The sequence below is a fragment of the Podarcis vaucheri genome (genome assembly GCF_965113315.1).
Source record: "Podarcis vaucheri genome assembly, chromosome: 16".
In the NCBI taxonomy this organism is placed as follows: Eukaryota; Metazoa; Chordata; class Lepidosauria; order Squamata; family Lacertidae; genus Podarcis; species Podarcis vaucheri.
Window position 1 is genome coordinate 22,186,040 of NC_138754.1, and position 287,300 is coordinate 22,473,339.

Consider the following 287,300-nt stretch of genomic DNA (forward strand, 5'->3'; position numbering starts at 1 on the left):
TAACAAAGAGGAGACAGTGGGCTGCATCTGACGTGCATTTTCACATGTACAATTTCAACCATGCACCGGGCTGGAACGGCACAAATTGGATCTGTGCAAAGTGGAGAGCTTAAAAGCTCTGTTCGCACTGGGGCCCCTTTGGAACTACCTGGAGCAGAAAGAGCTTTAAAGCTCTCCGCCTCGCTCGGGGGCAGGGGGGAAGGCCTGCTCAGTGCACCAGCTCTTGGATGAATATGTGACACCCGGCATGAGCATCCATAGCCTCCCGGGTTTTGCACACCTTGCCCCCACGAGCAAGCCTAAACAGACCAGCACAAAGAGAGCTTTGAAGCTCTCAGCCTCGCTTGCTTTGGGCAAGGCCTGCTAAGCAGGCTGGCTCTGGGGGTTCTTTCTTTCTGCCCCTCGCCCACAATCCACTGGGGCAGCTCCGGGGGTTTGGGTATACGTGATTTTCACCTATGTGCAGAACCCTTAGGAGCAAACTGCTGTGGAAGATGTGCTCATCCTGTATATGTTTAGTTCAAATCGGAATGCACCTGTTGTGGAACGCAGGTGGCGCTGTGGTCTAAACCATTGAGCCTCTTGGGCTTGCCAATCAGAAGGTCAGTAGTTCGAATCCCTGCAACGGGGTGAGCTCCTGTCTCTCTGTCCCAGCTCCTGCCAACCTAGCAGTTCGAAAGCACACCAGTGCAAGTAGATAAATAGGTACTGCTGCGGCAGGAAGGTAAACGGCGTTTATGTGCGCTCTGGCTTTCGTCACAGTGTCCCATTGCGCTAGAAGCGGTTTTGTCATGCTGGCCACATGACCCAGAAAGCTGTCTGTGGACAAATGCCGGCTACCTTGGCCTGAAAAGCGAGATGAGCGCCACAACCCCATAGTTACCTTTGACTGGACTTAACCATCCAGGGATCCTTTACCATTTTACCTTAGTCTCACTCAGAATGCACCTGTTGGAATTGACGGAGCTTGCCATCTGGCATCTGTTAACTTCAGTGTGTTGTCTCCAATGTAGCGCCACAGCAAAGTCGCCTAGCTTTATACTTTCTCTCCTGGTGAAATTGTTTTGTGCCAACAGAACGGAGCCTGCCTGAGCAAGAGGACCAGTGATTTTGCTTGAGCAACGGGTTATGCAATCCATTGTACAGCGAGCTCCCACCAGCACAGCTGCTCTGCGTGGTTTGTCAGTTGCACAACATTAACACTCGCCCACCTGCTGGTCCAATAGCTCTTCGTGCCAGTGGACAGAGAACGTTGGGGACAGACTAGGGGGTTTACTCTGATTAGAACTATACGGGTGCATTTAGACATGGGGAAGAGTGCATCGGTTTTCCTGGTTATAATGCTGGTGCTTCTGTCCTGGTGTTTGGAGCGGGGGCCTCAAGGCAACAGACATTAAAATAAAGCAAATGGGACTTGTTTCAAACTGTCCCTTGCTCAAGATTTTGATCACTCAGTTCCACTCCCCCTTCTTTTAAGGTTCTCACTGCTCCCAAAAAACATCTGGATTCAGTGGCCACTGAGCACATTCTCTGTGGTAGCCCCTAAGTTGTGGAACTCCCTCACAAAGGTGTGCCTAGCACTTGTTGTTGTTTAGTCATTTAGTCGTGTCCGACTCTTCGTGACCCCATGGACCAGAGCACGCCAGGCACTCCTGTCTTCCACTGCCTCCCGCAGTTTGGTCAAACTCATGTTCATAGCTTCGAGAACACCGTCCAACCATCTCATCCTCTGTCGTCCCCTTCTCCTTGTGCCCTCCATCTTTCCCAACATCAGGGTCTTTTGCAGGGAGTCTTCTCTTCTCATGAGGTGGCCAAAGTATTGGAATCTCAGCTTCACGATCTGTGCTTCCAGTGAGCACTCAGGGCTGATTTCCTTAAGAATTGAGAGGTTTGATCTTCTTGCAGTCCATGGGACTCTCAAGAGTCTCCTCCAACACCATAATTCAAAAGCATCAATTCTTTGGCGGTCCAGCTCTCACTTCCATACATTTCTACTGGGAAAAACCATAGCTTTAACTATATGGACCTTTGTTGGCAAGGTGATTTCTCTGCTTTTTAAGATGCTGTCTAGGTTTGTCATTGCCTTCCTCCCAAGAAGCAGGCATCTTTTAATTTTGTAACCTGTTTTAACTTTTCTTAATTCTGAATTTTAAAGGGTTGTAACCTGCCCTGGGGCCTGCTGGTTGAAGTACTGGTAATAAATTTGATGGTGATGATAATAAACTCACCCCAGGAGGTTGAGGTGGTTAGTTGGGGTCTGTCTCGGAGCGAGATGCTGCTGCTGTTTCTGGCTGAGGGACTGGCGTGGGTTCCCCTTTGCGGAAATTGGCCAGGATGTCGTTCAAGTCCACGACACAAAGCTCAACCTGGTGGCATCAGAGCAACAGAGATTCATAAAAAGATTCAGTCTGGGGCAAACATTTATTTCATGGTTGTAAAATGGAAAACAAACTCAAAGTGCTTTACTTAAAGAGTTAAAAGAATAAAATTATCAATAAGAACAAATAAGAATAACGGAAAGACCTTTGGAAAGTTAAATAACAATAGACTAAATTTTGCCAATTTGCTGCCAGGCCAACTTCAAGGCGTTTGCTATTCTTAAAAGCAACCCTTAACAGCTTGGAACCAGTTTACTTGCTCCTTATGCGCCCACCTGACAGCTCCAATCTGCAGAACTCACACAATTGTGCAGATTGCACATCATAATAAATCAATATCTTAATGCTGCAGCACCCCAACTTGGGAACTCCCTGCAGGTGCTTCGCTATACTCTGCTATAAATATTTTTGGTTAGGCAAGCGTACCCAGACAAGTGGAATGCCAGCAAGCATTTAAAACTAGATTTTTTTTTTGTTTAGCTCATTGTCAATTACATTTAAGTGTTTTCCATAGTTGTTGTTTAAATGTGTATATACTGACCATTTCATTATTTTACTCTTTTTGCAAACCACTCTGAGGGTGAGTTTCTGGGGCTCTTTTAAAAAATCAACTGAGATAGCAATTTTTGTGAAATGAGTAAGTGAAATTCGAATTTGAATAAATCCCACCCCCTGCTGACAAACCCTATTGCCATGCTGAGGGAACAGGCATTTTTGTGAGGGGTGGGAAATGCAACCCCCTACCCCACCCCATTCTGAAGGAGATTCATACAAACAAGACCCCTTTTCGTCTAATTCTTGGGGAAGGCTTTGGGTTTTTTGGGTAAGGAGCAGAGGGTGGGGTAAAGAAGGAAATTAAAGAGGAAAGGAGCGAATGTAAGAGCTCTGATGAATCAAACCAAAGGCTCAGGCAGCTGGAAAGCTGCCATTTTGAACTGCCAACAGAGCAGGCACAGTGCCGGGCATTCGAGGACAGTGTGGGAATTTAAAACGGCAGCAGTCCAGGCCCATCAACTTCAGAGAGGCCCAAGATTGGTGTCTGAACCGATAGACCTTTCTGGGGCCCTGTTAAGTTGCCCACTGCTTGCAAAGCTCCCAATAAGCCGCTTAAAAGGAGGGGCCTTCCCACTGACCGCATCGAGTTGGGCTGCCGTGTCTTCCATAGGCACGTCGGCTGGCAGCTTCCTGTGCTTGGCAACCATCTGGAAGAGGTTCAGAGCTGCCAGCTTGATCCGCCCAAGTTCCAATGTCTTGTCAGCAGCGGTGTTCTGGATGCAAACCCAGTTAGACTCCTGCAGTAGACCAGTGTGATAGGAATTTTATGGTCTTAGATACCGTATTTTTCGCCCTATAGGACACACTTTTTCCCCTCCAAAAATGAAGGGGAAATCTGGGTGCGTCCTATGGGGCGAATGCAGGCTTTCGCTGAAGCCTGGAGAGCGAGCGGGGTCGGTGCGCACCGACCCCTCTCGCTCTCCAGGCTTCAGGAAGCTCTGCGCAACCCTCGGAGCCGGTCTCCCGAGGGTTGCGCAGAGCTGCCTGCCGTCCCCGGCTCAGCACAGCTCTGCGCGGCCATCGGGAGCCGGGGGCGAAGCCCGCCCCGCTCCAGATGGCCGCGCAAAGCTGCCTGCAGTCCCGGGACTGCTAAGTCCCGCCCCGCTCCGGATGGCGGTGCAGAGCTGCCTGCAGTCGCGGGATCAGCGCACTTCTCCCCATCGCCAGCCCCACAAGCTCGGGGGACAGCGGGGAGGCAGAGCGTGCCTTCCCACTGTTCCCCGACCTGGTTCTTCCAGCCCCACACCTGGGGGGGAAATAATTTTTTTTCTTTATTTCCCCCCAAAAAAACTAGGTGCGTCCTATGGGCCAGAGCGTCCTATGGGGTGCAAAATACGGTATATGGTAATGTTCATAAGTGTACCAACCAAGCACGTACATAGATCAGCACAGGAAGACCGACCTAGAACCATTTTGATTTCTAAACTGAGCAAATGTTTTCTCTGCAAGGTCAAAGTGTGAAACCTCCCATTGTCTCTTTCCTCACAAATCCTGTCTTAAGGGCACATTTAAGATATGAATAGGGTGTGAGCCTGTGACCTGGTCCAGGAACTAAGTATTTATCATTACAAAAGACTAGCCAGGCTCCCCAGGAAATCTAATCAAGTAACCTGCCAGACAGGAGAAAAACAACATTCAAATTTCTGTTTAGACCGCCTTTTCTGTGATGTAGGTATGATGTATCTGGGGGTGGTCTTGATCTACAGGGTGGCAATTTCAAAAGTCTTTATAAGGCCTTGCGTGCCATTTTTCTGGGTTCCTCCTCTCTCCTGTGGGTGAGGGGAGCACCCTGTTGCAACAGATCAATAAAGATCAAGCTTACTAGCAAGAACAGACGGTTAGGGCTGCCTCTCACCTCTTTCATGCATGTGTGAGGAAATTTTGGCCCTGCGGGTGTTGCTGAACTACAACTCCCATCAGCCCCAGCAAGCGTGGCCCATGAGCAGGGATTGTGGGAGCTGTAGTTCAGCAAAACATCTGGAGGGCCAAAGGCACCCCACATCTGCCCTGCACGTGCCTAGGCTTTGTGTATTTTGTTTATTTCCCACCTTTTTCTCTATAAGGAGCTCGAGGAAGCATGCTTGGTTCTCCCCTTCCTCATTTTAATCCCTACAACAACTCTGTGAGGTAGTCAAAATAAAAAAAATCCTTCCAGTAGCACCTTAAAGACCAACTAAGTTAGTTCTTGGTATGAGCTTTCGTGTGCATGCACACTTCTTCAGATCCACACCTACCTCTGTGAGGTAGGTTAGGCTGAGGGGCCTTGTTTGGCCCACGATCACTCCCAGTGAGTTTCATGACTGAGTGGGGATTTGAACCCTGATCTCTCACCGGTCCTAGTCTGACCCTCTAACCGCTCTACCCAAATGGCCACATTACTTTCATGCACAGAGTTTCTGAGTACAGGGCGGGGGCAAACTAGCCCAGAAGGAGCATGACGTGTCCCCCACCAGAGTACTACCCGTCCCCCACGTTCCCCATATGCACAAAATTCTAGAAATCAGCTATTATGGGAAGATGTATTCTACATTGCCTAGGGATGCCGTGTCCTCAAAGTGAAAAGATCAGGGACAGAGTTGTTCAGCTTTTTGGGGGGGGGGTACATCTCCCCCCCCAAAAAAATGATTTGGGGCTTTTCTTTGATTTTTAAAGAATTAAAAAAAAAAACAAAAATAGCCCAACTTGACATAGGATTTCCCCGGACATTTTGCTGATTCGGCAAAAACCCACCCGTACGCCATTTTTCTGAGTGATTCCCAGGCGTATCCGGGGGAACCCAGATGTATGGCAGCCCTAGGATTGCTAGAAAGGTTTTTGACGGTTTATCATGGATCCCATCGTCTTACCAGTTCCAGGACCCTGGTCTGGGCTTGCTCCAGCTGCGCCTGCAGTTCGGCCACCCGGTTGTTTTGCTGCAAGATCTGGTTGCTGCTTTCCTCCGTGTAGCGTTGCAGGCGGGCACGCTCCTCCTCCACGGCTTCCTGGCCAAAGAGCTCCCTCTGGGCCAAGGTGGCCTGGGTGGCCATCAGAGCCTGGAACTGGGCAATCAGCTCTGGGATGCCCTGAAACTGGGATGGATAAGAGCATGGAGAGTAAAGGCACCCTTGAACAGTCTGTACAGGACTACAACTCCCATTATCCCTGACCATTAGCCATTGCTGATGGAGCTTCCAGCAGCCAATGAGAAGCCGCGCTTTGGTTTCCGAACATTTGGGAAGTCGAACGGATTTCCAGAACAGATTCCATTCGACTTCCGAGGTACGACTGTACTAGCCATGGGAAAGTGAAATATACTCGGAGTCGAGAGTGGATTTCATGCTCTTTATTCAGCTCATAGTGGTGAGGAGGAATGGAAGTTCCCCCAGAATGTCTGCCTTATATACATTATTTACACAATGGGCCCCACGTGATTGGCTAATTCCGGGATTCTCCTGTAGGCCAATCAGGTTGAGGATTCCCTTCCACCTGGAGCTGGATTGGGTGGCTCCTGTGGACCAATCAGACTGCTGCATTCTGGATCCTATTGTTCTAGGACCAACCAGACTGCTGCATTCTGAATCCTATTGTTCTAGGACCAATCAGACTGCTGCATTTTGGATCCTATTCAACTCAGTACATAACAGAAAGCATCCAGGGACACATAGCTCAGTGCCGGAACATCTGCTTTGTGTGCAGAAGGCCCCAGATCCAATCCCCAGCAGGTAGAGCCGGGTATGTCTGAAACCATGGAGAACAGCTGCCATTCAGCACAGACAATACACTGCAGGCAGTGTTCTGACTTGGTAAAAGACAGCCACCTATGTCATGATGGCCACAGCTCAGTCATAGAGCTTCTTGCATGCAGAAGGTCACAGGTTCAATCCCTGGCAACTCCAGGCAGGACTTGGGCAGCTGCTGCCAGTCAGTGCAAGCAATACTGAGCTAGATAGACCAATGGATCCAATACAGTATAGCACAGCTTCCTATGTTCTGGCTGAAGGCCTTGACTTGTGCCAGAAACTTCACACAGGGAGGGTTTTTTGGGGGGGGTCCTCCTAGTCATGCTCTCTCATCTCCCCACCCTCTCACCTGCTCCGTCTTTTCCAGAACCTTCTGCAAATACTCTGGGAAGGCCTTGTGTCTCTCCAGCTGCCACTGCAGTTTGTCCTTCACGGCCAGCAGGTGTGCAATCTCCTCCTTGAGGCGCTCAGCTTCCGCCACTCTCTGGGCCGCTTGTTGCTTCTCCTCGCCAGCCTTCCGCAGAGCCCGGCTCCGCTTGGCATCATTGTCCTACGGGAGATGGGCCTACGGATCACGAGAGCCGCACAGAGAGGCCTAGCTGCGTCCCTCCTGACCACACCACCACATCACTCATCCCCTGAGCGCTTACAGACCTTCAGGAACTTGTCAAACTTTAAAATGGACTTTTTGAGCTGGCCCTCTTTGCGCTCCAGTTCCTTCCGCCATTGCTGCAGCTCTTCCATTTTCAACTGGAATTCCTTGGAAGGGGGGCAAAGGAATGTCAGTCGGGGAGGAGTCAGGCAGGAGAGTTTTCTCTTTCTCTTTTTGTTTTTGGCTTACTACCTCAGTAGACGGTGGGAATGCTTTGGATGTAATTTATCTTGGTAAATACAGCACAACATTTCTCAAAGTTCCCTGCGTTGTTGTCGTAGCAAACTGGACGCATTCAAGCTAAATAATTAGCACCATCACGTGGAGCTGGAGCTGGTTGGAAAACCACCCTCATCGAGGGCTGCCGATCAGTGTAGACCACACTGAGGTACATGGACCAGTGGCATGACTTGGTATAAGGCAGGTTCCTGTGCCTGTTCCAAAGTCTAAGACAGGCATAGGCAAACTCAGCCCTCCAGGTGTTTTGGGACTACAACTCCCATCATCCCTATCTAACAGGACCAGTGGTCAGGGATGATGGGAGTTGTAGTCCCAAATCGTCTGGCGGGCCAAGTTTGCCTATGCCTTATGTAGGTCTTTCTTACATGAAGCCAAACAGTGAGGGCTGGTCCATGAGGTGAAGGAGGAACTGCCTCACTAATCTCATCAGCCCTCTCCCCTGACTACCTTCTTTCTTACAACCAGTCCAAAAGTTAGCCCTGGCTGCCATCTTCTTCCTCCTCCTCCATCTCTGTGTTGCCCTTCTAGAACTCAGCAGAGAGGAGGAGGAGGACAAAATAGGATCAGTCAGACCTGCCTGTCAGTGGCTGTGGCGCCATCTACTGTTGGACTCCCTGCCTTCTCTCCAACCACTCCCAACTGGCACACCAGCCACCACTTGGTCCAACAGATGGTTTGGAGTGGTTCTCCAAAGAGTTTGCATTACCTCTTTCTGGGCCAACAGAGCTTGTTCCACCTCTGCCTGTTCCCTTTGTTTCTCCAGCAGACAGCAAGCAGGAGACAAAAAGTCCTCTTCTCTTTCAGAAATTTTCCTGAAACACGTACACAGAAGGGTGTCAAAAGCCCTGTCCAAACTTCGTCCAAGAAATGCATCGAGGGAGACAGGCTAGTTTAGCATCACACCACTGCATCTGCTGCTACAAATCCTGCAGGCTGCAATGTCTAAGGTCACATCCACTATACACAGGAAACGCATGGCTTCCCCCAGAGAATCTCGGGAATTGTGGTTTGTTAAGGACGCTGGGAACTGTAGCTCTGTACATTTCCGAGCACAATTCAGAGTGTTGGTGCTGACCTTTAAAGCCTTAAACAGTCTCAGCCCAGTATACCTGAAGGAGCGTCTCCACCCCCATCATTCAGCCCGGATGCTGAGGTCCTGCTCCGAGGGCCTTCTGGCAGTTCCCTCCCTGCAGGAAGTGAAGTTACAGGGAACCAGGCAGAGGGCCTTCTTGGTGGTGGCACCCACCCTCTGGAATGCCCTCCCATCAGATGTCAAGGAAATAAACAACTATCTGACTTTTAGAAGACATCTGAAGGCAGTCCTGCTTAGGGAGGTTTTTAATGTTTGATGTTTTATCGTGGTTTTAATATTCTGTTGGGAGCTGCCTAGAGTGGCTGGGGAAACCCAATCAGATGGGTGGGGTAATAATAATAATAATAATAATAATAATAATAATAATAATAATAATAATAATTTTATTATCATCTGTCAAAGTTGTAGGCCACATTCACTTTATAAACTTCATGCACTATGACACTTAAACAGTCATGGCTTCCCCCAGAGAATTCCTGAGAACTGTGGTTTGTTAAGGATGCTGTGACACACACACACACACACACACACACACACACACCATTCCCCTCACAAAGCTACAGTTCCAAAGCTTCCTGAGAAGGCAGATTGACTGCAAAAACTTTCTGGAAATTGTAGCTCTGTGAGGGGAATAGTGAGGATCTCCAAATAACTCTCTGCACCCTTAACGAACTTCAGTTCCCATCATTCTTTGAGCGAAGCCCTGCTTGCTACAGTGGTACAGATCCACTATACCCAAATCACTCCTAGTCTGCAAGTGTTTTTAGAGGGGATTCTTTCCATGGGCGTAGCCAGGATTTTTGCTGGGGGTGCAAGCTTTTGTTGTGTGGGGGGGGGGGACAGAACCTCAGATTTGTAATGATTTGTATTACCGTATTTTTCCCTGATTTACGGGGGGGGGCAGCTTCCCCCTGCCCCTGCCCCTCCCCCTTGGCTACGCCCATGATTATTTCCATGCCGCCCTTGAAGGTGCTGAGAATCGATGCTGCGTCCTCGGACTTTTTGCACTAGCAAAGCGCGTTGCTCTACCGCTGAGCTAAGGCCCTTCCTTTTAACCCTTGCGGAACCTTCGCCCGCTACTGTACAGTCAGTACAGTCTCCAAGCCAGTGTCCTCTTCTCTCTTTGACCCTTCCCCTCCAAAAAAACCCCCCATCCCCCACTTACATCTTTTGCAGTTTGTCTAGCAAAGCCGCGCGCACTTTCTCCTCCAAATCCGAAGCCATCGCCGCTTGTCCAAAGCCTCCCTTTCCTCTCCTGCGGCCGAACTTGCAGCCCGCGAACGAAGAGGAACAAAACAATAATAGGCGAAGCAGGCTTTTTTTTTTTATTGCCGGAGCAGCGCGAGCCCCCGCTGCCCGTTGCTAAGGAGACAGTCAGCACAACGTTCTGTTGCCATGGCGGCGCGTCCGCCAGAGCTGAGCTGCGCGTGGAAGTCTCCCCCCCCCCGCCCCCTTGTGCAACATAGTAAAATAGCTGAATGGCGAAAGAAGGCGCGCCTTTCTCGCAGTGTCTCTCTCTCCCTATTCTGCATTACACTTTTTAAACATCTATTCATCTATTCATTGATTTTTCTATTATAAATGCGGGGTGTTTTTTTTCTGCACCGCTGCCCAAACTGGCTTCATTCTAACACAGCGTGTCTCAACCTGTGGGTCCCCAGATGTTGTTGAACTACAACTCCCGTCACCCCTAGCTAGCAAGGCCAGAGCTCATTGATGATGGGAGTTGTAGTCGAACAACATCTGGGGACCCACAGGTTGAGAACCGCTGTTTCGCTCTAGAACAGGGGTGGGTGGCCTTTTGGCCTGCAGAACTACAGCTCCCATCAGCCCCAGCAAGTGTGGCCAACAGCTAGGGGGGATGGGAGTTGTAGTTTGGTAGCATTTGTAAACGGCTTTGAGGTCCGTCCCCACCCCCAATGCAGCGGTGTATAAATCTGGTGAAATAAAACAAACACCTGGAGGGAATTCTGGATGCTAAGTACACACTGTTCACCTAAAGCGCGCACACACCCTCCAAAGAATCATGGGAACTGTAGTTTATCCCTCACAGAGCTATCCTTCCCAGCACAGTTATCAGGATTCGGGGCGGGGCGGGTGCTTTAAATTGACACACACCAAACTGAAGCTCCTCAGATTCCTTTGGGACTCGTCAGGGAAATGTAAAGCATGCAAAATGTTTATAGCACAGAATGTAGGGGGACGGCTGTGGCTCAGTGGTCAGTGCATCTGCTTTTCATGCAGAAGTTGAGGTTCAAGTTGCAAGTTCAATCCCCACTATTTCCAGTTAGGCTGGGGAAGTGTCTGAAAACCTTTGGAGAGCTACTGCCAGTCTGTGTAGACAATACTGAGCTAGATGAACCATGGGTCTGACTCAGTATAAGGCTTAGATTAGAATGATTTGCTTACCGTAACGGTAAACATGTGTCCTTTTTTTGATCAGTCTAGTGGTGTGATCAATACATTCATTAAGTAACTTAAAATAATTTGGAAATGGCAGGTTGCTATTATCTGGCCTACTCCCACTTCAGGTAGGGTGGTTTTTTTTTAATAAAATCAAATCAAATCCAAAATAATAATCAAAATATTTTTCGCACCAGACTTTTGAAAGCAGAGATAATTGGGAGAGAAACCCAGCTGAGAGATCCAGGCTGGCTGGATCCTGTCAGAAATTAATAAGTCTCCTGTTAGACACAAGTCTCAAGCCTGAGTGCGTCTTCTAAAGTTTCTCACCCACGCACTGCAATTAAGAATGCCACTAATGATGAGTGAGAAATGGATTCCGGGGCCCAGGAAGAAAACAGGATGTTTGTCCTTTCAATTCCTCCTCCTGCAAAAGATCACAGGGCCAAACGCAGAGTTGGAAGGGAAGCAAGGGCAATTTAACTCTTCGCGTCTTCTTTTTGTAGCAAAATGGTTTTGTGGAAGTCAGCACATGGGCCACATTTCCCCCCATGGGCAACCTTTGGGGGGCCGCATGGCAGGTCTGGCGGGAACCGAGCCACAGGCATAGAATCATAGAATTGCAGAGTTGGAAGGGGACCCTGAGAGTCATTTAGTCCAACCCCCTGCAATGCAGGAATCTTTCACCCAAACTGGAGCTTGCACCCTCAACCTTGAGATTAAGAGACTCATGCTCTACCAATGGAGCTGTCCTTCAGACATGACACCTTTCTGGAGCCAGCTGTATTCCAGCCACACAAAAGCCAGAGGTACACACACACACACACACACACACCACCTCTCCACCCTTCATCTAGGCAAGCAAAAGCCATTATCACAGTACCAGGAGACACTCCAGAATCCAGCCAGACAATAGCACTCCAGAGAGCAGAGGAGGACTGGGGAGGGTGTATGGCTTGTGGGGAGACATGGCTCTTAGAGTCCCTGGAGGGCTGCATTTGGCCCCTACAACTGGGATTCGCCAGCTCTGATATAAGTCAAGAGAACAACAGCTATAGGAGAAAATATCACAATTAGCAGTCCATTAGACCTCATGCATAAAAGGTAAAGGGACCCCTGACCATTAGGTGCAGTCGTGACCAACTCTGGGGTTGCGGCGCTCATCTCGCTTTATTGGCCTAGGGAGCTGGCGTACAGCTTCTGGATCATGTGGCCAGCATGACTAAGCCGCTTCTGGCAAACCAGAGCAGTGCACAGAAACGCCATTTACCTTCCTGCTGGAGCGGTACCTATTTATCTACTTGCACTTTGACATGCTTTCAAACTGCTAGGTTGGCAGGAGCAGGGACCGAGCAACGGGAGCTCACCCCATCGCGGGGGTTCAAACCGCCGACCTTCTGATCGGCAAGTCCTAGGCTCTGTGGTTTAACCCACAGCGCCACCCACGTCCCTGACCTCATGCATAGACCTTATCTATTCATAATAATACTAATAATCAAAGGAATGCAACATACCACTAAGTTTAAGTCTGTTAATGGTGTACTAGTTGCACCAGACTAGGATAATTGCTTGTGCAAGAGAAGGCAGAAGAAGAATAAGGCTCTTGTGGGTGGTTACACATTTGATTGCTGTCTCCTAGATATACCCTGTTGCATAACTGGTTGTGCAACACACTTCCACTGGTTAGGTTTTCCCCTAACATTTTGCATGGCTGTTGCACTAGCGCAAAGGCAAGAGGAATATTGTTGCAATATGAAATCTAGTGCTATTGCAACACCATTCCCCTTGCCCTTGCGCTAGTGCAATAGCCATACAAAACATTAGTGGGAAACCAAACCCGGGGGCACTGCCACCAAAGCAGCCTAGTGAGCATTGAGAATTCTTAGCAAACCCAGAACACTGAATATCTGTTGGCATAAGTCATTGGAAAACTGATTTTTAAGATTGGCTGGATGCACGAGAGTGGTGGGGGTCACCAGCTGAGGAACCCCCAGGGGAAGGAGGCTCAGAGCCTGGGGAGTGCTGGTGGAACGACTATTAGTGGTCAGAGGGAGAAGAAGGAGCATACGGGGAGGAGGAGATGTTGGAAGTTGAAGAGGCGAGAGGGTTTAGTGAGCAGGAAGATGCTGGGAAAGAGAGCAGTCTAGGATCAGAGACAGGAGAGGACGGGGGCCAAGAGACAGAGATGAAGCAGGCTGTTGAAAAAGCCAGGGAGCAAAGAGAGACAAGAAAAAGGAGCCTTAGACTGCTGGGAGGGGAACCACAACTGCCTCATTGGGGCAAGACCTACAGGGAAGAGTTGCTGTCATCACTGGGCCTGCACTGTTTTGGTTTCTTTGAATTAAAGAGTTAACTTAACTGACACCGGTGTTTGTTTTTTATTGCTGACATACTTCTGACACCTATGTCCAGGTCTAGGATGCTTAGCTGAACAGGGATGGGGAACCTGCCACCCTTCAGATGTTATTGGACTCCAGCTCCCATCAGCCTCAGCCACCATGATCAATGGTCAGGGGATGATGGGAGTTGTAGTCCAACAACATTTGGAGAAGCACAGGTTTTCCCTAAACCCCAGTTTGGGGCTTTAAAGGCCACAACCAGACCTTGAATCAAGCTTGGAAACGAACTGGTAACCAGTGCAGTTTCTAGTACCTTGACTGGTCTGCGGCACATAGTTCCTCATAACTGTTCAGATCTAGCTTTTCAAGGGCAACACATTACAGCAACAGCCTCTAACTTGGATCCTGTGATCATTGCCTGAAGGCCTTCTCTGTGAACATCCTCTATGATGGGAGCAGGGAGTTTTTTCAGCCGGAACTCAGTTCCGGCATCTCTCAGGTGTGCGCCATTTCCATTATAAGAGAACAAGGGAGGCATTCACCATGAGTTCCAGCACCTCTTTTTCTAGAAAAATAGCACTGTATGGAAGGATCCACAGGATGGCAACACAAGGGCCTTTTCAGTGGTGGCCCCCTTCTTGAGGAATGCTCTTTTCAGGGAGGCATGTCTGGTGCCATCATTACTTATCTTTAAGCACCAAGCAAAACTGTTTCTTTTCTGTCGTTTGGCTTCTAATCTGCCCTCTTTCGGTCAGGGGTTGGCGGGGTGCCTGAGCCCTGCCTTTTAAAAAAACAAACATGAAGGTGTTTTCGATTTTTCTGTGTTTTGCTTTCACGCCAGCCCTAATCCATGGCTGGGGGGCATCCGGCTACCCCTTGCTGGAAGCAGAACACTGGGGCTGGGAGATGAGATCCAGCAGGGCAGTTTCTTAACACTCTGGAGAACGTTGCTTATTATTATTATTATTTGTTGTTGTTGTTTAGTCGTTTAGTCATGTCTGACTCTTCGTGACCCCATGGACCAGAGCACGCCAGGCAATCCTGTCTTCCACTGCCTCCCGCAGTTTGGTCAAACTCATGCTGGTAGCTTCAAGAACACTGTCCAACCATCTCGTCCTCTGTCATCCCCTTCTCCTTGTGCCCTCCATCTTTCCCAACATCAGGGTCTTTCCCAGGGAGTCTTCTCTTCTCATGAGGTGGCCAAAATATTGGAGTCTCAGCTTCAGGATCTGTCCTTCCAGTGAGCACTCAGGGCTGATTTCCTTCAGAATGGAGAGGTTTGATCTTCTTGCAGTCCATGGGACTCTCAAGAGTCTCCTCCAGCACCAGAATTCAAAAGCATCAATTCTTCGGCGATCAGCCTTCTTTATGGTCCAGCTCTCACTTCCATACATCACTACTGGGAAAACCATAGCTTTAACTATACAGACCTTTGTCTCTGCTTTTTAAGATGCTGTCTAGGTTTGTCATTGTTTTTCTCCCAAGAAGCTGGCGTATTATTATTATTATTATTATTATTATTATTATTATTATTATTAGCAAAGGAACAAACGCCCCCCACCCCAAACAACTAACGGAACGGAGCTCCGCCGCTTCCCTTTTCGGCCTCTAGGAGGCGGGCCAGCTTCACACTCTTCCGCCCGGCCACCTGTAGCCGCAACCGAGGCAGCCGAGGAGCGCCTGGCATTTAACAAGGCGAGCGAAGGCAGCCAGCTCGACAGGCGGGCGCTCTCGCTTGCTGAACTCAGCGGAGAAGGAGATCGCCACCTGGCCGGACCGGTTCCCCAGCCTGCCTGCCTCTCTCTCCCGTCTTGCCTGGCTGGCTGGCTTCTGGAGGAGGCGGAGGAGGCGGAGGCGGCTTTCCTGCTGATTGGAAAAAAGCCCCTTCGCCTTGCAATCCAGGAGGGATCAAAGACAGGCGCGGCTGCTGCGGCTGGACGGCCGTCGAGGATCGGCGCTCCATGCAGCCCGCGGACCGTCGGTGAGCGCTGCTGCAGCGGCCGCCGCCAGCGCGCCTCCGCCGGCCTCGGCATGGCCAAGAACACGTCGCTGCACTTCCGCGTGGTGGAGGGAAGGGACCTGCCGGCCAAGGACGTGTGAGTGCCGTCCCGCGCCGTCGAGACCCCCTCCTTTCCCCGCCAAACCCCTCCGAACGGCCACCCCCCGCCGTCCGAAGCCGAGCTCCTCTCCACTACGCGGACCCGACTAGACGGCGCTTCCTTTTGTTTCCCCCCACAGTGGGTTTGTTTTTTTGGCCGTCGTCTGGCTCTTCTCCCTCCCCGCCCAACCTCGACGGTCCTAGAGGGCGGCAGGGCGAGCAAGCGCCTCTACTGCAGGGGGGTGGACTAGAGGATCCTCGGGGATCCCTTTTATGATTCCATGACCGGTTGTTGGAGGGCACTGGTTGTCTTGGAGGGCCAGGCTGTCTTGCCCCCCGACGGCAGCACTGCCGGGGCAAACTCCCGTTCATTTTTCGGGCGGGGTGGAGGTGTTGGCAAGCTCACTTCAGTGGGCCGCTTCCTCCTGGCCATCGCCCACTCCCCCCCGTCGCCCCCCCCGTCTGTGGTCTCCGATCCCCACGACTCCAGAAGGCTGAGTAGGTGGTGGCTGGGAGTGGGGAGTTCCTTCTGTTCTTGCTCACTGCGTGGGCGCGGGGAGGCAGGTGGCGACCGCTCGGGAGCGTAAGACGAGCCCCGCTGCTGGGTCACAGCGAAGGTCTCTCTCCTGTATCTCCTCGAGGGGAGGGAGCGGAGGGACTCCGGGGGATCCAGCAGGCGAGATGCGAGCCACGGACCCTCTCCAGCCTCCTGTCCCTCAGAAAACCGAGGAACGTCATAGATTCGTAAAGTTGGAAGGGACCCTCGGTCCTTGAAATGCAATAATATAATGCAGGTGCCCCCGACGGGGATCGAACCTGCAACTTTGGCATCATCAGCACCATGCAGCTGAGCTGTCCTGTCGGTGGCTTTCGCCCATCCTGCTGATACTGACAGAGCGCCTGCTGCTCTGCGTGCAGAAGGCTCCAAGTTCAATTCGAGGTCTCTCCAGGCTAGGGCTGGGAGGGAGTCCCTGCCTGAAACTGTGGAGAGTCGCTGCCAGTCCGTGTAGGCAGTGCTGAGCTAGATGGATCAAGGGTCTCATTCAGGAAAAGGCAGCTTTCTGCGTTCCTGTGTCGTAAGGGAAGTGCCTTAGCTCAGGGGTGGAACATCTGCTTGGCTTTCAGAAGGTTCCAATGGCGTCTCCACAAAGTGCCCCCTGCCTGAAACGGCTGCCAGTCAGGGTTTGATTCTGTATATAAGGTATATATTAAGGAGGTTGCTTTGAGTTTGGGTGTGATTTTAATTTATTTATTTTTAAAAAAGAATGCTTAAAATAGTTGTTCTAAACTATTTTTTAATGCCGATAATCTTTTTCATATTCTTTATTGAGAAAAAAAAAGGAGAAACTTACAAGGGCACAGAGTAAGACACAAAAAAGAAGAAACAAGAAATAGTACCCAAACAAAACAGAAAAAAGATATTGTGTACATTACAAAAAAAGGGAGTTGTAGTTAATCAGACCTTAATCTAATACGGTATTTATAAAAATGAATTCCAAATATTGTTAAATTTGTCCGTGGCAAGTCTACGTTTGTACACAACTTGTTTATGTGTAGAGAGTTTGTACTTACCTTCAATCCATTGAAGATGGATTTTTATTTTTCCAGTTCATCAATATCAGTCTTTTTGCCATAGTAAGAGTCCATTCAAATTGTCCCTTTGTTAGATTCCACGTCTTGGGTATATAATTCAATAGGATGTTTTCCTCTGCAAATTTGCCATTGTTCCGTACAATCATACTGTACGGTTATACTGATAATCTTACTGTTTTTTTTCTTCCCCTAGACTGCTTCCTTACTCTCAAACAGTATATAAATCTTGCAAAATAAGTTAATACATTTCCAAAAGTGCAGAAACAATAATAACAATAACGCGTAACTGGAGGGATTTAGTTTATTATTAAAGTAGATAGTTTCCACCCCCACCCCCAAAACAAACCATATTCAAACGCAACATTCCTCCATGTCAACTCTACCAGTAGAAGTTAGATGGGTGACTACGGAAAGCTTAATTTTTTTGCTTACGATGTTTATAAGCTTTAACAAAAATTACTGGGGCAAGAATAGTAAAAGCAACACTAGTTAAGGACTGCAATATGGCAAGAGGAAGATGTTGGCATTCAGTGGTATCTGCCTTGCATGCTGAACGTCCCGAATTCAATTCCTGGCACCTCTGGGTAGCACTGGGAGAAAACCCTGTTCAGAAATCAGAAGAGACGCTTCCAGTCAGTGCAGACAGCATTGAACTAGATGGACCAGAGATTTGGATCAGTACAAGGAAGCCTCCTGTGACAAGGAAGGTGGCATACCTGAGTGGTTAAAGCAGGGGTCTGCAACCTTTAAGACAAAAAGAGCCACTTGGACCCGTTTACGAAGGAAAAAAACTGGGAGCTGCAAAACCATTGCGACATTTAAAACAAATATAACACTGCATATATTGTTTCTTACCTTAATGTCCAATCTGACAGCGGGCGGGAACCTTTTCGTTTAGGCAAAGCCTATCCAGACTTACAGATTTTGACATGTCAACAACTGTTCATTTTAATTCTCTTTAAATGTTTTCAACTGGGGTTTTTTTATTGATAATTTTACTATTTCTCACAAAACCCTTAGAGGTTTTACCATAGTCAAGTGGTGTATATAAAAATCTTTTTTAAAATAAATAAGATTTGCAAATACAATAAATGAAGCATCAAACTAAAATACATCACATGGACTGCTTTTAATGATGTGTTAAAAAATTAAAATAATACAAATAAACTACAGTTCCCAGGATTTTGGCGGGAAAGCCACATGCTTTAAATGTGTGTTCCGAATGTGACTACAGTGGTACCTCAGGTTAAGTACTTAATTCGTTCCGGAGGTCCGTTCTTAACCTGAAACTGTTCTTAACCTGAAGCACCACTTTAGCTAATGGGGACTCCCACTGCTGCCGCGCCGCCGGAGCATGATTTCTGTTCTCATCCTGAAGCAAAGTTCTTAACCTGAAGCACTATTTCTGGGTTAGCGGAGTCTGTAACCTGAAGTGTATGTAACCTGAAGTGTATGTAACCCGAGGTACCACTGTATATCAGTCTCAGAATGTGAGTTGTTTTTAAAGTAGTTCTGTTTTTAAGGACAGGATCTGAACCCAGATCTTGGGGGCGGGGGTGGCACAAAACAGGGCTTGTGTGCAGACACACACACACACACACAATCACACTTGCGGTCTCCCAAGCCAGCTAGCTAAGTAGAAAACTGCTGTGAGTCGGGCTCCTGGCATTTTGCTGTTTCCATGGATGTACTGACATCTCCTTGAGCTGCTTGCTTCAGAGGCTAGCTAACAAGATTTCAGTGGAGGAGGGAACAACAGGTTCCTCTTCAAAGCAGGGATCGGCAACATGCGGCCCTCCGGTGAATTTCAAAAGGCCCCTGCCTGTGCCACTGGCTGGCTCAGGGCTCTGGTAACCTGCAGGAAGCCTCTGTAGAGCAGTTGCTGAGAGCTGCCAGCGGTGATGGTGGCTGTTGCTTGTGGGCTTCCCCTGGGCGGGGTGGGGTCTAGTTGGCCACTGCGAGAATAGGATACTGAATTAGATGGAGCCCCTGTTTTGGCCTGATTCAGCAGAGCGCTTACTGGGCAGTAGGCGAGGTGGAGAAAGAAAGGTGTGTTGGAGAGAGGGGGGAGAAGGGGGGGAGAGAGAAAAGGGGTGTCAGAAGGAGTGGGGGGAGAGGCAGGGGTGCCACCTGGAATAAAATATTGGGGGGGGTGTCCCAGGTAAGCCCTGCCCTGCATAACTGATCATACGAGACAACATGTACACACCATTTGAATGGTGCCTATCTACTTTGGGGTGGGGGCAGCCCCTTCAAATATTTTACTGGGGGTGGGCAAAGGGACCCAGGGCCGGATTTAGGTTTGATGAGACCCTAAGCTACTGAAGGTAATGAGGCCCTTTATATGTCCAGTCCATGCAGAATATAGGCACCCTATATAAAGAAACGAGCAAACCAGTGATATTTTAGGGAGCAGGCGAGCAGGCAGGGCCCATTACTTACATCATAGGAGCCTACACAACACAAAACACGATTGCTGTATGTAGGTTTTATTTTATTTGTTTTTTATCTTATATTTTGGAAATGTACATCCAGGTTTTTTTCCTTGTAATTTTTTGGGGGGCCTTCAAGAGAGTGGGGCCCTAAGCTATAGTTTGTTTAGCTTATATGTAAATCCCGCACTGAAGGGACCTTGGCCCCTAAGATTTGGCTCCTCTTGGGACAGGGAGAGAGAGAAAGAGAAGAACAGAATGAAAGGGGTGTCAGAGAGAGGGAGAGAGGGAGAAGGGGGTGTCAAAGAGACAGAATGTGTCACACACACACACACACAGAGAGAGAGAGAGAGAGAGAGAGAGAGAGAGAGAGAGAGAGAGAAAGAAAGAAAGAAAGAAAGAAAGAAAGAAAGAAAGAAAGAAGTAGCAGTCCTGTCCACTTTTGGTTCTAGCCACCTCTGGCCACTGTCCCATTCACTGTGGGTCTGCATTCCCCTAACACAGGGGTCAGCAAACTTTTTCAGCAGGGGGCCGGTCCACTGTCCCCCAGACCTTGTGGGGGGGGGCAGACTATATTTTCTGGGGAGAAAGGAACGAATTCCTATGCCCCACAAATAACCCAGAGATGCATTTTAAATAAAAGCACACATTCTACTCATGTAAAAACACGCTGATTCCCGGACCGTCCGCGGGCCAGATTCAGAAGGCGATTGGGCCGCATCCAGCCCCCGGGCCTTAGTTTGCCTACCCATGCAACAGAATACCACTGAGGGAATGCAACTCTCAACAAGAGGGGGGGCAAATTGGGTTTCCCACTGCTGCTTTAAAGGACCAACCATTTAAATGGCAGCAGCTCCCTAGAACAGCCAAATACTTGAGCTGTTCTATTGTAGTGGCTAAGAGACAGCACTGCCAAGGCAGGGAGTCCCTGGTTCAAATCTTGCAACTACCACAAGCCTGCTGGGATCCTGGGGCAAGATGCCCCTCTCAGCCTCAGCCCCTCCTTTCAATATGGGGAAATAATAACACCAGCTAACATTACAGGGTTGTTGCGAGGTCTGCAACCAGAAAATGCAAATATATATTCGTAGTATTATTGGGTTGCATATCCAACATTCATCTTATTCAGAGAAGACGCATTGAGGATAATGAACTCAGCTCACTTCAGTCCATTGTTTCCAGTGGGTCTACTCTGAGTAGGCCTTAGTTGGATATTATTATTAATTTCTAACCTACAATCCTCTTTTTGAGCAGCGATCTTGCCTAACCCCTTAGAGTTCAGGAGACTGAATTAAGTTACTATTATTAGTTATCAAGTTACAATCCAGGCTGATATTAATCTATAAATAATAGAGGGGGCGGAGAGGTTGGCCATAATGATATGTTGCGCTGCGATGGCAGCCGATGAGAACTCAGCCATGCATGTGGCAGCGAGGCTGGGAAGAGAGGGGCATTTTGCATTTTCCCGATTTGTCGCTCTCTGGCTTCTGGGTGACTTGTGCTGAGTTTAAAAACAAATGAAGAAAAACTGTGGGAATGGAAACCTCCAGAAATGAGAAAACACCAGAGGTGCTGGCAGAATTAAGCATTTAAGGATGCAGCTTAAGAACATCAGAAGAGGCTGCTGGATCAGGCCAATGGCCCATCTAGTCAGTCCAGCATCCTGTTCTCACAGTGGCCAACCAATTGCCTGTGGAAAGCCCATAAGCAGGATTCGAACACAGGAGCCTTCTCCCCTCCTGCGGTTTCCAGCAACTGGTATTTAGAAGCATAGTGACTGTATCCAACTGTGGATGAGTAGTAGCCATTGATAGGCCTCTCCCCCAGGCATTTGTCTAATCCTTTTTTAATGCTGTCCTGGCAAATAGAAGGGGAAGAAATGGAGGCAGTGAGAGATTTTACTTTCTTGGGCTCCATGATCACTGCAGATGGTGACAGCAGCCACGAAATTAAAAGACGCCTGCTTCTTGGGAGAAATGACAAACCTAGACAGCATCTTAAAAAGCAGAGACGTCACCTTGCCAACAAAGGTCCTTATAGTTAAAGCTATGGTTTTCCCAGTAGTGATGTATGGAAGTGAGAGCTGGACCATAAAGAAGGCTGATCGCCGAAGAATTGATGCTTTTGAATTCTGGTGCTGGAATTCTGGTGTTATCCATTCATTCTTAAGGAAATCAGCCCTGAGTGCTCACTGGAAGGACAGATCCTGAAGCTGAGGCTCCAATACTTTGGCCACCTCATGAGAAGAGAAGACTCCCTGGAAACGACCCTGATGTTGGGAAAGATGGAGGGCCCAAGGAGAAGGGGACGACAGAGGACGAGATGGTTGGACAGTGTTCTTGAAGCTACCAGCATGAGTTTGACCAAACTGCGGGAGGCAGTGGAAGACAGGAGTGCCTGGCATGCTCTGGTCCATGGAGTCATGAAGAGTCGGATACGACTAAACGACTAAACAGCAACAACAACAAAGTTGGTGGGCATCATTGCCATTTGTGGGAGCCAGTTCCATAGTTTAACTATGAAGAAAGGTTTTATTTTATCTGTCCCGAATCTTCCAACATTCAGCTTCGTTGGACGTCCACGAGTTCTAGTGTTATGAGAGAGGGAGAAATGCTTTTCTCTGTCTATTCCCCGCCCCCCCCAAAGAGCGCTTAATTTTATAAGCCTCTGCCATGTCACTTCTTGCTTGCCTTATCTCTAGATTAAAAAGTCCCCCAAATGCTGCACCTTTCCTCATTGATCTTAACCTGAGGTACTGTTTCTGGGTTAGCAGAATCTGTAACCTGAAGCGTCTGTAGCCTCAGGTACCACTGTACTGTATTGGCCTGAATATAAGCCTCACTTTCCCCCCAAATTCTGACCGTGCGGCTTATATTTGCGACCTTATAGTATGCAGCCAGGAGCACGGGGCAAACAGTGCCAGGATAGCGGCAAAGCGTCGCCCACCCCATGCACAGTCCCCTGTCCTCTCCCCCAAGGCCAGGAAGGGAGAGAGCGAGGAAGGGGGAAAGCTGTCGGCAACGCAGCATGGTCCCCCCCCCCCAGTATGCAGCCAGCCAGGAGCAGCGAGGAAGGGAGCGGCTTATATTCGGGTATTTTTTCTTTTTTTCTTTTTGCCCCTCCAATTTTAAAGGTGCCGCTTATATTCAGGTGCGGTTTATATTTGGGCCAATATGGTATAATACTAATACTAATAAAAAATATTATTATTATTATTATTAGTAGTAGTAGTATTTCACTTATCATTGTATTATTATTAATATTACTTAAACTCTGCCCATCTGGCCAGGTCTCCCCAGCCACTCTGGATGGCTCCCAACAGAATATTAAAAACACAATAAATCATCAAACATTAAAAACTTCCCTAAGCAGGACTGCCTTCAGATGTCTTCTAAAAGTCACATACTGGTAGTTGTTTATTTCCTTGACATCTGATGGGAGGGTGTTCCACAGGGCGGGCGCCACTACCGAGAAGGCCCTCTGCCTGGTTCCTTGTAACTTCACTTCTCACAGGGAGGGAACCACCAGAAGGCCCTCAGAGCTGGACCTCAGTGTCTGGGCAGAACAATGGGGGTGGAGACGCTCCTTCAGGTATACAGGGCTGAGGCCGTTTAGGGCTTTAAAGGTCAGCACCAACACTTTGAACTGTGCTTGGAAACGTACTGGGAGCCAATGTAGGTCTTTCTGGACTGGTGTTATATGGTCTTGGCAGCCGCCCCCCATCAATAGTCTAGCTGCCGCATGCTGGGTTAGTTGTAGTTTCTGGGTCACCTTCAAAGCCCCATGTAGAGCGCATTGCAGTAGTCCAAGCAGGAGATAACTAGAGCTGTACACACAGTACTCCAAATGTGGTCGCACCGTAGATCTGTATAATGGCATTATGATACTGGCAGTTTTATTTTCAACATCCCAGATCCAAAATGAGTGGTCCTCCTGGCTGCTCCATCCTGTGGAACAACCTTCCCCCTGGCTTGTGTCAAGTAGCAACCAGCAGTTGCGTCAGACGCCTCGTAAAGACTTATCACTTTGGCCTGGGCTTTTCATGACCTGTAAGATTAGACTCTGATTTATATGCGCAAATCCTCGGAATTCATTCTTTTTATTTGCTTTTATGCTCTTTTATTGACTTTACGGCTGTATTTGCGTGTTAACGGATATTGGTTCTTTGCATTGTACATAGCACATGCTGATTAGAGGGGTTTTCAAACTGTGAAGTGGTTTAGAAAGACTTTTTAAATAAATAAATGGCCACTAGCCATGGTGGCAGGGACGTGGGTGGCGCTATGGTCTATACCACAGAGCCTAGGGCTTGCCGATCAGAAGTTCAGTGGTTCGAATCCCTGTGACGGGGTGAGCTCCCGTTGCTCAGTCCCAGCTCCTGCCAAGCTAGCAGTTCAAAAGCATGTCAAAGTGCAAGTAGATAAATAGGTACCGTTCTGGTGGGAAGGTAAACAATGTTTCCGTGCGCTGCTCTGGTTTCCCAGAAGCGGCTTAGTCATGCTGGCCACATGACCCGGAAGCTGTACGCCAGCTCCCTCGGCCAATAAAGCGAGATGAGTGCTGCAACCCCAGAGTGGACCTAATGGTCAGGGGTCCCTTTACCTTTAGCCATGGTGGTTGGCCTGCTGGAAGCAGTGATGCTTCTGAATACCAGTTGCAGGAGAGGACTGGGATCTTGTGCTCAGCTGCTGCTTGAGCATCTGGTTTGCCACTGTGAGAACAGGATGCTGGACTGGATGGGCCATTGGCCTGATCCAGCAGAGCTCTGCTTATGCTCTTGAATCAATCTGTCCCTTGGATCTCTCTCCCCACCAGGCTATATGCTGTCCCCAGCTTAGGGGCGTAGTGTGGAGGGGCAGGGGGACTATGGCCAACGGGTACACAATTTTGAGGTGCCACAAACCAGGAACCCTCATACAGCTGCTGGCTTCCACAGAGACTGGTACTGCTTTTTAAACATTTTATTTATGCTTTTCAGTTTCATACATTTCAATCATTTTTCAATCATTTTAACATTTCAAAACTTGACTTCCTTCCCCCTCTTTCTGCAGTTCCTGAAATTTATTTTGTAATATTTTCTGCGTTTCCATATTAACTTAATTTGCTCCTTTGTTCATCTCCTGTAAATATATACTCATATAAAATGGCAGGCGATTATAATAGTCCTGCCAATGTTCTCACCTGTTTACAGTTTGTCTGTAAATATTCAACAAACCGTTTCCATTCTTTTATAAAACGTTTGTTACCTTGATTTCGTATTTTTTCGGTAAGTTTCGCCATTTCTGCATATTCCACAAGTTTTTGTATCCATTCTTCTTTTGCTGGGACTTCTTCTCATAGGGACTGGTGCTGCTGGATTGTTTTCTCATCCAAAGGTTGCCCAGAATGGAGTGTGACTCTTAGGCAAAAAAGACCTCCTCCCTTAAATTCCTGTTCTTCTCTGTAGGTAAACCCCATCAAAATTTTCAGTGGGCACCAGTACTACTGCCACCCATGGCTTTTGTGGCATTTTTGAAACCAGTGATGCCCCCAACCAATTATTATTATTATTATTATTATTATTATTATTATTATTATTATTATTAGCATTGGTGTGGGGAGTGTTTAATTCTCATCCATGTTTCTGCTTTGCTCTCTCCCAAAGGTCTGGCACCAGCGACCCTTATTGCATCATCAAGGTTGACAACGAGGTCGTGGCAAGGTAAGTAGAGGCAGAGAGGACTGGAATGCCCACATCTCTCCAGTTTTAAAGATTTCCCAGATTTAGAGATTTCCCCAAAACGTCCCTAAACACTGCCAGAGTTGTTCCCTTTATCCTTGATAATTGTGGTTGCCCTTTTCTGAATCATTGAACTCAGTATCTCACGCCTCAGGATCAGAAATATTCGTGGAAGAGGATCAGGCTTATTCACGGCGACGAAATAGTACCTCCATGTTTGAAGGCAGTATAGCTCTTACATGCCACACGCTGGGCACAAATAGCGGGCTTCCCAAATCCGGCTGGTCATTGTTGGTTTTGGTAGAGGGCTGGACTGCAGGAAATTTTGGTCCAGATGTTCTTATGACTCTTCTTGTTCTAAGATTTTTCTGACTATCGTTATAAGTGTACTCGAGTCTGGACTGTCCTTTGCCAACCTGATGTCCTTCAGATGTTTGGACTAAAACTCCACCAGCCCCAGCCAGCTGTGATGGGAGTTGTAGTCCAGAAAGGCCATGCTTGGTGGGGCTGATGGGAGTTGTAGTTCGAAAGCATCCAGAGGGCACAAGGTTGGTGCCAGCTCTGGAAGGCTTGCCAGCTATGACCTCTTTTGGATGGAGGTGACTTGGCCACTGTGCTCTGTGAACTTCCAGACTGGATTATCGCAGCCAGATTACTAGCTGGGGTTCTGTTAGGTTTCATATAACCCTGTTTTAGAACAGATGCACTGGTTGGCTTTTTTGTTCCAGGCCCAGTTTAAGGACTCAGCTACATTAGTCAAAAAACAGTGTTTTGTATGCATTATAAACATGCAACACCAGATGGCGCTGGCGAGCAAAACAAAAATCTAAGCAATTTTCTCTAGCGTTTTTTTCTTTTGTTAGAATGATTTAATTTCTGACTTATTTATAGCGCCCCCCCCCCCGTGTGTAGATCAACCCCAAGCAGCTCATACTGGTGTTCAGAGCCCAAAATGACTCAGGCCCCAAATATTTGAAAGACTGCATCTATCCTGACAGACCCTCCCAGGTGCTGAGATGGGCAGAGGGGGTCCTCTTGGTAGTTCCTCCACCTTCAGAGGCGCAGGGTGATGGCGGCCCAGAAGAGGGCCTTCTCTGTGGTGGCCCCTAAGCTGTGGAACTCCCTCCCCACAGAGGTGCACCTGGCAACCTTGATTATACAGCTTCCAGAGGATGCTGAAAACACACCTCTTCACTTTTGACATGTGAGGTGTATATTTTTGTGATTGTAAGTTATTTTAAACTGTTTTTGATGTCGTGTTTCAATTTCACAACTGGCCCTGGGGCCTTGGGTTGAAGGGTAGGTAAACAGCAGCAGCAGCAGCAACAACAACAACAACAACAACAACAACAACTGGGTTTGGACTCTGCTTCCCTTGGGAAAAGCATTGCTCTGTGAAAGCTTCTCATTGTCAGGCTTCCAAATCCAGGCTTTGTCCATGACGTGTCCCACTTAAAGCCTGAGCCGAAAATTAAACTCCCTTCCATGGGGATTAATGAAAACAAGGGGTTGTCCTAGGCAATTAAGGCAGATCTGTGGCAGTTGGTGCCTGGTTGGCAGCCGTGGGGCAGCCTCCCTGCTTGCCAAAGGAGAGATTCAGATGTGCCGTTAAAAGGTGAGCACTAATATCCACAAGGAATGTTAATCTGCCACGAGGTTTTCCGCAGCTTAATGTTTGAGAGCAGGAGGCCAGACATCTCAGTTGGGATTTTTGCTTATGTTATTTTAAGGCCCCATGGACCTGCACATAGCCAGGGGAGCAGGGAGCACTTCCAGGGAGACTACCGGTAGATAACGTTGTCTGCAAGGAGACTAGATAACGTTGCATTAAAGCAAGGTGCTATTTTTTCTAGAATAAGAGATGCTGGCAATCGCCATGAACGCCTCCCTTGTTCTCTTTTAATGTCAATGGCACCTAGCTGAGAGGTGTTGGAACTGAGTTCTGATGAGTTCTGGCTGGGGAAAAAAGCCCTGGTTATCCCACCTAAGATGAGCCTGCTGTATCAGGCTAATGGCCCATCTAGATTTTGTTAGCTCTGTTTGCGGGGAGTTTAGATGACGTTGGCCAATTAGCAAGTCTTCCTCTTGGTTTGTGGGCAGGGAGGTTAGCATACCCTCCAAGTGTTCCTATTTTCCAGGGACATCCCAGATTTAAAGAAGCCGCCCCAGTTTCTGGCTTGATCCCAGAATGTGTCGCTTTTCCTTAGGACATCCCTATTTTCATTGGAGAAATGTTGGAGGGTATGGAGTTAGCCAACTCATCGAGCCGTCTGAAGGCAGCCCTGGATAGGGAAGGTTTTTTAAAAAATGTTTAATGTTTCATTCTGTTTTTATATGTTGTAAGCGGCCCAGAGTTGCTGGGGCAACCCAGTAAGATGTGTGGGGTATAAATAGTAAAATTATCATTATGGATTGAGACGTCTTTATTTTCATCGGAGAAATGTTGGAGGATATGGTTTAGATGAAGTTGCATCAAAGTAAGGATGCATTTGTTTAAAGCAGCATGGTATATATTCCCCCAAAGAATTCTGGGAGCTACAATCCCCAGAGTTGATTTAACAATCAATCCCTCTTCCCAGGGAACTCTGAGAGTCAGAGCACTGGTCCATCAAGCTTTAAAAGGTAAAGGTAAAGGACCCCTGACAGTTAAGTTCAGTAGTGGACGACTCTGGGGTTGCGGCACTGATCTTGCTTTACTGGCCAAGGGAGCCGGCATTTGTCTGCAGACAGTTTTTCTGGGTCATGTGGCCAGCATAACTAAGCAGCTTCTGGCGAACCAGAGCAGCGCATGGAAACGCCCTTTACCTTCCTGCCGGGGTGGTACCTATTTATCTGCTTGCACTTTTTAGCATGCTTTCGAACTGCTAGGTTGGCAGGAGCTGGGACTGAGCAATAGGAGCTCACTCTGTCGCGGAGATTCAAACCGCCGACCTTCCAATTGGCAAGCCCTAGGCTCAGTGGTTTAGACCACAATGCTCTAAACTCTCTAGCACCTGCTCTCCAGGGTTACAGACAGGGGGTCTCTCCTTGCCCTTCCTGGAGATGTCAGTGGCCGAACCTGGAACCTTTTGCAGGCCAAGCAAGTGTCCTAACCACTGAGCTACAGCCTGTCCCAAAGGCACTACGTACTTTGGGATTTAAAAGGTTTTTTTTTTACAGGTCCTGATAGCTTCTATTAGCACCATTTACAGTATTCTTTCATCCTCCACTTTCTCTTCTGTGGAATATGTGGTAGGGTCACCATACTGGCAGCTTGTAAGCATGATTGACACAGCTTGTCAGCCATTTGACATTGCCCGGTGCCCAGAGGTGTTAAGGAACCCTGTGCTTGTCTTCCTGGGCTGGAGAATTGGCAAGAGCCTCAGAGAGCCTCAGGCTGTCTGATCTGTCCAGCCTTGACACACCCTTCTCATCTTATCCCTCCTCAAATATTTGATCAAGAGCAAACTGACAACATTATAAGTGGCTTGAAGACAGAGCAACATGGCTCTGTAAAGATTTACTCCTTAGGATGGTGAACGATTAACCAGGCTGGGAAGAGGCGGTTGAATCAGTCCCTGGCTGTGCTGAGGGCGGGGGGGGGGGGGAGAGATGAAAGGACATATGAACAGAAGAATAAGAGAAAGCCAAGGTGGTGCAGTGGTTAGAGAATTGCCTTCTGCTCTGCAAATTTGTCTAGTCCTCTTTCAAAGTCATCCAAGTTGGTGGTCATCACTGCCTCCTGTGGGAGGGAGTTCCATAGGTTAACAATGTGTTGCATAGAAGGCATTAAGCACCAACGGTCCTTCTGGGCAGACTCCTGACTTGACCGCCCTCTCCAACAAAGTGTTCCCTAGTGAGCTCTAAAAATGGTGAATAAGAACGAGAGGAAACACGAGAGATTAGAAACTGATGATCTGGCAATGCTTCCTGTATAAAAATAGGTGTATAAAATGACACATGACGTGGAAAAAATGGATATAGGGAGAAGGTTTTTCTCCCACTGTTAGAATACTAGAACTTAGGGACATCCTAAATGTTGAAAGATACAGGACAGACCCGCTTCACACAGCGGAACTCGTACCCACACAAGGTGTAGCGATTGGCCTCCAACTTGGAGGCCTTTAGAAGAGGATTGGACCATTTTGTGGAGGATGAGGCTCTCTGTGGTGACTAGCTGCTGCAACTATATTCTCCACCCACTGTTGGAGGCTGTATGCATCTCAATAAGAGTTGGTAGGAATTATAGGCGAGGAGAGAATTACTATTTTACCTACTATATGTAGGGTTTGGTGTCAGCGTTGCTTGTGCAGGTTCTTTGCTGTTCACTTGTGTTCCTTTGGTGGTGAGAGAGGTTGGGGTTGGCCTAGGGTGTGGTTATTCATTAGTGGTTGGCTGTGGTGGTCTTTGTTTTCATGTGTGAGTGGGGTGGGTGGGTGTTTTGGATCAGGTTTGCCATATTGATTTGTATGCTGTTGGTGGATTTTTGTCGTTGTCTTGTTGGGCTGTGTATGTGATAAAGGGGAGCCATACTGGGGTGAAGGAGTCTTCTTCTATTTGTCCCCATGTCAGTTTCAGTTTATTGGTTAATTTTTCTAGTAGGGCTGTTTCCCATACTATTTGGTACCATTGGTCCATGCTTACTCCTGACAGGTCTCTCCAGTGGCTATGATGCTTCTGGCTGATGAAAGTAGGTGGGTTATGAGTTCTAATTTGCAGGTTTCCTATTAAGGCCACTGTGAGAACAGTGTGCTGGACTCGATGGGCCCCTTTTGGTGTGATGCAGCAGGGCTCTTCTTCGTGTGCATATGGTTTTAGCACTGTTTTGCTGAATTTTTGCTGTATAAGCCATCCCAAACTCTGTGTTCATCATTTGATGCCTTTTTTGTGTGTCTCCTCTACGTGAGGTCCAGAGGGCAGCAACATGAGAACGGGGCCTTCTCTGTAGTGGCTCCCCATTTGCAGAATGCTCTCCCCAGGGAGGTTCACCTGGTACCTTCATTATATATTTTTAAGCACCAGGTGAAAAAGTTCCTCTTCAACCAAACCTTTGGCTGATTCATATTCTACCACTTTTTAAATGTGTCTGTGGGAAGTGTGTGTGTGTAGGGGGGGGTATTGTTTTGCTGTTTTCTTTTTATTATTTACTCTATTTTATTCTGTGAACTGCCCTGTGATGCTATGATGAACAGCAGTTGTCTTCTTCTTCTTTGACAATCACTCGTAGCCAAGTAAGATTGTCTCCCATAAACACGGTTTTAACAGTGAGTCCGTAAGTGACCTTGGAGGCCAATTCTGGATCCACACGTCCTTCTACAATGAAAGGGCAGAATATAAATCTAATAATTTTTAAAAAATAAAAAATACATTTTGCCCATAGGTTTTATGTATATCATTCTGGGCTCTTTTGAGGAAGGTTGATTAATTAATAATAATAACAAGTGAAATTATTATTATTATTATTATTATTATTATTATTATTATTATTATCTCACCCACCCTTCACCCCAAGGTCCCAGGGTGTGTTATATCAGGCATGGGGAACCTTTGTCCCTCCTGATGTTGCTGAACTACAACTCCCATCAGGCCTAGCAAACATGGCCAGTGGTCTGGGATGATGGGAGTTATGAGTTCTGCAACCTCTGGAGGGACAAAGGTTCCCCATGCTATATATATACTTGAGAATCTGGGTTTTTGACACCTCAAAAGACAGCCACACATCCAGTGTTGACCTCTTCTCTGCTTCCCCTCTGCAGAACTGCCACGGTGTGGAAGAATCTCAACCCTTTCTGGGGGGAGGAATATACTCTGCACCTTCCGATGGGGTTCCACAACCTCTCCTTCTATGTTCTGGATGAAGACACCATTGGGTAAGTAGGGGAATGGACACCAGAGAAGGTGGGTTGTAATGGGCCATGCATGCAGAAGACCATTGTATTTTGAGGAGTTAGGAACAATACCCAGTAGTGATGAGTGGAAGTGAGAGCTGGACCATAAAGAAGGCTGATCACCGAAGAATTGATGCTTTTGAATTACGGTGCTGGAGGAGACTACTGAGAGTCCCATGGACTGCAAGAAGATCAAACCTATCCATTCTGAAGGAAATCAGCCCTGAGTGCTCACTGGAAGGACAGATCCTGAAGCTGAGGCTCCAATACTTTGGCCACCTCATGAGAAGAGAAGAGTCCCTGGAAAAGACCCTGATGTTGGGAAAGATGGAGGGCACAAGGAGAAGGTGACGACAGAGGTCAAGATGGCTGGACAGTGTTCTCGAAGTTACGAACATGAATTTGACCAAGCTGGGGGAGGCAGTGGAAGACAGGAGTGCCTGGCGTGCTCTGGTCCATGGGGTCATGAAGAGTCGGACACGACTAAACAACTAAACAACAACAGGAATAATACCCAGCAATGCTTTGCTATTACCCTGTTTGGAGGGGCTACGATGGAAAAGACCTCTCTAGGCAACTGTGTGATGCTGATAGACCACAAGGACATGTTTAAGAGGTTGCTGATCCAATACAATACAGTGTACCTCGGGTTAAGTACTTAATTCGTTTTGGAGGTCTGTACTTAACCTGAAACTGTTCTTAACCTGAAGCACCACTTTAGCTAATGGGGCCTCCTGCTGCCACTGCACCACTGGAGCACGATTTCTGTTCTCATCCTGAAGCAAAGTTCTTAACCTGAGGTACTATTTCTGGGTTGGTGGAGTCTGTAACCTGAAGCGTATGTAACCTGAAGGTTCCACTGTATATGAAGGTTTCAATATTCTCCCAGGGAAGTTCTGCTCTAAAGTCTGTCGTTTATCTGTCTACACGAGCTGAGATGGCTCTGGACTCGATGCAGATCGAACTTCTTACAACTGACAAAGGTGAATGGGTCCTATCAGGCTCAGTGTGATTAGTGTAGGTAGTCCATCTGGTTGCCTTAAGACAGATGACAGAATAACACTCTCCTGTTCTTGGATTTGAGGACTGGATTTCCTGCGCCCCTTATGGTAGGAGTCTCTAATCACTTCCCTTGTAGCATTACTTTATATTTATTTACTCATTGCATTTATATTCCACCTCTCCTCCAATTTGCTCACGGTGGCATGCGTCGTTCCCCTGCAAGGCTGGCTGGGTTGAGAGCACAGCGATGAAATCCTTTCGGCAGACTCCAATAAAACCGCCTTCACAAATCTCTTAAGAACAATAAAACAATGCACCAGAGCTACAATTGCTCTGTAAGTGACAAGCAGGGTGGATAAAAATCAGCAATTTTTTTTTATTAAAAAAAACAGATTTTTAAAAATTTAAATCAGATTTTAAAAATTTTAAATCAGGGTTTTTAAAATTTAAATTGTTTTTTTTAAAATAAAATGCTTTTGGAGGAAAAATCTTTCTAAAGATAGTTTTCTATTTACGTTACATTATAGTCCAAAGGCTATTCATCAGGAAATAAGGATTTGTTTTAAGTTTTTCATGTGTGCTAAAACTCAGTCTACGTTTGTTTGTATTTTAACTTGTTTAACCACATCAGTTAACAAACATGGATACATTTGCTATAATGTTATTGCTTTAGTTAAATAAATTGTTTAAATTGTTATTAAGGAAATTATTATTTTATGTTCCTTCCAATAAAGTAGAGCAGAAAAGTTGTCCAAATATAAACAGGCAACTTATTAAACCTCACAATAATTTCATAATTATCGGTCTATGTATTTTAATAGTATAACCAAATCAGTAATTTTTGATATAACTGTAAAAACTACTCTGAAAATTTATTATTCCAAAAATGAAACCTTCAACTGGTTGTAAATATTAAGATTATACCAGCAATGGGTCTTTCTGTAAAAAAAAAGAAAAAGATTTAAATCAAGTCTTACTGACTAGTGATTTAAATCAAGTCTTATTGACTAGTTATTTAAATCAATTTGATTTATATTAAATCCACCCTGGTGGATCTTCAGTACTGGCCCCAACTTGGTGGAACGCTCTGTCACAAGAAACTAGGGCCCTGCGAGACTTGACATCTTTCCTCAGGGCCTGCAAGACAGAGCTGTTCCGCCTGGACTTTGGTTTGGACTCAGTCTGACCCTTATGTTTCCCTCCCCTTATGATTTTGATCTATGGGCTACTTTTAAAGTGAAACTCAATAAAAAGAAGAAAAAATAAAATAAAATAAAATAAAATGAGGCTGCATTTTAAATTGTATTTTAACCTGTATTTTGAATTGGTTCCCCCCTCATTATATTTTTATTGTAATTTTACTGGTGTTAGCCGCCATGAGCCTGGCTCTGACTGGGAAGGGCGGGTATAAATAAAACATTATTATTATTATTATTATTAATTATTATTATTATTATTATTACTTAGGCCATGAACTCACTGGGTGACCTTGGGCTGGGTGCTGTCTCTCCGCCTCACCCCCTGGAATGGTTTAACTCTGATTAACTTAGTGCAAGGGCCACATTCCACTTGGGGAAACCTTCTCGGGGCCACATGCTGGTGGTGGGCCGGGCCAGCGGCAAAAGTGGGCAGGGCCACAAAACTTACCTTTGTATAGTAGGCTACTTTCTTCCCGCACTCACCTGCCCCTCTCTATCCTCCACCCAGGCAGGCAAGAATCATTGTCAAGAGATTGAGGACACATTTCTGGCTAGGCAACAACGCACAAGGACAGGGCAATGCTGGTCCAATGGAGTGTGTGTGGCTAGGGATGTGGTGTAGCCTACGTAGGGTCCTTGGAGGCTATGTCTAGCCATCATGGCTACTAGCCACTGGTAGCTTTCCTGATCCACCAAGGTTCTCGTCGCCCCAGCAAGGCAATGGCTCAGGTGAGACTGCACAAGGTAAGGATGTTAGCTGGTGTTGATCAGGAACAGGGAAGGTTCAGGACCCTGGACAGTACTGCAGGTTCTGGCCTAAGGATTTATTGTTCCTTCAGTCTGTGTGTATAGAACAGGGGTCTGCAACCTTTAAGACAAAAAGAGCCACTTGGACCCGTTTCCGAAGAAAAAAAACCTGGGAGCCGCAAAACTCGTCATTATAAAAATAACTTTTTTGCCACTTTTTAATTATTTCTTTGTTTGACCCCTCAGAATTACTCCTCCTCATAGAAATAAATGTTAAATTAACAAGTTACCTTTTTGTGTGTGTGTGTTCTTCACTCCCCTTCAAAACAGTGACCAGCGAACATGCCCCCTTTCAATGCAGTGACCAGCGTACATGCCCCTTACAATGTAGCGGGCGGGCGGAAAGGTGACGTCGGGAAGGTGCGTGACTAACGCACGCACGGCCCCCATGCGACGTCACAGCCAGTACAGCGCCCGCCACAGTGGGGAGTGTCGGGGCGCACAATGCGCCTCCTCCCCTCGCTAGTATCCGCCCCGGAGCTGCGGCAAAGGTGTAAAAGAGCCACATGCGGCTCTGGAGCCGCGGGTTGCAGACCCCTGGTATAGAAGGACATTTGCTGGAGTGAAGTGTAACATATGAAAATGCATTATATTAGGGGGGGGGGTTTGACCATATTCTGTTTGCTTTGAAACAAATACAAAACCCCCGAAACAATATTAAGGGAAGTTTGGTTGCAAAAATGCATTATATTAAGAGAAACAGCACATATAAATGAGAACATCGGGGGGGGGGGGGAATTTGCATGAAAATGCTGGTTAGTTTTCATCGAAATCTTAAAAAAATTAAATTGCACACCGATGCAGAAATGCCAAGAACTGGATTTAAGGCTGGCGAAATGAAAAATGGGCAGAAACCAAAAACTGACTGATTAACCCATTCCTGCTGTGGTGAAGTTGGGGGCGACACGGGGAGCTGCCTACCTTGACATCCTTCAAACGCTCTTGGATGGGCTGAATGGGATGCAAAGCTTTCTCTGCGAGTGGAGACCCTTTGCCTCCATCTGCTTCTACAGGGCTTTGCGTTGCTCTGGAGAGAATAGGCTTTTTTGGTGGGCCGCCTCCTGGAGAAGAAGATGTATTGCATGAGAAGGACTTGGAACAGGTGGATCCATCTGTTTCCTCCCAACGCCTGTTTTGAGTTCGTCTGTTCAAAAGCCTTGTTTCTGCGACAACAATCTGCATTTCCCCTACCCATTGGGCAGTATCCAGATAACTTGTTTGGTCGGCGCTAGGATTTAACCTTGTGTAATGGAACTTTAAGGATGCGGGTGGCGCTGTGGGTTAAACCACAGAGCCTAGGACATGTTGATCAGAAGGTTGGCGGTTCGAATCCCTGCGATGGGGTGAGCTCCCGTTGCTCCTGCCCACCTAGCAGTTTGAAAGCACGTCAAAGTGCAAGTAGATAAATAGGTACCACGCTGGCAGAAAGGTAAACGGTGTTTCCATGTGCTGCTCTGGTTCACCAGAAGTGGCTTAGTCATGCTGGCCACATGACCCGGAAGCTGTACGCCGGCTCCCTTGGCCAATAAAGCGAGATGAGTGCCGCAACCCCAGAGTCAGCCATGACTGGACCTAATGGTCAGGGTTCCCTTTACCTTTACTAATGGAACTTTCCCCATTTCCCCCCGTAGGCCCCTTACACCTCTCCTAGGGGTCCCCTCTGTGGGGCAAATCTGGGGCATACAGGCATACAAAGGGAAGTTCCATTCTGCACACATGATTTTTTTCACTGGTGGGATGAGGTACGCAGGACTGCAGTGGCTACAGTGGATACAACATAGCCCTGTTTAGGGAAGCTTTTAATGTTTAATAGGTTATTGTATTTTAGTGTTCTGTTGGAAGCCACCCAGAATGGCTGGGGAAACCCAGCCAGATGGGTGGGGTTTAAATAATAAATTATTATTATTATTATTATTATTATTATTATTATTATTAGTAGTAGTAGTAGTAGTAGTATTCCCCACCACCACCAAAAAATAGGCATTTTTGTATGTTAAACCTATTCCCCCCCCCCATTTTTAGATACGTGTTTCTGTGTAGGTTATCTAGCTGCCAGATATTGCATTGCAGAATTCAAAGGAGTGCAAAGACGGAAGGATAACTGTTCCACTCTGCAAATTAGTCTGGGAAGGGCAAATGATTTGCTTAAAAATCAGGGTTGCACAAAATCCACAACAACCCTGCCAGATAAGGCAGCTTCTGGTGCTCCTCTTTCAGTCCCATCTTGTACCATTTCTGTTCTTTGTCTCCTTGCAGGCATGATGATGCCATCGGCAAAATCTCCCTCAGCAAAGACTTCATCTCATCTCACTCTCGGGGTAGGTGCCAGTGGGCACCTTAGTGGGAAGGGTGACCAATGGCTGCGGGGGGTGGGGTGTGAGGGGTGTGATGTTGTATTGTGTTTCCTACTATTTTTTGTTGGGAGCCGCCCAGAGGGGCTGGGGCATCCCAGTCAGATGGGCGGCATGCAAGCAAGACAGCAAGCAAGCAAACAAACGTCAACAAAAAAACAAACAAATGTTGATGCCAACAAACAAACAAACAAGCAAACAAACAAACAATTGTTGTTGTTAACAGATAGAAAAATCCCTAAACTATCTGCCAAGACCGTCAACAATTTTCATATGGAAAGGGATACACACACACACACACACACACACACACAGTCCTTCTGCAAACTTCTGCTGTGTTTCCCATTCTCTCTCTCTTCCTCCAATGCAGGAATTGACAGCTGGATCAACCTCAGTCCTGTGGATCCCAACGAAGAGGTGCAGGGGGAGATTTCGGTGGAGCTGCAGGTGGTGGGGGAATCCCACAAGAGGGTGCTGTGCTGCCATGTCATTGAAGCCAGGTAGAAGAAGGGTTTTCTCTCTGTGTGTCCTCCTCCCCCTCTCCCCTTTCTAGCTCAAGAGTGCATCTCTTTTTTTAAAAAGATATTTATTGAATTTTCACAAATTATAAAATCGAACACAATACAAACAAACACACACAAAAACAAACAAGTATAATTTCAAGTCCTTATTCTCTTAAAACTTACTTCACCGACCTCCTCATACCTCCCCTTTCTGCATTCCAATTTCAAATATTTCGTTCAGCAAATCCTCACCCTTAATTTAATCTTATTGTAATCCTTTCTTTTCCTTTAACCTAATCTTTACAGCTGTTGTACGCTTACTTCTATAGCCGCAACATTTTAACACTCATTAATTTTACAATGTCTCTTAAGATAGATCTTAAATTTCTTCCAATCTTCTTCCGCCGTCTCTTTTCCCTGGTCTCGGATTCTGCCAGTCATTTCTGCCAATCCCATATAGTCTATCACCTGCTCAAGAGTGCATCTCAAGCAGATTGAGGGAACGTTCTTTCATGTGTGGTGGACTTGTAAAAGGGTAAAAAAGTTTTGGGAAACGATCCATAATGAATTGAAAAAAAATGTTTAAAAGTACTTTCCAAAAACAAACACACCCAGATTCCTTTCTGTTTGGGGACAATTCAGACTGAAATTCCTGGGTGTCAAAAAAGGTTATTTATGTATGCTACTTCTGCAGTCCATGTTTCATTAGCCCAAAAATGGAAAGCGAGGGAAGTACCAACCAAAGAAGAATGGTAACTTAAATTGACAGAATATGCACAGCTTGCAGACTTAACATACAGAATAAGAGAACAAGAAGAGCATATGTTTAGAGAAGATTGGAAAACGTTTATTGAATATATGGGAAATAACTGTGTACAGCTGAAAACGCTTAAAATAAATTCAACAGTGTAAATAAGTTTTGATGGATGCAATACTGGAATACTGAATGGTGTAGTTTCTTTAAAATATGCAGGGACTTATGATATGTAAAATGAACCATGGAAAGAGGAGAAGGGAAGTCACTGATATCTTAAGGATGTAAAAATAAGTACTTTAAATTGTAAAATAGAAAAAACTGTATGTATATATATATGTGTGTGTACACACACACACACACACACACACACACACACTGTCTGTCTGTCTGTCTGTCTGTCTGTCTGTCTATATGAGAGAGAGAGTGCATCTGAAGCCTGGGGATTATTTTCTGGATATATACCCTTCACAGGCCCTGTGTCAGGCCCTCCTTGAGAGCATCTGCTTGCATGGAAGGCTTCTGTTGTCACATCCACACCTTACATTTAAACTAAGCGCTATTATACTTCAAAGAGCGCCTTCCTCAATATCAATCATCTTGTACCCTATGACTGGCAGATGAGGCCTTCTTGGTGCTGCCTGCTTGCTGCTGACCCACGGCAGGGCCTTCTCAGTGGGGGCTCCTCACTTGTGGAATGTCTTCTTTAGCAAGGTGCACCCTGTCTCCATCCTTACTAACTTTCAGGGTGGATTTGAAAACATCCCTGTCGACCCAGGTATTTGATGGCTGAAGAATATTGTTCCTGGCCACCCCAAGATCACTGGTTGGAAGGGAACTAAAACTGCTTTTTAGAATGCTTTTGCTTTTATTTAAACTGTGCATCTGTTTTCCTCCCTGAGCTCAAGGTGGCATGAATGGTTCCCTCCCTCTTCATTTAATCTCCACAACAACTCTGTGAGGTAGGTTAGGCTGAGAGACAGTGATCACCCAGTGAGCTTCATGGCCAAGTAGGGATTTAAACCCTGGCGCTGTGGGTTAAACCACTGAGCCTAGGACTTGCCGATCAGAAGGTCGGCGGTTCGAATCCCCACAATGGGTGAGCTCCCGTTGCTTGGTCCCTGCTCCTGCCAACCTAGCAGTTCAAAAGCACGTCAAAGTAAGTAGATAAATAGGTACTGCTCTGGCGGGAAGGTAAACGGCGTTTCCATGCGCTGCTCTGGTTTGCCAGAAGCGGCTTAGTCCTGCTGGCCACATGACCCGGAAGCTGTACGCTGGCTCCCTCGGCCAATAAAGCGAGATGAGAACCGCAACCCCAGAGTTGATCACGACTGGACCTAATGGTCAGGGGTCCCTTTACCTTTACTCCCAGGTCCTAGACTGACACACTATCCACTATAATACACTGGCAGTCTTATCAGTCGTGACATCTCCCCAAAGAAACCTGAGGGAACTGTAGCTTGCCCTTCACAGAGCTACGGTTCCCAGGATATATTTTTCTTTGGGGGGGAGGGGAAAGGAACATGCAAAAAAGTTACCAGTAACTTGCCTGTGCATTTTGAAATGAATATATAACTTTAACTTAGTGCGACATTGGATGCAACCCAAAAGCACAGGTTTGGAAAATGTCGGGGGGTGGGGTGGCTGTTGTGGAACATCTTTTTTGATGATATATGCTAGATTTTTAAAAATTAAAAAGTTGAAAAGCTAGAAGAGTGCTTGGAGGTGTTCAGTTTCCTCACTTCCCCCTCTCCCAGTGAGAAAAAGAAAGGTGGCTGTAATAAAAAGGTGTTGTGGCTGCTGAAACCAGGTGCGAATCTTCCTGCACTCTTGGCTGCCTCCCAGTCCCTTAGAAAGTGAGATAATTAACACCTTATGAATAATCATAATAAAAATGAACACTGGGGCTGTGAAAAGATTTGGCAGGAATGGAGGGTTGGGTGGGTGGTGGATTTAGGGACAGCTCACATTTATCTTGATTTTTTTTTAATGTTGTCTTTTTGGGTCAGGCTTTTGATTTTCTGTGATAAAATACTTCTTTCAGATATTTAGCTGGGATGGATATTTATCTGGGATGGATAACAAAACGGTAGCCCTTGTGGTGGTTTGTGCCATCTCGCTAGTCCTCAGGAAGATGCAGGGAGGTTCAAGTTTTGATGTTCGCAAATGGCAAGCCTCAGGCCTGGGGGCCAAATGCCGCTCTCCCCACTTTTCTATGCCTGGCCCTCAGGACTCTCTGCAGGGCCACTTCCACCCCATACATTTAAACCACTGACCCATGGCTGGTGTTTTTATGTTTAAAATGCTTCTTGCATGGGATGGAAAGAAGGAGCTTTTGATGATCAAAAGTTGTGCCTTCAGAGAAGAAAGTGACTTATCTCCAGCATTAATTTATATTTATATTTATATGTGTGTGTGTGTGTCTGTGTGTGTGTGTGTATCCATCCCACCTTTTCCTCTAAGGAGCTCAGGGTTGAATACATGGTTTCCCCCCAATCCTGCTTCTCATTTAATCCCCACAACAACCCTGTGAGGTTAGGCTGAGAGGCAGCGACTGGACCAAGGTCGCACCTCATGTGATGGATTTGAACCCTGGTCTCCCAGATCTTGGTCCAGCACTCTAACTGCTACTGTTGTTGTTGTTTAGTCATTTAGTCGTGTCCGACTCTTCGTGACCCCATGGACCAGAGCACGACAGGCACTCCTGTCTTCCACCGCCTCCCGCAGTTTGGTCAAACTCATGTTCGCAGCTTCGAGAACACTGTCCGACCATCTCGTCCTCTGTTGTCCCCTTCTCCTTGTGCCCTCCATCTTTCCCAACATCAGGGTCTTTTCCAGGCAGTCTTCTCTTCTCATGAGGTGGCCAAAGTATTGGAGCCTCAGCTTCAGGATCTGTCCTTCCAGTGAGCACTCAGGGCTGATTTCCTTCAGAATGGAGAGGTTTGATCTTCTTGCAGTCCACGGGACTCTCAAGAGTCTCCTCCAGCACCAGAATTCAAAAGCATCAATTCTTTGGCAATCAGCCTTCTTTATGGTCCAGCTCTCACTTCCATACATCACTACTGTATGGATGTGAGAGCTGGACCATAAAGAAGGCTAACCGCTACACCGCATACTATGTAACTCAGTGCAAGAGATACCATTCTGGATGAGACCACTACCTTTCTCTCAATGCTCCGCTTTGCAGGTGCAGTGCTGCTGAAGGGTTCAGTGCGTGGGAATTGAGAGGGTTAGGGAAAAGGAACGAGTGGTCAGAGACCATGAAAAAGCATCCTTTTCTCCTGGATGCTCAACTGGGAACCTAGGCAACCGGTTAGCCAATAGGAAATGGGTGGATCATAGGGGTGAGTGGGAAAAAGAATGGAATGAGTGGCTGCAGTCAAGGCATAAGGGCTTGGCAGTGGTGTGGGTGTAATAGCATAAGTCCTGTTGCCTAAAGACATCTCTGCTTCATTTTGAACTGACACGGTCCTCAGAATGCGGGTACAGGGAATCCTTATTTGCAAAGTGAATCTTGCCTGAGTTCTAGGTGTTTTTGGCACAGGTTGGTGTTGGTCAGTGGTGAAGGGGAATGGCACTCTGTACATGCTCAGGGGGACCTCTGTTAGTCTGGAAACAGATTTTTTAAATTGTTGACGGAGGCACACTTTCTTGTTCTCTACTCCTCTTTAGTCAGTTGCTGTTAAGCCCTTTTGAATATGACAACAGGGGAGCAGATTAAATTATTACTATTGCTAGGAAGAGCTTGCGGACAAGTTTACCTGTGAGGTCACCTTACCCCATAAATGTCCACTCGTCTGCTTCAGTATACGAAACAATATACCTGTTACAAGTGCCACATAATACTTATTCCACATTTGTAAGGAATCAATCTTATAGCATGGCAGGGCCTGAACTTTGGAACTCACTGCCACTTGACATCAAACAGGCCCCTTTACTGTACTCTCTTCTACACCTGCTAAAAACTCCTTTTTTCAGGTAAAAGTATCCAGATACGTATGTAGAATGTTGACAGGTATTTTAATCTGGTTTTTAGCTTATTGGTGACTTTAATTGTTTTTTGAATGCTTTAAATAGTTTTTAACTGTTTTGCCTGATCATTTCCTTGTTTTATACCTTATGTATACTGCTTTGAGGGTTTGGTTTGGTTTTTAATAACCAAGCAGTATATAAATTTTATGAAATAAAATTAGTAGTGTTAGTAGTACAGTCGTATCTCGGAAGTCAAACGGAATCCATTCCGCAAGTCTGTTCGACTTCCAAAAAGTTCGGAAACCAAGCCGCATCAGACATTTGGCTTCCAAAGAACATTTGCAAACCGGAACACTCACTTCCGGGTTTGCGGCGTTCAGAAGCCAAAACGTTCCAACTTGCAAGGTGTTTGGGATCCAGGGTACAACTGTAGTGCTGTTTACATTTTTATCCCAACCTTCCCTACAAATTCAAGCTAGCAGACATGATTTCTCTCTCCCTTGATTCTCATGGCAATCCTACAAGGTAGGGTAGACTGAGATACAGGGATTGGCCCAAGATTGCTCAGGAAGCTTTGTGTCAAAGAACTCCCCTGTGCAAATTCAACAGGCTCCCTGCACTACATGGGCAGGGGTGTCAATTTGAATAAAATATGGTGGGGGCCCAGGTAAGCCCCACCCCGCATAATCCTTCACATGATGCAGTGCACACACACCATTTGAGTGGGAATGTCCATCAGCTGGGGGAGGCAGGGCGGATCCTTAAAATATTCTATTGTGGAGGCCGCAGCACCCATGGTCCCTAGGAGTTGGCTCCTATGTTTGGTGGTAGTGATAGCAATAGCCGTGTTATGCTGTCAGAGAGTTTATGGCAGCTTGAAAAAGAGTTTTCAACTTGTGGTGTATATAATGCTGAATAAATACAAGCAACAGGACCTGCAGGCACTCAGAATTTTGTGGCAATTTTTGCGTTCTCAGACAACCACTGGGGTGGTTTTGCACCCTTACCTTGCCAAGATCTTCTGCACTTCTGCAAATCTTAAGGTTTTCCCCAAACCTGTTGATACCTTACTCTGGTTTCTCAGTAGCCCTGTTTTGGCTACATAGCCATCATCACTCAGCACCTGAGTTCGAGTTCACTGTTAGAAGACAGCCACACACCTAAGGCTGAAATGAATCCTCTGCTGCCAGAAAAGGCCTTCCTTTGTCAACCTTGGCAGCGAGCCCCCTTTAAGAAGTTTTGTTGATGAAGCTGCATATCATTTTTGTTAAATTAAAAATAAAGAAATAAAACCCTGTTGGAATATACTTCCTGATATCCATCTGCCATCTTCCTCCACATAGAGACCTTGCTCCGCGGGACACGTCTGGAACCTCAGACCCCTTTGCCCGCATCCTGTGGAATGGGCAGGTCCTTGAAACAGCTGTAAGTATAGCCCCCGATGCGTTTCAAGTGTCAGAACCATATGGTAGGATTTGAATCCAAGACCTGGGAAATAAGAACTGGAGTCAAAGGCCAGAAAGGCTATTGTGTCCCAGGGAAAGTCTGAGTCTGAACAGGAAGTGAGGACTGGGGAATCTTACCCATTTTCAGTTTCTCTCTTTCTCAATTTTCCTGTCTTAGTTCCTCATGTTTTTGCATTAGCTTGTGTGTAGGTGTTTTTTGGTGCAATTTTGCCCAACGCACACACAATTTCCCATAATATAAATGTATTTTTATTTTACTTTCATGGAGATGGATGCAGCTAGATCCACTATTTTCTGTGCACGCACCTAGGCAAATGATTTGCAGTGCTCCAAAAATATTTCAGGGTGTCTTCAGCTGCGTTTTCCATCATGTTCCACTGTACATAACATAACTTGCACACCGTTCTCTTGAAACTGAAGCTTCTTGTGTTTCAAGTGTCCCTAAATGCTTAGCTTTGGAGCAGGAAGAACAACTCCTCCTTGGTCTTCTTCCAGCGTACCTTATCCAGAACAACCCTAGGAGCCAATCCTCAGTGACTGACTGTCTTCCTTTCATTCTGATTGGCTCCCATCAGCACAAAAGGTGAGAAGAAGGCTTCTTCTCAGTGGCTAAAACAACGTCCCCTTTTGTGCTGATTGGGTACCTCTAAGATGCTGGAAACAGGCTCCCTGCTGGAATCCTGGTGCAGAAATACTAACAGGTCTTTGACATGCACACCCTCTAGGAAGAAGGTCCCCCCATCTCTGTTCTCCTCTTAACAACAACCCTGTGTAGTGGATTAGCCTGAAAGGCAGCAGCTGGCCCAGGATCACCCAATGAGCTTTATTGGTTGAGTGGGGGATTTGAACTCGGGTCTCCAAGATCCTAGTCTGGCAATCTAACCGCTACACCACAAGCTGACTCACTTCACTGTGGCTGCGCACAAACGGGCAGGTGTCTCACCATGGGCAAGGCGGCAGGGGTGATTGTGGTGGTGTTTTAACACAGTTTGCTCTTAAATGGGGCATTTGTCTGCTTCCATTTACACATTCTTCTCCCTCCGCAGATCATCAAGAAAACTCGCTTCCCGCGCTGGGATGAGATGCTCGAGTTTGTCCTGGAGGAGGGGACCACTGGGGAAACCCCGCTGATCGTAGAAGTGTGGGATTGGGACATGGTGGGCAAGAATGACTTCCTGGGACGGGTGAGTGGTGGGCACAGAAGGCTGGCCTTTCCTGAGTCCCTCTTATGCAAGCTCTGAGGTGTGGGAATGTTGTGGATAGTAGGAGAAGATATATTGATTAAATACTATCCTTCCTCAGGCACGCTGGGGAGCTAGTAGCACAGCACATTCCCTTGCACATTGCTGGAAGCTAGTTGATGGATTCATAAGAATCATTTGAGTTGAGCAATCTGGCTTGCCCAGATTGGATTGTTCCTGGTAAATTTCCCCTTTATTTCCCTCTTAAAAACAACAATGACACAACAGTCTTCTTTTAAAATTAATGGTAAAGTTTACTTACATTCAGTTCACAGTATGGTCCTGAAGGCAGCCTTTAATTTGTACAGTGGTACCTCTGGTTACAAACTTAATTCGTTCCGGAGGTCCGTTCTTAACCTGAAACTGTTCTTAACCTGAGGTACCACTTTAGCTAATGGGGTCTCTCGCTGCCGCCACACTGCCGCTGCACAATTTCTGTTCTCATCCTGAGGTAAAGTTCTTAACCTGAGGTACTACTTCCAGGTTAGCGGCGTCTGTAACCCGAAGTGTTTGTAATCCGAGGTACCACTGTGGTTACAGATACATGCGTAGAAAAAAGAAGTATGAGCTAGGCCACAGACTTTCTGCCTTGTGGCTTCCATTGTCTGTAAGGATGCACCATGTGCTAAGAGCCAGCCAAAGAGTCCAAAAGGAAAAATGGAACAAGGCGAAAAGAAGAAGATGGCTGCGTGGCTAGCCTTTTTTTTAGGGCCTGCCAGGGTCACGCCCATCTACCTGGTCACACGCAGGGGGAGCATGCTCCAGACCAGGTGTGACAGGAAGTCCTCCTAGCTGGAGCAACATTCCCCTGTGATTTGCCTCGCAAGACGAATTTCACCTATGGGCTTGCTTCGCAAGACGAAAACGTCTCGCGACTTTGTTTCCTTTGTCTAAAAACAAAGACATGTTTTGTTTATAAAGTTAATTTATTTTCCCTTTAATTTTTGAACTGCTCTTTACAGTATGTGTGACTTTAAAGAGCAGTTAATAAACCGTTGTTGTACCAAATTTGGCTTTGTTTGGACTTTTTTTGACCATAGGAACGCATTAATTGATTTTCAATGCATTCCTATGGGATTTCGTGATTCGCAAGACGAAAAATTCGTTAGACGACAAAACTTGCGGAACGAATTAATTTCGTCTTGCGGGGCACCACTGTATTTGACTGCTTCAGTGACGTTACATCTCACATGAGGGGTTGTGGCTGCTGCTTTGACAGGGGTGAAAGAATTGTAGAGTTGGAAGGGACCCTGAGGATCATCTGGTCCAACCCCCTGCAATGCAAGAATATGCAGCTGTCCCTTACAGGGATCAAACCTGCAACCTTGGCATTATCAGCACCATGCTCTGTCCAACTGAGCTATCCAGGATCGAACTATAACTTGAGGAACTGAATAGGGGAACTGGGAAGATGTTAGGTCTGAGGTACGCATTCCTTTCTGTGCAACCTCCTGGGGGCCACCTGCAAGCGGTGGGCGGGGCCAGAGGCAAAGGTGGGCGGGGCAAGACATGTGAATTTTATCTCTGCACAGGAGGGTAGTTTCTACACAGGCTCATACACACCTTGCTGCCCTCCATCCCTGCAAGCCAGTTGTATAATCAGAGGCACAATCCAGCCTTTAGCCCTACCTGAATTAACCCTTGAGTCGCAAACAGAATGATCCCTGCTGTTGCACTTCCAGCACTCCTCTACCTCCGCACTGACCTGTCGCTTTCTCTGATCCACGCAGGTTGAATTCTCGTTGGATGCCTTGCAGAAGGCCCCTGTCAAAGGCTGGTACCGCCTGTTGCCATTCACCAGCACAGAGGGAGATGCAGGGTAAATGAGGGACCTCTTCTGGCCTTTTTGGGGCATAGTATTGTCGTGGAATTCTATTCAGTATTGATCCAGAGTAGATTCCAGTTGTATAGTAAGCAGAGTGAAAACTTAAACCGTCCCCGGCCACGCACCCCAAGTGACTTGATTGACCACCTGGCAACCTGACATGGCCGGGGTCTCCCCCACCCTGACGCTGAGGGGAGTGGCTAGGAGGCCGGACCACAATCCAGCCCCACCCGGAAGTGGACCCAATATTCCCCAAAAATAGACCAGAGGCAGTTGTATTTCATCTAGCAGAGCTTTATTGCTACTAAAGGCAAATGAGCATAATGGTCACAAATCCAATACATTCAGGATTGGCACAGTCTATGAGAAATCCAGTTGCAGCAGACTTAACTTAAACTTACAATAACTTATAATAAGTCTAAACCTTAACACTAAGCAGAACACCACACCAGAAGGAAAGAGAGATAGAGAGATACTTTTATAGTCCGCATGACCTTAACAGAAAGAGATAACAGGACCAGTTTAAGGCAGCTGTACTCAGCTTCTCTGAAGGAATAACCCAAACATCATGAACCTTCTGCTTGCTTCTTTCACACAGAGCAGCTTCCAGAAGCCTCTTGAATTAAGTAGAATAGGAAAGACCTCTACACATCAGATCAATACTTTCTGTGCTAAGAAATGCGAACTGACAAGTATCCGGCCAGGTGCCCAGGGGGTCAGGTATGGAGTCTACTGACAGGTTGTCAGGCTGAGGGGCCAGAGGTGAACAGTCGGATCTCGGGTGGCAGAGGTTGAGCTGGGGTACTGAGGGCCCAGGGGGAGCATCGTAGTCCAAGGTGGACGGGAGCTCACCTGGTCGGCCACTGTGAGAACAGGATGGTGAAATAGATGGACCCACCTTAGAGCTGTGGTTGTAATTTGTTTTAAGCTGCTTTTAAGATTGTGTTTTTAAAATTAAATTTATTTTCAACTGCTTTCAATGTTGCATTTTTAATCTAAATTTATTTTCAACTGCCTTCAATGCTGTGTTTTAAAATTTAAATGCATATATTTTGTTTATAAAGTTATTTAAATACCGCTATATCATTAAAAAAAATTTTTTAAATGTCAAAGCCGTTTACTCTGTATGTCTGTATATTATATTATATATTATATTATATCTCTGTATATTAAAAACGTATACAAATTTGAAACCACAGGCAATCAGCTAACTGTTATGGAAAGATGGCTTCCTAATTGCCTGCATAGGCCTGGCGGCACAGGGAAAAAGAATTCTGCAGGCGTACAAAGTTTGGCACAGAAGGAACCTGCTAGATCTCTATTGGCAGGATATTCCACACGGCTGGGTCGATGCCACTAAAAGCTCGGCTTCTTGTTGCTGCCAAATGAGCCTTGTCAATAATAACTCACCCACAGATGAATTAGACTTCCCCTCAGGTACCCTGAACCTAAGTTGCTCAGGGCTCTGTAAATTGTTCAGGGCAGATTTTCTTTGCAGATGAGCAGCCAGAGTAGATAATTTAACAAGCATGGGGTGGGGGAGCTGAAAATAATGCCAATATATTTCAATAATGACAATACGCCCCTTTGTTTTCAGACAGTACATGGGTAGACGAGTTTAAAAAGCAAGGGACACAAATTTTCACAGCCCTCTAGTGGCTATGGCGACTCATTTACCAGAAGTCATCTATTTTGTGTGAACTCCGGAAGTGTATAATTGATTCTGATCAAACTAAGCCTCCTGGTGTAGATTGTGCTCTCTGCTTGCAGGGGGAAGCTGGGGGCGCTAAGACTGCGGGTGCGACTTGCTGAGGATCGGATCCTGCCCTCCCGGTACTACCAGCCACTCATAGACCTGCTGGTGGAGTCCGTCATGTGCCCATCAGAGGTGGGCACTTAGTGGTTTACCCTCCTTTTTTGTGCATGAGAGAGACACGGGGTTAAAAAGAGGCAGGCACAGTCAAGGCGGGTGTTTTGTGGAAAAAATGGGTGCAAAAATGGGGGGGTTGGGTTGTTCCACTGGAGGAATTTTTTTTGGGGGGGGGAATGTCACCTGATGTCTCCACCATCTGGAGGTGCAAGCCTGGGGATCCTGGTATCTTGACTGTTTTCACACGCAAGCAACATACCCTGTAGAATTCTGTAGAATTAGGAGCCAGTGTGGTGTAGTGGTTAAGAGCGGTGGACTTGTAATCTGGGGAACCGGGTTCGCATCTCCGCTCCTCCACATGCAGCTGCTGGGTGACCTTGGGCTAGTCACACTTCTCTGAAGTCTCTCAGCCCCACTCACCTCACAGAGTGTTTGTTGTGGGGGAGGAAGGGAAAGGAGAATGTTAGCCGCTTTGAGACTCCTTAAAGGGAGTGAAAGGCGGGATATCAAATCCAAACTCTTCTACTCTTCTACCCGTGATATTTTATCTGCGCAATCAGAATGAATTTCAGGAACCGAAAAGTCTTGTTGAAAAACATGACTTTTGAGCTGTGTGACTCCTCAGACAGCAACTCGTCATTCATACCTTCCAACATTTCTCCGCTGAAAATAGGGACATCCTATTCAACAACAACAACAACAAGGAGCGTCTCCACCCCCATCAGTCTGCCCGGACGCTGAGGTCCAGCGCCGAGGGCCTTCTGGCGGTGCCCTCATTGCGAGAAGCAAAGCTACAGGGAACCAGGCAGAGGGCCTTCTCGGTAGTGGCGCCCGCCCTGTGGAACGCCCTTCCAGCAGATGTCAAAGCGATAAACAACTACCTGACATTCAGGAGACATCTTAAGGCAGCCCTGTTCAGGGAAGTTTTTAACGTGTGATATTTTACTGTATTTTTGGTTTTTATGGAAGCCGCCCAGAGTGGCTGGGGAGGCCCAGCCAGATGGGCGGGGTATAAATAATAAATTATTATTATTATTATTATTATTATTATTATTATTATTATTATTATTATTATACTAATAATCTGACTGGGTTGCCCCAGCTACTCTGAGCAGCTTCCAACGTATATAAAAACATAATAAAACATCAAACATTAAAAACGTCCCTAAACAGGGCTGCCTTCAGATGTCTTCTAAAAGTCAGTGGTACTTCGGGTTCAGAACTTAATTCATTCTAGAGGTCTGTTCTTAATCTGAAACTGTTCTTAACCTGAGGTACCACTTTAGCTAATGGGGCCTCCCGCTGCCGCCGCCACACAATTTCTGTTCTTATCCTGAAGTAAAGCTCTTAACCCGAGGTGCTATTTCTGGGTTAGCGGAGTCTGTAACCTGAAGTGTCTGTAACCTGAAGCGTCTGTAACCCAAGGTACCACTTTAGTTGTTTTTTTCCTTGACATCTTGGAGGGCGTTCCACTACTGAGAAGACCCTCTGCCTGGTTCCCTGTAACCTCACTTCTCGCAGGAAGGGAACCGCCAGAAGGCCCTCAGCGCTGGACCTCAGTGTCTGGGCTGAACAATGGGGATGGAGACGCTCCTTCAGATATACTGGGCCATTTAGGGCTTTAAAGGTCAGCACCAACACTGTGCTCGGAAATGTGCTCGGAAATGTACTGGGAGCCTATGTAGGTATTTCAAGACAGGTGTTATATGGTCTCAGCAGCCACTCCTCGACTGTATCCCTGGTTTAAAAAGCTGTTTGGGCCTAGCTTATATACAGTGGTACCTCGGGTTACATACGCTTCAGGTTACACACTCTGCTAACCTAGAAATAGTGCTTCAGGTTAAGAACTTTGCTTCAGGATAAGAACAGAAATCGTGCTTCGGCGGCACAGCAGCAGCAGGAGGTCCCATTAGCTAAAGTGGTGCTTCAGGTTAAGAACAGTTTCAGGTTAAGAAGGGACCTCCGGAACGAATTAAGTACTTAACCCGAGGTACCACTGTATCTGAGTTTCTAACACTGCAGGCATGTGGCCCTTGGAAGGTTGCAAATAAGCAAATGTGGCCCTCGGGCTGAGAAAGGTTCACCACACCTGTATTAAATACATACATACACATATATATGTATGCCATTTGCAGATGTTCTGCTTCACTACAGGAGGAGGACGTCACACCCCTAGCCCTGCTGGAAGAGGTCTGCTCGTTGGAGAGTCGCCAGGATGTAGCCACCAAATTAGTCAAGATCTTCCTTGGCCAAGGCTTGGTGCTGCCTTTCTTGGACTATGTGAACCTCTGTGAGGTTTCGAGAACCAGTAAGTAGTTCCTTCATATGTCACCTTGTGTATCTGTGTGCCGTTTGAGGTTGGTTGCCCAGGATTGTGGGCAGCAGGACCAGTTAGGCGCCTAGGGCTGGGTGTGAGCCCTGCAATTCCATAGCACGAAAGAGAGAACCTGGGTTTCTGAAAACCTTGGTTTTCATTCTTCCATACGAGCAAGTTTCTGGCCCCTAAGGTTGCAGAGAGTGAAGCTTGGAAGCAGCAGTTCTGGGGGAGCATCTTCGCCGAACCTAAAGACTTCGGTTTGGGACCCAGACACGGAGCAGACTGCTTCTGCAGAGTTGGCCAGTGGGCAGGAGAGCAGATGGTGTGAGAAAAAATCCAACGCATTAATGTAGGGGAGCCAGCGTCATTCGCAGGTAGATTTTCTCACTCGTGGTGCTAAATGCAAACCCCCTCTGTGTTCTTTCAGCTGATCCAAACACCCTCTTCCGTTCCAACTCCTTGGCTTCTAAATCCATGGAGCAGTTCATGAAGGTGAGTAAATAGCAGAGGAAGAACTGGCAGGTGGCTATTGCTGAGTTCCATCTCCCCCCCTCTCCCTTTCTCTCCCTTTCTCTCTCTCTCTTTCTCTCTCTACACTCTGTGTGTGAGTTTCTGTGAAACAGAAGGGGCTGTCCCTGAGCTGCTAGGGTGGTGGTAAATAAACAAATCTGCAACATGTGCCACATTTTCATGGGGTTTGGTTTCGGGTGCGAATGATACCATTTTTTTGGGGGGGGGGGAGAGGCAGGGTGGCAAAACACCTGCCATGAAATGAGATGAACCACCCTTTGCAGAGGAAAGAAAAAGAATATTTTCACAGCAACAGGACAAAAAACCCTTTTCTCTCTCTCTCTCTCTTTTTTGCAAGCACTTGGTGAAAGGAAAAGGGAGAAGTGTTGGCGGTGTGTTGCGTTGCACAAATCAGCTGGTATTCACACACACACACATCGAGCCTTTCCCCCAGTCGGGGATTCAAGGCATCTTTCCTATTAAAAAAAGAGAACAAGCAAATCTCTCTCTCTCATTACAGTGTAATTATAATAATAGAATACCATATTTTTCTGTGTATAAGATGTCCCCATGAATAAGACGACCCCTATTTTTTTGAACCCAGAATGAAGAAAACAATATTTTAGGGTTGCCTAAACCCTAAAACGGGATGCGGATGGCACTGTGGGTTAAACCACTGAGCCTAGGACTTGCCGATCAGAAGGTCGGTGGTTCAAATCCCCACAACGGGGTGAGCTCCCGTTGCTCGGTCCCTGCTCCTGCCAACCTAGCAGTTCGAAAGCACATCAAAGTGCAAGTAGATAAATAGGTACCGCTCCGGCAGGAAGGTAAACAGCGTTTCCGTGCGCTGCTCTGGTTCGCCAGAAGCAGCTTAGTCTTGCTGACCACATGACCCGGAAGCTCCCTCGGTCAATAAAGCGAGATGAACGCCACAACCCCAGAGTCAGTCACGACTGGACTTAATGGTCAGGGGTCCCTTTACCTTTACTTAAACCCTAAAACAGAAGTGAAAATCTGGACGATCAGTGGTGGCAGTTGTTGAGCTTTCTTGGGGCGATTGCAGCAACCCCTTATCGGCTTATACACAGAAAAATTCGGTAATCATAGAATTGTAGAGTTCCCATGGCAAGTGAAGGGGAACCTCTGATTATTCCTCCAATTATGCCTTGGGAGCTGCAGTTCCTATGACAAAAGATGTGGGACCTCTGACTATTAATAACACAATAAATCTCTGGATTCTTTGGGGTAAACAATGTATATCCAGTATATCCATGTATATCCAGTATATCCATGTATATCCAGTAAGTTTGCAGTAAGGATATATATACCCTTTGAACATTTCAGCACCGATGAGATGTTTTTAGTCATTTTTTTACTTTCCACCCGGATGTGTGTTTTGGAAAACGTATTCCCCCCCTTCTTCTTTTCCACCTAATCCTAACTCTCTGTGATGCGTCAGGTGGTGGGGATGCCTTACCTCCACGAGGTGCTGAAGGCCATCATCAACCGAATCTTCGAGGAGAAGAAGTACGTGGAGTTGGATCCCTGCAAGATTGAGCCGAGCCGGACCAGGTAAGAGGAAGAACACTCAAGAGGGATCTGAGGTGTGTTTTGCAAAGGACAGAAAAGGAAAAGCGGTTGGGAGGGAGGAGGAAAGGAACTCAGGTAGTAGATCTCAGCTCCAGGATTCCTTGAGAGGGACAGCTGGAATGGAAGGAGTTCGAGGAGAGGAGGAGTGGGAAGAAGAGCACATCACTGTGACATTCAGAGCAAGACTGTAGGAGAGACGAGGCCGCCTGCTGAGAAATGGGGGGGGGGGGTAGGGTGCCAAACGCGACAAGAAAAATGATTAAAAAACAGTGGTGCGTTGGGACAGGTGTCATTCGCAGGTAGCGGTTTTCCCCCCTCATCCAACAGTGCTAATTAAAACAGAAGCAAGAGAGCCTGCCTGGCAGATGATTTATGACTCCAAAAATAGTGTTGCGAGTTGGAGGGTGGGGCTGTTAGGGCTGTGTGCCTGAGACCCTTCTAATTCCTGCATGCAGCAAGGGTTCAATGGTTGAATTAGCTGTAATGGTCCCTTAAGTGTGGGCCGTTAAGGTAACAAAGGGAGTGTCTCTTTGCTAGAAATCAAATCGATGCCCCCCTCCCAGCTGTTAGTTAGAAGCATAGCTGTCAACCGTCCCTTATTTGGCGGGAAACTCCCTTATCCCAGCACCGTGTCCCGCTGCTGTCCCTTACTGATGATGTCCCTTAAATTTCCTGGGTTTCATGCTCGCCCGGCTATGGTTAGAAAGTCAAATGCCAGAAATGAGTTGTGGGTGAGAGAGAGCTAGAAGCTAGAGGCAGGCTGAGCAGCTGAGAGACAAAGCCAAGCCTGTATTCTGCTGGAATGCAAGGCTGTGGCTACAGGAGAAGCAAGGTCGCCTTGGGGTGCTCATGCTGTGAGCCCTTCCATCATAGGTTCAGGTTGCATATAGAATCTTAGTGTTGGAAGGGACCCAAGGGTCCAACCCGCTGCAAAGCAAGGATTTCAGGTAAAACATCCATAACAGATGACCATCCAACCTCTGCTGAAAAACCTCCAAGGAAGAAGAGTCCATAATCTCCCAAGGGAGACTGTTCCACTGACAAACAGCTCTTATTGTCATAAAGTTTTTCCATATGTTTAGTTGGAATCTTCCTTTTTTGGAACTTGAAGCCATTGGTTCGAGTCCTACCGCCCAGAGCAGGAGAAAACAAGCTTGTTCCCTCTTCCATGTGACAACCCTTGAGATATTTGAAGATGGCTATCATTTCTCCTCTGAGTCTCTTCTTTTTTAGGCTAAACATACCCAGCTCCTTCAACCGCTCATTGTCAGGCTTGGTTTCCAGCCCTTGATCATCTTGGTTGCCCTCCTCTGTACACGTTACAGCTTGTCAACATCCTTCTTAAATTGTGGTGCCCCAAATTGGACACAGTATTCCAGGTGTGGTCTGACTAAGGCAAAACAGAGTGGGACTATGGCTTCCCTTGATCTGGACACTATACTTCTGTTGATGTAGCCTAGAATAGTGTTAGCTATTTTGCGACTGCATCACATTGTTGATATCCCACAAAACCCACAATCTCTACCGTCCAGCATTCCGAGCAAACCAAACCCTGGGTAAGCGTCAGGAACCCGTGTAATCTCGCCCGCCTCAGAGATTGGGGTGGCATGCAACAATAATTTGTTGTCCACCGAAATAACAAACAACTTAGCAAGGTCTAATTTGTTATGTATTCAGAGGTCTGAGCTTGAGTCTGGACTAAGCATTCTGAGCTCCTGTGTTCTGATTCATTACATGATATCTAATCACAGAACATTTCAGGATTTGGGCCTCTGCCATTGGCTCTTAAACTCTGAGTTATGATTCGCAGCTTGGAAGTTTAGACAGCCAATCACGTTGGGAGTGGGAGTGGCCCAGGCCTTCAGAACTGTATACTGTATAAGCAGTTGCTTTGCCCCTGTTGTCCAGTTCTGTTAGTTCAATAAAGGTTCTTGCTGTTATATCTGTGTCTTGTCTCGTGAGCAGCTGTCTGCACTTCACTCTTCTTATGTTCTTCTCTCTGAATTTAGCTGCATTAAACATTGCAGACCTTTCTGAACTGGACGACACATACATATTTAATCTTAGCCATATCACTGAGGGGAGATACCACCGCTAACATCTCTAAATATTGATACATGGGTGTTTCATACAGTTTAAGGCTTTTTGAGAAAAGTACTAAGCTAACCCCAAGCTATCCGAAAGACTATTCCCTCATACGGACCTACCCAGGCTCTGAGATCTTTGGGGAAGGCTCTTCTCTCAGTCCTGTCACCCTCAGAAGCACACTTGGTGGGGATGCAGGACAGGGCCTGCTCTGTGGCTGCTCCCAGACTTTGGAACTCCCTCCCTAGAGAACTCAGACTGGCTCCCTCCTTGCTGTCCTTCTGCCAACAGGTGAAGACTGTTTTATTCCAACAGACGTTTATGAAATCACTGGCTTGTGTGTGTGTGTGTGTGTGTGTGTGTGTGTGTGTATATATATATATATATATATATATATGAGAACTAGCTTTTAAATGGCGGCGTGCTGCGTTTTAATCAATCTGCTTTTAACTTGTTTTAATTCTATAGTTTAATTACTTCCCCCCCCAATTATCTTTTGTACATGTTTTAGCCTTCTGTATTTTATCTGTGTTGTCTTCATTTGGGTAAGCTGCCTTGAGTCTCCGTCTGGGGAAAAGGTGGGATGTAGATAAGAACAACAACAGATAATCATGTGATAAGGCCGCTGTGGTGTGGCAAGTGTTAACAGCTGACATATTTGTACACTATGCTTGTGTTATGTGACGGACGACAGCCTCAGCCGTGCCTGCAGAAGAGCGTCATACAGACGGAGGGTATTTCTGCTGAAATGGCTAATAGGACATTAGCACTGAGGATGTGGGGCTGGCTCACGGAAAGGATTCCGGCTGCTCTAGAGATAGAAGCCTTCCTGGGAGAGATGCTCTTTGTGCAGGTTGCTAGGCAACACCATCTCCGGGATGCTGCCAGAGTGTGACATTGGCAGGGATGCTCAATGTGGATTTGCTGAGGGTCTGACTGCTGAAAAGCAGGGAAGTTTGGGTGGAACCCAGCTTGCTGAGAGGGGTTTGCAGTGGGTTAAAACAAGCAGAGTAAGGGACCATATACAGTGCATTACAATAACTCAGCCTTGAGGTTAACAATGCATGAACTTACAGTGGCGAGTCCTAGGACAGCCATAGCTGGTGGACTAGATGGAGCTGGTATTTTCTTACTCTGCAAACATCTCTGTAGGCAATTGCAGCAGGTAGTCTAATCTCTAGCCAAATTCACAAGCCACACATACACCAAAGAGCTGCTCCAGTGAGTAACTGAGCTCAGTTTCAATATCTTCTCTGTGTCAGGAGCTTATAACAATCGGCAGGGGAGCAGCACTGTGTGGTGGTTGAGTTATGTGTTGGTGGGTCAAGGGTCTCTTGTGCATGTCGCCCACCCCGCATTTTCCATTTCTCTCAGGCGGATCTCTTTCAAAAGCTCCCTGTCCGAGGCCCAGATCCAAGAAAGCAGCCTGGAGGTGCTGACAGGATACCTGGGTGACATTGTGGAATCCATCGTAAGCTCTACGGAAAAGTGTCCCCCCATCATGCGAGTGGCTTTCAAACAGCTGCACAAGCGAGTGGATGACCACTTCCCAGAGGCAGAGAATCAGGTGTGACATTTTCTGTCCCATAACCACTCCCTCCGCCAAACAGCAAGTCTTGGGGAGGTCATTCATTATCCATGTTTCCAAGGGATTTGGCGTTCTGCGATCCAAGCTGCTTCTGCTGGGGTTGGTTAAGCAACAGTTAGGGAGGTCAACAGTAGGTGGCGCTGGACCCAATGATAGGCAGACACAGCTCAGGGCCCCTTCAGAAAAGTGATTACCCCTCCCTTTGTGCTTTCTGTAAGCACATCATTGGCCACATTCACACCATACATTTAAAGCACAGTCGTACCTTGGTTTTTGAACAGCCTAGTTCTCAAACATTTGGGTTCCTGAACGATCAAAATGTTCCGGTTCATGAACATTCTTTTGAAAGCCAAACATCCGAGGGGGCTTCCACGGCTTCCTGCAGCCAGCCAGAAGCTGTGATTTGGAAGTCTATCGCTTTGGAAGTTGAACGGACTTCCAGAACGGATTCCGTTGGACTTCCAAGATAAAAATGTACTATGATACCATTTTAAACAGTTATGGCTTCCCCCAAAGAATTTTGGGAGCTGTAGTTTGTTAAGGGTGCTGAGATTTGTTAAGAGACCCCATTCACAGAGCTACAATTCTCAGAGTAAAGGTAAAGGGATCATTAGGTCCAGTCGTGACTGACTCTGGGGTTGTGGCGCTCATCTCGCTTTATTGGCCAAGGGAGCTGGCGTACAGCTTCCAGGTCATGTGGCCAGCATGACTAAGCCGCTTCTGGCGAACCAGGGCAGTGCATGGAAACGCCGTTTGCCTTCCCGCCGGAGCGGTACCTATTTATCTACTTGCACTTTGACGTGCTTTCGAACTGCTTGGTTGGCAGGAGCAGGGACTGAGCAACGGGAGCTCACCCCGTCGCGGGGATTCGAACCGCTGACCTTCTGATCGGCATGTCCTAGGCTCTGTGGTTTAACCCACAGCGCCACCTGCGTCCCAATTCTCAGAGTAGTTCAACAATAAATCCTTCTTTGCAGGGAACCCTTGGATGCAACCCAAAGTTTCGTTTGGGTGTGTGGTGTGCTTTAGCAATGGCTGTTTGGCAATGGAAAACTTTTTTTATAATTGTGATCAGTCCTAACTTCTGGATGTGAGCCACACTTGGCGTCTTTGCTTTCCTTTCAGGATGCCAAATACATTGCCATCAGTGGGTTCCTCTTCCTTCGCTTCTTTGCTCCGGCCATCCTGACCCCCAAGTTGTTCAACCTCCGAGACCAGCATGCAGACACCCAGACCAGCCGGACCCTCCTGCTCTTGGCCAAGGTAACAGTCAGCATCCTGCTCTCACTGGGGCCAACCAGATGTCCCAATGGGAAGCCTGCAAGCAGGATCCGAGCACAAGGGCCTTCTCCCATCCTGGGGGTTCCAGTAGCTGGTGCTCAGAAGCATTGCTGCCTCTGACCATCATGGTTGTTAGCCATCACCAAACCCTCCAAGTCTCCCTATTTTCCAGGGACAGTCCTGGATTTACAGAAGCTGTCCCGGTTTCTGATTCGATCCTGAAATGTCCCACTTTTCCTTAGGATGTCCCTTTTTTCATCAGAGAAATGTTGGAGGGTATGGAATAGGACGTCTCTATTTTCATTGGAGAAATGTTGGAGGGGACGCCTATTTTCATCAGATGGAGGGTATGGAATAGGACACCTCTATTTTCTTTGGAGAAATGTTGGAGGGGATGTCTCTATTTCCATCAAAGAAATGTTGGAGGGTATGGAATACGATGTCTCTATTTTCATTGGAGAACTGTTGGGCAGAACTTTCTATTTTCATTGGTTAAATGTTGGAGGGTATGCCTCATGTGGGAACAAGTTCCTCTCTTTAACTATGTACAGTGGTACCTCGGGTTACAGATGCTTCAGGTTACATACGCTTCAGGTTACAGACTCCGCTAGCCCAGAAATAGTACCTTGGGTTTGCTTCAGGATGAGAACAGAAATCACGTGGCGGTGGCGCGGCGGCAGCAGGAGGCCCCATTAGCTAAAGTGGTGTCTCAGGTTAAGAACAGTTTCAGGTTTAAGAACGGACCTCCAGAACGAATTAAGTTCTTAACCCGAGGTACCACTGTACTGCGTGAAGAAAAGACTTTCTTTTCTCTCTTCTGAATCTTCCAACATTCAGCTCCATTTGATGCCCACAAGTTAGGAGAGAGGAGGGAAAACCACCACTTGTATCTCCATGCTGTGCATAATTTTATAAACCTCTATCATGCCACTTCATACTCGATTTTTCTCTAAACTAAAAATTCCTAAAAGCTGTGCCCTTTCTTCGCATGGGAGTCACTTCATCCCTTTGATCATTTCGGTTCCTGTGAGGGCACAGCAGGCCAAGCTTTAGAGACTAGACTTTTATGAACTGGTCCTTCCCTTCCCCTGGAGTCACCTCTTTGCCTATTTCTCTCCCCCCCCCCCCCCGGAAGGCAGTGCAGAGCATTGGCAACCTGGGACTTCAACTGGGTCACGGCAAGGAGCAGTGGATGGAACCTTTGCACCCCTTCATCCTGTCTAGCATTGGGCAAGTCAAGGAGTTCCTGGACTGGCTCATCAACGTGGACTGCGAGAACGGTGAGCTCTATTTTTTTTTTATAAGATTGAGATTTTCAAAAAAATTACAAAATAATAAGAAAAAAGAAAAATACAAAATAAAAATAGTTAAAAACAATTCAGTCTTTCCGTCACATATTTTTCATTTGCTTATTTCCCGGACCTCCTCACGCCTCCCTTTTCTGTATTCCAGTTCAAATTGTTAATTCAGCAAATCCCTCCCCTCTTCAATCATCTTAATCTTCAGTTTTAAAATATTATAACATTAAATTTTTACCTATTAATATCCATTTTCTCATATTCTCTTATAGCATTACAGCTAAAGACCACTTAGTTTCTATCCAACATTGTTCTAACATTCATTAATTTTGCAGTATTTCTGTAAATAATCTTTAAACTTTTTCCAATCTTCTTCCACCGACGTGAGAACGGTGAGCTCTAATGGGCCACGTGTCCAGGAAGCTGGGGCTGAGGGTATGGGTGGGAATTTGATTGTGCTTGCAAATAATAATAATAATAAGATAGATAGATAGATAGATAGATAGATAGATAGATAGATAGATAGATAGATGATAGATTATTATTTATACCCCACCCATCTGGCTGGGTTTCCCCAGCCACTCTGGGCAGCTCCCAGCAAAATTAAAAGCACAATGAACCATCAAACATTAAAAACTTCCCTAAACAGGATTGCCTTCAGATGTCTTCTAAAAATCAGATAGTTGTTTATTTCCTTGACATCTGATGGGAGGGCATTCCACGGGGCGGGCGCCACTCCCGAGAAGGCCCTCTGCCTGGTTCCCTCTAACCTCATGGTGAGGGAACCGCCAGAAGGCCCTTGGAGCTGGACCTCAGTGTCTGGGCTGAACAATGGGGGGTGGGGTGGAGATGCTCCTTCAGGTACACAGGGCCGAGGCCGTTCAGGGCTTTAAAGGTCAGCACCCTTTGAATTGTGCTCGGAAACGTACTAAATGCAAACTTACCTAGTTCACACTTTGCAAAACAATACATGCACCTGAATAAAATATATACCAATATACACACTGTTGCAGTGTCCACAAGACCAAGGTCCAATCCACACCGTACGTGGAAAGCACTATGGTACCGCTTTAAACACTTGTGGTTTTCCCCAGAGAATTCTGGGAGCCGTATTTTGTTGATGGTGCCAAGAGTTGTTAGGATGCCCCTATTCCCCTCCCAGAGCTACAATTCCCAGAGTTCCTTGGGAAGAGAGATTGATTGTTCAACCACTCTGGGAATTGTAGCTCTGTGAGGAGAGGAGGGGTCTTCTCACAACCCTCAGCAAGCACCCTTAATAAACTATCACTCCTGGGCTACTTTGGGGACCCCTATTCCCTTCTTACTGGTAAAGTTGGAACAGAAAATGATGTCTTCTTCAATCTCTAGACCGGGAGCTCAGGAGTTACAGCCAGGGGACTCCTCTCCAGCACTTGCCACCTGAGGCCACTGCCTCATTGTGCCTAATGTTAGGGCCGGCCCTGTACAATTTGCATGCATGTATACAGGAGCCTTGGGGTGGTTTTTAGCCCTGGCCAAAGCAATAACGGGGGTGGGGGGTGTTCACAGGGTTCCAAGGCTTTTAGCATATGAGAAATCATGGGCCTCCCTTTCTTTTCTCCAGGAGCAAGTGAGAAGAAGCCCTGGACGCTCTTCCACCCCTCGGCCACCATCAAGGAGGGCTACCTCAACAAGCGCAAGGCTGAGGGCCTCCACTTGGTCTCGCGGTTCACCTTCAAAAAACGCTACTTCTGGCTGAGCAACGAGAGCCTTTCGTATTCCAAATCTCCCGAGTGGCAGGTGGGCACCTTTCCCCAGAGGGGGGCAGAGGGCGGAGGACGCAAGGGGAACGCAAAAACTCAGGGTTGCAGGCCGTTCAAAGGTGTGTCTTATCCACAACAAAGCAAACAGTCAAAGGGCAGTGAAGTGCAGATTCACGAGGCAAGACGCAGTGATAACAGCAAGAACCTTTATTGAACTACATAACTGGACAACAGGGGCAAAGCAACTGCTTATATACATTTCTGAAAGCCTGGGCCACTCCCTCTCCCAACATGATTGGCTGTCTAAACTTCCAAGCTGCGAATCATGACTCAGAGTTTAAGGGCCAATGGCAGAGGCCCAAATCCTGAAATGTTCTGTGATTGGATATCATGTGTCGAATCAGAACACAGGGGCTCAGAATCCTTAGTCCTGGCTCAGGCAAAAACAGACCACAGACTACATAATAGACAGCTTTTGCCCGATGAGGCGTTGCTTCTCAGGACCACTCAGGAGCTGTGCCTGGGCCAGGAGTGACGAACATTTTCCAGCCAGGGGCCACATTGCCTTCCAGGCAACATCCCAAGGGCCACATCCCAAAGTGTGGGGGACCAAAGGTAAAAGTAGGTGGAGCAATGAGGTCATGTTTGCTTTTGTGCAGTGGTCTAGTTCGTCTACACAGACACTGTTCTCTGTCCAGGCAAGCAAGAGGCATGAACAGAGTTCAAGGACACATCTTGCCCAGGCAAAAGCACTCGGAGGGGGTGTAAATAAGGGCCAGTGAGGGGTGTGGCTTGTGGATGTGAGGGGTGTTGCCTGAGAGAAAGGCCTAGAGAGCTGAAATTGGGCTTCAGACCTGAAGAGCCCCATCACTACCTGGAACACATTCCTTAAAATCTGCACTGCAGACCCTCTAAGTGTCCCTATTTTCCAGGAACAGTCCCAGTTTTGCAGAAGCTGTCTCGGTTTCTGATTGGATCCTGGAATGTCCCACTTTTCCTTAGGATGTCTCTATTTTCATTGGAGAAATGTTGGAAGGTACAATGAGTTGTGAGCTGGTCTCGAGCCTCTTTTTACTGCCACGGGAGTTAAACTCACAGTCCGTTGAGAGGAACCTCAGCTGTTCTGAAAGGCCTGGTTCCTTCAAAGGACTTCCAGGAGCAATTTCAGGTAGCAGAAAGTGCTCCTGGCTCCCTGCCAAAGATCATAGATAGCATTGTAAGGAAAGAGCCGTTTTAAAATCCTGTATTTGGAGCGAAATGTGGTCAGTATTAAGAGTTGGCTCAATCATAACACTAGACACGGTAACTTTTGTCAAGAGTTTGCAAGTCCACTTCAAACTCTGCTTTGCACCTAAGCGTTTTAGGCAAGGTTGGTTAAATTTTGCATTTTTGTTAAGGTGACCTGGTAGAGGCTGGGAAAATGATGCATTGGGTGGAGAAAGTGGAGAAAGAGAAAAGATTTTCTCCCTCTCTCATAACAACTGGAAATCGCAGACATTCAGTGTCCTAGGAGATCCAGGACAGGGCAAAGAAAGGACTTCTTCAGCCACAGTTGAAGTGTGGAACTCACTGCCACAGGAGGAAGGGATGGCCACCAACCCTAGCTGGCTTTAAAAGAGGATGCGACAAATTCGTGGAGGAGAAGGCTATCAGTGGCCATGATGGTTATGCTCTGGCCCAGTGGTCAGAGGAAATAATGCTTCCAAATAACAGCTACTGGAAACCACAGGAGGGAAGAGGGCTCTTGTGTTCGAATCCTGCTTGCTGGTTTCCCACAGGCTGGCCATTGTGAGGGCAGGATGATGAATCAGATGGGCCATTAGCCTGATCCTGCAGGCTCTTCTTCAGTTCTCAGTTCACCATGTTGGCTGGGGTGGTGCCCGTAAATTGACAAAACGCTTCCTGAGGAAGGGCTGGAGAATCGAGAGCCGTGTTTCCCCCTTGATGAACAGGGCGGTGTGTTGGGTTTCTTCTCCCATGGCCAGGTTCGGACATCCATCCCCGTCCAGCAGATCTGCGCCGTGGAGCGTGTGGATGAGAATGCCTTCCAGCAGTCACACATGATGCAGATTACAACGCGGGAAAATGGAGGGCAGCTGTCCACCATGTACATCCAGTGCAAGGTAGGGTATGGATGCGACCATCGTTAATCTGGCTTGAGAATGTGATGGCTGCTCTTTTTCTTTAGGAATTCCCTTTGCATCGCTCCTCTTGGCCTGCTATGAACTTATGATTCTTGCAATAGGGTATTGTTGCTATATATGTACATCCAGTGCAAGGTAGGATGTGGATGCGACCATCGTTAATCTGGCTTTGAGAATGTGATCGCTGCTCCTTTTCTTTAGCAATTCCCTTTTCATTGCTCATCTTTTTTTTCTAAAATCATTTTTATTAATTTTGGCATATGTTTTCCAAACAAAACTTCACATCACATCACATCATCCTCATTTTGGCTATTATAGCCTGAGACTTCCATCAATCCTGTCTAGTGATTTTCAAATTTGCTAACCCAGAAATAGTACCTCGGGTTAAGAACTTTGCTTCAGGATGAGAACAGAAATCGTGCAGCGGCAGCGGGAGGCCCCACTAGCTAAAGTGGTGCTTCAGGTTAAGAACGGTTTCAGGTTAAGAACAGACCTCTGGAATGAATTACGTACTTAACCCGAGGTATCACTGTACCAGTGGCAAATAAATGAGTGAGGGGAAATGGCGCCACCTACTGACCGGTGCTCTCTTTTCTCCGGCAGAACGTCAACGAGCTCAACCAGTGGCTCTCAGCTATCCGGAAAGTGATGGTCTCCAATGAGTGCCTGCTGCTCTTTTGCCACCCGGGTGCCTTCCGCGGCAGCCGCTGGACCTGCTGTTTACAGACCAACCGTGCAGGTAACTTAACTTGCGCCCATGCTCACATATGCTGGCCTGGGGGCACCAAAGGCACCTTAGCGAGGATAATGCAGAGCTGCCCTCTTTATGCAATTAGAAGAGTTTGGATTTGATATCCTGCTTTATCACTACCCTAAGGAGTCTCAAAGCAGCTAACAATCTCCTTTCCCTTCCTCCCCCACAACAAACACTCTGTGAGGTGAGTGGGGCTGAGAGAATTCAGAGAAGTATGACTAGCCCAAGGTCACCCAGCAGCTGCATGTGGAGGAGCGGGGAAGCGAACCCGGTTCACCAGATTACGAGTCCACCACTCTTAACCACTTCACCACCCTGACTCTCAGGGTGTTGTGGTTTTTAAAATCTGAATTTCAGCCAAGCTTTGTTTGCTGTGCAATTGGGATGGAGCCTCCCTCCATAGGAATTGTCCCCTCTCCCTCACCACCTCCCACCCCACTTCTCAAGGTTGTCACCTGACCTACTTTCTTTGAAGGTGTGGACAGTTAGGGCAAAGGCCCTGCCCCACCAACCTAGGCTGCCATCGGCCAGCTCCCACTTGCCTGCCCCTCTTCTGTACAACTAGCCCAGGGAGGGGTGCTGACTGTCAGCTAATAATAATAATAATAATAATAATAATAATAATAATAATAATTTATACCCCACCCATCTTGCTGAGTTTCCCCAGCCACTCTGGGCGGCTCCCAATCAAGTGTTAAAAACAATACAGCATTAAATATTAAAAACTTCCCTAAACAGGGCTGCCTTCAGATGTCTTTTAAAAAGAAGATAGCTGCTTATTTCCTTCACATCTGAAGGGAGGGCGTTTCATAGGGCGGGCACCACCACCGAGAAGGCCCTCTATCTGGTTCTCAGTGTTGCCCCTTGTAATACTCAGCAGGAGGAGGTTGGAGATAAAACTAGAATCAGTTGGCTTCTCCAACCTCTCACTTGCTCTGGCGCCCCCTACTGTTGGGCTCCCTGGCGTCTGCCCAATGAGCACCATCCACTTCCAGGCCTGGGGTCAGGTATTCTGCACCCTTGAGCAGAGGCCAGGTCCCCAGTATTTTGGCAGAACCCGCCTTATTTTAAAGGATTCCCCCCCCCCCCCCGACAAGATCCTTTTGGGACAAGTGCGTCGGCCAAATCCAGATCAGGCCCTGCACTGTGCAGCCACTCATGGCTTCCCTCATGGGTTGTGGTTTGGTTACAGTTCGGGGCTGCAGCCGCACGCACTCGGCCGTGACCCTCGGCGACTGGAGCGACCCACTGGACCCAGACACAGAGGCGCAGATGGTGTACCGGCAGCTTCTCTTGGGCAGAGACAAGCTCAGGTGTGTGTAAGGCGATGCACCGTCATGCTGGTGGCAGTGGTAGTGGTGGTCATGGGGGAGGCACAGGACTAGCTCTACTCAGAGTAGACGCATTGGAGTTAACGGGTGTGGCGAAGAGAAAAGGAGACACAGCCAAAAGCCTACTTTTTGTGGTGTCAGCTCTTTATCATGAGAGCATACAGTTAGGGGGTCCCTCAAAGGACATCTAGTCCAACCCTTTGCCATTGCAGGAAATCCTGCGTACGAAGAAAGCCTTAGAATAATAGAATTGTAGAGCTGGAAGGGACCACAAGAGCCGTCTAGTCCAGCCCCCTGCAACGCAGCGAGCTTTTGCCCAACGTGGGATTCAAACCCACAACCCTGAGATTAAAGAGTCTCAATTCTCTACTGACTGAACTATACTAGAAGTCAAAACAGGAAGCCTGCTTAAATTGCCATACTCTAACCATTAATTTGGGACGCGGATGGCGCTGTGGGTTAAACCACAGAGCCTGGGACTTGCCGATCAGAAGGTTGGCGGTTCGAATCCCCGTGACGGGGTGAGCTCCCGTTGCTCGGTCCCTGCTCCTGCCAACCTAGCAGTTTGAAAGCATGTCAAAGTGCAAGTAGATAAATAGGTACCACTCCGGCGGGAAGGTAAACGGTGTTTCCATGCGCTGCTCTGGTTTGCCAAAAGTGGCTTAGTCATGCTGGCCACATGACCCGGAAGCTGTATGGCGGCTCCCTCGGCCAGTAAAGCGAGATGAGAGCCGCAAGTAAAGCCAGTAGTGGGGTTGCGGCCAGTAAAGCGAGATGAGAGCCGCAACCCCAGAGTCATCAGTGACTGGACCTGACTGTCAGGGGTCCCTTTACCTTTACCCTTTAACCATTAATTTGAATGGGTCTACAACTCAAAGAGCCTGCAAACCAAGTAGGGGTGACGTTAGAGGATAGCTTAGTTGGTTAGACCGTGGTGCAAATAACGCCAAGGTTGCAGGTTCGATCCCTGTATGGGGCAGCTGCATATCCCTGCATTGCAGGGGGTTGGACTAGATGATCCTCAGGGTCCCTTCTAACTCTACAAGTCTATGATTCTATGAAGGTGCCTTCCTGGTGCCAATAAACATGTCAGATATACCCTAGGGAGCCAAAGTCAGACATGCAATACCAGATGTCCCCACCAGAGGGCACCTCTTCATTAAGGAATTTCCACTGCTATCAACATCAGCCCTTCTTTCTAAGAGGAAGATGGGGCAATTTGGCTTTTAAAAATCAAAAGGTCAAGATCTCATCACAGACCACATAGGGGGCCTCAAGCCTGAGGAAAACATCACTGCTCAATAGCAGAGCACATTCTTTGTACTAAGAAGGTTCCAAATTCAACCCAAAGCAGCTCCAGTTAAAAATGGCTCAGTATTTGACCACCAAAAGGTTCAAAATTTATTCACTTATTGTTGGCTTTAGTGCACAAGATCGCACAAGATCTGATCCTGGACTAATCTTGGCTAGGACTGTGTCAGCCTGCCAGTTTCAATAGTTCTGGATTTCTTGGGGAGAAATCCAGAAAAGTGTCAAATTGTTATCGTTAATTTATTAAGTGTTCTGTGCGCTGCTCTGGTTCGCCAGAAGCGGCTTAGTCATGCTGGCCACATGACCTGGAAGCTGTATGCCGGCTCCCTCAGCCAATTAAGCGAGATGAGCACCGCAACCCCAGAGTCGGCCGCGACTGGACCTAATGGTCAGGGGTCCCTTTACCTTTACCTTTAGGAGTCTTTAAGACGCAGGTGGTGCTGTGGGTTAAACCACAGAGCCTAGGGCTTGCCGATCAGAAGGTCAGTGGTTCGAATCCCCACGACGGGGTGAGCTCCCGTTGCACAGTCCCTGCTCCTGCCAACCTAGCGGTTCGAAAGCACGTCAAAGTGCAAGTAGATAAATAGGTACCACTCTGGCGGGAAGGTAAATGGCGTTTCCGTGCGCTGCTTTGGTTCGCCAGAAGCGGCTTAGTCATGCTGGCCACATGACCCGGAAGCTGTACGCCGGCTCCCTCAGCCAATAAAGCGAGATGGGCACCACAACCCCAGAGTCAGCCACGACTGGACCTAATGGTCAGGGGTCCCTTTACCTTTACCTTTTAGGAGTCTTTAAGTGACTATAAATTCTAAGAGCATGGCATAAAATTGGGGTGGGGGTGGTGGGAATACATTACAGTAAATGCCGTACATACTATAACCTAGAATCATAGAATCATAGAATCATAGAGTTGGAAGATACCACAAGGGCCATCGAGTCCAACCCCCTGCCAAGCAGGAAACACCATCAGAGCACTCCTGACATATGGTTGTCAAGCCTCTGCTTAAAGACCTCCAAAGTAGGAGACTCCACCACACTCCTTGGCAGCAAATTCCACTGTCGAACAGCTCTTACTGTCAGGAAGTTCTTCCTAATGTTTAGGTGGAATCTTCTTTCTTGTAGTTTGGATCCATTGCTCCGTGTCCGCTTCTCTGGAGCAGCAGAAAACAACCTTTCTCCCTCCTCTATGTGACATCCTTTTATATATTTGAACATGAACCTATTGAACCTATTGAAAAAGAAACAGAAAATTCGTCATAATCCATGCCAAACGCCTGGGACATCCAGCTAAGGGTGGCAGCCGCACAATACCCTGGAAGCCCCAGGAGAGGAGAGGGCTCTTGTGCTCAGGCCTTGCTTGTGGGCTTTTCACTGGGGCATCTGGTTGGCTATGCTAAGAGGTAGAGGTAAAGGACCCCTGGATGGTGAAGTCCAGTCAAATGCGACTATGGAGTATGGCGCTCAGGCTGAGGGAGCTGGCATCTGTCCACAGACAGCTTTGCCAGTGGCCAGCAATGCTGGTGCTTTTGTTCTTTAAAAAATGTTTAGGGGTACTCTCATTTTGTCTCAAGAAAATCACCATTTTATAGTTCAAATGGGGGAAAATAAATACAGTGGTACCTTGGTTCTCAAACGCCTTGGTACTCAAACAACTTGGAACCCAAACACTGCAAACCCGGAAGTAAGTGTTCCGGTTTGCAAACATTTTTTGGAAGCCGAACGTGCTACGTTTTGAGGGCCACACTTCCATTTTGAGTGTTACGCTGAGGTCTGTCTGTTTTTGCTATTTATTTTGTTTTCTCGTTTTTGCAGCTTTTGTTTTGTTTTTGTGACAGTGTGGAACCCAGTTCAGCTACAGATTGATTGTGCGACTGCAGTACATTGTTTATTGCTTTCGTTTTATGGATCTGTGGTCTTGTTAGATAGTAAAATTCATGTTAAATTGCTGCTTTAGGGGTTGTTTTTTTAAAGTCCGGAGTGGATTAATCCATTTCGCATTACTTCCTATGGGAAAACATGCATTGGTTTTGGAACGCTTTGGTTTTGGAACGGGCTTTCAGAACGGATTAAGTTTGAGAACCAAGGTACCACTGTACAATAAATGGACAAAAGTACAAAGATTCACAAAATGTTTAGGGGTATGCATGCCCCCCCCCAGAAGAAAAGCGCTGAGCATGGCTAAACCGCTATTGGTGCATACTGGACCAGGTGGCCCACTGGCCTGATCCAGAAGGTCTCTCCTTATGTCCCTATCTCTGTTTTAGCAAGAGATGGCAGGGATCCAGCCTTCAGCATTGCAAAGCACAATGCAAAGCTTGTGGTCATCTCTCCCCATGAAGTAACATCCCGCACCCTGTTAAGGGAGGAACATGAGCAGGCTGTAGAATGAACGGCAATTTCCTCTGGTTCTCGAGTTTAATTACTTGTCTTGTCAATTCAAGTAAAAACTGTAATGGATAATCGGAGGGCCCGGGCCTTCTGGGCTATGAGTGATGGAGCTTTTGATTGCTGCTTCACTCTCCCGTTGTTGCGCCTGTTGTGACGTCGCTCCCATCTGAATGAGCCGCGTGATTGATAGCATCAATCTGCTAGAGAAGCGAGCGTAGCGGATGGCTTCCTGCCGCCAGATCTGATGGTTGGGCCTTCAGCACATTTCCCAATGCAAAATTGTAATAAAGAAATAGAGTACAGTGGTACCTCGGGTTACATACGCTTCAGGTTACATACGCTTCAGGTTACAGACTCTGATAACCCAGAAATAGTACCCCGGGTTAAGAACTTTGCTTCAGGATGAGAACAGAAATCACATGGTGGTGGCGCAGCAGCAACAGGAGGCCCCATTAACTAAAGTGGTGCTTCAGGTTAAGAACAGTTTCACGTTAAGAATGGACCTCCAGAACGAATTAAGTTCTTAACCCGAGGTACTACTGTATATATTTTTTATTTTTAAATAAAAAGGGTTTCCTTTGTGTGAATGCCTTGTCCCTTTGCCTTAAAGTGAAGGTGGTTCTTAAGAGTTGGTAACAATTATTTCCCATGGAAACGGAACTAGCATGCTCCCCCCAATTTTTAATATATTTTTTCACTTATTTATACCAAAAAAAATCAACAAATAAATCAGCTTAAATAAATAGACACTTGGGGCTTCTTTGGGGGCAGAATTGTTGCCTGTTGGCTTGCTTTTCAAAGCCTGCAATTTAACGATTGAAAATGGAGTCCTATGCATGTTTACTCAGAAGTAAGCCCCATTGCCTTCCATAATACTGGCTCCTTGGGAAGTGTAAATAGCAAGGAAGGGAACCTTGAGCTCAAGAGTCAATTCATCTTCTCTTTATCTGATGCTTGGCCACACCCCTTCACCAGGCCACGCCCGTCACCAGGCCACACCCCTCACCAGGCCACACCCCTCACCAGCCCTGCCTCGTACCCTTCTTGAGTGTTCTTTGCCTGGCTGGAATGTGCCCTTGAACTCTGATGAAGCCTCTTGCTTGCCTGCATGGAGGGATAGATAAGGGTACGTGAATGTGTATAGAAACTAGCCTACTCTACAGAGGTAAAATTTTTATCGATTGCTCCACTCGCTTTCCCCTCTGTCTCCACCCACCCCTGGCATGTGGCCCTCAGAAGGTTGCCCAGAATGAAATGCAGCCCTCTGGCTGAAGAAGCCTCCCTGCCTGTAGTGTATTGGGTTGCAGCCCTTGGGAGTTTGATTGCGCAGTTCATTTAGCTTGCAGCCTTGTATCAAATTATTCCTACCTTTCCCTAGGGAGAAATACCTGGAATTTTCAAGCACGGGGGCCACACAGGAGGAAAGCAGCGGGGCCCAGAAAGGTAGGTCTCTATTCCTCTTCTGTTGTCAGAGATGTAAGTTGAGTCGGAAAACTGTAATTCTGCCTCCGAATCCAGGGTTTGACTTCCTGGCATTGTGATTATGCTTGCGTGATGTGGCTTAGCCTGTGAGGCTTTCTCATTGCTCATTCTGGAACTACCTTCCATCAATCGCCATAGTGCCTGGATTTTGCTCGTTTCATCTTCTATGGTCATTACAAGAACTTTAAGCCTGAGTTTGCCTTTTTCCTCCTCCCTCCTCCTCCCTTTTTCCTTTTGGGTCACAGCACTGTAAGCCTGAGGACAGAGGCTGACTTGCGACTCAACGTCCTGAGAGCCTTTCTGCTTAAACAGCATTGCTTAAAATCCTTTAAAATAAAACAATAAACAGTTCCCATGACATTTTGGGGAGGGGTGTTGTCACTAAACGTTGCCAGCTTTTGTGTGAGCAGAAGTGGGGAAGTGGAATTTGATACCTTTATCAGATTTCATGTCTCTGGTTTTGCTGTTGCGCTCAGCATAGTGATTTAAAAAACTTGCTTTGAGAAGGTTCCTCCAGAGCAGGGGTCTGCAACCCGCGGCTCCGGAGCCACATGTGGCTCTTTTACACCTTTGCTGCGGCTCCGGGGCGGATACTAGCAAGGGGAGGAGGCGCATTGTGCGCCCTGACACTCCCCACAGTGGCGGGCGCTGTACTGGCTGTGATGTCGCATGGGGGCGGTGCGTGCGTTAGTCACCCACCGTCCCGACGTCACCTTCCCGCCCGCTACATTGTAAGGGGCATGTACGCTGGTCACTGCATTGAAAGGGGGCATGTACGCTGGTCACTGTTTTGAAGGGGAGTGAAGAACACACACACACAAAAAGGTAACTTGTTAATTTAACGTTTATTTCTATGAGGAGGAGTAATTCTGAGGGATCAAACGAAGAAATAATAAAAAGTGACAAAAAAGTTATTTTTATAATGACGAGTTTTGCGGCTCCCAGTTTTTTTTTCCCTTCGGAAACGGGTCCAAGTGGCTCTTTTTGTCTTAAAGGTTGCCGACCCCTGCTCCAGAGAAAGAGTGAGCGAGCACTTGTTTCCAGCATGGTGCCCTTGGGCACAGTGGCACTCTTCTGGTCTTCTCCTTATGCCTATGAGCCCCACCCCACACCCTGCCCCCTTGGTCACAAGCTGGTTAGCATAGTTACCTCCTTCCCCCCCTTGACAAAGCCCATAGAGCTGAAGGAGGAAGTTGGAAGAGAGACACTCTATCTCACTTCCTCCTTCAGCTCTACGGGCTTTTCAAGGCTCAGAATAGTTCCACAAAACTCCCTCAAAATTCCAGATGTTCCCACAGGCCTATAAAGGTGGGCAGCCCCTTTGGGATGGAGGGCCGAGCTAATTGGTGTCCACCTGGCTGCCTCAGAGGGAAGAGATGAGGCAGTGAAACCTCCTCTGTCAGCAACCCTGGGACCCACTGCCATTTGGATGCTCCCCTCCCAGAGCAGCCTATGTCAGCAGCTCCAGGACCCGAATTCTGCTTATTTCCCTTTTCCTATTCCCTGTTGTATCCTGCCTGTTATGTAAAACTGTGAGCTGCTTTGAGTAGCAGCAGGAAATGAGTAATAAGGATGCGAGTTGCTGGCAGGTCTCACTACCGCAGCCAGCATTCTCTCTGCCTCTCTCTCCAACTGTCCTGGTTTGCCTCGGTGGTCCTCAGCAGAGAATATCTGACTGAATTGACTGCCAGCACCACTATGCTTTAAACAGAGGCCTCCTAAATTTACTGCCTTCTCAGCCCACAGTCAGCAGAATCCTAAACTGAGAACAGCGGAGATCATACCAAGTTCACCTTAAGGGTTAACTCTGTGTTAGTCAACTAGCCAAGCCGGTGAGTGAAGGTGTTGCTTAGCAACGAGGCACTGACATGATCCTTGCTGAGGTAGCACATGCTCTGATTGACTGTGTAGTTCTGGGAGAGTTTTTCCAAGAGCTTCCATTTGGCTTCTTCCCAAGAAGAAGAGTGTTAGGAGACCCCCTTACTTCTCTCACAGAACTACAATCCCCAGAGTGGTTTAACAAGGAATCGTTCTACTCAAGGAACTCTGGGAAATGTAGTTCTGGGGGGGGGGTTTGTCTCCTAACAACTCTCACCACTCTCAACAAACTGCACTTTGCAGTTTGCTTCAGGATCTGCTTTCTCCGTAGATCTTTATGCTCCCTCTGCCAGAGATCTTGCAGCACCTCCCTCATGGGAAGGAATTGCCTCATGGTTTCAAGGACCATTGTGCTACCAGCGAAAAGAGGCACGTTGATGCACTCCCAGCAAATTCACCTTCCACTCCCCTCACAAAAGCTGCTGTTTGCCATCCTTTTGTTGCCGGATCTTCTCTCCCCTTCCCCTTTGGAAAAGCTGAGTGACATCACAGCAACTCGGCCAATCCGTGCTGTAGCGTGGGGCTAGCTTTACGTTCTGTTGTGTGTCCAACGGACAAATTCTAAACTTAGCATTCCCTCGGTCTCCTGAAAGCTGGAAATTAAGGACCTTGGCCCTCCGCAGTGGGTCTCCCGGATCCATGGGAATGGTGAGGTCTCTTCCGCTCTGCCATCGCATGACAATGAGGGCTCTGTGCGTCCTTAATCAAGCGTGAACGATTCCATCTCCTGGATGGTTGACCAATGTTCACAAGGCTGGAAAGCAAAGCGTCCTTGAGGTAGTAAGGAGGGAGGAGGTGGGAGCTCCCAGATGAAAGTCTTGACTATGGGCCAATGGGATGGGGGCTTCTCTGAAGTGCAACACAACTTGACAGTTCCTAGGGGAGCCCAGCAGGATGTAGCTCCTGTGCTGAGAACCGAAGGCCACATAGGCCACTTCCCATCCCCAGTGGGCTCTTAAATGCATCTTCTGCATCTGAATCTACAGTGTCTTCAGTTGAATCTTGCATTTCACCATTCCCCGTCCAGGTTCTGTCCATTTGGCCAGTCTCAGATTGACATATTGAAATATACTCGGAGTCGAGAGTGGATTTCATGCTCTTTATTCAGCTCATAGTGGTGAGGAGGAGTGGAAGTTCCCCCAGAATGTCTGCTTTATATACATTATTTACACAATCGGCCCCACATGATTGGCTAATTCCGGGATTCTCCTGTAGGCCAATCAGGTTGCGGATTCACTTCCACCTGGAGCTGGATTGGGTGGCTCCTGTGGACCAATCAGACTACTTCATTCTGAGTCCTATTGTTGTAGGACCAATCAGACTGATGCATTCTGAATCCTATTGTTCTAGGACCAATCAGACTGCTGCATTTCGGATCCTATTCAACTCAGTATATAACACATATTGTGCCAGAGGATTGACCATTGCCAATGGAGACTGGTCCACAAAGGTGAATGGGGCTCTGCCCCACCATAAGGACATAAGCAGGGCCTGCTGGATCAGCCCAGGAGCTCATCTAGTCCAGCTTCCTGTTCTCACACTGGCCACCGAAACCCCAAGCACAGGAGCCCTCTCATCCCTTGCGGTTCCCAGCACAGGCCATGTGTGGGATTTGTGGGACATCATTGCAGTGAAACCAACAATTCATGTTTTGCCAGATAGGCACATGAAGGGGCTGAGGCTCCTTTCTGTAAAATATGCTAGAGAGAACTCTGTGAGATCACTTCCTTTATCTGCCTTGGCAGGAAGCTGTGACACTACATACTTCCTTCCTGCCCAGGCAGCCTTCTCTTTCTTCATTGTGCTTCCATCCATGCTGACCTCATAGGCATATCTGAGGTCTGCAGCTCAGACACCATTTTTGAGCTTAACTTTTGTGACTTAGATAGTAGTTATAAACCTGCCTCCATTTTTGCTACTGAAATGGCTGCTTCAAGAACTAGATTATGTAAGTAAATGCTACTTTTACATCTTCACAAAACACGGCCCCGGGTTGGCTACTGTGGCATTGACCTGTTAGTGGCCAGATCCATCAGGACTCTGGAGGATTATTCATTCATTTGTTTAGAGCATGAGTACCCTGTTCCTCAGAGTGGCTTATATGCAGCCAGAACAAGACAAACCCTGCCCATGCAGACTCACAACCACAACACGGCACACAAGGAAAAAGGGACAGGGAAGGAAGAGGAAAGTATATTAAAAAAACCTCAGACACTCATTTCTAAATAGCTGTTCCTACAATGATGTGGGGGCACTGTGGGTTAAACCACAGAGCCTAGGACTTGCTGATCAGAAGGTCGGCAATTCGAATCCCCGTGACGGGGTGAGCTCCCGATGCTTGGTTCCAGCTCCTGCCCACCTAGCAGTTCAAAAGCACGTCAAAGTGCAAGTAGATCAATAAGTACCACTCCAGCGGGAAGGTAAACGGCGTTTCCGTGCGCTGCTCTGGTTCGCCAGAAGTGGCTTAGTCCTGCTGGCCACATGACCCGGAAGCTGTACATCGGCTCCCTTGGCCAATAAAGCGAGATGAGTGCCGCAACCCCAGAGTTGGTCATGACCGGACCTAATGGTCAGGGGTCCCTTTACCTTTACCTTTACCTTTACCTTTACAATGACCAGCTGGTGCAATTCAGGGGCAGGAGGTGCCTGGTGGAGCTGATGAAACAAGACCTGTTTCCCATCTCTCCTGCCAAGGCAGCCTGGTGGAATGGCTTCCCTCTGTTGACAGTTGATGGGAGAGGACACCCAATGGAGCATATGTACCTCCAAGGCCGCAAATAATCTTCTGCATCTTCTCTCGCTTTCTCCTCCACCTCTCTGGCCCCACCCCCAGATGCAAGCGCTCGGAGGATGGAAGCCACTGCCCAACTCTTAGAAGTCATTCAGGATCTGCAGAAGGCCCACGATGACTTTGAGCGCCACGAAGAGGAAGCAAAGGCAGCAAGCGACCAGGTGCCCCACCATCCTTAGGTGGGACGCACACACCCCATGTTTGTTCCATATTGTAATGGTGTGTTTACATAAGGAAGGGGATCCATTGCCTGCCTTGCAAGTTGGATGGCTTTGGATGCAGAGTTGGGGCTTGGGAGGCAAGTTAGGTTGGTTGTGGGGAGAGAGGGAGTGAGACAGACAGACAGAGAAAGGATGGACGAATGTCTTTGATCTCCTCCTGGCTGCACCCAGTCTACGCTCTATATCCAACATGGTGCCCTTCATATGTTAGACTCCAACTCCCATCAGCTCCAGCCAGCATTGCCAATGGTCTGTGACAGTAGAAGTTGTAGTTCAACAGCATCTTGAGGGCACTTGCGTGAATCTGTGCCAGATGTACAAGTAATTCCTGAAGTGTCCTCTCTTGGATCACTTTCTCCTTACAAAGGGGGCACACTTAGGCCAGTGGTTTTGTGGGGGGGGGTGTGTGTGTGCATGTTACAAATCTGTAGAAGCACAGATTGCGGGCACAGCATCCTGGAAAAATTCAGCCGTTGGGTGTTTATAAAAGGGATGAGGAACCTGTGGCCCTCATAGGTTTTTCGACTCCCAGTTCTAGTTGGCATGACCCATAGTGAGGGGCGATGGGAGTTAGAACTCCAGTAACATTCTCTAATCCTTATTTTAAAAGAACAAGTTTCTATCCCTTACAGTTAGGCTTGAAAGCGCACAGGCAATGGCCACCAAAAGCGTAGAAGTCAAGGAGGTGTCTGGCTGCAGCTCACTTTTGGTGGGCATGGATGACTTCACGTAGCCAATTTGCAATAAATTGTGGAAAATTAATTTTAGAAAAGCACATTGGAGAATATGTTCTATGGGAATAGGAGATATCGTGGGCATTTTGTATAACTGAGATCGCAGAATCTATTCCCGCGCAGAATTGGCAGTTTCTTTTGTAGCACAGGAGGCAGGTTCCTTGCCCCCAGTGTGTGCCCCCCTTGTTGGTGTGCAACTGTGCTCCACTGTGGATTGGGGCCATGCCCTAGCAATTTGCCACGGTGCTAGGAGCAGTGTGTGTGCAATCCAACAACGGTGGGGTCCTCCTGATCACGTCTCCTGCTTTCTTTGCCAAACTCTTGCAGTGCAAGAAAGTTTCTCCTGCTGCAGGTGTGCTTCTTCCTCGCCCTGTTAAAGCTTTTGTGGAAGCTGCGAACATTCAGCCTGTGATTCCCCAGCGCCTGTATAACATATGTTAGTTTAGCATTGAGTGCCCCTTTGCATTTGATCACACGGTTGCAGCAAACAAACAGCCCAGGACTGTCAGTTTGAAAACAGCAAGAACTCCTTTGATCTGGTGGATTCAGAACAAGCTAGTTGGTGTACAGCCAAACACAGTCTTTCAAACGCCGTGATGTCTTGTTAGATAAGGCTTCAGCCTTAAATAACTTAAGCATTCTGCTGGAGAATCTCAGATTCAGAAGGGATGGGTGATCCTTTGGAGTGAATGGGGCACAGCCCTGCCAAACTCAGTCTGCCCTCGGCAAGCCTCCTACCTCCCTGGCTTCTTACTTACACCCAGTCCAGGGAAAGGTGTTGGCTGCCACTGGTTATCCCTTGCAAGACTCAACAGGGAGGAGGATGTGGACAAAGTTATAATTAAACTGGCTTTGCCTGTCATTGGCTCTGGCGCCACCTACTGTCAGACCTCCAATGCCAAGGGGCACTGGCTGCCACTTCTTGGAATATATGGGAAATGAAAACAGCACTACCTGTCCCCCCACAAAGAGAGAGGTGCGCAGATTACAAAATGCAGTTAACTAACCCTATTTTCTGTGGTGGCAGGTGGTTCTGGGAGGCCAGGGAACACCTTGAGATGCTTTGCAGGTGAGACACAGTGATTTCTTTGCATCGTTTTGGAAGAGATCTTCTTTTCCTCTCTGGGCTCTGTCCAGTGTTTCTGCCCACGAGCCCAAGTTTTAAAGTTGCACAGTATTCAGCACAGCAGTTGCACCAGCAGAAGCTCTCTGGGCAACAGACCGTGCAATCTTTTGTGCAGCAAACACCTTCATCTGTCTCTTGCACAGCAACGGGCCCACGGAGCAAAATGTTTCACTACCAGAACAAGCTAAGTGACGAACTCAGGGCAGATTCCACACCATGCATTTAAAGTCCATCTACAGCAGATGGAAAGCACGTGACTTCCCTTGCAGAATCCTGGGAACTGAAGTTTGTGAAGGGCGCTGGGAAATATAGCACTTTCAATCCATTAAACATTACAGTATGAATCTGCCCTTAGTGGTATCTTGGATACCACCCTCTCATTTTTTGTTACTCCCCTCCATTTCTTTTTTTCCTTTTCTGCTAGTTTAGCAACGTCGGAAGTTGTCCCATATGGAATCATGCCATTGGTCCATCTGGCTCAGTATTGTTTACACGGGCTGGCAGCAGCTCTCCAGGGTTTCATGCAGGGGATTTCTCCCACCCCTACCTAGAGATGCTAGGGATTGAATCTTGGACCTTCTGCACTCAAAGCAGACGCTCTTCCAATGAGCTCCAGCCCTCCGATAGCTTGATTCAACCCAAATCTCACTGAAAACCTGCCTGTTCAACTGTTTTTTGTCCCCCACCTTCTCCAAGGCTGGAGAGAAACGTCTCTGTGTTTTGAGGGCGGCGATGGCAGCCCTCCCACCTCTCTGAAAACATTACGCCTGTTTTTTACTGTAAATGCAGGCAGATGTGACTCACACAGGGGCAGTCTAGTGAAAGGACCAGAAATAGGTTTCCTCCCAGGGAGCTGAGGGCAGGATTAGGACAGGCCACCGGAAGCAGGTGTTTGCTTGCACTAGGGGAGCCATCAGGCGGGGTATTATATTTGCAATGTAGCACACGGCTCACAAAGCCCCTCCTTGCCGCTGGAGTGATATTTGGGGCAGTGAGGAGTGGGGAAGGCTGTCGGACCAGGCTCCTGGCTTGCTGGGAGTGCAGAGAGATAATAGCTTCACGAACCACGTTTCTGAGTGCAGCAAAAGCCGCAAAGCCCAGTTCCCCAGGGACGCCTTGCCAAAAGCTGATGGCGCAGCAGCACTAAATGGCCCCATAAATCATGGCTTGCACCAAAGCATCTGTGGCAGTCTCCCTTGGGTGGGTGGGGAATCTTTAAGCCCTGGGAGATGATTTCCCCTTTTTCCTGCTTCCCGAACAGATGAAGATCTCCAAGGAACCTCTGGGCATTTCTTATCCAGTCCAGAACCTAAGAAGAACCTGCCGGATCAGGCCACCTGGTCCAGCTTCCTGTTCTCATAGTGGCCAACCAAATGCCCAAATTGGGGGACTGGTGAACATGATCTGAGCACAAGAGACATCTCTTCTCCTGTGGTTTCCAGCAACTTTCAGCTAGCCAGCTGTGGTTGTGTTGCTTAGAGAACAAGCCAGCAAGCGAAGTCTTCAACTCTGGGTCCTGCACCCTCCCCCTCTAGCAGGAGAGGCCACCAGGGACCCAAATGCATGCTGCCATGGCAAAAAGCACAAAGCTTGCTTGCCACATGGTTCCCCCAACCGTTGAGCCCAGAGAGGGAAACCTGGGTTCCACACCCTATCACTCTCAGACCCTCCAAGTGTCCCTTTTCCCCAGGGCTTTACAGAAGTCGTCCCAGTTTCTGATTTGACCCCAGAATGTCCCACTTTCCCCTAGGATGCCCCTATTTCCACTGGAGAAATGTTGGAGGTTATGGAGTTATGTGACCCCCCCCCCACAAAAGAGATAAATATCTATACAACCTTTAGAAGACATCTGAAGGCAGCCTGGTATAAGGGAGTTTTAAAATGTTTAATGTTTTATTATGTTTTTATATATGTTGGAAGCCGCCCAGAGTGGCTGGGGCAACTCAGTCAGATGGGTGGGGTATGAACAATAAAGTTGTTGTTGTAGTAGTTTGTTGTTGTTATGGGATAGGACATCCCTATTTTTATCAGAGAAATATTGGTGGTTGTGCACTCTGTGCTGTGAAGATGATGGGCCTTGGACTGGTCAGTCAGCCTGGCCTAACTCACAGGGCTGTTGTGAGGATTAAAAAGAGGGGAGAGGCCCATGTACATTACCCTGAGCTCCTTAGAAGAAGAGAAGTCTGTAAATGTGAATAAATGACAATGTAGTATTTGCCCCTTTTCCTTTCCAGCATTGGTGGTCTAGCACCCTCAAGCAGCTGCTGGTGTCCAGGTAACTCATGAGGGCTTGCCGAGGCTATTATTTCTCTCTCTCATCTGCCGATTCCCTTGGCTGCAGACTAATGGCAGCAGTGGTTAGGGAGCTCGCCGCCATTTTGTATTTTCCAACAATGCCCTGGGCTCCCAATGTAGCATCCCTCCAGAGCATTGCATCATGGGGGAATTTAAATGGCAGGTAGCTTCTCAGCTGTTGTCGTGACACAAGCCCATAGGGACAGTGGGGAGGTGATATCATGAGGGAGGGACTTCACGCCCTTTTGCTGGGGGCTCCATCGAACCTGGAGCTGGCTCTGGTCCTTTCACACGTGAGCAAATTTGAACATCAGATTTTACCAATGGAAAGCTGGTTGAACTGCTGGGATCTTAATACCCAAGGCAGCCAAAATTTAATTAAATGTTGTTTTGAATGTATGGAGTCCGTGCCTCCTTTTTAAACAAACAAACAAACATATATCTAAATAACTGAACTATATTGAAGTTTTTTATTATCTGTTTCTAAAGGTTGTTGCTCTCAGCCTCTGGGGAGGGTTTAAAACTGTCCATTTCAAATTAAAAATGGGGAAAGGAAGTTGCTGTGTGTGTGTGATTCAAATCCACATCTGCACCAGCCCTCTCAACCACAGGGACAAGGCAGTGCGCTTGCTTCCCAGTTTACCCCTTCCCCCAGTGTCCCACCACCATGATCCAGGGTCTAAGTCATCTTCTGTCTCTCCCCTGAGGGGCTCCAGGGCAAGCAGCGCCCACATCTCTTCCTCACCCAGCCAGTCCCTGACAGTTAGGTGCGACGAACATAGCCGAGGTGCTTTCGGTTGGAGAGGAAAGAATGCAACACAGAGATAGCATTTGGATTCCACATTTACTGCATAAATTTGTAAAGACATCAACACATGCTGAGCATGAACAGAGAAAGACACCAAGGAAATTACAAAGCCCTTTGGGATCTCCAGACAGGAACCTTAACTGACCATGCCATTGACATGGCAACTTTCCTCCTCAACGCCCAACAACCCCACCCAGAGTTAGACATGCTCGGAAATGCAACCTCTCTCACCTGTCCCATGTGAGGCTGTTGGGACTTGACTCTCTTCCACCCAATCACCCAGCGGTGGGGAACCAGTGGCCCTCCAGATGCTGTCAGTACTACAACTCCCATCATCCTTGAGCATCAACCATGCTGGCTGGGACTGGTGGGTGTTGGGAGTCGTGGACAGGGCCACAGATCCCCCATGCCCCCGCTATTACTGTGCTTCAGGTCATATGTTCATTCAAGCCATAGGACACAGTGGCGAATTTCAGACGTAGGGAACAGATGAGAACCTCCAGACAGACCTTTCTGTCGGGCCCTTGGGACTGTCCACAGGCCACACCCCCTTCTCCATAAGCCACACCCCTTTCCCAGCCACACACCCCACAGACCACACCCCTTCTCCACAGGCCACACCCCTCACCAGCCCTGCTCCCCCCACCCCTGGGCAAGTGGTTTTGCCAGGCTGCAAAGCATCCTTGAACTCATAGAATCATAGAAGGGACCCCCAAAAATCATCTAGTCCCCTGCAGCGCCAGAATATGCAGCTGTCCTGGACGGGGATCGAACCTGTGACGTTGGCATCATCAGCACCATGCTGTAACTGAGCTACATGATCTATGGGAAGAATTGGGATTCTGGTGATGCTCGTTTGGATCAAGAGAGGATCGAGAATAAGCCTGCACAAACTGGGCTTGTAATGAGGAGTTCTGTGTCACCAAGTGAGCTTGCTTACTCCTCCGTTGACAGGTTTAGTAGTGAGGCTGGCACACATTTTTGGGCTGCTTGATAAGTAGCGGAAGAAGTCTTTCAGGCTGGCATAGGAGCAAGCGTCCTTTGCATGGGTGCCTTCTGGTCTCTGCTGGTTTAGAAGACAACACCGTCACTGCTTCCGGCAACAAACTGGATCCTAACCATTAAGGAAGCAGGGAGAAGAGAGGAACAGGACAGAGGAGTTTCTTACCCTTTTCACCTGGCTTAAGGAGCATCACACAGATGCCAGTTCCAAGGAGATGTACTCCTGATAGGGACGTGGCCTGGATGCCCTTCCAATCTAGCTGTGGGCATGTGTGGTTTTGTCTAGGGAAGTTGTGGTGGCACAGTGGGAGGAGAAAGGCACTTGGCACATCCTCAGAAACACTCTTGCAAGCCAGGCTCAAGCTCTTGCTATTAGCCAAGAAAAGGAGGGTTGAGGAGAAAGAACATAATGCTAAATAAACTCTGGTTCATATATGCTCAAGATCCCAATACCTCATGCAACAACTCTTCCCGTAGGAACCAACTTGGCACCATCATCTGAGGTCTCCCTAGCCACGCCTCCTTCCAAGGCCACACCCCTTGCCTCCAGGCCACACCTCCCATGAGCCCTGCTCTGATCCCTACTTGAGTGCTTTTGCCTGCAATGTGTCTCCAGGAATTCTGATGATGCCTCTTGCTTGCCTGGAGGGTGTGGGTGAGTGGGATTGATTTATGGGATGTTCTCCCCAGGGAGACTCACCTGGTGCTGGCTCTAAAGTACTCCTGGCACCAGGCAAAGACTTTCCCTGTTCTCCTGGACATCTGATGGTTACTTTTTATCCTTGCTGCCCTGGGATTATTTTAGCCAGATGTTTTCGTATGATCGTTTCAATGTTGTGCGGGGTCGATGCTTGGGAATTGACGGAGGACCACTTTTTAGTGCTCATCTTGTTTTAACATACATTGTACCTTTTCTCCATTTGCGAGTCACCTTGAGACTTCAATAATAACAGTAATAACAATAATATAATCATCAAACCGTACTGATTCTCATACATCAAATGAGACCAGCTGGGTCAAGGTGGGGGGTTGTCAGAACGCCGGAGGCGGCAATTTTGACGTGGAGTGGAATAATCACTCCAGGTGCACAGCCCAGCAGGAGCAGCAAAAGAACAGCAGAGAAAACTGCACTGAGTGTGTGTGTGTGTGTGTGTGTGTGTGTGTGTGTGTGTGTGTGTTTTAAAGATGCAGCCCAAATGTCTGAGTTGCAACTAGGGATGTTGGAAAATTCCGACGGAAATGAAGAAGGAATTTGATTATGTTTGCTTTTTGGTCCTGTATCCAGAACGGAAATCAGTCAACTGGCTGTTGCTGCCTTCAGTTTGTAAATGATACATAATTGATTATACCCCCACCCCACAAAAAAATGCATTAAGTTCCCCTTGCATTCAAATGAATGTGGTAGAACAATGTAATAACAATGTAATTAATGCAACTGATTACTTAAATTGTCTCAAGTTACATGATTTTTGCTGCAGACGACAGTGAGGTGAATGATGTATATTTGAGAAGAAAATGAACTGCAGCAGAACGGAAACAGCCCTGCCTCCAATGAACAGAGGATGAAATGGTTTCTTGCCCCAAACCTGCCCCTATGCTTTCTTACCCCAGACTGGCAAATGGGGTGTAAATTCTGGAGATTGCCAAATCTGTCCATTTTGGTTTTTTTCTTGGTTTCTCGTTTTTCTAGTTGTTAAGTCTAGCCTCCACAATCTGCATTATATAATCATAGGGTTGAAAGGGATGCCAATGGCAATTTACACCAACCCCCCTGCATTGCAGGAATCACTTCTAAGGAATCCTTGACAGATGGCCATTCAGCCTCTGTTTAAAGCGCCCGCCCCCCCAATGAAGGAGAGTCCACCATCTTCAGAGGGAGTACAATCTATGGTCAGATGGTTCTTATCATCAGAAAGTCCTTACTAACATTCAGTCAGAATCTGGTAACTTGGGTCGACTGGTTCAGGTCCTACAGTCTGGAGCAGGGGGGGAAACGCTTCCTCCATCTTCTATGTCACAGCCCTTCAGATATTTGAAAATGGCTCTCATTTCACCTCTCAGTCTTCTCTTCTCCTGCCTAAACATACCCAGCTCCCTCATCAGTTTGAAAAAAAATCCCTCATGGAATTCCATCTGAATTTTAGTGCATGTTTCTCCCAATGGACACATTCTTTGCAAGCCACCTTCCCCAGTTTAAAGCATTCTTGTATCCCATTTTCACAAATATATGCCTTTTACCAAGGGTGGAGGAACACGGGGGGGAAAAGCTATAAAAAGTAATAAATTAAATTGTTACATCAGAAGAAAAGAAAAATGCTATGGAAAATGGCTTAGAAATATTTTTTTTTTGCTTTCTGGCACCCTCTGGTGCTGCATGTTTATAACACATTCAAAATGCTGTTTCTTGACTAATGTAGCTGAGTCCCAACACTGATAGCTGGACAATCAAACTTACTACATCAGCCTTGGCCAACCTGGAATCATTCAAATGTTTGGACTCCAATTCCCATCAGCCCCACTTAGCAAAGCCCTCATGAAGTACAACCCCCATCAGCCCCCGGCATCTTGCGGTCATGTTGGGTTGGGGGTTGATGAGAACTGTAGCACACAACTTCTGGAGGGCGCAGGTTGGGGAAGGAAGTGCTGCCTAATGAAACCAAGCCCCCCCCCTCCTTCTCTCCCAGAGGTGAGAGATAACTTTGGCAGGATTTCAATGCAAAAAGGTGGATCCGTTCCCTGCTGATTTTATCACTGCAGTAGAAACCTGCCTTTGCAAAAAGGGAAAATAATATTTTTTTATTTTTTTAAAACCAAAACGCCAGCCGCTGCTCCCTCTTCCTTGTCTTTCAACAAAGGCCAGGCATGAGTTATGAGCACCAGGAATGTGAAATGAGTTTAGAGGGAGATGGGCACGCACTGTGCCCGGGCAAACTCCAGACAGCAGGGACATTACTCTGCAGACGATGGAGCATATGGGTGAATCCAGCCCTGAAGGGCATGTCGTCCGCCTCCCATTCCTGCTGGATCTGCAGAAAGAGCAGTTAAGTGGGGGGACTTGGGTATGGGGTGGTGGAGGAGCCTAAGTGGTATTTGGAGGGTGGGGTGAGGAGAAGGGGCACCGGCCACAATTCTCCCTTCTGTGCATCAGATACCTTAAGATCCTGTATGCGAGAGGATCGCTGTGCTGTTAAGCACTGTCCTAAGGGACTCGGGTGACGCTGTGGGTTAAACCACAGAGCCTAGGACTTGCCAATTGAAAGGTCGGCGGTTCGAATCCCCGTGATGGGGTGAGCTCCCGTTGCTCAGTCCGTGCTCCTGCCAACCTAGCAGTTCGAAAGCACAAAGTGCAAGTAGATAAATAGGTACCACTCCGGCGGGAAGGTAAACGGCGTTTCCGTGTGCTGCTCTGGTTCGCCAGAAAGCAGCTTAGCCATGCTGGCCACATGACCCGGAAGCTGTATGCCGGCTCCCTCAGCCAGTAAAGCGAGATGAGCGCCGCAACCCCAGAGTTGGCCACGACTGGACCTAATGGTCAGGGGTCCCTTTACCTTTTAAGGCTGGTGTGGGGAACGTCAGGCCAAATCTGGCCCACCATGCATCTTTTATCATAGAACCAGATAATTTCAGAGTTGGAAGGGACCCTGAAGATCATCAACCACCTGCAATGCAGGAATAGGCAGGTGTCCCATATGAGGATCGAACCTGCAACCTTGGAGTTATCAGCACCACGCTCTAACCAACAAGCTATCCAGGCTGTCTGGCCCTCTGGACTCTTCCTAGGCCACACCACTCACTGGCCCTGATTCACATACCACCCTGGATGCCTTTCCCTGGCTGGGAACATGCCCCTGAACTGATCGTGCCTCTTGCCTCCTCCATGGAGGATAGAGAAGGGGGTATGCAGAAACTAGCCTCTTGCCTCTGGCCCTACCTGACACGTGGCCCCTGGAAGGTTTCCCTGAAAGGAATGCGGCCCTCAGTCTGAAATAGATTCCCGTACCCATGTCTTAATGGTGGCAGGGAGTGGGGATGAGAAGGCAGCTTCTCTCCCCAATGATTTGGGGAGGCTGGAGAAGCCAGAGCTGCCCACAGTTCTCCTTTCTGCTGGTCATATTAAGGCAACAGGAGGCTAGCAGCTCGAGGGCATGGTAGGAACTGTGGGGACTGTCCAGGCAAGGCTCAACACTTGAGGGCTGCTGGTCAAGCCAGGCTCACCCAAGACTGTGCAGAGGTGGATCCTGGAAGAGGAACAGTAAATTTGGGAGAAGGCAGTCATCCAAGTGTGTGGCCATCACTGCCTCCTGTGGGAACAAGTTCCCCAGTCTGTAAAGAAGTCACTTCATCTGTCCTAAATATTCCAACATTCAACTTCACCCTTCCACACCATGCCGTGCACACCTATCAAATTCCTGCACAAACCTCACATTTTTTAATAAACTCAAAAAAAACCCCAAATTTGCAATCTTAGGACGGTTTGTGTGTGTGTGTCAGTAACTCTTGCTTCTGATTAAAGCAACATTTTAAAAAGTTGCTGGACTAATGCGGGGCCATCACTGACGAGTCACTGTTGATAGCCATTACCCTCTGTTATTTTGTCTAATCCCCTTCTAATGCTGTCCAAGATGGCGGACTGCATGATCTCCTGCGGCAGCTAATTCCAGAGTTTTTACTTCATCTTGCATCTCCCGACATTCTGCCTCATTGGCTGGCCCTGGGTTCTAGTATTATGAGAGAGTGGGGAAAGCCATCTCTCAGTCCATTTCCCCCCACAGAATCCATTGTTTCATACACCTCTGCCACATTCCCTTTTCCCCCTCTCTGAGGGTAAGGCCAATGTGTCCAAATCAGAATCTAATCTGAATTGCAGGACTCCCTCTTTGCCCTTGCAAAGACCTTCCTAAGACCATAAGAAATGCCTGCTAGATCAGGACAGAGGGGTCCCCTCTAGTCTAGCATCCTCTTTTCACCAGATGCCTGTAGGAAACCAGAGAGGATCCAAGCACCAGAGGACTCTCCTTTCCCCTGTGGTTTCCAGTATCCCATAGCATGGATTGAGAGCAACAGGGCCAGCCCTAACCTTAGGCAGAGGGAGCCACCTGCCTTAGTCAGCAAATGCTGTGGTGGGCGGGGTGGAGGGCAGCAGCAGCAAGCTCTTAGACGTACGGAGCGCTACATGGCCTCATCTCCAAACCAGCTTCATTATCCCGTTGCCAGTGCTGAAATCAGATCCAGTTGAAAGGAAGAGCCTGCTGGATTCAGCCAATGGTCTATCTAGTCCAGCATCCTGTTCTCACAGGGGCCAACCAGATGTCTGTGGGAAACCAGCAAGCAGGATTCGAACGCAATCCCGTGGTTTCCAGCAACTGGGATTCAGAAACATTGCTGGGCAGCAAAGGCAACCGAAGGAACATGAGATGTGAAGACCCAGCTGGAGAGGTGAAGGCCAGCAGAGCGAGATCGAGAGGGTTTTGCCCTGAATGCTAGCGGACAGTTGATGGAATGGGAGGCAGCAGCATCTCAACCTTTGCTTTAGGCAGTAAAGTCTTCAGGCGCTGGCCATAAAGACCAGCGTGCTTGTGTGTGTAAGGCAATTTGCAAAGCTGAGGTGAGGAACACTGCCGTGCCCGTCATTAAGATGTCACACCTCTCTTTGGCCATCCTGGGCTTGTAGCCCATCCTAGGTCCTACATGGCGCAGACCCACAGAAATGAACGAACCGGGCTAACTTAGGTCCATTGATTTCGATGGGTTTACTCTGAGTAGGGCTTAGGTGGATACAACAACCCATGGCTTCCCAAGCCAGAATTCCTTCCTACTGCCTCCTGTGGCAAAGTGGCAAAGGCATCACAAAGGCAAAATGAGTCACCAACGCAGAAAGAACCAAGAGTTTTCCCGGGAAGGGGCGGGCAGGAGGGCCAACGCTTCCACACTTGGCTTCATACATCTCCTCTATTACATATGATATCCTGTTACAGAGCGGCAGATATGTAATATAGGATGGTGTAATGTGCAAACACAGTCAGGACAAGAGGAATATTGCAGACTGCCAAGAATATATAGGGGTTTGTGTTATGTATGTATATATCATATATAAAAGGAAAAAGAAGAGCTGATTGCTTCAGTTGCTCACTTGCGCAGTTTTGGGTGGTCTTCCTCCAGTGGGGAAACTCAGGAACGATCTAGACAGTCCTTGGTCCTGGAGGGAGAGGACCGCCCCGTGGTTTCCTTTGGCCATGTCTGGCATCGCTGTGTGGAGATCGCCCATAGTCAAGGCAGCAGAAGCAACATGAGATGTGAAGGCCAGGCTGAAGATCTGGCTGGAGAGGTGAAGACCAACAACATGAGAAGAAGTGAAGACCCGGCTGAAGACCCAAGCTGAAGACCCAGGCTGGAGAGGTGAAGACTGGCAACATGAGAGGTCTTGAAGACCAGGCTTATCCCGATATGCTGGTTGAGAGCTGATCAACAGAGACACGCACACACGCAGACGGACGGACGGACTCAGGCAGTGTTCGTGCTTCCACGCAACGCCCATGGCAAAAGTGTGGTTGGGAAAGAGCAGCCGCGATGCCTCTTCAGTCCTTCAGGTTGGCTTCCAAGACCCCCTGGGCCATCAGTTCCGCCAGGACGTTGTCCAGGTAGTTTGGGTCAGGGTAGCCATGGCCGGTGAGGTTGGACCCAAATTCGGTCTTGTGGTGGATCTCGTTCCACACCACCGTGTCGGATTCGCCTGTCGTGTTGGATGTCCCAATGGTGAAGATCAGCCGGCGTTCCCAGGCCACAATCAGGAGTTTCAAGACCTGCAACGTAAGAAGCTGGCTTACTTAAAACTGAGTCAAACCATGGCAGACCAAGCTGATAGAATATGCAGAAATAGCAAGACTGAAGGGAAAGATCGGAAACCAGGAAGTTAAAAGACTGGAAGACAGTGGTACCTCTGGATGCGGACGGGATCCGTTCCGTTCGCATCCTGAGTAGAACATAACATGCGACTGCACATCTCCGCGTCTCGCCGCTTCCGCGCATGCGTGTGACGTCATTTTGAGCATCTGCGCATGCACGAATGACGAAACCCGGAAGTAACGCACTCCGTTACTTCCGGCTCACTGCGGAGCGTAACCTGAAAACACTCAACCTGAAGCATATTTAACCCAAGGTATTACTGTAACTTTCTAGCATACCATACTTTTCTGTCTATAAGACAGAGGACCCCTATTTTGGGGGACTCAGTTTTAAGAAAATGGGGGGAGATTGCCCAGAGATTTGAGCTTTTTTTGGTGGAGAATTGCCAGAGGTATTGAGCTTTTTTAGGGGGAGGGGATTACCCAGGGTTGTTGAGCTTTTTTTAGGGGGAATTGCCAAAAATCTCTCACCAATGCACGTCGCAAAATCTGCCTCCTGTCTGGCCCATCACCAGCAGAGTGTGCCAACCACCCATCGACACAGCAACCAATAACATGCACAATAGCAGCTGACAGCCACGCCAGCAGCTAATCAAACGTCCACCCTATGCACTACCCATGTAAAAGACGACCCCCAGTTTTTAGCATGATTTTTAAAGGGGGAAAAAACATAGTCTTATATACGGAAAAGTACGGTATTTGAGAAACCACTGTAAACAGTTGAAATCATTGGCAAGAATACGATGACACTTGTAAAGTAACATGAATTTAGGATACAGTGGTACCTCAGGTTAAGTACTTAATTCATTCTGGAGGTCCGTTCTTAACCTGAAACTGTTCTTAACCTGAAGCACCACTTTAGCTAATGGGGCTTCCTGCTGCTGCCGTGCCGCTGGAGCACGATTTCTGCTCTCATCCTGAAGCACAGTTCTCAACCCAAGGTAATATTTCTGGGTTAGCGGAGTCTGTAACCTGAAGCATCTGTAACCTGAAGTGTATGTAACCTGAGGTACCACTGTACTATGGTTATACAATAGACAGATTACAGTAAAAGATGCAGGAATAATAAATAAAGAATAAATAAATCAACTGAGTCAAACCAGGGCTTTGAGTGAAGTTCTGATACCGTTTTCCGGAGCCCGCAAACAAGAACTCCTGGCACTGAGCCAGCCTGGTATGAACCAGCTCCCGAACCAATGACCCTTCTCTTTCTCCCTTGCATACACCCTAACCCTGACATGGCAGAAGCTGGGGGGAAAGTGCTGAGTCAGGCCATCGGTAGATCTAGCTCAGCACTGTCTACTCTGAGCAACAGTGGCTCTCCAGGGTTTCAGACAGGAGTTTCTCCCAGCCCTACCTGGAGATACCAGGGATTGAAGCTGGGACATTCTGCATGCAAAGCCGGTGCCCAACCGCTATTTCACAGGCAGGGAATAAAAACCCCGTTAGAAAACAAGAGGCGGCCCACCCAGAAAATGATCAGTGTAGCTAGCTCAAGGCCAAACTATTGCCTGACACAGGAAAATAAGTTAACGAAAGATGAGAAACTAAGAAAGAGGGATTTTTGTGTTTTTTTTCTTTTTGTATATGTGTTTTTCCCCCCTTTCTATTTTTGTGCTTAATGTCTGTATTTTTGTATTTTGTGATTTGTATCTTTTTTTTGTTCTATGTATTTTTCTAAACTTTTCTATGGATAAAACTTAATAAAATATTATTTAAAAAAAACAAAAACGAACTATTGCCTGACACTAAAAGCATCACTCAAAGTTGCAGGCATCCTTTCTGCCATCTTTCTGCCCCTGCACACCAGTGCCTTTTCAACCATTTCCTGCTGTCCTAAGAGCACAGCTTTGGAACAAAGATCTGACTTGGCTGGTTTCGAAACGAGGTACCCTGAGGATCCTGACCTTTTAAAACAAAATGGGCAAGCACCTAGTCCTCATGGCTTCAGAAATAGGCTTTGAAAAGCAGAGACAGGTTTTCGGGCTTTGGCCCCAAAGGGGTCTTTGAAGAAGCAAAATGCCAGAAACTTGGCACTCAGATAAGTTGGATTTTGAGGGAAAGCTTGGAAATGGTACTGAAGCCCCAGCCAGAGCCCAGCGGAAATTCAGCTGCCTACCTTTCTGCCTTTCTCGTTGTCAGGAAGGTAGCAGTGGCGAGGGAAGCCTCTCGCAGTAAACTTCTTCCCAGGATTTGGATGCTCGGGACCCTGGTGAAGCAAGAGGTCTCAGTTACATGTTGCACCAGCAAAAGTCACGGGGCATGGGCAACATGGTTTTCCTGCCCCTGGGTCTATTGTGAAAAGTTCATTAAATACACCATATTGGCCCAAATATAAGCCGCACTCCCCGCCCCTCAAATTCCGACCGTGAAAAGTTAAAGTGCGGCTTAAATTTGCGACCTTACAAAAATGGGCTTTTACGATATTGCTGCTGAAACAGACATACGGTAAAACGGAACAGGTGTGAATGCCTGCGGAATTTTAAGGAAGCGGCTTATATTTGGGTATTGTCTCCCCCCCCTTGAATTTTAAAGGTGCGGCTTATATTCGGGCCAATACGGTGTGTGTGTTGCCTAGCAAGATTTGGTATTTTGCAAATCATAAATCAAACACTGGATTACTGCAATGCACTCTATGTGGAGCTTCCCTTGCATTTGATCTGGAACAGACATAGGCAAACTCGGCCCTCCAGATGTCTTGGGACTACAACTCCCATCATCCCTGACCACTGGTCCTGTTAGTTAGGGATGATGGGAATTGTAGTCTCAAAACATCCGGAGGGCCGAAGTTGCAATTTGTGCAGAATCCTGCAGCACAATTGCTATCAACACAGCGATCTGCCAATTTGCTACTGGGTCAAGCTCAAAGTGTATATAAAGCACTTAACAACTTGGGACCAGTTTACCTGCAAAATTGCCTCACTCCATAGATGCCTACTCGACTGCTTCAATCAGCGGAAGTACCACCGTTACATAGTACCTTTGGCATTTGTAAGAACTTGGTATTTTAGTGTGGCAGCACCTATGTACACTTCGAAACTCCCTGCCTCTTGATATCAGGCAGGTGCCTCCACTGTACTTTTATCAGCAACTGCTAAAAACATTTTTTTATTTTTAATCATTTTTATTGAATGATTTTATGTTACAAAAAACAATAAAACATTTTTTTGTGTAGACAAGCCTGCCCTGATGTTTAGAAAGTTCATGTGAGGATTGGACTTCCGGAGGCGGCGCGAAACGGGTAATGGCGGTCCTCTTTGCGCTGCAGAGAGGGGCTCCGCAGAAAAGGGTTGTTTGCTACGGCGAAGCGACGACCCATTAAGTTAAACCACGAGCAGAGCGAGCTCGTGGCCGTGGGATCCGGCGGGCACCGAGAGCGACCCCCAAAACGAAGAAGGGACCCCGTAAGGGGCTCCGGAAGCGCGGAGGGGAAGCGGTGCTGTGGATTCATCGCTCTTTCTGCGGGAGTGAAGCCGCGCGGCTGTTACCGATGAGCGCCGACCTTTCTTCCTTTACATTGGATTACAAATCAACTACTCGTGAGTAGGATTTATATGAGATTGGATTACAAATTGTGAATTCGGCTGAAAGCGGGAGACGAGAAAAAGGAAGTCCGTCTCCCGGAGGTGCTTAATGATTAAAGGCAAAGAAACTGACAAGCTGGAAGCAATAGAAAAAGGTTTTAAAAAGAGAGATACCATACGTCTGGAGAAGCTTGGAAATTGAAGGGAAAGGCAAGTTATTTCTAATTTTCTGTGACTGTGTCTATTTTAATTGGGGTTTCTCCTCTGCTAAAATTTTCAAAACTTTAAAGACTTGAGAATCCCTAGCCCTGGACTTGCAGCGGGTAAAAGCTATGTTGCGGATATATTTACAAAGTTGAAACAGATGTCTACCGGTGGATACAATTAAGCAACTGTATTTTGCACCTTTTAAGAAACTACTGTGGCAAAACTGAGAGGGCTCTGCAAGAAGGAAAAGTTCTTCTCTAAAGATATTTATTAACTTGTCTAATTGTAGGAACTTTAATGGCGACTGAAACTTTGTTTCTTCTTTCATGAACTGAGCTATACTCCCTCTAGTGGAGTTTGGGATTTACAATTTCCTGAGAACTGACTTTGTTTTGTCTCTCTGTGGCTTGGTGACTTATTCTGAGGCCTGTCTTTCCCATGGAACTTTTGACAGCTTGACCTTGAATCCAAAGACAGGTGTGGAATGAGGGTGGAATGAGTGGCAAACCAAAAACAAGAGCTGCGTCGAAAGCAGGGAAAGGCAAATTGGTACAAACAACTTTGGTTTCCCAGGGCCGTAGATCTTCAGTCCCTGCGGTACTACAGGCTGTATCATTACCAACAACCCCAGCTGAAGAATTAGAACAATTAACAAGTGAAGAAGATATGGCAGCTGGGGGATCCAACATTCTTCTAGAGGAAATGCTACAACAATTTGCAATTTTGAACAAAAAAGTGGATGATCAGACTGCAAAAATTGACTTAGCTACATCTTCAATTAACAAACTTTCTGAACAGGTGGCTAAGCATTCACAAGATATTGGAAACCTAAAGGACGTAGTATCTGAAAATCGAAAACTGGCCGAGGCTGCGAATGAGAAAGTAGAAGCAGTAACTAAAGAAGTAGAGGAACTGAAAGGAGAGGTAAGGCCACTCCATAAACATATTACTGACCAGCAGGCCTATCTGTCTTTGGTGGAATTGCGAAACAAGGAAAATAATTTGAGATTACGCTTTATTCCAGAGATTGAGAAAGAGGATTTGACTGGCTTTTTGACAGCAGAATTTTCTAAATTCTGGGGCATAAACGAAGATACAGATTTTAAAATAACAACTGCATTTAGATTGGGAAGGGCGGCTGGGAAGGACAGACCTAGGGACTGTTTGATTATCTTAAGGACCAAGCAGGAGAGAGACAAGCTACTTGACCTACACTTTAATAAAGCACTTGAGATCCAGGACAGAAGAGCACAAATTTACAAGGACATACCTAAACAATTACTGGATCTAAGATCTAACTACACCGACCTAACTGGACTTTTGAGAGGCAACGGAATACCTTACAGGTGGGAGTTTCCACAGGGTCTTTCGTTTAAATACAAAGGAAAGAAGATAAAGATCAAAACGAAAGAGGATAGCCAGAAGTTCCTACACGACCACGGAGAAGACTTGCAGAAAGGAGTGGCAGCCATTTGGCCACTACCAGTGCTAGGAAAAGAACCACCACCTTCGGATTTGGACAAAAAAGAAGACACCCAATAAGAGTAACAACAGATTGATACAGGATGTCTCTGCAGCTTTACAGTTGGAACATTAATGGCGCGAATTCCCCAGAAAAACGCAAAAGGATTTTTCATATATTAAAGAAAGAGAACTTGGATATAATTTGCTTGCAAGAAACCCATGTGACCAGGTTACATAGGAAGGTGTTAATAAATAAAAGATTAGGCCAAGAATTTATCTCATCAGACCGAGTTAAGAAGAGAGGTGTGGTGATTTATGCTAAAGAGAATTTATCACCAAAATTTCTGTTTAAAGATGAACAAGGAAGAATCCTGGCTATTGAAATTTCGACCCAAGGAGAAAAAGTTTTGATATTAGGAATCTATGCACCAAATGAGGGGAAATCAGAATTTTATAAGAAGCTGCATGAGACACTACTGGACTATCTGGACTACTCCAACATCATTATGATGGGAGATATGAATGGGGTTGTCTCCACTTTGATGGATAAGTCACAGAATCAGAATCTGACTAAAGATGGAAGACTACCAAAAACCTTTTTTGAATTAACTGACAATATGGACCTAATTGATTTATGGAGGACGAGAAACCCCCTAGGTAAAGAAGGAACTTTCTTTTCTGAGGCCCACCTGTCATGGACAAGAATCGACCAAATCTGGGCAACTAGAGGGCTGGCACCTAAGACTACAAAAATAGAAATCTGCCCAAAGACTTGCTCCGACCATAACGCTTTGAAAATGGAAATGAGATTTACTACTGCCGATTCCTTCAGATGGAAAATGAATGACAACTTGTTAAGAGATCAAGAGATCGTAAAGAAGGCCCAAAAAACTTTAAAGGATTATTTCGAAATCAACTTGAATACCTCAGTGGAAAAAAGAATTATCTGGGACGCAAGCAAAGCTGTAATGAGAGGGTTCCTGATACAACAGAATACAATCAAGAAAAAACTCTGGAATAGTAAAAAAGACAAGATTTTGGAGAAGATAAGTGATGGGGAGAAAAAATTAAGAGTGAATCCAAAATCAAAAGAGACTTTAAGAGAAATAAAATTCCACCAGTCACAATATGCGAAATTGATTAACCAAGAAGTGGAATGGAAAATCAAACAAATGAAACAAAGATCCTTTGAATCTGCAAACAAATGTGGGAAACTACTTGCTTGGCAGTTGAAAAAGAGACAAAAATTAAATTATGTCACCAACCTAGAAGTTGAAGGGAAAAACTTTCAGAAACCAGGAGAAATTAGAAAGTGTTTCCAGAAATATTTTAAAAAATTGTACACACAAGAACCTGAGGAAGCAATTGAGATAGAACAATTCTTGAAAGATAATGGCCTTCCAAAATTATCTCAAGAGAAGAGATCAATCTTGAATTGTAAAATAACACTACAGGAAATCGAGGATGCCATTCAGAATATGCAACTAGGCAAATCTCCGGGCCCCGATGGACTTACCTCCAAATATTACAGGACTTTAAAAGACTATCTGATACAACCATTAATGGAGGTTTGCAACTATATTATGGGGGGAGGGAGGGCACCAGATACGTGGAAAGAAGCATTCATCACATTGATACCTAAAGTGGAAACTGAAAAGACTCAACTTAAGAACTATCGCCCCATCTCACTCCTAAATGTGGATTACAAAATATTTGCGGACGTTTTGGCTAACAGATTTAAAAAAGTATTAAATGAAGTAATTCATAAGGACCAAGCAGGCTTTCTCCCAGGTAGACATTTGTATGATAATACCAGGAACATTATCGATATTTTGGAACTTTTACAAACAAATATTAACACCAAAGCGGTGTTAATCTTTATCGACGCGGAGAAGGCCTTTGATAATATTTCTTGGAAATTTATGAAGAAAAACTTGGAAGGGATGGGAGTGGGAAGGGGGTTTGAGAACGGAATAGAGGCAATCTATTCTGAACAAAAAGCTAAGTTGATAGTGAACAATGTGGTGACAGAAGAACTTCATATTGAAAAAGGAACACGCCAAGGGTGCCCCCTATCCCCTCTGTTGTTTATCTCAGTCCTGGAGGTTTTGCTGAACATGATAAGGGAGGATCGGCAGGTACAAGGAATACGGGTCGGAGCGAAACAATATAAACTGAAAGCATTTGCAGATGACTTGGTTTTAACATTACAGGAGCCAGAACCTAGTACAAAAAGAGTTCTGGAATTGATTCAGAAATTTGGTCGGGTGGCGGGTTTTAAGCTGAACAAACAAAAAACTAAGGTGTTAGGGAAAAACCTGACGGTTATTGAAACAGAGGAGTTTCAGAAAGAAACAGAGCTAAACATTGTTAAAAAAGTGAAATACCTGGGGGTCAATCTGTCTTCTAAGAATTTGAATCTATTTAAAGATAACTATGAAAAATGTTGGTCAGAAGTTAAAAAAGACTTAGAAATTTGGTCAAGATTGAAATTATCCTTGTTAGGCCGAATCGCAGCTATAAAAATGAACGTTTTGCCAAAAATGTTGTTTTTGTTCCAGGCCTTGCAGATTGTGGACAGAGTGGATTGTTTTGGAAAGTGGCAGAAGGACATTTCTAAATTTGTCTGGCAGGGCAAAAAGCCCCGAATAAAGTTTAAAATATTAACTGATGCAAAGGAGAGAGGGGGGTTTGCCCTGCCGGACTTAAGGTTATACTATGAAGCTGCGGCCTTCTGCTGGATGAAAGATTGGATTTTATTGGAAAACACTGATGTCCTAGATCTGGAAGGCTTCAACAATTCGCTAGGTTGGCATGCGTATTTGTGGTATGACAAGGGGAAAACACATGGAATGTTCAAAAACCATATTGTCAGGAAAGCAATATACATGGTCTGGAAAAAATACAAAGACTTATTGGAAAGTAAAACTCCGAGGTGGATCTCACCAATAGAGGCCAAAGCTCGGAAAACATCCAATATGGAGGCATATTGGCCGAAATATTGGGAAATAATAGAGAATATTGGAGGTAATTGGAGATTGCAGAGCTTTGAAAAACTAAAAGATAAGGTGCAAAATTGGCTACACTATGCCCAAATTAATGAGGTTTTCAAGCTAGATAAAAAAATAGGATTCCAGGTGGAAAAATCGAAACTTGAGACAGAGCTGTTAGAACCAAAGACCAAGGTAATATCGAGAATGTACAACTTGCTGCTTAAATGGAACACTCAGGATGAGACAGTTAAATCAGCCATGATAAAATGGGCTCAAGACATTGGTTATAACATCATGTCAGAAGACTGGGAAAAGTTATGGACCACCGGTATGAAGTTCACGGCATGTAATGCCTTGAAAGAAAATATTATGAAAATGGTGTACAGGTGGTACATGACCCCAGTCAAACTTGCTAAGATATACCATTTGTCTGACAATAAATGTTGGAAATGCAAGGAGGCTGAAGGGACATTTTTCCACCTCTGGTGGACGTGCCCAAGATTGAAGGCCTTTTGGGAAATGATCTATAATGAGTTAAAGAAGGTGTTTAAGTACACCTTTCCCAAGAAACCAGAGGCCTTTCTTCTGGGCATTGTCGGCCAGAAGGTGTTAAAAAAGGACAGAACTTTCTTTATGTACGCTACAACTGCAGCAAGAATCCTTATCGCCAAATACTGGAAGACCCAAGATTTGCCCACACTGGAGGAGTGGCAGACGCAACTGATGAACTATATGGAATTGGCTGAGATGACTGCAAGAATCCGGGACCTGGGAGAAGAGGCAATGGAGGAGGACTGGAAAAAATTTAAAGACTATTTGCAAAAGTATTATAAGTTGTATGAAACATAAGATGACGTATGATTCAGGACGCTAGCCCCAGCAACGAAATTTAATTATTTATGAAATTGTTAATATTTGTGAAAGAACCAAAGTTTAAATGGGTTAAAATGATATCAGGTTATATTTTTAGAGTAAATGGAGAACAAGAGATTTAAACTTAAATTGCAATTGAAAATATAAAGAAATATATGAAATAAGGGTATAATTTGCTGATGACTTTATTATCAAGAATGCATTATCCGGGGGATGTGGGGAAGTCCAATGGAAATTTGAAAAAAAAGTTATTGAAATGGAATCCTTTGTTTTCTTTTCTTATCTTTTCTTTTGTTCTGTTTTTTTCTTCTGTTTTACTTGTAATTTGGAAAAATGTAATAAAATTATTATAAAAAAAAAAAGAAAGTTCATGTGAGGTTCTGTCTGCTTTTAGTCTATTATTTTAACTTTTCAAACGTCTTAAATTATTGTTGTTGATAGTTTTTATTGTTTTATCTTTTCTGTAAACTGCTTTGAGGTTGTTGGGTTTTTAAAATAAAAATAAACATCAAGTAGTGTATAAATTTAATGAAATAAGTAGATAAATAGGAACCAACCACCACAACCCTTCCTCTCCCTTTCTCTTTCTCTCTTCCCCATCCCTCTCACCTGGATCCCTGCAGGAATGTCATACACGATGCGGAGGGTTTTGCAGTCTAAGTAGCCAGGGAGCGAGTGTGGAATAATGTGGAACTCCATCTTCCCAGGGGGCTGAGTCCCGGTCTTCTCCCCATAGATGGCCTTGCAAGTGGGGCATTGCAGACTGCCATCCTGCCAGGCAAAAAGGAAGACAGGGTGGGAGGAGAAAGAGGAACAGGCAGATGTAGAAGAAGCTCATTCTTCAGGTTGCTTTTTAGCCATGGACCTCAAGGCGCTTAAAACTCTCTACTTTTACCTTTCTTCTGACAGGCAGAAATTCAGCAGTTGGGGAGGATGTGAGTCATTGAAATGAATGTGCATTGCTAACTTAAGTAAAGGTAAAGGGATCCCTGACCATTAGGTCCAGTTGTGACCGACTCTGGAGTTGCAGCACTCATCTCGCTTTATTGGCTGAGGGAGCCGGCGTACAGCTTCTGGGTCATGTGGCCAGCATGACTAAGCCGCTTCTGGCGAACCAGAGCAGCGCACGAAAATGCCGTTTACCTTCCCGCCAGAGCGGTACCTATTTATCTACTTGCACTTTCATGTGCTTTCGAACTGCTAGGTTGGCAGGAGCAGAGACCAAACAATGGGAGCTCACCCCGTCACGGGGATTCGAACTGCTGACCTTCTGATCGGCAAGTCCTAGGATCAGTGGTTTAATCCACAGCGCCACCCACGTCCCGCATTGCTAACTTAAATTCATACATTTCATTGGGTCTACTCTGAGTATGACCAGCATTGGAAACAACCCACTGTCATTTTTGCACCAAGTAAAGTAATTGTTAGCCCCCCAGTTTCCCCACAAACTTGTCCCATTTTTTGCCTGAGCAAAAGTGGCAACTCTACCCTTATTTATTTACAGTCCTACCTTGGATCCCGAATGCCTTGGTACTCGGACATTTTGGCTCCCGAACACCACAAACCCGGAAGTGAGTATTCCGGTTTGTGAACATTCTTTGGAATCCAAAAGTCCGACAGGGCTATCATGGCTTCTGATTGGCTGGAGGCGCTTCCTACAGCCAATCGGAAGCCATGCTTTGGTTTCCGAACGTTTTGGAAGTCAAATGGGCTTCTGGAACGGTTTCCGTTCAACTTCCAAGGTGTGACTGTATTATTATTTGTTGCAGAAAACAGGCCTTGAAAATTGTGTGGCTTAAAACGAGAGAAAGGTGTGTTGGGCAGGAGAAGTCCATTCCCATGCCCTTCTCCCAACCAACCATTGCCCTCTGATCTCTCACCTTATTGCCATTGTTGTACATGGCAACCAGGCAGAGGAGGTGGTAGAGGTGCCCGCATTTGCCCAGCTTTCCCACCAGCTCTGGTTTGGCCCCCTTGTGCCTGAGGATCCCCTCGTAGCCCGATGAGGACACCAGCCGCTCCATGCAGATGGTACAGTCCTGTTGGAGAGAGACAAATTGGGGACATGAGTGGCTGTGTTAGAAACTGAGATATGAAAGCTAGGAGCTAAATGGCACATTAAACCTAGGTTATGGGAGCAACAACGGAGCGTCTAGGCGTGCTTTTTTAATAACAAGAATACAACGCTGAAAATGAATGTATTGCAGCTAAAATATTATGTTCATTCTTCACATGGTCTAGTCTTTCCCTTTCCTACCCCCCTAATATTCTTAAGAGGGTCTCTTCTCCAGACTTCAGAGAGTAGCTGGAAGTGGGGAGGCAGAAAAAGGTCCTCCTTTCCTTCCACTCGGCAGTTTTAATCTGAAATCTTAGGCACAGTATTGCGCCCAGAGCTTAGAAACTGCTCGCCCTAATGTAATTCCCTGTCGCAAAATGCACCTAGAACAGTGGGAGTTTCAAACACTGGTGTGTGGTAAACACAGGGGATAAAACAGGTTCTAGGGCTGTCTTCAATTTTGAAAGAGGCCAGGGGACACCCCTCTCTTTCTGCTCCTTATTTTTGCAGGCACAGTTTCAGCATGAATACTTCCAGGAAAGGGGCATCCGACACCTCTGTTCCACAGCCAGTAATGTTTCGCTGAAATCTGCTTTCCTTGCCATTTCCTCCCATTTGTTCCAATCCTGCCGCTCTGGAGCTCGTCTGCTCCATCTTCTGCATGACAAACCCTTCAGCTCAGTGGTGTAGCATTTGGGCAAGGGGCGGTTGCCCCAGGTGCAAAAAATTGTGAGGGGTGCAAAATTTCAACACCCGGTGCTGCCTCAACAAGGCTGTGCTCTTCCGTCGTTGAGCTCCTTTGAAAATGACTTCTCCGTGCGAACCAGGAAGCCACCTCTCCATACAACAGAATAACTCTTCTTTTCTTATCTCTGCGGCTGTGATTTCCTGGGTGATGCATATGCCCAGGGTGTCAGGGAGTTGAATGCGTACTTCATCCATTTCCCTCTCACTCACCCATCCCTCCATGTGGCCCCGAGTGCTGGCAACCCACGCTACACCACTGCTTCAGCTATTTCAAGACAGTTTCCATGTCATCCCTTAGTCACCTCTTTTCCCAGGTCAAAAACACCCAGATCTTCCAGTCATTTCTTAATATAGTTTGGCTTCCCTCTCCACTTGGATCAGGGGAAAGAATTCTTACACAGGCTTCTCTCTGGGATCTTAGCTTGCCCTTTGCTCAGGGTCTTTAGTCTTACATTTTGTATTCTTCTAAGGAATTTAGTGTGACATAACTGGACCCCCATGAAGTAGATTAGACTGAGAGATAGCAGGCAGCTCACCTCATCTGGGGGGTTCTTCACCTTCTGGATGTAACGTCTCACTACATCTTCAGGGTTCTTGCCTGTACAGAATAGAAAAGCACTGGAACTAGATCATTCTCTATTATATAGTCTTCCTTTCTTATAAGAAAAAATAGTATTACATTTCTACCCCCTTCAAAGAGCTCAAGTTGGCATGCATGGTCCCCCCTCCCCTGTTTTATCCTCACCACACCCCTGCGATGTAGGTTCACCTATGTCGGCTTGGCATTTAGCAATACGTGCGAAATTTGGTCAGCACCTTAACTATGATTTATTTCCTGCCCTAATAAACCATGACGTGAAGTCTTGGGGGGCTTACAAACCCTGGTTTGCTTTAACCATGGCTTAGCATTCTGTGTAGTAACAACAACAACAACAATGATAATAATGATGATAATAATGATGATGTTAATAAATAATAATAATAATAATTTATTACTTATACCCCACCCATCTCGCTGGGCCTCCTCAGCCACTCTGAGTGGCTTCCAACAGGATATTAAAAACACAATAAAACATGAAACATTTAAAAACTACCCTAAACAGGGCTGCCTTCAGATGTCTTCTAAAAGTCAGATAGTTGTTTATTTCCTTGACATCTGATGGGAAGGTGTTCCACAGGGTGGCGCCACTACTGAGAATGCCCTCTGCCTGATTCCCTATAGCTTCACTTCTCGCCAGAAGGCCCTTGGAGCTGGACCTCAGTGTCCTGGCTGAACAATGGCGGTGGAGACTCTCCTTCAGGTATACAGGGCCATTTAGGGCTTTAAAGGTCAGCACCAACATTTTGAATTGTGCTCGGAAACATACTGGGAGCTAATGAAGGTCTTTCAGGACTGGTGTTAGATGGTCTCAGGGGCCACTCCTGGTCACCAGTCTAGCTGCCGCATTCTGTATTAGTTGCAGTTTCTGGGTCACCTTCCAAGGTAGCCCCACGTAGAGTGCATTGCAATAGTCCAAGCGGGAGATAACTAGAGCATGCACTACTCTGCCAAGAGAGTCCACGGGCAGGTAGGATCTCAGCCTGCGTACCAGATGGAGCTGGTATACAGCTGCCCTCTACACAGAACTGACCTGTGCCTCCATGGACAGCTGTGAGTGTAAATCTGGCACCCTTACTTAACCATGGTTTGTTTGGTCATCTCACTCCAGGAACTCACCAGACTACAAAGTCATGAGGCAAGAGCAGCTGGAAAACAAACCAAACTTGGGAGAAACAAGCCATGGTTTGTCTGGTCACCTGTGAGATGTGTGCTTCAACAAACCACGGTTTAGCATTATGTGCAAACCAGACCTTTACAATGGCAAGCATTGCCCAGACCCACAGGCTTGGGGCCTGGCCACAAATATTGGATACTGACCCTGGTCCCGGGCCTGAATTTAGGTATCTGTGGTATCAGTCAGATATGGGGCAAGGGCCTCATTGAGAAGTGCAGAGAAACTCACTCACTTTTTTTCAGGTGTTTCTTCTTGGTCTTCCGGCAGATCCCGGTGATTCCGGGCACCGGCTTCATGTCACTCTTATTGACAGGTGGTGGGTGCAGGATGGGCTTTGGCGCTCGAGTGAGGCAGACAGGCAGGCCCGCTGCACACATCAAGATGCCTGTCATCCCTGGGCCAAATAAAGACAAGGAAAGAGAGAAAGAGAAGTCTTATCATTCGCTCTTTCCAGGCACAGCCCGCAATTTAAAACTCCGTATTTTTTGCTTTGGAGTTTTTCCCATGAAAAAGCTGAATTGGAGCAAATGTCAATTCATGGGAAAGCCGAATTGGCGTTTGCTCTGATTCAGCTGTAAAGAGCAGGTTTTTGAGGGGAAAGCTCAGGGCAAACCACAAGAACAATAGTGCTTAGACACCAAGCATAGACCTCTTCCTTTAAGTGTGGATAAGCCAAGAGATAAGGTAGATAGGTAGGTAGGTAGATGATAGAGAGAGAGAGAGAGAGAGAGAGAGAGAGAGAGAGAGAGAGAGACCGTATTGGCTCGAATATAAGCCGCAGCTTTAAAATTAGAGGGTGAAAAGGAAAAAAATACCCGAATATAAGCCGCTCCCTTCCTCGCTGCTCCTGGCTGTGTACTGGGGGGGGGAGCCAAACTGCGTTGCTGGTGGCCTTTCGCCTTCCTCGCTCTCGCCCTTGCTGTCCTTGGGGGAGATGATGGGGGACTACGCATGGGGCGGGCGCCGCTTCGCCGCGCTCCTGGTGCTGTTTGCCCCAAGCTCCTGGTTGCATACCGTAAGGTCGCAAATATAAGCCACACTTTAACTTTTCACGGTCGGAATTTGGGGGAAAAGTGCGGCTTATATTCAGGCCAATAAAGTAGACAGATAGACAGATAGACAGATTAGATAGATAGATAGATAGATAGATAGATAGATGATAGATAGATAGATGATAGATAGATAGATAGATAGATAGATAGATAGATGATAGATAGATAGATAGATAGATGATAGATGATCTAGAGCACACAAGGTGAAACAAGGCTGAATGGGGAAGGAACTCATGGGTGAGGCTGCGGATTTCCCAGCCTCCTGCCATCTTGTGCTCTCCAGATAGTTTGGGCTACATCTCCCCTTAACACCGGCCAGCATGGATGCCAGCAAAGTTGATTTAAGTCCTCAGAGGCCACATTCACACCCTATAGATAAAGCACATGAAAAAGAACATGGCCTCCCCCAGAGAACCTTGGGAACAGTAGTTCAGTTAAGGGTGCTGAAAGTTGTTAGGAGACTTCCTCTTCCCCTCAAAGCTGTTTGCGCAAGAAGTGAAACCATAAAATCATAAATAAAAACAGTAAAAGACCACCATTTAAAACAGTGGTTCTCAAACGTTTTCAGACCACCGGCCCCAGTGCCCCTTACCCTAGAAAAAGCATTCTTCAGGATAGCGGTTTGCATGACTCGTTAAGGAAAATAACAACACAATAAAATTAGAGATGGGAAGATCTTGAATAAACCCAGAAAAATTGGGGGGGGGGGTTTCAGGGTTTTTGTTTTTCACAGCCATTTTTTCTGGAAAAAAGAGAGAGAAAGTGTGTGGAATATTCTTTTTTTTTTTTCAATTTTTCTGGGGAAAAACAGCTTTGGAGAGAAACGGGGGGGGGGGATCTGTTTTTTCCCAGGCCTTCCCATTTCTAAATAAAATTCAGAACAGTAACAATGAATGGAACATTCATTCAAATTCCAATGAAAATATTTAGTGGAATTAATTCAACAAAACTGAGGAACTTGATCCAGGGATACCAGCGTTTCAAGGTCAGATAGTCATTGACGCCTCCAGCACACACACCCTGCCACCCCCTAAGCCTCTTAGCACCTCCCAGGTAATCCCACTGTCCCCCCAGGGGAGTGTGGTACCATCCACTTTGGGAGCCACTGATTTAAAACCTTCAAAAGATTAAAACCAACGATAAACTGAAAACATTCATCAACACTCCACATATCAAGGTAGGCTGAGCTTGCTGCTCTTACCTGCCAGGGCAGGGTGCACTGGGCCAGTGCCATTCAGGTTCTTGACTGGAAGGGCAGGAACCCTGCCAATTAAGCAATCAGTTAAAAATGCATATATTTGCAAATGAATAAAACAAAAATTCTGAAGGGGGAGGCATACTTTTCTTGCTTTCGTTTATTTAAACACATTTCCAAACCACTTGAAATTTTCACAAATATCTGCTTGAAATTTTCACAAATATCTGTTTGAAAATTGCACAAATACCCACTTGAAATTTTCAAAAACATCCACTTGGAATGTTCAAAAAATCAACATAAAATAGCAACATAAAAGTAATAAATAATATCATTCAAACAAACTAATTAATAAAAACTAAGATAAGGCAGTAAAACACTAGTGCAAAAGAATGGAAAATAAACAATAATAGGGTCCAATCTTATGGGCCAAGGGGGAAAATATGTATTTCTTTTTTTAACAAGAGATCTCAATCAACTGATGGTTTGAACTTGAAGTATAGATGATACTGTCTTGAGCCCTGAATGGAGTAAAAAAGAAGAAGTTTGGGAACCATTTGTTTCCACACTGACAGGCAGAAGCGTCCCAGGATTTCAGGCAGGAAACTCTCCCAGCCCTACCTAGAGAAGACATTGGGGATTGAACCTGGAACCTTCTGCACACAAAAGCACATGCTCTCCGCCTGTGAGCTACAACCCTTCCTGGTGACATTTCATTACAGGACTCATTTCTGATCGCCGACAGTATTTCCTGCGCAGACAACTACATTTTGCGGTCCAAGGATTGAAGAAATCAAAGCGCTCCATATAACAGTTCATCAGTAACACATAGAGACCGATCTTATCAGAGAATTGTATTATTAAAGGTGGGTGGCAGATGAGTCAGAGGGGGCAAAGGGTTACCTATGGGCACTTGGTGAGCGCAGGGCTCAGCTGATATTTCAATATTTTTTTTGGGGGGTAACTCCTCAGGGGACCAATTTTAGTGCTCTAGAATTACCACATGAAGGGATGTCCCTGCTGTGATAAACTTGCGAGGGAAGTGAGAGGAGGCAAATAAACATTTGGATGAAGACCGTTCAGTGACAGACCTTGTCAACATGACAGAAGGCTGCCTTAATTAGAGGTTTCTCTAGCGCAGCATTGTCTACAGTGCCAGGGGCCAGCAAACATTTTTAGCAGGGGGCCGGTCCACTGTCCCTCAGACCTTGTGGGGGGCCAGACTATATTGGGGGGGGGTGAATGAATTCCTATGCCCCCCAAATAACCCAGAGATGCATTTTCAATAAAAGGGCACATTATGTAAAAACACACTGATTCCCAGATCATCCATGGACCGGATTTAGAAGGCGATTGGGCAGGACCCGGACCCCGGGCCTTAATTTGCCTACCCATGGTCTACAATGACTGATAGCATCCCTCCAGCATTTTAGGCAGGAATTCCTCCCAGTCCTACCCAGAGATGCCAGGGATTGAATTTGGCATCTCCTACCTACAAATCAGAGGCTTTGCTACTGAGCTACAACACTTCCCCTAAACAAACATTAGGATTCTAGTCCTTACGCTTCTTCTTCTTTGAAAAAAAGACTTAATTAAAGAGGGACATAGGAGGAGACCATTGGCTCAATTGGCCCAGTCCTGTTCACACAGACTGCAGTTTCAGACAGATGCTTCTTCCAGCTTCTACCTGCCTTCCACCTGTCTTCTGAAGCTACTGCGCCATGCCATTGACCCATCTAGCACACGGAATGAATGGCAGCGCCTCACCAGGATTTCAGGCAAGGAGCCACTCCCATACCCGGAGATGCCATTGGAGACTGAACCCAGAACCTGTGCAAAGCAGATGCTCTACCACTGTTCTGGGGCCCTGAGCCTCTTGGGCTTACCGATCAGAAGGTCGGCGGTTCGAATCCCCGCAACGGGTTGAGCTCCTGTTGCTCTGTCCCAGCTGCCAACCTAGCAGTTCGAAAGCATGCCAGTGCAAGTAGATAAATAGGTACCACTGCGGTGGGAAGGTAAACAGTGTTTCCTTGCTCTCTGGTTTCCGTCACAGTGTTCTGTTGCGCCAGAAGCAGTTTAGTCATGCTGGGCACATGACCCGGAAAGCTGTCTGTGAGCAAACACCGGCTCCCTCGGCCTGAAAGCGAGATGAGTGCCGCAACCCCACAGTCGCCTTTGACTGGACTTAACTGTCCAGGGGTACCTTTCTTCTTCTTTTTTAACCTTTTCCAAGCCCTATCTGAGGATTTTATTTATCTCACAAATTTGTAAACCGCTTCACAGTGGCCACTGAAGTGACGCACAAAAATAAAACACACAAAGAGAAAGGAAACAAATTCTAAAAACAACTAAAACCATTCCTAGAAGCACAAATAGAACCATTCCTAAGGGTTGTCTCACTTCAGGGAAAGCCTTCTTAAACAAAAAGCATCTTCTGTAGGCACCTAAATATCATTATTGTATACTGGATTTCTGTCTAATTTTACCCAGTAACTGATTCTAGAGGGCAGGAGCTGTAACCCCAAAAGCCTGGTTTTTAGTATAGACTATGTGCATGTCTGGGGCATGCTGGACTCTCAGCAGTGCCCAGGTAAGGAGAGTCATTACCGAGGAGGGATGTGGGGGGGGGGAGTTATCCAGAGATTGAACCTGGGACTTCCTGCATGCAAAGAAGATGTTCTGCCACTCCTTACAAAAGCAGCAATTGGCCATGGCGGGATTTGAACCCACATCTACACGATGCATCCAAACTCACCTGATTGCTAGCTTGGTCTTCATGGCTCCTTCCTACGGCTGTCTCCCCACCCCTTTGAGAAAGAAAACAGGCTGGGTGGCCCCTCTAGGTTGGGATTAGGAGTCCAGCAGGTCAGTCGGTTTAAGAAAGGAGCAAGCATAATCTCCTTCTGAAAGTGACAGAACAGCGTAGCTCCTCTGTCAGTGGCTTCAAGGCTTTGTAACGCATCAGTGGGTGGATGAAAGGGGCGGAGGCCAACCGCTGATAATGGATGGAGATTACGAGGATGGGGTGGTTTTTCACAGGTGGGTGGAGCTAGGAGAGCAGACGGCCAGAAAGGTGGAGCCTTTTCTGGCTATAGGCAACAATTCTGCCACATGCCAATCCCGCTGATCTGAACGGGGTGGCAGTGGTTTAGGCACTTGCATAAGTCTCACCTGCTCCAAATAAATTGGCCTTGGAAGTGCTTAACTGGGAAAGGATCGTGCCCTACATATCTGCTTTAAAAGTTGCAGTCTGTTTTACCACACATATACAAATCTGAGAAAAATACAGGCTGATAGATAGATAGATAGATAGAGAGAGAGAGAGAGAGAGAGATTAGATAGATAGATAGATAGATAGATAGATAGATAGAGATAGATGATAGAGATAGGTGATGATGATGATAGATAGATCCGCATTGCTAATGACTATTAGTATTTAGAAACCAGACTACTGGCTCAGTGGCTGAGGGGCTCAAGGAACGTTCATAAACATTCCAACTTCTCAGAAGAAATTTGCAGCCACGAGTCCTACGTGACTTTCCACTTCTTGCTACGTATCTGCACAGACTTAGATGAAACGTAGTACCGTGATGTGTGCCAGCTTATAGCCCAGTCCCAGAATGTTGCCTTGTCTGGGGTAATCCTATAAGGAGAGCTATTTATGTCACCCGCCTGTAGTCTTCAAGGCTCACATCGGAATATACCACCAGGAGAGTGCTCTACTGGAGCACAGGCTCCTTCAACATCTATGGATGCACTTGGTTTTCTGGGGCATGTCTCTAATAAATCACTAGTTCCATTTTGCCTCAGGCAAGGGTTATCTGCATGCAATAGGCCGGCCTGCTCTGACTGCCAGCCACTCTCCAGCTACTGTACTCTTAAGACCTGGTCTCTAATGCTTTAGCTGGAGCTGTCAGGGATTGAACCTGAGGCCTTCTGCATGCAAAGCAGCCATCCAGCCAACAGCCCCTCCCACTAGGGCAGGGGTGGGGTGCCTTCTGAGGCCCACATGCCAGTGGTGGGCAGGGCCAGGGCTAAAAGAGATGCAACTTTTGCCTTTGTGCAATAGGCTAGTTTCTACACAGGCTCAACCCCCCAGCTCTGCATCCTTCATCCAGAGATGCAGGAGGCATTGTTAAGAGTTTGTGGACTCCTTCTGCAGCTCTAGGCAAAAACACTCAGAGTGCAAAGCAGGGACAGTGAGAGGTGTGGCCAGGGAAGAGGAGGCGTGGCCAGGGGAGAGTTACAAGGGCCAAACAGAGAGGCCTGGAGGGCCAGACTTTCTGGTCGAAGCCACGTGGGTACTTAGCAACTTGTCTTGTGCTCCAGGGTACCATTTAAGAAGGGTGGCCCTTCCCTTCGTTCAGAATCTGAGATACTGTGGTACCTCGGGTTAAGTACTTAATTCGTTCCAGAGGTCCGTTCTTAACCTGAAACTGTTCTTAACCTGAAGCACCACTTTAGCTAATGGGGCCTCCTGCTACTGCCGTGCCGCCGGAGCACGATTTCTGTTCTTATCCTGAAGCAAAGTTCTTAACCTGAAGCACTATTTCTGGGTTAGCGGAGTGTGTAACCTGAAGCGTATGTAACCTGAAGCATATGTAACCCGAGGTACCACTGTACTCTGCATACAGAGCATGCGCACAGCTGCTGAGCTACGGCCCCTCCCTGAACTCACAAGCGAAAGCGCTCGGAAACCAAAGCCATGCATCAAAAAGCCCAGAATAAAATTTAAAATTCTTACTGATGTTAAAGACAGAGGAGGGTTTGCCCTGCCAGATTTAAAACTTTATTATGAGGCAGCAGCTTTTTGCTGGCTGAAAGAATGGCTACTTCTTGAGAATACAGATGTTTTGGATCTTGAAGGGAATGACAATGTATTTGGGTGGCATGCATATCTATGGTATGGCAAGATAAAAGCCCATAAGGCATTTAAAAACCATATTGTCAGAAAAGCTCTGTTTAATGTCTGGATAAGGTATAAAGACCTTTTGGAGAGCAAAACTCCAAGGTGGCTATCACCTATGGAGGCGAAAGCCTTGAAAAAACTTAACATGGAAGCTAAATGGCCAAAATACTGGGAAATTCTAGAACAGGAAGGTGACAAACTGAAACTGCAGAGTTATGACAAGCTTAAGGAGAAGGTGCGAGACTGGCTACATTATTTTCACATAAGAGAGGTTTATAACTTGGACAAAAAAATTGGTTTCCAGGTGGAAAAATCAAAGTTAGAAACAGAATTGTTAGAACCCAATGTAAAGACACTTTCGAGAATGTATAATCTGCTGTTGAAATGGAATACTGAGGAAGAAACAGTAAAATCGGCAATGATAAAATAGGCACAAGACATAGGCGATAACATTATGTTCGCTGACTGGGAGAAGTTGTGGACCACCGGGATTAAATTTACGGCATGTAATGCCTTAAGAGAGAATATTATGAAAATCATAGAATCATAGAATCATAGAGTTGGAAGAGACCACAAGGGCCATCGAGTCCAACCCCCTGCCAAGCAGGAAACACCATCAGAGCACTCCTGACATATGGTTGTCAAGCCTCTGCTTAAAGACCTCCAAAGAAGGAGACTCCACCACACTCCTTGGCAGCAAATTCCACTGTCGAACAGCTCTTACTGTCAGGAAGATGTATAGGTGGTACATGACCCCAGTCAAGCTTGCAAAAATATATCATTTGCCCGATAACAAATGTTGGAAATGCAAAGAGATTGAAGGTACATTCTTTCACCTTTGGTGGACGTGCCCAAGGATCAAGGCCTTCTGGGAAATGATATATAATGAACTGAAAAAGGTATTTAAATATACTTTCCCGAAGAAACCAGAGGGCTTCCTCCTGGGCATAGTGGACCAATCGGTGTTAAAGAAGGATAGAACCTTTTTTATGTATGCTACAGCAGCAGCAAGAATTCTCATCGCAAAGCATTGGAAGACACAAGATCTACCCACCTTGGAAGATTGGCAGATGCAACTAATAGATTATATGGAGATGGCAGAAATGACTGGCAGAATCCGAGACCAGGGAGAGGAGTCGGTGGAGGAAGATTGGAAGAAATTTAAAATTTATTTGCAGAAATATTGTAAAATTTTTGAATGTTGAGGACATTGAAATGAATCGCAGGGGCTTTAGCAACAAAGTAAAATGTAAGATTGGATTAATAACAGATAAATTAATTGGATATGAATTTGCTGAATTGATTTCTAAAAAGGGATACAAGAACGGGAGACGTGAGGAAGTCGGGAAAATAAGTTAATTGAAGATGAGAAATTAAGAAAGAGGGAATTTTTGTTTTTTGTTATTATATGTGTTTTTATCTCTTTTTTCTTTTTCTTTTGATGTGTTCCATGTTTGTATTTTTGTATTGTATTGTTTTTTGTGATTTTGTATTTTCTTTGTTTTTGCATATTTTCTTGAATGCTTTTTTATTGTGAAAACTTAATAAAATATTTATATACAGTATAAAAAAACCAAAGCCGTGCACATGCTGCACTTCCAATGCCCTGGAGCCGACGTTCCATTTTGAAGCGTTGTTGACAAATGCATTGACATGTTTATAATAACAGGACAATTATGGGCTGTTTCTGTTTCCCCACTCCCTGCTGTATCTCTAGTATAGCATTTCTGTGTCTTGGAGATAGACACTCCGCTCTTCTGCTCCCAAATCAGCAGGATAGATGCTCATGCAGAGTAAACAAAGTCAGGGCATAACAGAGAAAGAGGAAATGATGTGTACTCCTCTCTCTTTCTTTCTCTCTAGGCGGGGAAATTCAGTGACCCTGGCAGCCATCATGCTCAATGGTCAAGGATGTTGGGAACTGGCTGGAGTCCCACAGCATCTGAAGGGCGCAATCACAGTGGGAGCCTCCCCTCCCCCATGAGGTTGTGTGGTCACCTCACAGAATTACAATTCCCAGAGTTCTCTGGGAAGAGGGACTGGCTGTTAAACCACTCTGAAAATAGTAGCTTCTCTGGGAGAGAAATACAGTGGTACCTCGGGTTACATACGCTTCAGGTTACAGACTCCACTAACCCAAAAATAGTGCTTCAGGTTAAGAACTTTGCTTCAGGATGAGAACAGAAATCGTGCTCCGACGGCACAGCAGCAGCAGGAGGCCCCATTAGCTAAAGTGGTGCTTCAGGTTAAGAACAGTTTCAGGTTAAGAACGGACCCCCGGAACCAAATGAAGTACTTAACCTGAGGTACCACTGTAGTGATCTGCTAACAGCACCTGTAGCAAACTACAGCTCCCAGAATTCTTTGGGGGGGGAGCCACAACTATTTAAAGTGGCATTGTAGTGTTTTAAATGAATGGTGGGAGTGTCTCAAATCCCTTAGTGGCACCACTGAATCTGACACCAGCAACCAACCTTGATTCTGCTATCACTAAGATGGACAAGCAGCGGAAATTCAAACCACACCTCTTGCAGATTTGGCAGCCGTTTACTGGCACTGATTTGCCTATGAAGCACCCTGATAAAGAATAGAATGTTTTAAGAGCAGGTGCAGAGTCCATTTTGCAACTGCTCCTGAGAAAGCTCAGCCACATATCTAGGATTAGGGTACAGTCAGTGGGTGAAGGGGCAAGCTTGAATCCTTGACATATCTCTCTCCTCCCCCTTTTTTAAAGTAAATCTTTATTGGTTTAAAATGCAAACATACAACGAAGGTAAGTATAGAAAAGTTAAATACAAAAAAAAAAGAAAACATCAAGACATAAAAGTAGGAAAAAAATTTAAAAGACAAAAAAGAAAACAAGAAAAAGAAAAAGAACCAAAAAATTATACAAAATCATGTGTATCAAATAAAAGTTTCTGCATAAAACTTCCAATCATTTTCATTATACTGTTTCTGTTGTCATGGTTTTATCGCACAGCTTTACTTTATACCCTTTTTCATACATTTCACTAGAGTATTTGTTTCATTTATTTTTGTTTACAAGTATCATTCAAGTTCTGCTAGGATGGTATCATTTTTACAATATAATCTTATATACTCCTTAAATACAAGTTCTGCTAAGATGGTATCATTTTTACAATATAATCTTATATACTCCTTAAATATTTTCTATTCTCCATGTGTTTTCTGATTTTTGACGAATCCAGATTAATCCAGCATTAAGCTCAGCATTAAGCAGAAGGTCCCAGGTTCAACCCCTGGCCATCTGCAGCTTGGGAATGTCCTCTGCAGGAAACCCGCTCCAGTCAGTTAAGACAAGATGGACCAATGGTCTGACTCAGTTTAAGGCAGCTTCCTTATGTTCCCCAACCCAAACATTCTCTTTTCGCCAAAAGGAACCAGAGGTCCCTGGCCCTAACGTCTGACAGCCTGGGAGTTGGCCCATATAAAGTTTAACCTGCCTGGCCCCTCACTAGAATAGCCATTTACGGGGCCACCCTACCTGTCCGTGGGCATCTCAAACTCCGCAGGTGAGGAGGCTCTCTTCCCTGATGTGCGAGAAACTACTGTACCCCAGCAGTAAAAGCAAAAATAATAATAAAATAAAACGCAAACTCACGAGGAGGAAGGAAGCTCATGCAAACTGCAGCCGCAGCTCAGCACACAGATGGTTTTGTTGGCTGTTCGTGGTGTGATTGAGATCCGCTGCAAAGGTGTTTGTAACCCACGTGCCCATTTTAATTCTGCTACTGACTCGTGGGCCAGCAGGGGGGGCCGCAATATGCAGCCCTTTGATGCCCCCTCCCTGAAAAGCTTAAGCTGGGAGGGCTGGTAAGAAATGTGGCCTGGGAAGGCGGTGTGTGGCCAGGGAGGTGCACAGCCACGTGGGGAGTGTCCAGAGGACCAGCTAAAAATGTCTGATGTTCTCTAGCCAAGGACTAAATAAGTCTTTCAAAGCAGGTTTACCCCCAAATTTCTGTGTCCATTGACCCTTCAATGAGCTTGTCAAGCTGTCACCAGCCCAGATTCTTAGGAATGTAAGTGGAATAAGAAATATAAATGCATAATCAGGTTTATTTGTCATTGATCAACATGACTAAGAATCATAAAATGTCAAAAAAGTCATTGGCAAAGGAAGTACGCTCTGTACATGCCCATGCCTTTCATTTCATAAGTTCATTGTTCCTAATTATTTTTTTTCACACTATGCCTCTTCAAGCCCAGACCCCTATCGACCCTGAGGTTTTTATTAACCCCTGGCAGAATCACATCAAATCAGTATCGACCGCAATAGGGTACCCTATTTTAGAGCATTTTGAGGTGAAAGAAATGGACTCATTTCCCTGGAGACTTCAAATGGTGAGATTAACCAGCCTTAGAGTGCAGCGTTGACATATTTTTTTTTATAAAAAAATCAAGTTTTTTTAAAAAAGAAATGGCAGGAAAACAACCATTCTTAACACACAGGTAACCCCCATGAAGGGTCAATGAGCTCAGGTATATTTTGTCCCCAAGATATCTGTACCCAAATACCAAGTGTTACATGAGAATTCAGGGTTCAGACCGAGGCCACATTCACACCATACCTTTTAAACACTAGGATGCCGCCATAAAACATGACTTTAAACAGTCACAGTTTCCTTCGCAGAATTCTGGGAGCTGTAGTTTGCTAAGGGTGCTGAGAATTTTTAGGAATGAAAAACGTGTATATTCTGCTAAGAATAACAGTTTGAAGCTAGAAGTAAATTTAAATATAACATGTAAGTACGATGGTTGAAATTTGAAATTTGAAACTTTCAAATTGAAAGTTGTGGCCAGAGTTCTTGGTATATCTTTTTCAGTGTATTTCCAACAAGAACTCCAATTTCTTTAGAGAATTTTTAGGAGACACCTCCATTCCCCTCCCAGAGCTACGATTCCCAGAGTTCCTTGGAAAGAGGGACTGATTCTTAAACCGTTCTGGGAATTGTAGCTCCGTGAGGGAAATAAGGGGATGTCTCTCCACAACTCTCCGCACCCTTAGCAAAGCATGACTCCCAGACTCCTTTGGCGGAAGCCGTGACTGTTTAAAGCGATGCTTCTAGTGCTGGGTGTGAATGTGGCCTCTCTTGAGTCTTCCTAGGCAGAAAGAGAAGCGAAGAATAAAGGCCAGAGACACCAAATGTGAGAAAGGAGAGAGGAGGGAGCAGCAGAGAGGAAAGAGCCTGTCCCCCCCCCCCCCGCCCCTTTCCCAGCGCTGCCCCAGAGGCTCCAATTATTCTCAGAGAATCTGCAGCGCTGCCACCTGGTTGCCGTGGCAACACAAGGCCGCTCTCCTCTGGCCAAAGCTGACATATCGCTCCTGGGTGCGCCTGCCGCTCAGGCAAGGTGTCTGGGCAACCGTGGGCGACGTCGGCTTCCGCCACCCTGAGCACCAGAGCAGGGGAGGCAGAGAGCACCCAGCTCCACCGCGCAGGAATCATGTGCGGTGGTCTCCTTCGCAACTTGGGTGGGCTGCGATTCAGAGGCCTCTTCTTCCCTGTTTTGTTGTTTATGTCAACACTGGCCGGCTGGACAAAGATGGGGAGGAGAGCAGAGGGTGATTGTGTGGGGCTCTGAAAGACAGACAGGCAGGCTGACTCTTTTACCTGAAAACCCCAGTGCTCGTCCTACTCAGAGTAAACCCACCGAAATGAATGGACCAAAGTTAGACATGCCTGCTAATTCCAGTGGGTTCTGAGTAGGGATAGCATTGGATTAAAATGGCAATCCAAAATGCTCTCTCTGTGTTTGTCTTTGTGTGTGTGTGTATTTATGTGTTTGTGTGTGTGCAAACACACACACACACACACACACACACACACACACTGTCAGTGCTTTCTTTTCTTTAAAAATGTTTAGGGGTACTCTCATTTTGACTCAAGAAAATCACCATTTTATAGTTCAAATCGGGGGAAATAAATACAGCAACTGGCCCAAAGGTCACCCAGTGAGCTAGATGTTTATAAATGAGTTGCAAGTCACTATGAGACCTTTGGGTAACAAAATAATAATAATAATAATAATAATAATAATAATAATAATAATAATAATAATAATAATAATAATGCCATCATCAGCATCAACAACAACAAAGATGATGACTGGATGGTGATGATTTTTGGTGACAATGACAATCAGGTTAGTTACTAACCTTAGTCTCAAATGTTACTGTTGCTAACAGTGCTTTTTTTCTTTTAAAATGTTTACGGGTACCCTCATTTTCCTACTCATATTGAAATACTGCGCCTCAATGAGGCCAAACTTAGATTCACAAAATGTTTAGGGCTATGCACTGGTTGTTAATAACAGCGATTGGTAGGAACATAGGGAGCTGTATGGCTAAAATTGGGAGGAATGGTTGAGATGGAGACAGGGTTTAAATCACCTGTAATCTGTATTAGCTGGCTTGTTGCAAGATTTCTGTTTGTATGCAGGAGCCTGGAGAGCTGTCCTACAGTGCATCAGACTGCCTAGTCTATCTAGCTCAGTATTGTTAACATGGACTAGCAGCAACTTTCCACAATTTCAGGCAAGGATCTCTCTCCCAGTCCTACCCGGAGATACCAGGGATTGAATCTGCCATCTTCTGCATGCAAAGCAGATGCTCTAACCATTAGGTACCACCCGGTGGCTGCATATCAACTGGAGTACTGAACTACTCGTTTGAAAAGTCACCACACGTTTGTTATTCTGTTGCAGCAATTGTTCACAGCGCTTTTACATTTCATTTGTATGAGGTGGAGGACACCGTCACTGACCAATCCACCCTTCTCCATATTTAATCATTGTTATTGCATTAGGTCGATGAACCTAGTCCTAAATATTTATTATAAAGGTAAAGGGACCCCTGACCATTAGGTACAGTCGTGGCCAACTCTGGGGTTGCGGCGCTCATCTTGCTTTATTGTCCGAGGGAGCCGGCGTACAGCTTCCGGGTCATGTGGCCAGCATAACTAAGTTGCTTCTGGCAAACCAGAGCAGCGCACGGAAACGCCGTACACCTTCCTGCTGGAACAGTACCTATTTATCTACTTGCACTTTGATGTGCTTTCGAACTGCTAGGTTGGCAGGAGCAGGGACCGAGCAATGGGAGCTCACCCCGTCACGGGGATTCGAACCACCAACCTTCTGATCGGCAAGTCCTAGGCTCTGTGGTTTAACCCACAGTGCCACCGCATCCCTAATATCCATTATAGGTAAAATAAAATAAAAAGGGGGAAGTGGCAAATACTTTTCAGCTACTTACCCTGGTGGGATGGAAGCCCGAGTACTCAAGATGGCCACTCGCTGCGTACCGGGCCGGTTCAGGTTGTTTTGGCCGGGGAGCTGGGTGTGGCTGGGTGCGCTCTGGCTCCGCGAAAAAGTGGCCACTTGCATCCCGTTGCCGGAACGGACCTGCTCGATCTTGCCCGTTCCACTGGCTTGCACCGTGCCCAGCGACCACATCGCCGTTCCATTGAACGTATTGCTCTGCCGGACGGCCAGCGATCCGTTCCCATTCCCGGAATACACCTTCCTGCGCTGGGAGGCCAGGATGGCGTTGGAGGCTGCCCGGGTGCTGTTGACCAACAGGCACTGCTGGCACGAACAAGGGTGCCCAGAATTGGTCCCCACGGGCCAAGATTGGGACTTGGGGATGGAGCCGATGGTGAGAGGATAAGCCAAGTCCATGCGCCTCCTTAGACGGCGTTTCCTCTGTGTCTGGCGGTTCACCTGAGACATGCTGTTGAAGTAGATCAGGTAGCAAAACCCCAGCGAGGACAGGTCCAGCCACGGATGCTGCTTCTCGTACGCATTCTGGATAGTGATGCAGATGTCCATGTCGTACGGAGTCCAGGAGTTGTTGTCGTTTTCCCATTCCCACACAACCCCCTTGCCGGGGGCAGAGGAAGGGTCATAAAAGTTCCTTCGCACCGGGCGCATTGTCCCTGGGAGAGAACAAAGGAGAAAGAAGCGATGGATCAGAGGTGGGGAATCGCAGTTTCATGTGTTACGTATACAGTGGTACCTCGGGTTAAGAACTTAATTTGTTCTGGAGGTCCGTTCTTAACCTGAAACTGTTCTTATCCTGAGGTACCACTTTAGCTAATGGGGCCTCCCACTGCCTCCATGCCCCCACCGCGCGATTTCTGTTATCAACCTGAAGCAAAGTTCTTAACCCGAGGTACTATTTCTGGGTTAGCGGAGTCTGTAACCTGAAGCATCTGTAACCTGAAGCGTCTGTAACCCCAGATACCACTGTACAGTCAAACCTCAGTTGTCGAACATAATCCATTCTAGAAGCCCATTCGGCTTCCAAAATGTTCGACAACCGAGGCGCAGCTTCCGATTGCTTGCAGGAGCTTCCTGCACTCAAGCAGAAGCCGTGTTGGACATTTGACTTCCGAAAAACGTTCAAAAACTGGAGCATTTACTTCCAGGTTTTCAGCATTTGGGAGCCAAGGTTTGACAGTATATAAAATAAATCTTGATGATATGCAAAGTAGCAGAGTAGCTTACAGCTAGGAACCTAAATAACTCCTAGGTGACTGATAGCTTCTTTGTAAAGACTACAGTGTCCAGATTCTTCATATTCCAAGGAACTTTATTTTCATAAACATATAACTAAGAAGAATATTACTCTATTTTTCCAGGGGGAGTCTCGGATTTACAGAAGGCGTCCTGGTTTCTGATTTGATCCTGGAATGTCCCAGTTTTTCTTAGGATGTCCCTGTTTTTCCTGGAGAAATTTTGGAGGATATGGAGTTATGTGGCCCCCAAGCCAAGGAGATAAGTAACTACACAACCTTTAGAAGACATGTGAAGGCAGCCCTGTATAGGAAAGGGTTTTTTAATGTTTAATGTTGTATTAAGGTTTTATATATGTTGGAAGTCGCCCAGAGTGGCTGGGGCAACCCAGTCTGATGGGTGGAGTGTTATTATTATTATTATTATTATTATTATTATTATTATTATTATTATTATTATTTAGGATGTCCCTATTTTCATCAGAGAAATGTTGGAGAAGTATGCACCTGCCTTTTGCACGTCACTCTGATTGGTAGATTTTTTGGGGTTCTAGTTTTTTAAGCCATCTTGGAAACAGCGTTGTCTTATCAGAGCAGCTGGTAAAGGTGCAAGCTGAACCATATTACTATGGGGATTTAAGATTCCTGTTAAACCTGGGACCTACATTCTGCATGAAAATCAAATGCTCCTCTACCAGCCTATGGCTCTTCCCAGGCCATGATGATGGGGCTTGAAAACTATTGACCTGGGAGAAATGTTGGAGGGTATGCAACTGTAGTTTCATCTTATTTCCTTGCATCGATTGTAGATCCACGCCCCCCCCCTTTTTTTTGCTTCTTGCTAGCAAGGGAGGTCTTGCTAGGGCTTCTTTTAACACCTTCCCGTTTTCTGGCAATGCATTCTGGGCATATCTTTGCTACCTGCATCCCTCCCAGAGTTGCTGGCACTGTGGTGCTAAGGCAAGCACTAATTGTGTTGTGTCAGGTTCCACCCATCCCAAATGTCCTCCCTTCTCAACACAAGCTGCTCAGCCAATTTGGACCGGGCCGCATTTACTCACACGATTATGCTCCGCAGCCCAGCCTGCTATCCAGCCCAGCCATTGTTCTTGCTCAGTATTCCCCTAGATGATCAGGAAGCCCTCCTGACAGCCCGGGACAAGTCTGAGCCTTCCTGTTCACCTTTTCCATGGACCCAACAGACTCGGGAGCAGCCTCTGCTTTCTCTCTGGATGTTCCCAGCTGATGTCACACACACACACACACACCCTTTGGTCCCTTTTCCGTTTTATAACCGACACCACCAAGCAGATTCCATCTGAGGCCACAGCTGGAGTTTTTTCTTTTTCTGTTAGGGAAAGAATTTTTCCTTCTCCCCTTTTCACCCTGTGAACAGAGCTAACACGCTTGGGAAAAGGGATATTCCAGTTCAGATAAAGGTCAGATATGGCAGGATTAATTGATTTCAGAAAAGGTGCTGGGCAGTCCCACTTCATGAGCCATATAAAGGTAAAGGTAAAGGGACCCCTGACTGTTAGGTCCAGTCATAGCCGGCTCTGGGGTTGCGCCGCTCATCTCGCTTTATTGGCTGAGGGAGCCAGCGTACAGCTTCCGGGTCATGTGGCTAGCATGACTAAGCTGCTTCTGGCAAACCAGAGCAGCGCACGGAAACGCCATTTACCTTCCCGCCAGAGCAGTACCTATTTATCTACTTGCACTTTGACGTGCTTTCGAACTGCTAGGTTGGCAGGAGCTGGGACCGAGCAACGGGAGCTCACCCCGTTGCAGGGATTCGAACCGCCAACATTCTGATCGGCAAGTCTACCTGCACACGTATACTGGCCACAAGCCTATCTGGCCTGTCATGGGCAACTGGGAGGTGGATTCTTTCAGGAATATGATCCCGATTGACATGAGGACCATCTTCTCCCAGGCGCTTGGACCTGAATGCAACAGAAGCTCTTCCCAGGTGTGATTGAGAGCCAGTGTGGCCTAGTGGTTAGAGCGTTGAGGACCCAAGTTCAAATCTTCACTCAGCCCACTAGGAGACTTGGGCCAGAGACCATCTATCAACCTAACCTACCTCACTGGGTAGTTGTGAGGGCAAAATGGTAGAGTGGCAAGAACCACATGACCACCTTCAGCTTCTTGGAGGGAAGGTGGGATAGAAATGTAATAAAAGGTAAAGGACCCCTGACAGTTCAGTCCAGTCACAAACAACTCTGGGGTTGCGGCGCTCATCTCGCTTTACTGGTCGAGGGAGCTGACGTTTGTCTGCAGACAGTTTTTCCCGGTCATGTGGCCAGCATGACTAAGCCGCTTCTGGCAAAACCAGAGCAGTGCACGGAAACGCCATTTACCTTCCCGCTGGAGCGGTACCTATTTATCTACTTGCACTTTGACATGCTTTCGAACTGCTAGGTGGGCAGGAGCTGGGACCGAGCAACAGGAGCTCACCCTGTCGTGGGGATTCAAACCACTGACCTTCTGATCGGCAAGCCCAAAGCTCAGTGGTTTAGACCACAGCGCCACCCACGTCCCTCCTAGTAATAATAATAGCAGTACAGTCATACCTCGGGTTAAAGTCGCTTTAGGTTAAATCTTTTCAGGTTGCGTCCTGTGGCGACCTGGAAGTAACGGAACGGGTTACTTCCGGGTTTCGCCACTTGTGCATGTGCAGACGCTCAGAATGACATCACACGCATGCGCAGACGCGACAAATTGTGACCCACGCACGCGCAGATGTGGGTTGCATTCTGCTCATGATGTGAACGGGGCTGGATCCCATTCACATCCAGAGGTACCACTGTAATAATAATAATAATAAATGCCAGCAGCTGGTCTTCAGAGGCATACTGCCATCTACAGTGGAAGCAGAACATAGCATAAGCACATCTCTCTGTAGCCACCCAGTTGCCTGTGGGAATCTGCAAGCAGGAGCTGAGTGCAAAAGCAACTCTCCCCTCTTGGGAATGCTAGCAACTGGTATGCAAATGCATGCTGCCTCTGACAGTGGACAAAGCCAGTCACTCTCATCATTAGGAAGCATCTCTTATTGCTTCACCAAGATCTGCGTCCCTAAATAGGAACGTAAGACAAGCCGTGCTGGATCAGGCCAAAGGCCCATCTAGCCCAGCGACAATTAGGACCTGAGCGCAGCAGTGCTGTCCTCGTAGCAAAGGGTTCAAGGCACAAGGCGCTAGTAGGAATACTTAGGGAGAGAGCCCTGCCTGAAGCCATGGAATGCTGTTGCCAGTCTGTGTAGTCAGCACTGAGCTAGATGGGCCAAATAGGCATGGAAGAGACTCCTGCATGCCTGAAACCCACCAGGGCACCATGTAATAGGGCACCAACACACACCAACACACACATACAGAGCCAGCTCTCCTTGCCCAGCTTATCTCGTCTCTCCCTTCTGCTTGCTGATGCTGCAGCCAGAACAGCAGGCTGTGTGCGCAATCAATAATTATGTTTGAAGTGTTACGTTAACTATGCATCCCTCCCTGGAGACTCATAAAGCTAAACGGCCGTACGCCAGCGGTTTCCGTGGTGTTTGCTTTCAGCGAGGGCCGGCTTGGCAGGGCTCCTGGCGCTCTTGCCTTGCAGCACTGCTGAAGAGGAAGCCGCCCGCCAGCACGGAGGGCAAGTGGGTGTCTTCCTGGTACAGGCCACAAGGGGCGCCAGCAAGCCCTCCTCACTGCCTCCCCTTTTGGCCTGGCTTGTGAGTGCAGGAAGGTGCCTTCTACATACACTCCAAGTATCCTTATTTTCCAGGGATGGTCCTGGAATAGCCCTATCTCCTCCTTGAATTTGTCTAATCTTCTTTTAAAGCCATCCACGTTGGGGGACATCACTTCCTCCTGTGGAAGTGAGTTCCATAGTTTAACTACATATTGCATGAAGAAGGGCTTTGCTTTATCAGTCCTGACTCTTCCAACATTCAGCTTCATTGGACATCCAGAAGTTCTAGGGCTATGAGAGAAGGAGAAAAACAGAGTGTCCCTATTTTCCAGGGATGTCCCTGATTTAGAGAAGCCGTCCCGGTTTCTGATTTGATCCCGGAATGTCCCGCTTTTCCTTAGGATGTCCCTATAGTTAAATCTATGGTTTTCCCAGTAGTGATGTATGGAAGTGAGAGCTGGGCCATAAAGAAGGCTGATTGCTGAAGAATTGATGCTTTTGAATTCTGGTGCTGGAGGAGACTCTTGAGAGTCCCATGGACTGCAAGAAGATCAAACCTCTCCATTCTGAAGGAAATCAGCCCTGAGTGCTCACTGGAAGGACAGATCCTGAAGCTGAGGCTCCAATACTTTGGCCACCTCATGAGAAGAGAAGACTCCCTGGAAAAGACCCTGGTGTTGGGAAAGATGGAGGGCACAAGGAGAAGGGGATGACAGAGGATGAGATGGTTGGACAGTGTTCTCAAAGCTACTAACATGAGTTTGACCAAACTGCGGGAGGCAGTGGAAGACAGGAGTGCCTGGCGTGCTCTGGTCCATGGAGTCACGAAGAGTCGGACACGACTAAACGACTAAACAACAACAATTTTCATTGGAGAAATGTTGGAGGGTATGGAGTTATCCAATGCCTGAGCCATCTGAAGGCAATCCTGCATAGGGAAGTTTTTTTTAAATGTTAAATGTTTTATTATGTTTTTATATGTGTTGGAAGCTGCCCAGAGTGGCTGGGCCAACCCAATAAGATGTGTGGGGTATAAATAGTAAAAAATATCATTATGGAATGGGAATATCCCTCTAAAAGAATGTTAAGGTCTCAAATGTAGATAAATACTCATAAATGCACACATATCTAAATATATGAACCATGTGACTGAAATAGCATGGGAGAACAATCCTGAAGCCATTTTGACTTTCCCAATGACCTCAAATGTTCCTCTATAGTAAGGGAGGCAAATGGGGAAAGCCTTCCCATTGTCTTTTTGCTTGCAAATCCTGTCTTAAGGGCGTATTTGTGTAGGAATAGGGTGAGCCTATGACCTGGGACTCAGGAACTAAAGTATTAACCATCACAACAGAATGGCCAGGCTGCTCAGGTAATGCAATCAGTGACCATCATCAGGTATCCTGGCAGACAGGATTTCTGCTGTGGACCGCCTCCTTCTGTGATGTATGTATGATGTTTTGGGAGTTCCTTGAATAAAGATCAGGCTTACTAGCCGCTTTGCTTCTCAATATACTCTGGTTGGCCTCTGTTATTTTCTCCTACTGACAGGGAATCCACTTAAGGCCTCATATACGGGCTCCGGAATACCCCATAAGGAAAAGGGAGCAGTTTTTCTTATAACATCCTATTTTCATTGGAGAAATGTTGGAGGGCATGGTAGATTGATTTGACTGCAGTGGCTTTTGTAAATGCGGGGGCTGTCCCTGGAAAATCGAGACATCTGGAGGGTCTAGGACGGTTTTCTCACATGCTCTCAAGCAATCCTCCTCCACAGGGTCCTTGTGAGGGAAACAAAATCACTGGTGTTGCTGACACATGGAACTGAGTTTGCCTCGTTTTTGCTAGCTGGCCTCATTTTGTTGTTGACATAACCTGGGTCTGAGTCATCACTGGTCTTGCTAACAGAAAGTCTGCCATGAGCCCTTCCTGTTCACGACTGCCAAGCCTATCGTTCCGTGAGAATAAGTTTGCTTAAAAACCAGTAAATCTTTGGCGAGGAACGTAATGCTTTGTGCAAATGCCACTGTTCTGCGGTCAAGTGTAATAAATCACTATGAACGCTAATAGCATTGATATAGCACTTTGAGATGCACATTGGCATGTGTTGCATCTTAAAAACATTTTCAACAACCCTGCAAGGTAGACCAGTGTGATTATTAATCAATCAATCAATCAATCAATCAATCTTTATTACGGTCCAGAGACCCAACAAATCGTTACAAAGCCAGCTCCCTCGGCCAAAAAAGCGGGAAGAGCGCCGCAACCCCAGAGTCGGTGACGACTGGACCTAAAGGTCAGGGGTCCCTTTACCTTTACCTATGCTCCTATTTAATTCACCCTTTATTCAGAACACTGAGGACTAGAATCTTGCTCTCACCATAGCTCAGTGGGCAGAGCATCAGCTTGAATCCAATAAGTCCCTGGCTTCTCCAGATAGAGGCTGGATCTACACTGATGAGAAACGCTATAAAAACATAGCTCTCAATGCAATTTACCATTGGTAATGTATCGCTGCTCTACAGCGCCCTCTGGTGCCACATTTTTATAACACATTTTTAAATTTATAACTGAGACCAGGGTCACTGGAAAACACCCTCTGTCTGAAACCCTGGAGAGACACTGCCAGTCAGTGTAGACAATACTGAGCTAGATGGGCCAGGGTTTGACTGCCTAGAAGGTGGCTTCTTATGTACCTAGGTCTTAAGGGAAGGCCATTGCTCAGAGATAGAGCATCTGCCTTGCATGCAGAAAGTCCTGGGTTCAATCCCATATGCAGGTAGAGCTGTGAATGTCCCCTAACTGAAACCCTGGAGAGCTGCTGCCAGTCAGTGCAGGAAATACTGGGCTGGAAGGACCACTAAGCCAGTTTTCTATGTTCCTAACAGATGTGCTGTACAGTGGTACCTCAGGTTAAGTACTTAATTCATTCCGGAGGTCTGTTCTTAACCTGAAACTGTTCTTAACCTGAAGCACCACTTTAGCTAATGGGGCCTCCTGCTGTTGCTGCTGTGCCACCAGAGCACGATTTCTGTTCCTACCCTGAAGCAAAGTTCTTAACCTGAAGCACTATTTCTGGGTTAGCAGAGTCTGTAACCTGAAGCGTATGTAACCTGAAGCGTATGTAACCCGAGGTACCACTGTACCTCAGTGGCAGAGCGCCTACTTTGCTTGCGGAATTATTTGCAAATTATAAATAATTTCATAAGCTGTGTGTCTTTGTTTCTCAATCTGACCCTTTAACACGGTTTTGCATGTATCATGGCATCTTATGCATTGTGACTTGCTGTTATTTTTACTGATTACAGTTTAGTAGCTATTTATTGTACTTGTTAAGAGTGAATTCCTGATTAATTTTTATTTGCTGATATTTCGAGAGCGAATTCCATTGTGTGCCATTATCTTCATTACTTTATTTGATATAAGTTGTTTGTTTTAAAGCTACGTTTCATTATGATTATTATTCATTTTGTACTGGGTCGGATTATTATGAGCTGTGTGAGCTTTGACGTACATTTTGCTGTTGCAAACCGCCTTGCCTACAGTAATATAGAAAGGGGGCATACAAATTAAAAGAGAAGTGGGGGGGATTGGAGAGAAAAAGTCTGGAAGCCTGGTGGTAGTTTTGTTTCCTCAATGTCTCCTTCCACTTCTCTGTTTTGCCCTAAACAATGAAAGCAGCAAGCTGGCATCTGAAAAAGGTACTTTTCCTCACTGTTGGCAACCGAAAAAGCGCCAGTCTTATTGCTTGGGTGGTGTTATCACAAAGCTCAGCTCACATATACAACCTCCTCCTGGCCTGAACGTTGCTCTGGTCCACCTCCGCACAACTCAGCGTCCACATCCCCGCAAAAAAGCTCTCCCTGCCCGTTTGTCCAGCCCGATTAATTACCATAATTACGGCAATTAATCAGCTGCCTTCTGAGCCTGCCTAGCACAAGGGGAGGAATTGAATCAGGCAGCAGTGCGTTTTGCTGAGACAGCGCTCCTCAGGAGGAAGAGGAGGAGGAGGAGGAGGAGGAGGAGGAGGAGGAGGAGGAGGAGGAGGAAGACCAGGGAAGCCAGATGGCCTACGAGGCAAACGCTGCTACATCGAGGCCACCAGGAGGGATGCTTCGGCCTGGAGGTGACCCTTGTAACCAGATTATTCATCATCACAAGGTTTTTCGTGGACGATTCTTTCAGGCCACATTCTGGAGCAAGTAGGTGCTTGTGGTCAAGATTACAGTGGGTGGAAGTGTGCAGGTCTAGTTACGGAATTCAGGGACCTCTGCTTTCTTTCATTTTTTAAAAAAAGCAAGTTTCTAGTCCTTATGGAATGCAAAAGTCTGCCTGAGAGACTGTGACCGGCCCAAGGGCACCCAGGGAGCATTTCATGGCTGTGTGCCTGGGGCCACCCAGTCAGATAGGTGGGGTACTACTACTATTACTACTAATAAATTGAACCCTGGCCTCCCAGATCCAGCACTCTAAACCACTACATAACGCTGGCTCTTGTTGTTTTTCAGTCCACAAACAATGCACAATTAATGCCATTCCTTTTACATTGCTTGGACAGTTACTTTACACTGAAATGAGCTCAGGTGACGATAGATATGTAAGGTATTACTTAGGTCATGTTAAATAGCAACCAATACAGTCATACCTCTTGTTACGTTCAGTTCAGGTTACGTTCTTTCAGGATACGGAAACTTTCAAGTAACGGAACGGGTTACTTCCGGGTTTTGCCGCTCGCGCATGCGCAGGCGCTCAAAATGACGTCACGCGCATGCGCAGAAGCGGCGAATCGCGACCCGTGCATGCGCAGACGTGGGTTGCGTTCTGCTCATGTTGCGAACGGGGCTCCGAAACAGATCCCATTCACAACCAGAGGTAGCACTGTATAGTCATTGGCGGAAAGTGAACTGCAGCAAAAGGGAAACGGTGCTGATTTTGACAAGCACAGGTCTTCGGAGAAATCGCTGCCTTCTTACATCCCTCAGTTAAAAGTGGGCTCCACATCTGAAAGTCAAAGACAACTCATCTAGCCAACCCTATAAGGTTGTTGTGAAGATGAATATGGCAGTGGATAGCAAATAACCATGTTATGTCACCTTCAACTCCTTAAAGGGATATAAATGTAATGAATAGAAGTTAACACATTTCTAGAGGGTTGGGCTTCGGTGTCCTCAATAGCTCTCTGTGTTTTGTCCTAATCAGCAAAGCAGAAGAAAATTATGTCAAACAATTCATTTGCATAGGTCACAGACTGCAGTGGATTAGCAAAATCTCTTCAGCACGTTTGCAGGAGCTTTCCCAAAAGATTAATGTTATGGCCTGCTTCGCTTGTTCGTTGCAACGTTTTAAACTATTTTATAAATTAATTTGTTGTTGTTTTTTTAAAAAACAAAATCAGCTCTTTTAAGTCCTTTGTTGGTGTTCTGGGGTGGGGAAACGGGAGAATGGCTCAGATTCGTGCTCTAAAAGAAAGAAAGGAAGGCAGAACCCTTATTTCAGGGGGAGAGAGATGATTTTACCAATTTGCCCTCTCATCCCTCCCCGCCTCGCCCCCATCTTTAGCTGTCCTCTTTTTTGTCAGTCGGTGCAGACGGTATCGAGACAGATGGCCAGCCTCTTCCCATGTTCGTGCAGTTGCTTTGGAGGGCAGGAGTCCACGGGGATGAAAATTGTGGGGAAGGAGATTTTGGCTAAACATTAGACAAAACCTCCTAATGACAAAGGGCGTTTGGACTGTGGAACTGCCTGCCTCAGGATGTGTTGGGGCTCTCCTTCCCTGCACGCCGTTTGAGCAAAGGCTGGATGACCTCCTTTCGGGGACATTGTAATTCTGCACCCCGCATTGCAGATCCTGCGTAGAGCAAGGTGCGTGGGGGTGGGGGTGGACTAGGTGACTTCTGTTAGCCCCCTTCGGGCTCTAAAATCCTGTGATCTCCCTTTGGAACTCGAGCTCAGGATGGAATCCAAAGAACATCAGGTTGAAAACAAGCCCTTGGCAGCTTCCTCCGGTGACCCAGGCCTCCCAGCCAAGCTCGGAGGGAGCGTGCCAGCAGCCCCTGCAATATTGGCAGCCGAGGCGATGCAGCACTCAGGTGCCCGCTTGCAACTCTCCTCGCACCAGATCCGTTCCCTGCCGTGCCGGCAGCCGCATGCAGAGAACCTCTCTGGCTCCTCAGCCTCGCCCTCAGCTCAAATATCCTGTCCTAAAAGTTGGTGGAGAGGGAGGGCACCGTATCCCCTTCCCACCGCTCCAAATAAGTTTCGGGTTTCTTTTTTTGAAGGGAGCTCCCAAACTCCTGAATTTCTTTCTTTCATCACAGCTGAGATTCCTGCATTTCAGGGGGTTGGGCTGGATGACCCTCAAGGTCCCTTCCAATTCTATGATTCTATGAAATCCTGATCAATGCTGTTTTTGCTTTGGACATTTTCGCTCTCCTTTTCCCCTCCAAGGAGTTCAAGGCATGCTCCTTTATTTCATCACCACAACCACCCTGTGAGGTACCAACTGGTCTAAGGTTCTCCAGTGGGTGGCGGGGAGTGGGTAGGATCTGAACCCGGGTCTCTGCAGTTGTAGTCTGATGCATTGACCATTGCACAACACTACCACAACGCTGGCTGATAAGAATGCTACCGGTGATGTTGCCGTTCGGTCCTTTGTGAGGCTGATTTTAGCTAAGGCTCCAATTAGAGGCACATTTACATGGGAGTAAATCCCACAATGAACCCACTGTCCCCCATAGGAGGCAGCAATACCAGTTGCTAGAAGCCACAGGAGGTGAGAGTGTTCTTGTGCGTGGGTCCTCCCGGAGGCAAAATATTAACTCAGCACACTGAACAACGCCCCGTCAAACTGCCAGGGCATTTCTCCAACTTTAAACCCCATTGATTTCTCGCTAAACTCTAGTAAGGCAGAGAAAAAGAGGGCAGATGAGGGCAATTGCCACATCAACTTCATATCTGCACCAAGCACTTAATGCACATCTAATGCACACTGTTTTCCCCAAAGAATTCTGGGAACTGTAGTTCCCCCCGGAGTTACCGTCCCCAGCACACATAACAAATTACGGTTCCCAGGATTCTTTAGGCGAAGCTATGAACAAGGGATGCGGGTGGCACTATGGGTTAAACCACAGAGTCTAGGATTTGCTGATCAGAAGGTCGGTGGTTCAAATCCCCACGACAGGGTGAGCTCCTGTTGCTCGGTCCCTGCTCCTGCCAACCTACCAGTTCAAAAGCACATCAACGTGCAAGTAGATAAGTAGGTACCGCTCTGGCGGGAAGGTAAACGGCGTTTCTGTGTGCTGCTCTGGTTCGCCAGAAGCGGCTTAGTCATGCTGGCCACATGACCCAGAAGCTGTACTACCAACCCCCTTGGCCAATAAAGCGAGATGAGTGCCACAACTCCAGAGTCGGACATGAGTGGACCTAATGGTCAGGGGTCCCTTTACCTTTTATGAACTTTAAAGGTTTGGTGTGGACATAACCATAGTTTTCCAAGGGCAGCTGGGAGGCATCTATTAATGGGATTGTGCAGTCTGGGATCTTCAAGATCAGGGATCTAAAGCATGGGTAAGCAAACTAAGGCCCAGGGGCCAAATCCGGCCCAATTGCCTTCTAAATATGGCCCACGGATGGTCCGGGAATCAGTGTGTTTTTACATGAGTAGAATGTGTCCTTTTATTTAAAATGCATCTCTGGGTTATTTGTGGGGCATGGGAATTCGTTCATCCCCCCCCCCAATATAGTCCGCCCCCCCCCACAAGGTCTGAGGGACAGTGGACCAGCCCCCTGCTGAAAAAGTTTGCTGACCCCTGAGCTAAAGCTTCAGCCCTGCAGGAAAAGAATGCTTCGATATTCAGCCCTGGAGACTCTTCCTAGGCCACGCCCTCTCCACAGACCACACCTACCCAAGGCCACACCCACTCACCCAAGCCACAACTCTGGCTGCACTGGATAGGAAGCATCTTGTCCAGTCCAGGGTTTCCCAAACTTGGGTCTACAGCTGTTTTTTGGACTACGATTCCTATCATCCTTGACCACTGGTCCTGCTAGCTTGGGATGATGGGAGTTGTAGTCCAAAAACAGCTGGAGGCCCAAGTTTTGGAAACCCTGTTCTAGTCCAACTCCCTACATGCTAAATCCTAAATAGTGCTTAGGGTTTGCAGTTTACAGGAACCTAACAGCTTTTAAAAGATTATTTATGTATTTATTACATTTTACTGCTCACATCTTAACCATTTCTCCTTTTCCCCCATACCTGGCCACCTAGCCCAAAAGCTTTAGCAACAGCTCTCCATGCTTTAAGAGAAGCCGCACAAAAACACAATTACAGCAGATGCGTAAAATGCATTACCCTCATCCCAAACAGCAGAGTGAACTCATTTGTCCAAATTTTAAAACCAGTCCAAGATGTTATGAGCCAGGAAGGAATACTGCAGATCAGAAAAGAAAGCTGGCTGCTTTTCCTTCACAAGTGGCCAAGTTCCAAATTGCAGCAAAATGGAAAAATAAAAAGTTCCGACTGCCCAAGGGTGGGGAGCTCCATTCGAGCAGAATTTCCTTCCTTCTGGACCAGCACTGGGGAACCTGTGGCCCTCCTAATGTTGCCAGACTGCAACTCCCAGCATCCCCTGACCATTGGGCCATACTGGCTGGTGCTGATGGGAGCTGGAGTCCAACAGCACCTGCAGCTCCCCAAGTCCCCCACACTTGTCTTACACCAGCCTTTCCCACGCTGGGTCCACGCTGGAATCCAACTCCCATCAGCTGAAGTCCAAAAGATCTGGAGAGCCTCAGCTACTGACAGGATAGCTCAGTTTGTTAGAGTGGGGCACTGATAATGCCAAGCTTGCAGGTTTGATCCCCATAAGGCACACCTGCATATTCCTGCACTGCAGGAATGATGAGCCTCCGGGTTCCTTCCAACTCTACCATTCTTTGAGGCTGCTTTAGACAAATTTGGCCATTTCCCCACCGAAGAACATAAGAAGAGCCCTGCTGGATCAGGCCAAGGGCAAACTCCAGACATTAGCTAGGGGTGGGTAGAAGAACATAAGAGTCTGGCTGGAATCAGGCTAGTGGTCCATCTAGTCCAGGATCCTGTTCTCTTAGTGGCCAACCAGATACTTCCGCAAAGCCTGAAAACATGGCTCATGATGCACAACAGCCATTCTCCCCTTCCTGTGGTCTCCAGCAACTGGTATTCAGAAGCATAATGCCTCCAACGAGGGAGGTAGAACATAGCCATGGGAGCAATTACGAACAGTAGAAGAATGGCGACAGAAGATAATGGAATATGTAAAGGTAAAGGGACCCCTGACCATTGGGTCCAGTCCAGACTCTGGGGTTGTGGCGCTCTTCTCACTTTATTGGCCGAGGGAGCCAGCGTGCAGCTTCCGGGTCATGTGACCAGCATGACTAAGCCGCTTATAGCGAACCAGAGCAGCACACAGAAACGCCGTTTACCTTCCCACTGGACCGGTACCTATTTATCTACATGCACTTTGATGTGCTTTCAAACTGCTAGGTTGGCAGGAGCTGGGACCAAGCAACAGGAGCTAACCCCGTCACGGGGATTCAAACCGCTAACCTTCTGATCAGCAAGTCCTAGACTCTGTGGTTTAACCCACAGCACCACCCGCATCCCTAATGGAATATGTAGAAATGGCCAAATTAACAGGGAAAATTCAACAACAGGGCAAGGAAACATTTCAAAAAGAATGGGAAAAATTTATGTTGTATATAGGAAAGATAAGACGAAATAGTGAAACCAGTAGAATTGGAAATAAACCTCATAACAGGAAAGATTAAGAAAAGTGATGGATAATGAAAATAAGAAGCAGCAAAATGTATAAGGAAACTAATATAACTAACAGTAGTTGTAAATGAATACAGACAGACAACAAGAATTGTATAAACATGAGGACTTATTTGTTTATGGATATACTATGGACAAATAAGGAAAATGAATAACAATATACAAAATTGAAGAATATAATGCGATAAAATTATATGTGATATAAAAAACCAGAAGAAGGAAGGAGGGAAGTCAGCTCTGAAGAGCAAGTATAAATGTAAAAGGTAATACAATATGTGTATGTGGAGTATCTAATTGAAAAACTAATAAAGATTATTTGAAGAAGAAAAAAGAACATAGTCATGGTAGCTGGTCATCATCACCACTACCATCATTTTATTATTTTACCCCACCCAACTGCCTGGGTTTGTCCCAGCCACTCTGGGCAGCTTCCAACAGATATAAAAACATAACAAAACATTGCACATTAAAGGCTTCCCTATACAGGGCTGTCTTCAGATGTCAAGGAGATAAACAATGATACAACTTTTAGAAGACTTCGGATGGGAAGGCATTCCAGATGGCGGGTGCCACTTCTAAGAAGGCCCTCTGCCTGGTTCCCTGTAACTTCACTTCTCGCAGTGAGCCAGAAGGCCCTCAGTGCTGGACCTCAGGGTCCAGGCTGAGTGATGGGGTTGGAGACGCTCTTACTTTTTGCCTATTGATCACCTTATCCTCCACGAATTTGTCTAATCCCATTTTAAAGCTCCTTGAGGAGAGAATGATGAATGAGAACATAAGGGCAGCTCTCCTGGATCAGGCCCAAGGCTCACTTAGTCCAGCACCCAACTTTCCCCACTTGAGATTACTGCTATTCAGAGACACAATGCCTCCAACGATGGTAGCTGGGGGTTCTTACCACTAGTAACTTTCTCAGTTCTGCTTCCCAAAGGAAGAAGAAGAAGAGTTTGGAGTAGATATCCCGCTTTATCACTACCCGAAGGAGTCTCAAAGCGGCTAACAATCTCCTTTCCCTTCCTCCCCCACAACAAACACTCTGTGAGGTGAGTGGGGCTGAGAGACTTCAGAGAAGTGTGACTAGCCCAAGGTCACCCAGCAGCTGCATGTGGAGGAGCGGGGAAGCGAACCCAGTTCACCAGATTACGAGTCTACCGCTCTTAACCACTACACCACACTTTAGCCTTGATGGGTCAGGTGGAATGCCCACCTAGATGCCTCAAAGGCAAGCCTGCAAGAGCCCTCTCCTCTCTTCATGATCCTCCATCTGTTCCATGATGGGGTCATTCACCATCAATTCTTCCCTCCTGGCTCCTTCATATTAATCCCAGCAGACTGGCCCACTCTGACTGATGGATTACTATTTGTTATTTTGACGTAGCACCTCCATTCAAAGCTTGGATGGAGGAGCACGGAGCCTTCCGCAGAGAGAAAGGGACAGAGCTAGGAACACACAGAGATCCAGGAGAATCTCCCTGCAGCCTCAGGAGGAAGGATGTTAATGAGACCATGTAATCGAGATGCCCCGGGGAGATGAACAGGTCAGAATCAAAGGCAGCGACATCAGAGCACGTTTGAACTCTCTTCATTTCTAAGATGTTTTCCAAATTTGCAAGCCACTTTCCCCTAATGCGATATGTTATTTTCACTAATACATTTGTTTTTATGCATTCTTCTCCCACCCCCAGTATAGCATTTTGGGTAAACACCGTCTGGAGAACTTCACCACAAAATTCGGAGAAGGGCAAATGTTGAAGGATAACTGTGTTTAGGTGAGCGTGGATAACAGCAGCAGCAGCAGCAACAACAACAAAAACAACAACCATATTTATACCCTGCCCATCTGGCTTGCTTGCCCCAGCCTCTTTGGGGGGCTTTGAAAACATATAAAACATCAAATATTTAAAAAAATCCTGATACAAGGCTGCCTTCAGATGTCTTCTAAAAGTTGTGTAGTTCTTTTATCTCCTTGACATCTGATAGATAGCTGCTCACTAAGACACAAAGAAATTTGAATTTCGGTTCTTTGTTGTGTTTGCATCACACTTTTTCTCCAAGGAGCTCAAAGTGGTCGCTTGGTTTCCCCCCCTCCTCCACCAGTCCTCACAACAACCCTCTGAGGTAGGCTCTCCCCCAAACCATAGTCTAGAGGAGTAAAGGTAAAGGGACCCCTGACCATTAGGTCCAGTCGTGACCGACTCTGGGGTTGCGGCGCTCATCTCGCTTTATTGGCCAAGGGAGTTGGTGTACAGCTTCCAGGTCATGTGGCCAGCAGGACTAAGCCGCTTCTGGCGAACCAGAGCAGTGCACGGAAACACTGTTTACCTCCCCGCCGGAGCGGTACCTATTTATCTACTTGCACTTGGGCGTGCTTTCGAACTGCTAGGTTGGCAGGAGCAGGGACCGAGGAACAGGAGCTCACCCTGTTGCGGGGATTCGAACCACCGACCTTATGATCGGCAAGTCCTAGGCTCTATGGTTTAACCCACAGCGCCACCAGCGTCCCTCTAGTCTAGTCTAGAGGAGTACCAGGGTACTAAATTATGCCCACAAACTAAGACAGCTCCCCGCCTGCAGACATGAAGCCCCAAGGCATGGAGGGCAGCAGGGCCAGGCTGTTAAGTATATGACAAAGGGGCATTGCTGACAACCTCATCCTTAATCTTCCCTCCACCCATGTGAGGAAATACATGCAGGGGGACAACAACAAACTCCTGAATAAGGCTGACGCAGATGCTGCCTTTCAGGTGCTTCCTGGCCAAACCTGCTAGGCCTCTCCATTCTGCCACCTGAACTGACACTTCGCCCTGGAGCGCACCCAACTTATCGATTGGTGATAACGGGCGAGTGGTCTGCCAAGGAAGCTTGCCCTCCATTCATGTTTAAAATGATGCGTAGCGTGAAGAAAGTAGACAGAGAAAAGTTTTCCTCCCTCTCTCAGAACCCATCCAGAGAAGTGGAATGTGAGAAGATTCAGGACAGAGAAAAGAAAGGAGCTCTTCATGCAATGCATCGTTAAACTGTGGAACTCCCTGCTGCAGGAGGCAGCTGCCTAGATAGAGGGCTTTAAAAGAGACTGGGGATAATAATGGAGGAGAGGGCTGTTTTTGGCTACTAGCCACAATGGCTTTGCTCTGCCTCTACAGTTGGAGTCCAAAATGCTTTGGAATTCCAGTTGCTGGTTAGAGTTTTGATCGCCGCAAAATGGAAGAGTAATGAAATCCCCTCTACACAAGATTGGATCCAAAAGCTGACAGAATACGCAGAATTAGACGGTTTATCAGAAAAAATAAAGAATAAATCAAAACAGGAATTTGTTTCAAAATGGGAGGTTTTTAAAGAATATCTGAAAAATAAATACAGTAGTTTAAATTCTGTTGCAGCATTCGAGGAACTTCAGTAATGGTTGCAAGGTAGATATAAGAAATTAGATTTATTAAGAATAAGTTTAATTATGATAAAAGTGTGTTCTGGCAATAATATGAATTTGAAATATGGAATAGACGGGAAGTTGGGTCTTTAGTGTTAAGACCAATAGATGTTTTAATGTTTGCTAAGAAAATTATGTGTCTATGTGTTCTTGTGTGTAATTTGGTATTTGTGTTTTTTTCCCCTTTTTTCTTGTTGTATCAATAAAAAACTTTTTTAAAAAAAGGAATTCCAGTTGCTGGAAGCCACAGGACAGGAGAGGGCTCTTGCACCCAGGTCCTGCTGGCAGGTTTCCTACAGGCTTCTCAGTAGTTGCTGTAAGGATGGAATACTGGACTAGACAGGCCATTGGCCTGATCCAGCAGGCTCTACTTATGTTCTGGGTTTGGAGTAACCTGATAAGAACATAGGGAAGCTGCCTTATGGATGGGAGGTTGCCTGCTTCTGATGTGGTTGCACTCCTTTTGAAGGAGCGGGTACGTAGCTTGGGGAAAACTCCTGGGTCCATTGCAGTCCCTCAAGGCTCAGGTGGCACAAGAGTGCCTTCCACCATCTTCAGCTGGTGGCCCAGCTGTGCCCCTATTTGGACAGGGAGAGCCTAACTTCTGCCCTCTATGTTCTGGTAACCTTGAGGATAGATTACTGCAACGCGTTATATGCAGGGCTGCCTCCCAGGACAGTTTGGAAACTTCGACTGGTGCAGAATTCGCATACCCTCCAACGTTTCTCCGATGAAAGTGGGGACGTCCTATTCCATAATAATGATAATACTTACACTCTGGGCGGCTTCCAACACATATAAAAACATCATAAAACTATCTAGGGCTGCCTTCAGATGTCTTCTAAAGGTTGTATGGTTACTTATCTCCCCGGCTCGGGGGTTGCATAACTCCATACCCTCCAAGATTTATCCAATGAAAATAGGGACATCCTAAGGAAAAGCAGGACCTACTAGGATCAAATCAAAAACTGAGACGGCTTCTGTAGATTTGGGGTGTTTTGGAAAATAGGGACACATGGAGGGTCTGTTTTTCTCCCTCTGTCATAGCCCTAGAACTTGTGGAGGTAAAAGGAAGCTGAATGTGGAAGATTCAGGAGTAATAAAGGGGGGGGGCACGGGACAATGCTAAAATGCTGGTGAATTTTCATGGGGGCTTTTGAAACAACCACAACAACTGCAAATGGATGTGAAAATGTGGACAACTGAACTTAACATGGGAAAGATGAGACAGGTTCAATTGCCCCTAACAACAACCCTGAGAGGTAGCTTAGGCTGATAAGAAGGGCTGCCCCACGGAAGATGGAGCATGCTTGTTTTCTGCTCCTCCAGAGCGCAGGACTTTGAGCCTATGGATTCAGATTACAAGGAAGGCAATTCCAACTAAACATTAAGTAACATTGAGAGCGGTTTGAATGGACTCCCTTGGAAAGTGGCGGCCTCTCCTTTGTTGGAGGCTTTTAAACAGAGGTTAGATGGCCATCCATCAGGGCTCCTTTAGCTGTGATTCCTGCATTGCAGGGGGTTGGGCTGGATGTCCCTTGGAGGGCCCTAACCACCAGGGTTGGCATATTTCAATAAGTGAAAAACCAGGACACTCCGAAAGCTGTTGAACTTTCATTTAGGAAGACCCCAAAAGCTGTTACAGAAAAGTCAAAAAACCCCTCACTTTTTGATTGACTTGCCTAAGATCCAGGACAAAGCGTCAATTCCGCCTTTGAAATCCCGGTAATGCCCAGGGAAATTTGGGTGTATGGCAGCCCTACTTCCCACTCTACAGTTCTATGATTCTATGAAATGACTGGCCCAAAGTCCTGCAGTGAGTTTCCTGGCTGAGAGGGGATTTGAACCTGTTATAAGACTTTTAAGGTCTCAAATATAGAATATTCATAAATACACACATACCTAACTAACTGTATAAACCATGTGTCTGAAATAGCACAGGAGAGCAATCCTGAAGCCATTTTGACTCTCCCAATGACCTCAAATGTTCCTCTATAGTAAGGGAGGCAAATGGGGAAAGCCTTCCCATTGTCTTTTTGCTTGCAAACCCTGTCTTAAGGGCGTATTTGTGTAGGAATAGGGTGAGCCTATGACCTGGGACTCAGGAACTAAAGTATTAACCATCACAACAGAATGGCCAGGCTGCTCAGGTAATGCAATCAGTGACCATCATCAGGTATCCTGGCAGACAGGATTTCTGCTGTGGACCACCTCCTTCTATGATGTATGTATAATGTTTTGGGAGTGGTGGTCTTGGGCTACAGGGTGGGCAATTTCAAGAGCCTATATAAGGGCTTGTGCACCATTGTTCAGGGTTCTCCTCCCTCCTGCATGTGGGGAGTGGGGACCCAGCTGCAACAGTTCAATAAAGATCAGGCTTACTAGCCGCTTTGCTTCTCAATATACACTGAGGGGGGGTGGAGTATTTGATCCCCTGCTAAATTTGCCCGTTTGCCCTCTGACGAAGAAATGACCAGTCCATAATTTTAATGGTAGGCTTATTGTAGCTGTGAGAGACAGAATAACAACAGGAAAACCTCCAGAAACCCAGAAGACAAAAGTCAGAGATTGGTGTGCATTATAATGGGTGAATTAAGTATTTGATCCCTTTGCAAAACATGACTTAGTACTTGGTGGCAAAACCCTTGTTGGCAGTTACAGAGGTCAGACGTTTCTTGTAGGTGGCCACCAGGCAAATTTAGCAGGGGATCAAATACTTTCCCCCCTCGCTGTACTCTGGTTGGCCTCTGTTGTTTCCTCCTAGCGATAGGGAACCCTCAAGGACTCTATACAGGCTCTGGAATATCCTATAAGGGAAAGGGAGCAGTTTTTTTCTTATAACAAACCCATGACTCCCAGGTCTAACTGTCCAACCACCATCAGCCTCAAAGCTGAACTCGTACAAGGGGGTCCCAGGTGGACTCCCATCCAGCCTAACCCTGGTGTGTGGCTGCGTGGCTTCAGAATATATTCCCTCGTGGCCTAAGTACAGGAATGGGGGCGACTGGCTTGGCAGGTCCTTATCAACAAGCGGATTTCCTTATTGCACTGCCTCCCATTCTCTTTAAACAAAAAAACCAAGCTGGCTGTCTCTAGGCTAAGGTATCAAAAGGCCTTCACTGGAGGCTGAGGAGATGACACACCCAGGTCCCTCTGGATCTCTGCAGCACCTGGGAGGCAAAAGGAAAACAAACGCCTCTGTTGATTTGGCTCAACTGTGTGTGGGGGAAGGGAGTGGTGAACAAACGCCAGATCACAAGGCCTTTTATTTGTATCGTTTTTTGCCCGGCTCTTCCTCCAGGGAGCAAAAGGCAAGAGCTACGGTTTTCTCTCACCAACAATTATTCTCACAACAAGCCTGAGAGGTAGGTCAGGCAGAGAGAGGGAGAGACTTGCCCAGCGGCGTAGCGTGGGTTGTCAGCACCCGGGGCAAGGCAAGTAATTTGCGCCCCCTAACCCGGGGCAAGGCAAGTAATTTGCGCCCCCTAACCTGGGGCAAGGCAAGTAATTTGCGCCCCCTAACCTGCCGCGTCAGGTGATCTGAGGCGAGTTGCCGCTGGCACTGGTGCCCAAACGACGCCGCTTGCCCGGAGGAGGAGGGCAGAGAGGCGAGGAAAATGCAACATGGCCCAGCAGCTGCAGCAGCAGCGGCGGCGGCGGGGCTGTGAGGAGGGGCTGCCTGGCGCGCCCTCCGCGGCCCTGACGCGCGGGGACCGCAGCGAGCGCTGAGAGCCGCTGCCAGCTCGTCGGTTCCGCGAGACATGGGGCTCTGCTACAGCCTGCGCCCGAGGCTCTTCGGCGACTCCGGAGGCGGCAAGCGTGCGCCCCCCCCAGATGTTGCGCCCGGTGCGGCCGGCCCCCCTTGCACCCCCACGCTACGCCACTGGACTTGCCCAAGATCTCCCAGGGAGCTTCTGGCTGAATGAAAGATTTGGGTTGCTCTGCTCCTAGTACTACACTCTAAAAACAAAAACACACAGGCTCAGCGCACTGTTAGAAACTCAGGTATACAGTGGTACCTCAGGTTAAGTACTTAATTTGTTCTGGAGGTCCATTCTTAACCTGAAACTGTTCTTAACCTGAAGAACCACTTTAGCTAATGGGGCCTCCCGCTGCTGCCGCACCGCCACCACACAATTTCTGTTCTCATTCTGAAGTGAAGTTCTTAACCCGAGGTACTATTTCTGGGTTAGCGGAGTCTGTAACCTGAAGCATATGTAACCTGAAGCGTATTTAACCCGAGGTACCACTGTATAAGCTAGGTGCCAAATGGCTCCTTAAACCGGGGTTGCAGTTGCTGAAATGGAACGGCCATTTTTGGCCTTTATTTCTTTCAACACAACCTTCTGGTTCCTAAAATTCATTCTGACTGTGCAAATAGACTATAATGGTAGAATTTGCTACAGGATGTGATGATAGCGTGTGGAAAGAGTCAAGATTCAAGGACCCCCAGGCATGCACTTTGAAAGAGTGGAGCTGTCAGGCGCCTTCCTGGTACGCAGTCATCTTCGCCTGGTCGCAAGTGGCCAATAGCCAGGTGCAAAATGCACCTGGTGAATTTCGAACATTGGCTCAGTGTTGCATAAGAATATACAAAGCGCCCTGCTGGGTGAGTCCAGTGACCCATCTAGTCCAGCTTCCTTTTCTCACAGTGGCCAACCAGGTGCCTGTGGGAAACCTGCAAGCAGGATCCAAGCCCAAGAGCCCTCTCCCCTCCTCTGTGGTTTCCAGCAACTGTTATTCAGAAGCATGACTGAATATGCATATACTTGTTACGGAAAATCTGGGTGCGTATCTACCCTGCCACCCAGCCAATCGGACCAAGTCCGTGGATTCTAGCGGAAGAAAAGGAAGCTCAGCCGGACGCAGGAGCAAAATGCGAAGATCCAAGTTTATTGCGCAACAGGTTCAAGACGAGATTGAACCCCGAGAATGGGGCGACATAAACTTTTAAAAGTTCCCACCAAGTCCCATAACACAGTGCGAGAAACGTCATGAATACATTATGGGAAGGTTGGATTTCATGGGTTACATCATGAATACATTACACACGTCATGAATATGTCAGAGAAAAGGTGGGGTTAGACTAATTTACATTTGAGGAAAGGGAGGGGGAATATGCAGAGCGAGGGTCATACACAAATATACATTTCATGAGTACCGGTGGCGGTGAGACAATGGGTTACTGATATGCACTGTCTGCCACCTGGTATTGCCCGGGGGACGGGCTGGGCAGAGCGATCTGACAGGATTAAGGAGTTCCTGTGTACGTGACTTGCCGTCTCGAGGATTATGGAGTCGGCCAACATCATGGAGTCCTGGGGAAACTGAGTCGAATGACACCAAGAGCAAGAAAATTGGAGCTGCGGTTGATTTTATATGAATTTTGAAAGGTTCTGATGACTTTCAGTCCGTTCCGTAGCCTAGATCAAAAGCGGAAGCAGAATGTATCCATTCTTGCAGAAATGGATACATTGTAACAAGGGTTTGACAGTTTTACGAGGTCGGGAGTTTCGGTTCTATTGTTCTCGCCATGGGGGGCCGTCAGCAGCTCGTCAGGAGGTTAAATGAGGCGTGCAAGAGCTCCCTGAGCTAGCTCCTGCAGGACGAATGCATGGCTGTGATTGGCCAAAGCGCGGCCATAGGAATAAGCGGAGAAGGGAAACACTCGGTCTACTCATTCTAAGTATGGAGCGCAGATAGGCATAGGAAAGGATAGGGAATATATATATATACTCGAGCTTATTTCGCTCGGGAAAAGGTCTGGGAAACATGTGGTGCTTGTGCAACGGTGAAGGGGGTTCGAGGGTGGGTGTGCGGTGGTACCCTTGAGGTCATCGCCTCGGACCGCCAAAAGGAAGGGAGGAAATAGGCACCCCCCCCCCTCAGTCCGTATCAGTCCCCCATTCGGAGATAGATTTGCATTAAAGTTCTGTAAGAACTTGCAAATCCTTTCTCCGCACCATTTGAGTACTAAATTTCGGTGATCTCATATTCACCTTCTCCCAAATGTCTCATCTGTACATAGTCTGGGAAAGTGGGAGCATGTCGGGAGCGGGAATAGGCTCGAAGAGGAAAGGAGGTAGCAGAAGCAGAATGACGGAGGAGAGAGCAGCAAGGGGTAATACAATGCATAGTACAACATAGGATAGAGACACAGAGGAAAACAGTTAAAATGATGAACAACACGACTTTCAATAGTTGTCTGAGCCATCCCAGCTTGGGCAACCATCCCCATAAGTCTACGTCGGATAGCCCCTCATGCTGGATGTCGTGGAGTTTCCCTGCTAGTTCATGAATGTTATTTAAATGTCCAGTTATATTTAAGGTCTGGTCAGTCACGTATGTACAGCACTCTGTGCCTATTAATGCACAGGTACCTCCTTGACTGGACAAGAGGAAGTCTGTCGCGATCCTCGTCTGTAGGCTCAATTGTCTTACCTCGGATAGTTCCGACATGAGAGAGTCTGTGATCTGAGTCGCCTCCTGCATGAACTTAAGGAGGATGTCGGTGAGTCGGAGAATATCCACGTGGTTTGAACCGGCACCGTAGGCGGGGAAGAGTGCTCGGCCTACGGTCTCTCCATTCGCAGCAACGTCTGACAGGTCTGACAGCTCTTTTTGCTCCCTTTTGTTCCGTTGTCTTCCAGGCGGTAGGTGTGGTAATATTCTAATTCCGGGAACGATGTAGCCGATGAAGCAGGATCCGGACATGTGTGGGCTCACCCATGTATAGGCGCGGTGCCCACACACCCAGAATAGGCCGCTGAGGTAAGATTCCATTCGGCCTGAAGCAAAGGTTTGTAGTAGCTTGGTGTCTGCGGGTTGTGGCTTCCAGTCCAAGGGATGTCCAACCGCAGCGGCCCAGGCAACAGTAAGATTAGGAAAAGTTCGGGAGTCCCTTGTGTTAGAGACAGTGACCAGTCCAGTTGGTAGGATTTCCAAAGTGTTGGTGCATGTACTGGATCCGATGAAGGTTCCTTCCCCTGAGAAGCTGCGGCAAAGGGGTCCCTTCGTAGGGCCGGTGAGGTAGAGGTATTGATGTGTTAAGTTGAGTGCGGTCAGGTTCCAGGAGGTAACATTTCCGGAACGGAACTGTTCTAGGGTCACTGGTACAGGGACCAGTGGGAGGCTCTGTTGGAGATGGCTGGGTGCGTGAGCGCAAATCCAGCAGTCCGGGTAGGGTGACTCCTTCGCCACCTGGCCGAGAAGCTTAATATAGGAGTTTTGCTCCCAGGATGACAGGAGGTCTTCTCCCGGGAGTGCCGGGTCGGCGCCGAATTGGCGGGGTGCTGTGCCAACCGGATGGAGGGGGTCGGTGGTGTTCAGTAGTCGCCTATCCCTGGCGATACCGCCGCATCGCAGGGGTCCGACGTGGTCCCATGAGGGGGAGCGCGAGGGGTGTAAGGAATGGTGCCACCCTTCGAGATATTCAGCCCCTCTCCACTCATGAGTGACCCCTAAGTCCCATAGGCAGCAGAACCGTCGTAGGCAGAGTCCTTGGAGTTGGGGCTTCCGGGTTTCTGGGGTGGAGCGGAGGCACTGGAAGCCGAAAATCAAGTTTCCAGAGGGGTGGCTTGATTCCGTATAAGCGTGAGTAGCCCCTCCTGTCTCGACTTCGGTCCAGTTTGGGGTTTGCGAGACCTCCCCGTTCTCGTAAAGAAGGTAAGTCCCATTTCTGCAGGTCAGCCGGTAAGAGGAGTGGTCAAGAGTGAGAGCCGCAGAGCCGACACGATGTAAATCCTTGTTTCGAATGAAAAGTTCCCAATATTCGTTTTCGGCGAGTTGGGGAACTAGGGAATGGCGCAGCAAGGTCCGGGACTCGGGAAGGCAGAAATCAAAGTCCCCCATTCGATCAGGGTTAGACCTTCCCGTCTCGACCTCATGATAGTCCAAGAAGTGGTAGTTTGTTCGTAATCCTGTGCAGTGGTCTGATGAGGTGGACGTGACCCAGGATAAGGTGGCGAGGAGAAGGGCGGTGGTGACCAGGCGCATGGCTCGGATGCGTGAGCGAACGAAGGCGCCGGACAGGGTGAGGCTGTAAAGCGAAGGTATCAAATAGCGCTGTTGAACGGTGCTGTCAGATGAACTGTCAAAGGCGAAGCTGTCAAGCGAAGCAAGGTGTCAATGGAGCTGTCAAACGAAGCAGGCTGTCAATGGAGCTGTCAAACGAAGCAGGCTGTCAATGGAGCTGTCAAACGAAGCAAACTGTCAATGGAGCTGTCAAACGAAGCAAGCTGTCAATGGAGCTGTCAAACGAAGCAAGCTGTCAATGGAGCTGTCAAACGAAGCAAGCTGTCAATGGAGCTGTCAAGCGTGGTTGTCGGCGCGTCTGAAACGTAGCTTGATGGTGTTGGTATCTGGGATGATTTCAGACGTCCAGTTGGGTGTCGCGGTGTCTGGTCCGGTCTGTTGGGCCCGACTTTGGCCCCGATCGGCTGGTCCGGTCTGTTGAGCCCGACTTTGGCCCCGATCGGCTGGTCCGGTCTGTTGAGCCCGACCTTGGCCCCGATCAACTGGTCCGGTCTGTTGAGCCCGACTTTGGCCCCGATCGGCTGGTCCGGTCTGTTGGTCGTCGTCGTCAATATATGAGGTCGGTGAAGCCGGTGGAGTCGAAAAGGTGAAGTCCTCGCCGTTGCTTTCTTCCGTCTCCTGTGGAGGGGGTGAGGACTTGCACCTAGTGTGATGTAACCAGGAATTCTTCTCACCTACTTTCACGGCGGTTGGCGATGTCAAGAGTACTTGGTAGGGACCTTCCCACGCGGGTTGGAGTGGTTCTTTCTGGTAGACCTTGACGAGGATCCAGTCGCCCGGGTGGAAGGAGTGAGCGTGGACGTCGATGGGAAGATTCTGTCCCTCGATGGCCGCGTAGTGGTGGAGACGCTGTAGCTGTGTCTGGAGCTGAATAACATAATTAGTAAGTTCTGCCTCCCCGAGCTCCAGTTCCGATAGTGGGAATAGGGTGTTGTAGACGGGAGGAGGTCTCCCGAATAAGAGTTCGAATGGGGAGAGTTTCAAACGTCCGGTTGGGGCGCTGCGGATGTTATGAAGAACTAGTGGGAGTGCATTGACCCATTTTAGGCCAGTGAGCTCGCAAAGTTTGCCCAACTGTATCTTTATTTCCTGGTTCATACGTTCCACTTGGCCAGAAGATTGTGGGTGGTATGGGGTGTGGAGGTCCCATTTGATTTGGAGTGATTTGGCCACTAATTGCACCACTTCTGCAGTAAAGTGGGTCCCCCTATCGCTGTCTAGGCGACGGGGTATGCCATAGCGGGGAATAATGTCCTGTAGGAGGGCCCTGGCAACTACGGATGCGGTGGCCTTTCTGCAAGGGAATCCCTCCACCCACGAGGAAAATTGGTCAACGATAATCAAAGCATGCTTAAAGCCTTGGCATTGGGGCAGATCAATGAAATCAAGCTGCAAGTTCTCAAAGGGGACAAAGGTCCATGGTCTGGCTCCAGGCGGCCTCCTGGGTTGACGCTTAGGATTGAAGCGCTGGCAGGTAATGCAATTCTTTGATGCTGCTGCTGCTGCGGCAGCTATCCCGGGTGCGTACCAAGATCTAATTACATGTTCCATTAATCTCCCTTTTCCCCAATGTGTTCGCTGATGAAGAAACCTCGCTACTTTTGGAGTCCAGGCCTTTGGAAGGACGGGTCTTCCATCGGGGAGGACCCAGATACCCTGTTGTTCGGTGGCACCTATCGATTCCCACGTAGCCTTCTCATCCCCTGGGGCAGATTTGTAAATTTCTGTGAGGTCTAGGTCTGCTGGCAGTTGGAGGGCTTGGAACTCGGATTCGTTGTTAGGGGTGCGTAAGGCTGCCATCTGTGCGGCTTTGTCGGCTCGTCTGTTTCCTTTAGAAACTGAGTCTCTGCCCTTGGTATGGGCCTTGCAGTGGACAACGGCTATAGCGGCAGGTAGGTGGATCGCTGTGAGAAGTCGCTCAACCAGGGCGGCGTGCGAGATTTGAGACCCAGCAGCGGTTAGAAAGCCTCTTTGGAGCCAAATTTGGCCAGTTGTGTGCACCAAGCCGAAACAGTATTTACTATCCGTATAAATGGTTATCCGCTTCCCTTCACCAATCTCGCAGGCACGCAGCAGCGCAATTAGCTCGGCGGCTTGGGCACTGTACTGAGAGTTAATTGGATTTGATTCTATTATTTCGAAGTCGGAGACCACCGCGTACCCGGTCTTCCTGACCCCGTCGATCACTTTAGAGCTACCATCGGTATATAATATTAGGTCCGGGTTCTCCAGGGGAAGATGATCTAAGTCTTCACGGGGCTTTTCGGCTTGCCGGACTATAGTGGTGCAGTCATGATGTGGGGTGCCATCATCGGGAAGGGGTAGTAGGGTAGCGGGGTTTAGCGAGTTGACACGTTTAATGGTGACATTGGTTGGAGTTAGTAGGAGGGCTTCGTAGCGGTTGAGGCGGGAGTTGGAGAAATGGTGACATCCTTTTAGGGTTAGGAGGGTTGAGACTGAATGGGGAACGTGGAGGGTGATTTCGTGGCCTAGAACCGTCTCTTGGGCTTTCTCGAGGAGGACAGCGGCGGCAGCAATGGCTCTGAGGCAACTGATAGCCCCTTTGGCAGTATTGTCAAGTTGTAGACTATAATATGCTACTGGCCTCTCTTGGTCGCGGAATGGTTGGGTTAGGACCCCAGAGGCTACCCCCATTTGTTCGTGGATGAACAAGTTGAAAGGGATTCGGTAGTCGGGTAATCCTAGGGCAGGAGCAGATCTGAGTTCCCGTTTTAGTCGTTCAAAAGAGCTGTAAGCTTCATCTTCCCAGACTAAGGTGTCTGGGTGGTCCTGGCGGGTCATGGCAGTTAAGGGCTTCGTTATTTCACTGTAACCAGCGATCCATGCCCGGCAGAAGCCGGCCATGCCAAGGAAGCCGCGGAGCTGTCGCTTTGTTCTTGGGAGGGGAATTTTAGTGACTGCCTCAATCCTGTCAGTGGCTAGACTTCTGGTCCCTACTCCCAAGATGTGTCCGAGATACTTGACTTCTTGCTTACAATATTGGAGTTTCTTAGGAGACACTTTATGTCCCTTCTTTGCTAATTCTGATAGGAGGCATTTAGTATCTATCTTACACGCCTCCTCACTGGTAGAGCATAATAAAATATCGTCCACGTAGAGAAGCAGGGTGGAACTGGCCGGTAGGTGGATGTCCTCTAAGTCCTGATGTAACACGGCCGAAAAAATGGCGGGTGACTCTACATAGCCTTGGGGCAGTCTGGTCCACGTTAATTGGCTGGGCCCCCAGGTAAATGCAAAAAGGAATTGGCTGGCTGGATCTAGGGGTATGCTGAAGAAGGCAGAACACAGGTCCGCAGCGGAGTACCAAGTCGTCCCTGCTGGAATGGCGTTTAGGAGGGAGTTCGGGTTGCCAACTACCGGGTGTCGGGGAATCACGAATTGGTTCACTAATCTCAAGTCCTGCACAAAACGGTACCGTATAGGTGCCCCCTCCTTAGCGGGTTTCTTGACCGGGAGAACTGGGGTATTACAGGGTGAAGCGCATGGGACTAGAATCCCCTTTTCGAGGAAGTCCTCAATCATGGGTGTTAGGCCTTCTATGGCTTCTTTGGGCAGAGGGTATTGCTTGGTGCATGGGAAGGGTAAGTCGCTTCGGTAAGTGATCTTAACCGGAGTGGCGGAGAGTAAGAGTCCCACTGAGGTTGATTCAGTGCCCCATAGGGAGGGGGGCAATTCGTTTTCCAGTTCTAAAGGGAGTTCGGGAAACTGTCGGTCCGCTTTGGATTCCTGAACGATACCCTGGAAAATGGGAATGGAGTTCCCTGGCATATGTAGGTAAATGCCATCCGGGGAGCATTTTATGGTGGCATTAAGTTTGCAGAGGAGGTCTCTGCCGAGGAGGTTGACTGGGCTGCTTGTTAATAGGAAAGTGTGTTCCGCTAGTAATGGTCCGAGGGTGACCTTGGCCGGTCGCGAGAGCGGGCAAGTGCGGGGTATCCCATCCAGTCCCATTACTTTCTTGGTTACTGTCCCTGGTTCCAGGTGACTGTCGGTTAGGGTGGAATAGGTGGCCCCTGTGTCCAGTAGACATTGGTAAGGGTGGCCGTCTATCTCGATAGTACAGACCGGGTCCTCGGGTGACAATGTAAGGACAGGGCAGATGGTTTGGGTCTGATCGGGATCCCCTTCTAATTGTCAATAAGTGTTCTGATCATCGGGAGGTGGTTGGTTTGGAGGGTGCAAGGGAGGAGCAGTAGCATTCGCCCAAGGGTGGGCAGGCTGGTCTATGGCTGGCAGTTGGGTGGCCGGCATTTGGGTCCGGGGTCCCGGTTGTGGTCGGGATTGAGGGATCGGGTTCGAGACCGCCGGTGGGGTATAAGCCGCTGGGTTGTGGTTGCTGTAGCCTGGGGTTACGTTGGCTTGCGGGGAGAAAGGAGGGTGGGTGATCCGTACAGGGAAAGGCTTAGGCTCCTGTCCCCCGTAGGGTGTCGCATTTAGGTAGGGGCAGAATCTTTTTATGTGTCCCTCTTCCTGGCAGTAATAGCATCCTCCAGTCCCCGGTCCCCATTGCCTATAGGGATTTGGGGTTCCTCCTCCACGGATTCCCTTTCCTCGAGGGAATCCCCTGCCTCGATTAGGACCATAGGCAGGTTCCATGCTTAAGGCTAGTATTTGTTCGACCTCGGGCTTCGTTTCCTTCTTCTTTCTTTCATCCCGAGAGTTGTAGACAGATTTTGCGATGGACAAGATTTCACTTACGCTCTTTCCATCGTATCCAATTTGGAGATTCAGAGCTTTCCTGATATCTGGGCAAGCCTGATCCTTGAAGAACCCTTTAATGATTACTTCATGCTGTGGGTTGTTGGGGTCTATTCCTCCCCATGTTTTAATGGCAGAGACCAATCTAGTGTAATAATCGGACGGGTGTTCATTTGGTCCCTGCATGACCGACTGGACTTTGGTCCAATTAACGGTGCGTTGTCCGGCGGCCTTTACACCGTCCAAAATGGCCTTTTTAAATAGGTTTAAGCACCAAATACCGTTAGTGGTATTATAGTCCCATTCTGGTTCTACTCTGAGACATTGTGCTGTGAGCGCTTGCAATCCCTGAGGCCGTCCCCTTTGGTAGTCAGGTAGTTCTATGGCTTCCCCAGCTTTAGTTAGAATGTCCGCTTTCTCCGCCTCGTTGAAGAGGGCATTCAGAAGGACGTGGACATCGGGCCAGGTGGGATTGTGTGTGGAGAAGATAGCGCTGACCTGGCGGTGGCATTTGTCCGGGTCATCCCTCAATGAGGGCATCTGGTTTGACCAAGTTACCAGGTCTGAGGTATAGAAGGGTTGATGCGTGTAAACCATCCGCGGGGGCCCATCAGGGTCGAGAGGAGGAATGGGCAGGGCCCTTAAGGGCATCTGGACCGCAGTAGAACTCACGGTGGAGCTTACTTGGTCAGAAGTCCCCGGAGTCTCTTTATCACGGCCCCGGGTCCCTTTTTCGGAGCCTTGAGGTTCCGTGGGAGCGGGTTTATTCCCGACTTGGGTAGAGTCCTCAATGGTGTTGTGGTGAGTAGAGGAGGGGATTTTAGTTTTAGCTTGTCCGGGGTTTTTAACTTGTTTGGCCCCCCCCTTGTCCTTTTTCGCTTGTAGTCGTGTGACCCTCCTATTTTCGGTGTCTTGTGCCTCATCCTCCTCCCCCGTTTCCTCCCCACTACTGGAGTCGCTGTCGCTGGATGTCGGGGCTTGCGGCGGTGGTCCTTGATAGTAAAAGGGGACCAGGGTCTGTCGTACATCGTCATCTTCGTAAGGGGGGGGCATTGGCAGTCGCCCGGGATTTAATATAGGCAATTGGTAAGATGTTGTTCCCTTTGGGGCTTGGAGCATTCTCCTTACGGCCTCAAAGGTGGCCAGGTATTCTAACTGGCGGGGTTTTTCTTCTATCAGGGCTTTCCTTAGGTGGTTCAAGCGTTCTTCATTAAACGAACCCCCCGGTGGCCACCGCAGTTCGGGTCTGGCGGAGGCAGTCCTGGCGGGCCAGGTTCCGGAGCAGAGGTCCTCTAGTTTTTCCTTAGATAACAATTTGTGGCCAGGAATCGACTTCCAACACGCGATGACAAATTGAAGAGGGGAGTCGGGATCCTTCTGGGAACGGGATGGCTTCCGGGAAGCCTTCCTCCCAGAATGAGTCCGCTCGTGTTTGGAAGCCTGGGTACCCATAGTATACTTCACGCGTGTCTAGATAGGAAAGAGGAGAGGGGAGGGGGTCGATAAGGATTCGTGGGTCTAGGGTTATTCGACAAAGGACTAGTAAAATGAAAGGTCTTTAGTCGCTTGGCAACTTCCTAGGGAGGTTTTTAAGAGCTCTAGCTATCCGGTATTCCTTACTTCCTTTTCCTTAACCATTCACCTGGGGTCCCTTTTCCACTCTGCCGATCCCGCCCAATTCCTCATGGGCTATTCCCTCCTGGCAACCTCCTACCTATCGTCACAACTCAGGAAAGGGGCCCTACTGAACGCCCGCACCGTGCGGTGCCAGATCGGGTGGTCCCTGGACAGAGGTTTGGGTCGAAAATCCCCCTTGCTTTCGGAAGCGGGCTTACAGTACACGTGGTATTGTAGCCCGACCGGTGCGGCTGGGATTGGGATAGAAAGCAAGACCACTTCCTGCCCCCTAGAAAGGACGCTCGGGAAGATCGGAAAGAGAGCTCCAACCCCTTGCTTTCAACTGGGATGCCCGTTTGCGGAGAGTCGGCTATCTTTCAAGTCGGGTCTCTCCGTCTTACCTTTCGGGCTCCCAATTGGTGCGGCTGGCTGGAGGGTTTAGATAAAGAGATAGAGCTCAGAACCCCCCTTTGGGTCGAGCAGCGGTCCACGGTCTCTCTCACTGACTGGACCAAGAGAAAGGCAAGAAGGTACGATAGAGAGGAGGGCAGAGAATTCAGTTGCCAGGAGACTTCCACCCCTTCCCACCAGTGCACTGGATTTTCCTATACTCACGCGTCTTCCCGTCGATCCGATCCCGGGATCGATGAATGAGCCGGCTGGATCCCTTTTGCTCCCCGGCTGAACTCCTGGGGCTTCCGATTACCGCCCGGGAGATGGCCGGAGGTCCAAAAGGGTCTTCTCGGGCAAATTGGCCCGCAGCCGGCTGAAGAATTCGGGGCCTCCGGTCAGCAACCCGGGAGAACCGCCAGCCCCACGTTGGGCGCCAAGCTGTTACGGAAAATCTGGGTGCGTATCTACCCTGCCACCCAGCCAATCGGACCAAGTCCGTGGATTCTAGCGGAAGAAAAGGAAGCTCAGCCGGACGCAGGAGCAAAATGCGAAGATCCAAGTTTATTGCGCAACAGGTTCAAGACGAGATTGAACCCCGAGAATGGGGCGACATAAACTTTTAAAAGTTCCCACCAAGTCCCATAACACAGTGCGAGAAACGTCATGAATACATTATGGGAAGGTTGGATTTCATGGGTTACATCATGAATACATTACACACGTCATGAATATGTCAGAGAAAAGGTGGGGTTAGACTAATTTACATTTGAGGAAAGGGAGGGGGAATATGCAGAGCGAGGGTCATACACAAATATACATTTCATGAGTACCGGTGGCGGTGAGACAATGGGTTACTGATATGCACTGTCTGCCACCTGGTATTGCCCGGGGGACGGGCTGGGCAGAGCGATCTGACAGGATTAAGGAGTTCCTGTGTACGTGACTTGCCGTCTCGAGGATTATGGAGTCGGCCAACATCATGGAGTCCTGGGGAAACTGAGTCGAATGACACCAAGAGCAAGAAAATTGGAGCTGCGGTTGATTTTATATGAATTTTGAAAGGTTCTGATGACTTTCAGTCCGTTCCGTAGCCTAGATCAAAAGCGGAAGCAGAATGTATCCATTCTTGCAGAAATGGATACATTGTAACAAGGGTTTGACAGTTTTACGAGGTCGGGAGTTTCGGTTCTATTGTTCTCGCCATGGGGGGCCGTCAGCAGCTCGTCAGGAGGTTAAATGAGGCGTGCAAGAGCTCCCTGAGCTAGCTCCTGCAGGACGAATGCATGGCTGTGATTGGCCAAAGCGCGGCCATAGGAATAAGCGGAGAAGGGAAACACTCGGTCTACTCATTCTAAGTATGGAGCGCAGATAGGCATAGGAAAGGATAGGGAATATATATATATACTCGAGCTTATTTCGCTCGGGAAAAGGTCTGGGAAACATGTGGTGCTTGTGCAACGGTGAAGGGGGTTCGAGGGTGGGTGTGCGGTGGTACCCTTGAGGTCATCGCCTCGGACCGCCAAAAGGAAGGGAGGAAATAGGCACCCCCCCCCTCAGTCCGTATCATACTGGAGCTCGATTCTGGATGAAATTGGTTTCTTTGTTTTTGCCTCTGCACCATGAATGAGGATCCTCACGTCCAGGGACCAAATGTGGCTCTCTCTATCAGGCCCTTCGCACTCTCCCCAGGCCACACCCCTTCCCCCAGGCCACGCCCCTCACCAGCCCTGCTTCACATCCTCCTCCTCGAGTGTTTCTGCCTGGCTGGAATGTGTCCTTGAACTCTGACCAGGCCTCTTCCTCGGCTGGATAAAAGGTGGGCAGGGATGTGTGCAGAAATTAGCCTACTGTACAAAAGTAGCATTTAGATCCATTGCCCCACCCACTTTTGCCTCTGGCTCCACCCGCCACCGCCAGGTGGCCCCTAGAAGGTTGCCCGGCAAGGAATGCGGCCCTCGGGCTAGAAAATATTTCCCACCCTTGCTCTTCACAATTAGAGCTCATATCAGACACATGAGGACTCAAGGCACATCTTCAGCAGTAAGCCAAAAAGCGCTCTGCATTTCCCCAGAGGCACCCCTGCCTTTTGTATTATCTCATTTACTTGCATTTTAATACTCTGCCCAATAACATGCACTCTCTGGGCCCTGGCACTGAAAATAAGACTCTGGAGCTACACACCAACAGTGCAAGCCACAAAGTTTGCATATGCTAATGCATATCTATGCAAATGTAGAATGTTAAATGTCACCAAAGGCAAGCCTTCCAAACTGCCCCAGATAAAATCTTCAATTAGTTTGCCAGCCATCTTAGATCAGCTCCTCTGCAATTTATTTACCCCCAGTGAATTTCCTGACGGAATCTGCTCCAAATAAATCCCGCTGCTCTTCAGCTTTCCTCAGCCATGACCCTCCTAGTAATCTCCAGCGATCTCAAAATAATTTATTGCCCCAAATTAATATCCTATCCAGTAGCCAGATCACTGCCCCCCAGCCCAGTTCAATTTCCCCTGAGTTCATTGCCCACCCGGAAACGTTTGAGGTGCTTAGAAAAAGATTAGAGAGCTGTGTTTTGAAAACATGAAGCCCACTTCAAATCAACTCCTGTGTGGCAAAGAGGGGTGAAGAGAAAGTAAATCAGGGTATATTTGCAGATCATAACGGACATCAGAAGAGGCCATCTGGATCTGACCATGGCCCCATCTTGTCCAGCACCCCGTTCTCACAGTGGCCAAACAGATGCAAGCAGGATTTGAGCATCAGAACAACGCTCCCCACTTGCTTTTTCCGGCATTCACCGCATCTGACAGTGGCAGCAGAGTCATTGTGGCTAGCGGCTGTGGAGAGCCCCCTTCTAGAGTTTGACCAGTCCTCTTCTAAAGCCAGCCAGGTTGGCAGCCAACACAGCCCTTTGAGAGAGCGGGTTTATGACTCCCCACTGTTCAACGGCAGCAATACGACAACAACTTTCCCCTGCCTAAAGGAGGCGGCTGAAATGAAGGAAGGACTCTGGGCTCAGCTCATCGCTAGTCCCGAAAACAAATCCCTCAGGCCAAGAATGTGGCCACAGGCACCTCTTTCTGCATTTTCATCCTAACCATCTCAGGCAGACCCTCCAAGTGTCCCGATTTTTCAGGGACAGAGGCCGTCCCGGTTTCTGATTTGATCCTGGAATGTCCTGCTTTTCCTAAGCACATCCCTATTTTCACTGGAGAAATGTTGGAAGGTACAGAGTTAGGTGACCCCCAAGCCAAGGAGATAAGTGACTACAGTAGAAGTCTTTTAGAAGACATCTGAAGGCAGCCCTGTATAGGGAAGGTTTTTTTTAATGTGCTGTGTTTTTATATATGTTGGAAGCTGCCCAGAGTGGCTGGGGCAACCCAGTCAGACAAGTTGGGGTATTATTATTATTATTATTATTATTATTATTATTATTATTATTGAATAAGACATCCCTATTTTCATTGGAGAAATGTTGGAGGTATGTGTCTGCCTTTTGCACTTCACTCTGATTGGTAGATAGGTAGGTAGGTAGGTAGGTAGGTAGATAGATGCTAGATGCTAGATAGATAGATAGATAGATAGATAGATAGATAGATAGATAGATAGATTTGGGGGGTGTTCTAGTAAAAAAAACCCAACCCAAAGCAAATCCAAGAAGCCTGAAATCCTACACACATACACATCATTCTTGGTGATATTAGCAGCCCAAGTTGTTTCCAGAGCAGCTTCCACCTTTGAACCTCTGGGCCAACTTATAAAATCAGTAAAATCAAGTAACAGAAGCTTGAGTCAGACTGTATCACTTCCAGATTGCAGAGGGAAGCCCAAATGTTTGAATGTTTCCAAACTGGAGTGTGTGTGTGTGGGGGGGATACACCTCCATGCATGTAGAAATCTAGCATGTCAGGGAATAGGGGTCCAGCATAGACCTGTCCCCAATGTGCTGCTTTTCTATGCAATTGGCAGATATTTTTAGATTCCACTTGCGAGAGAAAGTGCTCGACCCAGAGTCAACAGTGTGATGCAGCAGGAAAAAAAAAAAAGCTTTTTCATCTCTAGGCGGCATCAACAGCAGTATAGTGTTCAGGTCAAGGGAAGTCAGAGTACATTCTATTCTGTCTTGCTCATATCCTACCTGGAATCCTGTGTCCATTTCTGGGTGCCACAATTTAAGGAGGATATTGACAAGCTGGAATGTGGAGCGGGGGGCAACCAAGATAATCAAGGGTCTGGGAACCAAGCCTTACAAGGAATAGTTTGAGGGACTTAGGTGTGTTCAGCCTGGAGAAGAGGAGACTGAGAGGAGATATGACAGCTATCTCCAAATATCTCAAGGGCTTGTCACGTGGAGGATGGTGCAAGCTCGCTTTCTGCTGCTCCAGACCCAAACCACCAGATTCCAATGGTGATTCCAACTAAACATTAGAGGGAACTTTCTGAAGGGAGGAGCTGCTCAGTGGTGAAACTGACTACCTCAGAAGGTCCTCTGTTGGAGCTGGCCATCCAAGGGGGTTGGACTGGATGATCCTTGAGGGTCCCCTTCCGACTCAACAATTCTATGATTAAAAGCGTTGCCACTTGTTTCTACCCAGTGCATACCCAGGACAGCATCAGCCCCCCCCCCCCAAGTCATCATGACGTTCCCTCCTACTCGAAGGGGACAAAGCAGCGTGACTTTACGCCTTACCTGTGTCCTGACGGAACTGGTGCATCGACTGCAGGTCGATAATGTACGGAGACAGCTGGGCATCCACCTGCCCCAAGACGACGCTCCCCCGGGCATCTTCCTTCAGGACGTTCTCAATGTGGTGGCACACGGCCGCCGTGTAGGGCCGCCAGCGCCCGTGCTCGTTCAGCCACTCCCAAACCACAACGCGGGCCACATTATTGGGAGGGAAGCCCCAACCGTTCGCCAAGACCAGGGTCCCTGTGCCAGGTTGCGCCATGGTGCCTGACCCTGCCGGCCTGGCATGAGAGGCAGGCGGGGGTCACCAGCTGGGCGCCCTCCCCCTCATTGGTTTGGGAGCACCTGCGGGGCTCACAGTGCGATCCCCAGTTCTGAAGACTGCATCTCCTACCACAGCCAGGTCACCTGGGGCTTGAGGAACACAGAGAAAGAGACGCACTCCTTGCAGGATGAGAGCTTGTGACCTTTTCTTCAGGGCGAGCCAGTCTCGTCGGAAAACTATTGGTTTTTGCGGCACGTCTGACTACGTGTCGGTGAAGAGCAATGTTTCAATCTCCCCAAATGGCAACAACAGCAGACCAGCTGAGATGTTCAGGCCACCACTGAGGGTGGTGATAGAGGCTGCTATCAATGAATGCACGTCTCCCAAATTATTGGGGAAGCCAATGAATTCTCTGTGTGCTTTCGGTCAGGCGGAGCGAAGGCCTCTAAGCTTCGCCTACAGTCAGGGGCACTGAAGATCTTAATATTCACCTTGTGTGCCTTCAGTCTGGTGACTGAAGACCTCCTTCTGGTGGAATGAAGAGCTCCAATCTTTTCCTTCAAGGCCTCCAAGACTTCTCAGCAGACTCTCCTCCTGTTTTCCCTTCCTGGTCTTGTTTTCAGGCGGCCCAGCTCATGTTCCATCCCCTGAGATTTCCTCAACACTTCCCACAGTCTGACCTGGTCTTCCACGGCTCAGCTCTAGGTACCCACCACTGCAGAAATGGAGACAGGAGACTGACCCTTTGCATAGGATCCTGTGGCCTCGGAGGGCAAAGCTTTCTGCAGGGAATGGGGCCAGATCCAACCTCCGGCCAGGCTGTGGCAGAGTCCTCACCCTCTGGGCCACAACAACAGGCTAGTAGGACAGGGTTTGGAGGGCAGAGGCCTGCGGGGGCGACAGGCGAGAGCTGCTGACCCAGGTCAAGAGGCTGCTTGCTTTAGACCAGAGGGCTGCAGCGGAGCAGAAGGCAGGAGAGAGCCCGCTTTCGGGGGTCGCCCCCGCCACCCGCCCAGGCTGTGTCATCCTTGTTTTCCGCAGCTTGGTCTGGTCCTTCGACTCTGCCTGATGCAAGGACTGGAGGGAGCCAGCCTGGAATGGGAAAAAGGAACCACAATAAGGATGATGAATTCACATCAGGAGGAAACTCTCCTCTCTCCAGCGACGCCCCCCCCCCCTTCCTATGGCAAGCGGTTAGCAGTGGTGGCACCTCCTCTCCTGCCGCTATGATCTGTCTAGTAGGTGGCTGGGTCTGCCAGTCTATCTGCCAGTCTGGCACCCTCTCCCCTCCCCCCACCCCCCTCCATAAACCAAACCTGCCCATTGTCTTGCCTGGTAGAATGAAAGATCTTGGGTGGTTGGGGGAGGCTTCCTGGATGCTATCTCCTGTTCTCTCCCCCTCCCTTGCTAATCTGTCCCCATCACACAGGCGGCGGTGGGGGCGAGATACCCCAAGATGCATCAAGATGCGGGCGGGGAGGGGGCGACAAAGAGAAGAAAGGACTCCCAGCTGTTTCTTACCTGGCTGGTGAAATTCTAAGAGCCAGACACAAAGGAGAATTTGGGGGAGGGGGGCAGCCGATCGCTGCTGGAGGGGGTGCTGGTGAGAGAACGATGGGGGGGGGGACCAAGAGGGGCCCAATCAGCTTCTGTACACACCGCCGCGAAATCGCCTCCTCCCCTCTCCCTCTCCCCACAGCTCCATTCACCCCTCCCCTCCCGGCTCCAAGCGTAAAAACGCCTCGTTTGTTGGAGAGAGTGTGTCAAGAGGAGGTTTTTTAGAGGCGGGGGGAGGGAGAGAAAGGGGGTGGGCAGATCGCTTTTCTCCTAGCAGCTGAGGGGGGGGGGTCTGCCTCGTCCTGCCGCAGAGACCCCACCCCGCCACCTGTCCTCCAGGTGGGCGCGCGTCCCTCACCCCGCCACCCTACCTACCTAGTACCGCGACCAGCTCCGGATGGCGCAGGCTGGATGCAGCCGTGGGAACGAGCGGAGGGGAGGGGAGGGGAGGGGAGGGGGGAATCCCTCGCCCCTCCCACGGAGGCGGCCAGAAACCGCAGCCAGCCGGTCCTCTCTCTCTCGCTCTCCCTCCCTCTCTCCCCTCCTCCCACCTTATCTGGATCCGGGCCAGGTTTCAAACAAGCGCCGGGACCTGTGAAAGAAAAGCGTCAAGAGCGCCTCTGGACATGCACAGAGCGCTCGCGCTGCCATTCTCGCCCTCCGCCCAAGGAACAGCCCCGGGAGCGAGCCGGAGGCTTCCGGGTTCGAATGGGAGAATTTGGGTTTTCTTCTAAAGGCTCCTACCCCAGGAATGGGGGTACCCGTGGCCTTCTTCTTTCTGCTAGACTCCAACTCCCATCACCCCTGCCTCACGGCCCTGTTGGCTGCTGCTGATGGGAGTTGGAGTCCAATAGCAACTGGAGGGTCCCAGAGTTCTGGGACCCCAGCATCCAATGATGGTTGGGGGAAGGGGCTTAGCTTAGTAGGCAGAGCAACTGCTTTGCATGCAGAAGGTCCCAGGTTCATTCCTTACCAGGGCTGGGAATGTTGCCCTTGTCTGGATCCTGGAGAGCTGCTGCCAGTCAGTGTAGGAAATACTGAGCTAAATGGACCAAGGGGCTGATTCAGTACACAGTGCAGGGCAGTAGCTCATCATGCAGGAGGTTCCCAGGTTTGATCCCCAGCATCTCCAGGTAGGGCTGGGAGAGACCCCTGGAGAGCTGCTGCCAGTCAGAGTAGGCAAGGCTCTGAGATCATGGAATGGTAGGCTTGGAAGGGACCCTGAGGATCATCTAGTCCAACCCCCTGCAGTGCAGGAATCTTCTGCCCTTACCCAGGACCCTGAGATAAGAGTCTCATGCTCTGCCCTCTGAGCTATCCCTGGTGGCCAACTGATTTGGTCTAAGGCAGATTTTGATGCTCTATTGTTCCTATGCTCAAACAGGCTCACCGGCAGCAGTTGGCCTGGCGTGTCCACAGAGGTTGCTGGCTATGTTCACCCTTTCTGATTTAAAAATACATATCTTATAGACAGAGATAAGTGGCCTGAGTTGCACATGTTTACTTAAGATAAAAATATCATCGTCATCATCATCAGTGGTACTTTTCTAGAGAAAGAGGGGCAGGAACTCACCGTGAATGCCTCCCTTGTTCTGCCTACCTGAGAGGAACTGGAACTGAGTTCCAGCGAGTTCTGGCTAAAGAAAAGCCATAATAATAATAATAATAATAATAATAATAATAATAATGGACTTCTTAGACACTTGTTACCCAAAGCCAACCCATTTAAAGGCATCATCAAAAATGTATGATACCGCTTAAAGAATTTGTACAAAACATCTGCAATGTAATCATATGTTCATGTGTTCAGGAATAATTTGTGCCATGCACGCAAAACAACAAAAGAAAATCAAGCCGCCGCCACCTGGTCACAGGAAGTTTGGGCAGCACATTAATTGCAGACATCATCTCAAGGGCATCCAGAGCCTGGGTGGTGGGTGGAGAGAGGTAACTCTTTACCCATCGCCAAATAGATGTACATGAAAGTGCCAGGTAGGCATCACTGCAGAAAACATTCCACAGATGGGGAGCCACGAGTGAAAAGCCCTAGCAACAAAACAGTGCTGCAATAATAATAATAATAATAATAATAATAATTATTATTATTTATACCCTGCCAATCTGGCTGGGTTTCCCCAGCCACTCTGGGCGGCTTCCAACAAAATATTAAAAAAACAATAAAACATCAGACATTAAAAACTTCCCTAATTTGCTGATTCCTAAATAAATGTGTTTAAGCATCAGGATATCAGAAGCAAACACCGTTTCTGTGGTCACGATGGTATTGTGATTTAATTAAATTGAAAACGCTGAACTGCAAACGCTCCGCACATTTCATTTTAAAACCAGGATGCGCAAACTGTTTCTTTTGTTCCAAAGAGGCAATAGTGGCTTAGTGGTTAAAGTGTTGGACTGGAACCTGGGAGACCAGAGTTCAAATCCTCCCTCATCCAGGAAGGTCTGTGGGTGACCTCAGGCCAGTCACTGCTTCTCAGCCTCACCTACGACACAGAGATGTTGTGAGGATAAAACAGGTGGAGACATGGGCATAATCAAGGGGGGCAAGTTCTGCCCCCCCCCAATCCTGGCTACGCCCAAGGGAAAAGAACCATGTATACCACCTTGAGCTCCTTGGGAAACAATTGACTAGAAATGCAATCCATCCATCAATCAATAACAAGGAATGGCTACCCTGTGGCCCTCCATATGTTGTTGGACTACAACACCCATCATCCACAACCAACAGTCAGGGATGATGGGAGTTGTAGTCCAACAACTTGGTCAGGCAGTTACAGATTCCCCATCCTGGCTTTAAAGCTTCCCTGATGTACATCAAGGTCAGGCAGACATAAGGCTCTCTTCTCTTCTCTTCTCCTCTCTCTTCTAGTAAAGTAAATCAAATCATAAGGGAAGTCAATTTGCAAACTGTCTTTATCAAAGTATAGCATAACAGAGATGAGTAAGTGAACATTTGATGCAGAGCGGAAGAAGGGAAATCCACCCAGAAAAGGAGGTTGGAGGTGCCTGGAGACTTCTTTTGGATTCTCAGAATGCAATAAGCAGAATGATGTTTTTCCTGTAACAGATTAGTAATAATATTACGCAAGTGATGAAGAGTTTCTGCCTCCAGCTAACCATTTCTAGGAATGCCAAGGAGACAATCGTGGCTTCAGAGCTCCCTCTGGTGGTCACATGGGATCAATGCAAGGAGTGATCCTGCTCCAAACTTGGGGACATGTTTGAGGCAGGCAGCCCATTAAAGAATTTAGAGGTGATTCATCAGCAGCCTTTTAACGAACGAACGCTAGTTTATATGGGGTTAAGTACCACCTATACATCATTTTCATAAAGCTTTCTTGCAAGGTATATAATATGAAGTCAGTAAATTACAAATCTACTTTCCAAAGTCTCTCCCACGCGGTCATCTCGACGGTGTGCCTGGCCATAAAGCAACTGTTGTTGAGATATTTCACTCCGAATTTGCTAGACAGAACAAGACGGCAGGGGGGGGTATCCTGCCCCACCTAACATAAATCCTGGCTACGCGTCACCTTGCTCACAAATGTCCGTATAGTTAAAGCCATGGTTTTCCCAATAGTGATGTATGGAAGTGAGAGCTGGACCATAAAGAAGGCTGATCGCTGAAGAATTGATGCTTTTGAATTATGGTGCTGGAGGAGACTCTTGAGAGTCCCATGGACTGCAAGAAGATCAAACCTCTCCATTCTGAAGGAAATCAGCCCTGAGTGCTCACTGGAAGGACAGATCGTGAAGCTGAGGCTCCAATACTTTGGCCACCTCATGAGAAGAGAAGACTCCCTGGAAAAGACCCTGATGTTGGGAAAGATGGAGGGCACAAGGAAAAGGGGACAACAGAGGACGAGATGGTTGGACAGTGTTCTCAAAGCTACCAGCATGAGTCTGACCAAACTGCGGGAGGCAGTGGAAGACAGGAGTGCCTGGCGTGCTCTGGTCCATGGGGTCACGAAGAGTTGGACACGACTAAACAACAACAACAAAAACAACAACATATAACTTGAAGTCAGTAAATTACAAATCTACTTTCCAAAGTCTCCCCCATGCGGTCATCTCGACGGTGTGCCCTGGCCATAAAGCAACTATTGTTGAGACATTTCACTCCGAATTTGCTAGACAGAGCTAAGACTGAGCATGATGGCAGGGGGGTATCCTGCCCCATCTCACATAAATCCTGGCTATGCCTATGGGACGCAGTTGCACTCTGCAGAGGGCTGTCTCTACTCCTCGGAGTAGACCCGTTGGAACTAACAGACCGGATTACCGTAACTGAGTTCCCTTAAAAACTTCAACGGGTCTGCTGCAGAACTGAGTTGGATATACTGTATAACCGAGGGCTGAAGAGGAAGACTGGCGGCTCCTGCCATCGGGGCGTGGTCCCAGTCGTGCAGGCGGACCAAGGCGGAGACTGGGATCGGTGGGGCTGGGCGCCGCCTTGCCCCTTGCTCCGCCTCTCCAGCTGGAGCCTCCGGGCCCCAGAGCCGCGCCTGGGACGCAGCAGAACCGTCGGAGACACCCGGTGGCCGTGCGCACAGCTTCCCTGCCTCGGTTCTGGTCTCTGCCCCGAGGATGCCGCAGTCGCTGAGCGCGTGGGACGGGGCCCTGTGCCTCGCCGAGGTGGACGAGAAGCCGGCGCGCCCGCTGCGGGTCTGCTATGGGGCTGTGGAGCTCCGGGAGCTGGGACAGGAGCTCACGCCAACCCAGGTAAAAGGGCTCCTCCGAGGCGGCGTTGGGGATTTCGCTCCCCGCGGAGCAAGACCAAAACCCGGGTTGGTTTCCTTTCTTTGTGGCGTCCACGTCCAAAGGAGCTCAGGGTGGGGGACGTGGTTCTCTCTACACAGCAACCCTCCGAGGTAGGTCAGGTGAAGAGACTCTCCCTGCCAGAAGGCCAACCAGTGAGCTTCTCACAGAAGGGACCCGGGGGTCATCACCCCCCTTCAATACACGAACCTCAGCCAAGGAATCCATGGCCGAGTGGAGATTTGAATTGGGGACTCCTGGGTCTGACACTCTAACCACTCCACCACACTACCTTCCTTCCCTCACCTGCCTTTTCTATCTCTCTTCTAAACCAGGGTGGATAAAAATCAATGATTTTTTAAAAAATAAAATAAAAAATCGGATTTTAAAACAAATTTAAATTGGATTTTTTAAATAAAATGCTTTTGGAGGAAAAAATATTTCTAATGATAAAGTGGTACCTCGGGTTACATACGCTTCAGGTTACAGACTCTGCTAAACCAGAAATAGTACCTCGGGTTAAGAACTTTGCTTCAGGATGAGAACAGAAATCGGGCTCCGGCAGCACGGCAGCAGCAGGAGGCCCCATTAGCTAAAGTGGTCCTTCAGGTTAAGAACAGTTTCAGGTTAAGAATGGACCTCCGGAACGAATTAAGTACTTAACCCGAGGTACCACTGTTGTTTTCTATTTAAATTACATTATACTCCATCAGAAAATAAGGATTTGTTTTAAGTTTTTCATGTATGCTAAAACTCAGTCTAAGGGTTTGTTGTTGTTTTTTAAATCGTTTAACCACATCTGTTAACAAACATGGATACATATGCTACAATGTTATTGTTTTAGTTAAATAAATTGTTAATAAGGAAATGATTATTTTTCTCCTTCCAATAAAGCACAGCAGAAAAGTTGTCCAAATATAAACAGTTAACTTATTAAACCTCACAATAATTTCATAATTATCTGTCAATGTATTTCTAATAGTATAACCAAATCAGTAATTTGGTTATGTATGTATAGAAATATGTATTTCTAATAGTATAACCAAATCAGTAATTTTTTGATATAACTGTAAAAACTACTCTGAAAATTTTTTATTCCAAAAATGAAACCTTCATCTGGTTGTAAATATTAAGATTATACCAGCAAGAATGAGTCTTACTGACTAGTGATTTAAATCGTGATTTAAATTGATTTGATTTAAATCAAATCCACCCTGTTCTAAACTATTCTTTCCTTCCTTCCTCCATTTCTCTCTCTCTTTCTCATATGCCCTCCCTCCCTCCCTCCTTTTCCTTTTTGTTTATTGTCCCACGTAGCCATCTATAGTGAGGGAAAAACGTATTTGATCCCCTGCTAAATTTGCCCGTTTGCCCTCTGACGAAGAAATGACCAGTCCATAATTTTAATGGTAGGTTTATTGTAGCTGTGAGAGACAGAATAACAACAGGAAAACCCCCCAGAAACCCAGAAGACAAAAAGGCAGAGATTGATGTGCATTATAATGAGTGAAATAAGTATTTGATCCCTTTGCAAAACATGACTTAGTACTTGGTGGCAAAACCCTTGTTGACAGTTACAGAGGTCAGGCGTTTCTTGTAGGTGGCCACCAGGCAAATTTAGCAGGGGATCAAATAGTTTCCCCCCTCACGGTATCTCTCTGGGCTCTTCTAGACAACTGGTTGATTGAGCATCCATCCAGACGTCTTGTGTTTTGTTTCCCACAAAGGGGCTGGATTGCGAACCCCTCCTGCCTCCTTTCATTCCTCCTCGCCCATGCAGTGTCCTCCTCCAAGGGTCCCACAATTTCTCCTCCTTAGATCCAGAGATTCCCTGTGCAATCAAGGAGGCTCCTCTATTTGGATCAGTGGCATAGCGTGGGGGGTGCAGGGGGGGCCGGCCGCACCGGCCGCAACATCTGGGGTTAGGGTTAGGGGGCGCAAATCCACGGGTTAGGGGGCGCAAATTACTTGCCTTGCCCCGGGTGCTGACAACCCATGCTACGCCACTGATTTGGATTTTCAAAGCAAAGAGAAACTCCAGATGTTGGGAGAAGGAAGTGTGGGGTAGCAATAGCTGGAGGAGAACACAGCATGGGTGAAGGGGTCTCACAGTCCACAAAGTATGGGTACATCCACCCTTCTGATTTGTTTGCCCAGAGGTTCCATGAAATCACTCCAAGCCATTGCTATCTTACACTTGCCTGCATACAGTGGTACCTCGGGTGAAGTACTTAATTCGTTCCGGAGGTCTGTACTTAACCTGAAACTGTTCTTAACCTGAAGCACCACTTTAGCTAATGGGGCCTCCTGCTGCTGCTGTGCCGCTGGAGCACGATTTCTGTTCTATCATCCTGAAGCAAAGTTCTTAACCTGAAGCACTATTTCTGGGTTAGCGGAGTCTGTAACCTGAAGCATATGTAACCTGAAGCATATGTAACCTGAGGTACCACTGTACTTCCATATCAGTTTTCTTACCTCAAAAAGTCTGGGGTGGGGTTTTCGTGTGTGTGTTAGCGAGTTTGTTGTGCATGATTGCCAAATCCATTTTAATAGTGCAGCCTAAATTTGCCGGTATACAACGCCATCTCTGCCACAGAACATCCACAGTCTTATAGTCATCTTTTCCTCTCTTTGCTTTCCTTTCTTTTCTCTCACTCTCCCCATTCTGCTTGCTTTCTACATGCAGGGAGATTTTACATGTTGGCACATTCAAAATTGCTATACCTACCTTCCTTGCTAGCATTCAGAACAGAATAATTGGGAGCCCAGAAATGTGTCTTGGAGTTCCAGAATTGGTTTGAGCTCATTGTCCTTCCGGTCAAAAGCCCACTGCCCCACTCCCAGCTTGCTTTCTCTAACAAAATGCACGTGCTACTTCTTGTTAAAGAAAACCTCAAAGCAGTTTACAAAATCTAAAGTAAAACATTAAAACGATCTTTTTAAAAACATGTAGGGTTGCCATACATCTGGAATTTCCTGACATAGCTGGCAAAAAAGCTGAACAACTTTGGGCAAAACTTAAAAAAAGCTGAACAACTTTGCACCCCCTAAAAAAAAAGTTCAACCATTTTTGTGTCCAGAGTGGCAACCCTAAAAACAAGTATTTAAAAGTATTCAGAGTCTCTTCTCTCTGTGTGTATAAATATCTGGGAGAAATAGGATTCCATTTACATGAACCTACCTACATAATTTGCACTTTCTGAAACCATTTACAAATTTCAACACAGCCGTCCGTCAACATTCATACTTCTCCAAACTTTCCGGCGCTGTTCTCCAGCCAAGAAATGTGACCCAAACATGCTTATGCAAAGAGGGAAAGTGTGTCTTAAAAGGAATGTGCTTGTGAAAACAACATACAGATTGCTTTGTATAAAAAAATGTATCTTAGTCAAAACTGCACAGAAAAATGAGGGCATTAGGAATAAAATGCTGATACATTTTTGTGAGGACTGATTTTATCTAAAGAAAAAAATTGCAAACTGAACTAGATGTGTGGAGAACTGGAAGATTGGAAATGGAGAGAAACTGCAATTGACAGATTTGTGCATTCCAAATGGAACATAATCTATATATCCAACTCTCTCTCTCTCTCTCTCTCTCTCTCTCTCTCTCTCTCTCTCTCGCACACACACACACACACACACACCACACACACAGTTGTCTGCATTTTAAGACTCTCCTCGTGGGGCCCAGTGAACATCAGAATATAAGAAAAACCAGTTGGATCAGGCCTGTGGCCCATCTAGTCCAGCGTCTAGTTCTCACAAGTAGCCAACAAGGTGCATTTGAGAAACTTGCAAATCCATGGTATTTTATCTACACAATCAGAATGAATTTCAGGAACCGAAATGTTTTTTCTGCGCAGCCTGAGCAGGAGCGGTGAACAACAACATTATAGTTACATGTTGTAGCTTGTCTCCACCCCGTTGCCCTGCTCGCAGTTGTGAAGAATATTCTTATGTTATGAATGGTCCAGGTCACCATTAAGATAAAGAGGATGGGATAGGTCAGCTAACTTTTTCAGCAGGGGACCAGTCCACTGTCCCTCAGAGCTTGTGGGGGGCCAGACTATATTTTTTTGGGGGGGATGAACGAATTCCTATGCCCCACAAATAATTCAGAGAGACATTTTAAATAAAAGGACACATTCTACTCATGTAAAAACATGCTGATTCCCGGACTGTCCACGGGCTGGATTTAGATGGTGATTGGGCCGGATCTGACCCCCGGGCCTTAGTTTGCCTACCCATGGGATAGGTCAATGTATACGTGGACTGTCCCTGGAACAAGTGACTTTTCTAAGTTCTAAAAATTCTTAACCAAGCTCAAGGCTGTCATCTGAACTAGTTGGATGTTTAACTGAATCAATCTCAGTCAGTCCATCCATGGAAAAATAAGACTACAGAGCTCTCTTGCCCCCAAATGGCAACTAGGCATTCCTTTTTTGGCAACTGCAACCTTGGTCTAAGGAGCCATCCGGCGCCTAGCTTATCTATCTGAGTTTCTAACACTGAGCATAGCTGTTGTCCATCAATAATAGCCTTTTCCTCCGCCATCTTGTCCAATTCTTTTTCAAAACCACTAAGCTGGTTGCAACCACCAGCACCTCCTGTGGGACAGTTTCATAGTTTAATGATGTGCTGTGTGAAGAAGTACCGTATTTTTCGCTCTATAAGACGCACCCGACCATAAGACACACCTAGTTTTAGAGGAGGAGAACAAGAAAAAAATAAATCTCTCCCTCTCTGCGCAGCGCCCCTTCAGCGAAGCGGCAGGAGAAGCGGAGCCCCTTCCATTTCTCCTCCCGTTTCACTGAAGGGGCGCTGCGCAGAGAGGGAAAGCTGCGCAGCGCCTCTCCAGCAAAGCGAAGCCTGGAGAGCAAGAGGGATCGGTGCGCACCGATCTTTATGGCCAGGGCACATCATCGAGATGAGCACACGGGAGAGACTTTGGAAAGTAGATTTGTAATTTACTGACTTCATGTTATATGTTGTTGTTTAGTCGTTTAGCTTCGCGTTGCTTTCGCTGAAGCCATGGAGCCTGCATTCGCTCCATAAGACACACACACATTTCGCCTTACTTTTTAGGAGGGGAATAGTGCATCTTATAGAGCGAAAAATATGGTAGCCAATGGGGGCCTTTCCTACTGAACCTCCTGCACTTCAAAAGAAACTCCCACTGCACCACCGATCCCTATCATTGCATACAATAGCAAATGTTTCACAGTCTGCCATTATTGGGTAGCCCCCTGGGCTATTGTCCCCCCCTGGCCAATCACAGGGCTCAGAGCTGGCCCCTCATTTGAATGCTTGCTGGTATATAAGAGCACTGTTTGCATGAGGTCACCAGCATTTGCAATGTGCAGAAAGCCAAGCAAGAGCAGGGAAGGAAGACATGGCGGCTCTTAAAACGTACAGGATGTCCTACTCCCTGAGGAACAGGAGGAGGAGCTGGCTGAGGAGGCGTGGCCTGGAAAGGAGGAGGAGGAGCTACGAATGGAGGCGGAGCCGAGAGCGGAGGCGGGGGCGGGGGTGGAGCCGCCGGCCTAGTAGGCCACAGAAGACACCGGCCAGGAGAAGGAGAGTTCTGCCCAAGCCCAGGAGGAACACCTGCATTGTCCGGTTCCCGAGGCGAGGCTACCGGATGAAGTGTCCCTTGATGTCCTGGTGCTTCAATAGGTGGATGCGGGGCAGCAGCAACCCTTCTCATGGGGCCAGATACTCCCTGCGCTCCAGCCGGCCGATGGTCCTTCGGAGCCGCGCGCCCAAGAAGTGCCCACCAGGCCCTCGTCGCTGCCCTGACTTCCTGCAGGCTGCCCTGAGGGAGATAGCGAGCAAGAAGCGCGCCAAGTGGGTGGCCTCTTCCCTCCCCAAGAAGCGGCGGCGTTACTCGGATGAGGAGATTTTCTACCGCTTGGCGAAACCCTCCAAAGCGGAAGAATTGGGAGAGGAGGAGAGCGGTGACAAGGACGTGGAGAGCTCAGCTGCGGGGATAGCCCAGTCTGCGGAGAGCAGACTTCAAGAGACCATAAGCTAGAGACAGACACCCCTCTCCTCCTTCTCGGAACAGCAAACAGGCCTGGGCAATGATCCAGAGGAGAAGAGAGGAAGAAGGGAATAATAACCATAATTTTAAAAAGTAAGAACCCTGTGTTGAAAGATCCAAGAACTTAAAGGAGACCACCTGCACCCATATTCCAATCCTGATTTTTAATTAATTTATTTTTTAGGCTGTTTATCTCTGCCTCAGTGGGGGGCATCGGGAAAGTTTTTTTTGAGCCCTGGCATAGTCAGCGAAGAACATGGAAAGGATATCCGCCTCTCTCCCTTGCTAGCAAGAGGCAAACAGAAATCGGCTCCCACTGCTATGAGAACAAAAGGATTGTTGTTGTCCAGGGTGCTCCCTCCTCACCCCAGGAATTCTTGAAATACTAATAAATCTGGATCTTTTGGAACACATGGGTTGCCTTGTGGAATGCTGAGGAGCAATTGGGTTGGGTGGGGAATAAGGAAGAAAAGGCTATGAGTGACCACTAGACATGATGGCTATGTTCTCCCTCCACTGTCGGAGACAGTACACCTGTGAATACCAATTGCTGGGAACCGCAAGGCGGGAGGGAGCTGCTGCTGCTGCTGGGCTGGGCTAAAATAGGCCATCATCCTGATTCAGAAGGACTCCCCTTAGGTGGGTGTAAGAGTCCAAGATCACTTCTGCTCACTAAGACCCAGCGGCTACCGTTTAGGGCTGGGCCTGGTTTTGAGGGAGTCCTTTGCAGAGTTCCCCCCCCCAACCCCTATTCTTTGCTTACTGGCCATTGTGGGAAAGGAGAAGACAAGGCGGGGCAAGAAGGACTCTCCAGCAGTCCTGACTGGTGCCCATTGGGGACTGGTAGGGCAGACGTCTGGGAGCCAAACAGTAGGGGGAGCCAGAACGAATTACAGGCAGTCCCAATTAATTCTAGCTTGGTCCCCATCCTCTTCCCTGCTGAGTTCCACAATAAGGAGAAGGCAACAGGTTGCTGGACTTGATAGGCCATTGGCTTGATCCGGCAGCCTCTTCTAACGTTCTTGCAGGGCGGCGCTGAGACCCAAGGCCACAATCAAACCACACAACTCGCAGAGTGTTTAACAATCAGTCGTTCCTCACAGGGAACTCTGGGAATTGTAGTTCTCACAGGGGATACAAGGGGTCTCCTAACATCTCTCAGCACCCTTAACAAACTGCAACTCCCAGAATTCTTTGAGGGAAGCCATGTTTGTTTTAAGTGGACTCATGGTGATTCACATGTAAACAAAGGAAGCTGAAAGCCAGGGTTGCTCCCTAGTGCCCAGTGCCTCATTCACCAAATAAGTCTCCACTGGGGGGGTTGTTTTGCTGTTGCTATGGTTGAACAATTGGGAGTCATAATGCCTCTCCCAAGCATAATATTTTATGCCTCCATCATGTCACCCAATCAGTCTTTCCTGGCATTTCCCCCTCAATTTCAAAAGACACAAATGTTTTAACCTTTCCTTATAAGGATCTCCCCTCCCCCCCCCAAAAAATATTACCTGAACATTTCTGGGTTAGAGAGTCTTGCCTAGAGTTTATCCCACTGGCCTGAAGCCATAAATGAAGATGGAAACAAAAAATGCTCAGGGTGTACCACTTTTTGAGTTCTTGAGATTGTTCTTCTCTGCTTAGGCTTTATCTTTAAAAAAAACAACAATGTATTTTCATTGGTGCTGCTTTATATCATATACCACCCATGATAATTGAATGAAGGCTAATTGAATCATCATAAGTAATGACTGCATATATGTGTCTTTCTAAAGCACATCAAAGTGCAAGTAGCTAAATAGGTACTGCTCCGGCGGGAAGGTATATGGCGTTTCCGTGCGCTGCTCTGGTTCGCCAGAAGCGGCTTAGTTATGCTGGCCACATGACCCAGAAGCTATACGCCGGCTCCCTCGGCCAGTAAAGCGAGATGAGCGCCGCAACCCCAGAGTCGGTCACGACTGGACCTAATGGTCTGGGGTCCCTTTACCTTTACCTTTTTAACAAGTTCAAGACACAATGTATACGTTTCAAAAGATCCAGTTTTATTATTACTCCAAGATGAAGTTCCTGAGGGGGGCTGGGAAACATACTTTGGATACAATGACAAATCCCTTTTCATTTTCCTTCAAGCGGTAGCCAATTTCTGTCTGTTTCTTGTTAGCGAGCAAAGGAATAATTATTCGTTCAAGGGGTAGGTTCAGAGATGCGGGCCTTTTTTGAGGTGACGGGTGTCTCTTGGTTATTTATCTTCTTCAAATTTCTTCTTTTCTCCTCCTGCAGGCATTGATAAATCTATTAGTTCTGCAAAAATGGCTCCAGGACAGGATCAGAATGTGGGTGGTGACACGCCCCTTCAGTTTCGTTGGATCTTTTGAGCAGGCTGGTGGCTTATGTAGTATACATTTTGCCTCCCTCTTCTCCCTTCGGTTTTCTGTCAGGCCTGCTTGCTGTCCTGAGAAGAGCGAGGGAGATGTTCGCCTAGCTCGATACCTCCTGGAGCTCATTCGCCGTTGGCTGAGGTACTCCTGGAGCCATGTTCTCTGCCCCTGGGTTGGCGGGTGAGCCCTGGTCTTTTGATCTGTAGGGCTTTGCCAACTTGTAGAAAATCTCCTCATCGGAGTAACGCTGGCGCTTCCTGGGGGCGGCTGGCGCCACCCACTTGGCTCGCTTCTTGCTCGCCACTTGCCTGAGGGTGGTGTGGAGGAAGTTGGGGCAGGAACAAGGGTGCTGCTGATTCCGCTGCCTGCCCAGCCGCAGGGACATCTTGTGGTGGACATCCGCTAAGCAGGGGCTCAAGGCGGCTTTGGCCTTCTGTAAGGAAAGAATGTCGTCCCGCATCTTCCGGTTGAAATACCAGGACAGGAGAGGGCATGATGTTAAGTAGCTGCTTCTCGGGAACCTGATAATGCAAACATTCCTCCTGGGTTTCTGAGGTAGCTTCCCTCGTCTGTTCAGGATCTTCTGGGCTCTGCTTTGCTGGCTCTTTCTACCCCTTTTGATGGTAGCCATGGCCTCTTGCTGGTTCGTCCTCTCCAGCTCAACTGCCCCACCTGCAAATACTGGTGACCTCCGGCCAGCACTCCTCTTATATACCGGCAGGCATTCAAATGAGGGGCTACTTCTGAGTCCTGTGATTGGCTGGGGATGAACAATTGCTCAGGGGGCTATCCAATAATGAGGGACTGTGAGGCATTTGCCTCAGTGTGGAATTATGGGGGTGGAGTAAAACATTCAGGGTACAAGCCAATATAGCACAAGCCACTGTTTAAACTTGGCATCCATGGAAAATTCTGCATCAACCCAGCACTATTTTACACCGTAAACAAGTTTGAGTGTGCTTAACTTTGGCTGTTCCTTTTCTTTCTCTCTTTTTTTGTATCTGAGTGTCATTATATATATATATATATATATATATATATATATATATATGCAGGTTTTGGTATCTTCGGGTGTCTTCCCGTGTAAGAGTAGGGGTGTCTGGGCGACGTTTCGACGAGGTCTCACTCGTCATCTTCAGGCTGGTGCTTTCGGCTTCTTGTTACTGGAACAAGCTCTGTTCCAGTAACAAGAAGCCGAAAGCACCAGCCTGAAGATGACGAGTGAGACCTCGTCGAAACGTCGCCCAGACACCCCTACTCTTACACGGGAAGACACCCGAAGATACCAAAACCTGCATTCCTGTACCCGTGAAAATCTACGAAAGCATATATATATATATATATATATATATATATATATATATATATATATATATATATATATCAGCATCAACATTCTTCTCCACCCCCCCCTTTCCTAGCTGCAGGGTAAAATATTTTCTTTATTTTGTGCCATTTGGAGCTGTTGTGTTTTATTAAAATCTTTTATTCTTCTGAAACACAAAAATACATCAGATGTTCTGAATTAACTTTCCACTATGCTTCATTTCTACATGCTGGCTCATTTGTAAATCTCTTTTCCTTTTTGGTAAACAAAACATTTTTATTTAAAATGTTCTTCTTTTTAAAAAACAACAACCCCACCAATGGTCCTTTATTCAGCTGAAATAAAGTGGGGATAAAAAGTTCTGAACATGTTCAAAATATTTTGTTGTTACCTGATGCAGTTTGGAAACAAGAAATTCCTTCCTTGGGGCGATAATCAACACTCCAAAAAACATTGGAATATAAGAAGGGCCCTTCTGGATCAGGCCAGTGGCACATCTAATCCAGCACCCTGTTCTTACAGTGGCCAACAAGGTGTCCCAATTCCACCTTTAAATCCTGGTAATGTCCGGGGAAATCCAGACACATGGCAGCCCTAATGAAAAGCCAGCTATGATGGGAGTTGTAGTCCAAAGAGTCTGTGCTTGGTGGAGCTGATGGGAGTTGAAATGGATAGGGCTGTATCTTTCCATCTTTGTGCATATAGCAGCTTCGCTGCTGCAGTCATATATTGGAGTGGTCTTTCATAGAGCCAGTGTGGTGTAGTGGTTAAGAGCGGTAGACTTGTAATCTGGTGAATCGGGTTCGCTTCCCCGCTCCTCCACATGCAGCTGCTGGGGGACCTTGGGCTAGTCACACTTCTCTGGAGTCTCTCAGCCCCACTCACCTCACAGAGTGTTTGTTGTGGGGAAGGAAGGGAAAGGAGAATGTTAGCCGCTTTGAGACTCCTTAAGAGGAGTGAAAGGCGGGATATCAAATCCAAACTCCTCCTCCTCTTCTTCTTCTTCCTCCTCCTCTTCTTCCATAGTCCTTTTTCTAATTGTCCTTGCAAGTTTCCTAGAAGCAGTTGGCTTCTTGCTGTGGAAAACAGGACGCTGGGTGGATTTGATCCAGTAAGACTCATAAACCAGGTGGAGGGAAAGGCGAATGAAATGAAACTCCTTCTGTAGAGAGTCGTAAGCAAGCCTCACTTGCGTGACTGCTTCCAATTACCGCTTTGTTTTGAGTATGGGAAGAACATCCCTCCGGCATTGACTCTGGACAGTTTCTTCCCCCTTCCCTGCTCCCTGTGGCTTGGACCACTTGACGCAGCCATCTGGATTGTGTTACCAACTTGAGTCCTTGCTTGCAGGTCCTTCTTGCCAGCTAAGCAAAGCAGAACCTTTTTGATTCATATCAGCCTCTTCCACATTTTGTCTTTCTGCTTCTTTCTAACTTGGGGGTCTCCCTTTAAGCACAGGGTTGGGGGACTGGATGCTGCCAGTGGGTCAGATCCCTAACTTTGTCCAACTTTTGTCAGTGCCAATCAGCTGATCAGAGGTTGCAGCAATCTCCTTTGGAGACAGGCTTCCAGTGCCAATCAGCTGCAGTTAGCTCAGAATGCTGCAGCGCGATTGCTAACAGGAGTGAGGCCTTGTTATCGTGCAATACCTATTCCCAGAGATGTGCACTGATTTCCAATTTCCCTTAAAATTGAACAGGTCCAGAACTGTCCCACATCCATTGACTGGGAGGGCTGCGACCCACAAAAACTCTACACCTTGATTCTCACAGACCTGGATGTTCCCAGCAGGGCGGATCCAAAACTCAGGTGAGAGAGACCACAAAAGGGACATTCTCTCCCTTTGGCCTACTCCTGTCTTTAGAGAAATATGCATGTTTTCAATGGCCATCATCCAGGGAGGGTGGAATAACTGTGCAGCCACACAGGGAAGGACCATAGCTCAATGGTGGGGCAATACTGAGCTAGATGGATCAATTGGTCTGACTTTGGTGTTTGGCAGCTTCCTCTGTTCTTATCATCTTTGAGTTATTTAGAGCACTTGTACATTGCTTTTCAGCTGAAAAGCACATGGTGCACTGCTGAGTTAAAGGTAAAGGTAAAGGGACCCCTGACCATTAGGTCCAGTCGTGACCGACTCTGGGGTTGCGGCGCTCATCTCACTTTTCTGGCCGAGGGAGTCGGCGTACAGCTTCCCGGTCATGTGGCCAGCATGACTAAGCTGCTTCTGGCGAACCACAGCAGCGCACGGAAATGCTGGAGCGGTACCTATTTATCTACTTGCACTTTGACGTGCTTTCAAACTGCTAGGTTGGCAGGAGCAGGGACCGAGCAACGGGAGCTAACCCCGCCGCGGGGATTCGAACCGCCGACCTTCTGATCGGCAAGTCCTAGGCTCAGTGGTTTAACCCACAGCGCCACCCGCGTCCCTTAGGTGGTAGATTTTACCAAATAGGGAAACCATGGAGGATTAATGTGGAACACTTGGTTTGGATGTTGAATTCTGAATGTTCCTTCCCTGCTCTTTTTCCTCCTGTAGAGAGTGGCATCATTTCCTGGTGACCAACATGCAAGGCAACAACATTGGCAGCGGGTGCATTTTGTCGGATTATATTGGATCTGCGCCTGCCAAGGGAACAGGTAGGCAAACCATTGTAGAGGGGTGGGCAAACTTGCTCTGCAGGCCAGACCTTTATGAGATTCTAGCTTTGTGGGCCAAATTTGACAGGTGGGCAAGGGTGTCACACACCTGATGTCACAGACAGTTGGGTGCTTTGAAGTCCCAGAGTTGGGACTTGCTGGGCTTGCAAAGAACCCCGCATAATGCTTTAAAGTACTCATGGTTGTGGCATTACCACTCATCAGCTGATTGACAGTAGAGCCAGAGGCTGCTTTAAGGCTCTCTGATTGTGTATTATCTCTACCCCTAGCACACTTCAAATCCCAAGTCCAAGGCAGGTGGCTGTAGATTTGGGGAAGCAGCCCCATGGGCCAAATTTGAACCCCTGGTGGGCCAAATTTGGCCTGCGGGCCAAAGGTTCCCCAACTCTAACCTTGGCACTAGGGTGAGAACATCAGCCTTGGGGCCAGATGTGGCCTTCTGGACTTCTTTAGACTGATTTGACAGGAGTGAGTGTGCAGGCCTGAGGCAGAGAGGCAGAAGAACTTGAAAGTCTTGCATTTTCAAAGCAAGCACCTGCTACAGCACAAGCAGCACAGAACAGACAAGAACAAGGTGATACGTTGCTTCAACAGCCCTTCAAGACACTGTGGTAAAATTGTTCCTACTGACTGAAAGTTTAAAAAGTCGTATCTTTGGCATTTTCCCTATATGACAAATCTGGGGAGAAACTTTACCATTTTGCTGACAAATGCAGCAGGGTAGCGATTCAGCGGAGTTTTGATCCAGTGTTTCTCCTGATCTGATGCATACACACCTCCCATACAGAAAGGCTTCCCCCCTGCTGAGACTGAGGGGAAGTGACTTCCAAAATCATCTTGGGTGGGAGGGCACCAGCTTGGAAACCTGTGTGGATTCTCTACCTTAAGCTTTGAGAGTTTGGAAGGTGCTGATTGCCTTGCCTAAGAGACTGGGCAAAGGGCTGGCTGGTTTGTTCCAAGACAAGTAGGGACTTCGCCCTGCGCCAGGAACCCAGAAATCAAATACAGAGCACGTTATTTGCTTTTAGATGGGTTGATTGCTTTACCTTTTGAGAGATTAGCAGTGTGATGTTTGATTGGACTAGATGCCAAGTGCCGTTCAAACATGATTTGATGTGCATGGAGAGGTGAGACATTTCTTTCCTCCTTGACAGATTCTTGCCTTTTTAACTGGAGTAAATGGCTGGGAGTGTTTCTTCTGAAGAAACAAACTTAAAGCCTTGGGTATTTTTTAGAAGGCACATCTCTGCCTCTCCCTGGGAAGGCACTTTCAAGGCAGCTCAAGTTGGGGACCATCACTGCCGCTTGTGGCAATGAGTTCCACAGTTTACCTGTGGCCTGCATGAAATAGTGCTTCAGCTCGTTGGACCGGTAATCTGAGTTGGGATCAGGCAGCTCCCATACATTCCTATCAGTTTAATCTGCAACACAGCCCTTAAGAACCTAAGAATGTGAGAAGAGGCTGCTGGATCAGGCCAATGGCCCATCTAGTCCAGCATCCTGTTCTCACAGGGGCCAACCAGGTGCCGTCATGGGAAACCTTCAAGCATGGTGCAAGAAAAAGAGTCCTCTCGCCTCTTGTGGTTTCCAGGAATTGGTATTGAGAAGCACTGCCGCTTCCAATGGTGTTGGCACAGCAGCTCCATCGTGGCTGGTAGCCTTCAAAAGCCCTCTCCTCCATGAATTTGTCCAATCCTAGAATCCTAGAATTGGAAGAGACCACAAGGGCCATCGAGTCCAACCCCCTGCCAAGCAGGAAACACCATCAGAGCACTCCTGACATAGGGTTGTGAAGCCTCTGCTTAAAGACCTCCAAAGTAGGAGACTCCACCACACTCCTTGGCAGCAAATTCCACTGTCGAACAGCTCTTACTGTCAGGAAGTTCTTCCTAATGTTTAGGTGGAATCTTCTTTCTTGTAGTTTGGATCCATTGCTCCGTGTCCGCTTCTCTGGAGCAGCAGAAAACAACCTTTCTCCCTCCTCTATGTGACATCCTTTTATATATTTGAACATGGCTATCATATCACCCCTTAACCTCCTCTTCTCCAGGCTAAACATGCCCAGCTCCCTTAGCCGTTCCTCATAAGGCATCGTTTCCAGGCCTTTGACCATTTTGGTTGCCCTCCTCTGGACACGTTCCAGTTTGTCAGTGTCCTTCTTGAACTGTGGTGCCCAGAACTGGACACAGTACTCCAGGTGAGGTCTGACCAGAGCAGAATACAGTGGCACTATTACTTCCCTTGATCTAGATGCTATACTCCTATTGATGCAGCCCAGAATTGCATTGGCTTTTTTAGCTGCTGTGTCACACTGTTGGCTCATGTCAAGTTTGTGGTCAACCAAGACTCCTAGATCCTTTTCACATGTACTGCTCTTTTAAAAACTTCTTGGTTGGTGCCCATTGTTGCCTCTTGTGGCAGTGAGTTCCGCAGTTTAACTATGCAATGCATGAAGAAGTCCTTCCTTTTATCTATCTCAATTCTTCCAGCATCCATCACCATTAGATGTCCACAAGAGTGGAAGAATTGGGTTTTTTTATAAAAAAAACTGGATAAATTTTCAGTACAGGACTCATTTGGATTCTGAGCTGCCCTGTATGGTACGGCACAACGACACCTTTCCCCCTGGCGCTGTTGGGCCCGCCCTCACTTAAATATAGTGTACCCACCTCACAGGACACCAGTTCCACAAATTCCCACAAACCACCCCAGATTATCTTGTGGGGGATTTGTGTGAGGGAAAACTTAATAATTTGGAGGCAGGATTTGATCAAATAAACAATAAAGATTTTATTTAGCAAAGGAAGTTTGTGACACAAGTGGGTACAACATAGGATACTTCAGATTATGTTATTTCACTTCAGTGTTGCACAGCTGTTGCCGCTTAATACTTTGCTTCTTAAACAAGGTGGTACTTCCTGTCAGTTACACACCCCTTTGACAACCCTACTCCTGAGGTACTCTTAAAGTAACAGACTCAAGGGATCGCCACACCCATCTTAACTGGTTTGGGAGTCTTCTCTTTGTAGCAGAATCACTCCCCTCCTGACTGGAATGAGACCCAAGTAGACTGTATCTTTCCAGTTTCTACTTCTCCTGGCTCAGCCTCAGCCTCCCAGTTAATTCCTGGCCTATTACTCTCTCAGGACACCACACACTGTCCTTCACACTAAGCTCAGAGACTCCTTTCTGTAGCTTTTGATATATTCCGCAGAGTGGATGTTTCTAGCCAGAACCAACTCTCTCTCCTCTCACTCCCTATCTCCCAATCTATTCTCCCAACCTCAATCCTAGCCTAAAGGTAAAGGTAAAGGGACCCCTGACCGTTAGGTCCAGTGGTGGATGACTCTGGGGTTGCGGCGCTCATCTCGCTTTACTGTCTGACAGAGCTGGTGTACAGCTTCCGGGTCATGTGGCCAGCATGACTAAGCTGCTTCTGGCGAACCAGAGCAGCACATGGAAACGCCGTTTACTTTCCCGCCGGAGCGGTACCTATTTATCTACTTGCACTTTGAGGTGCTTTCGAACTGCTAGGGTGGCAGGAGCAGGGACCGAGCAATGGGAGCTCACCCCGTCGCGGGGATTCGAACCTCTGACCTTCTGATCGGCAAGCCCTAGGCTCTGTAGTTTAGACCACAGCGCCACCTGTTAGACCACAGCCCCCCCTGCCCCTTTTCAATTCCCTCTTCTGGAACCCCGGCCAATCAGAAGCTGCCATTCATTAACCATTTGCTGGCAGGGAAAAAGAAAAAGAAAATACCGGTACTTGGGTACCCAACCTGCCCAGCAAAACAAACTTTTCTGTCGCACCCTGTGAGTAAAGGACCGTGAACTCTGCAAATGCCTGCGGATAAGGCTGCCAGGCCCTGAGATGGAAAGTGCCTTGACTTGACTTTCCTTGCAGATTGAATGCCCCTTTTGTGCAAAGGATTAACTTGTGCGTCAACGCACAGCCTAGGGAGCCAGGTAACAAAAAATCCACACCCATAGCAGAGCTTTAAAGGTACATTGAGAGGGCTTAAGTCAGTGTGGGAGAGGCAAGGTCTTGCCTTCTTGTGACACACCCTTCTGGATTTATTTCTGGCTGCTGCACCAGCAGAACTGACTTGCTGGGCTGATCCATTAACCAGCTCCTGCCAACCCGGTGCCCTCCAGATCTTTTTTGGATTACAACTCCCCATCCCAACCCCCACAAGAACCCTGTGAGGTGGGTTAGCCTGAGAGAGGCAGTGGTTGGCCCCAAGTCACCCAGTGGGCTTCATGGCTGAGTGGGGATTTGAACCCTGGTCTCTCCCAGGTCTAGCACTCTAGAGCTCTAACCACTAAGCAGCACTACCCAGTCAAAAGTTAGTTCCTGGACAGCACAGTAGGTTACCTGGTCAGAGTCTTGCATACCACTGCGTGATGAAAATGCATTTATAGCAATTATTTGCTTACATACAAATTACATATGTGAAATTTCATAGAATCATAAAATTGTGCAGTTGGATGGTACCCAAAGGGTCATCTAGTCCAACCCCCTGCAATGCAGGTATCACAGCTGTAGATCTGTGTCCACTTTGGCCAATGCGTAAGTGGCTTCCCTAAGGGAAGGTGGACTTCTTTTGGGACACTTGCCTCTTTCTAGTTGCCGTTTTCTAGTTCTACAACACCTTCTTATACTGTACAGGAGATGGCATTTCAACAATCTCTTGATTATTACTGTGTTAGAATTGTTAAAACAAAGAGGAACTATGGGAGTCTGCAATATGAAGTGGAGGAACCTAAAAGGAAGTAACTACTTACCTTGTTCCTCTCTGGATGCTTTTCTGCTCCATCCCATCCCAAGCTATTCTTTTCCCTGCCTTTTTTGACAGGAAAAAGAATAGATCTCTTCCCCATCTCCTGCTGCTTCCATTCTATTCTATTCTCTCCCTCTCCTCTCTTGGCTGTCATTTCCACCCCCACCCCCCCTGGAAGTACTCAAATGGGCAATCCCAGCCATTCCAGAAGCGAACAGACTCAGATCTCTGTACTGTGTGTAGTCAATAGTATTTGGCTAACCAATGTTGCTACCTAGGAGCAAATGGAGCCAGTTAAGAATGAGGGCAGTGGGCAAGAAGCCAGTTGAGAATGAGGGCAATGTGCATGAAGCCATTTAAGAATGAGGGCAATGTTCATAAAGCCAGTTGAGAAGGAGGTTAATGTAAATAAGCTGAACATTTTCATACTCATTTCTTTAAAAAAAAGAAGTCAGAAAGGGTTGCTTTTCTGTATTGAGAAAAAACAACAGAGTTTTGACAGTCGTACCAAAATCTTTGCATTATATCCTTGCCCATTGTAGGACTTCACCGCTATGTGTGGCTGGTCTACGAGCAGCCACAGCGACTGACCTGCGATGAGCCCATCCTGAACAAACTTACCGCTGCCAAGCGCGAGAAGTTCCGAGCCTCGTCCTTCCGCAAGAAGTACGGATTGGGTGCGCCTGTGGCAGGCATGTGCTACCAGGCCGAGTGGGACAGCCATGTGCCAAAGATCTATGAGCGGCTTGGCGTCAAATAGCCTGCCATGTGAATCCCATTGCAACTGAATAAAAAAAGAGAGAGGGTGGTATCCAACGTTAAGCCTTACTTGGAACACTCTTGCTGAAAACAGTGGGTGTGACTCTAGTCTATTGACTTCAGTGGGCCTACTCTTGAGTAGAATGCAACCCACTGAGCACAGGGAGATTTGTGGCAGTTTCCCCTAAACTTGGCAAGCCTTTTCAGGTGCTCTATAATAAAAGCAATCAAAATACCCTTGTACGTCGATTCCTTTCTCAAACAGGAATCTGCCCACAAGCTGCAGAGGAGCTGCTCACTGTGTCCTGCACGGCTGAAAGGCGTGGAGGGGACTGGCGGGAGGGGTGAAAGTTGCTCCTGACTTCCCCATGCATTGAAAGAACACAGATCAGATTGAGGTTGAATCCTGACAAGAGAGAATTACTGTCTTTGGGGGACAGGGGGTTGGCTGGTGTGGAGGACCTCTGGTCCTGAATGGGGCAACTGTGCCCCTGAAGGACCAGGTGTGCAGCCTGGGAGTAATTTTGGACCCACAGCTGTCCATGGAGGTGCAGGTCAATTCTGTGTCCAGGGCAGCTATCTACCAGCTCCATCTGGTACACAGACTGAGACCCTACCTGCCCGTGGACCGTCTCACCAGAGTGGTGCATGCTCTGGTTATCTCCCACTTGGACTACTGCAATGTGCTCTCCGTGGGGCTACCTTTGAAGGTGACCCGGAAACTGCAACTAATCCAGGATGCGGCAGCTAGACTGGTGACTGGGAGACCAAATAACACCGGTCCTGAAAGACCTACATTGGCTCCCAGGATGTTTCTGAGCACAATTCAAAGTTTTGGTGCTAAACAACCGTGGCTCAGTATACCTGAAGGAGTGTCTCCACCTCCATCGTCAGCCTGGACACTGAGGTCCAGCTCCGAGGGCCTTCTGGTGGTTCCCTCCCTGCGAGAAGTGAGGTTACAGGGAACCAGGCAGAGGGCCTTCTTTGTAGTGGCGCCCGCCCTGTGAAACGCCCTCCCATCAGATGTCAAGGAAATAAACAACTATCTGACGTTTAGAAGACACCTGAATGCAACCCTGATTAGGGAAGTTTTTAATATTTGATGTTTTAGCATGCTTTTAATATTCTGTTAGGAGCTGCCCAGAGTGGCTGGGGAGATCTGGCCAGACAGGGCGGGGTAAAACTAATACATTATTACTACTACTATTATTATTATTAGGTTGCAGGAGCAACATGGGGTAGCTCAGAGCACACAGTATGGGCAACTTTGGTTAGAAGAGGGTCGTAGAACCTCAGACCTGGAGGTTACACCTGACCCCCAGAACACCCCCCAAGCCACACACATCATTGGTCTTGCTCTTACCCTCATTGTTTCTGCCTACCTGGCATATGTCTTGCTTGCCTAGATGGGGAATAGAGAAGGGTGTTTGGGTGCTAGCCTACTGTATAAAAGTAAGATTTACTTTAATTGCTCCACCCATTTTGCCTTCGGACCTGCCTGCCCTAGGCATGCGGCGCCTGGGAAGTTGCTGGAAAAGGAATGTGGACCTCATGCTGCGAAAAAATTATCTACCTCTGGGACTGGGCAGGAAGGGGCAATATGAGCAGTCCCATGCACCAGCCTCCACTTATCTCTGGACTGTACCTGGTTCTTGGCAGGACTAGCGGCTCCTGGTGGCGATGGGGTGGCTGCCCCCCGAAGGGAACTAAGGGAACTAAGAAGTTCCCCAAATATTGCTCAGAGGCCAAGAAGAAGGCCAAGATGCAGAGAAAAGGAGAATCGTGGCAGAACTGAAACCTTCAAAGTTGCTCCCGAGATCCCTTTGGGTGGATGGGTAGAAACAGAAATGAACGAGCAAAGAGATAAGGCAGTCAACAAAAGCAAAAGCAAAAAAAGGGGGGGTTAAAAATATCCTAAGAATGTTGATGGGTCCAAGACAGACCCGCCCCCCTCCTCAGCAAATTCCCTTTGGAGCCCTTAAGAGTACAGGCAGGTGTAGTAAGAAGTCCCAGCTGGTTCCTTGACTGTGGTGTGAGTCCAGCTCCAGGCCAGCTTAGGAATTTCATAAAATCTTGAGTTAGAAGGGACCCCAAGAGTCATCTAGTCCAGCCCCCTGCAGCGAAGGAATCACAGCTTAAGCATCCATGACAGGTGGCCATCCAACCTCTGTTTAAAAGCCTTCTGTGACCCAGGTGGTGTGATCCACTGTCAAACAGCTCTCACCATCAGAGTGTTGTTCCTAACGTTTAGTCGGAATCTTCCTTCTTGTCCTTTGAATCCATTGGTTTGGGTCATCTGTTCCGGAGCAGCAGAAAACAAGCTTGCTCTATCTTCCAGGTATTTGAAGATGCCTCTCATATCACCTCTCAATTCTTCTCTTTTCCAAACTAAACATACCCCAGCTCCTTCAACCGTTTGTCATTAGGCTTGGTTTCCAGACCCTTGATCATCTTGGTCGCCCTCCTCTGCACAGGTTCCAGCTTGTGAATATCCTTCTTAAACCGTGGTGCCCAGAACTGGACCCAGGACTCCAAGTGGGGTCTGACCAAGGCAGAATAGAGTGGTACTATTCTGGATGCTGGATGTCTGTTAAAGCAGCCTAGAATTGCATTAGCTTTTTTCTTTATTTCTGTTGCATCGCACTGTTAAGCTCGTGGTCCACCAAACCCCATGATCCTTTTTGCAATGATTGCTGTACATAGCAAGGAACTGATTCCTAATTCAGCTATCAGCCTGGGCCATCCTCTCATTCTTCAGGCGAGGAGCTTCTTTTTTCATTTTCTTTCATCGCATACATGTTCACCCATCTATCAAATCACCCTTTGCCAAAATAATCCACAATAGAAATACTTTCTGAAATCAAATCCATGTGGGGCTTGGGATAGGTGTTCTCCTGGTGACATAACAGGAACCATCCAATGAGCACTGTCCACAACCGGTTTTGGCTGCGGACTGGAAGGATGGCTCCCTGGGAAAGGCCGTATTGGAACAATGTGTGCTAGATTCCTCTTCGCCTTAAAAGTTTCAGGTGTGTTTCTGAGCACCAGTAAAAGCATCTGTGCAATATACGATAGAAGCCCCTTTACACAATATTTCCTCTGCTCCTCTCCTGCTCTTGCCTCCTCCCACAACATCTGAGTTGTCTTTGAGTTGTCGGGAGGCATCCAGCCCAAAAGCAGAGGATCTGATTGGCCGGCGTTTGCTGCTAAAAGGCTCTCCTGTTGCTGGATGTAAAACAAGAGCTGGAAAGCCACACTTGAGTCTCTTCCATGGCTGACCAGAGATGGGGTGGGTAGGGGGTAGCGCAGGGCAAAGAGTTGCTTCCCCTGCTACAATGAGACAGCAAAGCTTCGTGAGCAACACTTTTATTTACAAATATAATTAAAAGCTCTGACAGTTATATCATGCTCTTCCCTTTGAGAACCTGAAAAAGGTTTTCTCTCTTTTTTTTTTTGCTTTTTTCCGTTTAGTATTTTTTTTTAAAGTGCATGCAAAAGAAGTAAAGCCTTTTTTTTAACCTTTTTTATTGTAAGAAAATACACAGTTTGAAAGTGTGAATAATGCAATATTTATGACCAAGATTATCGGGGGACAGGGAGAGGGGAGGGAGGGGGGAACCAAAGGTGGGAGTTGTGGGTGGGTCGCAGGGAGGGGTGTGGAGGAGGAGGAAAGATTTAAGGTGATGTGAGAATGAGAGACAGTGTTAAACTCCAACGATTGACTTGGAAAAGAGGAAGGGTGGAGGGTTTTTGGAGGGGTGGGTGGGGGTGTCGGCGTGGCCTGGAGTGTGGGTGGGTTGGTGGGGGGGGGTCGGAGGGGGGGAACAAGTCATCAGGTAGTAAAAAAACTTCTGATCAGAGAAACAGTTAAAATACAATATGAAAATAAGTAAATTTCTCCTTAAATTTCCTTCTATACACAAAATACACAATTTGACAAGGCCCAATTTGTGCTCCTGGGATTCTCTGGGCTCCTTAAGTTTTTTTTTTTTTAAGTGTATTCACATCCTCTGCTACAGCAGAAAATGATTATGATACAATCAAGAATGTGCCAAAGACCAACGGCCAAAAAAACCCACCTGGCCTGGCCTGACCCTTTTTCAAAAAAATCACGCTCTCCCTCTTTCCCCAACCCCCCTCCCCTTCCCCCCCGCCCCCAAAGTAATAATATGTCCACCACTGATATGTACAGCACAATTTCAGAATTCATATTTTCTGTAAAATGTATCAAATTTCTCAATCTCTTAATAAAATTTTTTTTATTATTATTTTTTTTCATTTAGTTATTCCTGATGAATAAATACCAAAAAAAGAAATAATAATAATTAATAATAAAATTAAAAACTCAAAACGTTATGCAGCAGCTGATTAAGGTAAGGCTGCGATACCCATCTCTCTCCCCCTGGGAATCTGACTCCTTTTAATTTTCCTTCCTTGGTTTTTTTGTTTTTTTTTTGCTTGAATTTTCATTGGTAAGGTGGCAAAAAAATATGAGTGATTGCTGAAAAGCAAACATACATCCACTTTTTTGTTTTGATTCGTTAGAATTGTCTCCAAAGTTTTCATTGAAACGTTTTTTTTTAAAATAATAATAAAAAAAATCATTGCACAGAGACATCAATACTGTGAGACACTATGAGATTCAAGAGAGACTGCGGAGCAATGGTCCTGCTCTGAAACGTGACACTTGGCGGGAAGGGGGGGCCCCTGATGGAGTAAGAATATACAGGCACTAAGTCCGACATGATGTCAGTAAGAGAGACAGAAAGAGAGAGAGCACACCCGTTAACATGGGGGGGGGAATGTTGGGATTTGAGATATTTTTTGTTTGCATTTTTGTTTTTTTTAATGGCAAAAGAAATTTAATCTCATCTGTAGTCCTCCTTAGGAAATTCTAACGTGACCAAATTTCCAAAGCCCATCCGTAGGCTCTCCATGTCAAAAGTTTCAATCTCTCGCTCTTGCCTTTCCAACAGAAACTTTATCCTCTCGCTGCGTTCCTTCTGCAGGGCCGCCAGCTCCTCTTCAATCTGAAACAGCATAAAAGGGGGGTTCTTTTAAAGCAAGCTCCTCAGAATCCCAAATGTTTGAGGAACAGATCTAGACAAGAGGATTTCCTACCCCTCCATTTCTCCTGGAATGATACTGGGAAGTGGATGTGTGTGTGCTTACTGGGTGTGCTTGCAGCAGAAACAAGTCAGTCGAAAAGGGATGCTGAGTCCTTTCCTTAGTGATTTCTCCTTTCCCAATTCCTCCTGTGGTAGTTTGTTTTTTAACAAACCTCTCCCGCCTCCCCGGGACTCTGAAACTGCAATATAGCTGTGGGAGGGGAGAACCATTTGTGGAGGGGATCAAAGAATCACAGAGTTGGAAGGGACCCTGAGAATCAACTGGTTCAACCTTCTGCAATGCAGGAATGAATATGCAGCTGTCCCCTATGACGATCGAACCTGCGACCTTGGCATTATCAGCACCACGCTCGAACTAACTGAGCTATCTTTGTTCTTAGTGCAGGAATCTTTTGCCCAACATGGGGCTCAGACCCACAACCCTGAGATTAAGAGTCTCAAGCTCTACCGACTGAGCTACCCAGTTAATATGTGTCTCTGTGTTTGCTTTCAGTAACTTTCCCATCCAATAACACTTCTAGGCTCACCTGGTGAGCAGAGAGTTTGGTACTGCTTCACCAGTGCATTCCCTGCAGGGTCCCTGTTGGCAAAGCAGATGACTGTAGCCTGGACACCTGAACCCTCCCACTCACCAGCCGATGAGCGGGTTCAATCCTGCTGCATGCAGCTTTGCCCCACCCCGCAGATCAACTTCACAGTAGGTGGGTGGGGCTGCCAGTTACCTGGTGTCATGATGTCAGCTGGCTGTGACAGGTGGGTGACCCCGCCCACCAGTCAAAGCTGGCTTGTGCAGGTGATGAAAGATCTGGCCTGCCAGGCAAAAAAGCCACTGCATTTGGGGAAACCTCTGGTGGCAGTCTTAAAACACTGGAGCAGGTGGACTTTCCATTAGAACACACCTCCGGCAACGACACAGACCAATGCGTCTAGCAGTCAGGAAATCTGATTCCCTGGTGCACTCCAGCAAATGACAAATAAGCACCAGCAGTGCTATTCCTTTTCTGTCGCTGGTATTCAGTTAACCTCATGGGGCGTCTGATCAGGAATCTATCCGTCTATTCCTACTAGAGTTGGTTCAGCCATTAACTATTTACTCACAGCATTCATAAATGATTTAAAGGGTGGATCCATTCCTAAACCCGAAGATGCCAACTACCTAGTCGGTTTGGAATATTCCTCCCGCCCACAAAAGCAACGAGATGGGAAATTCCTTCCTTGTCTCAGTTATTAAAATGCCCATTATGCAGTGCTTATTATTACCACTGGTCTGGAGGCCAGAGAGAAAACAATTTACAGTTTCTGATTTATCTGAGTGGGCAGAAGACAGCTTGGCAAAGCAATGCTGTTGTGAAGATGCCTGCTGAGGGGCCTGTCTGCCTGTCCCCTCTGTATTCAATCTGCTAGTTTGCAGATACTATGAAAGCATGGGCGGTCTGGAGGGTGGCAACACAAGAAGGGGCCTTTTCCGTGGTGGCTCCCTGCTTGTGGAATGCTCTCCCCAGGGGTGCTTGCCTGGTGCCACTGCTACATATCTTTAGGTGCCGGGCAAACATGTTCCTTTTTAATCAGGTCTTCAGCTGTTAAACACTGGTGGCTTTTGTGCATGGGTGGGATGCTTTAATGCAGTTTTTTTAAAAAAATAAAAAATAAAGAAATAGAATTGGATTTTAGACTTTTTTAATGCTGGTTTTAATCTATGTATGTGTACAGTGTAAGTCGCTTTGAGTTGCCGTGGCAAAAAAAAAGGTGACTAATAAATTTTAAAAATACCACTGGGAGTAATTGCTAAGGCTCCCGTATTCTCTTCACAAGGAACTGATCCTGCTAGGATCCTGGTACCTAGGGAAATGTAATGCATTGCCGCTACCAGGTTAACTGCAGAGTGCGGGATACACCTGGACAGTATGCACAATTCCACATCCCCACCAGTTCTTCCTTTCCTGGCTTTTTTGGCAATGGCCCAACCCCTGCCATACCTTTTGCTCAAGATGTGCCCTGCGTAACGACACCCTCTGCTCCAGCTTCTGGAGTTCCCGCTCATGCTGTGCTTCCGTCTGCATCTTGATTTTGCTCTGATAGGCATTCAGCAGCTCCATCTCTTGCTGAAGCTGCAACCGCAGGGCCTGGCATTCCGCTTCCTGAGCCTCATCTAGCCGCAGCTGGGAGTGTAAAAAAAACAAAAACCAACAAAATCATTTACAAAGTTAAGGGCGCTTGCTGGTCAAATCTGCTCTAGGGTTGGGCACAACAGCAGCAGCAGCAACAACAACAACAACAGTTGTTTAGGCAGGCCGTGAAGACGCATGCTCCAAAAGGGGAGAAAATGCAAAAAGGTTCTGTAATCTGGGGAAGTAAAGTTAAGGTTGGGTCCACTTCCTTGAGACTCTAAAGCTCCCTTCCTGCCATTGGCCCACAAACCCGTTCTGCCCCTCTGGATGAGGTCTGTACCCAGCATGACTTTCTCTTACCATCTCCTTTCACCCCCTTTCCCCCTAAGTCCCTTTCTCTTCCGCTGTATATAGACCACAGATGGGGAGCCTGTAGCCCTCCATAAGCTGCTGGACTGCACCTCCCATCAGCTCTTCACTTTTGCCATGCTTTCAGGGGCTGATGGTTAGTGGAGCCCAACAGCATCAGGGGAGCTGCCATAGGCTCCCTACCACTGGCAGACTCAGTCCTGCCTCATCCAATCATTGTGGCTCCAGCACACGGAAGCACCCAGAATCCTTTGCTGCTCAGCACTCCTCTCTCTCTCTCTCTGCTTTTCATTCCTTTCACCTTGCATGGAGTTTCAAACATGCCCATTACACCTGGGCTTTCACCGCTCCCAATCTCCTTTTCCCTGCCTTTCTGCCAGGCTTCTGCCGCCTTCTCACAGCTCTCCTTTGGCCATCCTGCCCACACAGCTTCTCCTGCATCTAGAGCCACTGCAAAGTGCATCATACACCTTGCCTAGCGGCAGTCCTTAGAGTGGCCACAAAAGCAAGTCAGTCTTTTTTTTTATCTCCCATACTGCAGATGGGGAAGGGATGAGGCTGAGAGAGTATGACTTGCCTGAGGTCACCTGGTGAGGTCATGGCAAGAGCTAAGATTCACACTGGGAACCTCCTGGTTGGCAGCTCAGTATCTCAGCCATTATGCTACTACACCAGCTCACAGCCTGTCATCAACATTTCTTGGCACCTGCTTTATTTTCCCAGAACTTAGAAGTGTTTCTGAACACTCCAAGGTATGCCATCAGCTCAACCAAAAGGTGTTTTCCTTATCACCCCCACCACCAAATCCATTCACGCTTGTTTCAGAGAATCACAGAATTGGGAGGGACCTCAGGGGTCATCTAATCCAACCCCCTGTGATACAGGAATCTTTCACCCAATGTGGGGCTCAAACCCACGACCCTGAGGTTAAGAGTCCCATGCTCGACCCACCGAGCTATCCCTCAGGGCTTGGTTATCTTGAAGGTATCTGGATATTACAGCTGTGTGCAACTGGGGCTTTAAACTTCACACGTGCACATACCAATGTATGCAATCTGAAAAGATTATTTGATCATCGGTGTGTAAACCTGCTCCAAACAAGCTTGACGAGGATTGCACATGCTGTTTAGTTGTTGTTTTTGTTTTAAATTAATTTGAAAATAAAACCAGGAAAAGGAAAGGAGAAAAGAGGGGAAAGAGAAAGGAGGGGAAATGAAATAAAACTAAGGAAAAGGAAAGAATAAAAAGGTAAAGGGACCCCTGACCACTAGGTCCAGTCGTGGACGACTCTCGGGTTGCAGCGCTCATCTCGTTTTACTGGCTGAGGGAGCGTACAGCTTCCGGGTCATGTGGCCAGCATGACTAAGCCGCTTCTGGCGAACCAGAGCAGCACACGGAAGCACCGTTTACCTTCCCGCCGGAGCGGTACCTATTTATCTACTTGCACTTTGACGTGCTTTCGAACTGCTAGGTTGGCAGGAGCAGGGACCGAACAATGGGAGCTCACCCCGTCGCGGGGATTCGAACCGCCAACCTTCTGATCGGCAAGTCCTAGGCTCTGTGGTTTAACCCACAGCGCCACCCGCATCCCAAGGAAAGAATAAAAATATGCAAATATTTCTAAAAACAACAGCAAACCGCCATCAGTTCTCACCACAGGTAAGGTGACCACCAGTGCTTGTTAATATTTTGAAGAGCAAAAAAGAGGACACTATGTTGATTCTCATTTTATATGTAGGCTATAGAAACTGTGACATATTACTGAGGGGGGCAGGAGAAGAGGAAAGCAAGCATCCAGTTATGACTATGTCTCATCCAGAAAGTATAGCCAGAGACATTTTGGCAAATTTTCAAAAAATCCACCCAGACAGAAACTTTACCCTGAAAAAGAGGATGTATCCTGGAAAAAGAGGACGCATGGCCACCCAAGTTAATATGGAACCCTTTGTGGGGTTTGTGTGTGTGGAGCCCAGAGCTGCCCTCACCGCTTGCGATGCCATCATCTCATTGATGCTCTGCTCGTACTGCTCAGCCAGGATGGCAAGCTTCCTTGTCTGCTCGTCCTTCAGGCCTTTCAGAATAGTTTTGTGCTCACTCTTTGGAGTCACTTCCAGCTGGTGGTTCTTGAGTGCTTTATACTGCTTGGTTTGCACTTTGCAAGTGTCCTGGAACTGCTTCTTGATCTGCATTTCCATGGCCTGCAATGGAAGGCAACAACTCTGGGTGAGGTTACACGTGGCTATTTAAACATCGACGTTATCTGCATATCCCTATACGTTATTTAAGAACGGTACGATATTCATGCAGAAGTTTTACACTAAAGAAAATGTAACATCCCTATAATGGGCAAATGTGTGCTCGAGAGAACCACGCCTCTCTTGCAAGCTGCTTTCTCCACGGAACTATTGCCTGTCTCGAACCCATATCTCATAATTTCAGCTATTTGCTATTTTTTGTGTGAGATAATTATCTGCTTTTTCCCTTTCATGTGGAGAAGAGCAGTTACCAGATCCCATGGAAGGCAGGGGTGCCAACTTAATAAAATATCCGGGGGGCAGGTAAGCACATAATCGATCACATGATATGCCACATGCACTCCATTTGAATGACAATGCCCATTAACTTGGGGGGGGGGCAGACCCCTTCAAATATTTGGGGGAGGGGCTAAGGGACCTCGCTCCCTAGGAGTTGGCTCCTATGATGGAAGGTAACTGTAAGTGAACGACTCCTGAGCTATTGACACCAGTAAGTCCTCCTCTGCTGAATGAATATATGAACAGGCGCCAAAATGGTGGCATGGATGTGCTAACAGCACCAAACACCAGGGATGGGGGAACATACAGCACTTCAAAGGTGGCTGGACTCCCATTTCCCTACCTGCATGACCAATAGTCAGGGATTATAGGAACCACAGTCCAATGACATCTGGGAGACCAGATTCTCCATCCCTGCCACACACACACATGGAATTAGCAGGGTGGCTAAGGTCAAGCAGTTGACTTTGCACCGCTTATCCCTATATCCCAGCTAGACTGCAGCCTTCGCCTAGTTACTAACCTTCAGGTTTTTGGGCTGCTGCCGCAGTTCCATGACATGCTTCCTGTGCAGCTCCCGCTCCCGCCGCTTGTTGTACTCCAGCTGGTTCTCAAGCTCCGTCTGGTGCTGCAGCCGGATCAAGTCCATACGTAGCTTCTGCAACGTGTGCAGCTGCCTGTATTCTAGCTCGCGCGTCGACTCGTCGTGCCGGATTAGCATGGCGTGCTCCATCTCTTTCTGCGTTCTCTTCTTGTTCAGTTCCTGCGCGGCATAAGGGGAAGGGGTCAGGTGCGATCCCAAGCGAGGCAGCAAACCCCAATTTCTCATGCATAGTAAAAAAAAAAATGGCAATGTTTTTGACCGACAGCCTACCCTAGTGTCCATAGCAGGGCTCTCGGGAGACTTGCAAAATGTTTTGTTGGACTGAACTAAGGTCCATGTGGACCTGCATTTCCGATATTAGTCAGACAGAAACTTTGGGGAACTCACAAGTAAGGTATGTGATTGCTGGCTTTCCCTTCCTCTTTGCCCCCAGCAGCTTGCATTGAGAAGTTCCTTGTGCTAAGAGCCACTGACAGACCTGCTTCTCCATGAGCATACCTACTCCTTCTTGAAAGAGATCTAAGCCAGTGTGTGAACTTGCTGGGTTTACTGCACATTGTGTGAAGAAATGCGCTCGTTGCCTCTGCTGCACCTACTTCCTACCTGCTTTGTTGGGGGCTTGCAAGAGAGTCCCAAAGCAAACCTGCTCCTTCTCTCCACGATGCCCGTGCATCTTTTCTGCTGTGGACTTCTGCAAACTGGCCAGTAGGTGGCAACCGGGAGCAACATGAGCTCTGTTTTAGAGCCAGGATACCTGTAACTTGTCACTTTGGACACTTTTCACTGAAGAAAATTCAGCCTGGCTTCCTTTTTTTCTTTTTCAACTGTACAACTGTGGTTGGTGTTGCATAGGGAGAATAAGCATTTTAAGAGGGACTCCCATCAATGTTGCTGTTTAATCGGAAAGGTGGAGAAACCATTTAAGGGACCTGCGAGCCATTATTAATGTTCAATGGCATTTTTATTTTTACAAAAGTTTGCCATTCCACTTTGGGGGCCATTCCAGAACCTTTGTTCCTGTGTGTGTTTTGATACATAAAAGAGCATTCTCCGCCCTTGTATTCCTAACCTTTAGTCCACCAGTCATCACTCTCTTAAGCCAGAACCCCAGGCGGGCCACACCCAGCCACATCTTTCGGCTGCTTCTCAGTTCCTTGGGAGATTCTGCCCTCTGAGTAACAGAGAAGAGCCGCTGACAAAAGTTTCAATGGACATGCACTCAACACACCTGCATATCCACCACACACCCTTGTTTTCATTCCCCGCCCAAATCCATTATGCAAAGTAAGCTCCCTCCCTCCCCTTCCAATGATCCTACTTCTTTAGTTCATTTCCTTTGAATGAATCCTAATTGCTAGGTGTGCCATAGTGACGCAGCCAAATCGGTTACCCAGAATGGCCCCTCTTCGCCCAAAGGTTCTGACAACTGACAGCTCTAGTAGTTCTGTTCCTGGGATCAGTTTTACAATCCTGTGAAGATATTCCTCATATAAGGAGCACAAATCCAGCCGGCTGCTCCCAATCTTATAAGCAGCTAGCGCCAAAGCAGAGCTCCAAGCGGTTATTCTGCTGTTGAACCAAAGATGGAGAGATGGGGTGGGGAAATCATGGTGTGGTCCCAGATCACTACCACAGATCTCATTCGGAATGTGCTGAGCCACAAGATACTGTAGTATTTAGCGAGCTTTGGCCCTTCAAATTCAGATCATAGAATTGCAGATGGGCCTCAAGGAGTCATCTTGCCCAAATTTTTGCAATACAGGAATCACAGCTAAAGATTCCCTGACAGATGGCCATCCAACCTGTTCAAAAATTCCGATGAAGGAAAATCCACCACCTTCCAAGGTAGTCTGTTGCACTGCCAAACAAGCTCACATTGTTAGAAAGTTCTTCCTATGCAATATGCTAGGAGCTGAATGTAGGCTTTGTGTGTGGTATCTTAAAAAGTAAAAATTGTGCAACCAGTAAAGCTGGAAAAAATATGGAAACTGGGGACAAAACATCATTTTGCATGGTACAGTTTGCATTTTTTAATTCTGATTTTGCTAGTCATCATGTTGAGTAGCAAATAGCTTCCCTTCCCCCAGATATAGGCTTTCTGTCTCCTGAGGTGTCACCATGTGCTTCCAAGCATATTTCTGCAGAAATTTGCTGTTTCTTTATAAGTGCAAGGTTAGACACTTACAGAAAGGTTAATTCCGCATCTACATTTTACTGTATGTCTTTTCTTCTGTGGAACTGGTACTGCGGTGTACATACAACCTGACTCCTACCGTTTCATCATTTGATAGTGAAACACGAGTAAGCTTGTTTCAAATTGGAACAGCTTCATGGTGTCAGAACATTTACAAGATGAAGCCAACAGCTTCCATTTCTCTAGAATTCAAAAAGACACTTTCATGCTTTGGGTTAATAAATTAGTGCATCTTAATTATTGCACAACACCACCTAAACTCCCAGAATTTTGTAAGCCGGTACATGCTGTTAATATTGTGAAGTTGAGTTCTCCAGACATACAGCACTAAACCAGCTAAACAGTTAAGAAGTGGAAAGTTAAGTTGTGATGCTAGGTGCAAATTCAGAATACACAAATAATACTCAAAATGATGCATGCTTAAAATGATAATTCAGTACAGATTAGTGACTTTTTTTTTAACCAGAGATTAAAGTGATTTGCATGTTTTGATACAAATCTGGTAATGTTGTATTCTAGATTTAGTGTTAATATGGGTGAAATATTTGCCCTTTATGCCCTTGTACATAGTCAGAGCAGGATCTTTCCACGCCTATACATTCTGTTCCTCTTCCCTAAGTGCTCAAAGCATTTTGCCTATGTCATCTCAAATGATCCATGCAACAACCCTGTACGGTAGGACAAAATTCTTTTCTTAATGGTACTAAAAGACTGACATGCTAAAGTCCAACTAGCAAGTTCAAGGTGACTAAGGTAGGGTTGCCATATTTCAAAAAGTGGAAATCAGGACACAAAAGTTGTTGAGCTGTTTTGGGCCAAACTTGTTGAGCTTTCCTAGACATTTCAGCAATTTCTGCGCAGACACTGCTTAAGGGGGCTGAATACCAGCTATGTCTGGAAAATTTCGGGCGTACGGCAACCTCAGACTAGGGTGGCCACTTACACACTGCCAAAAAACGATGAGTAAAAAGGATTTATGTGCTTGCATAAGATTTGCATAAATGGATAGATGCAAATTTACAAATAATCACTATGGTTTACATAGAAATAAATTACACCCTAACATTGTAGGAAAGAATGTGACTTGTGTGTCTGCCCAGTCTGCTCTCCAGTTCCTAACTGTAGATGGGCAACTTCAAGACCTCTCCTGCTCTGTCTCTTTATGGTTATTTATCTTTAAGTCGGACCTGGACCAGACGGCCAATGTAATGTAGTCATTTAGAGTGTTGGAATAGAAACTGGGAGACCAGGGTTCGAATCTCCACTTGGTCATGAACCTCACAGGGTGATCTTGGGCCAATCCCTGCCTCTTAGCCTAAACTACCTCACAGGGTTGTTGTTGTTGTTAATTCAATTTATATACCGCCCTATATCAAAAGATCTCAGGGTGGTGTACAACATTGGAAACACATTACAAAACATCAATGATAGAAACATAGTAAAAAGCATACCGACAGACAACCCAATAGTAAAACAATCATAATAATCGCAGTGGGGTTCAGATGATGAGGGAGAGAACCATACAGGCCACCTTTAGCTTCTTGGAGGCAAAGGTGGGATACAAATGCAACAAACAAATAAATGGCTGTCTTCTGTAATGCAGGACACACAGCCACCCTAAGGCTGCCCTGAGAACTTGGGCCAGGGGATTCCACCACCTCCTGGCTCACCCTCTTGTCACAAAAACCCTTCACTAGGTATAGCACACATTTCTACTGAGAAGTAAGCCCAGCTGTATTCATTAAGGGCTTTCTCAAAGGTGCATGTATGTATTGGATTGGTTAGGCTTAGTCCACTCATACAGCAGAATAAGGTGGCAGAAATGCAGAACTTCAAAATGCAGATCTAAGAGTGAATGTGTCACATATTGTTAATGCTTCCATGTGTTAAAATAAGAAAAGCAGCAAAACTTCCCTGCAAGTGATTTTTTTTTTTGCACAATAGCATACAGACTACAGAGCAACCTCTGATGTGCTAAGTTTCTGCTTATTTGCAGGATTAAAAACACACACCACAATGGCAGAACTGTTGAGATAGGATCTTCTATCTGTTCTGATCTACTCTACCACCTCTGTTGAATGTATAGGTCAGGCTTTAGCCCTCTCCTAGGCAGACTCTGCAATGACAAGTGGCCATCACAAGAGAGCTGGGGTAGGATGGATGAGTGAAGTAAGTTGGCAGCACCTAGTACATCTCACACTTGCAAGCATATTGTCACTAACACCTGCAGTTGTGAGCTTCTGCCGCCCTGCAATGTGAAGAGAGCAAAAAAGGGAAACAGTGAATGAATACAGAGGCCCTGTCACCAATTAATAACTTACCACAGTGTGCATGTAACCACTTATAGTGAACAAGCTGTTTGTATGGACCTCCCAAATGGTAAAGAGTATTAACATATGGTATCGAGGACAAGGTGATTGCAAGCATAGAGGCAGAGTGGAAGGAAGGATGCAAATGACAGTAACTTCTGCCATGAACTGAGATGCAAAGATGCAGCATCGAACTATCTGTATTTATATCATAGCAGAAGGGCCACCATTCTTACATAAAACACCTAAGTGTGTCTCTTGCCAGGAGCTGAGTGGGTTCCAGATTAACTGAAATTGTATGTTGGACAGTGATGCCAAACAGAGTTAGATCAGTGGTCCAGCTACAGCAGTATTGTCTACTCTGACTGGCAGTGATTCTCTGTCTACTCTGATTGGCACGGTTTCCGGGAGAGGTCCTTCCCAGCATCATCTGGAGATGGTAAGGATTGAACTTGGGACCTTATGCAGGCAAAGCATGTGCTCTACTGCTAACCGAAAGTTTTCCTCTCTGCAACACACGACACACAGAGCTGTTCCTCTTCTGGAAGCCACTTGTGCCGATTCTGGTGTAGCCCCAGCTTTGCTCCTACAGGAGGCAATGAAGGCCACCAACTTGGATGACTTTAAAAGAGGACCAGGCAAATTCATGGAGAAGAAGGCTATCAATGGTGACTAGCTATGATGGCTATGCTCTGCCTTCATGGCTGGAAGCAGCAATGCTTCTGAAAACCAGTTGCCAGAAAGCCTCAGGAGCTGAGAGCATTCTTGTATTCTAGTTCTGCTTACTGGTTTCCCATCTGGTTGGCTACTGTAAGAACAGGATGCTGGTCCAATGGGCTACTGGCCCGATCCAACAGGAAATTCTGGTGCTGTACCCCTTGATCTTGAGTTATGTTGCTCAGTGGATATAATTGATATGGAAAAGTAAAATTAAATCAAACACCTGGACTCTGCGTTCATCATCTGAGGTCCTTTTTTGTGCATGTCCTCCATGTGAGATCCAGAGGGTAAAAACACAAGAACAGCCCTTCTCTGTAGTGCCTGTTTGTGGAATGCTCTCCCCACAGAGGTTCGCCTGGTGCCTTCATTATATATCTTTAGGGATGCAGGTGGCACTGTGGTCTAAACCACTGAGCCTCTTGGACTTGCTGATCAGAAGGTCGGAGGTTCGAATCCCCGCAACGGGGCGAGTTCCTGTTGCTCTGTCCCAGCTCCTGCCAACCTAGCATCCCAGTGCAAGTAGATAAATAGGTACTGCTGCGGCAGGAAGGTAAATGGTGTTTCTGTTTCCATCACAGTGTTCAGTTGCGCCAGAAGCGGTTTAGTCATGCTGCCCACATGACCCGGAAAGCTGTCTGTGGGCAAACGCCGGCTTCCTTGGCCTGAAAAGTGAGATAAGCGCCACACCCCATAGTCGCATTTGACTAGACTTAACCGTCCAGGGATCCTTTACCTTTACCTATATTTTTAGGTGCCAGGCGAAAACGTTCCGCTTCAGCCAGGCCTTTGGTCGATTAATATCCTACAGCCTTTTAAATGTGGGAAGGGTGGGGGAGGTTATTGTTTTGCTGTTTTGTTTTACTTATGTTTTTGTCCTGTATTTTATTCTCTGACCTGTCCTGAGATCTCATGCTGAAGGGCGGCATATAAACGTAATAAACCATAATAAAACAATAATAAAATTCTGACCCAGATACTACATCCTCGTTGCATGAGTATGGTAAGATTCAGCTCTTGTCAGGACAATACAGGCAGCAGGCTTCCCAGGTTGGTTACATGAACAGCATGGCATATTGGCCAGTTGCAAGTAGTTGTCTGTATTCACCTTATATTTTCCCTGGGTATATTGGGGCAGGGTGGGAAAGGGGGGTGGCGAAGAGGAGAGGAAAGCAAGAGGTGGTACCTCCCGAATGTTCTGCTGCTCCAACTCGTGCCTCCTGATCATGGTTTTTCGCTTGAAGAAACGGCAGTTTTTGTCATAGTAGAGTCTCTGCTGGCTGAGAAGATGTGCCTCCTCTTCAGCCTGTGTGTGCTGCAGGTTCTCTTTGTGTTTGGAAATCCTCTCTTGCTTCTCCTTCTTCGGTGTGCTGTGATCCTCGTTCATCTCCTGGACGTGCACAGAGGAAAGGCCAAGAAACAAAGTCATTTGTTGGTTTCATGATGGGGAGGGGTAAAAAAAAATGTGATGCCTCTCCCCCCCCCCTTACTACCATCTGTACGAGCTTAACAGCAAACAGAGGGTCCTCCTTTGAATCCCCTTCCAAAAGGGTTTTTAAGCCCATTACCCCTCAAGATGCCCCTGCTGGGAGCTAAGCAGTTTATACAAAACATACAGGAGCTCCAAAGACGAGGGGGGAGGGAGGGAGAGGGGGAGAGAATGACTAAAAGCTCACAAACCAGGCTGGAATCAAGAGTCCAGAATTCGAAATTAGTAATCTTTGGGGCTCTCCTTTACTGAACTGCAATTCCCAGAGGGAAGCCATGACAGTTAAAGTGGTATAAAACTGATAGATGTTGGAAGCGAAGAGTGCAAAGTAAAGAAAAACAGGTCAGGCCTCCTTTGGCGGAAAAAAAAGCACTCGCTGAACGTTTGGTTCTAATTTGGTTCTAATCTTAGGCCACTTGGAAAGTTGTGGAGGGACACATACGGTATCACATTGAAAACTGGGGTTTATGTAGGGTTATTATAACGCGGCAACTTTTCCATCACAGAAAACGGTTGCACAAACTAGACTTCAACCAGGCTTGGGCGCCAGAGAAACAACAAGTGGCTTAATCGGCCAATATCATAGCCAAGGATTTCTGCACTGGAGCTCTACATGCCTATTCAAGAGACTTAAGTGAGAAAGAGACATGTGCCGAAAGATGAACTCTGCATGTGGAAGCATGTGACTGGGAGGTGACGCACGCAGGGGTTCTAAGCCCTTTTCCCTCCACTGCCACATGCCCACAAGGTTGGGTGATTGGCTGCTGAAGTATGCCAAAGCCTCTGCGTTTCTCTCTTTAACAACTCTATCGTTTTTCTTTAAAATCCCAAAAAGGACACAAGAAATGTCTACGTCTTGCCCCAGAAAATTCCTGCCTCATCTCCAGTTTTTCCTTGGCCAGTACGCAGACAAGACGCAGACACCGCTGAGCTTGCAACTAAACAAAACTATGCCCCAACACCTCGTGGAATGAGGCACCTCAACCGGAAAAGGAGGAAATCTCCTTGGTTTTGCAGAAGAAGCTGAGTCCTTCACCTGAAGCTACAAAACCAGCATTTCATTCACGACTATGGCCAACTCTAATCTTGTAGCATTCCGGCTGCCTCTATCAGAAATAGGATGCATGGGACCCTCAGAAGAATTTGATGTAGTGTATTTGATAGACATTATTTTAGAAACCTTTAGGACATCCCCATAAGTTACTGCAATGTCCATGTTGCAGAAGAGCTCTTGAGTCTGAGAGGCAAAGTGATTTGCCAATAGCAACTCAGTGAATTAAGGGCAGAGGTGAACTTTGAACTTTGTCTCAAAAGGTTGAATTGGGAGTGGTGCAGGAGACATGGCAAATGTCACTTCGCTATGTATCACAACTTTCAAAGCTGTTTATTTCTGGGGCCCATGGGTCATAGCCAGGGGTCTGGCTCATATGTGTGCATTTCATGTATTATATCTCAGTTATAATCTATTTTAGGAGTTGTGAATACAGGATTCAGGCATGATAGCTGCTACGCATTTAATAATATGGAGAACAGGAGCTGTTTCTCTCTCTCTGTGTGCTTGAGATCAGTATTAAGTGGGACGTGGAATTAAAAAGTCCATCACTGCTAAGGGTTCCCTGTGACTCTTAATGAAAACTTTCTCTCATGCCTTTTATTTCCTCAGCTACAGAACAGTAACAGCATCTGGAGGCTGGATGACTGAAGTAGTTTTGAGCCTGCACAATATATGCATTTTATGACAAGTGCCTAAAATAGACTTGTACAGGGGAACCACAACGGGGGAAAAAGCAGTGCAGCTTAGGAAGTTAATGCAATTATCCTAAAAGCTCTTTAGCTGCAGGTATTTAGTGAAGCAGGGTTGGTTTTTTTAAAAGGAAGTTTAAAAAAGAAGTTTGCAGTGATTTCAGAGCACAGAGTCCCAATTCTATCTGAAAGAGAGCATTTTGTATGGTACACTTGTTTCTAAATACAATTTAACATATTCACATGTAGCATTTTTAGGTGGGCACTAAAACTTAGGTGTGTGCAGAATAATAATAATATAATATTATTATTATTATTATTAATAATATATTAATAATAATAATATTAATAATATTATTAATTAATATTAATTTTCTTTTAATTATTAATAATTAATTAATATTAATTTTCTTTTAATTAATAATAATTAATTAATATTAATTTTCTAGCCCGCACATCTGCCTAGGTTTCCCCAGCCACTCTGGGCAGCTCCCAGCAGAATATTAAACAGAATAAAACTTCAAACATTAAAAACTTCCCTAAACAGAAGCCCTTAACTACCCCCCCCCAGGGAAAATGAGGACTTTATAGTTTGACTGTCAAGGACTTGCGAAGCTTTGCTCTTCTATCTAGTACAACCCTCAGGTATCCCTTTCCACTGTGATAGACAAGTTGCAGTAGGCTTACCTATCTGTGTTGTCCTTTGATAGACTTGAGGATTGCTTTGCAGGTGGCCAAACCCATATGAGGGATGGCAGGTTTTCTTTTTCCTATATATAATTTATAATATGCCTATGTTCACAGTCCTAGCATGTACTAACCAAAGTAATTTAAACAACTGCAGGTTCATTACACATTACAACCTATATGCAAAAATTGTACTATTTCCTTCATGTAAGTGGCGTTGAGTGTATTGGGAGTTGAAGAACTTTCAACGCTGAACAAGGGACTTTTTTTTTTTAAAGGAACCAGATGAGAGATAAAACACCCAAAGGTGAGCTGTTTGGGACATTTCTCTCAAAGAGTAACATTTGCAAGGGATCCCAGGGAAGACAGTATTTAAACCAGGAAATAAATTTCATCCTAACAGGAGCTCCATTTAGGTGTGCATCATGGTTACTCTTTAGACTGGATGGGAGCTCCTTCCATGGATGTAAATGAACACCAAAAGGTCATTTAAAGGGCAGCATTATGTGGACTTCGCTTTAACTGGGCACTCAAGTCAATCCGAATTATATCTAGCAATGCCTCAAGGATATGGGATAATTAAGACACCAGAGGAACTTCCGTACATTCATAAAGCCAAGCGTACCAGATGAGTATTTTGGACAGAAAGCATGCCGTGTCCTCAGGCCACCCACTGCTAAGGTTGGCATTATGAGTGGAAGCCACACTGACACGTCACTGCAGGGTAAGGGGCCTCTTTTGCTAATCAAATCTTGTCCCGCTAAAGACAAGTTTTTCATGGAATGGTAAGCCCCAATCATTCCACAGTGGAAGGTGTAAGCAAACTGGGTTGCGAAGCTCAATAAGGTTCTTCTTTATTTTTTAACTTGCCTCCTCTTAAAGGTAAAGGTAAAGGTACCCCTGACCATTAGGTCCAGTCGTGGACGACTCTGGGGTTGCAGTACTCATCTCGCTTTATAGGCCGAGGAGCCGGCGTTTGTCTGCAGACAGCTTCCGGGTCATGTGGCCAGCATGACTAAGCCGCTTCTGGCGAACCAGAGCAGCGCACGGAAACACCGTTTACCTTCCTGCCAGAGCAGTACCTATTTATCTACTTGCACTTTGATGTGCTTTTGAACTGCTAGGTTGGCAGGAGCAGGGACTGAGCAACGGGAACTCACCCTGTCGCGGGGATTTGAACCACCAACCTTCTGAGCAGCAAGTCCTAGGCTCTGTAGTTTAACCCACAGTACCACCCGCCTTCTCTTACTTCCTGTTTTTCCCTTTGCCCAGGCTAGTCAGGATTCTTGCTGATGATGTGGAAGCACCCAGAGGCAGCCATATTAGATTTATCCACCACCGCAACCTCAAGGCATTTCCCCCCTTTTCTATTCCTGCTTCTTCCTAGGCAACATAATCCCACTCCCCGCGTAAATCAAAATATTATGCCTTCTGATTGTAAGGATGTGCTTGAAAGTTTATGGGCAACGCTCATTGAAATCTTGGAATCCATGAAGGAAACAAGACTTCAGTGCCCTTTATAGCTCCTAGCACCTCTCAATTAGTAACAGAAGGAGAATAAATCAGGCAAATATAGATGTTCTGCATGTTAGCATAATTTGCATAACCCATATAGCAAGTATGGAGAATCACCCCACCCTCCACTCCAGAAGACTGCATTTCTTTGGGTAAAGACACTTGGACTGGGTTATTGCTTAGGGTTTTTTGTTGGGTGTCTGTGTTATTGATATTATTTTTGTATCTTTATTTTGTATCTTTATTATGATTTTATGTGGAAATTGTTCCATTTGGTTGTGTACTTCTGGATGTTTTATTTATTGCTTATGACTACTTTTGTTGCGTTTCAAATTCTGCATTTACCGTATTTTTCGCTCTATAAGACGTACCAGACCACAAGACACAAATAGTTTTTGGAGGAGGAAAACAAGAAAAAAATATTCTGAATCTCAGAAGCCAGAACAGCAAGAGGGATCGCTGTGCATTGAAAGCAGCAATCCCTCTTGCTGTTCTGGCATAGCTGCGCAGCCTGCACTCGCTCCATAAGACGCAGACACATTTCCCCTTACTTTTTAGGAGGGAAAAAGTGAATCTTATAGAGCAAAAAATACGGTATTTATTTTTTGCATGTTGTAAGCCTTTTTGAGCATAGTTTTAACTGTGGAAAGATGGCACACAAATAAAATGATGTATGTATGCATGCGTCAAAGGGGTCACGTAGCACATGCCGTTGATGGGCAGGGCCAAGGCACACACAAACATCCCATCCATGCACACACTCCATTTGCACTCTCAGTTTGTCTAGCTTCCATGCTGAGAAAAGAGTTCCCTTTTCTGAAGCCACAGTATGAAAGTGATTTCTTCTTTTATGGGCAGCTCGCTTGGCCTCTTTGCTGAGTAAGGAGTCTCCCAGTGGCACAGCACAGAAATGCAGGGAGTTGCCCACGGAGGAAGCAATGGCTCTCTTCCTCCTTGGGCAACCTGGCAGTGGAACACACTCCTTCTCCCCTGCTGCTGAGCTGTAATCTCCAATCAGGTGTGTTTATCTGTATGCATCACGGGGGAGGTTTAATCTTCTTGCTTCCCTACAAACTCCCTATTTTATTCTGGTCCTGCAGAGGAGTCCACACAGCAAGGCAGAGTGGTGGATTCAGCACCATGGAGAACTCCTAATGAGCAACTTGCCTCTGACATGTGCTGGAAGGGAACAGAGCCCTTATATAGGGCTGTATCCAACTAAGTTTGACATAGAATTGATTCAGTGAATTGAATAGACCTAAGCTACTCATAGCCATTAAGTTCAATAGGTCTACTCTGAGTAGGATTAGCACTAGATACCATCCATAGTGGAAGTTTTTAAGGTCCACTATCTGTGCTTGAGGTTCACACCTCAAGGGTGCCCAGGAAGACACAGCTACTCTGCATATAAGGAACTCCCCGTTCTCAATGGACTCACCAAAATCCTAGCTTAAGCATATTTCAGAAGTTGTGAAAACATCTCCTCTATCAAGAAGCACTGGTAACTTAAAGCATGGGTTATTTAAAACGTGTGGCATTTCACTTCGTCTTGTTATTTATTTTAATATACTGCCTAGCCCAAACCTTTAAGAGAGGGTTAAGATTATGAGCTCAAATCAGCAATGAACAATCCATCAGGTTATTTATTGGGGAAGTTCATCAATGAACTACTGAAATAGCTTCAAAACTCTTTCACAACATTGCTATCTAGTGCATGCTTCTTACTGGCCCAGAATAAAACGCCGGATAAGTTTTGCTTGCCTCTTTTATCTTTTCCTTGCAAATCTTGTATTGCTTCTTCTGACTTTCTAAGAAATTGGTCAGATCTCTCTTCTGCTGAGTCATAATCTGCTGCTGGAATTTCTTCTCATCTGCTGCTGCTGCCTTTGCCTGGATGGAAAGAAAAAAAGAAAGAAAGAAGGAAAGAAAGAAAGAAAGAAAGAAAGAAAGAAAGAAAGAAAGAAAGAAAGAAAAGGCACTGTTAACATCTTGGCCAAGTTTTTAGCTGTGTTGCCCTTTTTCTCCCATATTCTTTGCACTGCTATATAGTAATTGAAATATTCAGGACAGATTAAAAGAAAAGCCTGCATGCAGCACATAGCTAGTCTCTGGTATGGTTGTCATATTACAAAAAGTGAAAATCCAGACACAAAAGTTGTTGAGCTGTTTTTGGCCAAATTGTTGAGCTTTTTCTGCAAATTCTCCAAAGAATTGAGCTATTTTTAAGGAAATTCACCAACAAATCAACACTTCTGACATAGGTTGTCATATGCCTGAGTTTTCCTGGACATTTTTACCAATTTTATTGCTTTTTGCTTTTATAGACCAGCTTTCTGCCAAGGCACACAAGGCAGTTTACAATTTTAGAATACTAATACAAAAAAATGCTATAAAATGCAGAAGCGAAATGGGTCCCTGCCTCTCAGCCTAACCTAAGTAACAGGTTGGTGGTGAGGATAAAATGGGGAGGTGGGAAACCTATGTAACCCCTTGAGATCCTAAACGAAAGGTGGGATATAAATGTAATAAACAGATAAATAGTTATGTCCATTAAATTGAATGGATTTATTTTGAGTTGAACTAGATGGACTAGATACAACCCTATGCCTTTGCAGCCTACTGTACAACTGTGTCTTGGGGTGTTAACAAATTGCCATCATGTTCCCCCGCTCAGTTTTCTCCATATATTGTTCCTTTAACCTTCCCTCACAGGTGTTGTTTTCCATACTGCTGATGATGTTCACTGTACTCCTCTTAAATTGTTCTAATTTGGCTACATCCTTCTTAATATGTGGCACCCAGAACTGGACACAATACTCCACACGAGATCCGATGAATGTAGAATAAAGCAGAACTAATGCTTCTCGTGATTTGGTTCTATTAAGGTAAACTAAAATCATGTTTGCCTCTTTGGAAGACACATCCCAGAGCTGATCCATGTTCAGCTTGTTATAGACATCAGTCCTGAGGTCCTTTTCACACACATTACTTGCCAAGCCTGGCATCTTCTATTCTACACATTATTATTATTATTATTATTATTATTATTATTATTTTCTGAAATGCAGAACTTTACATTTATTTCTGTTAAATTCTGTCCCCATTTTTAAATGTTAACCCTCTTCGATGGCCCTTGTGGTCTCTTCCAACTCTATGATTCTATGATTCTAATAGTGAGTAAGGTCATTTTGAATCTTATTTCGGTCTTCTAAGGTTTTAGCTAGCCCTCCGGGTTCTGAATCATCTGCAGATGTGATAAAAGAGTCATTTCAAATGCTGGAAAGAATCAGGCCTAGGACAGAGCCTAGTGGCAGCTCACTTGAAACTTCCTTCTAAGGTGGAAGAATTCTGGTTCATGCCATTTTAGTATGGAAGTATGCATGAGTGTGATCTTTTTGACTGCCCTGATGTAGAAAAAACACGTTGAAAAGCAGCACATCGCTAGGGATTATGCAAACATATGACACCACCTCTATTCAATCTAAAGTGGTGCGGACTACAATTCTACGTTTATGGAATGCTCTCCTCCCAGGGAGAACTGCCTGGTGCCAACTTTGCCTGCCACTGAAAAATATGACATTTGGGGAGCACCAATGATTGGATGTTTTTATTCTGACTGTTTTTTTAATGCATTTGTGCAGTTTCTACTGTGTCACTGTATTTTGCTCTTGTAGATCACTTTATGACTGTCTGTTGTAAAGTAAAGGGACCCCTGACCATTAGGTCCAGCCGTGGCCGACTCTGGGGTTGTGGCGCTCATCTCGCTTTATTGGCTGAGGGAGCCGGTGTACAGCTTCTGGGTCATGTGGCCAGCATGACTAAGCTGCTTCCGGCGAACCAGAGCAGCGCACGGAAACGCCGTTTACCTTTCCGCCGGAGCAGTACCTATTTATCTACTTGCACTTTGACGTGCTTTCAAACTGCTAGGTTGGTAGGAGCAGGGACCGAGCAACGGGAGCTCACCCCATCGCGGGGATTCGAACCGCCGACCTTCTGATTGGCAAGTCCTAGGCTCTGTGGTTTAACCTACAGCGCCACCCGCGTCTACTGTCTGTTGTAGGAAGAACTTACCGTATTTTTCGCTCTATAACACGCACTCGACCATAACACGCACGTAGTTTTTAGAGGAGGAAAATCCGTAGGCATGCCACCCGTAGGCATTCCCTCCATAACACGCACAGACATTTCCCCTTACTTTTTAGGAGGAAAAAAGTGAGTGTTATGGTGCAAAAAATACGGTAATTCAATAAACCCACTGCCATCACATCCTGCAAGATTATCACTGACATTATATATCTTCACCCAGTCTTCTGCACCCCCCCAAAAAAAAAACCCACAACATTTTTAGGATGCCCCGACTCACCTCCTTTTCTATGACGGCCACTTGCTTCTTGGCCAGCTTCTCCAGCTCAATGGACGAGTTGTTGGCATGAGTTTCCACCTCTTTCTGCAGCTTGAGGCGGTGCTCGTCCATTTCAGCCTTCAGCTTGTTCTCCAGGGCGATCAGCTGCTTCTGGTGCTGGCGCCGCATCCGCTTATAACCTGACATCTGTTCCCGCAACTCGTTCTCCTGCTCATGCTCATGGATCTGCCTTGTAACCTAAGGCCACCAAAGGAGACAAATATGGACACACACATATTATCTTCGGCTTGACAGGGGAGGTAGTTCAGAAGTGCTCCAAAACACTGACCACACCCCATGCTTGCAAGCCCATGTCAGATATTCCAGGAGGTTCAAATAGCCCAGAAGCAAAGCAGATAGGGTCAAGCGATTTATTCAGAGAGGTGGCTGCAAATGGAAAGACTTTTTACAATGTTGTAGAATCACAGAATCGTAGAGTTGGAAGGGACCGCAGGGTCATCTGGTCCAACCTCCAGAAATGCAGAAGCCACAGCTAAAGAATCCTTGACAGATGGCTATCCAACCTCTGTTTGAAAGCCTCCATTGAAAGAGAGTCCACCACCATTGTATAAACCCAACCAAGGTGAAAAGGATTGGACCTTGAACCCTCTGTTACTGGTAAGCAACTAGCTTTGTCAGAGGGCTGTTTTGACAAGGGAGTTGGTTGGGCCAATCCATCACAAGCACATTTTCCAAATGACTTGTTGCCAAATTCCATTGTTGCAGATGTTGTTCATCTGCACCCATCTTTTGCCTCTGGAGCTGACAATTGGTGGAGCAGGTGCGACCATGACAGGTCAAAGATATGACCCAGGAACCTCCCTCCATACACTCTGAAATATGTTAGCTTCAATATGATTTTAGACGAGACAGAACCACTATGAGCTACCTGGAGATGCGAACAGTCTCCGTTGGCAGCCCAGAATGATGTCAAGATGGATGACATTTCAGACCAAACTCAGGACCCAGGAGCATTCAGCTCCACACACAGACATTTAAAGCAGGGTGCTTTAAGCTCCTGCCCTGGTCTCAAAATGTCTGCTCTTCCACCATTACTTGACTAATGATGAAAATATTCTTCCTCCGCTCCTGCGCTAGGGCTGAGTGTGACTTTCCCAGGACCTGTTTGAGAGGGGAACCTTACAAAGAGAAGAAACAAAACCTTCCTAAATTTCTGATGGGCTAAAACTGACAGCCAAAATGTTGGGCTAAAACTGACACTGGCCAAAATGTTTCCTGGGTCACACTCATATCTTAGGTCAGAACAATCAGAGGACTTCAGGTCACTGCTATTTGCATTCTGGCATGTGCAATGCCTCTTCCTTGCTACTTTTAGTCCTCTATCTTCCCCAGTGCCCAGATTCCATGAGATTATTGCAACTCTGGCTTTCACTGGCCTGCGAGCTTTTCTACAGTGGACACCCTTAAGGTGGTAGTGATTTGGCCTGGAGTCTAGCACTTGCTCACCATTTTTGGCTCTTCTACAGTGAGTGAGAATAGAGGACCTTGAATAACTGGCGGCACAGCTTCTCAACCGTGGTCTTTGCAAGTGTTTTGGACCTTTGGTATCAAAGACAAACTCGTGGGCTGAACATACTTCTAACAGGACTGGACTTGGTTCATGTGTAGGATATAGTTTGTTTCTTTGAAACTGTGAATTACACCTCTCAGATTTGTGTTTACATGATTGCTTCTTTTGGGATTAAAAACGAAACGTGCCCAAAACCTTCTTGGAGACAGAGGTTACTGGCTTTTCCAACACACCTGCTGAATGTGTGAACAACTCAAGATGCTGAAGAAAGCTAGAGGGCTAGAGGGTTGTCATCACTGACTATGGCTTCTTCTGAACCATGTCTGTACCCCTATCCAACCAGGTATGCCAACTCTGTTCCTCCAGAGAGAGAATTTTTAAAGAGTGGCCTACTATGAGCCATTTTAATTTGGTTAGGGGTGCACTCAATACCTTCTTTAACCTTGCAGGTAGAACTCAGCCCACCAAAAGCAGGCATATCAACTTAATGTAAAATTGATAAAAAATTAAAATCTGTGGAGCAAGGGTAGGAATTGAAGCATACCAAACAGATTTGGCCATCATACATCTGAGAGGGATCATGAAAAAGTGATCAGAGGGAGGAAAAGGAACAGAGTTAAAATGCTTTTGGTCTTCCTAGGGAGATGTTGCTCCCCACAAATAAAGGCATCAATCCTTCAGGAAGTTGGGAGTGGAAGTATCTCCCTCCTCTCTATTTCAGACTACACCTGATTATTTCCAGGGAGCAGCTATATCGTTGGCCAAATCCCTGGATCTGTCATTGCTATAGTTACGGTAAGTGTTTTCAAAATACATATCTCACCCCTCAATTTACTCCTGAACAACAGGGCACCTGGAAGCATACCATGAGTCCTGTAACCCCCTGCTCACATACTTAGTGAAATCCGAAATGGTGTTCAAGCCTCAAAAGCCACAACCGTTTCCTTATTTGGAATATTTGCATCACGCTCTTCGAATCCGAAGGATGCCCAGAGTGGCTAACAAAACAATTTAGCTCAACATCAGAACAATAAAAATCAACGAAACAATATGGTCATGTAAACAGCAGAGCAGCTAAAATGTTGTGGCTTTAAAGAGAATTAAAACTGCAAGTTGTAAGTCTAAAGTGATGCTTAAAATGGCCCGGGCACATGCAAAGGACTTCAGCTGCTGCAGAAAAGACAACAGCACTCAATAAGTCTCCCTAGAAGTAGGATTCACGCAACCAAAGAGGTTCCTTTTGTTAATCCTCATGGCTGGCGGAACCTGGAGATGGTTCTGTCTGGATGATCCTGATGCTGGGGGGGGGGGGAGGCTCATGAGGCCCTTATTTGCCACCATACACCAACCCCAAAGCCCAGCCTTCTCTAACCTTGGGTCCTCTGATGTTGCTGGGTACCAATGGGAAGGGATGATGGCATTTTTGGACCAACTAACACCCAAGGACTCAAAGTTGCAGAAGGCTACTATGGCCTAATACTGAGAAGCACTGGAAGAGGCTAAGGAGACATTCTTGGGACCCATGCAGAATAAGTCCCTATAACTGCTAATGTTCAGTCCGCAAAACAGGCTCATTTCAAGCTCACCCACCTATTTATTCGCTTCATATTTAAAAAAATTAAAAAACTTATGGACACCTGTGCACATTCTTTGCCCTTTAAATACACAGGAAGTCTTTCTTCCTCCAGCTCTAAACTTTTATCTGACCAACTGCCTAATAGCCAAGATAAACAGTCCTTTTTGTAGGCTGCGACCATGGGAGGGAGGGGTTCAAACTGTTTTGCAGTTCAGCTGGTACTGAAACGACTATGGCTTGAAGACCTGGCCAGATCACAGCTCTATTGATACTATTTATTTTTGTATTACTTTTATAATAGATTCTCAATTTATTGATAGTCACTCTTTTTTTTTAACCAATTAAATTTAAGTAAATGTCCGCGGTGCTAACTTGCACTTTGTAGGAGAATGAACAAGTGTGAGATAACTTGTAGAGTGGTATCAACAGTTATCAACCTTTTTTAAAAGGAAAGGGCACCTCAATTATTTTTAATTTCTCATCCTTTGCTGTAGTAAGAAGTGTGCATTGCTAAAAATAAAAGTGTGTTCTGGACTCTCAGCACCAGCAACTAAAATTTCCTCACACCAATTCATTAAATGAAGCTTTAATTTATTAATCTACCCGTTAAAAGTTTGCAGGTATATTTTTAACATAAGGTTTCCTAATACTGCGTGTGGCACTGACAATATCCCTTGTGGCTATTCCCTAGGAGCCATTCATGTCCCCATTTTTACCCCTGGAAAACTGAGGTTGAGAGACAGTGATCAGATGCAAGGCACTCAGTGTGTGCTCTACTGCTGCTACCTGCAGCCAGCTGATGTCTTGTCTTCTGAGCCCCTAGCAACCTGGTAGATTGAACTTCAGCTATTTAGGCTGCAGTGCCAGTGTGACTGAGCACTGTCCAACTGTCAATTCTGGCCTGTCGGGTCCTATGAAGTGTTGGCTCCCTTGGTTTGAGCAGTTCAGCTCTAATGTGATGACACTGCCAAAGCTATTGCTTCCTCTCCATGACTTTGACCCAGTCAAGACTGGACGTTTCTGCCATAGATCCAATTAGCCGAGAACTAATTGCCATGTGTCCAAGGCTACTCGGTGAGTCCACACCAGAGATTTTCCAGGTCCAAGGATAACACACTTTGCTGGAGCATAACATGCACGGCAGGATAAAAACATAGGCGATGCCTACGTAACTTAAAAGGAAGGTTAACAATGTAGTAAGTTGTGGTGTGGTCTCAAAATGGCAGCAGCCTGAGGACTGTTTCACTCCAGGATGGACTGATCAAACCTACACTTTGCCATGTTTATTAGTGCCTTGCAAACTGGTCTTCCCACAGTGTCAGTGAGTCCAGGAAGCACACTCTAATTTATGATGGTCATGTTCCTCTGGGAAATTTGATGGTGCACAACTCCACTGGAATGGATAGGAGTGCACAGAAATGCTCTTGTGCAGAAATGGAGCTACCTTAAAAGTCACATAGGGCTTCACTTCCTTTTTTTTAATTACTTCGTTTGCACTTTTTCCAGGTCCTTTTCTAAGGCTTCCAGAGCCCACCGTTGGAATATTTTCTAAAAGGATAATTTTGTAATCTTACATCTCCAGCCCCTAAAGCATTTCCAGCCCACGGGTCTGATCCGGCACTGCAGGCCTCCCTGTTTTAGGCGAGCCACACCCACCTGCGCTATAATTGATGTCATATATGATGCCGGGTGTGAGGCAGGTAAAGGCAGGGCGTGGCCAGAAGGGTCTTTGCAAGCATGGCAAACTGGCAGTGGCCGCAAAGCCCTGTTGTGAGCTGCTTCCTGAATGCCTGACAGCTAGCTGGTAGGCTGGCACTGGAGAACCAATCTACGCAGAACTTTTGCCAGCCCTACACTGTACCAAGCACAGAGCTCACAAAATGATTTTGCATGGTGCTTCCCAAACATTGCTCTCAGACCTTTTCACAGGCCACGCCCCCTCTCTCCAGGCCACACCACCTGGTCCTGCTTTGCACCTTCCTTAACAGGTTTGGGCTGGCTGGAATGCGTCCTTCGACTCTGAGCATGTCTCTTGCTTGCCTGGATGGAGGAAAGAGGAGGGGTGTGCAAGTGTGCCTAGAAGATACCCTACTGGACAAAGGGGAAATTCACAGTTGTTGCTCTGGCCACTCTTGCCTCTGGCCCTGCACACCACTGGTCTGTGGTCCCCCAAGAAGGTTGCCAGGAATGGAACATGGCCCTGGAGATGAAAAAGGTTCCCAACCCCTGTGCTAGACAGCATAGGATCCCCATATATTGTACTGGTTCCATCCACTGGGCTGGTAGCAAGCTCTTCACAACAGAAAAGGTTAATAAGGGCTCCCTACTTACGTTGGAACATTTCCTAGGCAATGGTCATTTTCATCCTGCCCTAGCCACAAGTGGCATGTACACCTGAGAGTGGCTCACTCTGGCAGGCCACAGAAAGGGTTGATCTGAAGCTGCAGGACCTCGGAGAGCTCCCTGCCCACAATCTGCTCAGGGAGCATATCCCTATCCAGGCATTTGCTTATGGATGTGTGAAGGGTCTAGCTCTGTGTGTGGAGGCAGCCTCACCCTCTCATGGATGGCACACGTGCCACCAGGCAATATGTGGGTTCAGTCTGAAGGGAGGTGCTTCAATGTGTGTGGGATTTCCTCCACTGCAACCCAGATTGGCTAGGGTTCCTGTGCCTGTGGAGGAAATCCCGTGTTTGTGGAAATGGCTCCGTTCAGACTAAGCTGGCCACATGCAGGCTGGAGGACAATGCTGCTGCTCTTGTTGGCATCAAGGAGGCAAGGCCGGCTCTGGAGTTCCTGCTGGCTCCTTCCCACATTTGTAAATAAATGCCAAATAGGACTGTGATCTTTATCTCGACTGAGGCCTTTTATTTGGGCCAGACTACCACCTCTAAGCTCTCTGGCCTGGAGCACCCCATTGCCACTCAGTGAGCTTCTCCCTTGTTCGTTATCTGATGTACTGAGCAGGTGCTGGGGAGCGTGAGGCTGCTGGTGTAAGGGGACCAGCTCCTCAAAGCAAGCTGGCTCAGGGGTTGTTGTCTGGGAGTCCTGGTTTGAGGGCTCTGGTTGAAGGGGCTCTAATGTGGTGATGGGCTCTGGGTCTAGGTTCAAGCCCCTTGACAGCTTGGGCTACTTCCCTTCCAGATCCAACCGGTTTATCCTCCTCCTGTGCCCGAGTCCTGGCTATCATTCACAACCAGGGTCATGACCATGTCTCCTTGTCCTTCCTTCCTTCCAACTCATCTTATTCTCTGGCTTGAAACCCTGGTTCAATCCCTAAGCTCCTTCTGGACAACTGGTTCTTAGACCAGAGGTAGCCAATATGGCACCCTCCAGTTGCTAAGGCTGATGGGAGCTGCAGCCCAAATCAGAAGAGCAGCACCTGCCTTAAAGAAAAGCACAAATTTAAACTGGACCCACCAAGACACAACTAGACATAACGCTTCAGCCATTATTAATCAGGTCTCTTAAGTTATGTGCACTTAGTTCCTTCAAGCCTGTCCTCACGGGATGTGCATTCCAGAGCCTTTATCACCTTCAGTGCCCCTCTCCAAATCCGTTACCCATTTGTATACCCTCCTTAAACTGAACGCATTACTCCAGATGAGGTGTATGCGGTGCTGAGTAAGGTCTTGTTATTACTTTCCGAGTCTGGAGGGAAAAATGCTCCTATTAACATAACCTAAAATAGCACTGGTCTTCTGTGCCACTGCATCACACCAGCAATGCATATTCAAGTTTTTTTTTGGTTTGTTTTTTTTACAAACCCTATAAACTCTCTCAAGTCTTTGCTGGGTTTACCGCTGCTAGCCATCTTTATCAACTGATGACTGGCAAAGTCCCTAAGCGCCACATCACACCCAAATGACATCAAAGAGCGTGCTAAGGGGACCTGCAGCCTCTGTGCACCCCGCACCCCATCCAGAATGGATCAGAATCTCCCCGCCCTTGCGCTTATTGGAGGGTGAGCAGCATTGTCAGTAAAGGTCCAACATGCACCAGGAGGGAAACATGATACGCAATGGCCTCAGATGCTCCCACACACTGATGATGCATCCAAGCCATCTGGCATAACGGGGAGTTGTAGTTTGCATGATGTGTTGCCACTCCGGGTGCATCACTCACACACAGACATGTCCAAGGGCCTCTGAGGCCATGTTTTTGGCATACACAAGGCCTCCCTTGTTGTGCTCCCTATGCTAGAGGAGGGAGGGGTTGAAAGGGATCTGTGGGAGTATCTGAGGCCTCAGCACATCATGTGTGCTTTCTGGTGCACACTGGGTCCCACCCAATGCTATTCCAGCCTCCAGCAAGCTGTACAGCACAGGGGGAAGAGGTACACCTGATTCATGCTGGGAGGGGTGCGCAGAGGTCTTGAGACTAATTCATGAGCTCAATGAAATCATGGGGCATGCAGTGGGGCCTACTGGCCTTACCACTCTTCAATTAGTCCAGGAAATCAGTGGATTAATTTTGAGACATCCTTTTAATTAATCCAGCATTTTTAGATTAATTAAAGGATGGGAGTTGGAAAAGTCTCCCCATTGCTAATTTCATCTCAGATCCCAACAGTGTTTACTGACTCTCTGGGCAGCAAGGCTGCTAAGCAACATTTACAGAGAAAAGTCAAAGAAGGCAGCCCTGGGTATGGAGGTTAGTCGAGGGGCAATGATCCCATGGTCCATCAGTTCTCTGGTGCCTCTGCTCACCAGAGAAGAGCTTGCTCACCAGCTTGCTCGCCAAGCCCGTCAGCACCACCCCAAGGAGCACAGAGGCGCCTCGTGCCAAGCCAGATGACTGGTCCATCTAGCTCTGTGTTTTCTGCTGCACTGACTGGCAGCAGCTCTCCAGGGTTTGGGGCAGAGGATCGTTCCCAGCCCATTGGAACATGTGAAGCTGCAATCAATGGGATAAAGATTTTGACAGTGCTAAGAGCAGAAGTGGGTCTTTGTATGGGAATGAATGAAAAAGCAATGAATGAATGTTTCACTCCTTACATAGGAACACTAAAAGCGGCCTTATTCTAAGTCAGATTGGTGGTCCATGTGTTTCAGTATTGCCTACACTGACTGAAACCCTGGATGGTTGCTGCCGGATGGGGGATATTCTCAGCCCTACCTGCTGGGGATTGAACCTGGGACCTTCTGCATGCAAGGCAAGTGCTCAACCACTAAGCCTATTCACCTTCCTGGGTGAATTGGCTCCTCCAAATTTCACCTGCCTGACCCTCCAAACAAGTAGAGGGTCTTGTCAGCAGTCTCCCCTGCTGCTAGGCAGTCTCCTGCCTCCCACCTCCCTTTCCAGTCCCACACAAGGAGCCTCCAATGGGGCTCCCTCTCCCTCACTGCAAGCCCTGTTCATTGCTAGTCAACCTCTCCACCAAAGCCCCAGGCAGAGCAACCAAGCACCAGGAAACCCATGCCCTTCTTTCCCGCACAGGGGACTTGCACAAGAGGCTACCTCAAGGGATTCTAATGGCCAGAACTATTGGGAGCATTAAGAGTCTCTTTTGCCACTCATTGCTGGGTTCAGCTGCAGAGTGAGCAGGACTGACGTTGGGCAGTTGGTAAGAGCTGATCTTTAATCCGGAGGACCTCCCTTTGCCCCGATACATAGATACTTATGCACAGCAGCGGGACACACCCATGATGTTGTTTCTATGCTTCCCTGCCAGGACACACTAGGTAGAACTAGTTGAGGGGGCAAGGGCAGAAAGTGGGGCAAATTTAGAAGAAAGGCCCATGCTGAAAATGGCTGAGAAACCTCTCCTTACTGAGGTGCTGGGCACACCCAAAGCATGCTGAGTTTTGCAAGGCCACGTGGTTAATTATAGTGCCTACTAAAATTTGCCTAGAATACCGGTCAGGATCACCAACCTATTACACCCCACATGACCTTTCTTCCAGTCTCCAATCACAGGATTACTTTTACAGCAATATTACCTATCCATCAGTCACTTCGCACCCTGAGTTTCCTTAGGATTCAGTGTTACATGGCAGCTGATGGTGAAGAGGTCTAGTGTAGTGGTTAAGAGACTGAGCTCTGAGGTCACACCCACACTGGACATTTAAAGTGCTTTCATATCAGTTTAAGCATCATGGAGAATCCTGGAAACTGTAGTTTGCTAAGAGTGCTGGGAATAGTAGCCCTGCGAGGTCAGCACCCTTAACAAACTACAGTTCCCGGGATTCTTTAAGGAAAGCCACAGTAAGTGTGTGATCTGAATCAGGAAGCCCTTCTTCTGCATCTCAGCTCCGCCAGGTGGGTTCCAGGCGAGGAATTCTCTCTGCTTCAGTTCCCTACCTACAACGAGGGGGTACTAATACTGACCTATGTTACAGGGCTTTGAAAATGCTCTCACACTGTATAATTGTGTACTGCTGTCGTGATCCCAGGAACAGTGCAATGAATTTGCCCAAACAAACTCTTTCTCTTGGACACACATCGCTTACAGACTTTGCCATCTGAGGTGGTTAGTTCAGATAGGAGTCTCTCCCTCTCTCCCTCCTTTGGTGACCTCTTTTGTGAGGACAGACACAAATACCTCATTTAAACTTTACTATGATACTGCTATCATCATTGATGTCCCTAAGGGAACAGCAGGAATGGATTTTAAAACCTGATATGGAAAGAAGTGAAAGAATGATTCATGGAGAGAGAAGAGGAATGGCTGGACCAGAGCTTTAAAAGAACACGGGGCTTTTTGAAGCCAAACAATACAAGGAGCTCCCTTTTTACGGAGCCAGACCTAATAGTGCCTCCCATTCAGCACTGTCCACCCTTTCCAGGGTCCCAGACAGAGATCTCTTTCAGCGCTGATTGCACACAACCCTTTAAGCGGAGATGCAGGAAACTGAACATGGAACCTTAGCCATGCCTTGAATTAACAGTGGCATCCTGTTCTGGTGGTTGCCAGGGTCCCTACCTTGATCCCCTGTGCACAAACCAGATAGTGGGACCTTTGCAACAGAGCTCCTTTCACAAAGCAAAGAGCCAAAAAGCCAACGAAACAGAAACTAAATTGGGAGTGGCTAAGGCTGTAGCAAAACTGCAGAGCAAAGGGAATTAACACTGCAAGAACAAGGGAGGAGAAACCCAGAGCAATGAGTTCTCAACATCAGCTCCTGGAAGAGCAATAAGTGGTCTGAGTAGGTCCAGCACAGGCAGACATTTTCACAGGGGCTACAAAAAGGTTTTTACCTCCCCACCCCCACCCCATCCCCCATGGATGGCTAACGTAGGGTGGTAGCTCTTTGGAGATGGCTCATGGGGAGCCTGAATTGTTATTCAGCTGGGATGGGATTCAGTCTGAAAACTGCTTGTTTCAGGCCATGGGTGGGGTTCAGAATAGAGACATGGGGAACAGAACCTTTGCAGCACTGTCCATGGGCTGCAGGAATTGGGGGCTTTTTGGGGGGAGGGAGGAAAAAGGACACCTGTATTTGTTTAATGCTATGATATACAGAATTAAAAGGACTCCCATTTGAGAGCAGCTGCTGGCTGTGAACCAGAGGATTGCATTGCCATGGAGGAGGGATGGTCTCTGGTAAATTAAGCTGTTAAGAAAGTTCAAGCAGCTTTCTCCCTCCTTATGCATCCCTTCCATGACACCCTGACCACTTCATATTCCTGGAAGCCATTGAGTATGCTCAATCTTTGTGATTTTGTAGTTTTCTTTTACTGTCCCTTTAATTTGTGTACTAATATAGATCTGCATATTTGGAGAAACCACTGTTGCATTGATTTTGGGGGTGGGGTGGGGATTTTACTTCCAAAGCTAACTAGAGAAGAGGCTGCCAAATTCTCTATCAGAAGGGACAAGAACACAGTGCTATGTATTCCTCATCTCTAACAGGAGAGCTCCTGTTCAGGGCTCCAACTAGCTCAGAATAAGAGCCTTGTAAGGCTCTTCAAGGCTTCCAGAAAGGGGGAGGGGGAGGTTTCAAGAAGAACATAAGAAAAAAAAGGCATTTCAGTACTCTCCCCAGCCCTGTCCCCCATCCTCAAAACTCTCCGCACCTGTTCTTAGGGATGTGGGATGTTCTTAGAGATTTTGCACCATCCCTCACCAAACCAGTATGTGAAGCTATTCTTTGAAATTCACACTTGCAATGCAGTTCTCCAGCCAAAAAACTGTGTCCATTAGGAGAAACGGCAAGAAGAAGAAAGCATGCATTGGTGAAAATAACATACAAAAATATATTGGGGAAAGTTGCTTGCAAAAAATCTATACATTTCGCAAATCTGCAAAGAAAGAGGAGTGGGATTTTTTTGTACAGACTATTAAAAAATGTGCAAACTGAAGTGGAAATGGGGTGTGGTAAACTGAACTTGAGACTGGGAAAATGAGAAACTGGGAGAATCCCAAACGGACAAGATTCGTCCATCCCCACTTGTGCTATATAGTGCTGGTAGGGAGGGAGGTTTCTAGATGGTAGGAAAAGGAAACATGGGGTGATGAGATCCTCATGGTATGTATGCCCAGGAGTGGCTGGGGAAACCCAGACAGATGGGTGGGGTATAAATAATGAAAATTATTATTACTATTATTATTATTATTATTAATCCCCTAATTAGTCTTCTCCAGTTGTTCTGGACTACACATCCCATCTTGCCCAATAGTCTGGGATGACAGGAGGTGTAGTCCAAAGCATCATCATCATATTTATATTTATATTTATATTTAATTTATTAAATATGTATACCACCCTTTAGCCATAGATCTCAGGGCGGGTCATAGCATAAAAAAATATAAAGACAAAAAATACATAATAAAAACAAGAACAAACCAAACCAAAACCCCTCTCCCCCAACACATTTAAAAGGATATATGATGTTAGCCATATAGAAGGCACCAATTTGGGGAAGGATACCCTAAGCTGTAAGCTGTGATGAATTCAAACAGGCCAATTCCCTTCTTCCATCCCTGCCCCCGCAGCTGACATCCTCAGCAGTTTATTCTAAATGCATAGATCTGCTTTCCCCATCCAGATCTTTGGGACTACAACTTCCATCAGCTGCAGCCTGCATGGGAGCAGGGGCTAATAAGCAGCATGCAGCCAACTATGTTCCGTGCCTTCTATAGATCTTGGAAGCCACTTAACACCAGTCTCTCTTGAAACCTTAAAAAAAAATAAAAATTGCATACTTGGGGATTGCCCTGAGTATGCAGCCCTATATACCTTCCCAATGGGAATGGTGCCAAGCAAAAGTTGGTATTAGAGGGAACGATGACCAAGAATGGGAGTGTCCTATACAGCCCCATCAAGGCAGAAGACAATTGGGAGACACTATTCTGGCATTGGAGAGATTGGGGTGTTGAAGATTTGCACCTCCTTGCCATGCAATTTTAGCCTCTTTCACATGTTATTCACATGAAAGGGACATCAAACAAGTACTGGGAATTGGTGTTGCAGTCCTGTCCCGGCCTCTGGCTCTGAGCACACTGCCTGGCCTGGCCTCCAGATCAGTGGTTTTCAACCAGTGTGCTGTGGCACCTTGAATGATGGTCAGGGATGCCATGGGCAGCACTGGCCTCTGTCCCTCTTTCCTTCCCTCCCTCCTCTGATGCCCTCTTGTGTCATTACCTCCCAAAGGCTTGCATAGCTATTTATTGCAGAAACCCTGGCTATAAGCTCCACAGGAGAATGGTGCCTCTGGGAGGCACCTCTCTTTGGGGCGGGGGCAGCTCAGAGACCAGGGGAGGCAGCAGCAGCTGCCCGGAGGACTTCCAAGGAGAGGGGAGAGGAGGCTGAGGGAATGCTCCACAAGGGAGGGTGTTCGAAAAAGGGTGGGAGGCTTCCAACATTACAGGCAAGGGGAGACAAAACTGGGATCTTGAGCCCCACAGGGGTGCCACAAAAAGAATGTAGTTGGTCAAGGGAGCCATGGACTCAAAAAGATTGAAATCCTCTGCTCTAGATAATTATATATTAACTGATGCACAGGTGTGCATGTGTGCACAGTTGATGACACCAAGACCATAAGAGATTGCTGGATCAAGCCAATGTCATTGATGCTTTAGTTGAGATTTCTGCATTGCAGGAGACTGGACCAGATGACCCTTGGGGTTCATTCCAATTCTACAATTCTATGAGTCTACCCCCTATGGGAAGCCTACAAGCAGGGCCTGAGCACAACAGCACTCTTTGTCCACCTGTGGTTTCCAGCAACTGGTGTTGCCTCTAACTGTGGTAACAGTGTACTGTACAGCCACTGTGTCTAGTAGCCACCAATAGCCCTCTCCTCCATGAATTCATCAAATCCTCTTTTAAAGCCATCTAGGCTGGTAGGTATGTCATCTAGACACACATGCAGGCACCACAATTTAAGGAGATATTGACAAGCTGGGACATGTGCAGAGAAGGGAACAAGATGATGACCCTTGGAGTCCCTTCCAAGTCTACAATTCTATGATTCTATGTCTAGAAGTGGGGTCAGGCAGTGCGTCCTTGTTCCCTGCTGCTTGTGTAATGCTCCCTTTATGAAAGCAAAACATGTGGGCTTTTTTCATGCCACCTTTTTTGACATTGCCCCCCCCCCCGCCGCCTAAGTGATGGAACAGAAACATACAGCTAAGGAAAGACACAAGTTAATAATGCACGTGGAAATAAGACTTCTGGAAATCCCAGAAGTTAGAGACACCGCTCCAGAAATTTGACACACCGGTTAAACTTGGGTGGTGTTGAATGCACCAGATTGGCCTTCCACCCACATTTTCCCAGAAGCAGCCTTGGGCAATCAAGTACACACACATACGTGTGTGTGTGTGTGTGTGTGTGTGTGTGTGTGTGTGTTATGTCTGGACTCTTCTCACATTCTGGCCACTCTCCAAATACGTGCTCGGTCTGACTTAGCCATGAAGAGCACAGGAATAAGTTGCAGCTAAGAAAAGTTCCATGCTGCCGCAAATTTAGCCTCCAGTGAGTCAATACATGGCTGCAGGGTGGGGGGCAGCTCAATAGGAAAGAACTGGCCATGGTCAGCTGAGGCAGCCTGAAGGTTAACGGTACCTTTTATGAATGTTGTGTAGTCTTCCCACTACCTTGGGCATGGAGGGAACCTCTGCTAAATCCCTGAAACGTGGTTAAAAATCAAAATGCCCATAGAATTGTTAAAAGGTCAAGGCCCACTCTACCATGACTACAGCTAAGCACGAGATCTTCATGGAGTTGTGAAGCTCCATGAGATGCACGGATGGCTAAAATGTTATAGGCTGCCAGCCTTGTATGTGGACAGAGGTTCATCTGGCTCTGGAAGGGTCAGAATAAAAGGTGGTGAACTGGCTGCTCGTGGGCGACATTGAGGCCCCAACACAACCTCATCGTGCCATGCAGGGGCAGCTTCGTATCTTGTATGGCCAACTGACAACCCTCTCATTGGCAATGGTCCTGACACAGAGAGGCCTCTCAGGTAACCCTGCAACTGGAGGGGGAGAGAAGCAGCTGGCAGGTCCTTTGCCCAGTGTGTATACAGCAGATTCTACCTGGCCAATGTGCTCTGAGGGGTATCTGTGTGTCATCATTGGGCAGTTAGCTTCTAAGCAGGTAGCCTGGATAGAATCCAGCGCTGTAGACTAAAGACATGCTGCTGCTTGCCAGTCTTTATATTTAAGATGCATTTGCACTGATGACATGAATACAAATGTCAAAATGTTCATATACTACTACTAGATCTCCCCCCCCCCCATTTCTCTACTAGCTAATGACAAGCCAGGAAACCTCAGTTTGTATTCAAAACGGTGGGGATCTCTTCATGTCTGTGACACCATTTCCATTTTTTTTAAATGTTAAAACACACACACACACTTACACACCAAGTTAAAGGAATGAGAAAGATAACAGCAGGGAGGATAAGAAAGGGGTGGCATAATCTAAAGAGAAGGCAGTGTTAAAACATTTGCAAGTTGCTCCACGGTTTTAGGATATGGCAGTTTATAAATGGAAATTAGTTAAGAGCTCTAATTTCAATGGTCAATGGTCAAAAGCTCTGTCTCAGGTGTGGGGCACCTTTGGTGCTCCAGAAGTTGCTGAATTGCAACTCCCATCATGCTTGGCCATTGGCCATGCTTGCTGTGGCTGATGGGAGCTGTAGTTCAGCAACACCTGTAGGGCCCAAGGTTCCGCACACCTGCTCTATCTGGTGCAGGACATGCACGACAAAAGAGGGAGCCACATAGTGCAGCTAGATAAAAACAGTGTTTGCATGTTATATTGCATTTGCCAAGACTCAATCTCAGGGAGGGAGCCTCCAATAGGAAACCTTGGTGTCAAGGGCACTTCCCAGCCAAGGAATGCACACCACAGAGAGTTAACTCTTCATGGTCAAACATAACACTTGCTTCTACAGCTCTGGAGACCTGGGTAGCTATTCCCAGGAATGTGTTTTAAGGAGCAGTTGCAACAACTGGAGACCACTCCTTCTCCACCAGTTGATGTACCTTCACCCTGTGGGCTGTGTGTATGTAGCCAGCGACTATGCCTGCTCTTCCTGCTTCAATTATCTCCTGGTTCTGGGAGACTGTGGTGCAGGGAAAGCACCCGGCACTTCACTTGCCTAGCTTGCCTCTTCCACCTCCTGCCTCTGATTCTTGCCTCCTGGCTGGTACAGGTCCCCGCAGACCACTTCCCCTGCTCTCCTGAGTCAGACTCCAGCCCCACTCCCCACAGTGCACACTCGTCAGCATCATGCCAGTCCCTGGCGCTTGGGAAGGTGATGGCTACTGGACTGGGTTATTGGTTCTCAGAGTGGGAATTTGCAGGGGTTTTTTTTAGCACAGATGAAAGGTAAGAAAGAGGTGACATGATGGAAGTTTATAAAACTATGCATGGCACGGAGGAAGTGGGCAGAGAAAAGTTTTTCTCCTTGTCTCCTAACACTAGAACTTGTGGACTTCGAATGAAGCTGAATGTTGAAGACTCAGGAGAGGTGAAAGAAGAGTATTTTTCACTAGCACATAGTTAAGACTCATTTCCACTGGAGGCAGTGATGGCCACCAAACTGGATGGCTTTAAGAGAGGATTGGGTAAAGTCATGGAGAAGAAGGCTACCATGATGACTATGCTTTGCCTCCATGGTATGAGGCAGCAATGCTTCTGAATGCCAGTTGCTGGAAACCACAGGAGGGGAAACTGCTCTTGTGCTTGGGTCCTGCTTGTGGGTTTCCCAGAAAAGGCATCTCTCTGGCAACTGTGAGAACAGGATGTTGGACAAGATGAGCCACTGGCCTGATCCAGCAGGCTCTTCTTCTGTTCTTAAGTGGAGATGTGGCATTTTCCTTTGTTTCTCCCAACTCATGTTTATTTGTGCTTTCTAGTTTATACTTCCCTCACCTTTAACAGCAACCTCAGTCAATGAGTGCTTACAGGACTGGGGGGACAAAAGGTGGCCATTGAGAACTGAGAGGGTGGTACCAACATGTAGGGTATTGGTGGGGGGGAACCTAGAAGTATCTCCAAAGCATTGAGGGTTGTATCCAACTTAGTGTTACTCAAAGCACAGAAATTAATGGGCCTGAGTTAGTCATATCCATTAATTTCAATGGGTCTGCTCAGAGTAAGGCTAATATTGGATGCAACCCTAAAAACAAAACGGGTAACCCCCAATTCCCAAATAGCACCCCAGTTGGGACTGACAATACTCAAGTGTTCTCCAGGAACCATGGACTGTTGAGTGTCAAAAGCAGGGTGGAGAGGAAGGGAAGGGGAAACCTGAAGTGGTGGTGTACAAAACAGTTTGTTTCATCCCCTTGCAGCTTATAATGTTCTGGATGTGGGCATGGCAGATTAAATGGCCAATCCTGAACAGGAGCACTCCTGTTAAGATGGTGAGAATACGCTGGAATATTTTGTAGCAGGTACAACTTTTGCATGCATTTAAAACACCACTGGTGGTAAGAATGAGGGGAAAAGAATACTGGTGAGATTTCATTTTCCTTGGCCATGCCTTTACTTTCAAGGAGTAAAAGGGAGGGGGGCGTTGTAAGTTTACCAGTGGTGATAACTGGATACACCGATGGCAGGTTCAGAAGGACCCAGAGGGAAAACACAAGTGGTAGCTGGTTCTGTGTATCATACTATTCCCTTACCCCTCTTGGCAGACAGGTACCATGGGTCATAGTAACGCTCCTCCAGGTCTCCCAGGGGTTGTAACTACTGCTTAATGATTAGTGTGGTTCTTGACCATTTATGAGCTACAATGGGAGGGGGCAATATTCGGCGAATGCCAACACTCACTTGTGAACAAATGGGTGTTGTGAATTTCCAAAATAGGTCTGCGTCCCCCCACATTGAGGACCTATACGAGCGAACGCTGGCAAAACGTATTTCGGCAACTGCCAACTTTCCCTGGTGTTATCTTGGGAGATTTTGGGGCTGTTGCATTTGGGGTTGTCAGTCTTGACACCCGCCACATTTTAGACACGGATATGCAAAAGTGAAATTCGTGAGATGCTGATATACCGCTAGCGTCAGAATTCCCTCCGCCCCCAAGAGTCACGCTTTGGACTGAGTAGTATTTTAGCAAGAGTTTGAGAATGAGGGAACTGAATGACTGCGCTAACTTACAACAGGACTGTACCCATTTCCACAAGGCAAGGGGTGTACTGGTATAATGAGATGCCACAAGATTCGCTACCAAAGGAGAGAACACCCAAGGCCTGTGCTTGGATGAGGTGTGAGGCATGTTGCCGCCCTGAAGACCATCCTTCCATGCCCGTACAATCAGGTCAACCTGTAAGTTCCGGAGGGAGCAGTTTCCCTTGCCACACTGGGGGTGGGGGAACCACACACACACACACACATGCACGCACACACCCCTCCCGAGATCCACGCCAGCAGTGAGCACAAGCAATAATTCAAACTCGACTGCTTCAGCACAAGGGGTGGGGGAGATATGAAGCCTCTACCACTGCAAATTCGTTCTCAAACCACCATTGTCTAGGGCTAACAAGAAGCTCTTTTGATGTGTCCTGAAGATCGGAGCGAGGGGGAGCGTGGGGGGGCGGGCGGGCGGATGTGCTATGGAGAGGACTCAGGGAAATGGCAAAGGAGAAAAATCATTCAGCTACGAGGCAAGACAAAAAAAAAAAAAGCGGGGGGGGGAGGGTTATCCATTGTAATTTCTGGGCTGGCTCAGGATGATGTCATAATGGCAGGCAGCAAATGCAACGGCCAAATGCTGGGCACCCTGTAAATCTCTCTGCCCATGTGACCTCTAATACTGATTTGGCCGAAATACCAAATATTTCTATCATTTTACATGTAGGAGATCGTTTCTGGTTTACGAAGCATCACAACCCCTCCTCCATCCACTCTTGGGATACTGCTGCCAATTTCCAGCTGTGTGTGTGTGTGTGTGTGTGTGTGTGTGTGTTAGAGGGAGAGGAGTGTGTGTGTGTGAGAGAGAGAAAAGGAAAGGATGGGGGAGGAGGCAGAGACCTCACTCTCTACAAGCACACACCCCTTTCGCTACTACAAAGACATCACTAGCAATCACATTTGCAATAGTACAAATGCTGGCTGAACCACCGCCACCATCTCCTCTTGCCTGCTTTTTCTCGCACCCTCCAGTAAAAAAGAAAGAAGGGAAGAGGGGAAAAAAACCCAGCCCTCTGTCATTTTATAGGAGTTGCCCGGTCCTTTATAGTGTCAAATGGGAACAATGCAGTTAGCCGTAAAATGAATGAATGAGAATGAATGAATGCAAACAGCTAAGCAATTCGCCATGAGAGGCGGCAGTGGTTCCTTCCACTGGTCAAACCATCAGCACTCATTAAAATTATAATCATCAATATCTCCAGTCACTCCGTCGTTCCCCCCACCACCTCCACCCCTCCTCCTCCTCTTCCTCCTCCCAGACAGACAGAAATTATACTCAACAAAAATGGATGCAATTTGGAACAAACCAATCAGAGGGAAAAAAGAAAAGAAAGAAAAGCACCTCTTCCTTCCAAAAGCCACGTTTAAATTTCAACCTGCTGCAAATAAATCCCAAATTGCTAAGAGATATTTTCAAAATATTCTGCAAAAGATTTTTTTCTTTAAATAAAAAAAACACACCTCTCTCTCTCTCTCTCAATATCTAGTTGCTATGCCAACAAAAAGAAAGAGAGAGAGAGAGAGAGAGAGAGAGAGAGAGAGAAAGAGGGCGTTGGGAGAGAATTCTTGACCCCTTCCCCAGACTGACACAGTCACATCAGAACGAGGAGGGGAGAAGAAAAAAAAGGATAGCGGGGCAAGGGGTGTGGTGGCTGCTTACCAAAGATGCTGATTTGATTGTGGCAAAGCGTTCTCGGTTCCGGTAGTGGAGGGCCCGATTCTGGACTGAGTGGGTAGGCCGCAGCTCAGGCCTGCGCTCCCCGTGGCCCACCTCATCCCTTATGAATACATGATCCTGCAGAAATGGATGAAAACAAGGAGAAAGTCCAGTTGTGCTCTTTCTTCGCCGGCTGCCTCTCTTTCACCCCTCTTTTTGCACAAGCCCTGCTGTTTGAAATGCATAGTTTGGCTCTCTGCTAGTCCCTGCAGCTCTCACAGTACAAAATGAATAAGCAACACATTGCAGCCTTCAGTTAGGAATGTCAGCTGATCGCTAGTGGGATGCCTTCTGAATCCCTGGCAGATTTTTTTTTTTAACCTCCAGAATTACATATGTGCAAAAAAGAGAATCAAAAACACAAAGCGCTGCAGAGCAGTCAGAGTCCTCAGAAGGGCTTGCTTAAAACACTGCACCCAAATAATCCCTTTAAAAACATGGTTTCCATGGCTAGCAAAGATGCTGCTGCTGCTGCTGCTGGTGGTGGTGGTGGTGCTGCTGCTGCTCCCTTTGAACACAGAAGCAAGGATCTGCCACATTCCCTTTTCCAGCCTGGATTTTCCTCTGGACTTGCTATCTGCTCTGAAGAAGAAGCATTTCTGTCTAAATAGATGCAGGATGGAGGAGACCAGCCTCTCTGTGTGTGTCTTGTGCTGGAAAGACTCTGTGACCACTCAGGGATCCTGCTTTCTAGTCATGATCGTGCACGGTTCTAGCATTTTCTCTCCATAGCCTTGGAAAGGAATTTTTTTTTACATTTAAAGAGACAGAACACAGTTTAATACAAATGATCTTTGCTAAGTTTTTTCCTCTCTCCTGTGACCCAGAGCTTCAGGAAACAATGACACGATGGCCAGAATTCGTGTTTTAAGTGTCATACTGTCTCTCACATATTTATTTTTTTAAAAAAATAAAATGGTTGCATATGTCATTTGGGAAATTGCATTCTTCCAGTGGCAAATGCCTGTGTCTTGGATCTGGGACATGGGAGTTTGAATTTCAGATCATCTGTGGACATGTTGGGTGGCCTTCAGTGCTGTGTTGCCTCTCGGCCTCAGTAACTCTTCTGCATAATGGGAATAAATCAGTGACCTACACACTGTGTCATTTCAGGCTATATATTATTATCTACTACTTATAAATTATTATACATGCCCAGATTTAAACAGACCACTAAAAAGAGAACCCTGTTATTGTAATTTGGAATAAAGAAAAGGCTACTTTTAAGCTGCCAGCCTCCAAGCTAGGGAAACTCAAATTCTTTCCCCCAACATTTTTCAGTAAGGAAGGAGACTGGTTGCATTCATCCTGCCATCTATAGTAGCTCCAAGAAGCAGGGTGTGGCATACTAAGAACCCAAAAGCAAGGGTGGCAAACCTGTGGCCCTCGAGATGTTGTCAGGTTCTGACTCCCATCATCTCTGACCACTAGCCAGAGTTGACAGAAGCTGGAGTACAGCAACATCTGAAAGGCCCTACAGAAATAAGACCAAGCCCATCTAGTCAGACATCCCATTTCCAGTGGCAGCCAGAAAAGTATAAAATGAACTTTCCGCTTTTTCAGAAATCAGAGCCACTGGATTTTCATTCTTATTATGCACAAAGGGACCGTAAAACCAAGGAATTGGTTCTAATGGACATAACAAATAATACAGAACCATGGCACCGACTGGAGACCAGGTTTAAGGCAGCCCATAGGTCCTAAGACTATTTGTTTTAAAAAGCAAGAATCAGGATGCTACTTCAGGGGTATTACTCTGCCTGCCCTACATGCACACGAAGCACTTCAAGGGAGTTTGGCCACATACCCTTGCTGACCAGCATGGGTCGCCCAGAGTTTCCTAGGAATCAGAGAGCTCCATCAAAAGAACTGGCTATCCTCTTATTTTTAGGTGCGATCAGAGACTGATCATGCTAGGGTATGTCCCCTTCAAGATCAAGCATGCAAACCACAGGCGATTAATTAAGACCGGCATGAAAAACCCACTCTACTTGTTACCAGGATCTGATGACTCTTTCAAGTTACTCCAGGTTCCGATTATCCTCCTGAACGTAAACATGTTCAGAATGACCGTTTTCATTTATTACATAGTGTTGATGCTGTATAAAGCAATAAGAATTGGAACACCCCCACCAAATCACTGGGCAATGGACATTCAAGAAGTATTACTGCATGTTGATGTGTCGTGTAAGCAAGGCCCCAGAGGCACTCTGGGCAAGTCATCCAGGTCCTAAAGACTGATCTTCAAAACACAGAAATGGTCCTAGGCAGGGCTGGCTTTTTGTAAAGGAACACAATTAATTTGCCAGTGTTAATGGGTTAGCAAATGCTTTGCTATATCCAGAAGGCTCTGTGTGTCACTTCTTCCCCATCCCTTTCAGCAGCAACTAGCATTTTTTCTCTTCTCACATCCATGTGGACCCCATTCCAAACCAGTCTGTACTAAATATCTCTTCGGTACCTTCCAAGTAAGTGCAACCCTAATTATGCATGCTTCAGAGTTTGAGAATCAACCTGCACCATCAATCTGGTGCTCGCCAGATGTTTTGGACTGCGACTTCCATCACCACCGCCTGCTTTTGGCAATGCTGGCAGGGGCTGATGAGAGCTGGGAGCCCAGCAACTTCTCGAGTGCACCAGGATGGAGAAGGCTGTCCTAACAAAACCACCCAGAAGTTACCAGGTGCCAAATGGGCATTTCCACCATGTTTCAATTCCAAATGAACTGTGAATCTGGAGCAAAATGGTATCAGACAGAGCACTTGTTGCATGTGGGTCTGCTCCTGTTTCCCCGTCCCTCCTAATTGACATGGGGCACATGAACAAGCATCAGGACCTCTTACCATTTCCCAGGAGACTTTTCATCGGATCTAAGTTCTGTATAACATTCAAAAAAGCCAACAAGATGGAACAAGGGAAAGTCCGCTCTCCATCCACATAAGTCTAAATGGATTTTGTGAGGATGCTTGCGGGACATAAGTACAGAAGGAGTAAGGTCTCGTCATTGGACTATGCAGGAGAGATGTTCAGAAGTTGAGTGAGCACATCCTTGAAGCTCATTGATAATGGTTTAAAGCCTTTGTTTCCTATCTGCCTGAATTGCAAACATAACCAATCAACAGGCCAGTGTGTTTCTACGGTATGAAAATAACACTGCGTGGTTGTTATTATTATTGTTATTGTTTGCAGAACCTTTTCCAGAGGCTGCATCCAGGAGGACCTGGGCATCATCTCTTCCATTTTCTGCTCCTTTTTCTTAGCTCTGTAAGTGTAGCGGATCACTAATCGAGAAGTCCTAAGGTGGTGCAGAAGCATCATCAGTGAAGGTTGCTTAACAGCAAGTTACACAAGCACGGCTGGAATACTATCCGGGTGTCTTCTTCAGCATATCCAAGTGCAACCAGTTCTTTGAATAAGGAAGCTTGAGGAAGGATTCCCATTTCCAGCAAGAGGAATTGACTCACGATGTGTCCAATATTGCCACTTTATGGTTTTCGAGTGCGGAAGAGTCTATGCTTGCAGGAAGGATGCAACGTTTATCCTAGGAAAAACTGACCAAGATTCTCCTTGGCTGACAAGTGATGAAGTGCATCTTTCAGACCATAGCTGTTAATACAAATAGGGTAAGATGCATCTGGCATGTAACTCAAATGTATAAGCAGCAACTTTTTTGAGGAACTACAATCTGAACTAAACAGGGCTGTTTTCCAAACAAGGAAATTTTGGGTTTTTTTAAAAAAAAAATAATAATAATTAAGGTGCATATTAAAATTCAAAGGAACTTGGAAAATCTCATCAACTGTATTTGGAGGTTGAACAGGGACTCCAACTTCACATCCATTATCATGCAAAAGATTACTCTTACGTGGATGTGCAAACTTCATCCACCGGTGTGATGGACTTGTGCGAGAAATAAGCAACCTACAAAGACTACTTGATTGAAGTTGGCATTATTTTGCATCTTCACCACTGGCAGGTAAGTTTTATGCATGTGAGATTTATTTTTAGGACCACAGTAAACTACTCTATACTGAGACATAGACCACTGGTCCATCTAACACAGCATTGTCTACAATGACTGGCAAAGGCTCTCCTTCTTGCCCTAACTGGAGATGTCAGGGTTTGAACCAAAGACCCTTTGCATATGATGTGAGTGCTCCATCACAGAGCAAAAATAAAATAATAAAATAATAAAAAACTACCCACACCCCAATTTGTTAAGGATAGAGGAAAACAGTATTTGGCCAGAGTTTGAGAGGCCAAGTCTGCATTTTATTGGAGGAGGCTAATGGTTGCATTAGGGACGTGGGTGGCGCTGTGGTCTAAACCACTGAGCCTCTTGGGCTTGCCGATCAGAAGGTCAGCGGTTCGAATCCCTGCAACAGGCTGAGCTCCTGTTGCTCGGTCCCAGCTCCTGCCAACCTAGCAGTTCAAAAGCACACCCAAAAGTGCAAGTAGATAAATAGGTACTGCTCTGGTGGGAAGAGAAATGGCGTTTCCATGCGTCGCTCTGGTTTTGGTGTTCCATTGTACCAGAAGCGGCTTAGTCATGCTGGCCACATGACCTGGAAAAACTGTCTGAGGACCAACGCCGGCTCCCTCGGCCTGTAAAGCGAGATGAGCACCGCAACCCCAGAGTCGTCTGCGACTGGACTTAACTGTCAGGGGTCCTATACCTTTTTTAATGGTTACATTAACTTACATGAAACTAGCTTCTAATCAAGTATCAAGATTAAATATTTAACCTTAAGAGAGAAAAAATTATGATCCCAGTGGGGAAAATAAATAAATAAATATCTATCCCATGAACCTATATTTAAAGATACGAAATATAAGTATCTCTAACAGCATTAAAATAACCATGTCAGAGACTGGAAGCCCATAACAAGCCTATCATCAAAAAGATCCTTCCTGCCTACATTGATTTTTTGTTCAGAGACTTTAGCCCCAATCCTTGATGCAAGGTTCAAAATGTAAGGGCTGCTTCAAAATGCAAGCATATAGTATCTCATTGAGTATCCCTATCCTTCTACAGAACTCTACATGTGTCTGGGAGCCTCCAAGAACTTTGGATTAGGGCAGGTAATTTTTAACCATCAATATCTATGTGTGGGCAGGAGGGGACACAGGTAACTGCCTTATGCTGAGAAAGACAGCTAAGTATTATCGACTCTGACTGGCATCACCTCCCCAGGATTTCAGACAGGAGTCTCTCCTAACCCTACTGGAGATGGCAGAGGTTGAACATGGGACTTTCTGTATGCAAATCGAATGTTCTAACACCTCCCTTCCCTAACAATCCTCCTGCTCGTATAAACATAATTCTATCTTACCAACGAATTCTAACCATGGCTAACAAAAGCTGTTTCCAGTTCCATGGTCTGTGCTCACTAAATGTCTTGAAGCTGTTGGGTTCAGAACCCATTGGGAGCTGAGCAAGACCAGAATGGGTCTGGAATGGCAATGGGATCTAGCAATGGTCAGCAGGTTAACTGGCAACAGGTCACACTGTAGGAAACAAGTTCCAAAAAGGAGAAAATAGCCATGTTCTGGAGAACCTGGGAGAGCTCTCAGGAAGAGGGCCTAGGCAATGGGATCTTTGCTTCAGCACCAACTTGCTTAACCAAGCACCCAAGGAGTCAAGCAAGTCACTGACTGCTCAAGGCCCATCCCCTAGCTGAAAAGTAGCAGTGATATTAAGGAGGTAGAGCTCTGTCTTGGAGTTTAGAAAACCTACACCACAAGGTGGCCACTAACCGAGCCCTTGAGCACAAGCTTACATGGGACTTCAGGTGCTAGAAAAGATGCAGTTGCTGATCATGGCTCCTTGCTCAGCAAGTCTGAACTCATCACAGAACTTGTCCCCTGTTCCGCCTCGTACTCTCATTTTGGTGGTGTTGCAAGCTGCAGGATTCCCCACTCAAGACTCCTACAGACCTGCGCCCACAGAAGAGCCTTCTGCCTCAGAAAGAAGTCTGGGTCATCCAGGACAGGGACCTATTATTTATTTAATTTATATCCCTCCTTTCCTCCCAAAGGAGTCCAGGGCATAGACTGATACCCTCCATGAATGATACTGTTCACAAACACAGCCCACCACCTCCACAAACAGTTCTATCAGGTGACACATAATTTGTTGCCCTGGGCTCCTTTGGGAAGCGTGGGATAGAAATAAATTAAACAAACAAACAACTTTGAACACTTTATTCGTGAGCATGCAAGTAGCTCATTTACTAGACTTTTGTTAGCTCTACAGTATCTGGTTTTTCAAATGGATCCAGTAATTCAGCTTCCTCTGTTGCACCACCCAAACCCCTTGCAACTCGAGAGATACAAGTTGCTTCCCCCTAACCTGACCCAAATGCTAATAACCAATAACCTATGACAACTTATCAAGCCCACATTTAGATCCCTTTCTTCTTGCTTCTCTAACCGGTTATTTTCACTCTAAGCTAGCTGAAAGCTATATTCTGGGCTCCAAGTGAGACTTTTTTTTTAAAGTAATCTTCCATTTTTAATCAGACATAAGACCAAACTGGACAATACGCAACATTCACAACTATATTTCGTATATCTGTAAGTGTATGTGTTGGTGTTTTTTTTAAAGGGGGAGGGTGTTAAATGGTAGCTGTGAATGGGGGCAACTAGAATTAGGACTGATGCACACAGGGAGGGGAAGTTTAACCCTTTATCCCACATGTTGTAGTTCTCCTCAAAGACACCACCTCTCTCCAGAAGCCATTTGTTGTGGGAGGGAATTTTTATTTTGAGGCAGGGTGGAAGAGAAGGATTAACCACAACTCCCCACCATGGTGCCAGTCCAAATTGGGCCCCATGGCTATTTAATGCACCCCTTCCCAAACAGATATGTGAAAGTTTAGCCTTTTGCTTGTTTCTTCCAAGTAAACTACAGTGGTACCTCGCAAGACGAATGCCTCGGAAGACGAAAAACGCGCAAGACGAAAGAGTTTTTCGTTTTTTGAGTTGCTTCGCAAGACGAATTTCCCTATGGGCTTGCTTCGCAAGACGAAAACGTCTTGCAAGTTTGTTTCCTTTTTCTTAAAACCGCTTGAAGAGGTGCAGTTGCGACCTGACCGTGCTTCGCAAGACGAAAAATTCGCAAGACGAAAAAACTCACAGAACGAATTAATTTCGTCTTGCGAGCCACCACTGTATATCCTTATGCAACCAACCATAGACCATCTGTTGCTCTCATTTATGAAGCATTTAACTCAATTTCTCAGGCTTCGTTTCAGTTGGGGATGTGGGCTAACCACACAGTAACTGTATTTGGCCATATTCATCCCTTGATACCCTAAGCTTCTTCCTCCTGTCCGCCTCGCCAACACCAGAGTCTAAATTTAGATTGTGATTTCCTCGGGACAGACTTCTGCTCATATTATTCTGCAGGTGGACAGAACTACAGAAAAAGCAAAGCAGGCTTAGTTGGACTAAGAGTTCACCAAGTAGTCTGCAAGTGAAGTTGAAGACTTTCTTCTAGAGCAGGGGACCTCTGGGGAACCTGTGGCTCTTCAGATGTTGTTTGATTGCACTCCCATCATCCCTTGGAGCCCAGCACTGGAGGGCTGCAGGTTCCCCATCCCTGCTACTGACTCAGGAAGTATGTTCTCATCAAGTGTTCCAGTACTACTAGCAGGTTCTGCTTCTAAAGTCCAGCAGATTAAGACATTCTGGCAGCATCCTCTAACACACCTGTGTCAAAGGACTGCCTCAAATACCTGTTCCTCAACACATCCACAAGTTGCTGAACAAGAGGCTCGGTGGGTGGTACGCTAACGTGTATCTCCAGTTTGTGAGGTCTCACATTAATATCATTGCAGTGTAGATGTTATTTCTCCAGTCACAAGTGAATGAAAATGAGAGCTTGTAGTGGTATGACACACTTTTTTGGACAGGGTCCAAAACTGACCCCCAAACCTGAGTTGTAACTATCTTTTGTAGACTACTAGTCAAAGGTATGAGGCTCTAAAATACTTTCATCTGTTTGGTTTTTTCGCTGGAAAGAGTATAATACTTAGGGTTGGGACTGCAAGGCACCTTTTCTGATACAACAAACCCTTAAATACATGGATGATATCTTCTGTTTCTTATATAAACTAATTTGTGGTGTTGTAGCTGAATCTGGCTTTGAAATAATTTCCTATATGGAATGATAAGTTTGCACTGGTTGTGCAAGTTGGGTGTCCATGCTCTGGCCACTCTACTGATTTCTTTATAATGAAATAACACCATTCAGAAGCTTGGAAAGCCTCAGGAAGAAGGAAATTGCTGACACCATTTGAAAGGCAACCCTATGCCATAGGCACATGGTTTGAAAGGACTGATATGTATTGGGAGTGGTTTCTCTTCTGGGCTCACAAACCTCGAAAGCACCCAATTACCAACCGTACATCTCCTCTCACCTTGGCACAAACTCATTCCAGCTCACAGAATTTGTACCCACTCATTCCAGGTCAGTTTGTTGCTTTCCGCATTGCTGGTATCAGAGACTCTGGAGTCTTGTGCCACCCTATTCAACTTCCATGATGAAAAGTACCTTCTTCTCACAGGTCCCCATCGTGTTCTGCCATTTTGCTTCCTTATGATCTTACCTTGCATGTGAAATCCACAAACTCTTCATTATATTTTCTCCAGATGGCTCTTTTGCTTCATTAAAATGTTTTCCTTAGCACTTTCAAAATAGCCTTTAAAACCGGAGTGTCCAGAATTCACTTTTGTACTGAAAGACTGGTTGAACAGTTGTACAATAATAAAGCTGGCATTTCCAATTTGCTTGAGTGTTCCTTGATGACATTGTCTTATTTAGGCATACATTGGCTCTGATAATTAATATATTCTTTGGTTACTTGGCTGCATTTCATGATTGTTTCTAGATATTTGTAATGATTGTTCCTAGATACTTGTAATTTTCTACCTTTCCCACATGGTCATTCCTTTTCCTTATTTTCTAGTATCTTAAAGTTTATTTGGGAATATGAACATGAATTCAGTCTTACTTTAGTGCTTTTCTGTAACATGCAATTCTACAATACCTACGTTCTTTTGTACCATTTCCGCTCTTAATAGACAAATGTCATTGTACGATACTGAGCCGTCACCTCTAAACTGAGCAAGGAAAGCTGTATGTTCAAGAATGGGATGTTTTCCCCTGAATAAATAAGCACCCTTAAGGACTGAAGGGCGTGTACTACTTTCTCCCAGGCTCATGCACGATGGGGGGCGGGGGAGGCCAAAGTGAAGGGAGTAAATATTACAAGGCTTCACCAGAAGCACCCAAAGATTGTGACCTCTGTTCAGCCTGGATTTCACAAAGAAACAAAAATCATGAATACATTCTCTCTCACACAGCCTTCCGATAGGAACATTTATGGAACCACCCTAAGTCCTATATCCCTCTAGGCTTCTTCTCAGAATGGTTGTCTTTCTATCTACTTGACTCTCTTCCATGGAGCAATTCTGAGGCCTAGGGGGATGAGTAACTGGGATCTCAGGCAGTGGGTTTAACTAGCTTTGGCAACTATTCCTTGATGCTGCTCATGCGAGCTTGGATGCCCCTTGGATGCCAAAGCACTGACAGGGCGCATCTTGATTCCGAATCTCCAATTGCTATGAGAGGGAGCAAAGTTCAAGCTGTCATCTGCCACTTGATAAGGTATATAGCTAAAGCTGATGCCTAAGCAGATAGGAGGCTTTGTGGAAAGAGGGAGGAGAGGCCTGTTCCTCAACCATGTTATATTCCAGCATTTCCCAGTTAGCTGAGCAGATGGAGCAAACTTTTAAAAAGCTCCAGGGTCAGTCTCTGCCCTGCTCCACCCTTGGTCTGATCAAGGGGAGCTACTGCTTCTGCACCTGTTCTGTGGCCACACTTCTTTCCTTCACCTTTCTACTGCCATACCTTTACGTTTGAAACAAAGGGAGCTGCATCATATCTAGTCAGACCCCTGGCCCATCTAGCTCAGTGTAGCCTACTGACTGGTAGTGGCTCTCCAGTTTCAGAGCAGTGGTTTTTCCCTGACGTGTCTAAGGATGCCAAGATGTTATCCTGGCCTTGTGTATACAGAACAGGTGCTCTATCATTTATTCTACCTTGCCTTGCTCTAACCTTGCTTGCATCCAACCTTGTCTCAGCCTAAGCTTAAAAGGAACCAAGTTTGCCATCAAGTCCCAAACAACTAAGCTAGGTACCAAACCTATTTCAGATGTGAGAAGATGTGTACTTCTATAAAACCTTCAACATTTTCCATTTAAAATCAGCACAAAGCAAGCAAGCTGGGCTGTGTGTGTCTTACCTCTCTCTCTCTCTCTCTCTCTCTGTGTGTGTGTGTGTGTGTGTCTGTGTGTTTTGAAAGGGGGTAAGCAGCAATTTATACTGCACCATTCATTACTGATGCCGTGTGGTTTTATGTACATACATATATACACATATATAATCAAGAACAAAGCACCTCTGATTAAGTCTAAATTGGTCTGGCACCAAAGAGATCTTGAGACAGAGCAGAAAGCCCACCAGAAATGTCAGCTCAGTGTGTTGTAGCAGTGAAAAGGGCAAATTCAGTGTAAGGGAAAGGGATTGGAGAACGGAGGTAAGCCCAAACTGGCATTTTGATGTAGAAATGTCTCCCTTGCTGTTTAATAGCCAGGGCAATCTTAGACTCCATTTGTCTCAAATTTAAGTTTCTTGGGTGATGTGGACAGATCATAACCAAGAAGAACCTCACCTTTACATTTCCCACTTCATGGAAGAGGGGTACACCTGCCTCAGTTTCAGATTTCTCCAGTAATAAGTATGTCCTGAGCCAATGCACGTGTCACACTTTTAGCTGTTCATGGGGGTAGTATCCTAGTTTTGAAAAGTCCTCTGAATGAGGCATATGTGCATTTCTCTACCTGAATACCAAGGCATATTCCTCTCTTCCCCATCTTAAGCCTGCTTCAAGTGTGTGATGAGGAAATACTCTGTGAGTACAATATTCACTGGAAGACCTCTGACTGTAGAATTATTAGAAAGAAAGAGAAACTTCTCTCTATCCACTTTCTCCACATCATTTGTAATCTTACACACCTCTATCTTGTTGCTCCCCCCCTTTGCTCCCATTTTCTCTGAACTATGTATTACCAAATGTTGCAACCTTTCCTCAGAGGGGAACTGGCCCTGCCCCTTGATCATCTGAGTTGTCCTTTTCTGAACCTTCTGCAGCTCTACAATATCTTTTTTGAGCTGAGGTGACCGGAACTATGGACAATATTCCAAGTGTGGTCACAACACAGATTTGTGCAATGGAAATAAAATACTGGCAGTTTTATTTTCAATCCCTTTCCTAATGACCCCTAGAATGGAATTCGCCTTTTTCACAACTGGTTCACACTGGGTCATTGTGAGTCCAAGGTCTTGCTCTGGTTTGGATTACATCAGTGTATATGTGAGTTTGGGGTGGGGTTTTTTTTGTCCTAATGTGTTTCACTTTACAATGAAATGCATTTGCCATTTTAGTCCTCATTCACCCAATATGGAAAAATTGTTTCAGAGCTCCTCACAATTTATTTTAATTGTGCTGGACAATTTTGGTTATCATTAGTGGACTTGTCTATCTTGCTGCTCAGCCTATCTCCAGATCAATTATGAACAAGTGAAATTGCACAGGTCCCAATGTAGATCTGGGAGAACCATCAATTTTTCCCTACTCTCTGCTTTCGGTTTCCTAAAGATCTAATGCCCCATGAAAAGGATCTCTCTTCTTATTCCATGACTGCTAAGGTTACTCAAAAGTCTTTGGTGAGCAAATTTATCAAGAGCTTTCCCCATGACTGAAACAGGCACATCCCTAGTCTATATGAAGACAACTGAATTCACACATTACTAATCTTCCTTCTTCAGATGGCTGACTGTCCCTCAGGTATAATTTTCTTTCCTGTCTCCCTTCTTAAAAAAGGTGTTAACGTTATTAATTCACGTTTCATTAAATGCTTGTATTCTGCTCTACTTTGCAAACTTTCAGCAGGCAAATGAACAAGCAGAGCCAATTAAAGAGGCTCAACTCCCATTTAAATCAATGGGTTACGGTATCTCTGACTGTTTCTGGATTAGGACCATTATTGTAATGCACTTAAGTTTTGTGGTGCTGCAGGTTCTTGTGTGCTGCTCTTCCTTTCCTTCTTAAGGGTGCACAGAAGACAATGTATTGCTCAATGTATGTGTACTGAAGTATTAAAACTCTTCCACAAGGGAGACACCATTTTTATACTTTCAAACAGAAACAGAAGCATCTTCTAAACCATCTCAAAATATTAGGTGTAAGACTTTTGGTTTCTCTTTGGAAGTATTGGATCAAAGGTGCCTCTAAGGTAGGGCTGCAATATCTGCAAATGGGCAATTAAGTTATCTTCAGTGTACACTTAAGGTCTTCTGTCCTTCTGTTCCTGCATGCAGTGCCTTTCCCTTTGTCTTCTTGGGCCCAAAGGTGGGCTGCATGGCTACCGTGCCAGGATTTATAAGTGCATCACCTGACAACAATCACCTGACAACAGACAATTTTCAAACTCTTTCAAAGAGGAAGAGAGGCACACCGTCTTCATTTCACCACTGTGCAGTTGCAATTGCTGCTGAGCAAGTCTAAAAATATTATTCCAAAGGAAGTCTCAATGCTAACGCCTTCTTTTTGCCTTGGGTCACAGGCTCCTGAATGTATCATTTCTGATGGCCAAGTGAGACCAGGTGACAATGTGTATAGTAATGTAGGAAAACAGGAGAAGCAAGCGTGCACATTTTAGCCCTCCAAGAACATACCTTCTGGGAGTGACCCAGTTCACTGTTAACCTGTTGAGGGGGAAATCCAAGCGCAGGTCTGGATTTCGGTGGAAGTTATTGAAGTTATCAAATTAGTTTGGTGGATGTGACCATTTCAACCAACATGACAACCACTTGGGGTAAGACAGATGTTCAGAACACAAGGGGGTGGTGGTGGTGGAGGAGTTACGGGCAAGGACAAAGGTATACATGCAGTGCTGAGGTGCAAAAGCAGGGGAAGAGATTAAACAGAATTTTCTTAAAAGGACAAGTCAATTCTTTGTCTCAGTGGTTTCTCCTCACTGCCATCTTCACTTTTTTTAAAGGTACTCGCATCTTACACATATGTGTTTCACTTTCCAAACACTACCAAAAAAATGCGAGCCTCCATTCATTTTCTGGGCACTATGATACACGCACTTTCAAAAAATGTGTTTCAGAAAACACTGGGAGCGGCCCTAAAGCCTGCAAAGGGCACAGAACCTCCTCCCTTCAGCTGTTTGAGAAACACCCTGCCAGTTAACTTATAGTACCTTCACAGACCTGAAGCAGCAAGAGCAATAAAGCAGAGATTGCCTGAGACTGGGGAGAGAGAGCACCAGCGAACATACCTTCTTGTGCACAACAGAGGAAGTGGAATTAATGGTGCTCTCGTCGTCATGCATCATGACCAGCTCAGAGCTGCTCTCATCCATGACCTCCTGTATGCTGTTGACACTGCTGTTCTGACTGCCTGTGCTCACAGACATGCTGGGGATAGAGTGGTTGCTGCCCAGACTGTCCATCTTCCTATTCAGGTTTGTCCCATGCTCACTCTCCTATAAGACAAGGGGCAGGAGGGTTAAAAAAGAGAGAGAGAGAAGTATATGCACCACAGGAGGCAAGACTCCAACACACACTTCTGCAGTGGCAAGTGTGCAGAAAGGATCGTTTTCATATTTCATTAGTAATTTTTCTCTCTCATCAGATGCGATGGTGGCATTGAGGCAGTTTGCACTGAGGAGGTACCCTTCCTAATACACGCTTTCCAGAAAATTTTTCCTGCCCACTGAATCTTTTTGTCATTCTTGCTCTTTTTAAAAAGTCTTGCGGCTACGCCACCGCACAGTACAGTTACCCCAAAGCAAAGCTGTGTCACTGCCACACCTGAACTGAAAACCTCAGGCTTTTATTTCTTAATGCACTGTGGCCTTGTTGTGCCCCAAGAATGCTGCCTTGTCATCCCTGTGGGTTCTACACAGTGGAGTCTAAAAGCAGAGGTGGCCTTCCTAGTTTGTTCTTTCAACACTGTGCATGGTGGGGAGGTCTGATCAAGTCTGTAAAAGCATGTGCACAAATGTGCACCTCTGATATACACGGTTAAATTTGTGCATACAAGCACGGGCAAGACCTAAAAGAAAAGGTGATGGTGGGGAAATCCTTTTCCTAAGAGATTGCAGAGGGCAATATCATGCAAAATTGGAAGTTGGAAAGAGGTCTACATAGTGAATATGTAGGCATGCAAGTTATTGTTATTGTTTTTTTAAACACTAATAAAATGGAGGAAGGGGAAAGGTAAGGGTTGGAATGGTGTGAGATGAGATGAGATGGAAAACACTGGACCTAACAATCATTGCTACCAATTAGGAACAACTTGGTAGGACGCCCCTCTTTTGTTAAATACAAATGTTTGCATTTAAGATATCCTCAAACAGCATCAAATAACAAACAGGTCACAGTATTGAGTACAGACCAACAAAGCCAAGAACTGGCAGTGAGGACATAACTCTTCATATTTCAAACTGCAGTATCATAGCAATTTGCTATGGGTTTTAAATGAACAGTGCTCCAGTTTTTCTTTCTTGTACTTGTCGACTATTTGAAAAATCCCAATGGTGAGGCCTAACCTTTATTGGTTTCAGAGATCTGGGATGCAGGGTCTAAAGCAGAAAAGAGGATGCTGGCAGGAATCTTTCTCTGCATTCACCACCTTGGTTCCCCCCATTTTTCTGGGAGAAAAAACGAAGGAAAAACTACAACTCTGACCCTAAAAGTACCTACCTTACTTGACATATGATGATTAGTGAGCTAGTGTATTGATTTCATTTGTAAATTTAAGATTCTTGTAGTGCCAAAAACCCCACTTTGCATTAGTTTAAGCACTCTTTGCCAAACAGTTGCATATTTTCAGAAATTGTCCTAGCTTACCTTCATTTTCAATTGCCTCCAATGGCACCATCAGGGAACCAAACCTGCAGGTTTTATTTACTAAAATCCATCACCTTCATCATCACATGTAGTAGCACTGTGATATATACCTGTATTAATCCAGGGGTGGGTGAATACCCGTAAGGGGAAACAGAACTCAACAAAATTGGGGGGAAAGCAAGGGGGTACAGAGAAAGAAGGTGAATGTTCACACAATCTCGTTTTCTTGCAGGTGAGGAATCTACTCTGCAGAAACTGCTGGTTTCAGTACTAGTACTGGAACTGTTGAATACTTAGTGCAGCCCTACATGAAACCTGAGTGTGTGTTTCTTAAAGAGTTGTCATGTGCAAGCCTGTAACAGAGAAAACAGTGCATACAAGTACAAAAAAGTTACAGGTCTAAAGGAAATTATATTTTAAAGAAAATGCACACAGGCAACCTTAGCTTTCCATTTCCTGCTAAGCACATAATTGTCTTTTTCTCAACATATTTTGCAGAAGTTCCCTTTCTGCACATTTCAGAAAGTTCAGCCCCCCTTATAAAAAAAAAAACACCCTTTAAGATTATGCACATCATGTGCCACAGGGTGGGGAGGAAGCAGTGGTCACAGATGGGAGCATTTCCTCGAATATTTACAGAGCCCTGGGAAAAACGTTAACTCACAAGTATATTATCTGAAGAGCGTCAACAGTTTTAAGCTGTTATGCAGCCTTAGAAAAAAAATTTGACTTGTACAGCTGAAACAGTCACACGTGCACTGACTGCATGGGGGTGCTTTGACAAGCCCAGTAACGCTCAATTTCACGTGCAGCACACAGATATTGTTTGGAGGGCTGAAGATCAATATTGTTTGGACCATCCCAAAGGTATGTCTTGGGTGAGGGCAACTCATACTAAGAAAATGGTTTACTGATGCTTCTCCGCAATCTGCCTTCTACCACTTCAGCCCTCTCTATATCCCTGCCATGTGCAATATAAATCTGAGGAGGGAAGGAAGCCCTTTTCAGTCTGAGGGGTGCATTTGCTCACTGGCATCCTTTTGTCAGAGAAATGGCCAAGAGTCTTTTCTTTCAACCATAGGTGATGCTCCGGCCATACAAGAGCAAAAGCCAGAGGATTCTGCCCATAGACCACTCTCCTCCATCCTGGTAAGCAAGAGGCAGGGTCACAGTTCAGAGGCACATACTGTACCAGCCAGACAAAAGTGGTTGAGGCTGTGGAGAGAGCGAGGTATAAACTGGGGGGGGGGTGTGACAAGAAACAGCCACAGCTGTCTTGAGGGCTACATTCAGTCCCCATGCCTGAAGTTCCCTACCGCAGACATGAATTGAGGACTTGGGCATCAGTGTTTCCATTTATTTTGTAGGCCACTCTTGAGTTTGAACGCTTGACTTGAACACCTTCACTGGCCTTTTCCTGAGGACCAAACCACATGTTACCTTAAAACATGTCATTAAGCAACTGCATGCTTGTTTTTCTCTTTGCTAAAACAGCAGCCACAGAAGGCTCGATCAGGATCAGGACTACAATGTAGTAAGGAGAGTTTACCCTTCACCTCATCATAATCCTCCTGATGCAATGCAAACAAATGACATCTCCAGTGCTATAGGAGATGGGGGAAAGTGTCCTCTCCCAGTAGATTAATGATCTGGAAAGAAATGCTAAAATTGTAGCCAGATTTTAGTGACAACATGAAACTTCTCGAGGGCTGGATTGCGTTTGGCTGTGTAGGAGACCATGGAATTGGGAGCTTTCGGGGTGGTGGTGGAAGTGATTCACAAGTTCCTGCTACTGCTGCTCATCATCAATGAGTGACCTAGTACTATGAGCAAGCGTTAAGACTGACTGACTGACCCACCGTCTCCATCCATATTCTTCATAAAAGACTATAGAGTTGGTTTCCTTTAATGTTTTCAAGAAAAGACTGGCCAAGCACCTATCGGAGATGGTTTAGGTATACAACCTGGTGTTGGTGCAAAGTTGGTTGGCCTTTCAGTGTTGCAGTTCTACGTTTCAGGATCTTTTGGGGGGGAGGGAGAAGTGGGGACAGAGAAGGTGCCTGTTCACAAGCAAAGCACCTATATGGTGGGCTGAGAACTAGAAATATATATATATAGTGGTTACTATGAGAGTCTTGGTCCAACCCTCTGCCCAGCAAACAAACCTACAAGTGTAGTTTTGGCAGCAAGCATATAAATGGAAAGTGGAAACCCTGCCTAACTTAATCACAGCACAGTAATAAGTTTGCTGACAGTTTCACCTGTAATGGGAAACAATGGGTTTTTATATGTTTTCCACATTGGCACCGCATCTTTCTAGGTTTTGTATGCCTCAGTGCATTTAGGTTTCAGTTACCTGAAAGACCGTCTACCCCGGTATATATAGACCTGTAAGATCTCTCATATCTTCTGAGAAATTCTACTCATGGAATCACACCCTACAGAATATCACAGGGTGGTGGCCTGAAAACAGGCATATTCTGCTGCCTTTCCTCTACTATGCAGTGCTCTTTCCTCTGTCATACGCAAAGCAGCCGCCATCAGTTGCTTCAGACATCTTGTAAAGGCTTATCGTTTTGCTCAGGCCTTCCCTGACCCATAAGATTTGGGTCCCAATTTATGTGCACGAATTCCCCTGAATCTCTTTTTACTTGCTCTGATGTTTTTATACTATTTTATTCATTTTAGGCTGCATTTTTGTTTTAATGCATTTTGTTTTTATGTTGTACACAGCCTAGAAGATTTTAAAATGGTAAGCAGTTTAGAAATGCTCCAAAATTAAATATATATATATAAACGTTAGGCCATTGCTTGCTCGCTTTGGTGCTGACTTTATAAACAGAGCCTGGCCATTAAATGCTGTATGGCAAAATTTACTTCTATACTCAGGACCGCTATCTTGATAATTAAATGGCCTAAGGTTGAACTTCCCTAGTATAGGCTTCCCAAGAGCCTTATCAACTCCCTAAAACTTTTGTTTTAGAAGGTGTTTAATTCTGTGCTGGGCCAAGTTAAAATGCTCCTACTATTGCATATCCAAATTTAAACTTCTGCCTTTTCAAATTAAGGCCACGAAAGTAACTTAACTCACAAACACATGCAAAGCTATCATCATTGTTGAAAGCACCCCTGGAATCAAGTAGCAACTAAATGTGTTCTCTTAGCAACACTGCTAAGAGTGTTACTGCTAAGAGTGTAACACTGCTAATACTGAATGATTTTTTTGCCCAATTCCTCTACTTTGGGGGCTCATCCTTCTTACTAGATTTCAGAATTTTCTTTGAGAGCAGAGGTACTTTTATTCAATAGCAGCAATGGCCTGTTTCGTCAGCTGGGGAGTCAGGAGGCCCAAGGTTATGACATCACCTCCTCTCCCAAATGGGCTCAGCCTCAGAAAAACTTAGCCCCTCACAGTCTAAAGAATTTGACAGCCACTTCTCCCCCAGGCTGGAGAAACTCTTAGCACTGGAAAATGGGCAGATTGCTTCAGAGTCTCCCTTTCCTCCATGAGAAGGGAGCAGAAGCACTCCGTAGGCTAACAGTTGCCCATTTTTGTTCTACAGCCAAGGGCAGGACACCTGTTTCATCCTGAGGGTTGCGCTGGCTCATGGGCAACCTTCCAGGCACTGAATGCCAGAGCAAAAAAGTGAGCAGAGGAACGGATGTGACTCTGACAGCAGGCTACATCCTAGCCACACAAAAACCTGAGGCTTTTGACCTACACCTTTCTCCATCCAGGTGCAAAAGAAGTATCATCATCGTTCAAGGACACATTCTAGTCCGACAAAGATGCAGCAAAGAGATGGTGAGGGGTGTGGGTCCAGGAAATAGCTCCAAGGGCCAATAAGACGAGGGCTGCATTCAGCCACCAGGCCTAAGGTCCCCCACATTCTGTCCAATGTAGGCAAGCAGGGGCCATTGCCTCAAAATACAGCGAGTCGAGTAAGATCAGGAGAACGGGCCTGTGGTGACTCAAACACCAGATGGAGCTGAGGAGCTCTCGCCATGCTTTTGCACATGGCCTGACCAGTTTAAGGACATAAGAGACCACTAGATCAGGCCAGTGGTCCATCTGGTGCAGCATCCTGCTCTCACAGTCGCAAACCAGAAGTCCCCATGGGAAGCCCTCAAGCACAACAGGACTCTCCCCTCCTGCAACATCCAACAACTGGTGTTGAGAAACATTACAGCGTCTGACAGTTTAGCAGAGACCATGATATATCTTCTTTGGATATTTCCCACTTAACCAACTTCCAGTCTCATCTACAGAGTTATCAATCTACTTATCTGGCCCCTAGTCTGTTGGACCCATCCTTCAATATACACTTTAGCCTGCCTTGGTCTTGCTTGGTTTTCTCAATAAAGTTAACACATTCAGATGGAGTTGGCCCTATGCCTCATGTACTCTAGAGCAGAATAGAAAGGTGGGCAATCCTCTGTTGAGAATAAAAGTGGTTAGGGGTGTCTGCTACCTCCTCAGATTAATGGGTGAGGCTTCAAATTATTCCTTTTCCATAGACCTGGTGGCACACTCCACCCTCTTCAGACACTTAATTTCAGAAACCTAGAGGAAAATATCATGGCCCAGAAATAAGATACAATTGATTCCTGTTCACAACAAAATTCAGCAAGTCATGCCTGTGAAAAGGGGGTTGGGGAGGGCCATGTGTGGTACAGGGGTCATTATTACCAATCACCGGTATAGATAAACTTGATACCTCCTCCTCTTCCTGAGACTCATTCAGAGGGCCATTGTGGGCCTCTTGGAAAAGGATTTTCTTCATTTTCCGGTACTGAAGGTTATCCAGTTCTCGCACAGCGTCCTTCGTTCTTTGAATCAAGTCTATTAGAACCCGGGGCGGTCGCTCACAGCGAACAAACTCATGCTGGTTTTAGAAGGAGACAGAAGCACTCTAGGTCAGAAAAGGTAAAACCCCACAAAAATGACACACGTGTTCTCAACAAAATAAAATATATATATTTAAAATAAATAAAAATAAAAATTGTGCACATTGCGAAGGTCACCTTTTTATATTTCAGTTAAGAACATTAAATTGGAGTGACTAACTGTGGTTGAAAAATAAAGTTCCTTTTTTTTAAAAAAAGTGATACCCCATATTTTTAAAAGAAGTGTGTTCAGGGTAGATGGCATTATGGTGAGCTTTCCTGCACACCTGAATTCCAGCAATAAATAATAGTGCCCCCCCCCCATTTTCAAAAAGGAAGTGGCTGTACAATAAAATAAAAAAGAAGGCAAAGCTCCCCAAGGAGGCACAAATAATTCCCAGAATTTCTCAATTGCCACTATGACCTTTCCCAGCCCACTTAACAGTGAGTATCATTAAGACATACTAATTGGAGACCAATCAGCTCCAATAGACCACCCTTCATGACAGCCCTTTACAGCACCACTGGCACATTAGGTTAAATGACAACCAGGGATCTCAGTTATGCAGAGTGGATCCACAACCATGCAGTGCTGACTGGGGAAGCACTTTGCTACTGAGCAGTAAATTGGATATGCTGGATCCCCTAAGTCACCCCCTCAGTCCTCCAATCTACCCTCACCTGCAACTCATCTCTAGCACCATGGCACATACTTGCCTTCTCTCCCTCTAAACTCATCTCCAACCTTAAACAACTTCAACCTGTTTATTGGTAGTTGCAGCAAAACTGCCATTATTATTATTATTTTTTAAAGTGTTTCTGGGGGCGCACCTGAGGGTTAAGCGAGAAGGCAACTGCTCTCTAAAACAACCCCCCCCCCAACCTGGTGCCCTCCATAGGTTTTGGAGCACATTTCCAATCAGCCCAGCTAATAATGGTCAGGGGGACGGGAGTCATAGTCCAAAACAAGCGGCGGGCATCAGGCCGAGGAAGGCTATACCAAGGAATTCCGAATATGCAAGTTGGGCGTTTCCCTGCACAGCACCTACCAGACCCAAATCAAGCCACACGGAAACTGTCCTTGATTTCCCCCTTCACACTACAGAAAGTTCACACATAGCCCAACAGAAATCCGAAAAGTTACCCGCAATAGTTCTGCCGACGATGGTCTTTCCTGAGGTATTTTCTGCAAGCAGTAATCAACAAATCCCCTAAAAGAGTTCGTCCTGAGTATAGGAACAGAGAAGACACGAGAATAAATTTAGATTTGGGGAGGTAAGGGGAAAGCAAGACAAAGAAAGCCATCAAGCCTGTCACCCTGCCATCACAAGTTATACTCAGTACAGTCAAGTGTGGTGCAACAGATAAAAGGAATACTGGATTTCAGGTGTGAGAAACACAGGTTTAAATCACTGGGCAGCCAGGAGGTTTTAGTGGGCAGTTGCAGGCAAACAACTGTCAGCCTAATCTAATCTCTCTCATGGGGCTTTTGAAAGAAAAAATGAACTGTATTCTGAAGTCCTGAATAGTACAGGAAAAAGTTTCCTTCTAAATGCCAATTTAAAAGCGCACAGTCTCCGGCGCAGTTTTCGGTAGCCTGAGTGGCTTTCCAATGTTATAGCTGCCACACAGAATAGCTACCGTGGGGAAGCTTGCTGAGCACATGGTGCAACTGAAGCATCAGCCCCAAGCAGAAGCTCTTGTATTAAGACCCTGCTACCTGACCTCTCCCAAGCACAAGGTGAGGTCACAATATTGATAGCACACAGATGTTTAAAAGCTGTCGGATAAAGGCAGTAACTGACAAAACACGCCAGTCTGACCCACAGCATGGTATTCATCTCAGATGCATTCAGCTTGCTGTACAAATTTTTATTAGTATTAAGATGGAGGTCCAAATATTCCCAGAGAGACACTCCACACTATGTGCAGCAATTGCATGGCAAGTTATTTGGAAACACTCGTTCGGTTTCAGAATGGAAAGGCAGAACTTTGAGCACAAGACATTTCATTGTAACTGACAATTACACAAAGAGACATCATGGACAACAGGAAAGTACATTTCCTGGAAAATGGACAACATTTGCAACATTCTGGAGCAAATTATAATATATGGTTATATGTCTTTTACTTTTTGTTGTAATGTGTGTGGGTTGTTATTGTTTTAAGTTTAACTGGGGTGGCTAAACTTTTTTCAGCCCAAGGCCAGAGGTGGGTGTGACCACAAACACACACAGCTCCCACCCCACAGCTGATCCATCACTCTGGTGACCAAGGAGCAGCAATTTATATCCCTATCAGGGCTCTGTCCACCTCTGCGCTGGGTCTTCCTTAATTTCCTTGATCTCTTTGCTGCTGCCTTGAGGGGGATGAAACAGGACTCTGAGCTATGGGTTAGCATATACATTGTGGATTAACATATTTGCATTTGGCCCACAGGGGTGCAGCACAGCTGAGTGGTACAGAACATGCCATCCCTGTAGAAGGTCCTGGTTCCATCTGTGTTGTCTCCAGTTAAAAGAATTGTGTAGCAAATGACAGGCAGTGATCCATTCACCTTAAGGTATCAGCCTCCACTGGACAGAATATAGTTTTCTGGGGGCTCATCAGCCTGTGCACACATAAAGGTAAAGGTATAGGGACCCCTGACCATTAGGTCCAGTCGTGGACGACTCTGGGGTTGCGGCGCTCATCTCGCTTTATTGGCCGAGGGAGCCGGCGTACAGCTTCTGGGTCATGTGGCCAGTATGACTAAGCCGCTTCTGGCGAACCAGAGCAGTGCACGGAAATGCCGTTTACCTTCCCGCTGGAGCGGTACCTATTTATCTACTTGCACTTTGATGTGCTTTTGAACTGCTAGGTTGGCAGGAGCAGGGACCGAGCAACGGGAGCTCACCCCGTCACGGGGATTCGAACCGCTGACCTTCTGATCGGCAAGCCCTAGGCTCTGTGGTTTAACCCACAGCGCCACCGGCGTCCCATATGCATACATACACTGGAATTTTAATATACGATTCCATCGTTCATGATCCACGCATTTGCTGCAGGAAACATCAATTTGAGGCAAGCATGACTGGCACATAAAATGTGAAGACACCAAGCGGTGTTTCCTCCACATTCTCATCAACACTTTATCCACAGGCTCGCATTCATTGTCACATACCAGGCAGGAACAGGATCTCATCTGTCAAACCAGAAGAAATGGTGGCTGGGGAGCAGCCATTCCACCAATGGGGAAGATGGGGAGCAGAGCTCACTCCCTCATCTCTGCTATGACAGGCCAGCTCTATCAGACCTCCCCTCCCTCAACTTTCACTTGGGAACAAGCCATTCCATCAAACTGCCTCAGCAGGCAATTTGGGAAGTAGGGCTAATGCCATCAGATTTGCTGAAAGCCCGGCTCCATCGGGCACCTCCTGGCCCTGAAAGCTGGTCATTATAAGAACAACCGTTTAAGTAACAATGCCTGAGTTTGATCTCTCCCCACCCTGCTCTTCCTCCCTGTCCCTTTTCCCTTGTGTGTCATGCTTTTTCAGATTGTAAACCTGCAGGGGCAGGGACTGCCTTGTTTTAATTGTTGAGTCACTCTGGGAGCCTTTTTTGGCTAAGGAGTAGGGTATGTGTGCTCTAAATAAACGAATGAATTAATAATAATAATTAAAGATCTTCAAAACCAGGAGTAGACTGCAGATGGCATCTCTTACCATTCATTTGACTGTAGGGTAGGGGAGTCGTTCTGGGCTATGTGATATAAGGCACTCATAGCATTCATATTGAAGAGGGGTGGTTTCCGTTCCGCTGCAAGGAGAGGGAAAGGAAGTAGTGAGAAAAAATAGAGTACATAAGTCCAATAGCAAAATTTTGTTGAAATACGGCATCCTTTCATAAAAGACTTTGGCAAATTAATGATTGAGCTGTTCTGGAGGGTAGAGCAGGGAGAGTTGGGATTTTGTTTTTGTATATATTTTTTGAAATTGTTATATATTGGAATGTAATATATTTGCTTTCGTAGATTTTCACGGGTACAGGAATGCAGGTTTTGGTGTCTTCGGGTGTCTTCCCGTGTAAGAGTCGGGGTGTCTGTGCGACGTTTCGACGAGGTCTCACTCGTCATCTTCAGGCTGGTGCTTTCGGCTTCTTGTTACTTCTCCCCAGGTCCTTGAGGGTCCTCCAGAGCAGGAGAAGAAAAAGGGGGCCGTGGACGAGGCCAGGAAGGCCCGCCACAGGCGCTGCCCGCGGGCTCAGGGGACCTCCACGGTCCTGGGGGTGATGGCCGAGGAGGAGTGTCTCCTGGAGCCGCCTCCAGTAACAAGAAGCCGAAAGCACCAGCCTGAAGATGACGAGTGAGACCTCGTCGAAACGTCGCACAGACACCCCGACTCTTACACGGGAAGACACCCGAAGACACCAAAACCTGCATTCCTGTACCCGTGAAAATCTACGAAAGCATATATATATATATAAAAATGTGGAGTGGGAAGGCTTCTATTAGGGGCATTCTGCAACCAGAAAAATTCTTATCCGGCTGAGAAAAGCTGTCTGCTGGCAATCGCGCGCGTCCCAGAACAGCCGCCACCAATCACGGCAACAACAGCCAATCAACAGCAGTGTTTGCTGCAGAAGCCAATCACCAACCCAATTAGAGAAGCAGCAGCCAATCCAAAGCATCCCTTCTAGCAGCTCCTGCTTATAGCTGCAGCCAATCACCCGTCCACCCCATTCACTATCTATGTATAAGTCGAGGCAAGTTTTTGAACATAATTTTAGAGTAAAAAAACATTGTCTTATAAATGGAAAAGTACGGTATATAATTTATTTATTGGGCTTCCATCAGTCATAGATATAAACCATGCAGGGACTCCTGCCTACTGATAGTACCACTCATGTACCCCTGCTACCACCTTTGCTGCTGAGATTTCACTAAGTATTGCCCACACAACCCTTTGAGGCCCTACTCCAGATGTGCCTGTCTTTCAAAGCCAAGAAGGCAGCAACCTGGGACAGGGCCTTTTTTACAGCAGCACCGTGTGGGCCTGTGGAATTCCTTCTGTCCAATTCTTGTTTCTTCTTCTATTTTTTATAGACAGACACAGGGGCCTCCCTACAATAAAAGTGCAGCAGAGTATGAACAAATTAAGGACTACAGTAAAAATGAACACTTCATAGAATAAAATGAGATGCAATGCTAAAACAACCTCAAGATTAAAAAAAATCAAGGACAAAAATAAAGAAGTGAAGAAGAAAATCCTGTTTTGAGCTCTGAGGTTTAAGGGCCATAGAAACGAAAAGACTTAAAAGGTATGGGAAAATAAAGAAGCATTTGGTGTAATCTATCTATCTATCTATCTATCTATCTATCTATCTATCTATCTATTTGAATTGGACTCCCAGAAATAGACTGGGAGAGTTAGTGAAGCTGATAAAATGCTGGCATCATAGGTTCAGAGGGGTCTATCCAATTTAGCAGTTTCATAGCCATATTCTGCACCAAACTGACGTTTCTGGTCAGTTCTCAAAAGAAGCCCTACACATAACACAGTAATTCCAAAAGGAATGTTTTCAGGCATCAATACATTTTAATTTTTTTACTTTCCCAGGCACTTGTGATACTTCAGTTTTATTTTGGTCTGTTCTAATACTCCTCCTGATTGTCATTACATTGTTGTAGGTTGTGACATTTTTCCTTTCCTTTACTGGACTGTGCTTTTTGTTTGCTTTCATTTTTGGAACCTTACTGTGGAATTTTTCCAAGTTGAAAGGTAAGGCATATTTTTGCTTTAACCGATAAAACAAATAAGCCCCTCTTAAGCCGTGAGGTATATATTTTGCTGTGTGTGTGGGGGGGGGTTGTTTAAAGAGAAACTGAAGTTCTAGAGAAAGAAAGTTGTGTGTTTTGCTTTGAGATTTTGGTGTACTGAATGTTTTTATTTTATTTCTGGTCTACTGACTGTAATAAATAATAATAAATGATGATGATGATGATGATGATGATGATGATAATAATGCCATCTATCTGACTGGGTTTGCCCCAGCCACCCTGGGTGGTTTCCATCAAATTAATGGTGAACAAAGTACGCTGTGTACCTACACCAATGGCAGGACACACATGTGGTCCTGAAACCTCTCTCCTGACATAGCGCACAACTAATTTATTAAAAAAAAATTGTATACTGCAATTCCATTAAAAATATCAAAGTGTTTGCAACAAATATCTATGCAATAAAAACCATGTAAAGATCTGAAGTCATACAATTACAGAAAATGTTTTATCTCAATTGTTTGCTTAAGCCTGGCAGCATAGAGATGTTTTCAGCAAACCTTTAAAGGTTAAAATGCATGGTGCCTGATGAATCCCTATTGGAAGAGCATTCCATAGGACTGGGCTGATGACCCTAAAAGTTTGGCGAAAACCCTGTTTATATCCTGCTTATATTTGGTTTTTTCCTGATCATAGTCAGGATCGAGAGAGCTTTGCAGTAATGAGCCAACCAAGCAACCCACAAATTTTGCAGCCAGACAATCTGCACAATGCAACAAGCAAACCTAAACTGTACAAAGAAAGTGAATTAGCATATTTGGTATAATTTACAAAGCATGGGGAGGAGGCAAGCGGCTCTGCAGCTTCCCCAAAGCTCCAGCCTCTAATGATAACTGCTACAAGTCTTTTTAAGACCCTTCTCCAGCTTCTAAGAATTTACCAAGGACTGGATATTGATTGCACAGAAAGTAAGCAGAGTTACTCAAGATGTTAAGTTCTACAACTGGCATCAAAATACATGTGCCCACAGTGTGAGTGCAGAAGCCATTTTGCCCCCAATTATAATTTCCATCGTTCAGAACTCACTTAGTTTGCTCTGGCTACTGTAGCAAAATGACTAGCTTTACTTCCCTGTCTTAGTCTCCACACCCCCAGAAACTACAGAAATGCCACAGTATAATCATAGATGGCCACTTGAGAGCCCATGGGCTGAATCTGACTCCTGGAAACCCTACTGAATCGAAGTGTGGAAGAAATAGGTTGCCTGTTTCATTTGGTGCTGAGAATCTTTACAAGGTATCAGAGAGGTTGAAGATATATGCGGCCATGTTACTCACCTAACTCTATGCATGTGATTCCAAGAGACCAAACATCTACCTTTCCATCATACTGTCCTTCATCCATAGCTAGGATTACTTCAGGGGCCATCCTACCATGCAGGGATACAAAGAGAGCAGATTACGCAACACAAAAGCAAAAAGACACACACCACAAGGGGTGGGGTACAATTTCCCCCCACACCCTCCAAGTTATCGTCACCAGCACAACCCCGGAACTTAAAATAATCAGCATGGAGCAAAACTAAGCCATGCTGGGGGGGGGGGGGGATAACACTAGCCTGCTTAGGAAAAAAACAAAAACTTCCTCCAGAGGTGATGGTAAGGGAGTATGAGAAGAGCAAAACAAAGGAGAAAGAAAAAGGACAACCTAATGAGTCTGCAACATGCTGGCAGATGGGCGACCCACACCAACCTCAGTGGCATTGTACCTGGAGTCAGCCAGCAGGGGCTGAAAGGGTCCTAAGGCATCAATTTCAGTCTCACCAGAGACGGTGAGTTTTCCCATTGATACACCAACAGTGTTTTCCTGGAGATGCTCAGCCTGGGAGTGCAGCTATGAAAGAAACAAGGGGATCTGGAGCACAGTGGGGAAAGGTGGGGTCTAAGATAAAAAAGGGGGGTAACAAGGCAAGACAGCAGGGAAATCCACACTAGGGACACAACTACACTGCTGGCTTTGGAGAGGGAATACATACATACACACATACACATACACATAGAATGCACACATAGAGCTCCTGCAGTCTATGTGCCCTGCAACCCAAACACAGCTTCATGGAGTTGCTTAATATTTATCTATGCAAGAGGTGTCCTTGGTTAGATTCTAGTTTTGCAGACAATTAACAAAGCAAGAGATGGAGAGCAGAAAGTCACCTGGACCAGGGCCGGATTTAGGTTTGATGAGGCCCTAAGCTACTGAAGGTAATGGGGCCCTTTATATGCCCAGCTGTCCTTTGTCAACAACAAATTGTCGCTGTTTTTTGTGTTGAATATATGCTATATGGTAATTTATGGACCTAATAGGTATCTAAAGCCTTTTGCACGTAACAAAATACATATTTTATCAAAGTAATTGTTGAACTGAAATACAATTAAGAAGAAGTATATTAACAGTGAAATATAATTAAGAATATGTATATTAATAGTGAAATGATTATTAAGCTCTAACTTAAAATCCACATCCAGTTTTTTTCTCCTTTAAATTTTTTGGGGGCCCCCAAGAGAGTGGGGCCCTAAGCTTTAGCTTGTTTAGCTTATACGTAAATCCGGCACTGACCTGGACACATTCCAAGGGACAAGGAAAACCCAACTCTAACAGTCCCCAGCCAAGTGGAGGTGCTCATGTAACTGAGAGTTGCCTCATTTGCATGTCACTGTTGGGCTTAACTATGACTTAAAAGATGAACGTGTGGCATGCAGGTGCACGAGGAGAAAATAGCAGCTGCTTTTGCTCTTCCGTTGTTCCTATGATATCAGGAGGTAAGCTTTGTTTTGGCTTAGAGTTACATCTGTGCCTGGGCTCATGGTTTGTCTCTCCCCAAACAAACCAGGATCTGTAAACCAATAAGAAACTTTGCTTACAGTTCATGGTTTGCTTGTGGCTCTCCAAACCATGAGTCTGGATTCAGGCATAACACGAAGCCAAAACATGGCTTAATTATTGGTAGCAAAGGAGCAGAGAAGGAGCAAAGTGGACATGGTTTTCTCCCCATGCACCAGCATACTGGGATTTCACCTTTAAAGAATAGTTAAACTTAGCTGTGGTTTCAAGTGGTACATGAACTGGGCCAGGGCAGAGTAGAGGATAAGAACTGAGCTGCAAAATCAGGAATTCCCCTGTGTAAACTTCGCCTCTACCATGAAGTCACTAGGGCTTTAGGCAAGCCACTCTTAGCCTCTTTTAGCATCTACACTTTGGAGATGGAGATACTGGGCCAGCTGGCAGCATATGGAGCATTTTAAACATACCAATAGTTATTATACTTTTAACCCCTTATTTCCTCTTCCAGGCACCCAAAACAGTTTTGATATCCTGCAAATTTAGAACATTCAAAATGCAGAGAGAGCTTATTTCAGAAGATTCAGTCCAGAAAAGCCTACCACCCAAAACAGAGATAGGGACACCATGGCCCTTCAGATGTTGTTAGACTGTTGCTCACATCATCCAACACCTGGCAGGTCCCCAGTGTCTGATTTTGCTTTGGCAGGATTGAGTCCCATCGCTCTGGTGCTACAGTCAAAAGGCTTTGCTCTCAACACACAGAAGCTGCCTCATGGGCAGATGGAGCCTGGAGCAGCAGAGCCTTTCCCACACAGAGGAAACCCTACAAAGAAAGGCAAGGCTGTGGTTCCAGGTTGTAGATTTAGCTGCCACTAAGAGCAGAAGAGTGGGTATAGGCACAGGGCAAGCAGAAGGCACCATCTATTGGAAGGTCAAAGCTGGTAGATGTGAACCATCAGCACTGTAAGCAATGGAGTTTGTGCTGGAGAAATTTCTGGGAGATTTCCCCATGTATGAGACAAGGGAGATCATAAAGGTACTGATTTCGCTATTGTGGGGGAAGTGGCTTCAATAGTCTTGCAGACACCTGTAGTCTTGTAACACCTGTAAGAGTCCGCTGTGACAACTGCATGAGTGTTATTCCCCCTGTGCTCATTGTTTGAAACAGTTGCTGCGCTTCTCTCTGAAAATGCATTTCCCTAGCAACTCAAAATTGAGTAGCACATTGTATGGTAGAGCTTTTTTGTTTTGGGGGGAAATGTTTATCTAAAAGACCAGGATTGTAGTTACAAACTGGATCAGTGTATGTGTGTGTGTGTGTGTGTGTGTGTGTGTGTGAGAGAGAGAGAGAGAGAGAGAGAGAGAGAGAGAGAGAGAGAGAGAATACAGAGTCTCACACACATATAAAGCATCCCACAAAAGACTAAACAGAAAGTTGCGCTCCAGTTTCACTTACCAGTAAGGTGTCCCCACAAAGGAATTGGCAGGAGAGGCTATGGATGCGGACCCAAAATCAGCTAGCTTCACCTGACCTGGCTCAGTTAGGAGAATGTTTCCTGCTTTAATATCCCTTTCAAATAGAAGAAGAAAACACAATCGTTGTTTCAAAGGGAGTTTCTGTTTAATACGAAATAAACACCCTGCAGCTCAGAGGTCTGTTTTCAGCGCTTCTCATCCAGCCCCCAAACCAAGGACACTCTTCCTTTATTGAAGCTTTATTGAAACTTTATTGGTGCCAAGGTGAGATACAGGCAACAGGCAACCCCAAATAACTGGCAGAGCTGCAGCCAAGTTTTCTTCTTAGGCAGTTCATCGTAAGCTGTCTGGACACAGGCAAACAGAGTGAGCTGCATGAGAGGAAAACTCTTTGGTTCTATGAGAACAGATGGATTACCACATCCTCTAGCATGGAAGAGTTTAGGCTGAGATTAGTTTGATAGGTGACAGAACATTAGCCTTTGTACAAGCTGGTGGGAAACTAGAGCAAGGCTCAGGAAATCTAATATAGTACGGCTGGAAATTTAAAGAGGAAATCAAAATCGGGCACTGTTGAATGGGGCATCTCTACTAATCTATGGGTTCAATTCTGTTCGTATTGACAATTTATGTATTACATGTATAGTGCAAGGCCCCTGCAAACATCAGTTAGCAAGATGCCATCAGCTCACAACCAAATCAGGCTACAAGTAGTACCAATGTGTTGCCCTTCAGATGTTGCTGGACTCCCGTAAGCTCTGATCTTTCGACACTCTTGATGGGAATGATAGGAAGCTGGAATCTAACAACATCTGAAGGGTACCATGTTGGCTACCTCTGATTTAGTGCACACAATCCTCAATATGTTATTAAAATCACTTTTTCGTTTTGATTCTATAAATTCTGGAACAAATCACCTTGTTCATCCAGGTTTTCTCAACCTACATAAAATAATACATGGCTCTATATATCCAGCAAAAATGAATAAATCTGTGAGTCACATTTCCTTTTGCATAATAACTTTGTAGTCTGCTAACTATACCATTATTATTACCAGGGCCTTTCACAATGTATTACGTTATTTTTTTAGAACTGCTTACAATGGAGCAGAACAACATAAATTCAGTAAAATATTGCTTTAGATGTGTTTGTTTTGCTAGTGATGTATTTTCATTTTTTCTCGTTCTCATTTGTTTATTGTAAACTTTCTGAGAGTGGTGAAACTGAAGGGCAGGGTATAATTTCTTTTTTTAAAAAGGGGGCTTATAATATTGTGGGATATAATAATAAATAATAATAATAATAATAATAATAATAATAATAATAAAAAATCAGGACTTTGCAATGTGCAAAAATGATATGAAGCCCAGTCCCATGGAAAACATCCATAAGCAGAGCACTAGAAACTAGGCAGCCTTCTTCCTGTTGCCAACTACTTAACAACTGAAGGTGGGTCCACCAAGGGAAGGGCCTTGGAAGACGACTTTAACTTTGAGCAGATTTGCGTAGGAGAAAGTGGCCTTGTATGTCCCAAGCTGTATAGGGTTTTAAACCTTGGAGGTGAATCAACGAAAGTTACTAATGAATTGCCAAGATGCACTCCCAATTCAGCTGGCCCCAGTCAGCAGCCGTATTTTGGACCAACTGGAGTAGCTTTCAAAGCTATATAAAGCGAAGTGGTAGTCTGCTCTGGATGTTACCAGTGATCAAACAACAGCAGCTGCCTTTCTTTGGCCAGGAGGGGTCACCGCTGGCACACCAACCTTAGCTTATGAAAGGTGCTTCATGCTACAGATACCTCTTGGGTATCCAAAGACAAAACCTGTATCTATATGTGCTCCCAGATAGTGAGTACAATCCTTTGTTAGGGAAGGAGGCAAACAAACCCATTTGAAGCAGTCTGAATACCATGTCCTCCAATCAGATGAATCAAGGCAAAGAAAAGCAGTGATACATAAAATAAAATAAAAGAATTGCATGCTTTTACCTATGTATCTTAAAATGAGAATGCAGGTAGGCCAGCCCCTGCAAGGCACCATCGGTAATGGCAGCAATCTCCACTTCCTGAAGTGGCTTCTTGTGAACTGGATGGGGGGGGGGGAGGGAAAGAAAAAATGGACACAAAAAAAGAGTTTTATGCAATGCTAGGGTAGGAAGGACTGTATATATACTATTGCTAGCAGACCAATAGGGTCAACACAAATAAAAAACCTCTTCTAAGCAGGAGGACAAATACCTGAGATGGTGATCAAAGCAGAAGCAACTGAAAAACAGACCTCTTGTATCCCCCGCCATTGTTTTCCTGCTTACAATCATCTCTCCTCTGACTCTGCCAGCCTCAGTTGCCCAAACTGTTTCTGAAACAAGTCCACCCATTCTCCCTGATGCTCCTTATGCCTGGAACTCCCTCCTAGAACACCAATGTTGTGCCATATCTCTTCCATCAAGCTTTTCCCCCAAAACCGACCCAGGTGTAGAAATGAAATGAACTTTGCTTCACCCTCCCTTCACATGTTTCCCTCATCATATTTTGTACACTTATCTCCACTGCAAGAAAGAAGGAGATCAGGGCAGAAAACCAGAGCGATTTTCTCCGTACGATTTTCTTGCAACTGTAGTTACTTGTGAAATTTAAATGTGCAAGCACACCTACCTAGGATAAGAGTTAGTGGCTCCTGGGCTAAATCTAGCCTATTGAATGGTGCAATTTGGCTTCCTGGCTGCCAGTCTAAGAGACAAAGTATGCCTATGAATGTGCAGGATATGTGGCAATGGAATTGGGAAGAAGGCCACAGGAAGGAGAGAGAACAGGGCCTGTAATCCTTCCTCCTTTCCATAGCTGGTGCCCAGGCTCACCTCTCTCCAATTTCGTATTTGCTTTCCACCACAGTAAATTCCTAACCAAGAACCAAGGAAATGAGAATACAAGTGATGGATTGACATACTTGGCTTACTTTAACCCAACTGCATGCAGACCCAGGATTGTGATCCTAATACTGGAATACTGAAAAGCAACAGCCAGTCAGATGTGATGCATCACACGTGATAGATACCATTCATATATTAAACAGGAAAGAATTAGACTGAACTGTGAATCATCTATGAAATGCTCTGTAGGGAAGGTAACTGCCACCACTAAAAGCAAAGCTATGCTGTCAAAGAAGCATGGTAGGAATATTTCAAGGCTTACCTTCCAACAAATCTGAAGCAGATCCTAAGCAGTACTCCATTACTAACTGCAAGAAGCAGAAATAAATGCAGCCATTAAATTAGAGAAGGAATGATAATTCACCAAGCAATATAAGAGTGTAGTGTAAGGGGTGTATCTACACTGAGGACTGTGAAGCCTGGGAAATGTTTTGTGCAATGTGATGTTTTTCATATGAAGTCTCAGCACGACAATTTCCTCAAGCTACAATTCCCAGGATTGTTTGGGCGAAAGCCGTGACAGCTAAAACGGTTTACAACAACTTTAAGTTTGCTATGTATTACGCCAAGAGTTTGCAGTGCTCCAGAAAACTGAGAGTTCCAGTTTTAGCAAGATTGAGAGCTGCTCCAAGATATATATGTTAATTTTGGTATGCAATGGCTACAGTAGCCAACTCTCATCCCCCCATCCCTTGTACAGTATCAGGCTTCAAGCAGGTGAAGTCAACAGAACACGACAATTTACTTACCATTATTGGGGATTATGAGGTCAACACAGAGTGGGACCAAGGCCGGAATTAGGAATTGATCATAGAGTTAGCAGAAAGCATATGAGTATTGTATTATGAGGCTGCATAGAGAATGCTCCATATTTGAGCGTTCCCCCCCCCCAATACACACACCTTCAAAAAGCTTCAGTTTTGCCTTCTCCCCCACATGTTGTATTTCTAGGTGCTGAAATCTTTCCATTCACATAGAACATTCAAATGTGCACCACCTCACCTGTAGCCTAAAGTGGTACTGACAGGTCAGGGAAACTTTCCCATGTGACTTGAGGGCTGTTTAATCTGGCCCCCAGAGAACGAAATCCCTCCATAGGCAATTCACACAGCTGGTTTTTTTTGTTATATGTAAACATATAGGAGGGGGGCATCAGTCTGGATGATGCCCTAAATCCATTCCAGTTTTTGGGATCCTGCATCCAGTGAGGGTTAGAATCTAGTGGAATAGGTTGCTGAACTGGTCAGCAATGTTTCTTTGTAAGACAATTACTTTAACTAGCAACTTAAGTACCCTGATCAGCATCAAAAAGATTGAGCTAGGTTGTAACAGCTATAGTTAAGTGATTGAGAACAATAGGCCAAACTGGGGCTAGGCTAGAGTGGGGTGGAAGCTGGGGAAGAGAGACATAGAATCATAGAAGCTGTGACCAATGGAGAAGTGAGATCTTTTGGTGGTGTTAATGCTGTGAGCCTCCCCCCCCCCAATGTTCAGGTCGTACGTATGTGTGTAAATAAAAGCCATATATCCTAAAGACATCACAGACTATGCTGCCTTTCTTTCAAGGAAACTGAACCCTGACTAAGCATTGGATCCACGGGAGTATCTGTCCGCTCAGACACTGGGGTGGTTTGTAACAATAGCTTGCATATGCTATGATGATACAAAGCATTAAGGGCAGACAAGCCTTCCTAAGCACTCTGGAGGTCCTCGGAGCATCCATGAGGCTGGTCCTAGTTCTCTAATGAGCATCCATTGTATTTAGAAACACATGTCTGTCCTTAAGCAGCAGCACAAACAGTGTGCCAAGACAAGGCAACCCACCTGCGGACCCCCAACGCCTGTAAACATTTTCAGTTTCCATGCAGTATACCAAGGCCTGAAAGCCTTTAAAGAATAAGTGGCAGCGTGGGATGATTGAAACAATTCAGCATTGCATCCAGGGAAAAACAGCTTCTTCACAGCCCATAGGATGTGAAATCCAAGCAAAGCTTTCACTCACCCAGGCAGTGTTTTCTTTCAAGTAACAACCCTTGTATTCTATGGTGTTGGGGTGCTTCAGCTGTCGTAGAAATCTGACTTCCTTGATAATATCCTGCCATTTCTGTTTTTAAAAGAAAAGAAGAAGAAACTCAGTCTTTAGATCGAACTTGAGAGAAGAGGGTGAAAGAGAAGGTGACAGATGAGCAACTGTTGGTTCCTGCTCTCCTTGAACTGTTTGATCAACTGGAAGAACTTGTAACAAAGGACTATGTACCCAAAATTGCTTATTTCCTCCTCCCTCTCTTTCAATCCCCCTTTCCCTTTCCTTTTTAATTTGTAAGCTTGAGGGCATGGACTGTCTTGATTTTCTTAATCTGCAAACCACCCTGGAAGTCTTTTTGCCTGAAGGGAGAGGTATAAAGGGTTTGAATAAATAATGAAATAATAATTTCTCCATATAGCAAAATAAGAACATTTCCAAGGTGAGCTGGAATCAGAGGCAATTTCACATGGAGTTCTACACCTGGGAGGAACCTGGATTCGCCACCCCTTGTTTGTTTGTTAGCAACACAAGTAAATTGAAACAAAAGTTTGTCAGCATCTGCTGAAGATGTACAGGCCAAATGGCCTCTTTGCAAGGCTAATAGTTACCAGAGGGCAATCAGATTAAGTCATGCAAATACTGCAGTCAAAACAAAATCTGCACATTAAGCAAAGATACATAATGCTGTATATTTAACGGTTTAGCAAAAATCAAAATAATGTTATACAAGCTGCGTGGTTCTAAACACTGCATTTATTGCCTGCGTTGGTCACAAGAATGGATGGGCATTTAGGAGCATTTTAATACATGACACAACTTGACTACTGAATTTGAGGAGCTAGAAAGTAGAAATTCCTATTTGACTCCCTTTTTACAAGGATCTAGTTGTTCCCTATACTGGTATCATTCAGGTGTCAGCAGGCCTTTGAAACATAGTGCTAAAGATGTATAATTATCGCTGGCTGTTATACATACAGTATTTTATTGTGCATTTTTAAGTTTTTTAGATTTGTTTAGAGTTGTTTTATGGCCGCAACCTGCTTAAGAGAGAAAGGGCAGGAAATAAGATGTAAGAACAAACAAAATAAATTAAAGCACTGAACTGAGGAACAGTATTATTGCTGTTATTAAATTTATTACCCACCCTTCACCAATATTCAGTATTAAAAACAGTCAAAAAAACAAATTACTGTCATAAGAACAGGGAGGGTCCTGAAAGAACATCTCAATGTGCAATATTAAGCACCAAAATGACAGCAAGTTAAACCAAACACGACTCAAAAGGTGCAGAAGTACCACAGAATGGTGACAGAAATTCCAATTTCTGGGTGGGAATGTGGGAGATCTCTACAGCAGCTCACATAAGGCTGAAGGAAACCTGCATGCAGGATCTAGGTCAGGGGTCTGCAACCTTTAAGACAAAAAGAGCCACTTGGACCCGTTTCTGAAGAAAAAAAAACTGGAAGCTGCAAAACTCGTCATTATAAAAATAACTTTTTTGTCACTTTTTATTATTTCTTTGTTTGACCCCTCAGAATTACTCCTCCTCATAGAAATAAACGTTAAATTAACAAGTTACCTTTTTTGTGTGTGTATGTTCTTCACTCCCCTTCAAAACAGTGACCAGCGTACATGCCCCCTTTCAATGCAGTGACCAGTGTACATGCCCCTTACAATGTAGCAGGCGGGCGGGAAGGTGACGTTGGGACGTTGCGTGACTAACGCACGCACCGCCGCCATGCGACGTCACAGCCAGTACAGCGCCCGCCACAGTGGGGAGTGTCGGGGCACACAATGCGCCTCCTCCCCTCGCTAGTATCCGTCCCGGAGCCGCGGCAAAGGTGTAAAAGAGCCACATGTGGTGGACCTCTTACATGGTGGTAGAGGTCAGGGAACTTGAGGAGACGGGATGGAAGAGAGCCCAGGAGTAAAAGAGATTGTGCTGTGAAGTGTTGGACTATGACCAGGGAGACCCAGATTCAAATCCCCCTTCAGCTATGAAGTAAACCAGGTGATCTAGTGCTAGTTACCATGTTTCAGCGACCCTAGCCACAATTGGGGGAAGTGGGGAGAACCCAGTAAGGCTACTCAGAGCTTACAAAAGGAATTGCAGGATAATAGCGTAATATAATGAAGGTGATGGGGAACATCATACAAGTGCTGAGTAGAGTAGGGGTTGTATTGCTAGGTGGGGTGGAAAAGTAAGGAAGGAGTGGCTTTCAAACCTTCACATGAAGGTCTCCAGAGATTTCTAGCTTAGTACACTCTTGTTTAGTACACTTTCAAAATTCTAGTGTTGCAAGTAGCTTACACCGAGGAACGTAGAATCTGTGGCCCTCCAGAAGCTGTTGGACTACAACTTAAATCATCTCTAACCACTGGCCATCCTGGTTGGGGCTGATGGGACCTGCAGTCAAACAACACCTGACGGGCTACAGTTTCGCTACGTGGTCTACATTCCCAATTCACTTTATTAACAAGTAAATGCTGGTCCAGTTTTATTTTATTTTATTTTCAAAGTGTCTCTCTGCAGAAGTAGGTAGCATACTTGTAAACCACTCTGAAGCCTATTATGGCATTAAGAAAAACGAACTGATAAAAAAAACCACAGCAACACACAACGGAACAGCCTGCCTCGCTGTTGTAACACAGAGGCATTTGAAGAGTTGTTTTTGTCCTTCTTACCTCATTTGTTTGCTTCCCACTGTAGGACATCTTCTTGATTGCCACCACCTCATTCGTGCGGGCGTTGGTGGCCTGGAAATTGGGGCGGGGGGAGGGGTAAAAGGAGAAGAAAGAAAAAAGTAAGATGTTTTCTCATTTCCCTCCTAAACTCAAGGAAGCCAATTGATCACGGAGAGACTCTTCCTCACAAAGAATTGTTAGTACAGTGGTACCTTGAGTAACAAACGCCTCAGGTTACAAACACTTCAGGTTACAAACTCCGCTAACCTGGAAGAGTTACCTTGAGTTGAGAACTTTGCCCCAAGATGAGAACGGAAATCATGTGCCGGCGGCACAGCAGCAACAAGAGGCCCCATTAGTGAAAGCATGCCTCTAGTTAAGAACAGTTTCAGGTTAAGAACGGACCTCTGGAAGGAATTAAGTTCATAACTAGAGGTACCACTGTACTGCATTAGGTGTCATGCTAGGTGTCAGCAACACAAGATCTACTGCAGAAGTAGCCCAAATCCTGCACAGGTCTGCTAAACTATCTGCCTCCCGAATGGCATTCCACAGAATCAACGCAGATGGCAGTACCACTTGCCAAAGCCCAGCATCTTTCAATCAGTACTGAAATATTAACCTTGAAATCTCCTACTGTTCTCTCCCACGTAGCCTTAGAACAACCTTGAGAAGGGCCATACACTCTATCACTAAGCTGCTTTGTTGGGTGGGGAAGCACAAGTGGCAGCAGACCCATACCCCTCTGTGCTACCATGGGCAGTATCAGTAGGCTGGAAGCGGCACATGTCTCTCACCTGTTGCTTTTGGCATGGTCAGTACCATTTCCTGCACAAGCTTTTGACATTCCACCAAGTAAGTAAGCTTACTAAAAATCACCACAGTAGGCTAGACGCTGTTCAAGAGTCAGCAGTTTGCCCTCAAATCCACAAAGACCACGCTATCCTCTCTTGTGTTCCAATAATTAAGATCAGCTAAATGAACATTCTTGGTTATAGTTACAGGGAGGTAGCTCTGTTGGTCTGCCGTAGTTGAAACAAAATAAAAAAATTCCTTCCAGTAGCAACTTAGAGACCAACTAAGTTTGTTATTGGTATGAGCTTTCGTGTGCATGCCCACTTCTTCAGATACACACTTCTTCTTGGTTATGTCATCCGAAGGGCAAGGACAATGCTCAAATGTTTTTCCAGGAGTTGTGAAACGCCCTTCCCTGCGAAGACTCAACAAACTCTGTGCCAGCCCTAACACCCTTCCATAGCATTGCAGAAACCTCTGCCTAGGCTCTTGGAAACTGGGGTTAAGTTGTTGGGCGGCATCAGAGTTGGCAGTAGGAAGCAGGGCAAACAGACTGGCATGCCAAGCAGCATCTTGTTTCTCACAATGGCTAGCTGGATGCCTGTGGGAAGTGTAAAAAGGGGCAAGAACCTCTCCAGCTATTATCCCCCAGCAACTGGTACTCAGAGGCATGGCGCCATCACAACTCACAGCTACTGATGGCGTCATCCACCATGGATTTGTCTAAGCCCCTTTAAAGCCAACTAAGTTGGCAGCCCTTGCATATTTGTGACTGTGAATTCCACAGCAGGTTCCACAGCTTAACTATGCACCATGCAAAGTACTTCCTTTTGTTTGTCTTAAATCATTTAACGTTCAGCATTTTTGGATGACCCCAGGTTTACCTATTACGAGAAAGAAAAGCTATCCACTTTGCCTGCACTGCATATTTTTTTTAAAATTCCAAAATAATAATAGAAAGCAGTTGTCACTTTTCCTTACAAGGGAGTTGTTCCAGACCTCAGATCATTTTGGTTGCCCTGTTCTGCACTTTTGCCCACTCCACAGCATCTACAACTGTCCACAGCATCCCATGCGCTGTCACACCACAGATCTGAACAGAGATATTACAACTTCAACAGTTTTATATTTGACTCCTTTCCTAATTATCTCTAGCACAGAATTCACCCTTTTCAAAGCTGTGGCGCACTGGATCAACCTTTTCACTGTGCTATCTGCCATGATCCCAAGATCCCTTTACTGGTTAGTCACCGCCAGCTCAGATCATAGAATCATAGAATCATAGAGTTGGAAGAGACCACAAGGGCCATCGAGTCCAACCCCCTGCCAAGCAGGAAACACCATCAGAGCACTCCTGACATATGGTTGTCAAGCCTCTGCTTAAAGACCTCCAAAGTAGGAGACTCCACCACACTCCTTGGCAGCAAATTCCACTGTCAAACAGCTCTTACTGTCAGGAAGTTCTTCCTAATGTTTAGGTGGAATCTTCTTTCTTGTAGTTTGGATCCATTGCTCCGTGTCCGCTTCTCCGGAGCAGCAGAAAACAACCTTTCTCCCTCCTCTATGTGACATCCTTTTATATATTTGAACATGGCTATCATATCACCCCTTAACCTCCTCTTCTCCAGGCTAAACATGCCCAGCTCCCTTAGCCGTTCCTCATAAGGCATCGTTTCCAGGCCTTTGACCATTTTGGTTGCCCTCCTCTGGACACGTTCCAGTTTGTCAGTGTCCTTCTTGAATTGTGGTGCCCAGAACTGGACACAGTACTCCAGGTGAGGTCAGACCAGAGCAGAATACAGTGGCACTATTACTTCCCTTGATCTAGATGCTATACTCCTATTGATGCAGCCCAGAATTGCATTGGCTTTTTTAGCTGCCGCGTCACACTGTTGGCTCATGTCAAGTTTGTGGTCAACCAAGACTCCTAGATCCTTTTCACATGTACTGCTCTCAAGCCAGGTGTCACCCATCTTGTATTTGTGCCTCTCATTTTTTTTGCCCAAGTGCAATACTTTACATTTCTCCCTGTTAAAATTCATCTTGTTTATTTTTGCCCAGTTCTCTAATCTGTCAAGGTCGTTTTGAAGTGTGATCCTGTCCTCTGGGGTGTTAGCCACCCCTCCCAGTTTGGTGTCATCTGCAAATTTGATCAGGATGCCCTTGAGTCCATCATCCAAGTCGTTGATAAAGATGTTGAATAAGACCGGGCCCAAGACAGAACCCTGTGGCACCCCACTAGTCACTCTTCTCCAGGATGAAGAGGAACCATTGATGAGCACCCTTTGGGTTCGGTCAGTCAGCCAGTTACAAATCCACTGAGTGGTAGCATAGTCCAGACCGCATTTTACCAGCTTCTTTACAAGAATATCATGGGGCACCTTGTCAAATGCCTTGCTGAAATCAAGGTAGGCTACATCCACTGCGTTCCCTTCATCTACCAGGCTTGTAATTCTGTCAAAAAACGAGATCAGGTTAGTCTGACATGACTTATTTTTCAGAAATCCATGCTGACTATTGGTGATCACAGCATTCCTTTCTAGGTGCTCACAGACTGTTTGCTTAATGATCTGCTCCAGAATCTTCCCTGCTATTGATGTCAGACTGACTGGGCGGTAATTATTTGGGTCCTCTCTTTTCCCCTTTTTGAAAATAGGGACAACATTTGCCCTCCTCCAGTCTGCCGGGACTTCGCCTGTTCTCCAGGAATTCTCAAAGATGACTGCCAGTGGTTCTGAGATCACATCTGCCAGTTCTTTAATACTCTTGGATGCAGTTCATCTGGCCCTGGAGACTTGAATACATCTAAACTAGCCAAATATTCTTGTACTATCTCCTTAGTTATTCTGGGCTGTGTTTCCTTTGCTGAATCATTTGCTCCAAATTCTTCAGGTCGGGCATTGTTTTCTTTATCGGAGAAGACTGAGGCAAAGAAGGCATTGAGTAGTTCAGCCCTTTCTGTGTCCCCTGTTTGCATTTCACCATCTTCTCCTCTGAGTGACCCCATTGTTTCTTTGTTCTTCCTTTTGCTACGAACATACCCATAAAAGCCTTTTTTGTTGCTTTTAACCTCTCTAGCAAGCCTGAGTTCATTCTGTGCTTTAGCTTTTCTGACTTTGTGTCTACACGTGCTGGCTATTTGTTTGAATTCCTCTTTGGTGGTTTCCCCCCTTTTCCATTTTTTGTACACATCCTTTTTTAATCTTAATTCAGTTAAAAGTTCTTTAGATAGCCACCCTGGCTTCTTTAGGCACCTTCCATGTTTCCGTCTCATTGGTATTGCCTGACGTTGTGCTTTTAGTATCTCCCTCTTAACAAACTCCCAGCCATCATGAACTCTCTTTCCTTTTAGTATTGTTGTCCATGGGATCTCACCCAGCACTTCCCTAAGTTTTATGAAGTCGGCTTTCTTAAAGTCAAGAAATTGAGTCCTAGTATGCTTGGCTGCTCCTTTCCGCTGTATAGTAAACTTCAGAAGAGCATGATCACTCGCGCCTAATGATCCTTCCACTTCTACCCCACTAACCAGGTCATCAACATTGGTTAGGACCAGATCTAAAATGGCTGTTCCTCTTGTTGCTTCTCCCACTTTCTGGACAATGAAGTTGTCTGCAAGGCCAGTGAGGAATCTGTTTGACCTTATGCTCTTGGCTGAGTTTGACGTCCAACAAATATCCGGGTAATTGAAGTCCCCCATTACTACTATCTCCCTTCCTTTTGCATGCTTGGCCATCTGTTCCAGGAAGGCATCATCTATGTCCTCCGTTTGGCTTGGGGATCTATAGTAAACTCCCACAATGAGGTCTCTGTTATTCTTCTCTCCCTTAATTTTGACCCAAATGCTCTCACTTTGGCTTTGAGGATCTAAATCTTGGATCTCTTCACAGGTATACACATCCCTGACATATAACGCCACTCCTCCTCCTTTCTTGTCTGGTCTGTTTCTTTGAAATAGATTGTATCCCCCCATTATTACATTCCAATCGTGGGACTTATCCCACCAGGTTTCAGTGATGCCTATTATGTCATATTTAGTTTGCTGTACCAAGAGCTCAAGCTCATCTTGTTTATTTCCCATGCTTTGCGCATTAGTGTACAGACATTGAAGTCCATTAATCATTCCCCCGTGTCTCTTATTTAAGGATTTTTTCCTCCCACCACTAGGTCCGCGTGCTGTTTGCTCCATTTGGTCTATGACATTTGGATGATCATCTTCATTAATTGATAGACTCCTACCTTCAGGAGCACTGTCTCCCTCCCCCACATTAGTCAGTTTAAAGCCCTCCTGATGAGGTTTCTGAGATTTTTGGCAAAAACATTTCTCCCAACCGTTGTGAGGTGCAGCCCATCACTTGCCAGAAGTCCATCTTCAAGAAACTGCAGTCCGTGATCTAAGAATCCAAACCGTTCCTGTTTACACCATTTGTGAAGCCAGCTGTTCACTTCCACTATTTTCCCCTCTCTCCCTGGGCCACGTCGTTCAACTGGGAGGACAGATGAGATGACAATTTGTGCATTTAGTTGCTTCAATTTCCTGCCGAGAGCCTCATAGTCTCTTTTGATCTTCTGGAGGCTATTGCTTGCAGTGTCATTGGTTCCCACATGAACCAAGAGGAAGGGGTATTTGTCAGTGGGTTTTATGATTCCTTGCAGTTGTTCAGTTACATCTTGGATCTTAGCCCCGGGGAGACAGCACACTTCCCGATACATCTTGTCAGGCCCACAGATCACTGCTTCTGTTCCCCTCAGTAGGGAATCCCCTATCACCAGTACACGCCTCCTCTTGGGTTTGGTCGGGGTTCTTCCGTGAGCTGTCCGTTCCAAGGTCGCCTGCACATTCCCTGAGGATTGACTTTGCTGCTCGTCTTCATATACCTGATCGACTGTAATGAGGGAGAGATCCTCAAATGGAGTCTGCTCTTCGTCTTCCATGCTAGGGGAGAGGACCTCAAAGCGATTGTGTATTTCTAAGCAATCAGAGTGAACCCTGGGCCTCCTACTTCTTTGAGTCACGTTTCTCCATATATCTGGCTCCTGAATCCCATCAATGAATATATAAAGACAGGATGACTTATTCTTTTTTTGCTCACTTCCCTCACCATTTCACTGAACTGTCTTTGCCATTTTATTACCTGCTTTTGGAGAGGTTATTTCAGAGTTCTTCACAATCCCATTTTTGTTTTTACCAGCCTGAATAATTTGGTGTTATCAGCAAAGCAGGCAACCTCACAGCTCTCCCTTAACTCTATGTAATTCTTGGTCTCTGTCAATAAAACGTTGCTCAGAATGAACAGCCAGGTAAGAATCCCAGGCTTTTTAGGGTCAGGTGAAAGGCATCTTGCATCGCCAGCCAAGAGCCACTGAGACAGCACTACCTCCTTTTGCACAGTTGCACTGCTACACTGGACAGCGAGCCCGTGGCTCTTCCTGCTGGCAACCTGGGGATAGAGAGCCTTGCTGCCAGAGTCCCCAATTCAATATTCTCAGCACGCCAAAGGTTGGGGGTGGTGTTATTAAAAGGGGGAGGGAAGATGATTTAATTAAAGAAAATGTAAATGTAAAGAGTCTTGCTGCAATTCTTAGTTGTCACCCATCCTATGCCTTCAAGTAGAAATTCAAATAAAACAGAACATTGGAAAGTTAACCGCTTATGTTTCAAAAGTGCTATTTATTGGTTCAAGTGAGTCAGTGGTTCTATATTATTCTGCTAATAAAAAAATGAAGCTTTAGTTGAAAGCCTCCCAAAGTACTTTCTGCAATGCCAGTAACATCTGATGTTTTTTTTCCACACCAGCTGCTTAAAATAAGCCGTGCCTAGCTCCAGAAGAAGCTGGCAAAGGTGTGGCTATAGACCGCTTGGTGTGATCTCCTTGGCTGGGAGGAGGAGAATTGCTCCCCGCAGAACACTCTTCCATGGTGTTGTCTGGTGGAGCTTTAAATGATTAAAGCAGCAGGGCTCTCTCTACTTTCCTTGAAGGACTAATCCACAGCCTGAGACATCTTGCAGTTAAATAACAGGCTCAGACAGACTGTAAGTAATGCTGTGCGGCAGGCTGCTTTAAGTGGAACTGCCTCGTTTTCAAGGAATGCTACATCACTGCTGTAACACAGAGAAACTAATAAGTTCAATCTACTTCATTTATAAAACTGGGTCAGCTTCATTAGATAGCACATAAGCAGCCATCTTTTGCATCTGGAAGCATCCAAAGCAGACTGTGTTGTGATGCGAAGCTCTCTTTAAAAGCAGAGGTAGCTAGCTTGTAGTCCAAAAGCGTTTGAAGGGCCATAACTCCCATCAATTAATCATACTAGCTGAGGAACTGAGGGCAGCGGTTGGCATCCATCTGTCTCAGGAGACAATGGAAGGGTGTACTTTGGGGATGAGGTCAAACGCTTGGGAGTTACAGCACCTGCTGTGGCTGCGGAGGCCGATACAGGAGAGACATGTTTTGTTCCAGCTAGGGCAGATGAAGGCGTTCAGTTGTGCTGATGCAGGTGTACCATGGCATAATAGTCCAAAAACACCTGAGGGGGCCACAAGTTAAAACAGAGGTGGCTGTTTTAAAAATGTTTGTATTTAATTTTATTACTTAAATGAGGAGTTCAGTGAGGTTCCTAATCCAAGTCCCTAATCCAAATCTGATCTCTGCCAGGAACTCACCTGATAGCCCACACTTCTTATTTGCGATTAGGAGTTCACCAATGCGCACGCGCGCACACACGTGTATACACACACACACACACACACAGTGTGTAAATTTGTGTTCATCCTTCATGAGGAATCATCATCAGAAGCCAAAGGTCTTCTGAGCAAGATATCTTTCAGTCAGATGGAGATGCTGTTATTGTCTTTTTGGTTGGCCATCTGGAATATTTTGTAAACTCAGTCGCTCAAGGGCCAAGCTGTAAGCCTGGCAACAAACATGGGTCCTGAAACTCCTTAGTAAATGCTTCCCTGTGGTGAATCAGCAAGGGGAAGTAGTTGTACAAGCGAGAAATGGGAGGTGTATTATCTGCTAAACCCTTCTTCCATGCACCACAGTCTCCCTGCTTTTCCTTCTCTACTTTTAAGGTTAAGCATACACCTCCATACACCATTTCTCCCTTGTGAATGGGATCCATCACTCTGCAACAGAGAAGCAGAGGCCAGAGTTCCCACGTGCATGCATTACTGTCGAAACATATCACACACACACGTTTACGTATAAAAAACAGCAAAGCAAACAAGCAACAATAAAACCTAGAAATAAAACTGTATACATTTTCTTTATATGCATATTGGATGCCATTTTGGAATTGTAGAGAAGGGAGAGAAGGGTGTAAACAGCTTTGACTATGAAGAAAAACCTCTTCCTCAAGCGAAACGTGCTTAATGCTATGAAAGGAGATCTTTACTTTGTTTTGCAGAGAATGGGATATTAAGCAAAAACTACTTACAAAGTAAACCGCTCCAAAACTTCCATGTCCAATTTCGTGTAAACCCACAAATAGTTCCTGAGGATCATCTTTGTAGAACAGGTCAGCTGCATCTGGGTCTTTTGGCACCCCTTTGCGCATGGTGAACAGTATTAGGACCTTGTTCCCACCTCCAGTTCCCAGTCAGTTTCTTCCCTCATTGACAATGGAGTCCTTAGGTAACAATTCAGAACCTGGGGGGCGGGGGGAGAAATTTGTAGACAATTGAAATCACTGGAAGTATTTAAATTTGTTTAACTCAGGTGCCTTCTCTACAGTTTGAAGAAAGCAACTTTTAAGGAGATAATTTTTCCATGTTCCCCAGAGACGAGGATGGGGAACCTGTGGCACTCCACACATTGCTGGACTCCCAACTGCCATCATCCTTGACTATTGGCAACAATGGCTGTGGCTGATGGGAGTTGGAGACTAACAATCAATCTCTGGACAGCCGTAGGTTCCCCATCCCTGGGAAGTTCTGTTTAGCTGTTAAACAGATGTTTCTGAGAGCATTTGGTTTGTTTATTTAAATCTGAAATATTTGTATCCTGCTTTCCTGCCTGAAAACAGGCCTTCACGGCAGCTTAATAAAAACAAATCCATCCATACAAAGGTGTTGTTGTTGTTTTTTGGGTGGGGAAGGCAGCAGTGACAGAAAGAGACACCCTGTTTCCCAGCTGTGGCTTTTAAAAATGTTCCACAGTGACCACATGGGAAAATAGCCCCCCCTCCCCCAAGTTTTGTGTCTGAAATTAGGGCACTTCCTCTTAGGCAGCTGGTTCATGGCTCTATCCAGCAGAAGAGATGACTGAAAAAGTGGAAGGAATGAGGATATACACATGTCCACTCCCCTGGCCTTAAATATTTCTGTTGCTGCTCTTGTGGTTTAAAAAGCATATTTTGTAGAAGGTGGGGTTGTTTTATTTCCAAACAAGCCTTTTCATGATACAATCCTCTATTAATAATACTGTAGTCCAAATGCCACTCAAACAGCAAGTCCTTAAGACACATGTGCTTAGGAACAAAAAAACCCACTGCTGCTGTGCAGAATCTCTTAAAATGTTAGGGAAGTGTTTTTTCCTCCTTACAAGTGTATAAGTTAACAAACAAAAAGAGTTCAGGGTTGCAGGGAAGAAGGATTGTAATCCTTCCACCTTGGGACATGGAACCAATCAACATTTTAAAAGACTGCAGGATACAAGGATTGAAAAAAAGGCTTAATTAGAGCTGGGCAAAGTAAGAATTACATCACACCACTGAACTGGGGCAACTCACCTGGTATAAATCTGATAAGCATTTGAATCAGAAACTCCAGGAAGGATAAGTTTCTAAAGTCAGGTAAACTGGCCAGATACTTAGGAAAATAAAGACACTTTGGGGAAAGTGATAAATATAAGTTGCTGACAAGTGCGCCAAAGCCCCAAAGACAGGGCAAATTTTATATGACAGATAGTGGGTGTATGGGGCCCGTCTCCCCCCTGCCCCCTCACTGAGGCTGCCACCACCCCTTTTCTTTATCATGATCCTACCATCTGGCCATCCTCTACCAAAGGGGTAAGCAGACATCAAGATCTACTTCAGCTTTTACTAAAATGGTTTTGCAGTTGGGCCACCAACTAGCTAGGTGCAAAATGGTTGCTGCAAGGATATGCAAAATGGTGGCTCAGGGAGAAGTGCCTTACCTACTGCACCTCATAAGCTACATACTAGGGATGACCTGAAAATGCACAAATATGCACCTGTCATACTGAAAGCCTACAAAAGATGAGACGTGCCCTATTGTAGCAAACAACTGATAGCCAGAAAGACTTGCAGAGCCACTGCAAGTCATCTAGCAATTTAGTAATAGTAATAATAAATTATTCACTCTTCACTGTAAGGTTCCTGGGGGTGGGGTTACAGAAAACCAGAACCATCTAGATCCCTCTTCCACCATGTTTTGTTAGGGTGTCTCATGGGACACATGGGTGCAGTGTTAAAAGGATGGGGCCTTCATGGTGCTGACATTACCATCCTTTTGGTGCTGGGTTATGTATAACTTATTCCAGCCATTTGAGGAAATGTGAATGTCATGCTTATTGCTGTTTCTGTTATATATTTTGGAGTTCTGCTGTTTATTATAGACTGTTGTTTTTAACAGTCTACACAAGTCACGGAGAGAACTTTTGTATGAGACAACAAATAATGCTAGCTTGACTGAGATGGGAACCACTACTAAGAGCGGCATACGGAAGGACTCTTCTAGCGTTGGACTGACGAGCAACTTAACTGACAAACACTGCTATGTACTTGTACTATTAACTTCATTCTAAACAAGCCTAATGCACAAACAACAGATAAACAAACAAGGTTTTTTCCCTGGATTACTGTTGCCACAACCATATTGTACTAACAACCCTATATTGTCTATCGGGGTAAAAGTTTTTTTCTTTGTAAAGTACACTTGTTTACAGCTGCACCCATTTAATTAATATTTATTCGTTATATTTCTGAACTGCTACATAGTGAAACTCTAAGCAGCTAATAAAATTCAATAACACAGAAAACTGAAACAAAGCAAGAAATACAAACCATATTTATTATGTAAAACCCAGCAGCTTGCTCAGAACCCTGAGATTTCTAGCTGCCAGTGTTGAACAAGAGCCACATGTATGGAAAATGAGGGGGTGGGGATTTAAAGACCATTTATATTATAAAATATTTTGAACCTAGAAGTTTCATGGATAGCAGTTGTAGGGTCTGTAAAATTTATGATTTTTAGCCACAGATGTTCTTGTTATTTTTAAACACGCAGCATTGTCAGTCTCATCCATTATGGAGCTGGGGGACTGAGGCAGTGTCTCCATCTTTAGGGTCCTTATCACAGAGATAGGCTGCAAAAGAGGCAATTCAGCATACCTGGGTAATTATAGCAATAAGCATACTCTATGGTCCAGGCTCATTTCAGTAGAAACGTTAGGTCTCCTTTTCTGTTGTGTCTTTGGGCTCTATATACTCTTGTCTTCCAACCTGAGGAGTGGGGGAAACAGAAGTAATTAAAACAGATAAATACATTCTACAAATGAGCAGTTCCTGGTCTGCAGAGCTGCCCCCTAAACCATTTTTGACCCAACTGCAGCTGGTGCCAATTAACCATTTCCCTGATATTTGTCCTCCCACTCTTTGGGTCTCAACTGACACATCTTCCAGAAAACAAGGCAAAACTTTATCCTCACCTCTGGTCAAAATATAAGGCAGCAATTACTTACCTTCTTGTTAACAGCGAAGCAGGAGCCTAGAGGGAGGGGCTGGCCTTCACAGCACCAAAGAATACGGCAACCTCAAGCCTCCAAGCCTACACATATTTTCAACAAAAACTATTTGGCTGGCCTCCATGTGAGAACTATATGAACTTACATAAAGAACATTAAAAAGGAGCTCTGATTTCATGAATAGTAATGAAAATGGCAGTTTCCCCTTCTAGCTAAAGTCTCTGCATACACCTGCACCTTGATACACAATTCTATACTGTGTCCCACATTGGGTCTATAGACGGGGTACAACAATATTAAAATACTTATCAAAACATAAAAATACAGGGAGAAAATGCAACTGAAAGACTAGGGCAGAGTTAAAACAACATATTGAGATCAAGGCCTAGGCACACAAGTATGTGTGTTTTTAAAGCAACCTAAATGTCATTAATACAGACACTCATCTAAACTCAGAGGGAAGGAGTTTCCATACTTCCAGCGCCACCACAAAAGAGGCCCTCTCTCTACTGGTTGCTAACCATAGGCTGCATCATGGACAGGAAGATCTCATCAGCTGATCATCACAATGATTGAGGAACCTCAGTTCCAGGGGACAAATGCAGCCCTCCAAGTCCTCTCTATTGGGTCCTCAGGGCTCCGTTATCAAGGTAATTTTGCACAACAGACAAACACTAAAAATTTTCTTTGTTGCAGCATTCCTTTACCCAGGGAGTCAACGCTGACATCCAGCAGTGTGACAGATAATAGTTTTGTCTACAACAATCCCTGGCCAGTTGGACATCAATCCCTGGCTGCTTTGCACATCAGCAGCAGTGAAAATAAGCAGTTATGGATGTACCTGTAAGGTCTAGTAAATGGACAAGGCTTAATGTAAGTTTTGAGCTTCTTTCTTTCGTATGCTGATACAAATATTTGTTGAATAAGAGAGGCAGGGTAGAAAATGCTTTTGAGCGCTATTTTCTGTCTGGCATGGAGATATAACCGAAGCTATATTTCAGTTAAATTGTCTTTTTCAATGAAAGAAAATAATCACAGGTGCGGGTGCTAGAGAGTGGTTAGCATGAGACAGGTTGGGGGAGCTAAAGTACCTGCAAGAGACTTTACCTACTTGCAGGGCTTCATATTCCACAATTAACTTGAACCATACACACATGCACCCGGGACGCGGGTGGCGCTGTGGGTTAAACCACAGAGCCTAGGACTTGCCGATCAGAAGGTCGGCGGGTTGAATCCCCGCAACGGGGTGAGCTCCCGTTGTCCGGTCCCAGCTTCTGCCAACCTAGCAGTTCGAAAGCACGTCAAAGTGCAAGTAGATAAATAGGTACCACTCCGGTGGGAAGGTAAACGGCGTTTCCGTGTGCTGCTCTGGTTCACCAGAAGTGGCTTAGTCATGCTGGCCAAATGACCCGGAAACTGTCTACGGACAAACGCCGGCTCCCTTGGCCAATAAAGCGAGATGAGCGCCGCAACCCCAGAGTCAGTCACGACTAGACCTAATGGTCAGGGGTCCCTTTACCTATGCACACATGCAGTGTCCTGTTAACAAATTAATTGGATACAAGCCTTTTTTGTCACTGTGCACTGGTGCAATAAAGGCAAGCACCTCTTTCACACAGTACTGGTGCATACATAAAATGCCCACTCAGCTGTAACATATGAAAAAGCCCTTTCAGTGACAATTCCAAACTACTGAGAGCCAAATATTTTTCAGCAACAAACTCACTTGCCAGCTTCAGCAAGCTGCTATTCTCTCAGCTTCAATTTTCTACTTGCAAAAGGGGACCACACCTTTCTGGTCAGGGCTGTTCTGAAAATTGCTGAATACACACGAAGCACTTCAAACATTCTAAAATGCTACTTATTGTTATCATTATCCTTACACTTACTGAGATCATATAGCATCTGAGCCCTTTTAACACACTAGAAATAAATTTTAAAATATATTTATTATTTATTAAAGCCTTACTGCTAGAGACACATGGCTGCTCTGAGCTGATTTGCAATGTTTAATTTACTGGCCCATAATAAACCTGAGCATCTGTTTCCATGTAAAGGCTTGCCCCAGCCAAATAATGCTGCTGTTGTTATGTCTATTGAAGGACAATTGTTTGAAGACTGCAAAGCATCTGACAGCATGACTAAGGATGCATCCACAGATGGCAGCTGCCCACACTCCTGGCTCAGCGCTGTAGCACACAACCATAGTGCATTCAGGAAACTCAGAAACGTTCCCTTCGACATAGTCCCTACCCTGCCTAGAAGATGACAGTTATTCATGGATCAGACCGATACTCATCAGCCATTTGGATCAGCAGTGGAATCAGGGCAGGCTGAAGAACAGTACACACTTGCATGGTGGAGAAGCAGCATATTCAATCCACCCACAGAAAAGATACTTGCAGACCATTTTCCTGACTATCAACACCTTGCAAATTGCAGGAGAAACAGGTCATTCAGTGGCCAAGCTAAAGTTGTGGAATACCTGACAAGATGCACTTGGCCCTCTTAAGCTTTTTTGCTGGCTGGTAAGTTTTCCAATCATGGCAAGAGACTACCTTGCCAGACAGATTATTCTTATGTCATAAAAGCATTCTCAGATGATAGTCTATCTGCCAAGCCTATATACATTTTTGGCTGATTTGTTTTTTTAAGGGATTGTTTAAGTTTGTAATTGTTGTAAGCTGCTCTGAGTGATGCAGACGCATTCGAAGGGTGGGGCATGATGTTTTTCTCAAGAGAAACATAATTTTGGGGTTGGACAGGTCTCCTGGCAGAAAAATACAGTACAAAAAACAACAACCCTGTTTCTAGTTATCAGTATCTTCTACTTTAAGACAAGTCCTTAGTTTTGAAGGCTGCAATATTTACCATTTCAATGTGTACCCTTGCTTTTCAGCCTAGCAGTTCTCAAAAGCATTCAATATAATAAAGTATCTCATTTAAAATTAAAACAAAGCCAGCAAATTAACCAATTCAAAATCGGCCTGCTGAAATCAGGTTTGAAAGAAGCATTTTCTTGTAGCCAATAGAATAAGTTGTGGGGTATGTAATGCCCAAGATAGTTTATCCAGTTTGAAAATGGACCCACGGGCCCAAAATGGTTGGTGATCACTGCAATATGGCACTTCCCTTGTGTTCTTTCCAGTAAGAAATATTCATAGAATTATAGAGTTGCATGGAACTCTGAGGATCATCTAGTCCAACCCCCTGCAATGCAAGAATATTCTGATCAGAAGAGCCAATACTTTCCACATGTGGCTCTGTCCATGGATTCTCTCCATATCCACCCATAATACCAAAGGGATGGTTATTTCTGAAATCGAAAGATGGCAACCATCACACATCAGCTTCACAGTATTAGGGCTGATCAAAGGTGATTCTGAGCCTACTTCAAACAAAGCAATGACTTGGCCAATTTGTTAAATAAACGGAAACCAGATTGGTTTATTCTCAAGTGGTCCATTGTAAATACTCCTGTTCTATCCTCACAGCTAGTGGCAGTAGTTCATTGTGTTGACATGACATGCACTGGAAGACATATACAAGTGTTGCTTATCACTTATTTTAGTTATAATCCATCTTTTATTTCTGTTATTGCACATTGTTCTAAAAATCTTTAAAAAGTAAGATTCTCTCTTATCACCCTATGAGCATGTAAAGAATTCAAGGCCAAGTTGTATTTAGGAATAATGGATTGTGTTGATGGGCCATTAATACCGCTTCACAAGTTTGCAGTCCTTTTCTCCAGTGCAGCACCTCATCAGAACATGACTCCCACCCTCCAACAAATGATCCTATTAATATCTGCAAGAGAACATTGGGATCCTTTCCCAAGAGATATTTTGCCAAGATCCTCAAACCTCTAGCCATTTACTTCTTATGCACATATTAGTGGAGTATCTACCTGTTAAGTCACTTTGTGGTTAAAACAACTGAATTGCAAGCTAAGAGCAAAAAAGAAAGAGACTCATAGATGAGTCAAGTGTGAAAGAGTTACACCCAATAGAAGAGAGGTCACTGACAAACACATTTGTTTGGAAAGTTTCTCATATTTCTATCATTGAAGGAGGGACAGTTAAATGAATGGGAAGGATGCCTTGCAGAAAAAAATAAAATGCAGTTTTTTCAGAAACTGGTTTCTTTTCAAGAAGTCTTAAGGAAGTTCTGTACTATATTCAATAGTTACAGTATTAAAACAAGGCCATGACAATCTTATCCATCTATTTTCTTCTCCACAGTGTGTGTATTTTATAGGTACACAATCCAGTCAAAATTAAGAGCCCTTTTGTCCCCTTGCCTCTAATGGAAGCGAGGGGGGAAATCAATGGAACTAAATGCTTAACTTTAGTTGGATGGTGCCAAAATATTATTTTTTGTGGGAAAGGTTGCGCACTGGGGGCCTTAAGGAGTGGTAGACTAGAAATGGATTTCAAATTAAGCCATTTCATACTTTCCCACCTTCCTTTCTGTTGTTACTGGGTTGGTTGAGAAACTAAAAATGCAGACTAGCACAAATGGATAAAAATGAAATCTGCTTCAGCTACTGGTGGTTGTTGATACTTAGCCCCCCTTAAATGTGTAGGTTCCAAGACCATTCTGAAAGTCTAAGTCTTAAAAACATATCAAATAGGGTTGGCCTCACTGGCACAGCAGCTGAGAGCATGATGAGGAATGCCTGTAGCTGAAACCTATAATGCTAGCCTACCTTACATGAGTAACCAAACAAAGAAGCTATCAATGTCAGCCTGTGTAGACCTCTGTTTGCTTTACTTCCTTAGACCAAAGACTGCGGCTAATGAAACAAAAGCTATCAGACAGAGCTTGCAGGGCAAAATAATGACCATTTTGAAAAGAAAACAACTTTAAACCTCTGCCAGATTCTGGTGACATTGTCACAATATTGTAACACTTCAATGTCACCCAATTTCCCTCTCCTTCTCCCCTATTTCTGTTTTCTCCATGTAGCCTGATGAAGGGTTCTGGAGGACTTGAAAGCTTACACACTATTTTGGCCTTTTAGAAAAGAAAAGAAAGAAAATTATTGCTCTAATATGGATATTGCAGTTGTTGCTGTTGTTATGGGCCAACATGGAAACCTTTGCTTTTTGAGCTTCTTTTGTGTGTTTGTAATAAGCAAGCACTCAAAGTATGAATAAAAATAAACCAAATGCTAAAATGTATCTAAACGCCTATACTATTTACAAAAATAAATTATATAAATGTTACAAAAGGACATTTTCAAGTTATACTGAAAAGTTTCTTCCCCATTTTTAAAAAGGACACTGTCATTGACTATAATGAAGATTAAGGTCAAGAGAAGATCATATATAAATAGTCCCATTACAATGAAACTAGCAGGTTCTAAAGCAACATTGGGTTACTTCTCATATTTTCAAATCAGGCATCACTTTCTTTACCAACAAGAGGTACAAGTACAGGCCCAAACCTTATGGGGGGGGGGGACTTCCAGCCATGTCTGTGGCACCTTCCGTAATTACTTACATTGGAAATATCAGGAAAGCATTAATTTTTGTGTACATGCTTTTTGGCAGCTGGAACAAAGATCATCAGTCCCATGTGATGAGCTAACTCTTCACGCTCCACAGGACAGTCGGGAAACATTTCCTTATCGTTGTACTATTCCAGGCCTACATATTTTACACACAAATAAACAGGTTCATTTAATATCTAATGTATCAATTAGTACATGGAGCTGTGCTCTGAATACAGGTAAGCTTTCCTGGCTTTCCCAAACCCACAGTGAATGCCCACATAGATTAGTCACACTTCTAAGTGCTCACTGGGGTATATGACCAGCACAGAGGGTCGCAACACCATATTTACTTTATCATCTTTCCTATGACTCATCGTTGCCATGCCTCACTTCACGAAATATAAGGCAAGCAGGGAGAGGAAAGCGAAATCTTAAGAGTAGGAGACGAGCGAACGCAATCCCCTAATGTTCCCTGGAAAAACAAAAAAAGGGGTCAGAATGCCAGGCCAGCCTATTTCTTTAATGGGGAAAGTGTGTACCAGGGCACCGACAAGGGAAGCTCCACTTCTGAAACCTCATTCCCAATCCCCACTGGGGATTTTGAACAGAATGCTAAATGACATATATACACAAGCAGAGAAGAATGTGGAGCTGGAAAGTAAATTATTGTTAACAGGCAATTTATTCATTCTTCTTCTCCCAGAGCCTGCATTCCCTGGCTGAGCCTTAAGGGTGTGGTGGTTATGCAGTATTACAGGCACAAAGTGGAGAGGCCTCCGTTATGATCCTTTCCATTATCATTCTGGATAGTTTGTTGGGGGACTTATGGCATCAACAATACAATAAGCACACAACTGTGGACCCTTGATTTTAATGTGAATTAATTGGGGTGGGGGAGAGAGGAAACGGGCAGATACAGCAACCAAATGAGCAAAACAAGGTAGAAAAACTAAGCCTCACTGTAAGTTACATAAATTTAAGTTACTAGGATACTTTTTTAAAAATGCCTCATCCCCTACTCACCCAATGGATCGATGTGCTCTGCAGGAGAGGGCACTCTGCAGATACCATTTACGTATTTATATTTATTTATGTGTCATTAAAAAAAAGACATCAAAGCGGTTTACAGCAATAAAAACCAGAAAACACAAGAAAAAGCCCGCTATAAAACTTAGAAGTAGCCACTAGTTAACTATCGTGGAAGGGTGTATTCTTAATTGCCTGCATAGACCTGATGGAATAGACGTTGTCACTCAGGCATTCAAAAGTTGACACAGAATGCACTTACTGTATCTCTATTGGCAGGACAGGGCTGATGACACTAAAAGGAACAATTTCTAGTTGCTGTCAAAGAGCATCACCACCTCAAGGAATGACACTCCTGCAGATGATCTCGGTGACCAAACTGGGACAAAAGGGTTACGGCAATCCCTGAACCCTGGAACTAAATTAATACAATAGCCTTCAGCCTGGCTTGGTAGGAAGTGGGCGCCAGTGCAACTGTTTTAAAAATGATGCCACATGTCCTCAGCCAGAAGTTTCCATCAGCAGCCTGGCCACTGCATTCTGTACCATCTGGAGCTTCCAAACCAGACCCCAGAGAAGTCCCACATACAGCGCACTACAGTAATCCAGCCTTGAGGTTAGCAATGCATTGGCTGAGGTACAGATTCCATCTTCAGTTAAATATGGTACTATATATAATACTCAGGCCTTGGGTGGCTAAGCTGGCCACTAAGGCCATGCACATCTTTTAGTGGGGTGGGTGCTATCGTGCTATTGGCTGAGCATTTTAGGTATTTTGCATTATACACTGTGTCTGGTTCTGATGGTTTTATCTGTTATCTTGCAAGTCTCTCTGGGATATTTTTTTAGGTAGAAAGGGACTAATGTAAACAACAACAACACCTGTCTTGTTGTAAAAATGATCTTGTATTAATGCTAAAAAATCTATAAAATGCTGAGGCCAAGACATTTTGCTGCCTCAGTCAAAGGGCAACAGGGTGCCTCTTGTACCATGTGCAGAAAGCTGACTGGCTGTTAAATCTTACTTCAACACTGGGAATAGGGCTGCATCCTTCACTACAGCCAAGGATAGCAGGCTAGCTTTGGGGGTATGGGGCAGGCCATGTGGGACACACAGCTCTGTCCCCCAACATTCAGCACCTCTCTCTGCCTGCCTGCCCGCCCCTAGCATTTGTAGCCTTCTCAGATAACCACTTTACTCTTACTTATGGAAAGGCCAATGCACCTTGTTTTCGGATCCTATACATCACACAAGAACATAAGAGGAGCCTGCTGGATCAGGTCAATGGCCCATCTAGTGGCCGCCCAGATGCCCCAATGGGAAGTCTACAAGGAAGTTTGAGCACAAGAGCCCTTGCCCCTCCCGTTGTTTCTAGCAACTGGTATTCAGAAGCATTGCTGCCTCTAACTGTAGAGGCAGAGTAGAGCCATCACCCTAATTAGAGGTATCCGGATACACCAGATGAATCATTTTGCTCATTTCATCAAGAAGAAGAAGAGTTTGGATTTGATATCCCGCCTTTCACTCCCCTTAAGGAGTCTCAAAGCGGCTAACATTCTCCTTTCCCTTCCTCCCCCACAACACTTTGTGAGGTGAGTGGGGCTGAGAGACTTCAAAGAAGTGTGACTAGCCCAAGGTCACCCAGCAGCTGCATGTGGAGGAGCGGAGACGCGAACCCGGTTCACCAGATTACGAGTCCACTGCTCTTAACCACTACACCACACTGGCTCTCCTTTTATCCTTCCCCCTAAATTCACACAAGCAGGGACCCACACATTTACTTAGAATTTTGCTTCAGGTAGGAATCTTAGTCATAACACAACTGACATATAAGCTGCAATTTTAGAGAATTTAAGTGAGTACCAGTATTCATTTGAGATTTCAGGGCAATCTTTTAATATGTTGCATTAGCCAGTCTTGATGTTGTATTTTTAAAGGCTGCTAGCATTTTGCATATTTAAAGTCCAATATCAAGAGGAAAGATAATCTACTAAGATAGACAGCAAAACCAGATCTTAATGTATTGTTCTTTCATGGACCGTAGCTTAAAAATCCAATTTGGAGTCCAGAAGTGGATAACTTTCTGATCAAGTGTGATAAGTCCATTAAATAATTGGTGATAAGGAAAAAGTGACTAAAGAATCAACCTTTAAATATACTATAACTTCAAAATAATGTTGAATTTTTCACCCCTGCCCCATAGGCTAAGATGCTAACAGTATTTTAATATAGCATTCCAGTATCTTCATATATAGATCTGGTTAACCAAGCACAAAAGGATGTGGTATAATAAAGCATATGATGAATGCTGTATTGAGAAGGATAAAATGCACACAGCTGAGTGTGGGTTAAAAGTGTGTGCATTTGTTATGTATGAGGCATCCAATTAAATCCCAAGTGCTGCAGTACAGGGCATCTCCACGCCACAGACTTTGGTTCAAAAGGCATGCCCTATTTCCCAAGGCCCTCTGGGAATTGTAGTTCTCTACAGTATGGTCTCTGAAGTAGAACGCTCTGCAGTATTTCAAACTACAATTCCCATGATTCTTTAGAAACAGTATGGCTGTTAGTTAAGAAATCAATTACATTTGTAACACAAATATTCCCCGAAATTTCAAGACAGGAGTGCTGAAAGACCTGTGTCTGAGATCTTGAGATTTGTCTGCAGCTATCCAGCTCTGGGAAACAAAATCAATATATTTGTGACGAAGAATGAGGAAATGTTAGGAAGCATTACAGAAAATTGTGAGGAAGAAGAAAAACTGACAGCTGGGAGAACTGAGAGCACAGCGCTAGGAATTTCTTCTTGACAAATGTAATATAGTGCATACATAGGGAGAATTAATGAAAGCTACTCATGCACACTGCTGAACTTTACAATTCACTATAACCGCTGAGGAAAAAGACCCGAGGTTAGTGCAGACAGCTCTCTGGAAGCATCTGCTCGGAAAACAGCCCGTCACAGAGCAAATAAAGCATTCGGCCTCTAAGGGTAATACTAGATTCCATGATGCCCTTGACCATGCCAGCATAACTGGAGCCAGCTGAGTAGGACTTTATCCTAGGCCAGTCTTCACCAACCTAGTGCCCTCCAGATGCTTAGTTGTTTTAAATAATCCAACATTTGCCCCTACCTACCCACCCACCACCTCAGAAAACAGGATGAACAGGTGCAGGAACATCTTGCCACAAAACAAGCCCATGTCTTTTAGAAGGCAACTGCAGAAAATCAAGTGCTTAGGAATACTGACCACTATGAAAGATTTGGTGAAACCCAGTTTGGACATGCTTTTGCAAATTACCACCACAAATATGAGCAGATGGCAGGCCCTGCAGCCATCATTAGAGGGCTGGGCAAAATGAATGCACTTTTGCGCCCCATGTGTTTTATGAGATCTCTTAATTACCTACTGCTTATTTTTGCAGGCTCTTGAGAAGATTCCTATGGAGACTAAAAGCAGTGCACACCCTTTGCCAACTTATATTTGTCCATCCAGAAAGTTAATTTTATTTCCCTACCCTTCATTTCTATCATTCTGATCTACCCTCCTTTATTTATGTTAATCCTAAAGCAACATCATTAATATCCCCAAATGGGTTTATTTGAATCTATATTGGTGGATCCATTGGGGAGTGACAATACACAAGCTTTGCATGCAAAAGTTAAATCCCTGGCATCTCCAGGAAGGGCTGGAAAACTCTCTTGTCTGAAAATCATGAGAGATGCTGGTTACATGCAATACTGAGCTTGATGGACCAATGCTTTTATATCCCCTTTGAGTCCTTGGTATTTTGACCACCACATCCTGTACGTTTCTATACATGCCAACTCCATTGACAGACTATGCAGTGGCTTCGATCTTTCCACAACAATTCTACCCTGAAATCCACTGGAAAGACCTTTGTACACAAATCATGGAATGAATGCTGAGACTGACAACCTTGCTGGACACATAGCAGTTCTCCTACTTTCATAAGCAGAAGGGCAGTGCTGTATTTTTAAGTGAGATATAAGTGGCCATGCTTATAATGCACCATTTTTGGGTTCAGGTACCCTCTCAGCCTGCTCTGCCATTGGTAACATTCAGCTACTCAAGGGACTAAAACATTTCCTCATTCCACTGTTGCGTAAGTCACTTTGGAAGCCTTTTGGCTAAAGAGTGGGACCAAAATGGTTCAAATAAAAATCTTATATATTTACTAATTACGATATTTTAAAGAAAGAGAGAGAAATATGTATGCATGAAGCACAGAGGGATTTTGAGATCCCTGGTAACAGAAAAAGGAGGAAAACTACCAGTTCTCTACAGTGGAAGTTTTGCTTCAAAGCAAGTAAATCACAACCATAAGATGTGCTCTGTTTACTATAGCATAATGGTTTTCCTAAAGAGTCCCATATAACAATTCTATCTCAGATCCATATGACTGGCACTGCAGGATCTCTGAAGGTATATTCACTCTCTCACACACTTTGGCCCTGTTCAAATGTTGCCCCATTCTGAACATTAGAAGCACCGACTCAAACCTTGCTGTCATTTAGCTATTGAGCTTATCCAGACCCATTTTAGGATACTTCTAGCAAAAAGTCAATGTGTCCTGGCTTAGAACTGCTTTGCTAGCAGTCAAGAGGAATGTCTTCCCAAAATTTGCCTGAACACTACGGTTATACAAATTGTTACTAAACACCAGCAAACTTATTTATAAAGTTATGTTTGCTGTATTGTTAATATCTAGAAGGAGAAAGTGATTATACTGCAAATTTTTGAAGACAACAGAAACTTTCCAAGATTCATTTTGCAAAACTGAAGTGTTTCAACTCCCAGAGAAAGAGAGCAGAGATTCTCTGGGCCAGTAAAAAGAAACTGACACAGTATTGGAGTGCATGGATTCTGCACATACAGAGCATGCCCTGTGAGCATGGGAACAGAAAGCTCTGGATACACATCTTGCAGAAATGAATGAAGCAGTACCTTCTCTCCTATGTGTGGCACACTAAAGCCACACAGAGCTTTAGCAACTGGGAGGGATGTTTGGAACACAGTTTTGTTCACATATTGCAACTAAACACGCATGAGAACGCAACAGCTCTGCTGATCAAGGGCCAATATAGTCTGGCATCCTGTTGCCAATGGTGACCAGCCAGATACCTCCAGGAAGTCCACAAGCCCTCTCCCACTGTTTGACTGGAGCATCTGATCTTTAAAGATATATTACTCTGTCCAGAGATATAACACCCAAATAGTGGAGCAACACAACTCAAGTATTTGCACTCGTATTAAGTCCAGAAAAGAATGAATATAAGGTATGAAAAATGGGGTTTGCAAGAAATTGGAACAACTGGACAAATTTAGTTTGTTAGCAAGATTTGTCCTAAAATAAGAAGCTGCAAATACAAGATTTATGAGAGAAGAGGCAGGCAGCACTGCTGCCTCCTTGAAAATTATAACCTTTGAACAGCCCAAATGCTTTCAAAGCATGTCTTTTAAAAATCATGGGGGCTAGAAACTTGGCTAATTTTTTTTAAGAAAACAAACCTCAGCACCACTAAAATCCAGATTCCATGATACATGATAAGCTCCAAAACAAAGTGGCCTAATTTTGTATTCCCTTGCTATAAAACACAGCAGGTATGTGTCAAAACTGGAAGAAGAAAGACAAAATAGGGGGTGGCTGCAGAAACTGAGCCGTTCCTATGCAGGAAGTAACAGTAGCTATACTTGCATCACATTTATTTACCCTACAGCAAAGATACACATCTTAAGCAATATCTCAGTCACTGCACAAGAGACTTACCTGTTCTCAGAGGGAGAATTCATTGAACAATTCCCCCCCAAATTGTAAAGTAACACAGGAAGTCCACATCATTCTCATTCTGCAGAAGAATGTAAAGCCCTCACTCCTGCCCAGCCATCTCTATGTAATCGCTCTGCTTTACAAGATCTGAGTGGCACAAAGAGAACCAGCAAGGGGGAGGGAAAAAACCAGCCACCCCCATGCACTCCAAGCATCTGCAACCACAAAGACTCATGCTTGCAATGAGATAACTCCAGATGCTAAAAATAACCAGCCGGCTGCAATTCCCACTGTATGTAGCTGGGCAGAAACACTTCATTTCCCCCAAGTATGCTTCCTCCTAAAACGCAACATTAAAAAGCCAAACTTAGGCCTTTGTGGCATGTTTGCCCTATGTGATAACCTCTCTTGTGAAATGAGAATAAGCTGTGGAACTTTTGAAAGAGTAAACCTATGCCCAAACTGATCTTTAGATTTCATTTATCGGACTCCTTGATGTAAAAGAAATGAACAGATTAGATTATGGACTTCTAAGCTAACCAGAAGGTTGGTGGTTTGAGTTCACCCATTGATGCCTGTGGGCAGGATTCTTGCATTGAAGGGGTTGGACTCAATGATCATTTGGGTCTCTTTCAACCCTACAATTCTAGGACTGCCTAGATGTCAGCTTCCCTCTTTGCTCCTTTCAGCCATCAACATGGCTGAGCTAGGATTCAAACTCAGTTCTGTTTCAACACACAACACTTTAACCATTATACCGGGGAGACCCCAGAGGAAATCTGCAAGGGAGAGAATAAATGGGCAACAGCACCCCCAAACAAATGTGAATCACTCTGAATGACACATCCACAGCATCGGGAGGTTGTTGCCTTTGAGATGCCAAGGCATCAGATCAGCCTGATGCTTTTCTTTTTGCATGAAGGTCACATCCACATGATACATTTGAACCACATGGATTCCCCCAAAGAATCCTGGAAGCTGTGGTTTACCCCTCACAAAACTACCATTTCCAGAACACTTAACAAACTACAGTACTCAGGATTCTTCGGGGAAAGCCATGTGTGTTAAATGTATGGAGTAGATGTGACCCGTCTCCTGCCTGCGCACCAATCTTTGCCAACAAATATGCAAAATAACTGGGTGTGTGTGTGTATCTGATAAAATGAGCTCTCTGGCTACCACAAGTGAGAGTGCCTTTCACCAACACAACAATGGGGTCAAAAAGTATGATGGGAATCTCATAGCAGGCAGTGTCCTAGTAGTGTGAGTGTGCCACTTTAGCTTATTTTGGTATGCAGGGGCATATAAAGTTATTTGTATAGCTCAGATTTGCTCATGCAGCTCTGAAGAACGGGGAACAAGAAACCAACTAGGTAAGCGTAGTGAAGAAGGTATGCCCGTGTGAATGTTGAGAAAGGAGCACTTTTGAAATATACTTCATGGACACCAGGCCAAGGTTCAGTATTTATTGCGCTTTAGACAAGCCCTGGCAAAGAAACCACCTGCAGAGGTGAGAACAATTTGCTGGAAGTGCTTAGAGACTAGAGAAAGGGGGATTCATAAAGGACTGAGGAGGCCCTTATGCTATTGGAGTTTGCAGCATCTTTGCAATCCATATTTCGCATGTTTGAAGGCTTATGTTTTTGTAATATTTTTAGACCATCCACATCAATCCCTAGTATGCAAGAAGCAGAATTTGTACCTTTTAGGAAGTACTGTATATATTTTCAGCTCTTAGATTATACAATCTACATCTGCCTTCCCTAACCTGGTGTCTTCTAGATGTTGTTGGACTAAAACTCCCACCACTATTGATCATGCAGGCTGGAGCTGATGGGAAGTTGTAGTCTACAACATCTGGAGGGCACTAGTTCCAGAGACTTAAAGATAAAAATGTCACTCCTCTCCATATTTACCGAAGTCTGTGTACAGAAAGAAACCACTTTACAAATGAATACACTTGAAACAGTCATTAGTCAACCTGTCCTGGAAGTAAGGCTTGGAAAGAAAGTATGCCCCATCATGTGGGTCAAAAAAATCCAGAATTCTAGAAACAAGCAAGCAACACTGAATAAAACTGCAGCCTAAAGCTTTTTTCTAAACCATCCTGCCTTGTCTTAATACACAAATGTAAGCTAGCTAGCTAGCAAAAAAAGTGTGCAGTATTTTGTGTACTTATTTGCAAAAGGGTAATTAATGCTGTGACCAAGTTGACCTAATATCTAAGCTTACGAGAACAAAGAAGAATGCTTTCAGTGTTTTATTGAATGGCCTTTGAAACAAACATTCAGAGTTCTTCTGCAGCTCCTATTCATTTCAATGCAGCTGTAGGTAAGATGCAGTAGATGCGGTAGATGCGATTGTGCCGCATTATGGGTCAGTTCGAAAGCAACTACTCTATTCCCAACTTAAGAATGGAAAGTGAAATATCAGTGGACCAGAAAAGAGGTTTAAAGATGCTCTCAAGGCAAATCTTTAAAAATGTAGTATTGGCACTGATAACTGGGAAACACTGGCCTGTGAGTGCTCCAATTAGAGAATAGTATTTTCCAAAGGTGTCATGGACTTCGAAGAAGCACAAACTCAGGGTGAAAATAATAAATTAGCTAAGAGGAAGGCATGTTTGGTAAACCCTCACCGTGATCAACTCCCACCTGGAAACCTATGTCCCCATTGTGGAAGGAACTGTGGATACAGAATTGGCCTCCACAATCACTAACAGATTCACTGTTAAGACCGTTTTCATGGAAGACAATCTTACTCGGCTATATC

The 287,300-nt window shown here is 46.2% G+C and overlaps 5 protein-coding genes across 15 annotated transcripts in view; 2 read left to right on the forward strand and 3 right to left on the reverse strand.

Annotated features, from left to right (window-relative positions):
• Positions 1-2,005: 2,005 nt before the first annotated feature.
• On the reverse strand, positions 2,006-10,010 carry CFAP73 (cilia and flagella associated protein 73). Its single transcript, XM_082202922.1, has 7 exons — positions 9,803-10,010; positions 8,251-8,356; positions 7,307-7,411; positions 7,002-7,202; positions 5,780-6,001; positions 3,512-3,670; positions 2,006-2,366 (listed from the first exon to the last, which is right to left on the reverse strand). Exons 1-7 carry the CDS (start codon positions 9,859-9,861, stop codon positions 2,247-2,249), a joined length of 972 nt encoding a protein of 323 aa, XP_082059048.1. The 5' UTR covers positions 9,862-10,010; the 3' UTR covers positions 2,006-2,246.
• Positions 10,011-15,029: 5,019 nt separating this feature from the next.
• RASAL1 (RAS protein activator like 1) lies at positions 15,030-79,343 on the forward strand. 5 transcript variants are annotated; one of them, XM_082203126.1, is made up of 22 exons: positions 15,030-15,475; positions 25,147-25,203; positions 30,957-31,070; positions 36,353-36,414; positions 36,818-36,947; positions 43,020-43,101; positions 44,189-44,326; positions 46,114-46,202; positions 47,979-48,096; positions 50,233-50,386; positions 50,823-50,887; positions 52,365-52,477; positions 55,955-56,147; positions 57,294-57,431; positions 58,585-58,729; positions 60,351-60,526; positions 62,475-62,612; positions 63,237-63,372; positions 64,580-64,700; positions 69,796-69,860; positions 74,611-74,747; positions 76,551-79,343. In XM_082203126.1, exons 1-21 carry the CDS (start codon positions 15,411-15,413, stop codon positions 74,745-74,747), a joined length of 2,436 nt encoding a protein of 811 aa, XP_082059252.1. In that variant the 5' UTR covers positions 15,030-15,410; the 3' UTR covers positions 76,551-79,343. The 5 variants fall into 5 exon arrangements, with proteins under 5 accessions (XP_082059252.1, XP_082059251.1, XP_082059255.1 ...); XM_082203125.1 differs by having other exon boundaries at positions 74,611-79,343; XM_082203127.1 differs by lacking the exon at positions 15,030-15,475 and adding an exon at positions 22,576-22,594 and having other exon boundaries at positions 74,611-79,343.
• A 426-nt stretch (positions 79,344-79,769) lies between these two features.
• DTX1 (deltex E3 ubiquitin ligase 1) lies at positions 79,770-155,684 on the reverse strand. Of its 3 annotated transcripts, none has more exons than XM_082203216.1 (10): positions 155,551-155,684; positions 153,357-154,710; positions 115,722-116,403; positions 103,549-103,610; positions 101,528-101,689; positions 100,057-100,118; positions 98,598-98,756; positions 97,327-97,488; positions 89,776-89,865; positions 79,770-87,554 (listed from the first exon to the last, which is right to left on the reverse strand). In XM_082203216.1, exons 2-10 carry the CDS (start codon positions 153,613-153,615, stop codon positions 87,330-87,332), a joined length of 1,863 nt encoding a protein of 620 aa, XP_082059342.1. In that variant the 5' UTR covers positions 153,616-154,710; positions 155,551-155,684; the 3' UTR covers positions 79,770-87,329. The 3 variants fall into 3 exon arrangements, with proteins under 3 accessions (XP_082059342.1, XP_082059343.1, XP_082059344.1); XM_082203217.1 differs by lacking the exon at positions 155,551-155,684 and adding an exon at positions 155,140-155,232; XM_082203218.1 differs by lacking the exon at positions 155,551-155,684 and adding an exon at positions 154,951-155,009.
• Positions 155,685-159,685: 4,001 nt separating this feature from the next.
• LOC309521142 (phosphatidylethanolamine-binding protein 1-like) lies at positions 159,686-178,131 on the forward strand. Its single transcript, XM_082203520.1, has 4 exons — positions 159,686-159,915; positions 171,395-171,504; positions 172,235-172,335; positions 177,680-178,131. The coding sequence occupies exons 1-4, from the start codon at positions 159,781-159,783 to the stop codon at positions 177,895-177,897; spliced, it is 564 nt and encodes a 187-aa protein (XP_082059646.1). The 5' UTR covers positions 159,686-159,780; the 3' UTR covers positions 177,898-178,131.
• A 3,115-nt stretch (positions 178,132-181,246) lies between these two features.
• TAOK3 (TAO kinase 3) overlaps positions 181,247-287,300 on the reverse strand; it is a 118,645-nt gene continuing 12,591 nt past the window's right edge. Inside the window, exons 1-21 of one of the 5 annotated variants that reach the window (XM_082203100.1) lie at positions 284,529-284,686; positions 271,859-271,969; positions 268,943-269,154; positions 260,711-260,782; positions 258,002-258,103; positions 256,262-256,307; positions 255,059-255,155; positions 253,052-253,165; positions 250,092-250,183; positions 246,701-246,794; positions 244,141-244,222; positions 242,828-242,995; positions 236,534-236,740; positions 223,061-223,195; positions 203,658-203,894; positions 201,056-201,184; positions 195,047-195,250; positions 188,560-188,799; positions 187,488-187,700; positions 185,002-185,184; positions 181,247-182,926 (exon numbers count right to left, since the gene is read on the reverse strand). In XM_082203100.1, coding sequence (XP_082059226.1) covers positions 182,765-182,926; positions 185,002-185,184; positions 187,488-187,700; positions 188,560-188,799; positions 195,047-195,250; positions 201,056-201,184; positions 203,658-203,894; positions 223,061-223,195; positions 236,534-236,740; positions 242,828-242,995; positions 244,141-244,222; positions 246,701-246,794; positions 250,092-250,183; positions 253,052-253,165; positions 255,059-255,155; positions 256,262-256,307; positions 258,002-258,103; positions 260,711-260,782; positions 268,943-269,062 — 2,697 coding nt within the window. In that variant the 5' untranslated portion in view covers positions 269,063-269,154; positions 271,859-271,969; positions 284,529-284,686 and the 3' untranslated portion in view covers positions 181,247-182,764. Of the gene's footprint in view, positions 182,927-185,001; positions 185,185-187,487; positions 187,701-188,559; positions 188,800-195,046; positions 195,251-201,055; positions 201,185-203,657; positions 203,895-223,060; positions 223,196-236,533; positions 236,741-238,109; positions 242,777-242,827; positions 242,996-244,140; positions 244,223-246,700; positions 246,795-250,091; positions 250,184-250,522; positions 250,648-253,051; positions 253,166-255,058; positions 255,156-256,261; positions 256,308-258,001; positions 258,104-260,710; positions 260,783-268,942; positions 269,155-271,858; positions 271,970-284,528; positions 284,687-287,300 lie in introns of those variants that run through there. The other 4 variants (XM_082203099.1, XM_082203101.1, XM_082203102.1 and 1 more) reach the window with 4 other exon arrangements.

Bases quoted from the DNA above. Each gene is read 5' to 3' on its own strand.
- RASAL1 (XM_082203125.1), top strand. From the start codon at position 15,411: ATGGCCAAGAACACGTCGCTGCACTTCCGCGTGGTGGAGGGAAGGGAC. The intron at 31,071-36,352 runs GTAAGTAGGGGA...GTCTCCTTGCAG, and splicing joins CTGGATGAAGACACCATTGG to GCATGATGATGCCATCGGCA. The intron at 48,097-50,232 runs GTGGGCACTTAG...GCTTCACTACAG, and splicing joins CCGTCATGTGCCCATCAGAG to GAGGAGGACGTCACACCCCT.
- CFAP73 (XM_082202922.1), bottom strand. From the start codon at position 9,861: ATGGCTTCGGATTTGGAGGAGAAAGTGCGCGCGGCTTTGCTAGACAAA. The intron at 8,357-9,802 runs GTAAGTGGGGGA...TACGTGTTTCAG, and splicing joins CTAGACAAACTGCAAAAGAT to GAAAATTTCTGAAAGAGAAG. The intron at 2,367-3,511 runs GTCAGTGGGAAG...TGATGCCACCAG, and splicing joins CGGCAGCCCAACTCGATGCG to GTTGAGCTTTGTGTCGTGGA.
- LOC309521142 (XM_082203520.1), top strand. From the start codon at position 159,781: ATGCCGCAGTCGCTGAGCGCGTGGGACGGGGCCCTGTGCCTCGCCGAG. The intron at 159,916-171,394 runs GTAAAAGGGCTC...AAAATTGAACAG, and splicing joins AGGAGCTCACGCCAACCCAG to GTCCAGAACTGTCCCACATC. The intron at 171,505-172,234 runs GTGAGAGAGACC...TTCCTCCTGTAG, and splicing joins AGGGCGGATCCAAAACTCAG to AGAGTGGCATCATTTCCTGG.
- DTX1 (XM_082203216.1), bottom strand. From the start codon at position 153,615: ATGGCGCAACCTGGCACAGGGACCCTGGTCTTGGCGAACGGTTGGGGC. The intron at 103,611-115,721 runs GTAAGTAGCTGA...CTTAATTGGCAG, and splicing joins CGGGCTTCCATCCCACCAGG to GGTTCCTGCCCTTCCAGTCA. The intron at 98,757-100,056 runs GTGAGCTGCCTG...TCTCTCCAACAG, and splicing joins TGAAGAACCCCCCAGATGAG to GACTGTACCATCTGCATGGA.